The sequence below is a fragment of the Scyliorhinus canicula genome, chromosome 19 (genome assembly GCF_902713615.1).
Source record: "Scyliorhinus canicula chromosome 19, sScyCan1.1, whole genome shotgun sequence".
Taxonomy (NCBI): Eukaryota; Metazoa; Chordata; class Chondrichthyes; order Carcharhiniformes; family Scyliorhinidae; genus Scyliorhinus; species Scyliorhinus canicula.
In genome coordinates this window covers 22,377,716-22,580,932 of record NC_052164.1, presented here as the reverse complement: position 1 = coordinate 22,580,932, position 203,217 = coordinate 22,377,716, and the positions used below count along the sequence as shown (strand labels likewise).

Genomic DNA, 203,217 nt, shown 5'->3' with positions numbered 1-203,217 from the left:
GTTCGTGTACATGGAGGGAGAATTCAGAATGACCAATTCACCTAACAGCACGTCTTTCGGGACTTGTGGGAGGAGACCCAAGCATCCGGAGGAAACCCATGCAGGGAGAAAGTGCAGAGTCCGCACAGACAGTGACCCAAGCTGGGAATCGAACCTGGGATGCTGGTGCTGTGAAGCAACAATGCTAACCACTGTGTAGATTTATTGTCCCCAGCATATGCCCCTAATAGCATGCCTCTAATCTCTTCACAGGAGCATTATAAAGTAATATTTGATCCTGCACCAGATAACTAGGGGAGATACTATAAGCTTGGTCAAAAAGGTGGGCCCTATGCAGCACCTTGAACTGTATGAGGCTAAGACTCGCACAGGAAGAGGAGGAATTCACTCTCTCCAGTGCATCCGCCCACGTCCCCTCCTCAATCTCCTCACCCAGCTCCCCTTTCCATTTACCCTTCAGCTCCTCCACCGAGGCCTCGTCTACCTCCTGCATTACCCGGTATATGTCCGAAATCCTCCCTCCTCCAACCCACACCCCCGAGAGCACCCTGTCCCGTACCCCACGTGGGGGCAACAAGGGGAACCCCTCCACCTGCCGCCTGGCAAACGCCCCAACCTGCATGTACCTAAACATGTTCCCCGGGGGAGGCCAAACCTCTCCTCTAACTCCCCCAAGCTCGCGAACCTCCCTTCCACAAACAGGTCCCTCAACCTCCTAACCCCTACCCTGTGCCAGCCCAGATATCTGCCATCAATGCTCCCTGGAGCAAACCGACGGTTCCCCCGTATCGGGGACTCCATCGAGCCCCCCACCTCTCCCCTATGCCGTCTCCATTGCCCCCAAACTATGAGGGTAGCCGCCACCACCGGGCTCGTGGTATACCTCGTTGGAAGGAGTGGCAACAGCGCCGTACCAGCGCCTCCAGGCTCATGCCCACACAGGACACCATCTCCATCCTCTTCCATGCTGCCCCTTCCCCGTCCATTACCCACTTACACACCATCGCTGTGTTGGCAGCCCAATAGTACCCACAGAGGTTGGGCAGCGCCAGCCCCCCCCTATCCCTGCCCCGTTCCAAGAACACCCTTCTCACCCTCGGAGTCCCATGCGCCCACACAAATCCCGTAATACTCCTGTTAACTCTCCTAAAAATGGCCTTCGGGATAAGGATTGGTATGCACTGGAACAGGAACAGAAACCTCAAGAGCACCATCATCTTGATGGACTGCACCCTTCCCGCCAGTGACAGCGGTAACATATCCCACCTTTTGAACTCCTCCTCCATCTGCTCCACCAACCTTGTGAGGTTGAGCTTGTGCAGGGCCCCCCAGCTCCCAGCAACCTGGACTCCTAGGTACCTGAAGCTCTTCCCTGCCTGCTTCAGTGGGAGCCTACCAATCCCCTCCTCCTGATCCCCCGGGTGCACCACGAACAACTCGCTCTTGCCCAGGTTGAGCTTGTACCCTGAAAAGCCCCGCAAATTCCCTAAGAATCTTCATCACCTCCGGCATTCCCCCCACCGGGTCTGCCACATACAGCAACAGGTCATCCGCATAAAGCGACACTCGATGCTCCTCCCCACCCCGCACCAGGCCCCTCCAGTTCCCTGACTCCCTCAACGCCATGGCCAGGGGCTCAATCGCCAACGCGAAGAGCAAGGGGGACAGGGGACACCCCTGTCTCGTCCCTCGGTACAGCCGAAAGTACTCCGACCTCCTCCTATTCATGGCTACACTCGCCATCGGGGCCTCATAAAGCAACCTCACCCAACGGACAAACCCCTCCCCAAACCCAAACCTTTCCAACACCTCCCACAGATACCCCCACTCAACCCTATCAAAGGCCTTCTCCGCATCTAATGCCACCACTATCTCCGCCTCCCCTTCCACAGCCAGCATCATAATAACGTTGAGGAGCCTTTGTATGTTGATATTCAACTGCCTTCCCTTCACAAACCCTGTCTGGTCCTCGTGAATGACCCCCGGCACACAATCCTCTATTCTTGTGGCTAAGATCTTTGCCAGCAGCTTGGTGTCTACATTTAGCAGCGAGATCGGCCTATATGACCCACACTGCTGAGGGTCCTTGTCCCGCTTAAGGATCAAGGAAATCAGCGCCCGTGACATAGTTGGGGGCAAAGCCCCCCCCCCCCCCCCCCCCCCCCTCCCTTGCCTCGTTAAAGGTCCGGACCAACAGGGGGACCAACAGGTCCGCATACCTTTTATAAAATTCGGCCGGAAACCCATCCGGCCCCGGCGCCTTCCCCGACTGCATGCTCCCTATCCCTTTAACCAGCTCCTCCAGCTCAATCGGCGCCCCCAGTCCCTCGACCTGCCCCTCCTCCACCCTCGGAAATCACAGCTTGTCCAAGAAGCGCCCCCCCCCCCCCCCCCCCCCACCGGGGGTTCAGACCGGTACAGTTCCCCATAAAAGTCCCTAAAGACCCCATTAACGTCTACCCCCCTCCGCACCACCTTCCCAACTCTATCCGTCACTCCCCCAATCTTCCTGGCCGCGTCTCACTTTCGGAGTTGGTGTGCCAGCATCCTGCTCGCCTTCTCCCCATATTCATACACCGCCCCCTGTGCTTTCCTCCACTGAGCCTCCGCCTTTCTGGTAGTCAATAGATCGAACCTGGCCTGAAGGCTACGCCGCTCCCCCAGCAATCCCTCCTCCGGAGACTCCGCATATCTCCTATCCACCCTCACCATCTCCCCTATCAATCTCTCCCTCTGCCTCTGCTCCCCCCTCTCCCTATGGGTTCGGATGGAAATCAACGCCCCTCTAATCACCGCCTTCAATGCCTCCAGACCATCCCCACTCGGATCTCCCCGTTATCGTTGGCCTCAAGGTACTCTTAATACACCCCCGAACCTTCCCGGCCACCTCCTCGTCTGCCAGTAGCCCCACCTCCAAGCGTCAGAGCAGACGCTGGTCCCTCTCCTCCCCCAGCCCGAGGTCCACCCAGTGCGGGGCATGATCCGAAATGGCAATGACAGAGTATTCAATATCCTCCACCCTCGAAACCAGCCCCCTGCTCAGGACCAAAAAATCAATCCTAGAATAGGCCTTATGCACGTGGGAGAAAAACGAGTACTCCCTGGCCCTTGGCCTCGCAAACCTCCAGGGATCCACCCCTCCCATCTGCTCCATAAACCCCTTCAACACCTTAGCCGCCGCTGGCCTCCTACTGGTCCGGGACTTGGATCAATCCAATGGGGGATCCAGCACCGTGTTGAAGTCCCCCCCCATGATCAGGCCCCTCACCTCCAGGTCCGGAATGCGGCCCAACATGCACCGCATAAACCCACATCGTCCCAGTTTGGGGCATAAACATTCACCAACACCACCCGCTCCCCCTGCAGCTTACCACTCACCATCACATACCTCCCGCCACTGTCAGCCACCACCCTCAATGCCTCAAACGACACCCTCTTTCCCACCAGGATCGCCACCCCCCCGATTCTTCTCATCCAGCCCTGAATGAAATACTTGGCCCACCCATCCCTTCCTCAGCCGAACCTGGTCCACCACCTTCAGGTGAGTCTCTTGGAGCATGGCGACATCCGCCTTCAGCCCCTTCAAGTGCGCAAACACCCGGGCCCGTTTGACCGGCCCGTTTAGCTCCCTCACATTCCAGGTTATCAGCCGGATCAGAGGGCTCCCTGCCCCCCTCCCCTGCCGACTAGCCATAACCCATCCCCTGCCCGCCACTGGCCAGCGTCCCCTGCTCGGCCTGCTCCCCACGGCGGCAACTCCCCCCCAGCACCCCATGCATACTCCAGCTCCTTCCTGGGCATTTCAGCACCAACCCGGTACCCCCGCCCCCAGGCTAGGACCCCTCCTAGCCGCGCCCTCCCCTCGTAGCACTCCCGTGAAGCAGCCAACTTCTGCTGACCCCGGAGACTCCCGCCATACCTCTGACCCCACCCCACGTGGGACTACTCCTCCTCCTTCGTGCCCATCAGCAGGCCCTTGTCCCCCACCCCGCTCTTGCGCGGGAAAATAACAGCCAGCAAAGGCCCGCGCTTCTCAGCCCCAACCCCGCCCCCCCATCATCCCGCAGCACGGGAAACCAGAGAAAAGCCTGCGCTTTTGCTCTGCCCAACCCCGCCTCCTCTAGGGGAACTCCCATTGCCAGTCCCCACCACCAGCTCCCCGTACTCCCAGTTTACCTCCCTGCCCGAACCCGTCTACCAGACCCATACAAAAAGACAAAAAGACATCGCCCCACCCCCCCTAAAGGCAAACCACATCTTGCATTAAACAGAGAACCCCCCCCCCTCCAGAGCAAAAATTAAACACAGTTACATTTTCATACAAAACCCCCCATCTTTGACCCTCAGTTTGAGTCCAGTTTCTCGGCCTGCACAAAGGCCCACGCCTCCTCCGGGGACTCAAAATAATGGTGCCGGTCCTTGTAGGTGACCCACAGACGCGCCGGCTGCAACATGCCAAACTTCACACTGCGTCTGTGGAGCACCGCCTTCGTCCGGTTGAACCCGGCCCTCCGCTTAGCCACCTTCGCACTCCAGTCCTGGAAGATCCGCACCTCCGTGTTCTCCCACTTGCTGCTCCGCTCCTTCTTGGCCTACCGGAGCATACACTCTCGATCAACGAACCGGTGAAACCGCACCAACACCGCCCGCGGCGGCTCATTCGGCTTGGGCCTCCTAGCCAGAATTCTGTGGGCCCCCTCCAACTCCAGGGGCCCCTGGAAGGACCCAGCTCCCATCAACGAGTTCAGCATAACGACCACATAGGCCGCCAGGTCCGACCCCTCCAGCTCCTCCGTGAGGCCCAGGATCAGTAAGTTCTTCCGCCTCGACCGGTTGTCCAGCTGCTCGAACCGCTCCTGCTACTTTTTATGGGGCGCCTCGTGCATCTCCACCTTCCCCGCGACGGCCACGGCCTCATCCTCCCTTTCGGAGGCCTGCTGCTGCAGTTCCTGGATCGCGGCCCCCTGGGCTGTCTGAGTCTCCATCAGCTCTCTGCTGGTAGCCTTCAGCGACTCCAGCAGCTCCACCTTAAGCTCCTGGAAGCAGCGCAGAAGAGTCTCCTGCTGCTCCCGCGCCCACTGCCTCAGCTCCACGAGGGCTCCGCCGGCCGCCATTTTGTTTCCCTTCTCCCACTTTTCCAGGGGCGCTTCCACTGCTTTACTGCTCACCCCACTCCTGGTCCGGACCATAGGACCCTGGGGATCTACTGCAGACCCATTCCCACGTCGGGAATCGTCGAAGAAGCTCCGTTGGGGGCCCTGAAAAGAGCCCCAAAGTCCGTTTTTAGCGGGAGCTGCCGAACGTGCGGCTTAGCTCCGCATAGCCGCAACTGGAAGTCTGGACCGTCTTAAATAATAATTGCTCATTGTCACAAGTAGGCTTCAATGAACTTACTGTGAAAAGCCCTTAGTCGCCACATTCCGGCACCTGTTCGGGGAGGCCGGTACGGGAATTGAACCCGCGCTGCTGGTCTTGTTCTGCATTACAAGCCAGCTGTTTAACCCACTGTGCTAAAAGACGAAAGAGAGGCAGTAGTGCCCGGAGACCCTTTTTAAAAATAAATTTAGAGTACCCAATTATTTTTTTCTCCAATTAAGGGGTAAATTAGTGTGGCCAATCCACCTAACCTGCACATCTTTGGGTTGTGGGGGTGAAACCCACGCAGATATGGGGAGAATGTGCAAACATCACATGAACAGTGACCCAGGACCGGGATTCAAACCTAGGTCCTCAGCACCGCAGTCCCAGTGCTAACCACTGCCCCACATGCCGCCCCCTGCCCAGAGACCTTTTACGGTTTTCAAATCATAAAATCCTTCCAGTGCAGAAGGAGGCCATCTGGTCCATTGGGGCCAAAACATTGTGGGCGAAATTCTCCCAAAACGGGAGAAATCGTCAAACTGCCGTAAAACCCGGGCGGGTTTTACGGCATCGCGCCCCTTCCCGACGGGGGACCGATTCTGGTCCCCCGTCGGGGCTAGCAGCCCGACGTCGGAGGCTCCGACAAGTCGGGCTTAACGAAAATCGTTAAGCCCGCTTGTCGGACTTAGCGCCGGCTGACGCGTCATATGACGTCAGCCGCGCATGCGCAGGTGGGAAGACTCCACCCGCGCATGCGCGGGTGACGTCATCGCGTTTTTGCGCGAAACCCGCGCATGCGCGGTCCGGGTTGCCCCTCAGCCGCCCCGCGTATTGATACTGCGGGGCGGCGGAAGGATAAATAGTGCGCGGGCATCGGGCCCGCTGCCCGCGATCGGTGCCCACCGATCGCGGGCCCATGGCACCCTTGGCACGGCCGTGGTACTGCCGTGCCAATCGGTGCCATGGTTATTTTTTTCCAGGTGGTCACGACGTTTTTACGAACGGCAGGACCAGGTGTGTTTGCCGTTCGTAAAAAGGTCGTAAAGGGCTGGGACTTCGGCCCTTCTAACAGCTGAGAATCGCTGCCCGCCGTAAAAAAACGGCGGCAGCGATTCGTGTCGGGATTTCGGCGGGGGGGGGGAGAATAGCGGGAGGGCGTCAAAAAAGTCGGGAAGGCCCTCCCGCTATTCTCCCACCCGTCGTGTGGGGGGGAGAATTTCGCCCTGTATGTTTTCAAGAAGCAGTTCGATAGAGAACTTGGGGTGAAGGGGATCAAAGGCGATAGGTGGCGGGAAGGAAGGTAGGATCAGGCTGTTGAGTTGGATGATCAGCCAAGATCATAATGATTTGGTGGAGCAGGCTCAAATGGTGTCCTGCTCCTATTTTTTATGTTTCTATGAGTCTGGACCCCCTCTGAAAGAGCAGTCCTTCCCCAATAATGCCCTGAAACCTAACCCCCACATCTTTGGACACTAAGGGGCAATTTAGCATGACCGATTCACCTAACCTGCACATCTTTGAACTGTGGGAGAAAACCGGAGCACCCGGAGGAAACCCACACAGACAGTTGGGTTACAAATGTAGATTTCTAGTCATTTGATACCTGATCCATGCAGCACTTTCTCCAGGGGGATCTGTGGAGCCTGTGAACATGCCAAATAGCATGGAGCCTAATAATAATAATATTTATTAATGTCACAAGTAGACTTACATTACACTGCAATGAAGTTACTGTGAAAGGCCCCTAGTCGCCACACTCCGGCGCCTGTTAGGGTACACTGAGGGAGAATTCAGAATATCCAATTCACCTAACAAGCACATCATTCGGGACTTGTGGGAGGAAACCGGAGCACCTGGAGGAAACCCACGCAGACACAGGGAGAACTTGCAGATTCCACACAGACTGTGACCCAAACCGGGGTCCCTGGCGCTGTGGAGCAACAGTGCTAACCACTGTGCCACCGTGCGCCTAACCAATCAGACTGAAGAATCCTCATTGAGAGATAACCACACATAGGAAAACGGGAAAGATTTTTTTCAATTTAAATTATTGTACAAGAAATGAATAGTAACATAGGATCAAGGGGAGGCATGTAACACATAAGCTTAAAAAAAAGATTTACATTTTTCAAAAGCCACTACATTTTGTTCTGAGAGAATGAGAATCCACACTTATAAAATTAGTTTTAAGGGGCCAAAGAGGTTGTTCAGCTATAATTATCACTTCTCATCCCATTAAAAACTCACCTCTGAATGCACTTTTTCCAAGACCAATGAATAATTACACTAAGCTGATGGCATCAACTTCTGTGCCGATTCCATTGGTGAAGTCTGCAACAGCACAGCCTCTGCAGGAGCACTGCAGGATTTCCATGTTTAACTGCCCATGTGCATATGCTAAAAGTTGCTATCAGTTTCCACCTGTAATTACACTGAGTGCTGATAGCCAATACCGTTATTTATACAGCAAAATCGAAGCCTAAATTGCATAAAATGGAAATTGATAAATATTGGAGCGCAAACAGAATGGGATAGCAGGATGGCAAAGATGACAAAGGAATGGGAGAAAATTCCTATCTCATTTTGGAGAGTTGACACAATGGACTAAATGGCTTGCTTCTGCTAATAATAATCTTTATTATTGTCACAAGTCGGCTGACATTAACACTGCAATGAAGCCATTATGAAAATCCCACAGACGTCACGTTCTGTGCTGTAGAATTCTGTAATTTTATTCTGTAGACCAAATCATTTCCCCCTGTTGAAACTGAATGGAAACATTTTTGTGGAGATCGGTCCGGTACTTTCAGCTGGGGAATTCCATTTCCTCTAGAATTCAATTTTCTTGTTTCCTTTTGAGTACAGCGACTGCATTTCTGCATGAACTGTTGTCTTTATAATTCAAATTAAAAAGCTTTCATTAAAATACATGAGCTATGCCTATTACCCTAATTCAGGTTATTATTCATTAATTAATTCACAGAAAATCATGTGATGTGTAACACTGGCAGCCTCTTGCTCTTTCAAGTATTTAAAGGACTAATGGAGCATAGTCAAGGCAGTATACTGGTTAGTATTGCCCTCAAGTTAGGCAGCGAGTTAGAAGTTTAAGTGTCACAAAGTGATGTCATAAAATGCAGACTATCTGTCAGCTTATGATGGTGCTGACCCCACTGCATATAACCTGCAGCCATGGGGCCACATGCAATCCATCTGGGTTCTGGCCCGTGCGCCATTGCCTGGATCGCAGCACGACCCCGAATCAGTGGTCAATTGGGGACTGGGTTCTCCAATTTTGAGGTTATGTCCCCATGCTGCGTGGGAATGGTGGCAACTTATGACAGAAGAAATGGCGTAAAAAGGCCACCAACCCTCCCTTTGTCTGGGGGCGAGCAGCAAGGTAGTGCAGAGCACCCGGCTCTAGCTGCCAATCTGGCCCAGAGAATTGCCGGTTCCGTAGTCACGCATGCGCACGGCGGTGGCCTGCAGCGACCGCGCCATGCGACATGGCGCCAGCCACTCACGGACCCGGCCTGCAAAATAGTGGCCCCCCCTTTGGCCGGCTTGTGCTTCCCGGACCACCCCCCCCCCCCCCCCCCCCACAGTGCCCCAGCCCCTGACAAAGCCCCCCCTGCCCACGGATCGGCCCTCCCCGACTGTGGCGGCGCTGGACTGAGTCCGCAGCCGCCATGCCGAGTTCCTGACGGACGAGACCATGAGAGACCCACGCCGCCAGGAACTCGGCCGGTTGGGGGGCGGAGCAGCAGGGGGGGGGCGGGCCTCAGGCAACGTCTTGAGGCAGTCGAAACATCGTGGACCGTACTCTCCGAGTATGCTGCTTTGGAGGGGGCGGGGCATCGCAAAAGCGGTGCCGTCCCCGATTTGTTTATAAACTTTGATTCTCCCGCCGATCACCGAACACGATTTTGACGTCAGCGACCAGAGAATCCTGCCCCGGATGTCCGGCCGAAATCGAGGTTTGCACCTGGCACCGAACAGACCACTGGGTTCCACCCTCCTGCTGGCAGCGGGATCGGGGTTTGCGCCCACGTGCCAGTGTGAGGATGCTAATGGATGCAAATGGGCCTTAATTTGCATCCACTTAGCAGGCCCGAAACTAGAGCCTCTGGGCCCGTGATATTCTCTGGTCCCCTGGGCCGTGAATCAGATGGGCGGGGATCACCACTGGTATTCATCAGCGTGGCTCTGAGGTAGTGGACCTCGCTATGGGCCAATGTGGTAACCCCTTCAGGGAGTTGCCCCCACAGTCCATCTGAGGGCCACCCTAACCCCCACAATGCACTGTCTACCCACCCCTCCCCTACCAGAGCCCCACCACTCCTTCCCCCAGGGATCCCCTAAATTGGGGGACATCCCCAGAGACCTCCACAGATAGGGCGAACCCCACTTAGAACCTTGAGCTAAAGAGACCAGCCCCCACCCGAGACCCTCCAACTAAAGGAACTTTACCCACCCCTCCCTCCCCCACCCCCCCCCCCCCCCCTCCCCACCCCCCTCACCCCCGCTACACACAAACCTCCCAGAAAAAAAAACCCTTTCTGGAAGCTAGCGATCAGTCCAGAGAAGGGCTGTGAAAAAACTACTGTTGTAAAACTCACCTGAGCAAGACACCCACTGGCTCAGACTGAGGAAGCACCACGTGTCCATTGTTGGAAAGAGAAAAACAGTGACCAGTGTTTAAACCCCTCACACCCTTTGGCTGCAAGCCATTCGTTCATTTCCCTTTGTGGGCTGTGTTTGGCAGCTTCCACAAAAACACCTGTTAGCCCAGCTTCAAACTCCCTTCATGGATGAGTAACTCTGAAGTACTGGACCCACAATGTTTACCGCTTTTTGTGGTGCAGTGGGGGGCAGTGACCAGCTTAGGGACCTTGTTTTCGGGCTTCCCGCTCAAAATGACGCCCCGATAGCAGGATGCCCTCCGGAATCCCTCATATTCTCGCCATGCATAAATCTGTAATTATCATAGAATTATCACAGAATTTACAGTGCAGAAGGAGGCCATTCGGCCCATCGAGTCTGCACCGGCTCTTGGAAAGAGCACCCTACCCAAGGTCAACACCTCCACCCTATCCCCATAACCCAGTAACCCCACCCAACACTAAGGGCAATTTTGGACACTAAGGGCAATTTATCATGGCCAATCCACCTAACCTGCACACCTTTGGACTGTGGGAGGAAACCGGAGCACCCGGAGGAAACCCACGCACACACGGGGAGGATGTGCAGACTCCGCACAGACAGTGACCCAAGCCGGAATCGAACCTGGGACCCTGGAGCTGTGAAGCGATTGTGCTATCCACAATGCTACCGTGCTGCCCTTTGTATGTGAGTGATATTGAATTGCTTCCTAATTTGGAAGCGCAAATCAGTTCCAATCCACCTGTAGTGGGAGAACACAGGGCTGGATTCTCCTATTCTGTAGCTGCCGACGGCAGCGTGGGAACTGTGGCGCTTTACGATGCCAAAATCGGCGTCGAACCCTCGCGGTTTCTGGGACCGGTGAGGGGCTAGCAGCAGAGATGGGTAAACTCCGGCTCCAGTGCCAAATATAGCCGGCTACCAGCCATTGCGGAAGCACTCCCCCTCCTCCCTCCCCCCCCCCCCCCCCCCACACACCCCTCCCGGCCAGCAGCACTGCCCCCAGCCGACTGTGGTGGCGTTGGACACAGTCCGCGGCCGTCACGCTAGGTTCCTGACCACTCAGACCACATGTCAACCATATGGTCGGGAATACGGCCCATCGGGGGAGTGCCTTCCGCTGACCCAGCGGCATGCGATGCGATGATGCCATTTCGGAGGGAGCGGAGACTAGAAAACAGGCGTCAAACCACTGCCACCCCCGATTTGGGCGTCGGAAGGAATTCTCTGCCCAATCAGCAGAGAATCCCACCCATAAGGCGCGATTCTCCACTCCCCACGCCGGGTGGGAGAATCGCGGGAGGGCCGGGCGCCTCACGACACGCCCCCCCCGGCGCCTCCCGCGATTCTCCCACCCCCCGCTCAGAAGAATTGCTGCTCGCCGTTTTTCACGGCGACCGGCGATTCTCCGGCCCGGATGGGCCGAGCGGCCTGCCATTCCCGACCGGTTCACGACGGCGGCAACCACACCTGGTCGCTGCCGTCGTGAACATGGGCGCCAAATACTCGTTTGAAGCTTGTGGGGGGCGGAGAGGGGAGTGAGCACCATGGCCGTGCTCGGGAGGGGACTGGCCCGCGATCGGTGCCCACCGATCGTCGGGCTGGCATCTCAAAGCAATGCACTCTTTCCCCTCCGCCGCCCCGCAAGATCAAGCTGCCACATCTTGCGGGGCAGTGGAGGGGAAGATGGCGACCGCGCATGCGCGGGTTGGAGCCGTCAGCCGTCGTGACATCAGCCACGCATGCGCGGGTTGGAGCCGGCCAACCTGCGCATGTGCGGCTGACGTCACTTAGGTACCGCCGTTGCGTCATTCTCGGCGCGCCGCCTTGACGCAAACGTCAAGGCCCGGCGGCCGAGAGTTACGGGGCGCTGCTCCTAGCCCCCTGGGTGGGGGTGAATAAGGTGCGAGGAGCGGCCTCCGAGGCCGTCGTGAAACTCGGCCGAGTTCACAACGGCCTTCCCGATTTATCGCGGGAGCGGAGAATTCCGCCCATAATCTCCCAAATGGAGAATCCCAACCCTTATTTTGACTGTTGCCCACATACACGGTTGCCACATTCTGCTGATTTCCACCCGCATAGTGTTTTTGACTGAAGCAATTCGCACGTAAAGCAAGGGCAAGTGAAGTGAGGTGTGTGCTGATTGCTCACAACATAGACTGTGACAACTGTGCACTCCCTCTGCGTTCAAAGTGCAAATACTTGTTTTGTTTTTATGATTTGAAGTTGATAGTTCTATTAATATATTAAGCATTTTCTATGACTCATTATGAAATATTCAGCATGTATTAAATATATTTAACATTCATTTGGTCATGGTTATTGAACAAGCCCGCTGAGATGAAGGAGGGCCACTCATGCGGCCCACTCACTAGCCTAGGTTGCCCATCACTGGCATATACAGCATCCCAGTTCATCTAACCACTTTCACCCACCACCAACTCTTGCCACCTCGATAACTATTCATGACACGGGGCAGCACGGGGGCACAGTGGTTAGCATTGCTGCCTACGGCGCTGAGGACCCGGGTTCGAATCCCGGCCCTGGGTCACTGTCCGTGTGGAGTTTGCACATTCTCCCCGTGTCTGCGTGGGTTTCACCCCCACAACCCAAAGATGTGCAGAATAGGTAGATTGGCCACTCTAAATTGCCCCTGAATTGGAAAAACTAATTGGGTACTCTAAATTTTTTTAAAAACTATTCATGACGCATTGCTGTGTGTTAGTGGAAGAACAGTTTTGTAGGAACAACAGATCTACACTCTCAAGTGAGATGTGCTCAGAAAAATAACAGCCAACATAACTTTCTTTTGAAATGATGCATGATTACTTGGTAGTTACTTCACAATGCAATGAACATTTTTTTTGTTGTATATTCATTCTCATTCAAGTGTAACACTGATGAAAAAAACAAGGAAATGTTTTGGCCATCGGCAAACTAGTCAATTAGTTAACCAGTGCTTGCTAATATTTAAATTCCACTGACAAGAAACGATTTCATTGAGGAGTATAATCCTCTCATAACATTCATATGTTGGCAGTCAAATAGTTTTCAAAAAATTATTTATTTATTTTTAAAATTTCCAATTAAGGTGCAATTTAGCGTGGCGAATACACCCATATACTCACAGCCGGGTGTTCCTGGAAAGGGAGCATGTGGTGTCTACGGGCACCATAGAGGCCTTCCGTGCCCGATGGGCACCTCAGGGGTTGAGGTGCTTAATTGACCCCTTTAATTGCAATCTTATTTGATGATTTTAAGTTTCCGTTGATCTTTGTTATGTTTGGGCAGTGCCCATAACAGGAGTGGCCCTTTTTTGCTTTGTCCCTAAGTTTGTTTCCTCTCTTCTATTTTGTTGGTGGACCTCAAAAGAGTGGCCAATCCACCTGCCCTGCACATCTTTGGGTTGTGTGGGTGAAACCCAAATAGGTTGGGCAGCAGGGTAGCATGGTGGTTAGCATAAATGCTTCACAGCTCCAGGGTCCCAGGTTCGATTCCCGGCTGGGTCACTGTCTGTGTGGAGTCTGCACGTCCTCCCCCTGTGTGCGTGGGTTTCCTCCGGGTGCTCTGGTTTCCTCCCACAGTCCAAAGATGTGCAGGTTAGGTGGATTGGCCATGATAAATTGCCCGTAGTGTCCTAATAAAAGTAAGGTTAAGGGGGGGGGGGGGGGGGGGGGGGGGGGTTGTTGGGTTACGGGTATAGGGTGGGTTTGAGTAGGGTGATCATGGCTCGGCACAACATTGAGGGCCCAAGGGCCTGTTCTGTGCTGTACTGTTCTATGTTCTATGTACATGGGGAGAATGTGCAAACTCCACACGGACAGTGACCCGGGGCCAATATCGAATCCGGGTCCTTGGGGCAGTGAGTCAGCAGTGCTAACCACTATGCTACCGTGCCGCCCCTTGGCAGTCAAATAGTTAAATGAGTAAATGTGTGGCCTGGTATTGTGTTGAGCTATGCAGACCAGGAAGGTGTGTTAATGGTATCAGGCCAAGGAGGAGTTCCACTAAAAAGTTAATAATTATCCAGAGACTGCTGTTAAAAATCAAAGGTTGATAAAAGTAGAAATGAGGATCAGGCTCTGCTGATGCTCGCATGGCAAGAGATCAGGTGAAAAAAGAAGCAGGTGGACATGGTTACTTCACATCTTTGTAGAAATCTATCATAAAACCTAAAATGTTTGTTCCTGGTGCAACTAACCAGGAAATACATTACCCTGAATGTCATAATATGAAAGTTATGTTCCCTGTAATACAGGATCGCCCCAATGTAAATTCTATAAGTGCATTGGTATATATCCTGTTCTCAGGGTACAGAGAAACAAAGGACATTTTTCATGATGACTGATTTAGAAAAGTCAGCAGATGCAAATTTGAAAACATTGCTTTCCTGGCGGAAGCAGAGAAGACATGCAGTTTGCGATGTTGTCTGAAGAGGGCAGGTAATGAAAACTGAACAGTTTCAATTTACATCAATTGGATTTAGTCTTCACGGTTAACACGTTTTTTTTTAAATTTAGAGTCGCCAATTCTTTTTTCCCCCATTGAAGGACAATTTAGCGGGGCTAATTCACCTAACCTGCACATCTTTTTGGGTTGCGGGGGTGTTATGGGAGCGGTGTTTTCAGAACCCCAAAATGTATCATGGAGTTCAACCAACCTCTCCCTTTAATGGATTGTTGCTTTTGAAGCACACGGCTTGGTCTCCAGGTGTGGTATTACAATTATGGACACGTGGGTTTTTAAACACAAAACAATGTTTATTCCATGAATTCGACTTAACCTTTCAAATAAACATTGGATCACTTAACACCCCTTACTTCAAAGATAACCCCGAAAATGATACAACACTAAATAATCCCTCAAAATGTTCCTTCAAACCTCCAAAAGACTTCACCTTTAACAACAGACATGAGGTTACATTCAATATACTTACATCAACAGACCAGTTCTGTGTTTTCTTCTTGCAGCTTTTTGCAAAACACACAAACACTCCCAGCTTTCTCCTCAAACCTGAAACCAAAAGCAGAAGTGAGCTCAGCTCAGCTCCCCTCACCCTCTGACATCACTTCAGTAATATGAATGGCTCTATTTCTTAAAGGTACATTGCTTAAACGTCCATTTCTTGAAGGCACTCTCACATGACAGGGGTGAGACCCGTGCAGATTTGGGGAGAATGTGCAAACTTCACATGGATAGTGACCCGGGGCTGGGATCGAACCTGGGTCCTCAGCACCATGAGGCAGCGGTGCTAACCTCTGTGTCACTGTGCTGCCCCTTTTCACGGTTGATTTTAAAGCACGTTTCACATTGGATAACGTGGACAAGAATGATTGACCTGTGTTTTAACAGTATGGCAATTGTACCATGCCATTTGAACAAGGGCAATAAAACAATCATTTCAGTCCGTGTTATACTTTCCCTCCTTCAGTTCACACTTTGAATATTTGTGGTAATGTCAGGTTTGCAAACATTACGACTTGAATTTTCCGGCCATTCCCGCTGATGGCGAAACCCGGCAGCAGGTTTCCCGGTGACAAGGGCGGGACCAGAAGATTCCAATGGCGGGCCGTCTCCGCCACTGCAAAACACGCGGTGAGGAGGGGGTGGGGGAGGGGGTGGGGGGTGGAAAACCCCACCCAATGGTTTTGTAACACACAAAATAATGTCATCTTCCTCCTGGTGAGCAAAAGAGATACAGGGCGGAATTCCCCCAGGACCCCACTGGCTTGTTCGATGGCAGGCGTGGGGAAAGAATCTGGTGGGAGGCCCAGAAATTGGTTTCATGCTGGTGGGAATTTCCCACCGGATCTTCTGCTGATGCCTCGCCATACAGGGTCGGAAGACTCACCGAAGGTTCATGTGAAATAAATTGGCATCCCACTAATGGGAAGCAAACGAAGACCTGATCTTCCACCCACACCTGATTCTCTGTGATACCGGAAGGAACGCACGCTGCCTTGAAACATGTTTGGAACAACGAGGCATGCAGACGCCAGAACTCACCTGCACAATGCCTAGGGCTGACTCCGGGGGCCGGGATAGAAGCCGCCCGCAACCCTGAAACCTGGAGCACCAGAGCAGTGGATCGTGGAGCATCTGCAGTGGACCTTCCAGATTCGGTGTCCTAAAGAGGGAAGATCGTCCAGCCTCAGAATGTTCCTGGAGATCCATCATCTTTCTCAGGAGGTCCATCTTCCAGCCTCAAAGTGTGCCCTGAGATCCATCATCTTCAACTTCAGGTGGTCCACCTTCTTTCATCACGTGGGTCAGTGATGTTCGGCACCGTTTCAATATGGCATCCAGATACAATGGCGCACCATCAGACCTGCCCTGCCACAGAATACGGTGCAAAACACCTAGGGCCCCCGCCGTGTCCCGAATTCTCCACCCCCCAAAATTTGACGGGGGTGGGAACCGGTCAGCGGGCCCCCCGCAGCGATTCCCGGCACTGACAGGCATCTCCCACCAGCGTGGATTAAACCACCTACCTGACCGGTGGGATTGGCGGCATGGGGAGGCTCCGGGGTCCTGGGGGGGGGGGGGGGGGGTGGCGCGCGGGGCGATCTGACCCCGAGGGGTGCCCCCACGGTGGCCTGGCCCGCGATCGGGGCCCGCCAATCGGCGGGCGGGCCTGTGCCATGGGGGCACTCTTTTTCTTCCGCCTCCGCCATGGTGAAGGCCATGGCGGAGGCAGAAGAGACCCCCTCCCGTGCGCATGCGCCGGTATGACGTCAGCAGGCGCTGATGCTTCGGCGCATGCGCGGACTTATGACGGCCGGCAAAGTCCTTTCGGCCTCGGCTGGCTTGGCGCCAGAGTCTGTTCACGCCAGCCGGCGGAGTGTGAACCACTCCGGCGTGGGCCTACCCCCTCAATGTGAGGGCTTGGCCCCTAAAGGGGCGGAGAATTCCGCACCTTTGGGGCGGCCCGACGCCGGAGTGGTTCACACTACTCCAACACGTCGGGACCCCCCGCCCCTCCGGGTAGGAGAGAATCCTGGCCCTAATTGCATAATTAATGGTCTCAAGGCCGGGCGATTTGCTGTGTTCTCCCTCCAGCCTCCGCAGCGGGAAACACTCAACGTTCCCGCCCCGCTACGGGACTTGCCGCAGGATGAGAGAATTCTGCCCATACCGAATGCACTCATTTTTAATTAAAACTTTTGAAAACTTTATTTAGAAATATGGAGCATTGGTACTGAGGCATAGGATAGAGCTGAGAATTATGTTCATTCACACTGTGAGTTCAAATGTTGGCCAGACTGAAGCAGTGATGTGGGAGATGAAGCCTCAGCACAGACTTTGAGATACTCTGGTCGTGTGTATATATATTTTTAATAAATTTAGAGTACCGAATTCTTTTCTTTTCTAATTAAGGGGCAATTTAGCATGGCCAATCCACCTACTCTGCACATCTTTGGGTTGTGGGGGTGAGACCCACGCAGACACGGGGAGAATGTGCAAAAACCACATGGTCAGTGACTCTGGGCCGGGGCCAGGATCGAATCCAAGTCCTTGGCGTCGTGAGGCTACTGCTAACCACTGCGCCACCGTGCCGCCCCTCGGTCATGTGTACATATGTAAGATTGGGATTTGGTTTAATCTCATATGTTTAACTTCTCACTTTCTTCTCAACTAGATATAGTTTGTGGATTTGTACTGTTGTTAGAAATAATATAATGATAAAGCTGCTCCTTCTCAGGATGCTTTACGGTTTAACATGTCGGGGCTTAGATGAAGGTGCTAATTCATTTCTATGGACGTACAAGATATGGGGAACAGCATGCAGGATTCATACCTACTGACATTCATTTGTTGCCACAACGTGAAACAAGATAATCAAAATAATCTTGAAGTAAGGAAGTGGCGCAGTAATATCAATTACATGCCTACGTGATAAACAGTGTGATCATGAAATGAAATGAAATGAAAATCGCTTATTGTCACGAGTAGGCTTCAATGAAGTTACTGTGAAAAGCCCCGAGTCGCCACATTCCGGCGCCTGTCCGGGGAGGAAGTTTGTAGGAACACTCACAATAATATTTTTGATCTCATAATGAGTCAGCAAGGACAGTGTGCGACTAAAAGTCTATAAAGTTCTTGGTTTTTCATTAACAGTTTGTGGAGTGTGTCTGGATTTAAAGGATCAACTACTTAGTTGTATCACTGTCTAGGGGAATAATGGAGTAATATCATTTATTCCTCTCTACATCTTCTGATTTATGGCTTTGAATATGTCATAGACCTGTTGAACACAGTTAAGGATTGAACTGCAAACCTTAAATTTGATTGTCAAATTGCCTGACAAGCCAGAATAGCAACCCACCCCATATGTCTGATCATTTATTTAAGAGCAGTAAAGGTAGAAGCTTAAGAAAATACTGCTTACCTTAGCGTAGGCTTGATGGACCATTTAGTCTTTATCTGCCTGTCATTCTCCTATATTTTTATGTAGTTCCAAAACAGTGAACAGATTGGAACATGATGACTTGGTGTAAAAAAGTAAAAAGTGCATTTTCTGTTAAAAATGCTAAAACCTTGTCTCCAGGTTTAGCCGGGGAAGTGTGGTGGATTTGATGAAAAGGTTCAAAGTAGATATTACTTTTTTTTTTAAACTCGGAGAACCATACATAATTGAAGCCCATTTCTTATTCTTTGCCATTCTGTGCTTTAGCAAATGTCCAGAAATGTTATTTTTCGTACCCAAGTCTCCTGCTGTGCGATGGAAGCAGCAATTTAACAACTAATTAGCATGTGAATTGTGATCAAGCCAAATGAGAACTCATCTGAAGGAGTTGGCCTGCTGATTGTTGCTGGGGGAGGTGGAGGGTTGGTAAGAAGGAGGAGTCCTCCCCATTCAGTAAAAGTTATTATTCATTCCTATAATTAATCTGCCAAGCATGCTGAGATTTTTTAAAAATTATAAATGTCTGCTTCCTGTTGCTTTTCCGCTTTGCACTTTAATTCAACTTCTAGATCACAATAATAGGTGTTACGAAGCAAATTGATAAAAATGACTGCAATTTATTCTCAATTAGTTTTCTGGTACAAAAGGATTTTTTTTCCCCGACTGGAGAGACGTATTCAGTGAGGTTGCCCAGGGGGGGGTTAGTATTAAGACCATTGCTTTTCTTGCTTTATATAGAAATTACCTGAAATTGGGTAAAGGGGATATAATCTTGAATGTTGCGAATGATACAAATTTGGCAATGCAATAAATAGTGAGGTTGATAGTAGCAGATTTCAGCAGGACCTATACAAGCTGGTAAAGTTGGGAGATGCAATTTAATGGGGATATGTGTGAAGTGACATGTCTTATGAGGAAAGGTTGGACAGGTTAGGCTTGTTTTGGGCAGAATGGCAGCACAGTGGTTAGCACAGTTGCTTCACAGTACCAGGGTCCCAGGTTCGATTCCCGCTTGGGTCACTGTCTGTGCGGAGTCTGCACGTTCTCCCTGTGTCTACGTGGGCTTCCTTCGGGCGCTCCGGTTCCACCCACAAGTTCCGAAAGATGTGTTTGTTAGGTGAATTGGACATTCTCAATTGTACCTCAGTGTACACGAACAGGCGCCGGAGTGTGGTGAGTAGGGGCTTTTCACAGTAACTTCATTGTGGTGTTATTGTACGCCTACTTGTGACACTGATAAAGATTATTATTATAGCCACTGGCGTTTAGAAGAGTAGAGGTAATTTGATTGTAAATTTTAAGACCCTCAGGGGTCTTGACATGGTGGATGTGGAAAGGATGTTTCTTCTTATGGGAGAACCTGGAACTAGGGGCCACTGTTTCAGAATAAGGAGTTGGTCATTCAAAACAGAGATTAGGATAATTGTTTTCTCTCAAAGGTTTGTGAGTCTTTGGAACTTTGGAAAGGTCCTGGAGTCTGTTAAGGCAGAGCTAGATAGTTTCTTGACGAACAAAGGGGTGAACGGTTATCGGGGTTAGGAAGAAATGTGGAGTGCAGGTTACAATCAAAACAGCCATATCTTATTCCGGAAGGGGTCTGAGGGCCTGAATGGCCTACTCCTGATTTGTATGTTTGTATATTCTGGCGACGGTGATGGGTTTGGGCCAGTCCCCTCCCATTGCATAGGGCCATCAACGTCCGATCGCCTTTGCCTCCTGGACGCTGGCCATGGCTGAGAATAAATGCGTTCAGATGAATAAAGAGGGACTGGCGGTCATCTTTGGTGTAAAGTGGTTTCATCAGTAGGTCTCTGGCCACCAATTCTTTATTGTCACGGATCACAAGCAGTTGCTGGGCCTCTTCTGTGAAGACAAGGTGGTTCAGCCAATAGCTTCTGCAAGATTTCAGCGCTGGGCCTTGTTACTGGCTGCTTACGGATATCCTCGTGATCACCGCCCAGGGACCCAGATTGCACGTGCTGATGAGTTGTATCCTGCGACTCTAAATGGAGACGCAGACATCTGAGGACTAGGACACTGATTCAACAGTTCAGCCGCCTCCTCTCGATCGCCCACCACGGCATTCCTACTTCTCCTTCTTCTCCTCATTGGTTGTCGAGAGGGGTCTTCGGACTTTGAGGGGGAAGGAATGTAATATTCCGCATGGGGCCTACGGGACGGGAACGATTATTTTCCCCGTGGTCCTCACGGAGTGCAAGCTCCCCACTAGGGGCGGGGAACTCTAATTAACCAATGTATAAAAGGTCAGCCAGTAAGGCACCAGAGAGGAACCCGGTCAGGAGCTACCGGGCAATGTACATGCCATCTTGTAAATAAATCTGGTTCCTTACTCGGTGTGGACACCCCTTGCCCTTATTAAAGTAGATCCCTTCCTGACTGACAAGGGAGTCAAGGTTATCGAGGGCGGGCAGAATGTGGAGTTGAGGTCACAATCAGATCAGTCATGATCTTATTGAAAGGCTTGATGGACCAGATGACCTACTCTTGCTCCTAATTCATAAACAAAAACAGGTGAACGTACTCAAATCTTTGGGTTGTGGGGGTGAGACCCCCACCGACATGGAGAGAATGTGGATTTCAATATCATTAGTAGCTTGAACACTTCCTTCCACAATGCTCTGCTCCTGGATGTGCTGCGGGCAAAAATTAGTGCAAATATTTACAAGCGGGGCCTGGCGCCATGGCTGTGGAAGGGGACCGGGAGGCTGAAACAAACATTGAAAACCCTCAAACATTGTTGGGCCTTCTGGAGGGGTATTTGCCAGGCTCAGGGGCAGTAGCGGAGAGAAACTTGGTGCCAAGTCCGTGGACTCGGGGTGTCCCCCTCAGGATCGAGTGCCCTGCTCCAGACCATCACTGCTGCAGTATGTTTTAAATCTACCCCTTTAGTGCTACTTACAGGCCCCTGGCTGCTCACACTACTGAGTCCTGCCACCCAGGATGCCCCTCTTGACACCTTCATACCCCAGCTGTTTCATCAGAGGGAAAGGCATGGCCAAGCTCAATCAGGGGCCCACCAGGTGTTGACACCCCTCAGAAGTGCTGCCCCAATGCAGAGGAAGCAGCGGATCAGCAGAGCTCACCCCAACCAGAGGACACCTGCACTGTGGCCTTTGCACTCTCCCTGGTTCACTGCCCCTCTCCAGGCAGAGCCCTCACCAGTGACCCCCACCCCTTACAATCACCAGACGTCTCCTCCTGCTGAGGCTGACAGCACTGACTGCCTCTGCTACCACCTCCAATGCTCTGTTCAGGGAGGGCGGGCTTGAGTCCGCAGTCCACCCTGAGGAAGGTGTCCCTCCTCTCCTCACTGGCCTGGAGCTGTGAGTCCACCTTGGATCCCAGACTTTGTGAGATAAGTCTTCTGTAATCCATCGTTGTCGCAGCAGTGAGTGTATGGTAAGTGGAGCTGTTGGGCTCTTTGACGCTAATTCTGGCCTCAGCGGTTACAACACCTGGTAGGCCAGGAGGGGCCAGGAATTGCTCTGAATTCACCCTGGCAGAGTGCTGGCACCATTTGCATGTCCTGACGCGCTTACCGAATTGCACCCCTCAGAAGCGCTGCCCCAATGCAGAGGAAGCAGCGGATCAGCAGAGCTCACCCCAACCAGAGGACACCTGCACCGTGGCTTTTGCACTCTCCCTGGTTCGCTGCCCCTCTCCAGGCAGAGCCCTCACCAGTGACCCCCCACCCCTTACAATCACCAGACGTCTCCTCCTGCTGAGCCTTCTGCGAGTCGCACACTATTCAGCCCCAGTGGCAACGTGCTCCCAAACAGAGAATTGCAGCCGTAATCGCATCCGCCTAGACTGACTATTCTAGAAATGTTCGACAATTTATTTCTCATTAACATGGCTTCTTGGTGACTTGAGCAAAGTAAAAGCCTTTAGGACAGTGTTTTTCAAACTTTTGTTACCGGGACCCACTTTTACCAATGGCCGACCTTCGGGACCCACGCTGACTGACCTTCGTGGCCCACAATTTTCACTTACCCTTAATGCGACAGGTGAGCCTGCTTGGTCCTCACAATCTCACTTCCTTTGTCATTCAATGGTACATTTCTGCTCAGGACTTCAGCTGATGACTTAAGTTCTCGCTGCATCCTTTGGAAATGTCCTCAAACGTGCCATGCTTATTCTTCAAATGCCTTTGAAGTTTTGAGGGTTTTAAACTTTCATTTGCCAGTACTTCCCTGCAAATAAACGCACATGGGCTTTGCATCCTGATTTGCATTGGCACAATTAACAAAGCCATACCGTAAGAAATCATCTTTATACTGCTTCGTTCCCGATTTCAGCTTCTTCTTAATGGGTTATTCATGAGAGGCCCGGGAGCTCTGGATATAGCTCACACCTGCACTGCTTTGTTCTGCCGTGGACTCTCCTGTGAAGCTCTCACCAGCAGTTTCAGTTGTGACACCCTGGCCGGTTTGTGTGTCTGGCCCTCTCTTTCTCATTACAAATTGATCAATCTTCAGTTCTTCACACACTCCTGTTACTTGCTTGGTGGCTGCGACAAAATGGAGGAATCTCTCTGTGATTTTGTGCCCAAAGCATGGATTGCGTTACATCACTGTAGCTACTGGGCATGTGACCTGCTCTCTGCTGCTGATTGTGGTGGGAAGACTCTGCAGTTTATTTTTTTAAATCATAAATTTAGAGTGCCAATTGTTTTTCCAATTAAGGGGCAATTTTTTGCTGACGTCTGGCAGAGGCAGTCTGCTCCACTGTGCTCCGGGCCTGTGCATGGCCGGACCTGCCTGAGGGGACATGGATGTGCAGGGTGACCAGCTTTCTCAAGCTAAAAGCCGGCCGCAGCTGTTGGACCTTTCTCCTGCAATCAGGAACGGCACAACCGATCAAACCACAACCCTCCCAACACCAGCCCGTGACCCACCTGCAAATTACTGTTTTCATTTGCACTCGTAACAATCTGATTGAAGCTGGCTAAATAATTCATGAGCAATCAGAGAGATGCAGAGAACCTTCCACCTGGAATCATATTAATATTGAGTAGATTCAGTTTAATCAGCAACCAAACCTCATTAAGACAGTGTAACATTTCAGCTTGTTAGGCCTTGGATGTTTAACCAAATTCAGTTATGTACAGATCTTCACGATAATATGCATTAAATTAAATTGTGTTATCATTGCTGTTCAAATCATAAGCTGCAATCGCACATCTGTCCAATTGCGTCAGGTGATGTTAGCCAGGATATGTGCCAGAAAAAGTCCCCAAAACCTGGTAATTGCTTTACTCTGCATTGGTAAGGGGGTCAGTTTAACCCAGTTGGCTGGACAGCTTGTTCAGGATGTCGAGCAACAGCAACAGCCCAGGTTCAATTCCTGCACAGGCCCTGCTTTCTCAACCCTTCCTCTCCTCTGAGGTGTGGTTACACCACCAATCATCTCTCAAAGTGGAGAACAGCCATTGGTTCTCCGGGACCATGGAGACATTTACATTTACCCTGGGGAACACAGCAAGTGTACATTTCCAGTGAGAGATAACGCACATTGCCTGAGTTTCACTAAAGACTCGTGACCTCCCTGCAACCCATTCAATCTGTTACTTCCCAATAATGTTGCTGCGTTACTTTTGATATAAGAGGTGTTTTTGAGACATTTAACAGAATGCCCACACGTGTGCATCAGGAAAGACCAGACTTCAGTCCTGAGGTGGTTGTGGAATTAATTTTTCCAGGAGTTATTTGATACCAGTTCGGAAAAGACTCTCACTGATCTTTCCTGTTAAGGAGTCATTGTCCAATTTCAAAGAAGTTTGAACAAAGGTTAGTAATCCCCAACAAGGATTATTCAAACTTGTTGGGATTCATGGGCGGTTATCTCCCATTCCACACGCAGCGGGTTTTGGTGGCAGACGGAAGTGGGAGGCAAAAAAGTTGCAAACCCACCAGCATAAAATCACATTGCAATTCTCCCAATGGAGGGTTATTGGCAGGTCAATAGCAGGTGTAGCCACCTGAGTTGGCCACTTCCCCAAACAAAATGGAGAATCGCAAAGACAGCAGGGAAAAATGGACAGTCTAACCAAACAAACAGTTTTGCAGAGTTCCTGTGTATTCTGCCTGCAAAGAAAGCAGACAGCACTGAAACCAGCAGTTATACATATTGATGAGCGATCCCTGGGAACAATTAGCTACAACAATTAGCTACATTTGAGACACTCAATAGCAAGTCAGACTCCTTGGCGCCAACGGGAGTCCGAAACAAAGGAGACAAACAAGCCAGAAAGAACCGCCCAGCGATCGAGAAACAGCCCCAGTATTGGGGAATTCAAACCAATCGATTGGTATGGGATCCAATCGATTGGAAGTAAGCTCGGGGTCCGCCCAAAAGGGCGTGAAGCCCCTGGGACCTATAAAAGACAGGTCCCAAGTTCAGTTCGCTCTCTTAGCCGGCCCTCCCAGCAGAACATCTTAGCAGCTCTCGAAGAACTTGACCGTAAGAAGGAGAGGCCTGGCCAACTGCTACACCATCAAGTAAGTGTCCAGTCAACGCATGCTACGAGATAGATTCTCCTGACCCCTTAGTCCGTACCAGCTGGAAGCCTGCAGACTCAGGATTGAGCAAGAGGCCATTGTTCCCTGACCCAGTGGGTTCCCTTATCCAGATAAGTATTGGCCTGTTAGTGGTAGGAATAGCCTAGTCTTTTATTATTATATGCATGAGTTTATTATATAATAAACGTGTCTTGATTTAAACCTTATTAATTGGTGTATTGAGTCATTGATCTGAACTTGAACTTGAACCTCGTGGTGGTATCATAAGGATACCTGGCGACTCTAGAGCTAAGTAATAAAACAGCCAATTGAGTGTAAAGCACACTCACCAGAACGGGCAACACAGATTAATGGCAGGTCAATGGAGGGCTAATGGCAGGTCAATGGTGGATTAATGGCGGACCAATGGTGGGTTAATGGAAGGTCAATGGAGGGCTAATGACAGGTCAATGGAGGGTTAATGGCAGGTCAATGGTGGGTTAATGGCAGGTCAATGGTGGCTTAATGGCAGGTCAATGGTGGGTTAATGGCAGGTCAATGGTGGCTTAATGGCAGGTCAATGGTGGGTTAATGGCAGGTCAATGGTGGCTTAATGGCAGGTCAATGGTGGCTTAATGGCAGGTCAATGGCGAGTTAATGGGAGGTCAATGGCAGGTTATTGGCAGGTCAATAACGGGCTAATTACAGGTCAATGGTGAGTTAATTCGATAAATGGTGGGTTAATGGCTGGTCAATGACGGTTTAATGGCTGATCAGTGGTGGGTTAATGGAGGGTTAATGGCAGGTCAATGGCAGGTTAATGGCAAGTCAATGACAGGTTAATAGCAGGTCAATGGTGGGTTGAGATTGAGATTATGCTTCAAAATGGCATAATTGAAGTGGGTTGCAGCCAATGGAGCTCACCCATAGTGATGGTACCAAATCCAGATGGTACCCAATGGTTATGTGTGGACTATAGAAAGGTTAATGCAGTTACAAGAACAGACTCTTATCCTATCCCACATTTGGAGGATTGCAGTGAAAAAGTGGGACAATCAGCTTTTATTTCCAAACTGGATTTACTTAAAGGTTACTGGCAGGTACCTTTATCCGAAAGGGCGAAGGAGATTTCAGCTTTTGTGACTCCAGATGGTATATACCAATTCAAAGTTATGCCATTTGGCATGAAAAACGCAGCAGCCAGATTTCAACGGTTAACTAACAAAGTTGTTTCAGGATTACCCAATTGTGTGGTATACATCGACGATCTGGTAATTTTCAGCCAGACATGGACAAAACATTTGAAACATCTGATGGAGTTATTCGATCGACTTCAGGAGGTGGGTTTGGTGATAAACCTAGCCAAAAGTGAATTTGGAAAAGCCCAAGTCACTTTCCTTGAGGAGTTTCCGATACCCTCAAGATGATGGGAAATAATGCGATTTCTTTGCATGAGTGGATTTGATCAAACATTTGTGCAAAGGTTTTGTAGCAGGGTGGCTCCACTGATGGACTTGCTGAAGAAACGTCAAAGATTTCAGTGTACAGCGGACTTTCAAAAGGCATTTGACGGCCTGAAAGCTGTGATAACCAATGCTCTTGTATTGGAGAATTACAAGGGGACTGCGATCAGATTGAACGAAAGTATCTGACTTTAAAGAGAAATGCCGAGGCGTTGATAAATGGACGTATCGTGCAGAGATCTTCTTGTTCAAAGAGACTGTCAATGGAGAAGGATTTCAGTTGGAGGAAGAAGAAAAAAAATGGACTATATTATTATGCCTGTTTGCGTGTGTTTTTTTAAAAAAACATAAAGTATATTTACTGTGTGCATTTCTTAAAGGATAGTGAAAAGGTGAGAAATTAAACCATCTTGAAGTTGATGGTTTATTTTTTTCTTGGGGGGGACGTGTCATGTGAGAGTACCTTTAAGAAATGGGTGTTTATTATTGCAGTGATGTCAGAGAGCGGGTGGAGCTGGACTGTGTCAGCTTTTTACTTTCATTTTAGGCTGTTTGAGGGCAGCACGGTGGCCTAGTGGTTAGCACAACCGTCTCACGGCGCTGAGGTCCCAGGTTCGATCCCAGCTCTGGGCCACTGTCCGTGTGGAGTTTGCACATTCTCCCCGTGTCTACGTGGGTTTCGCCCCCACAACCCAAAAATGTGCAGAGTAGATGGATTGGCCACACTAAATTGCCCCTTAATTGGAAAAAATAATTGGGTAATCTAAATTTATTAAAAAAATAAAAAATAAAAAATTTTAGGCTGTTTGCTGCTGGGTGTGTTTTAGTTTTATTTCAGTGTTGGAGCTAAAGCCAGACTGAGCAGGTGCACTGTTGATCTCTCTGCCATGAAAAGACTATCTCTTGATCATTTGGTGAATTCAGAATTATAAATGTTCTCAGTCGTGAATGTAAACCTAATGTGTTTCTGGTAAAGGGTGTTTTACGTCTTATGGATGTTAAAAGAAAAGCTTAAAGGATTACTTAGTGTTGTATTCTTTGGGGGGCTGTATTTGAATTAATGGTTGCTAAGATGTTCACTGTATATTTTAAAAAGGTTAACTTGAGTTCATAGAATAAACATTGTTTTGCTTTTAAAAAAATACTTTTCCATTTCTGCTGTACCACACCTTTAGAGTGGGCCGTGTGCTACCCATACAAAAATCTATTAAAAGTTGTGGGTCAGGTGAACTCCATGATACACTTTGGGGTTCTCTAAGCCCTAACCCATAACAATACACGTGACATTTCTACGCTCCTTCAATTCTGAAGAGGCCATATTCGACTCAGGGTGTTGCCCCTGATTCCCCTCTCTGCAGATGATGCCATGGCCCTCCTGGATGTTCCAGTCTCTTGCTTTTGTTTGCAGTATTTTGCTTTTATCAGGGCTTGATGCTGTTGTGACTAGGCGAGTCCTTCCTGTTGACTGTCTACACCTCATACTAAAGGAGTGTTCCAAGTTTGTGTCTGTATGTGAGGTTATGATGGTGGAAGTGGAGATTTTAAGGATTGTGCTCACTGTGGATGAGGCATTGGCACAGTGGCTAGCACTGCTGCCTCACAGTGCCAGGGACTTGCATTCAATTCTGGCCTTGGGTGACCATCTGGAGTTTGCACTTACCCCCTGTGTCTGCATGGGCTTCCTCCGGGTGCTCCGGTTTCCTCTCACAGTCCAACGATGTGTAGGTTACGTGGATTGACTATGCTAAACTGCCCCTTAAGTGTCCAAAGATGTGCAGGTTAGGTAGGGTTACGGGGAGTGTGGGTCTAGGTAGGGTGCTCGTTCAGAGGGTCAGTGCACTCGAATGACAGAATTGCCTCCTTCTGCACCGTAGTAATTCTATGTGCCACTCACATGGACCTGATATCTGGTGTCCAATTGGTGGATATGACTGACTACTGTCTATCTCCTATTTGAGGTGGGAGATGACTGGGAGTTTAGAGGGTGGGAAAGCAAGAGGAACAAGAAAGTAAAGGTGAGCATGGTCTCTCTCCATTCCAGATAACAAATCTGGCAATGGTTGGAACAGTTAGCCGTCCACAGTAAACCTCAACTTTAATGTTGAACTAGACAGGAGTAGAGTAATCCTGGTGACTATTAACAATGTATCCAAGTTGGAGGGCTGGACTCATTTGTCCCACTCAATTATAGATATTGCTGCATAACAATAATAATGTTCCCTGTTGGAAAGTAATAGTTACAGCAGGAGTGCTGATGTCCAAATAGAGTCAGAGCCATTATGGCACAGGAGTCAATGATGTGGGAGCCTGTAAAGCAGGGGTGGGCAAACTTTTCCGTGCAAGGGCCACATTCAGAAATTCACAATTCACAAAGGGCCGCATAGTATATTAAGTAAAATAATTACTTCACCCGGTTATGATTCTGGGCGCCACATATGGAACATAGAACAGTACAACACAGAACAGGCCCTTCGTCCCTCGACGTTGTGCCGAGCAATGATCACCCTATTCAAGTCAACATATCCACCCTATACCAGTAAGTAACCCAACAGCCCCCCCCCCCCCCCCATTAACCTTTAAAAAAATTTTTTATTTTTTTTAATTTTTTTTTTTTAAATTTTTTTTTTTTTAATGACTTGGTGGGCCGCAGAAATACCTTTGGCGGGCCGCATGCGGCCCGCGGGCCGTAGTTTGCCCACCCCTGCTGTAGAGCAATTCAGTCAGTCCCATTTCCGCACATTATGCAAATAAACCTGCAAGTTTATTTTCTTCAAGCACCCATTTAATTTCCTTTTGAATCATTAATCATCTTTGCTTCCTCCACCCTCGTGAGCAGCAGGTTCCTGCTCATTACCATTCATTGCATTAAAATAAAGTTCTTACTCTGTGGGCATGATCCAACGGCTACGCTGCGCCGCAAAAGCAGCTCACCGCAGCGTGGCCGATAAAAGCCAGGAAACACCGCTCCTGGTATCTACCCGCCTCACTCGTTGCGATGTGGGCGGGATCACTTTTTAGCAAATCTGCATATTAGAGCGAGACAGCTAGTCTCACTCTAATGTCCAATTTCCTGAGGTACCTGAGAAGTTGGGATCTAGCATCTTTGCTTTGGAGACCTTGAGTGAGTACTGTTCAACACTGGTCCCCACTGATGGAGACTGGACAGAATGGCACTTGTGGAGGTTTGCCAGGGGATTGGAGGCCCTAGGTGCATGTCCCTTGGGCAGGGCGATACCCTGGCACTGCCAAGCTGGCATTTTATGCTGGCGATTGGGCTAGGGGCCCTCTCTTGGTGTTTTGGAGATCTGGAAGCCATTTACAAATGGCATCCCGATCTCCTGCTACACTGAGTTCCGGCGAGCGTAGCTCCTCGGTGTAGAAAATGAGACTACGTGTGGCCTCAGCTGCACATTCCCTGCCGAGGCCCCTTATTTTTTGTTATTTTAAAAATAAATTGAGAGTATCCAATTATTTCTTTTCCAATTAAGGGGCAATTTCGTGTGGCCTCAAAAGAGTGGCCAATCCACCTAGCCTGCACATTTTGGCACGCAGACACGGGCAGAATGTGAAAATCCACACAGTGACCCAGGGCCGGGATCGAACCTGGGTCCTCAGCGCCATAGGCAGCAGCGCTAACCACCGCTCATCTGTGCCTCGATCCCAGAGGCCCCCTACTTAATGCAAGTGCCGTTCTATAGTCATGTGTTTCTCGGCACTACGAGCGCCGGGAAACACGTGACTAAATGTGCTCCCTATGGGTGTTTGTTCGCATTTAGTTGAATCGTGCCCTGCATCTCATGCCCCAAACCTTAAATATATGTCACCTAGTCCTTGTACCATCAGCTTTTCTTTACCTTGCTGAAACCTATGACAATCCTGTGCATCTCTGTTAAATCACCCCTTTACCTCCTTTGTTCCACCCGAGATTCTCCAAAGTAATCCCAATTACAATCTTTGGAACCATTTTGGTAAATATTCTCCGCACGTTCTCAAGGACCCTCACATCCATCCTTAAGTGAGGTGACCAGAACTGGACACAATACTCCATAAACTTAGAACACAACCTAAAAGCTTCTGTGTAACCTCTCCTTTGGTACTTGATTCTTCTATTTCTGAAGGTAGGTGCCGATAGGTAATTTGGATATTCTGAATTTTTCCTCAGTGTGCCCGAACAGGTGCTAGAATGTGACGACTAGGAGCTTGTCACAGTAACTTCGTTGCAGTGTTAATGTAAGCCTACTTGTGACAATAAAGATTTTTATTATTAAATCTCTCACACACTTTACAATGTTGTAACCATCCCAACGCTCGCATCCAATTGAATCTCTGGGAGGTAAATTGGTGTAGTACCACCAGCTCCCTCCTGATGGCACTGATGAGCTGTTAGAAGTCACGATCTTCCGTTTCATTGGCGTCTTTTCGATTTTTTTCTCTTTCAGATATTAAGCCCACTGTGAATTTCCAGTTTACCTGATTGCTGAGGAAGTGCTCGTATACAGGTTACGTCAGATAACAAGAATAAAAGTCCTTTGGATTTTGTCCATCTGCTGATAAGTACTTGAATTAATTAATTGGAGTATAAATTATACTGTGAGGAGCAATACTCGCTCTGCGGTGGATTATGGCTTGCTAATTACAATTGGAATATCTATGCCCAACTACCACCGCCCACACCCAAAGAGCAGGATTATATACCAGGAGCCAAATCCCTGCAATTTAATTCAGTAGAGATAATTAGAGAGCTTTCCAAAAATAGCCATATCCTTAGAAGTATCATTAAAGACAGCCAGCGACTGGGTGGTACAAAATAATTCTGGTAATTTCATCATCACCTTTGCAGAGACGGATGGTGGCACAGTGGTTAGCACTGCTGCCTATGGCACTGAAGATCCAGGTTCGATCCCAGCTCTGGGTCACTCTCTGTGTGGAGTTTGCACATTCTTCCCGTGTTTGCGTGGGTTTCGCCCTCACAACCCAAAGATGTGCAGGGTAGTGTAGCCATGCTGGCCACGCAAAACGCAAAACTGAGCCAAACTAAAATGGAAGACAGCAGGGGAAGCCTGTTTAGTGAGAACAGACAGCCTGCTCTCAACTAATTAGCATTTTGCAAGCAGCAAACCAGTTTTCTGGCCAGGTGCAGATCTCCAAGCCAAAGGTGTTAATGGCAAAGCGCTTAACATTCTGATGAGGCAGCCCAGATCCAGGCACACACAATGGCAACATTTCCATCTCAATGTAGCACTTAATTGGTTGTGCAAACAGGATGGCACCAGAGTAACGAATATCGAAACCACCCCCCAACATCGAGGGAAGCCCCCGCATTGGAGGATTTCGAAGGTAGCCGTTTGGAAACGTTCCAATCGGTACCGAAAGGTAGAGCCCGCCTAGAAGGGGGCAAGGACATTAGAGAGGGGTATAAAAGCAAATTCCCCACAGAGCCCGGTCTGTTAAACTCGTGCTCCGGCTCTGACTGACATCTTGCATCCTGACTCCAGCCGTTGAGCACCAGCCGCCGAAACCGTAAGTTCAACGCTCGCTACGCGATCCAAGCCCACTAGACTCCCAAGTACCAGAACGCTTGCTGAAGGCTGCAGTACAAGACCAGGACGAAGGCCTCGTTCTCTGACCTTGCCTGTTCCTGTTAGATAAGTATTCTGTTCACTTAAAGTTTAGTTATAGCTTAGTCTCTTAGTGTGTGCATGAGTATTTATTATAACTGTATAATAAATATTGATCGTTTGAACTTTACTAATCGGTGTATCGTCTTTATTACTTTGAACTTGACCTTGGAATACTTGTGACGTTGCCTATAAGGCAACTGGCGACTCCAGAGCTAAATAATTACATAGAACAGAGCCTAGTAGTGTTAAGCACACGTCGAATTCGGAGGCGTGTTAATACACTCCAATAAACGCGTTTTACGCCCATAGTAAAACGTGCAACAGTAGGTGGATTGAACACGCTAAATTGTCCCTTAATTGGAATAAATGAATTGGGTACTCTAAAATTTTTTTAAAAATGTACTCCAAAAAAAAATCACTCCTTTGCCACAATCAAGGAACCAGGTTCATTTATAGGTGCACAGATAGCCAGTTTTGACTCCTGCAAGCGCAAGCACATCTGACGTTGAGCCACTTAATACTCTTTATGCCAGAGGCTTAGAACGACATGAAAACAAATTGGTCCTTTAGCAGAAAACCGTTTGTAGGAAAAAGCATCTCTCGGGAAATTTGATTGCCAAACGGATCTTATACTGGTCCTCCAACCGGATAACTGAAAATTAGTTATGGACTGTTGGCACAGTTTGATTGGAAGGTTCCCAAATGTACCCCAATGCAATACTCCACACGCAGAGTGTTGAATAGAGTGAACATTGCTCCATTGTGGTCCACCAATAGCAGTCCATCACTCAATGTTCTACACTCATGCTGTACATGGCTGCTTTCATTTCCCCCCATCTTGAAATGATCTGCCGCCAACAGCTCAAAGTTGAATGTAACTTTACGAGAGAGAAATTGGAAAGAATTTCTTTATTTCAATTTAAACATTTTTTTAAAATTATACAATGGTGATCAATAGAAAAACATATCCAAATTATTACAATACCAGTGATTTTAACAAAGTTATGGAAATTCTCATGATGTTACTCCTATTTGGCATTAAATTGTTGTACAAGTGTCACAAACTACAATGTACAAAAGGGTACAAGCAAAACAGTCAATCCAGATGGAGAATGCAATTTTGGCCAATTTTATTACATGCAAGAGCAGCAAATAAATCTTTTGACCAATGGTAGCTCCTGGAAGGTACTTTGCACATTTGCTGAAACATTACAGGACATAACAGAAACAAATGACATCTACAAAGCAGGTTTGTTGGGAAAATGGAAATGTCTCCTGCATGTATGTTTTTTGGAATGAATGCGGAAGCTATGCCATGAGTGAAGGGTTCTTCGTTTGAGTTTTGGTTCCCATATAGCGCAGAAGTGGTATCTAACTTGGAAACCATGATCCAGTCTCCTATTTACAAATATTCTGTTAATCACAACTTCTGTACACACTTCTCCCTCCCACCCTCAAGAAAAATCCCCCCAAAAATTGCAACCTAACTCAGTTATAAGCCTTTCAGCAGGATGCTAAAGGTCAAAAAAGATCTATTCAGCATTCAGAACCCATGTACTATGAACCATAAAATATCAATATCCAGTACAACCTGTAACGTATGCCTAAATGTACATTTCATGCGCCAAAAGTAACTTTTTTAAAAAATGTTTTCATGGGACAGCATTTATTGCCCATCTATGAATGCCCTTGAGGGGGCAGTTAAGAGTCAACCACATTGCTATGGGTCTGGAGTCACATGTAGGCCAGACCATGTACAGCAGATTTCGTTCCCTAAAGGACATTAGTGAACTGCTTTATGCGCCTGTCTATTAGCTACTTTCAACTTCCTCAACTTGTATCTCTTCCCGAAAACAAACACTTCCATTCCATGAAGCATTAACTCTTATCCTGTTGGCAAACAATGAAAGCTCAAGTGTATTTATTGGCAGATCACAAGGCAACAGAATGAAATGAAGCAGAAACCGACAAGGAGGGAAAGAAAAGATGGTGCTTAACTTCCATGCAAAAGAAAAAACATAACCTTATTAAGCAGAATTACAAACGCACTCAAGAGACACAATCTAATTGGGTATTGAAAGCGGGAATATATTTCTGCTCATTGAATTTGACTTGCATTTCTGATATTCATTCTTTGTATTGCAAAAATATATCATTTGTATAAGGGGAAAAATAGTCACATCTTCACTATTTATAGACTGTTCCTTTTTGATCGAGAAACAGAAGTTTTTTTTACATGCACACACTGTAAATGTTTCCACAGACATGCTTTGAAGTTTAAGCTATACAATTAAATAAGACTCGAACATTGTGTGGGGAGAACAACCATTTTGAGAAAGGCTCTGAAGGAGCTTGGTCTTCATTTATTCAGCGAAAGAGAGGGGAGTTGCCAACATTAGGATTTGGAATACAAGGTCCCCAACATTTGTGTGCTTTACTTGTACTCTAATCTTTGGAGTTATTTCCTATAAGCTGCAAACGGGAGAGGTTATTGAGCTTCACTATTCAATAATGATTTGTCACAACATCCCCTACCATTGAACAGCCAAGTGCTACTAGTGCTCATCACTTTGTGGCTATCCTTTAAGAGAAAGTTCAGAGAAAGAAGCAGTGCACAAAACCCGAAATCCCACCAAACAATTTTCCAGAGATACATTTTATATCGGCCTTGAGTCACCAGTGGCTGTAGCTCAAGTACAGAGATAAATCTTATATCGGTCTTGAGTCACCAGCGGCAGTGACTCAAGCCTTGTGCAGTTGGCTGCTACATTAAACTAAACCTACAAATTTAAAGGTTGGCTTATTTTTTTTTAAAATCTGCTGGGCTGCCGCTAGTCGCTCCGGGTCAGTTAAAGATGCTGTCCCAGCAGAAACTGTGCATGGGGTGTCAACGCCATCATGCGCGCGCATCGCTATTCTTGGTCACTTAACCCACGCTGGCCAAAATGTCATGGCCAGTCTGCAAAAGCTTCCAAAGTGCAGTCAGTTAACAGGAAGAAGAGCCACCCATTACAAATGTCAATTAGGCAAGAGCAACAGAGCCTGATCAGCCTCAAAACCCAGCGTTCAATATTAAAGCAGCTCCAAGAATGGGACAAACTTTACTGGAGAAGAGCTAATGGTTGGCATTTCTTATAATGCAAACCATCGAATTTCCATTACATTTTCAGTATGTGGGAATCCAACCAAACCGTTAACAGAGAAGTGTTTTTTTTAAATCAGAAAGCTGGTTTTGTTCATTTGCAAAAGTTCACACTGCCACCTGTTGCTTGGAAAAATTATTTCAGTTTAAATCGCCAAACGTGGAAAGACTTCACCGAAGAAACAAAAAAGTTAAGATTCGAAAAATTAATAATCTAAAAATCAAGAAACAACAGATTGCAGATTCAAACCAAAAAAAACCTAAATATACATCTTGGAGTCTAGGTATCTCCCAGTGTATTTACAATTTACATCCATATACTCGATCATTCAAATGTGCAAATTTTTAAAAGATCAATTTTTCTTTTGGTGGAAACATGTCCTATTGAGGCGGCTGGTGATGGGACAGCTGTAAAATTGGCATTGCCACAGAGGGTGAACTGTTTCCTTCTGTCACTTTGAGTCTCAAATTAGTCTTTTCCTATTATCTGCCGACCAGTTTTTTTTCAAACCATAAAGGATAAGGTATTCTTAAATTGTCTTTCACTTTTGCGAGGTTAAAAATGATTTTTGTTTATAAAAGGGAAAGCCCAGTCACATTCCAGCCCATACAAAGACAGCAGCACAATATAAAAGAGTGACTGAACATACATTTAAAACACAACGAAAGAAAATGTACACCTATGCCACGCTGAAGAGGAAACACACAGTAATGTGGCTGGGGAAACTTAATCGCCACCAGTTTAAATACATTCAAACAAAAGTTAAAACGCTAGCATTTTTCAGTCACTGCAAGGAGATGTCGACATTTTAAAAGATACCTTGAAACTTTAAAAATAAATCACTAATTTAGTATATCATTTAGAAGGGACCATTATATGGGGTGGTCAGGTGCAGCGTCCTGATGTAAAGAACACCCTCCCCCAACTGCAATAAATTGCAGTATTGGGTTCGACATTGAGTGCATCAGTTCCGCGATGGAGGGGCAACTTTTGTGTTTTGGTATTATTGTCTAGGAATAAATGTACTGAATCGATAGGTGAAGACAAAAAAAACAAACAAGTTTAAAATTAATAATCAACATCCTCAAACAAGAAGCTCTCGGTACCAAGTGTAGTAAATCTCCACCATCATGTCACTGCACCATCCCACTCCTACCACCATTCCCCACCCTCCCCGCCATGGTATCAAAATAATCGCGCCGAGCCACAGAATGTTACTCAGATCTTGTCACCTTCCCCTGCCTCACGTATTTACAGTTGGAATGATAATCTGCTTTGTTATGGTGGTGGGAGAAGAGGCAGAGATGACAACCCAAGGGGCCAATGTTGGAAGTCAGCCTCCCGCTTGATATTTTAGTGGTCAGGAGATAAGGGCTACATTCTCAGCTTCGGAGATGCACAGAACTGAGCGTTTGTGTTTCATTAGTCATCTGACTGTCGAAACATTTCCCCAAGAATTTGGTTTAAAAATTTACAAAATTCAACCCCCCCCCCCCATATGCTTGCTATGCAACGTGCGCACAAGCACAATAAATGCCGGGCTGTTTTCGATAGTTCCAGGCGTAACTGCTCCACTCTCCAAAATCAATTCTACTCATATTACAAAAATTCAGGCTTCTTTTCATCACTGACATAATATGGATTCTCTTGCCCCTGACAGAGATAGGTGTAGCGCGACTGCTGCTTCCCTTTAAAGGTCTTCAGGTCATCATTCTTCTCAGGCTAGAATTTAAAAAATACACATCAAGCATTAACACATAAATAAGTAGGGAAACAGGTTTCCCAGCAAATGGCTATATAGTTTGTACAAATCTTTCCTCTTTTTCACCATCCCTGCGACGAACAGCTCCTCAAACAAAGTCACGAACATCCCCCACCTCGCCTCAAAACCCTCCACTGAGCCCCTTAACTCGTAGTTGATCTTTTTCAGCCAAAGGACATCATACAGGTCACCCAGCCAGGCTGCTATGCCCAGTGGAGCTGCTGACCGCCACTCCAATAAGATTAGTCACCGGGCAATCAGAGAGGAAAAGGCCACAACATCTGCCTTCCTCCCCTCCATCAGCTCCGGCTTCTGTGAAACCCCAAATAGGACCCAGCTCCACCTCATCCCCCAGTATCATTGCTAGCGCAGCGAACATGCCCGCGCAGAATCTCTCCAACTCACAGCCCCCGAACATATGTGCGTGATTCGCTGGTCCCCACTCACACCCCTCTTGCCCTACGCAGCTGTCCTACCGCCCTCCCCCATCTTTCCTCCTCGCCAATCCCTCAGTGGTGGGCACCCTCGAGTACTCTCTATCTACCTCCACTATCTCGTTCATGAGCTGGTCATATTCTTCCCTCCTTTTCCTATCCGCATGGGCGCGTGGTCAAATCCGGGATTGCTGCCAGCAATCCCCTCAGAAAACCCACGTCAACCCAATTCGGAGCATACGCATTCACCAATACCATCGACGTCCCTTCTAATACCCCACTGACCATCACATATCTCCCACCCGGGTCCCTCACTTCCTTCTTGCTCACAAACCTCGTTATCTTACTCATTAAAACTGACACCCCGACTGAATCAAGGCCCAGTGGAAAACCTCCCTAGCCCAACCCATCCCTTCCTTAGTCTAACCTGGTCCTTCACGTGGAGATGTGTCTCTTGCAGAAAGACCACCTCCACTTTCAAGCTCCTGAGGTGCGCAAAAACCCAAGATCTTTTAACTGGTCCAATGAGCCCTTGCACGTTCCACGTTATCAGCCTTATCGGAGGCTTACGTCTCAAGTCCTCTCTACTGTCCGTCATCCTGCGCTTTTACCTCTAGCCCCGTTAGTAACCATTGTTGGTAACCGGCGGACATACCACTCCGGGGGGGGGGGAGACACACACTACTCTTCTGACCTTCAACTACACCGTTCTGTCAAAATTGCACCCAATATCAGGTTAAAAGAGTTATTTTCTATGCCTTCAATCAGGAGCTGCCCTGTGTGCGACCACTCATACCATGGCCGCTGCCGGAAGTCTCAAATCCCGTTATGGCCCGCTCTCAAGATTTAGTGGCCATAATGGGATTTGTGCCCACGGCTAACGGGCCTTCTAAATATCGCCCCGGGGGAAAAAATACATTTTGTACAGTGTTGAACACAGCTGCTGAGCACAGGCCAACCACAAATGGTCATTGAACACATGAAAGAGTAGAACTGACATCACCTGATGTTGAACAAATTTCCTATTATACAACAGGTTCTGACATGTGGTACCACATTCATAAAAAAGGTTACAGGTTTGAAAATGTTCTGACATATTAAAGTTAGAATTCTTTTTCTTTTAAACTTGGCTAAACAAGTCTTCATAACCCAAGACTAGGTCGGTCACTATGGGGGCGATTTTGAGCCTGTATTCTCTGCCCGTGAGAAACTCGGCGCGGATCCAAACTCCGCAGAGAATCAAAAAAAGCAATTCTCTTTGGGGTGATTGGGTTTTGGAATTCCCCCCCACTCTCTGGTGGAATAGTGCGAATCATGCTGCAGGAGTCAGGAAACCTCATTTTAATACACTTGCACGGAATATTCACTGGCTGTTGTGAGCTCATGCCGGTGTCGTTTACAACAGGTTTTGCCAGACTTGAGGCAGTAGAGGGGATCCATCTGGGGGCGCAGAGGTAAGTATAGCCCCCCCGGGGTGGGGGGTGTAGAGAGACATACCTGGCCAGTATCGGGGGCGGATCCTAGTGGGGGTCCCATGGTGGGGGGAGTGGGGGTTGGGGAAGTGCAGATATGTGTGCTGGGCAGGGGGAAGAGCGGACATTGAAGGGAGGAGGGGGCGTAATGGGTTGGGCCGCGACGTGCTTGATGTGGGCTAGAGACCGTTCGACTGCAACGCTGGTTGGGTCATTCTTTAAACATGGCACCCCACTCTTTTTGGAGCCCTGCCTGAGCCCACTCTTTGCCACCATTTTAATAATAATAATAATCTTTATTATTGTCACAAGTAGGCTTACAATAACACTGCAATTAAGTTACTGTGAAAATTACCTAACAGCACGTCTTTCGGGACTTGTGGGAGGAAGCCGGAGCACCCGGAAGAAACCCACGCAGACACAGGGAGAACATGCAGACTCAGCACAGACAGTGACCCAAGCCTGGAATCGAACCCAGGTCCCTGGCACTGTGAAGCAACAGTGCTAACCACTGTGCTACCGAGCCACCTATTTTGCCAAGCTTCGCCTTACGTCACAGACATTTCACTACATAGGTCCAGTAAATCCCCATTTTAAGTGTCCCCTGTTAATGGAATTTTGTTTTAAAGGGCTTTATTTTTTTTCTCTGTGTTCCATTTAAAGTGCAATATACCTTGTTTTAAAGTGTGTGAGCAGTGTGATGACACCATCACGTTGTGAGCCTGGCTTGTAATCATTGCCATTTTGTACTTTCTCTGCACCCGAGGAACATTTTCTGCATTTTCAGGTACACCACTTGTGCTAAACGAAAAATACTTTTTTTTTTTTTTTTTTAAATAATTTTTATTGAATTTTTCAAAATACAAACATTTTAACCCCCCCTACATTTACATTTAAATTATAACAAAACAAAGTCAAACCCCCCTACTTAACAAGAAAAAGAAAAAGAATCCCCCCCCCCCCTACCCGCGCATCCCCCCCCCCCCCCCCCCCCCCCCGCCGGCGAACCGACAGTCAGACCAACTTATCATTTCTAGCAGCGTCCTCGGGCAGGCCTTGCCCATGCCACCGCCGCTACCGTACTTCCTTCGTCGTTTTCCCCCCTCCCCCCCCCCCCCTCCCCCCCCTCCCGCCCTCCCCTCCCCTCCCGGGTTGCTGCTGTCATGGCCTCAGTTTCTATCTCTGATCCAAGAGGTCTAGGAAGGGTTGCCATCGCCTGGAAAACCCCTGCACCGACCCTCTCAGGGCGAATTTGATCCTTTCCAATTGGATAAAGTTTGCCATGTCGTTTAACCAGGTGTTAACACTCGGAGGCCTTTCGTCCCTCCACTGAATCAGGATCCTCCTCCGAGCCACCAAGGACGCAAAGGCTAATATTCCAGCCTCCCTCGCCTCCTGTACCCCCGGTTCCACCCCAACCCCGAAGATCGCAAGTCCCCATCCTGGCTTGACCCTGGACCCCACCACTCTCGACACCGTCCCTGCCACCCCCTTCCAGAACTCCTCCAGTGCCGGACATGCCCAAAACATATGTGCATGATTCGCAGGGCTTCCCGAACATCTAATACACCTGTCTTCACCCCCGAAAAACCGACTCATCCTTGTCCCCGTCATGTGGGCTCTATGCAGTACCTTAAATTGAATGAGACTTAGTCGCGCACATGACGACGACGAGTTAACCCTCTCCAGGGCGTCTGCCCATGTCCCGTCCTCTATCTGTTCCCCCAGCTCTAACTCCCACTTATCTTTCAGCTCCTCTACTGGTACCTCCTCCACCTCCTGCATAATCTTATAGATGTCCGAGATCTTCCCCTCCCCGACCCAGACCCCTGATAGCACCCTATCACTCACCCCCCTGTCGGGGAGCGCGGGGAACCCCGCTACCTGTCGTCTGGCAAATGCCTTCACTTGGAGGTACCTGAACGTGTTCCCCGGGGGGAGCCCAAATTTCTCCTCCAGCTCTCCCAGGCTCGCAAACCTCCCCTCTATAAACAAGTCCCTCAGTTGTCTAATACCCGCCCTCTGCCAGCTCTGGAATCCCCCTCCTGTGTTTCCCGGCGCAAATCTGTGGTTCCCTCTTAGTGGTGCCCCTATCAGACCTCCCACTTCCCCCCTGTGTCGCCTCCACTGCCCCCAGATCTTGAGGGTGGCCGCCACCACCGGGCTCGTGGTATACCTCGTGGGAGGGAGCGGCCATGGTGCCGTTACCAGTGCCCCTAAGCTTATGTTGCCGCAGGACGCCCTCTCCATGCGCTTCCAGGCTGCCCCCTCCCCTTCCATCATCCACTTTCGTACCATCGATGTATTTGCCGCCCAGTAATATCCGGAAAGGTTGGGTAACGCCAGCCCTCCACTATCCCTACTCCGCTCCAAAAAGACCCTTCTAACTCTCGGGGTGCCATGTGCCCACACATACCCCATGATACTACTCGTTACCTTCTTGAAAAAGGCCCTGGGGAGGAAGATGGGCAGACACTGGAACAAAAACAAGAACCTCGGGAGGACCGTCATTTTAACTGACTGCACCCTCCCTGCTAGCGACAGCGGCACCATGTCCCACCTCTTAAACTCCTCCTCCATCTGCTCCACCAGTCTGGAAAAGTTCAACTTGTGTAGGGTCCCCCAGTTCTTTGCCACCTGCACCCCCAAATACCTAAAACTTTTAACTGCTCTTTTGAAGGGGAGCCTCCCAATTCCCTCCCCTTGGTCTCCCGGGTGTATTACAAAGACCTCACTTTTCCCCAGATTTAATTTATATCCCGAAAAGTCCCCGAACTCCGCTAGTATCCCCATTACCTCCGGCATTCCCCCCTCCGGGTCTGCCACATACAACAACAAATCATCCGCATAGAGCGAGACCCGATGTTCCTCCCCTCCCCTTGTCAGTCCTCTCCACCCCCCTGAACCCCTCAGTGCCATCGCCAACGGCTCAATCGCTAATGCAAAGAGTAAGGGAGATAGGGGACATCCCTGCCTAGTACCTCGATGGAGCCCAAAATATTCTGACCTCCTCCCGTTTGTTACCACACTTGCCATCGGAGCTGAATAGAGCAGTTTTACCCACTTGATAAATCCCTCCCCAAACCCAAACCTTTCCAACGTCTCCCACAAGTATTCCCACTCCACCCTGTCAAATGCCTTCTCCGCGTCCAGCGCTACCACTATCTCCGCCTCCCCTTCCACTGCTGGCATCATAATCACATTTAACAATCTCCGAACATTTGTGTTAAGTTGGCGTCCCTTCACGAACCCCGTCTGGTCTTCATGGACTACCCCTGGCACACAGTCCTCTATCCTGGTTGCCAGGACCTTTGCTAACAGCTTGGCATCTACATTTAAGAGGGAGATAGGCCTGTAGGACCCGCACTGGACCGGGTCCTTGTCCCGCTTCAAAATCAAGGAGATCAGGGCCTGCGACATTGTTGGAGGCAGAACCCCCCCCTCGCGCGCCTCATTGAAGGCTCGCACCAGCACTGGACCCACCAAGTCCACAAATTTCCTGTAAAACTCCACCGGGAACCCATCCGGCCCCGGCGCCTTCCCCGCCTGCATCTGGCCTATCCCTTTAATTAGCTCCTGCAGCTCTATCGGCGCCCCCAACCCTTCCACCAGCTCCTCCTGTACCTTTGGGAACCCCAATTTGTCGAGAAAGTTCTTCATTCCCCCTCTCCTCTTCGGCGGTTCCGACCTATACAATTCCCTATAGAAGTCCCTAAAGACCCTATTCACCTCTTGCCCCTTCTGCACTACATCCCCACCCCTCTCTCTCACTCCCCCAATCTCTCTGGCTGCATCTCGCTTACGAAGCTGGTGTGCCAGCATCCTGCTCGCCTTTTCCCCGTACTCATACGCCGCACCCTGCGCCCTTCTCCACTGCATTTCCGCCTTCCTAGTGGTCAGTAGGTCGAACCTGGCCTGCAAGCTACGCCGCTCCCTTAATAGCCCCTCCTCTGGCGCCGCCGCATATTTCCTATCTACTTCTAGGAGCTCCCCCACCAGCCTCTCCCTTTCCTGCCTCTCCTTCCTCTCTCTGTGTGCCCTTATGGAGATCAGCTCTCCTCTAATCACTGCTTTCAAGGCCTCCCAGACCGTCCCCACCTGCACCTCACCTGTGTCATTCGTACCCAGATAGTTCTCAATGCCCGTTCTCACCCTTCTGCACACCTCTTCGTCCGCCAACAGCCCTACATCCAGGCGCCACAACGGGCGTTGGTCCCGCGCCTCCCCCATGTCCACGTCCACCCAATGTGGTGCATGGTCCGATATCGCAATGGCCGAGTACTCCGTGTCCTGCACTCTCGGTATCAGCCCCCTGTTCAATACGAAAAAATCGATCCTAGAGTACACTCTGTGGACGTGGGAGAAAAAAGAATACTCCCTCGCCCTAGGCCTACCAAATCTCCATGGGTCTACCCCTCCCATCTGCTCCATGAACCCCCTTAACACCTCTGCCGCTGCCGGCCTCCTATTCGTCCTGGAACTCGATCTATCCAGCCCAGGGTCTAACACCGTATTAAAGTCCCCTCCCATGATCAGGCCCCCTGCCTCCAGTCCCGGGATGAGGCCCAGCAGGCGCCTCATAAAACCCGCGTCGTCCCAGTTCGGGGCATACACATTTACCAGTACCACACTCTCTCCCTGCAGCCTACCCCTCACCATCACGTACCTGCCCTCCTTGTCTGCCACCACCTCTGCCGCCACAAACGACACTCTCTTTCCCACCAAAATCGCCACCCCCCCGGTTCTTGATATCCAAGCCTGAGTGGAACACCTGTCCCACCCACCCCCTTCTCAGGCGGACCTGATCTGCTACCCTCAAATGAGTCTCCTGCAGCATTGCTACATCAGCCTTCAGTCCCTTCAGGTGTGAGAAGACCCTTGATCTTTTGACCGGCCCATTCAGCCCCCTTACGTTCCACGTGATCAATCGGGTCGCAGAGCGACCCGTCCCTACTCCCTGTCGATTAGCCATGTCTTGTCCCTTGCTCGCCCCGGGTCATCCCTTCTTTTCTGACCCGCTTCCCATAGCGATGGCCCCCCCCCCCCCCCCACCCCCCCCCGGCTCTCCCCTTCTCGTCCCTGGCCTTTCTAGCAGCAACCCGGTGTCCCCCCCCAGTCCCCCCCCCTTCCCCCCCCCCCCCCCCCCCTGGCTAGGACCCCTCCTAGCCGCGATGTACCCCACATCGTACTCCCGAGAGTCAGCTGGTCTCCGCTGACCCGGCTGCTCCTGCCACATTCCGACTCCTCCCGGTTCACCCCATCTGCGCCCGTGAAAGATCCCCTTAAAACCCCCGAGAAAGACCCGCATAATCAACCCGCTCCCCCCCGTCCCGTCTCCCCAACTTAACGATATAAATACAAATACCCAATGGCAACTAAATACATAAATACTTAACTACATACTTAAATAACAAAATAATTAACTAACTATCAACTAACCGCGTGCCCAACCATCACCCTCCATCAAACAGTATAAATAACCGCAGATAACCATAACCCGAAAAGAAAAAAAAGAACCAAAAAACCCCCCCAAGCACCCAAAGAAAAAGGGTAAGAGGGGTAAATAACTAAGGGAAATTGGAAACGGGAAAAAACACCCCATAAGAAGCCAACGACCCACAATAGAGATTTCAACAGTACAAATATACAGAAACACCCAACAACTCGAAACCTTCAAAATATTCAGAAAAGTCAACCGTTCGAGAAAAAACACCCCAAACACTCCACGAAACTGTTACCCAGTTCCGACCTGGCCTGAAAAAGAAAAGGGCCACTTGCACAATCAAGAGTCCCCCGGCGGCTACGACCGCCGGTGCTCCCAGGTTTTAGTTCGTGTCCAACTTTTCCTCTTGTACAAAGGTCCAGGCCTCCTCTGGGGACTCGAAATAATGATGTTGGTCCTTGTAGGTGACCCACAAGCGCGCCGGTTGCAACATTCCAAATTTGATCTTTTTCGCGTGTAGCACCGCCTTTGTCCGGTTGTACCGGGCCCGCCGCTTTGCCACCTCCGCACTCCAGTCCTGGTACACCCTTACCGTCGAGTTCTGCCACTTGCTGCTTTTCTCCCTTTTAGCCCACCTCAGGACTTTCTCTCGATCACTTAGCCGCTGGAACCGCACCAGCACCGCCCTCGGGGGCTCGTTTGCCCTAGGCCTCCTGGCCATGACCCGGTATGCCTCTTCCAATTCCAGGGGCGCCGGACCGGCCCCTTCCCCCATCAGGGAGCTCAACATCCCCGCCACATATCCCGGGAGATCCGACCCCTCCAGGCCTTCTTCCAGGCCCAGGATCCTCAAATTTTTCCTCCTCATCCGAGTGTCCAGCTCCTCGAAGCGGCTCTGCCACTTCGTGTGGAGTGCCTCGTGCACCTCCACCTTTGCCCCGATGACTGTGGCCTCCTCCTCCCTCGCGGCCATCTCCTGCTGCAGATCTTTAATCGACGCCTCTTGGATCGCCTGGGCTCCCACCAACCTGGTGGCCGTCGCGTTCATGGACTCTAAGAGTTCCACTTTCATCTCCGTGAAAAAACGGAGGAGAGCGGCCTGCTGCTCCTCCGCCCATTTCTTCCACTCCTCCGGTGCACCGCCGGCCGCCATTTTGATTTTCTTCCCCCGCTTTTTTTGGGGAGCTGCTGCCGTTTTTCTTGCCGCTCCACTCCGGGTACCGACCATAAAATCGGTCTAGTTCTCCTCAGGGGACCTTCCCCCACCGGGATTCGTTTTTTCAGCGCCGTTGGGGCCCTCCAATTGGCCCAAAAACACCTTTGTTGCAGGAGCTTCCAAATGTGCGGCTTAGCTAGTCATAGCCGCAACCGGAAGTGATACTTTTTTTTTTTTTTTTTTTTTTTAAAGAAACTTTCCCCTGTACTCGTTGAGTCACTGTTGTTTGAAAGAATTCTCCACTGTACTGCACTCTTTGTTCTTCAAATTTCTTTGCTCCTGGCACAGTGCGTACCTGAGGAACTGTTGTGGACTTTAGTTTTTGAAAGAATTCTTTTCTATATAATGGTACGGCTGTGCTCTGTACTGTACAGTACCTGTGTTTGAGGAACTGGTTGTGAACATTGTGTTTTAAAGAGGTCGCTGCTACGATGAGGCCTGAAGGCAAGGCAGCAATATTGAAGTTACTTACTGTACTGTAATACACAGTATCCCAGACTGTGTGGTACAGCATTTCAAATGTTACATTAAATTTTCCAGGCAAGGGGCAAAGGGGCAGCACAGTGGCAAGCATGCCGCCTCACCGGGCAAGTAACAACACCAATACCAGATCCATTCGCCTATTGCCCTCTCTGTATTGAACATAACCAATGTAACTGTTTCTCCGGCACCCAAATGTATATGTACCTCCCCAGTTCTCCCCCCCCCCAACCACAATAAGGTGCCTACCTATGGTGCTAAAAATAACATTGCCAATTGTACAGAGTTGCTGTTGTTGAGTTAGTGCATAATACCCTACCAGTTCTTTTTTGTGTTTTCTTCTCTTCTATATATATATATTTTTTATTCTGTGTACATAACTGTAAATATATTTTGTTCAAAAACCCAATAAAAACATTTATTAAAAAAGCATTGCTGCCTCACAGCGCCGAGGTCCCAGGTTCGATTCCGGCTCTGGGTCACTGTCCATGTGGAGTTTGCACATTCTCCCCGTGTTTGCGTGGGTTTCGCTCCCACAACCCAAAGATGTACAGGGAAGATGGATTGGTCACGCTAAATTGCCCCTTAATTGAAAACATTAATTGGGTACTCTAAATTTCTTTAAAAACATTTCCAGGCAAAAAGTGTCCTCAGGATCCCAACCCTGGCTTCAACATTTTTTTCCGACAGGAAATTTTGCTTCATTTAAAGGGGTTTCTCGCACAGTGGCAATTTTCAGGAACGCAACCACCACTAATGTGTAATACTTCCTGTACTTGAACACAAGCAGGTTTTAAACTTTGATTGTGTAAGCGTGAAGAATATCAAGAGCTTAAGAGATGATTAATTACATTTTGACATTGGGCAGGATTTTCTGACTCTTCCTGAGGCACGATGGCACAGTGGTTAGCACTGTTGTTTCACAGTGCCAGGGTCCCATGTTCAATTCCCGGCTTAAGTAACTATCTGTGGAGTCTGCACGTTCTCCCTGTGTCTGCGTTGGTTTCCTCCGGGTGCCCCGGTTTCCTCCCACAAGTCCCGAAAGACGTGCTGTTAGGCAATTTGGACATTCTGAATTCTCCCTCCGGAATGTGGTGACTAGGGGATTTTCACAGTAACTTCATTGCAGTGTTACTGTAAGCCTACTTGTGACATTGATAAAGATTATTATTTAAAAAACTGCATCTTCAGGTCCTGCCGAAGGTGACCCCCGTGTTTCCCAGCAGCAGGACAAGCGAGCTACACAAAATACCAGTGACATTGGCGGGACTCGTTCTCCGCAATGGCGAGACGTCTCCGCTACCAGGGTCCAGAAAATACCATCACTTTAAATAAATACTTGAAAATTAAGCAGCCAACACTGATATGATTTGAACAGATGGAAGACATGGATTTCATTGTGGGCGTATTAAAGGAAAGGCAGCCATTACATTGTTGTTGAGCACCTTTCTGACCACCAGAGTTGAAGGACCTTGCAAAGACCTGCTGGTGGCACTTCAGTGGTATTGTGCAATGCCTGCTGTTTATGGCCTTTTTCAAAATTGCTAATCCTACCAAGGAACTCCCTTGTTTACCGACTGCCTCTAGATTTTCATCTGGGAGCTACATAAACAATTTAAATCTTTTAATGAGACAAGGGTAGACCTCCTGGCTCCATTACAGGCTGAGAGACTGTTCAAGTTCTCTCACTACAAATTCTGACACAGCTTGATAAACACGTTACATTTAACTGTGATTAGCCCAGGCTCGTTTGATTTGCATTTGGGTTGTCTTATCAATTTCTTTATCAGATATCTGCAAAGTACATAGGAGTGTGGGGGCCACTGCTGCATAGTACACTATAACCCTAGTCATGAGATCCCGGGGCCTCAAATATTCTTTCTCAGTTGATCGAAGGCTGCACTTGCACAATGCCTCGAGCTATTACATACTTACGTAAGGTAAGGTAAAGTCACCATAGTCCCAGACAACCACAGGCTGCTTTCCCCTTTGAGGGAGAGAGCACACTGGTGGTGATTTTTAAAAAAATAAACATTTTACTGAGGTTTTTTTGAAATTGTAACAACAACAAAATAAAGAACGTACATGAAACTATAAACATAGTGCAAAAGCCGTCTCCCTTCCTTACAGGTCCCACCTTTATTAACCCCCTACTCTAAGCTAAACTAACCACCCCCCACCCTTCTGCTGACGATTAATTTTCCGCGAAGAAGTCGACGAATGGTTGCCACCTCTGGACGAACCTTAACATTGACCCTCTCAAGGCGAACTTGATATTCTCCAAACAGAGAAAGCTAGCCATGTCGGATAGCCAGGTCTCCGACTTCGGGGGCTTTGAGTCCCTCCAAGCTAATAGTATCCGTCTCCGGGCTACCAGGGAAGCAAAGGCCAGAACGTCTGCCTCTTTCCCCTCCTGGATTCCCGGGTCTTCCGACACCCAGAAAATCGCCACCTCTGGTCTCAGTGCCACCCTTATTTTTAACACCGTGGACATGACATCTGCAAACCCCTGTCAAAATCCCCTAAGCTTCGGACATGTCCAGAACATGTGGACATGGTCCGCTGGTCCTCCCGCATACCTGTCTTCCACCCCAAAGAATCTGCTCATCCGGGCCACTGTACGTGCGCCTGATGAACGACCTTGAATTGTATCAGGCTGAGCCTGGCACATGTTGCGGACGCGTTGACTCTACTCAACGCATCCGCCCATAGACCATCCTCTATCTCTCCTCCCAGCTCCTCCTCCCACTTGCGCTTCAGCTCCTCGGTCTGCATCTCTTCTGACCCCATAAGTTCCTTTTAAATATCAGAGATGATCCCTTCTCCGACACACCCTCTGGAAACTACCCTGTCCTGAATCCCCCTTAGCGGTAGGAGCGAGAAGGTTGACACCTGTTTACGTAGGATGTCCCGCGCCTGCAGGTACCTGAATTAGTTTCCCCTCGCCAACCCAAACTTCTCCTCCAGCGCCCTCATACTTGGAAGCTCCCCTCTATAAACATGTCCCCCATCCTCTCAATCCCTGCTCTCCACCATATCTGGAACTCCCCATCCATACTTCCCGGGACAAACCGGTGATTATTACAGATTGGGAACCAGACCAATGCTCCCTCTGCTCCCACATGCCTCCTCCATTGCCCCCAGACTCTCAGAGCCACCACCACCACGGGGCTGGTGGAGTACCGTGCCGGCGTGTACAGCAGAGGCGCAGTTACCATCGCCCCCAGACTGGTGCCCTTGCATGAAGCCGCCTCCATACGCTCCCATGCCGACCCCTCCCCCACCACCCACTTCCTGATCACTGGTGGTGATTTAATCTGAGGATCACCACACCTCAGGTAAAGGGCAAAATTGAGAAGGCGGGGCCTTCATGAATGGCCTCAGCTGGTATGGGAATTTAACCCACGCTTCTGGCCTTGCTCTGCATCACAAACCAGCTGTCTAGCCAACTGAGCTAAACCGTGCTGCCGACAGCGCGGAGAACGTGGGTTTGATCCCGACCCCGGGTCACTGTCAGTGTGGAATTTGCACATTCTCCCCGTGTTTGTATGTGTTTCGCCCCCACAACCCAAAGATGTGCAGGGTAAACAGATTGGCCATGCTAAATTGCCCCTTAATTGGAAAAAATGAATTGGATACTCTAAATTTTTAAAAAAATTAAATTAGAAAAAAACTGAGCTCAACCTTTACTACCCTGTGGATGACCATATTAGAGCATGAACTTTGGGTTTATCCTGAAAGACTGAATAATTTTGGGATTATCCTGATGGACTGAATAGCTTTTTACCCAGGAGCTGTAACTTCAGGCGGTCACAAAGCAATTAGGTAGCAAATGGAAAAATCTGAAAGTATTTCTAAAATTCGTAGTTTAAAAAAAAAGAGAAAGCCCCAGCCATAGACTGAGTGTCAACTCAGGCGGGCAAAGCAGGGCATAACGGATTCTCCCACCAGTTTCTTTGAAACTCATTTACAAATAAATCCTGGTGGTGGGAACCACAATGTCATGCTGGTGGAGCAGGCTAAGGGTTCCCCGATTGTCAAAGAATTTTTAAAAGGAGGTCTCCTCCCTCCTCCCGTGCGCAGTACTTACCTGTGCGCCCCAGTTGGTTCTCTTTCCCAGGTCCCCATTGGTCCACGCAAGTTTTAAACTCCGCTGCCAAGATAGGGAAACCCTAATGAAGGGTCGACACAGCGCGGAAGGCTTAATGATCTGCTAATAGATGGTAATGAGGTTCCCATTCTTTTAGGCAGGAACCCTATCACTGGTGAGGGGTGGGGACAATGGCAGCATTGTCTGCCCCCCTGCACAGGGATGGAGAATCTCAGCCTTTGTTGCAAATCTCAGGTTCCATAATTCATGGGTGTTAAAGGCAAATTTTAGTTTCAGGAATTAAACTGTTAAATGTAAGATGAATGGAGACATCTGATAGGAACCGCTCTCTTGTGCATCTTGCTGGTTTTCAGCTGGGAGTCAGGACAGTCGATCATTGTAACTATAGAAACTGTAATAAACACTGCCAACCAATTCCTCATCAGCATCTTGAAAGAAAACGACTTACATTCTTATGCTACGGTGTCAGCTACTGGAGTAATTTTGAAGTAGCCACTGATAAATGTTACAAATTCAGCAGCCAATTTGTGCAGAAGCAAACAATATGATAAAGAGAAAATAATCTGTTTTTGTGATGTTGATTGGGGAATAAATATTGGCCGGAACATCTGGGAAAACTCCCTTAGTTCGGCTTCGAAATAGTGCCATGGGATCTTTCATGTTCACCCTGGAGGGGCGACGGAGCCTCGTTTAAATTCTCATTCAAAACAGGCTGCCTCTGACAGTGCAGCATTCCCTTGGTACCACAGCGGAAGGTTGACCTCGATATTTTGTGCTCAGACCTTTGGAGTGAGACATGAACCACAACCTTCTAATACTGAGGCGAGAGTGCTACATGGCTGAAAAAAATTATATTGGACAGTTTGAAGCCAACAGTCACAGGCCCAGTCATGCTCCTACTATGATCTGTTATTATATAATAGACCACAAACATATGGGGCAAGCTTGATGGGGTGGGGAATAAGAGCCATGACACTTGCCACTTTAGTGACCTTTTTGAATATACCTTGAGAAGTGGGGCCAGTGAATAGTGAAATCAAGGAGTTGTTTTCAGTCAGATAAGATACCTACTTCAGAACCTTGTAAAGGGTAAATACCGTTTAGAAACAAGGTGTTATTCAAACTGCAGCTTTGCGGGTTCGGTCTAAATTTATGTTTGATGCTTGCCAAGGATTTGGGCATGTACCAAACCACATAACATTTCACCTTTTGCAATGGCCATCTTCCAGCCAAATAGATGCAGCATAAAATGCATTCCGCAAGGTCATTTGAAAGTTCTGTCAGACAGAGGAACACCAAGTTCTGGTTATATATCAGCTGTACAATGTTATGAATCAGCTTTGTTCTACCAAAGGCACATACGTTCAAACAAGTAACATGTAAATTTATGATGTCAGGTAAATTCTACTGCATAAAGTGTGATTTACACATGGAACAGGCATAGTGTTGAGACAAAAAGTCCAAAAGCTTCAAAAAGCAATCGGATGCTGCAATCGGGTGGAGGAAATATTAGAATCTTTCTGTATGGATGAAGTTACATGGCTATTGTCAGAATATACACCAGTATATCATGGTGCAGACACACACTGATGGACACACACGGGGACCAATCAACATGTACAAACACCGCAGCCAATCACCAGTTAGAATACGCACACTATAAAGGCAGAGGGCACCACAGTTCCCGCTCATTCTGGGTGCTGCCTCTGAGTGTAACAGGAACTTATTCAGCCCAGCACGGACTCACACCACGTGCTGAGAGAATCAACTGGTTCGGACAAGGCTTAGGTCTCTAGTTTAAGTTAGCATCATTTAGACCCACAGTCATCGTGTGTTAGTTAGCTAGAAGTAGTTAATAAAATTGAGTTGAACCTTCATCAGTGTTGGAAGTGTCTGTTCATCTCTCAAGTCTACACTTCAGCTATGATTAACTCTACCTTTTCTGAGCATTTGAATGCACTGCAGGCAGGGCAGGAGAGCAGACCTTAAAACAGAAACCTCAAAAAAATTCAGAGAGCTTTGAGGCGCAATGCATAGCCATCGGAAACTAGTTTGAAACCGGGAGACGTGGCAAACTATAAAAGAAATCATTTATCGAGGGGATAGGTTATAGGTACAGATTTAGAATTTACAGAAACAGTGCAGAAGGAGGCCATTAGGGCCCATCGAGTCTGCACCTGCCCTTGGAAAGAACACCCTACTTAAGCACACGCCTCCACCCTATCCCTGTAACCCAGCAAACCCACCAAACGTTTTTTGGACACAGGGGCAATTTAGCTTGGCCAATCCATCGAACCTGCATACCTTTGGATTGTGGGAGGAAACCGGAGCACCCGGAGGAAACCCACACAGACTTGGGGAGAATGTGCAGACTCCGCACAGACAGTGACCCAAGCCGGGACTCAAACCCGAGACCCTGGAGCTCTGAAGCAACAGTGCTAACCACTGCGCAACCGTGCCGCCCCTAAACTTCAAGGTTGGTGCTGCAGAGAATTTGCCAACATTTTCTGCTTTCGCTACGAAATTGCGAACATCTGTTCTCGAGGTAGCACCTTTGACCTTAAGGTATGACGGCATTGCTGACATTCAAACTCAGAATCTTCTGTTTACAAGACGGGCGCTTGAACCATCTAAGCCACAACGCCAATGTTACAGAATTATGAGGACCGGATCAGGGAAATTGACAGGGTGTCTGAAAAGGGGCACAGTTATTCTGAGGAACGAGATGAGGCTATTTGTCCTAAAGGACCTCTGCCAAAGGCTGGCACTAAAGTGACATATTTGCCAGAAGGGGCCAGTCAATGGAAGGTTGCACCTATCGTGGAGAGCAGGGAAGGCCACCGGAAAATATCAAAACTGGTTGAACGTATAGGATGAAGAAGAGAAGGTTAATCCGATGGATTAGGAACCGAAAGTACAAAAATGGAGAGCACAGAAACGTAGTATCAGTTCAGGCATGCACATCGGAAAAGATCAAGAACATCTCATAATAAGAGGGGTAGGTCAACCAGTAGCAGTCTAGAACAAGATATAAAGCAGGATAGAGGGTGTCGCTTGACAAGGTCAAGAAATATGGTACAGACAAGGAATGCTACAAGGAGCAGAAGTCCTTATGATTGCGAGGTCTTGGTGGCCTCCAACAAATTTGATGGTAAATTAATAAAAGGTGCAAAACAGCAGGAACTGCAAAGTTAGAAAGAATTTGGCATATACACAGAGATCCCAGATAGAACTCGATGTCCTCTATCTCCCAGGTGGATACACATGGAAAAGGTACTTCCTGATGGAACTTATATGGTCAAAGCCAGGCTGGTAGCACAATAATTTAAAAAATAATTTAGAGTACCCAATTCATTTTTTCCAATTAAAGGGGCAATTTAGTGTGGCCAATCCACCTAGCTTGCACATCTTTGGGTTGTGGGGGCAAAACCCACGCAAACACGGGGAGAATGTGCAAACTCCACATGGCCAGTGACCCAGAGCCAGGATCGAACCTGGGACCTCGGCGCCGTGAGGCTACAGTGCTAACCCACCAAGCCACCGTGCTGCCCTGGTGGCACAATGATTTGAGGAAAACTTGGGTAGCCAAGATGCAAGGTTAGATTCATCTACGGCAGGAAAGATTATTTTGAAGATCGTCTTGGCTCCGTTAGCCACAAATGGTTGGGAATGCAAGTTGATAGATATTTAAAATCCTTCTTTTTAAATTTAGAGTACCCAATTCCTTTTTTTCCAATTAAGGGGCAATGTAGCATGTTCAATCCACCTACCTTGCATATCTTTGGGTTGTGGGGGTGAAACCCACGCAGACACGGGGAGAATGTGCAAACTCCACACAGACAGTGACCCAGGGCCGGGATTCGAACCCGGCTATTCGGGCCTTAGGCAGCAGTGCTAACCACTGTGCCACCCAGCTAGACATACATGACCGGACGCCAGTTTTGATATTTTAGCAGCACGTACCAAACTGAACAATCCCAAAGTTGAAGAAATTGTTCATGTAAACAAAACAGTAGTGAAATTAAAATTGGATGGGTTCCGGATATGGCGGAGAGCAGGGATTGAGAGGATGGGGGATATATTTTTAAGAGGGGAGATTTCTGAATATGAGAGCACTGGAGGAGAAGTTGGGTTGGCGAGGGGAAACAAATTCAGGTACCTGCAGGTGTGGGACTTCCTACGTAAACAGATGTCAACATTCTCGCTCCTACCGGTAAGGGGGATTCAGGACAGGGTAGTTTCCAGACGGTGGGTAGGAGAAAGGAGCTTCGCGGACATTTAAAAGGAACTTATGGAGTCAGAGGAGACGCAGACCGAGGAGCTGAAGCGCAAGTGGGAGGAGGAGCTGGGAGGAGAGATAGAGGATGGTCTATGGGCGGATGCGCTGAGTAGAGTCAACGCGTCCGCAACATGTGCCAGGCTCAGCCGGATACAATTTAAGGTCGTTCACCAGGCTCACATGACAGTGGATGAGCAGATTCATTGGGGTGGAAGACAAGTGTGCAAAATGTGCGGGAGGACCAGCGAACCATGTCCACATGTTCTAGACATGTCCGAAGCTTAGGGGATTTTGGCAGGGGTTTGCAGATGTCATGTCCACGGTGTTAAAAACAAGGGTGGCACCGAGTCCAGCGGTGGCGATTTTCAGGGTGTCGGAAGACCCAGGAATTCAGGAGGGGAAAGAGGCAGAAGTTCTGGCCTTTGCTTCCCTGGTAGCCTGGAGACGGATACTATTAGCTTGGAGGGACTCAAAGCCCCCGAAGTCGGAGACCTGGCTATCGGACATGGCTAACTTCCTCTGTTTGGAGAAAATCAAGTTCGCCTTGAGAGGGTCACTGTTAGTGTTCGCCCGGTGGTGGCAACCGTTCGTCGACTTCATTGTGGAAAATTAATCGTCAGCAGAAGAAGGTGGGGGTAGTTTAGCTTAGAGGAGGGGGTTAATAAAGGTGGGACCTGTAAGGAAGGGAGGCGGCTTTTCCACTATGTTTATAGTTTCATGTACTTGTGTTGTTATAATACCTAAAAATAACTCAATAAAATGTTTATTAAAATAAAAATTAAATTTGGAGAACTGTGTTTTAAAATTCCCATCTTTAGGTGATATTAGACAACTGAAACAAATTGTTTATAGTGACGCATCTTCTGCTTATCTCTATGATGGCTTTGCAAGTGCGGGAGGGAGGGTTTACAATTTTCTCCTGGGAGAGAAAAGAAAATGTTGCCCTCTGGCATGGGAAACTAAAAAGATATGAAGAGTTGCTAAAAAGTACAATAGCAGCGGAGACAGTGGCCTTAGTAGAGGCAATAGATACGGCATTTTTATAGCCAGGATCCCTGACTGAAAGTTTAAATTCAGGAACAGTACTTATTGAGTGTCACAAAGTCAATAAATCCCTTTGGGAGAAGGTCCACTCTATGAAAAGAGTCAATGAGAAAAAACTATGGATTGACAAAACGAGCCTATAAAACAACTGCCAGAGAAGAGGAAGTTTGTCAAGATCAAGTGGGTTGACAACAGTTACCAATTATCTGACTGTCTAACAAAAAAAAGGGGCCAGTTCGAAGAAATTATTAGAAATTGTAAGGGCAGCAATGTGGCACAGTGGTTAGCATTGCTAACTACGGCGCTGAGGACCCTGGTTCGATCCCGGCTCTGGGTCACTGTCCGTGAGGAGTTTGCACATTCTCCCCATGTTTGCGTGGGTTTCGCCCCCACAACTCAAAGATATGCAGGGCAGGTGGATAGGCCACGCTAAATTGCCCCTTAATTGGAAAAAATGAATTGAGTACTCTAAATGTTTAAAAGAAAATTAGAATTGTTTAATAGACTACATTTATTGTTTGAGACTGCGCGAATATATAAAGGGGATGGTGGCACTGTGGTGTTGAATGGGAAATAATTGTAGAGCTCAATAAAATTGGAATGAATGACATCAAGGCTTTCCAGTTTTTATTACTCAGACACTATCAGAACTTAACACAGTCGGCATCCGTTTTTACACCCCCCCCCCCCCCCCCATTGACACCCCAGGCGCAATAATAATAATAATAATAATCTTTATTATTGTCGCAAGTAGGCTTACATTAAACCTGCAATGACTTAATGTGAAAATCCCTTAAATGAACTCACCGTTCTACCATCCCGATGGATATCGTTTAAACTGCTAGTGCTCCCATTCTCCTGCATTTCAAGCTGATTGCCATCCCAGTGCATGGTGGCACGAGGAATTTTTGGCATCTCGGATTTGGGCCACATTACATAATCGTGAGAGCCGGACGACGAACTACACGAACCACTCTTGGACCTATAAATGAAAAACAATTTTGCTTTAGTTGCAACATCAATCTCTACAGACAGTAGAATTTGCAATGTGATTACATGTTGCAATTAAATGTGTGCAGATCCCATGGTATTCAAATCCCAATTTAAACCAGTTAGGACATTGCATTTATCCATTCATGTGGACGGTGTGTGCCTTTATGCTATTATCCTTCCTGCCTTCCTTCAAAGATGCATCGATTCTACTTGTGCACCGACAATATAAATGGCTGCATGATGTTTATTTTCCCCTTCACAGAAGAGCTAGTTCATACCAGATTGAATACATTGCTTCAAAATATCAGCTAATGGCTGCTCAAAGGTCAAGTGTTTGTACTAAGGTATGACTGATCAAAATATCACACTTACATTAGTGCAGTGAGGGTAGCAGCAGTATCACAACAATATCATTTCTTAAAGCCACCCTTTGATGGCAGGCAAACAGGATAAGCATCAACATGATGTCAGCACTGCATGGCTAAGAACACAGTCAATAAAAGTCACCAGCTGTGAAGGCTTATTCCTTCAGATTGCTCTGTCATTCAATAAAATCATAGCTTATCCTTGAACTCAACTCCACTTGCCGACCCAATCTCCATATCACACGATTCCCTTAAATGACCAACAATGGTGCACAACGCAGAGTCTTTGGTTGGGGGGGGGGGGGGGGGGGGGGGGGGGGGGGGGGGGGGGGGGGGGGGGGGGGGGGGGGGGCGCAAATGTCTCAATACATTGAGGGTTAGTACAAGGAAATTTACTTTACAATGCAGATTTGTATTTGTACAGAATATAGCTGCAGTAAGTTTCAAGAGAATAAGGTGAGGTTGGATGGCCTCTACTTTAATGCCAGGGGTATTACAGGGTAAAACGGCTGAGTTACGGGTGAAGATTTACACATGGAATTGTGACATAGTAGCCATCGCGGAGATGTGGTTGAGGGAGTGGCATGATTGGCAAATCAACACCCCGGAATATCGAATCTTCAGGCAAGACAGAGGAGGGGGTAAAAGAGGGGGGACCAATGCATTATTAGTTAAGGAGTCAGTTACTCCGTAAGGAGTCAGAGATGATATCTTAGAGGGGGCAGCAAATGGAGCTTTGTGCGTAGAGCTTATGAGTAAAAAAGGGACAGCCGCATTGCTAAGTGTTGGTTATAGACCCCGAGACTGTCAGCGGGAAACTGAGGAGCAAATATGTGTGCAATTTGCAGAGGTTTGTAAAAATAATATTCGGTGATTTCAACTTTTCCAACACTGTGTTTAGGGCATAGATGGAATGGAGTTCACAAAATATATACAGGAGAACTTTTTAGCTCAATATTTAGAGGGGCCAATAAGTAGGACCTACAAAAATAGAGGTTTTTAGCAAGTACAAGGGGAGTAAATCAACGGAGGCATTGATGGAGTACAGAAAGTGCAGGGTGGGGCTTAAGAAAGCAATTACGAGAGCAAAGAGGGGATCTGAGAAAGTTTTGGCTGGTAAAAGTAAGGAAATTCCCAAGATATTCTGTAAGTATATTAATGGGAAGAGGATAACCAGGGAAAGAGTAGGGCCCATTAGAGACCAAGGGGGAATCTGTGGGTGGTGCCAGAGGACATTGGTAGGGTGTTGAATGAATACTTCACATTTGTCTTCACCCAAGAGAATGAGGTAGGTATGGAACTCAGGGAGAGAGTGTGTGAGGTTCTTGAGCAAATTGTCATAGGGAGTGACACAGTATTGGAGGTATTGGCAGGCTTAAAAGTGGACAAATCTCCAGGTCTTGATGAATTTTATCCCAGGATGCTGTGGGAGGCGAGGGAGGAGATTGCAGGGGCTCAGGCCCAATGTTTTGATTCCTCTCTGGCCGCAGGGGAGGAGCCATTGGACTGGAGAACAGCTAATGTAGTCCACTATTTAAGAAAAATTCTAGAGGTAAGCCAGGGAACTACAGACCAGCGAGTTTTATGTCAGTGGTGGGGAAACTATTGCCGATAATTCTGAAGGAGAGAATCTATCTTCACTTGGAGAGGCAAGATTTGATCAGGAATAGTCAGCATGGCTTTGTCGGGGGGGGGGGGGGGGGGGGGGGGGGGGGGGAAGGGGGGGGGGGGGGGGGGTGTCATGCCTAACAAATTTGATTGAATTTTTTGAGGTGACCAGGGCTGGGTCCCGGCGGGACAGAGTGGCGTGAACCACTCCAACATCGGGCCTCCCCAAAGGTGCGGAATTCTCCGCACCTTTAGGAGGTAGGCCTGCGCCGGAATGGTTCCTGCTCTGTCGGCTGGCGCGAACAGCCTTTGGCGCCCCGCCAGCCGGGGCCGAAAGGCCTTCGCTGGCCGGCGGTAGTCCGAGCATGCGCCGGAGCTTCAGCGGCTGCTGACGTCATACCGGCGCATGCGCAGGGAAGGGGGTCATTTCCGCCCCCGCCATGGTGAAGGCCATGGCAGGGGCGGAAGAAAAAGAGTGCCCCCACGGCACAGGCCCGCCTACCGATCGGTGGGCCCCAATTGTGGGCCAGGCCACCGTCGGGGCACCCCCCGGGGTCAGATCGGCCCGCACCCCCCCACCCCCCCAGGACCCCGCCCGTGCCGCCAATCCCGCCGGTACCAGAGGAGGTTTAAACCACGCCGGCGGGAAAGGCCCGTCAGCGGCGGGACTTCGGCCCATCGCGGGCCGGAGAATCGCCGCGGGGGGCCCGCCGACCGGCGCGGCGTAATTCCCGCCCCCGCCGAATCTCGGGGGGGGGGGGGGGGCGGAGAATTCGGGACACGGCGAGGGCGGGATTGACACCGGCCGCGGGCGATTCTCCGACCCCCCGGGGAGTCGGAGAATTCCGCCCTAGGTGTGTAGGTGAGGATAGTGCAGTTGATGTAGTTTACATGGATTTCAGCAAAGTCTTTGACAAGGTCCCACATTGAAGACTTAAAGAAGGCAAATGCATGATGGGATACAGGGTAACTTGATAAGGTGGACTCAAAATTGTCTTAGCTGTAGGAGAAAGAGGGTGATGCCAAAAGACTGTTTTAGTGACAGGAAGCCAGTGGCAAGTGGTGTACCACAGGGATCTGTGCTGTGTCCCCTATTGTTAGTGACTATATAAATTACATAGATGATAATGTAGGGGATAGCATCAGTAGGTTAACAGTGAGGTGGAGTGTCCTGGAGTTACATAAAGATATAGATGGGATGGTCAAATGGGCAGAAAAATGGCAAATGGAAATTAACCCTGAAAAATATGAGGTGATCTACTTTGTAAGGAGTATTTGGACAAGAAAGTATTCAATTAATGGCCTGACACTGGGAAGTTCCAAAGAACCCAAAGTAGCATTGTGGATAGCACAATCGCTTCACAGCTCCAGGGTCCCAGGTTTGATTCCGGCTTGGGTCACTGTCTGTGCGGAGTCTGCACATCCTCCCCGTGTCTGCGTGGGTTTCCTCCGGGTGCTCCGGTTTCCTCCCACAGTCCAAAGATGTGCAGGTTAGGTGGATTGGCCATGATAAATTGCCCTTAGTGTCCAAAATTGCCCTTAGTGTTGGGTGGGGTTACTGGGTTATGGGGATACTGGGTTATGGGGATAGGGTGGAGTTGTTGACCGTGGGTAGGGTGCTCTTTCCAAGAGCCGGTGCAGACTCGATGGGCTGAATGGCCTCCTTCTGCACTGTAAATTCTATCTATGAAACAAAGGGACTTTGGGTGTGTTTATCCATAGATCTCTGAAGGCAGGTTAATAGAGTGGTAAAAAAAGGCATATGTGATACTTGCCTTTATCAATTGAGGCATAGATTACAAAAGGCAGGTCAGGTGCCTTTCATGCATCGGTGCAGACTCAATGGGCGGAAGGGTGTCTTCTGCACTGTATTGTTGTCTGTGATTCTGTATTTAAGGGCATCCTTTATAAATGGCAAATCAACATTTTAATTTGTTAAGCTGGCAGTCAGGGGAAAAATTATTGGCCAACATTTGTCACCATACTGTTGCCATAGAAGGTGCGTAGATGCCCGGAGGGCTTTGTGATACATTGGGTGGAAATTGGCAGGTGAGAGAGCATGTTTAATGAATCATCTGCTTGATCTCTTTGTACTCAATTGTTATATATTCCAAAAAGTAACAAAAAATGTGGTGAAAGCTTATTCTTCTAGAATGTTGACAAACCACTAAAGCACCAAGTAGAATGTCATGGGAGTGTTCCTTTAAGAAAGGTTTTTGTCTTATCACATGGCTTCAGTGATGTCATTGTGTGGGTGGAGCTGGGCTGCGGCTCTGAGAGTTTTACTTTCGCTTTGAGTTGGGACTGGATTGAACTGCACTGGTTGAAAGAGATGTTTTTCTCTATCTTCATTTTAAAAGCTGTTCCAGATTACTTGGTAACTTAAAAGAGATAATTGCTTTCTGGAAGGAATTCAAATCTGCTGTTTGAAAAGGGGAACAAGAGTATCAATAACCACAGTCGTATACCAGTGAGAAAGCCATGTGCTGGGCCACACCTTTGAAAAGGGGTTTCTGGTTTTACTTGGATTTTGTTGTTGAGTTGGAACAGTTAAGGGTGAATTCATTAAGGGTTATACATAGATTACCGTAGCTGTGTGGCGTCTTTGTGCTTTGTAGTTGATAAAAATTCTTGCTGTATGTGTTTATACAAATGTTTATTCAATTCTTAGACTAAAGATTGTTTTTTTGATTAAAAATGCCGAAGAATCTGTTGAATAACACCTGAAAGGCAGGCTCTTCTGCTCATCCTAGCCAAATTCAACAAACAGTTATAGGTCAGGTGAACGCCACTTTATACTTTGGTGTTTTCTAAACACTGGCCCATAACAAGAGAAACATTTTTAAAAAAGTACATGCATCTATTTCCACCAGCATTTCATGTCATGAAGCTTCCAATTTGGACGAGTAGCCAATTTTGCTTTTGACGTGGAAAATAATCTTTTCCTCTGAATCCTACCATTTATTAGCAGCGCAGGATAGAAATGTGTGTCACATTCTTACCTGAGACACGTTGTGATCAAGGCCAACAAGAGGAGGAGAATGATGCCACCCAGTACACAGGAGACCACCACAACCACCAGTAAATATGCTGGGGAAAAAGTAGTCACATTAATATTACAAATGGAACCATCACATGCTCATTCTTTATGAACAGTAAGCCTCATCAGATTTAAAAAGTGAACGGGAAAGCATTAAACCGTGTAATTAGAATATAAATTAGATGTGAGTTTTTATTTTTTGATCCAATAAATATCAGAATTAAAATTAATTTAAAGAAGGTCATTTGAAATGAAGAATTTGTTACAAAATGTTTGTTGCCTTCTCTCGTCCTGAACACAATCCTTCATTCTCCGATCTCTCAGCCTTTCCAATACTGTGATTAATTGATGTTCAGCCACCTATGAGGGGCATGTACTTTTCCCCATTTTCCCTACTTTTACTTCACTTTAAAGCAAATTACTATGGATGCTCTCTCCTCCACCTTCTCCCCATTTTTATTTCCATCAATTTGTTTTCTTCCTTCCATTGATCCGTTTCCCCCCCATCATTGTCCCACTCTCCCACCCCATTCGGGCCATCTGTTCCTAATTGCCCTTTGACATGCTGATTTTTGTTTTGCCATTCACACATTCTAATCTCTTTATGTGCCACTATCAGTACGTTCTCAGCCTTAATCACCCCCATAAAAAATTTTTTTTAAGAGTATCCAATTCATTTTTTCCAATTAAGGGGCAATTTAGCATGGCCAATCCACATACCCTGCGCATCTTTGGGTTGTGGGGGCGAAACCCACGCAAACACGGGGAGAATGTGCAAACTCCACACGGACAGTGACCCGGATCGAACCTGAGACCTCGGTGCCATGAGGCAGAAGTGCTAACCACTGCGCCACCGTGCAGTGCACCTTAATCACCCCCATTTTATATTGCTTTTGTCTTTCTGTCCACAGCAACTTCGTCAATCTCCATCACTGGCCACCTATCCAGCCCCACCGCTCCACGCCCGCTCCCCACAACGCTATAAATCTGACCCTATTTCCCGCTCTCTCCAGATTTGACAAAGAGTCATCCAGACTCAAAACATTAGCTCCCTTCTCTCGCCATAGATACTGTCAGACTTGTTTTAAAAAAACAATTTAGAGTGCCCAATTCATTTTTTTCAATTAAGGGGCAATTTAGCATGGCCAATCCACCTAGCCTGCACACCTTTGGGTTGTGGGGGCGAAACCCACGCGAGCACGGGGAGAACGTGCAAACTCCACACAGACGGTGACCCAGAGCCAGGATCGAACCTGGGACCTCAGCGCCGTGAGGCAGCAGGGCTAACCCACTGTGCCACCGTGCTGCCCACCTGTCAGACTTGTTGAGATGTGCAACATGTTTCAGAGTTTATCAATTCTCTCTTTCTAATTCTTCAGAGGTGAAAACAGTCAAGGCTGTGAGCCACTACCCCCATTGTCAATGCAGCCAAGGTGATACTTCGAAAAACCAAGGTGAGTACAGTATAACCCTTAGGTAGTGCGAGATATGGCAGGGCAGTGCCCTAGCACAACTAGGGGCGGGCCTTCTGTGCAGACTCATTGGGGGGGGGGGGGGGTGTTTCCCCTAAATGTGCAGGGGTCGGGCAGCACGGTGGCGCAGTGGTAGCACTGCTGCCTCAGGGCACCAAGGTCCTAGGTTCAATGCAAGCTCTGGGTCACTGTCCGTGTGGAATTTGTACATTCTCCCCATGTTTGGGTGGGTTTCGCCCCCACAACCCAAAGATGGGCAGGCTCGGTGGATTGGCGAGGATAAATTGCCCCTTAATTGGAAAAAATGGATTGAGTACTCTAAATTTACTTTAAAAAAGGAAAAGAAAAGTGTGCAGGGGTTGGGGGCAATGAATGATGGGGGGGATAGCGTGAAGACTGTGAGAGAGGTGTCACAATGCCGGCGGATGGTTGGGGGGGTGGGATTGCCCCTCAGTGGACAAGCATTGGGGGTTTCCCCCATGTTCGCCAGGCATCCCGATGTTCGTGGGGGGGGGGGGGCCAAATCCCACCCCAGGTGGATTTTGTAACCCCACCACCCCGCCCGGCTGCAGCATGTTTTTTTGGCAGCAGAGGTAGCTTGCCATTGGCTGGCAGCAGGTCTTTCTGGTCCCGCTGATATAATGGGTGTTTGCCACTGGAAAACTGGATACGGGGTGAGGAGGGGTGGTTGTCATCGGCGCGTCCGGAAGATCTTGCCAGTGGGAAGGGCCAGAAAATGCAGCTCACAGTCCGGAACCCTCATGGTACGGATCTGACTTTGTCTGATCTTTGATCATTTTGCCAAACACATATCACTTCCTTTACTTGTCTGCAAGTCTGCATCTGGGGCCGGTTTAGCACAGGGCTAAAGAGCTGGCTTTGAAAGCAGACCAAGCAGGCCAGCAGCACGGTTCGATTCCCGTAACAGCCTCCCCGAACAGGCGCCGGAATGTGGCGACTAGGGGCTTTTCACAGTAACTTCATTTGAAGCCTACTTGTGACAATAAGCGATTTTCATTTCATTTCATACAGAGAGTTTGAATCTGTCATTTGTAAATGTCACATTTTGCAAAGAATATAAATGACAGGTACTTACATTTATCACAGTTAAATCCTCCATAACCAAATGGACACCTAGAAATAACAAGGAGCTAAATATTTTAGTTGTCTCAGACACATATTATAGAACAAGATTGAAAATCAACCGCACCCCTGCCACAAAGTACATTACTGGCTTAACAGGCTCATTATTTAAAAAAAAATTAGAATATTAATTTTTCCAAATTAAGCAGCAATTTAGCGTGGCCAATCCATCTACGGTGCACATCTTTTTGGGTTGTGGGGGTGAGACCCACGTAGACACGTAGAATGTGCAAACTCCACACGGATAGTGACCCGGGGCTGGGATAAAACCTGGGTCCTTGGCGCCGTGAGGTTCATTATACCCAGACAATGATCTTTGGTGTTTGTGTCCTGAGTATTTCTGCGCGTTAGCCACTATGAAAGTTAGGAATGATGCCGAATTAGGAATAATTCAGCCTTAAATGTAAAATCACTTATGAGGGATATTTTGCATTAGATCGCATGTGCAATTCTAAACCAACTACACAGAACAGTTGTTAAGTTGCAATATGGTAATGATGTCAAATGATTGACAGCAGTGTGTGATTTTAATAGAGCCATCCTTCGTCATTCTAGATTCAATTCCGGTCAATACTGATGGACTGAAAGTCTCCCACTTCAGATTTGTAACCTCCATTAGAAATCAGTCTTTAGCAATATGTCTCCATATTATTAAAATTCCATGGCTGACGTAGCTACTCTTTTGAAAAATATCTAAGGGAAAGACAGAGGGCGTGAGTTTGAGCCCGCACTCGCCCTCTGCAAGATCGGCAGCATGGGTGGAAAATCTCGCGAGAATTGGGAAATGCGATTCCCGCCAGAGAGATGGCAATTGGCCATTTAGCGTGGCCAATCCACCTAACCTGCACATCTTCGGGTTCTGGGGGTGAAACCCACGCAGACAAGGGGAGAATGTCCAAATTCCACATGGACAGCGACCCAGGGTCGGGATTCAAACCTGGGTCGGCAGCACCATAGTCGCAGTGCTAACCACTGTGCCATGTGCCGCCCTATCATCAATCCTTTACTGGAGTCGATAGCTTCTTGCTAGAACACCAGTGAAAAGGTGACTAGATTTAGTGAGGTGAACGTGGGAAGCTGACCCCTCACATTTGCTCTTTGTATCTACACATTGAGTCCAGCATACAAAGAGACTGGTTCCCGGCTCAAAAGCTGGAAAGCAGCATAATGCACAGAGGCTTCTTACCAAAACCAATGATAAAAATATAAATTAGAAATATGTGTGATGGAAAGACATTTCAAGTTCACAAAACTGCCCAGAAATAGCATCAATTGGATCACTTCATCCTCATGGTGGGTATGGGGTCTTGCGAGCATCAATTTTGTGGCAGAGGGATATCATGACCGAAGCAAGGGCATTTTACAGTGTACAATAATTTTTCAGGAACTAATGACAGGAACTAAATGCCATGGAAATAAAGATGCAACACTTTGTAATTGACCAACTTACTTCACGCAAGTTCCATTTTCAAACTTAAATCCACTTAGACAAGCTGTTTTGAAAAGAAAGAGTAAATTAGATGATTGACCCACGCTAATACTTGTACATTTCAAATGGTGCCCTGTTCATCCCAATACAACAGGGGTATTAAGTCTATAAAGGCATCAGTGTAAATCATGTGTACTTTTTCAAACAACCATTATAAAAATAACAATCTAGAAGGACCGGCTCAAAGGGTGCATTCATGCCAATATTGCAAAAAAAGTCTGCGCTTGGATCACAACTTGGGTAGATTCCCTGCTCCACACGGCACATGAGAGAAATATTAACCAGGACAAAATAAACTTGAGGAAACGCTGGCTAGGTGGCATTGTACCAATGGTGCTCCAGGACAGCTGGAGATCAGGCATCACAGTTCTCAGTTTATTTAAAGCATTTAAGTCTTTTTAATACAGCCATGGGGGTGTAAATACGAGTAAACTGGTAGAAACCCAAATCACCTCAACTATTTCAAAATTCCACACAGCTGGTCAGTGGTCACCACTGCAAACTCGAAACTTTCAGAAAGCTGAGGCATTTTCTTTTGTTGGTATGGCTGATGCAGGAGAAAAGTGTTTAAAATTGGGAAAGAAAAGGATGGGTCAGCTCAATAGAGAAAGACAATTTCCAATAATGGAAGGGTCGAGAATAAGGGGCCACAGACGCTAGATTAAATGCAAGTGCTTTGGAACAGAGATAAGTAGGGGCAGCACGGTGGCGCAGTGGGTTAGCCCTGCTGCCTCACGGCGCCAGGACCCGAGTTCAACCCCGGCTCTGGGTCACTGTCCGTGAGGAGTTTGCACACTCTCCCTTGTGTCTGCATGGGTCTCACCCCCACAACCCCAAAGAGGTGCAGGGTAGGTGGATTGGTCACGCTAAATTGCCCCTTAATTGGACAAAAAAAGAAACAGAGATAAATACACTTCTTTACAAAAGAAAATTAAAACTGTGGAAATCATTTTCAGACTCGGTAGCTGTAGCAGAAACCAATTCAACATTTAGGATTAGGATAAGTAAATGAAGGAAAGTGGTTAACTGCAGGCTAATTTTGAATAGGATTATTTGCTTGTGTGGAGGATAAATCTATTCGTTGGGCCGCATTGCCCATTTCCTGTTCAAACACGTATCTCTAAATTTGTCTGAAATTAAGATTTTAACTCTAAATAGTCTCCGTGGAAGAGTCTGTAGATGCATCAATTGCAACATGCAGATTAGGGCTGGTTTCAGAATGGTACTGACAGACACAGGTTATCACTGTAGTACAACATGAACTAACAGACCACCCGGGTTGTGCATTAATTACAAAAACGAAGGGCACTACAGCGATTGGTTTGAAGCAATGAATCTTGCAGCAGAAGGTAATCCCACACCATGAAGTTCATGGGAATACGACAATCAAGTCATTAGGCTCACATAATGGGGGAATGAAAGAATTTTTCACTTGGACATGGAGTGAGTTACCTCGCCTTTCAGCTCTTAATCCATTTCAAGACCCCAACTGGGGTGGATTATTCAGAGACCAAGGGAACAAACATTTAAAGCCTAGCTAACATGGCTCCTCCCCATGGGCTGGGGGAATTTGGAATTTAAGATTGTACTTTCACCACTAACTTTAAAACATGTGACACCACTTTCCACAGAGGACAGCAAGGTAGAACAAGAACTCTTACTTGGCAGGTTAGGACTCAACTGTTGACGGACCACATTGCACAAAGTATGATAAAGCATTAGGAAGGAGACCATGATCGTTTAAATTTAGGCCGTACTCATCATTTGTAATGGCACAGCCTCTGGCCTTCAGCTCCAGAACCCTTGGAAATTTTTACACACCTCCAATACTGACCCTTGCGCATCAGAGATTTTAATTGTCCATTGCTAATTCTGCTCTCCTCAGGTGCCTGTAGAGCCCCAATGCACTGGATATTCTCCCTAAACGTTACAGCCCCTCACTCCTCCATTAAACCTTACAGCCCCTCGCTCCTCCATTAAGATAGTTCTTAAAATCTCTTTGACTAAGGCTTTCGTCATATATTCTAGGATCTTTGTGTGGCCCAGTGTCAAATTATGCTTACCAATGCATCTTGGATGTTTTATACCATAGGCACTCTATGAATGCAAGTTGCTGTAAACATACCCAAAAGCACAATCACTGCAAAGCTGTCACCTACCTTTGCAGCTTCGATCAGAAGGAAGATATTTGAAGTAACCAGGCATGCAGTTGCAGATAGCAATGCCATTGTTTGCTTTACACTGAGAGGTGCTGTTATCACAAGGGTTCAGACTGCATACGCTTCCAACTGCTTTGGGGGGGGGGGGGGGGGGGGGGGGGCGGTGGAAGAGTAAAGAAAATAGAAAAAAGATAAATCAGTCACAGCACATGACTCAATTTTGTTTTTATATTTGGTAATTGTCGAGTTCCCCTCACATGTTTGATCAGGTAAAACCAAATGGACAACATGGCCACTCAAAGGAGGCAGTGATACAAGATCAACACAACACACTGGAGTATATCTACACAATGGTCTGGGTTCTCCGTTTCAGCGGCTAAGTGCCGGCTCAAACAGAGAATTTGCGGGTGTTTTACGACTCCAAAATCGTCACCGAACCCTCACCGATTCCGGTGAGGGGCAAGCAGCTTCCAGCTCCCGCGACAAAAACGGCCAGAGAATGGCATGGAATAGCGGTCACGCCATACAACATGGCGCCGGCCATGCATGGACCCGGCCCATCTTCCGTGATGCCACAGGCCACTCCCTTGTCCACGCCCCACCAGTTCCCCCCCCCCCCCCCCCCAGCCCTCGCGGAAGCCCCCCCCCAGCCAGCGGCACGGAGCCCGGCCGAGTGCAGCGGTGCTGGACACAGTCCGCAACCGCAACGCCGGGTTCCTGACCGCTGAGACCAGACATCAACCACGCAGTCAGGACCTTGGCCCATCAGGGGCGGAGCGGGAGGGCCTGCTGATGGCGCGGCAACAGCTTGTGGCATGTGACGTGATTACGCCACTTCCAAGGGGCGGAGCACGGCTGGCCGGCGTCGGCCCCGTATTTGGGCGTTGGAGTGGATTCTCCGCCCGATCGCCAATTAAGATATCAACGTCGGGCAACGGAGAATTCCACCCAATGTTTTTTTTTCAATTTATTTCAGACCTATTCGCAAATTGTGGTTAACAGGACATTGCTTTGCATCACCAAAGGCAAAATTTCCCTCATTTAAAAACAGAAATTAATTTTTTTAAAAGGTACATCCACCTCAAAAGCAGCATGATGGCTAATCAAACTGCCAACATGCATTCTTCATATCTTGGCCTGTTCAGCCACAGAATTGAAGTGGAAAACATTCCGCATGAAAGTTTCACAATTGCTTTTGTGCCAATATCACTTAATTGGTTTTGTACAAAGGCAACACTGCAGCATGCACTACATGTCTGTTGGTTTGGATGACCTTTGAGAATTATTTGATTGAAGCTGAGATCATTCAATGGCCCCCAACCACATCCCCAACCTCATTATAACTGTATACAACCCAAGAAACAAATTCAAAACATGTGTTACAAACACTATCTTCAGAACAGATAGATCTTAAAGCTGTTCTGTTTACTTTCTCTGCTGCCCCCACAAGTTTAAATCCTGGTTTATCCTTTCACTTCTGTTGCTGCCTAAACTGCCCCTACCAGGAGGTCTGTTTCACGGTACGTCATGCCTGTCTGTCTTGCACCATCCTCACTCATCCACTGTAACGTCCATCATCCAACTACCCCTAGGTCGACCCCTCTTTGTGTTCCACTTTACCCTCGAGAAGAGATTGATCTTTTCAGCTCTGCCCAGATATAATAAAATCGCAGAACCCCTACAGTGCAGAAGGAGGTCATTTGGTCCATCGAGTCTGTACCCAATCCCACACCCTATCCCCGTAACCCCACCTTGAAGCAATTTAGGGCCAATCCACCTAACCTGCACATCTTTTGATTGTGAGAGGAAACCGGAGCACCCAGAGGAAACCTACACAGACACTGGAAGTACAAACTGCACACAGTCATCAGAGGTCGGAATCGAGCCCGGGCCTTTGGTGCTGTGAGGCAGCAGTGCTTTTTTTAAAAATTAGAGTACCCAATTCTCTTTTTCCCCCCCAATTAACAGGCAATTTAGCGTAGCCAATCCACCTACTCTGCACATCTTTAGGTCATGGGGGTGAGACCTATGCAGACACAGGGAGAATGTGCAAACTCCACACAGTAACCCAGGGCCGGGAATGAACCAGAGTTCTTGGTGCCGTAAGGCAGCAGTGCTAACCACTGCACCACCGTGCTTTCTGAATGGCTGAAGTACTGACATTTTCGTTTTTAGATGTCAAGAGTTCTTTCTGTTCCTGCAATTTTTAAATCCCTCATCATTTGTCTCATGGCCTGTATATGGAATTGTTACCATCCATCTTAGCATCGCCATTTCAATAGCCTCGATATTTTTCCACAGATCTTTATTTATTATCCGGTTTCTAATGCAGGGAGGAAAGTTGACAGAATGCAACAACTGATGAGTTATTTTCCTTGTCACAACAAGCTTGAGTGTTCTTGTTAACACATCCTTCTTCATTAAATATCCTACTTCTAATTTCAGCATCGCATCTGCCATCTTCTGTTATCATTTGTCCTAAATAGACAAAATGATCGACTTGTTCCAGTGTGACACCATCCACTTCAATCATCACTCTCGATTGCCTCATACATCTAACTACCATTGTTTTTGTCCTTTTGAGTTGACACTCAGCCCATATTCAAAACTTCTAGTTTTTTCTTGATCGGTGATATTCTGTAGGGCCTCTTCGGATTCTGCAAGTGCTGTGACGTTAGTTTACGTTCTTGCCTCCATTTCTCTGAATACTTGTGTGTACAGACTGAATAACTTTGACGGCAGTGTTTAGCCATGCCACAAGCCTCTCTTCATTTTTCATGTTGAATTGTCCATCTTCTAGCCTGATGCTCACCAAATAGTTCCCAATATAGGCTCTGGATAAATCCCACATCTTTACTGTCAATGTCACATTTCCATTGCATGTGGTGATAAATATGATCAAACACTTTTTACATAGTCTATGTGGCGTATCCAGCTTGTTTACTTCCAGATATTTATTGAAGTTTGTTCTTAATTTAAATATTCCCTCTCTTGTCCCAATTGCAGATCCAAATCCAGACTGTGGTTCACCAATTTATGCTTCAAATTATTAAGCTTAGGGCTTGAAATTGATTTTCTCCATCGCTTTAGGTTTCTTAGGTAACTTAATGAATGTTGAATATTTCAAGTTACTTGGAAATATATTCTTTTCTATATATATGAACCCAAATTTCTATTATACAAACATACAAATTAGGAGCATCAGCCCTTCGAGCCTGCTCCACCACTCCATAAGATCATTGCTGACCCAATTGTGCTCTCAACTCCACTTTCCTTCCTACCACAATAACCTTCTAATTCCGCATTAAAAATATTCAATGCCTCTCCCTCCACTGCTCTCTGGGGAAAGAGTGTTCCACAGACTCATGGTCCTCAGAAAATATTTCTCCTCATCTCAGTCTTAAATGGGAGACCCCTTCTTTCCAAACTGTGTCCCCTAGATTTCTAGTTTCCCTCACAAGGAGAAACATCTTCCAGGATCCATCCCGGTCCCCTTAAGATCTTGTTATGCTTCAGTAAGGTCACTTCTCATTCGTCTATACTTGAATGGCTGCGGGCTTGTCCAATCTTTCCTCATAGAATAATCCCTTCATCCCAGAAATCAGTCAAGTGAACGTTCTCTGAACTGCTTCTAAGTCAGTTATGTCCTTTCTTAAATAAAGAGAACAGAACTGTACACAGTACTCTCGCCCTGGTCTCACTAATACCTTAAACAATTGTAGCGAAACATCTCCTACTTTTGTATTCCATTCTCCTTGCAATAAACGACAACAATCCATTTGTCTTCCTCGTCACTTGCTGTGTGTTGTTCCTCGTGTCTTAATAAAGCTCGTAGTCTCAAAGGTGGAGAAGATGCTTTATTGTGAATTTGTTCTCTCTTCAGAGCTTAACTTACGGCTACCTCAGATGCTGCCTGCTTGTGTGTCTGTGTCCTGCTTTCAGTTCTGCCTTCCGTGAAGTGTGTCCTCACTTCCTGTCCCTGTGTAGTTATAGCTCTCCCGTGCTCCCTCTAGTGCTTGCTCAGTTGTATTGCATCTACTCAGATCTACAATCACCACATCCCCCTTTTTTCTTTACATATTTTCTGTACATCATTAAAGAAAATTGTACAAAACAGTTACTTATGATATGTGTATTTATACAAGTGATGGTGCTATTGCATATTTTACAAAGCCAATTTATATTTATGAGTCCACTCTTAATAAAAACATTATGAGTCCAAACTTGATGAATTTGTTCACTGAGTTTTTTCTTTTGTTGTTGTTGACGTGGTGAATGTTGTCGGTGTTCTTGTTATTTTAAGTAACCAATGCGTCACCCCGAGGTGTTTGCATGGTCGAACCACTGATGTTGACTGACATGGACTTTTTTCTCTGTTTGTGGTATCGATTTATTATGTCATCTGCCTTGAAAGCTGGTGTGCTTGCTTGTTCTGGAGCAGATGTGAGTTTGTGCGATTTGTAGTCATCCCATGGCATGTTTGTAGTCTTGTCATTGTTTTGCAGTGTGCTGTGGCAATGTCCTTCATGTGCAGAGTTGTACCATTTTGTACCAGTCGTTGTTTCACTGCTGTTGTTTCTGTCGTTCCTGTCTTTGTCGTTTTCGTTGCCGTTCTTGTTGCTGTTTTTGTCGTTTCTGTCTTTGTTGTTGTCGCTATCTTTGTTATGCTTCTTGTTGGTTCTGTTGTTCTTCTTGTAGATTTTGTCGTGCTTGTAGTTGTTGTTGGTGCTGTTGTTCTTGTTTCTGCAGTGCTTCTTGCGATTTTTGTTGTTCTTATCGCGCTTCATGTTTCTTTTGTTGTTGCTGTTGTTGTTCTCGTTTCTGCTGTGCTTCTTTTGGCTTTTGTTTTTCTTGTTATGCTCAATGAGTGTCCCGTGTGGATAATTTGAGTCATTGAATGTTTCGTCTCGAGAATGGTGAGAATGATCTGATGTTGCATTGATGCTGGTGACATCAGTCATTTGTTGTGGATTAGATTCGTCGTCTTTGCTTTCTTGGTGCTCCTCTTCTGGAGTCAAAATCTTCATGATTTCAATTGACGTGGTCTCTCTGGACTCTTGGTGCTCCTCTTCTGCAGTCAAAATCTTCATGGTTTCTGTTGATGTGGTCTCACTGGACTCTTGGTGCTCCTCTTCTGGAGTCAAAATCTTCATGGTTTCTATTGGCGTGGTCTCACTGTACTCTTGATGCTCCTCTTCGGGAGTCAAAATCTGGATGGTTTCTATTGGCGTGGTCTCGCTGGACTCTTGGGTGGCCCTACTCTGTGCTTCTGTACAGACAAGCTGAGAACTGTCAGTCTCACTGTGATCCTGTCCCTCATGTATGTCGAGTGTGATCACCTTGTCACTGTTTTCGCATGCAGTGGGTAGATGTTTATCGTCTTCTTTTTGATTATGTGAGCTTGGTAGACTTTCATAGTCTGCTTGCGGTTGCTCAGATACGGCGGATTGACCTTCATGGTCTTGTTCATGCATGGTGTTCACCAGGGAGTGTTTGCTTACTTCCCTTTTGGAGTCTTTCATCACTCTCACTGTGGAGCCGGTCATCGCTCTCTCTGTGGAGTCTTTCTGTGCTCTCTGTGTGGCGTTGTCTTCGTCTTGGGTTTTGCTGTCATCCAATGTATCAACGATCTGCCATGGCACCATGGTGTTGGATTCATCTACCATGAGTAGGTTCGTGTTGAGCTTTGCGACCGTGTCACTGATGCTGTGATCAGCATATCCGAATAACTCAGCCATGTCTGAGTAGTATTCTTCGAAAAACAAATCATCTTTTTTTGTTTAGGATTTCTTTTTGTTCTCTTCACTTTGGGTGGTGCAGACTGCTTTTTCCAGGGTGTTGTGAGAGTTGTTTTCAACTGCTGGTTTAAGTTCAGGCATTTTTTTGTCTTCTGAGGCAAGAAAGTTTGGTTTTACCGCTTTAAGTATCTTGTTTTCAATTATCGGGCATTTTCCTTTTAAGTAGGCGTGGTCTGGATGCTCAGACGTCATGACGCTCGTGAGGTCATGCGTAGGAATCAATTGCGCATGCGCAAATCGGCCTTCCTTTACTGTACGGTTTTGTGTCCATTACGCATGCGCGGCTTGCGCATGCGCATAACGATCCGCGACCAAAACGTTTTGAGACTGCACATGCGCGGCTTGCGCATAACGATCAGCAACACAAACTTTTTTAAACTGCGCATGCGCAGAACGATAAACGGGTGATTGTAACTGCGCATGCGCGGCTTCTGTTTCCTGCGCATGCGCAGACGCAGACGCAGATTTTAGTTCTTTGTCTGCACGAGACTGTAAAATGTGGTCGGACGCCATTTTATCATGGATTTCAGCGTTTTTTTCTTTCTGAAAGTTGTAAGTTACCTTTTCCTTTCGATCTGGACTGGATTTCAGTGTTTTGGCTTTGTGAAAGATTCAAGTTATTTCTTCTTTTTGATCTGTACTTTTCACTTGCGATTTCTTGTTCTTTTATTGATTGTTTAAGTTTTGCATCACTCAGTCTCTGTGCAGTTTGGCCTCTGAGCATACCGTGCTGTTCAAATTCCTTACAGTACTCTTCAAATTTGTTTAGTATTGTTTGTAAGTTGTTGCTGTCTTCATCTTTTGAGTATTTAAATCCATTATATACTTTCCTAGCTTCATGTCCTGCGATGAGCATTGCTATTTTAATTTAGTCTGAGGCTGCTGCTACATCATTAGCTATGATATATAAATCGAACATTTGTTTAAACATTTTCCAGACATTTCTTACATTGCCGGTCGTGTCCAGCTGAGGTGGGGTTCCATGCCACATCCTCGAATAAGCGATGTCTTCCCAAGTCCAATGTCCAGTAGGAGATTTCCATGCCATTTCGTTCTTTCTGTATCTGCAGCTGAGTTGTCCTGTAGTAAGTGTCTGAAGCTAATACTGGTACCATGTGTTGGTCCTCGTGTCTTAATAAAGCTCGTGGTCTCAAAGGTAGAGAAGATGCTTTATTGTGAATTTGTTCTCTCTTCAGAGCTTAACTTACGGCTACCTCAAATGCTGCCTGCTTGTGTGTCTGTTTTTTTTTGTTTTTGTTTGGTGGAGAAGATGCTTTATTGTGAATTTGTTCTCTCTTCAGAGCTTAACTTATGGCTACCTCAAATGCTGCCTGCTTGTGTGTCTGTGTCCTGCTTTCAGTTCTGCCTTCCGTGAAGTGTGTCCTCACTTCCTGTCCCTGTGTATTTATAGCTCTCCCGTGCTCCCTCTAGTGCTTGCTCAGTTGTATTGCATCTAGTCAGATCTACAATCACCACTTGCTGTACCGGTGTACTAACTCAATTATAATTTTGTTTCTCGAAGGGCTTTTAGATGTTCTGTTGTTACTTCACACCTGCCTGGAGCTTTTCCTTTGCTCAATTTCAAAGTATGCTTCGCCTCCGTTATCATAGTATTTGGTCTCTCATTTGGCTCGATATCTTGAGGATTCCCTCAATTTGGATTTTCTCACAATCTATCCATCGGTTTGCTTTTGCATCCCTTTCAAACAATATTTTACCACCTTTTATACTTTGTGCACCGACTATCGTTATGTGTGAAAGAGTTTCACCTTCTGGTGAATAACTGCCATTTTGTGATTTCTTTCCAGCTCTAATACTTAATCACACATCTCAATAAACTGCTTCTCTTTGGCCTGCCTGCATGCATTCTTAAAATTTTCTTTCCAATTTCACCGTACTTAAGCGTTTCTTTTCTTTCCGCTTTGGATCGTCAGTGCTTGCAGCTCATCTCTTTTTCTGGTAATATTTCCTTTGCAGCATGTTGTGTACTCTCTCCCTCTCGTGTTTTTCCATTCGCTTTCCACTTCTGAATCTCAGACCTATCTGCTAGATCAGCTTCCTCTGCAGCCTGGAAACGTCCGTCCTCCGTTTTCTTCAGCGAATGCCTCTCCGACGTTGGCATAGTTCATAATAGGGCCTCACGGTAGCATGGTGGTTAGCATCAATGCTTCACAGCTCCAGGGTCCCAGGTTCGATTCCCGGCTGGGTCACTGTCTGTGTGGAGTCTGCACGTCCTCCCCGTGTGTGCGTGGGTTTCCTCCGGGTGCTCCGGTTTCCTCCCACAGTCCAAAGGTGTGCGGGTTAGGTGGATTGGCCATGCTAAATTGCCCGTAGTGTAAGGTTAATGGGGGGGATTGTTGGGATACGGGTTACGTGGGTTTAAGTAGGGTGATCATTGCTCGGCACAACATCGAGGGCCGAAGGGCCTGTTCTGTGCTGTACTGTTCTATGTTCTAATAGTGTCACAGAATGACAGAATTGTTGCAGCGCAGGAGGCCGCCATTTGGCCCATCTTGTCTGCACCAGCTGAAGCTGGTAAAGTTCACTTCTATTCCATCACTGAGTGGAAAAGCTGGCACAAAAAAAGGTTGTGACCTATCCCTATTCATTCAACGTTGTTGCCCCTGGCAGCACGGTGGCTCAGTGGTTAGCACTGTTGCCTCATGCCGGGTTCAATCCCGGTCCAAGGTCACTGTCCGTGTGGAGTTTGTACATTCTCCCCGTGTCTGCGTGGGTTTCACCCCCCACAACCCAAAGATGTGCAGGTTAGGCGGATTGGTCACGCTAAATTGCACCGTAATTGGACAAAAATAATTGGGCACTCTAAATTTTAAAAAAGAACATACTTGCCCATGGCAAGACCTCTGTACTGTTCAGGCGACAAATGGTAAGTGAAGTGATGTGGAGTGCACTGATTATTAACCACACTTGATTGAGCTTGACCTTTAAAGGCTGTGCACAGCAAATATCGGAGCCTAAAAATACAGATTTACTAAAATGGGGCTTACAGGCTTGTGAATCTCTGGAATATCCTTTGACTTTCATGATCTTTTTCAGATTCAAAGGAATGAGACGCTTTTAAGTGGTTTAATCTTGTGGTAGTAGGAACATTATGAATAATGTGAGGCAATCACCACCAAAATAATGGTTGGGATTGATTTCAGAACTGCAATCAGGCACAGTCACCCTTGTGAAATGCAATATTCATTCACACAATAGTCACAGGAATTCCAGGGCAGTATCTCTGCTCGCTTGCTGCAATGTGACACCTCCAAACGGTAGTCACGAGTGCTCTGATTCCTCTTTCTGCACCTGTCGATCTTGATTTCCAGCACTCTTTGGTTCAGGAGCCTGTTTCTGTGTGTCTTGGCTCATTTGTCACTCTCTAGGTCTCACTGCATTGTGCTAATTAGTTTGCCTTCCAGCTCCCATTGAAGTAACAACATTTAATGAATCTCAACGCATTCCAAAGCTCTTACTGCCGATTGTAATCTTTCATGGATACTTTAGCTTTTCTGTCTTCTATGACAGAAATGCTGGCCACTCCCAAAATGCTCAAAAGGAATGCTATTTCAACGCATGTCTCAAACTATGGTGAGCAAATTGCAAATCATTCTGTGTTGCCTTTATTCCATTCAAAACCTCAACCCTTCACTGGTGTAACGTAAATTCCTGGCAGTTAAGTAGTAATAGCCAACACCAAATAAATTGTGAGCACAAAACAGTGATGCACCATACAGATTTAAATGCTCTCTGGCCACCCCCATTCGCCACTAATCCTGTAATGATATACAATTCAAGTATTTCAGGTCTGGAAGTATTTTGTTTCATTGAAAGGTGTGAATAAGTGCAAGCTGTTTTGTACATCTACATATTTTGTGGGGGCCACGAAAATCCAGTACGAGTTTGTAAAGTCAAAGGAAAATTGCTTTATTTACCATTTTATATATACAGCAGCAGTAGTACTTCACCACTGCTTTTCTCTTCCAGCTGGTACCACACTTGCTAGCTCAATTCATGCAGGTTAAACAGCTACTGATTTTCCCCGCCCCCGTCATTGGGGGAGCTCATGCTCCCTAAAGAGTTATGAGATACCCAATTGTCCCCAGCCAATAGTATTCAGGCAGATTATAGCAACATCATAGACAGCTGTCTGGTTTTCCCCTAGCTGTGTCAGGGTACCCAGATGGCACGAGCAGTGCCAGGGAACACCTGACCAAAGGGCATGAAGCTAGGGGCTTACAGGCTGCCCCTTCATCCAGGACCCCCATCACCTCCTAGAGGCCACTACTGGCCTGCCATGTAGACCCCATCCTTCAACCACCCCCCCCCCCCCCCCACCCTCCTTTCATGGGCATGGTCCACCTTGACTATTGGCAATGCCACCCATGGACCCTTGCACTACCACCCTGACATCCTTGCAGTGCTCCTGCCAGCTTGACAATACCACCCGGGCACCTTGCCAATGCCAGTGCCTGCATTCCAGAGGGAGGGCCAGGGAGCCACCCTGCACGCTCCCCGATCAGTCAGGGGGCTAGAATGGCCTGGGAGACCCCCAGGTGCCCTTCCACCCGGTCCACATTTGTGTGGACCAGTGCTGAATGGTGCTCGGCTGTGGCCTCGCCGGGGAGGCTGGTAGATCCCGGGTAAGTTTGCTAAGTCAGTTTAAAACAGACTTCGGCGAGCGCCGTTTGGTCACGCCGCTTTTGGCCGTGATTCTGACTCCGATGCCTCATGGCGTGAAGACTGAGGGAAAGTCGTGGGAGGCCTCTCCCGACATTTAGTGCCCACACCGCGCTCGAGCGAGAGCACATACGGCCGGTGGATTGTGCCTCAGGGAACAAGAATGCATTTTTTTAAAAATTTTAAAATAAATTTAGAGTACCCAATTCATTTTTTCCAATTAAGGGGCAATTTAGCGTGTTCGATCCACCTAGCCTACACAACTTTGGGTTGTGGGGGCGAAACCCACACAAACACGGGGAGAATGTGCAAACTCCACACGGACAGTGACCCAGAGCCAGGATCGAACCTGGGACCTCGGTGCCGTGAGGTTAACCCACTGCGCCACCGTGCTGCCCAAGAATGCCTTTTATCCGAGGCAGAACAGCTACTATAGGCATGAACATGATCCTGGGAACCAATTTTGCAAACATTACTGAGAGGCTTGGCTGACAACTTCAATGTAATTCTGTGGTGCAGACATTGCCATATTTAGTGCCATCAGCAAAGACAATTTAAAATCTTGATAACCGAGGAGAAAATAAAGCAAAACAGTGCAATCAGCTTTTCTTTCTAGCCTATATAACGTATACATGAAGAGGGGCAGGGACGAGTGGAGGAAAAAGGGAACAGTCTGATTTGTGTTTCAGAATCCAAAGTCTGGTTGCAAAAAAGTATCCAAATTCATTGCTCAAAAAGCAGATACTCCTCTTTAGTCTTGAAGGAAAATCATATAGATCAGCTCTCCTTCAAATGTCTGGATATGGAGATGCCGCCGTTGCATTGGGGTGCGCACAGTAATAAGTCTTACAACACTAGGTTAAAGTCCAACAGGTTTATTTGGAATCACATGCTTTTGGAGCGTAGCTCCTTCAGCAGACGACCTACGCTCTGAAACTTTTAAAAAATAAATTTAGAGTACCCAATTAAATTTTTCTAATTATGGGACAATTTAGTGTGGCCAATCCACCTATCCTGCACATCTTTTGGGTTGTGGGGGCAAGACCCACGCAAACACGGGGAGAACGTGCAAACTCCGCACGGACAGTGACCCAGAGCCGGGATCGAACCTGGGACCTCGGCGCCATGAGGCAGCAATGCTAACCATTGCGCCACCATGCTGCCCCACTCTGAAACTTTGATTCCAAATAAACCTCTTGGACTTTAACCTGTTGTTGTGAGACTTCTCACTGTGCTCAAATGTCTGGGCAATTGAAAAAGGGAAAGAATGCATATTGTTGGTTTAATACACTGCAACTCCAGCACACTACAGAACACTCAACTTACCATTAAACGTGTCTGCACGTGATATGAGATCACAGGATGTACACTTTTCAATGCCATTTCTGATAACTGTGCTGACAGATTCCTTCGTTGCAGTGGAAGAAACTTCAAAAACATTGTCTACAAAGACATTAATACTTCCTTTTCTGAAAAGACAAAGTACAGCAAATGAGAATAAGTGTAATTTCATACAATAGCCAGTAAACTTCATTGCTTGCCAATCATCTACTGGGCCACAGGTTACGGTGACATTAATTATCCAGGTTCCTCGTTTATATTAATATTTTATTAAATTAACTGTTAATTTTGTGGCATTAAATACTTAAATAAAAGGTCACTGCAACTGGAGGTCAGAAAGTACCAGACTACCAATGTATTTACACAAAAGCTCCTTCCATGTACTTACAAGATCAGAGTTTGGAAGGGGAGGCCATAGAAATGGCAGATGACCGTCACTTAGTTAGTGGCCCGCAGATAACAAATCTGAGGAGAGTTGCCCCTACTTCATTAAAAACTTAAATTATTCACGGGGATCTCAGAATCAAAAGGTTTGGTTTTGAAGCTAAGAGTCAATTGGTGTAAATTACTGTTTGGAACACCCCATGCATGCCATGCTGTCATGGAGATAGGTTGCAGCACACTGCCCTCTGGGGCGGAATTCTCCAACCCCCCGGGGGGTCGGAGAATCGCCCGCGCCGGCGTCAATCCCGCCCCCGCCGTGTCCCGAATTCTCCGCCCCCCCGAGATTCGCGCCGCACCGGTCGGCGGGCCCCCCGCGCCGGTCGGCAGGCCCCCCGCGGCGATTATCCAGCCCGCGATGTGCCGACGTCCCGCCGCTGACAGGCCAATCCCGCTGGCGGGAATCAAAACACATCTGGTGCCGGTGGGATTGGCTGTTTGCGCCGGTCGGCGGAGTGGCAACCACTCCGGGGTGGGCCTAGCCCCTCAGTGTGAGGGCTTGGCCCCTAAAGGTGCAGAGAATTCCGCACCTTTGGGGAGGCCCGACGCCGGAGTGGTTGACGCCACTCTTTCCCGCCGGGAACCCCCATCCCACCGGGTAGGGGAGAATCCCGGCCCTGGGGTAGAACTTTTTTGAGCATTTTGTTCACAGACAAGCAGCTAAGCTTGGAGAAGCCAGAAGGTTTTGGACTTGGAGCTGAAAGCAAAACACGTTTGTGTGTAACTCTCGAGTTCAGAAGGCAAAGGAAAATTTGCCAAGACCCATGGAACAGGAGGACAGTGCTATTAGAAACCAGGGCTGTTTCTAATTTTGTTAAATTCACTTTGTAGGAATTGTAAAGGAAGTTCAGGCTTGAGCTGGAATGTCACCAGACCTTGCAAGGCAGCTTTGGAAAAGTATGGGGTTGGTCAGAAGGAAGTGGATTATCTACAATAACCTCATAAATAGCCAAAGACATTCTGGGGGCTTCATAGTAGAAAAGGTTTAGTTGAGGATTTTAGTCCAGAGTCTGTGGTTGTATTTTGTTGTGCTTCCCAATGTGTTCCCAAAGATTAAGGAACCACTTTAGCCAGTGTTTATGTCGTCGTGCTTGCTTTATTTAAATTCATTTGTTTTAAATTGTGAAGTCTTGTGGCTTATTAATGTTGCACATTCTCTGGTGCACTTAAATTCAGCTTTAAAGACACTGTATGCTGAAATAGATGGTGCTGCCGTGGGTTCCCCTCTTCGTGCCAGCTCACACTAACAATTGCTGGTTCCACGAGAAATGCATTTCCTAGGGAATGCCCCCTAACTTCTTGCATATTTCCAATATGTAGTTGACACATTTTCTATATTTGAATCTGCAGTTACATGCAAGAACCTCTTTACTTGAATGTGCTCCATCCTACAATCCAATTCACCTTTGAAATGGAACAATCTAACCAACTCCCTTTACTCAATTTGAAACCCACTCATTGGTTCTATACTACTATCTATGACAAGCCTATCTTCCCTGGTCAATATACACTTTGGGACACCTAAAGCTCCACATGCTAGAAGATTGATCTTATCCGCAACCTCCTAAACAGCGCTCAAGCCATTTGCTTACCATGCGAGCTTGGTACATGAAATAGGGTGCATGAAAACTATTCTGCAGAATAATGGCTAACCCGATTAGATCATTGTTCGCTGTGTACTGCCTGTATTCATGAATGGGCCCAAGGCTGCCTGAAAAGTTCCCAGGTGAAGATAACAGTTTCATGCCACAAGTGTGGAGTTTTCCAATAACAGGATGCGACCATCAAGCCAATAAGATGCTCTGCCCACCATGGGAATGAAGGATAAGGTATAAGAATTGCAGTGCCTGCATAATTGAAAGATTTGGTTAAGCTGGAAGCAGAATTGGCTTCATTACCAAAATGTGTGATGTCAGTGACTGGCAGATCATATCAAACAACATGTCCCTTCAGCTATTTGCAAAAGGCAGAGTACATTTACTGACTGTACAAATCATGCTTGCAAAACCCACAGCATTGTGGCTCATAACTTCCTTGGGGCATTGCCACTCCTTAGCAACTTACCTCCACTTGAAATGGAACGCGCCTGTGTCCCCTATCCTTCCTGGCTCAGGCCAGGTGAGACTGAAGAAAGGAAACACACCTTCGGCTCCAGCATCAAAGTGTAAAAGCAGCGGAGTGAAGGAGGACACACCATCTTTTAACACCTCTAGCTGCAGTAAAGCAGGTGAGTTTAAAGGTCAAACTGAAAGGGAGAAGGTAAGTTTCTAAGGTAAATTTTTTAAAATAAATTTAGTGTACCCAATTCATTTTTTCCAATTAAGGGACAATTTAGCGTGGCCAATCTACCTACCCTGCACATCTTTGGGATGTGGGGGCGAAACCCACGCAAGCACGGGGAGAATGTGCAAACTCCACACCGACAGTGACCCAGAGCCGGATCAAACCTGGCACCTCGGCGCCGTGAGACAGCAGTGCTAACCACTGCGCCACCATGCTGCCCTTTTCTAAGGTAAATTAATGGGATGTTGAAGTGGGAGCTCGGAACACTGGCTGGGGAACGGGGGCAGGGGAGGGTTGTGTTGGGGGCTCTGGGGTGTTCTGTGTTAAGTAATGGGTTAAGAGACATTTCAATTAGTTGTCTCATTTATGTTAAGTATCCAATAATTGACACTGATATGTAATGGGGCTTCAGGTGGCCTTTGTGTCAGGTGATGTGATGTTAGAGTTTTGTGCAGAGTCGGTTAAAGTGAAATAAACGTGTTGGTGAAAAGGAGCAGAACTTTTGACTATACAACAGCTGGCTAAACTTCTAACATCCTGGAGGCTCATTCTGGGCATTTAGAAGAGTTACGCTGAAGTTACAAATGCTTTTTTTCCAGAGTAAGTATGAGGGTCGAGCTTGCACAACCATCCAAGGTTAGCAATTTAAATCACTTTGTAAGATGGTTCCCAGCACAGTGCAATCTTCCAGAGGAGCTTCGAGCTTCTGCACAATCGGCAGGTAAACCATTATGTGGGGATTTCCCAGCGCACCTTTGGGATACTCCCCACCACCAAATGTGACACTGGGGAACCAGAAAACTATGGCCCAATGTCTAACATTTGACATGATTCTGCGATTGGGCAGCACTTGCTGAGCAATCCCGAGTGTGCCAAGAATGACACGAATAATCAATTTAAGATAGTCAGTTGGGGTATCAAGAGAGACAGTACTCTGCAGGGCAAAATAATATCTGCAGACATTGCACCTTTTTAGAATAAACACATAAGGGGAGCAATAGCTTTATGGTGCATTTGCCATGGCACCATAAAGAACTAATCTGACAACCAATCAGCATCCCTTTTCTCATGCAGTATAAATTGTTGTTTCCTTTGAAATTTGGTATTCTAGTGTCTGTCTTTTTAAAAATAAATTTAGAGCACCCAATTCATTTTTCCAATTAAGAGCAATTTAGCATGTCCAATCCACTTACCCTGCACATCTTTTGGGTTGTGGGGGTGAAATCCACACAAACAAAGGGAGAATGTGCAAACTCCACACGGACAGTGACCCAGAGCAGGGATCGAACCTGTGACATCGGCGCCGTGAGGCTGCAGTGCTACCCACTGCGCCACCGTGCTGCCCCTTCTAGTGTCTGTCTTAATGACTGCAGGATGAAAAGCCTCAACAGGATGTCTCTTTCTTCCAGCAAGAGTCAAGTGACTATTAATTCTTTCAGTAAGCAATGGGGATTTCAAACTCCACTTTAAATGTTAACCGTCTCTATGGAGATCATAACAAAGCCTTCAGTTTGTAAACAAAGTCAATTCCACTTTCAATTTAACCAAATGTACATGTTTATAATGTCAGAATCTACCTACTTGAAGCTCTTCTGGAATATATAGACCTTCATAATCTGAATGCAAAAGCAGGACTTTCTCAGAAGTCACTACAAGAGTCAGCACTGGGGATGTTTGGGAAACACTTCAGAGGTAAAGCAGGAAAGATAGGGAAAAAAGAGCCAGGTTTACCCTGAGAATGCAACGCCACCCCCTCCCCACAACCACCACCACCGCCATTGTGTTGGAAGGGAAATGAGAAGAGAGAGTAAGTGAGAACATGGAGGAAAGACAGAGTGAACACTTCAATAACCATTCACACTTAATTTTCTTGTACATGCCCTTTTATCATTTGGTGCTTCGATGCAATGCATTGGAGCTCAATAAGTTGAAGCTGTACCCAGTTTTACATATTGGAAGAAATCTCTTAATTGCATGTTAAAGATTTGAAGATGTTTTCGCTCAGTTTAAAAAAAAAAATTCCAAGGGGCAATTTAGCATGGCCAATCCCCACCTACCTGCACATCTTTGGGTTGTGGGATGAGAACCTTGTAGACACGGGGAGAATATGCAGACTCCATATCGACAGTGACCTAGGATCGAACCCAGGTCCTCAGTGTTGTGAGGCAGCTGTGTTAACCACTGTGCTTATGCCATCCCATTTTCGCTCAGTTTATAAATTGCTGGCATCTCTTGACTACATCACTTGATGCTGCAGGGCATACCTGGGCAATTTTCCACATTGCCAGGTAGATGTCAGTGCGCTGTACTGCAACAGCTTGGCTGAGGGACGTGGCACGTTCTGGCCAAGCTGTTCCAGTACAGCTACAATACTGGCATCTATGTAGCAATGTGGAACCAGGTGTGTCTCGTACACAAAAAGCAGGACAAATCCAACCCAACCAATTACTGCCCCAACAGTCCACTCTTGATCATCAGTAAAGTGATGGAATGGGTCATGAACAGTGCAATCAAGCAGCTCTTGCTGACCAATAAAACGCTCACTGATGCTCAGTTCATGTTTTGCCTGGGCAAAAGAGCTGAATTCCAGAGGTAAGATGAGAGACTGCTCTTGACATCAAGGCAGCATTTGAAAGAATATGGCATTAAGGAGCCCCATCAAAACTGGAGACAATGGGAATCATTCAGAAAACTCTCCACTTGTTAGAGTCATAGCTGGCACAAAGGAAGATGGTTGTGATTGTTGGAGGTCAAACATCTCAGCTCCAGGACATTACTCAGAGTAGTGTCTTAGGCCCAACCATCTGAGCCTGCTTCATCAATGACCTTCCTTCCATCATAAGGTGAGAAGTGGGAATATTCACTAATGATTGCATAATGATCAGCCTCCTCAGATACTGAAGCAGCCCATATCCAAATGCAGCAAGACCTGGACAATGTCAGGCTTGGGCTGACAGTCGGAAAGCAACATTCATGCCACACAAGTGCCAAGCAATGACCAGCTCCAAACAGAGAATCTAACCATTCCCCTAGACAATCAAAGGCATTACCATTGCTGTATCCCCCACTATCATGGTGGAGGTTACCATTGACCAGAACTGGACCAGCCATCTACATACTGTGACTACATGAGCAGGTCAGAGGCTCAGAATCCTACGGAGAGCAGCTGACTCCCAAAAGCTTGTCCACAATTGCCAAAGCACAAGTCAGGAATGTGATGGAATAATTTCCCCTTGCCTGCATGAGTGCAACACTCAAGAAGCTTGACACCATCTAGGACAAAGCAGCCCGGTTGCTTGGCATCCCTTCCACAAACATTCACTCCCTCCATCACAGATGCACAGTAGATGTGTATATCATCATCAAGAGGAACTCAGCAAGAATCCTTAGACAGCACCTTCCAGACCCACAACCACTACCATCTAAGAGGACACGGGCATCAGATATATGGGAGCACCACCATCTGGAGTTTCCCCTCCAAGCCACACACCATCCGGACTTGGAAATATATCGACATTCCTTCACTGTAGCTGAGTCAAAATCCTGGAACTCCAACCCTAACAACATTTACCTACACTAAATGGGCTGCAGATGTTCAAGACGATTACTCGTATACACCTTCTAAAGGGCACTTATGGATGGGCAATGAAGGTGGCCTAGCCAGTGAGGCCTACATCCTAAAATGAAATTAAATGAAATGAAAATCGCTTATTGTCACAAGTAGGCTTCAAATGAAGTTACTGTGAAAAGCCCCTAGTCGCCACATTCCGGCGCCTGTTCGGGGAGGCTGGTACGGGAATTGAACCGTGCTGCTGGCCTGCCTTGGTCTGCTTTCAAAGCCAGCTCTTTAGCCTTTGAATGAATAAAATAAATAGTGTTGTTTCCTTATTTTAACTAAATTTAGAAAACCCAATTCATTTTTTCCTAATTAAGGGGCAATTTAGCATGACCAATCCATCTACCCTGCACACTCTTTGGGTTGTGAGGGTGGGACCCACGCAGACAAGAGGAGAATGTGCCAACTTCAGAGGGACAGTAACCCGGGGCCGGGATCGAACTCAGGTCCTCAGCGCTGTGAGGCAGCAGTACTAACCACTGCGCCACCATGCTGCCCATTGCATTGTTTATTCCATATTAGTTTTATTCCATAATATTTATTTGAAAGCAAGGTTTTATATTTCTGATGCGATATCTCAGGTCTGTCCTAGCTCTGGTGCTGACGATTGAAAGTTGGATAAATTCACTTGCCTTTTTTAAGACCAAGTTCCAGCTCCAGACTCTTTAGCCAAACTACAATGGCCACATGTACTGGATATTCTTTTTTTTAAATAAATATAAATTTAGAGTACCCAATTCATTTTTTCCAATTAAGGGGCAATTTAGCGTGGCCAATCCACCTGCTCTGCACATTTTTGGGTTGTGGGGGTGAAACCCACACAGACACGGGAAGAATGTGCAAACTCCACACGGACAGTGGCCCAGATCCGGGATTGAACCTGGGACCTCGGCGCCACGCAGCAGCAGGGCTAACCCACTGCGCCACAGTGCTGCCCCTGTACTGGATAATCTTCCACGAATGAACACATCCCTGGTTTGAGCCAGTTTTACCATCATTCTCCCTCAAGCAGTGCACATCTTTAACAATCTTAAAAGTCATTCAATCTGCACTACCACAAGTTTCACTCAACGTCTGGGAACAGCTCCAACCTTCTCTGGAGATGACAATGCACGTCATTCTGAGGCACTGCAGTTGTGGTCCAAAATAGATGTTAAATCGCAACTCCTCCGTACCAAAAGAAAAGAAAATCTACTGAAAACCAGAAGCTGCTAATGAGTTTACATTTAAACTCAAAACATTATTCAAAACAAATAGAGCAGTCAGTTGAAAACAAACGGACGGTGACATTTCGATGTGCAAGCAGATGGAGAGGGAAGGCACCATGGATTGAAAGCCCGAGTTTCTGATCCTTCCTCATGCACAAAAGAACTGTTATTTTGACATTTTGCGCAGTTTTCATTACCACCTACATATAACATCAAGTATACAATTCTTCCATTTACAAGACGAGATGAGCTGCCTAAACTTGTATACTTTCCAGAATTCTCCACATACTCAACTTAAAATCACCGGCAATCAGCTGTGCCCAATCTGCGACTTGACAGTCTGCAGGCCATTATGGAGTTGGTGCAGCAGTGTGGAGCTTTACTGCTGAGACAATACAAAAACACCCCACATAGATATGCAAATTCACACAGTGCCTAAAACAACTGGGCCAAACGGAGTTCACAGAGTTAGCATAGAATCCCTACAGTGCAGAAGGCAGCCATTCGGCCCATCTAGTCTGCACCGACCCTTTGAAAGAGCACCCGACCGTGATCCAACCCCCTTTCCTATCCCCGTAACCCCACCAAACCTGCACCGTTGGATACTAAGGAGCAATTTAGCATGTCCAATCTACCTATACTGGACATCTTTGGACTGGGGGAGGAATACCCGGAGGAAACCCTACGCAGACACGAGGAGAAAGTGAAATCTCCACACAAGTCACCCACGGCTAGAATTCATCCCGTGTTTCTGGCATTGAGAGGCAGTAGGGCCAGCCACTGCACCACCATGCCGCTCGTTGATTTGTATCAACATGCCCAGCCAGAAATCCAAGCCAACAAGAATTGAAACACCCTTCGTCCCTGGAATGTTTGCAGTGGTCAAATACCAACCTCATTCAAACGTAGTTAATTTCCCCCGTCTCCCCCCACCCCACTGTTTTATAACAATATCCCTCACTAATATATTCTACTTACATGCCTCACTTTGCAACATACATCCCACTAAAGCATTTACCACCCCCACCCCCATTGATTAAGATAAATGGTTGAGATGTTGGAAAACATGGGCACCTCTTCTCAATGAAGGTAAACTTAGACGACAAAATGTCTCATCAACTCCAATGTGCCTCAGGTTGACTGAAGGTGAGCGTATTTGAGGACCAGGATCTCCAACCAAGTGGTCATGGTTGGGCAAGATTCTCGGGCCTTTCCGCTGAGTTTCTCGGCGGTGAGAGACAGCCCGCCACCATTGCCCATCCGGTTCTGCTGCTATCAATGGGATTTCCCATTGAATCCACCTGCTGGGAAATACACGGTTTGGGTGCGCTGTCAGCGGGACCGGAGGATCCCGCCAGTGTGAACAGCCCTAGTCTCAAGAAACTAACAGCAGGCATCTCGAACCATTGGAGAAGTATCACCAATGGGGCCTTCACAAATTCCTCCCAATTTGACAGCAATAAAGGTGGTTGCACGGAGGCATCCTCCGCAAGAGGAGAGCGGAAATGCTGTGGGGATGTCCTCAAAGCATCTCCAAAGGGGTCAAACATCCCCACGAACCCACCCTGACATTGTGACTGACCAAAATGAAGATTCATTGGGGAAGGCACCAAACACAGAGACACATCAGGAGCAGGCAGAGGCAAAGCCCATGTGTCAGAGGGAGTGTAGAAACCTCTGAACAACCCATCTACCTAGCTGTTCAAGCACCACTTGCCCACATGTGGCAAAGTCTGTAGATCATGCATTGGGTCTATCAGCCATTTCAGAACCCACTGGACTGGAGTTGAATCAGATCATTCTTGATCCCGAGGGATTGCCTAAGAGGAGAAGAATACCTTCATTGTTCAACTAACCCTTCCCTGTTCCACATGTTTAAATAAATGAAGCACTACCTACAAACATTATTCTGGGACAATAGCTGTTTGTCTGGAAAAATGCAACAGAGGAAAAAACCTTTAAGTGCTAAAACTGAACGGGGTGGTGGGGGGAAATCAAAAAATCTCTAAATACATAAGGAATCAGTATTAACTTGCGTAATGCACAAACATTCAAGCTTTTGTTGGAACATGATTTGCTTATGTTGGAGTTTATTTTCATTTGATTGGTCTTTTTTTTTTATACTAATTCTGCCCTACAAAAGCCACTTTTGCAAAGTCTTATTTGGCCACCCTGGGCAACCCCCTTGATGGTCCTTCTAAATAGGCTGACGTGCATTTTCAACCTGAATGCAGGATATAGCACATGCTTGGAATTACCCAGCGATTTCAGGTTCTAGATTAAAAAGTGTATACTTACGTAAATTTCCGAACAACAGACTTGTAGTAGAAAGTGATGTTTTTGAAGAAACCTTTCATCTAATTACAAGGGGGAGAAAACAAAAAGAAATTTGAGGAATCGTGTCAGCATTTCCATCTTTGACTGTAGGAGTAGAACTTTCACAGCCCAACTAATTAGTTTTCAGAGTAATTGCTCAAAGGCAAGGAGGTTTCAGTGTTCCTATGCTGCATATTGTTAAATTATTACTGCATTTTGTATCATTGGTGGAAGGCGGGAGGGAAAAGATAGTGAGAAATAAGAAGCTTATGATTGTGGTCAACTAAGTAGTCCAAGGGGACAGCACGGTGACGCAGTGGGTTAGCCCTGTTGCCTCAAGGCACCGAGGTCCCAGGTTCGATCCCAGCTCTGGGTCACTGTCGGTGTGGAGTTTGCACATTCTCTGCGTGCTTGCGTGGGTTTCGCCCCCACAACCCAAAGATGTGCAGGTTAGGTGGATTGGCCACACTAAATTGCCCCTTAATTGGACAAAATTAATTGGGTACTCTAAATTTATTTTTTTTAAACTGAGTAGTTCAAAATAAAATTCCAAGGGGTGGTGCGATGGCTGGCGCTGCTGAAAAATGAAATGAAAATCGCTTATTGTCATATAAGCTTCAGATGAAGTTACTGTGAAAAGCCCCTAGTCGCCACATTCCAGCGCCTGTCCGGGGAGGCTGGTACGGGAATTGAACCGTCTGCTTTAAAAGCCAGCTTTTTAGCCCTGTGCTAAACCAGCCCCTATGCTGCCTCACGGTGCTGGGGTCCGGGGTTCAATCCCGGCTCTGGGTCACTGTCCGTGTGGTGTTTGCACATTCTCCCTGTGTGTGCATGGATTTTGCCCCCCCCGGCCCGGGGATGGGTGGATGGAATGGCCACACTGAATTGCCCCTTAATTGGAAAAAATGAATTGGGTACTCTAAATTTATAAAAAAATACAAAATTCCATGTGAAAAGCAAGTAAACCAATCTGAACGCTTCAGGTCACCATATTACTAAAAAAATAAATCATGGCAATGTACATTTCTCAGCTTTACGTAAACACAAAAATGGCACTTCAAAAAAAAAGCAGCTCCTGTTTCTCTTCCCTATTCAATTCAGCCATGACAACAAAAGGTTCCACCTGTCAATTAAACACGTTTGGTCAGTGGATCAATAAACTAATCCCGGCAGGATGTCCCCTTATTGGAGCTCAACTAATTGAGGAGAGGTTAGCTAGCAGGAGCATTTCAACACTTGATGCCAGGTGCGATTTATTTGTGTTCACGATTCCCTATCTGGGCAGTGCTTTTGGGCAAACCTCAAGTTTTCAGTCATTTTTAATCAAACAAAATGTACTTTATTACAAACATGTATCAAAACAGGTTACAACACATAAACACCCCAGGTAACATACTTCCCAGCAATCAACTATACAGTCTGTACAAATGTTTCCCCTTTTCCACCCCCCCCCTCTTCCCTTGTGACGAACAGCTCCTCAAACATGGTCACAAATACCCCCCACCTTTTCTCAAACGCCTCTGCAGAGCCCCTAAACTCATTATATCCTCTCCAACTGCACCAAGTCGTATTGGTCGCCCAACCAAGCCGCTAGCCCCGGTGGCAATGCCTGCCACTACTCCAGTAAAATTTGCTGCCATGCAATCAAAGAGGCGAAGGCATCAGCCTTCCTCCTCTCCATGAGCTCCGGCTTCTCTGAAACCCCAAACATAGTCTACCTCCTCCTCCACTATCCTGGCTAAGACCGCGCGTGAGCACTCCCTCTCAGAATCTTGCCAATTTGTTGCAACAGCAAGACTCGTGTGCGTGATTCGCTGGCCTCCGCCCTCACCTCTCACACTCATCTGCTACCCCCTGGAAGAACCCATTCATTCTCACCCGAGTCATATGCATCCTGTGCAACGCCTTAAACTGTAACAGGCTCATCCTTACACAAGAGGTCCCGTTTATGCTACGCAGTGCCTCACTCGATACTCCCCAATTGATCTCCCCTCCCAACTCCCCTTCCCATTTCTCCTCGATCTTTGCCACTCACTCAACTCCCTGTCCCCTCAGCCACTTGTATATATCCCCAATTCCTCCCTCCCGTTCCATGTCCGGAAGCAGCAGTTGCTCCAGCAGGGTGTATGCCGGCAACCTAGGGAACCCCTTCCAGACCTTTCGCGCAAAGTCCCTAACCTGCAGATGCCTGAACTCACTCCCCACTCTGCAGCTCTACCCTGTCCCTTAGCTCCTCCAGACTGGCGAATCCAAGTTTTCTGTCATGACAAGTAGCCCTGTAACTCACGCTGGAGGACAGGACAGTGAACAGGCTGCAAATCTGGGGTTCTTCTACAACCATAGAAGGAGATTTGCAACTGGTGACTATACTTTGAAGTTCCATCTCAAAAGGGGATCAATTCTCCATACTCAGAGAATGCCTTGGACAAATAAACCCAAATTGCAGTGTTGTGCAGGTAGCTGACACAGACAACCAATATGAATTGAGGAAAAAATAGTTAAACTTGCTGGATGGTTAACCAACCTCTTTTTCTGTTTTTGTTGCCATTTCATAGAATGCCCTTGAGTTTATTTCTTTCAGGTCATCCGTAAAAGTAGCATTTTGTAAGTGCAAAATTCCAGGGAAGATTCTCACTAGAAAGAAAGAGACGTGGAAATAAAACATTGGCATAATAACCACCTCACCTGGACAGTTAGTATAAGTATTCAATCACGCCAATTAAAAAGCCATAGCCAAACAGATTGCCTTCCTGAGCTCTGGTCTGAATCCATGGGGAAGTGAGAGATTATGGGCTGTGAATTCCTGTTATTGTCATTTTCAGTTTGCCAGCTAACTTAACCCACAAACAGAAAGGAGGAGGAAAATGTTCCATAAATAGATTTAAAATGTACAGAGTTGTTAAAGGCAACAGGAAATAATTATCTTGCTTAACATCGGTGAAAATGACTGCACAAGGGAGAGAAGGACATCTGCTGCATACAGGCCCTTCATGGAATGGATAAAATGGAGTATGATGGAGATTATGAGATTGAACAATATAACATCTAATAATAATAATCTTTCTTAGCGTTGCAAGTAGGCTTACATTAACACTGCAACGACGTTACTGTGAAAATTCCTTAGTCGCCACACTCTGGTGCCTGTTCAGGTACATTGAGGGAGAATTCAGAATGTCCAATTCACCTAACAAGCACGTCTTTCAGAACTTGTGGGAGGAAACCAGGGCACCTCGAGGAAACCCACACAGGGAGAACGTGCAGACTCTGCACCGACTGTAATCCAAGCTGGGACTCGAACCCGGGTCCCTGGTGCTGTGAAGCAACAGTGCTAATCATCGATACAGCATTGATACAGCAACTTCCATTTCCTCGTTACCCTGAAGGACTTGACAGGCAATTATGTCCTTTAGAAATGTAGGCAAACGGCAGCCAATCCATTTTGGTGGCATTAGTTGAAGGTTTATTTTCCATTTAAGGATCAATTTAGAGTGGCCAATCCACCTACCCTGCACTTCTTTGGGTTGTGGGGGTGAGACCCACGCAGACACGGGTAGAATGTGTAAACACTACACGGACAGTGAGCCAGGATCGAACCCGGGTCCTCAGCACCATGAGACAGCAGTGCTAACCACTGTGCCACAACCCAAGCATTAGTTGAAGATAAGGATTAGGCAGCTTACCTGGATTCTGCTGCTTTTTCAAAAAAAAAGTTTTGCTAGGAGAACAGTGAGATAGACTCCATTCAAGTGAGGTAAAAATCTAAGTTGAAGGACAACGGGCAGGATTCTCCCAGCCCGGGGCCAGGCGGGAGAATCCCCACAACCGGGCCACGCCGCCCTGACATCGGCACGCAATTCTCTGCAGAGTGGAGAATCGGCACCATTGGCGCCGCCGATATTGGCGCGGCACCGGTCGTGGGCAGCTGTACGCGGCCAGGCCGCCGATTCTCAGCCCGGGATGGGCCGAGCGGCCGCTCTAAAAAGGCAGAGTCCCGTCGGCGCCGTCCACACCTGGTTGCAGCCGGCAGGGTCGGGTTGGGGAGGGGGGGGCAGCCTGTATGTGTGGGGGGGGGGGGGGGGGCCTCCGATGGGGCCTGCCCTGCGATCGGGGCCCACCAATCGGCGGGCTGGCCACTCACTCACCGGGCCTATTTTCTTCCGCACCGGCCCCTGAACTCCCGCGCCATGTTGCGTCGGGGCCGGCACGTTGAGGGAAGCCACCGATCCCGCGCCGTACAGTTCACACCGTAAAGGCTGCCGCGAAACTGGCCGTGTTTCACGGCAGCTTCCGCGCAGCCTTTACAACTCTCCGCATTTGCGGAGAATCGCGCCCAGAGAATCTCAATGGCCGGAGAATTCCAGCCCGTACCTTCGCAGACAGATTTACTTTATTTAACCCACTTTCACCCGAAACAAGTTACTCTTGTCCTGGTCAAAGGGGGAGGCTTCAATTCCAATGATTCTGTTCCACCACTTATCTTAAATTAGTTTCCATTAGTGCAGGAAGGACAAACACACATAAACCCTTGGGCATACCAATAAGATCACAAAGTGGCTTAAAGGAAATACTGGTGAAATACTTTTGTTCTTGCTGATGTATAAATTGACGGCAATCAGTGGGTAGAAAATGAGTATTGATAATTGCTTCTTATTAATTAGAATCAGCAATTTAATATGCATAATGCAGAGCATTGCAGAAGAAATCAAAGTAGTAGCCGTCCTACAGCATGGAGCAAGCTTATGTATCTAGTTGTTTTTTGAAAAGTACATCCAAAGGGCAGCACGGTGGCGCAGTGGTTAGCATTGCTGCCCGTGTGGAGTTTTCACATTCTCCCCGTGTTTGCGTGGGTTTTGCCCCCACAACCCAAATATGTGCAGGGTGGGTGGATTGGCCATGCTAAATTGTCCCTTAATTGGAAAAAATGAATTGGGTACTCTAAATTTATAAAACAAAAGTACATCCAGGACAGCTAAGAGTATGGTAGACACTGCACAACAACACAAGCAAACAACTCCTCAATATAAATATATCATGCTTTACTCCCAATGCGCGAAATCTTAAGCTGCTTATACATCAGACTCTATTGGGGTATTAGCAAATCTTGTCAGGTTTCTTCTCAGCTGCAAGATGCAAGACATCAGGGCCGGGATTCTCCCCTAACCGGCGGGGGGTCCCGGCGTAGCGGAGTGGCGCCAACCACTCCGGCATCGGGCCTCCCCAACCTTCTCCGCACCTTTGGGGGCTAGGCCTGCGCCGGAGTGGTTGGCGCCACGCCGACTGGTGCCAAAACCGGCGCCAATGGCCTTTGACGCCGGCCGGCCGGCTCCGGGGCTGGCCGAAAGGCCTTCGCCGGTTCGCGCCGGTGCGTCAGCTGCCGCTGACGTCACCACCGGCGCATGCGCGGTAGGGGGGGTTCTCTTCCGCCTCCGCCATGGTGGAGGCCGTGGCGGCGGCGGAAGAAAAAGAGTGCCCCATGGTACTGGCCCGCCCGCTGATCGGTGGGCCCCGATCACGGGCCTGGCCACCGTGGGGGCACCCCCCGGGTCCGATTGCCCCCCCCCCCCCAGGACCCCGGGGGCCCGCTCGCGCCGCCAATCCCGCCACCACCAGAGGTGGTTGAAACCACGGCGGCGAGAGAGGCCTCTCAACGGCGGGACTCCGGCCCATCGCGGGCCGGGGAATCGCCGCAGGGGGAATTTCCGGGTGGCGGAGAATTCCGGCCACGGCGGGGGCGGGATTTTCGCCGATCCCGGGCGATTCTCCGACCCTGCGGGGGGTTGAGAATTTCGCCCTAGATACTAGCTTGGGTCTCATGTAATATAAAAATAGTTTATGTGCATCGAGAGTTTGGTGTGGATGTTATCACAAAACTATAGCATTGATAATTCCTTTTTACCTGCTGTACAGCCAGCCACGACGTTAAAGAACCCAGGCGGACATTGACACTTATACGACATGAAAATATTCACACATTTAGTGCCTGGAGGACAGATTGCATTTGTACAATGATCTGGAAGTCAAAATAAATAAGCAATATCAACATGTATTATTCGCAGAATAAATCCATAATCAAGCAAAGTCACATCTTTATGTTTTCGAACTCAAATAATCAAAAGCTTTGGATTAGAAGAAAAACAGCTTACAAGCATTTATTGCACGATTTATCAAATGTAATTATAGGGTAGTTCTATGGATTTTAACAATGGGAAGTAAATTTATCCAGGACCATGGGCAGCACGGTGGCACAGTGGTTAGCATTACTGCCTCACGGCGCCGAGGTCCCAGGTTCGATCCTTGCTCTGGGTCACTGTGTTTGCGTGGGTTTTGCCCCCTCAACCCAAAATGATGTGCAGGGTAGGTGAATTGGCCAGGCTAAAATTGCCCCTTAATTGGAAAAAATGAATTCGATACTCTAAATTTATAAAAATTAAATTTTTTTTTACCCAGGCCCATTAACCCATTGTCAACTTTAGTTACAAGAGCTGATCGCAAAATGGATAACAAGTGCAGCAAGGAGATTCTCTTTCATGCTTCAGCAATCGCTTAAATAACAGCTCTGTCAGGGCGGCATGTGGCACAGTGGATAGCACTGGGACTGCGACGCTGAGGACCCAGGTTTGAATCCCGGCCCTGGGTCACTGTCCGTGTGGAGTTTGCACATTCTCCCCATGTCTGCGTGGGTTTCACCCCCACAACCCAAAGATGTGCAGGTTAGGTGGATTGGCCATGCTAAATTGTCCCTTAATTGTAAAAAAAATTAATTGGGTACTCTAAATTTATTTTTAAAAAATAACAGCTCTGTCATGGTTTTAGAACAGACATTTTTTTTAAAAACACACTTTTAGACCAAGGTGAAAGCAAATTACTGCAGATGCTGGAATCGGAAATAAAAACATAAAATGCTAGAGAATATCGGCATGTCTGACAGCATCTGTACGGAGAGAACAGAGCTAATATTTTGAGTCTTCATCAAAAGCTGACCATTACACCAACTCCAGTTCAGGCATAATGCTGCTGATCATATGAGGAGGATATTCTGGTTCCTATTTTCTTTTTTTTTAAATTCCTTTATCAGAGTTACAAAGCCAAAGTGCAGAGTGGACAGGGACACTGTCCACTCTCTATCCAGCTCGTTGCTGCTCCAAATACCAATTCACATTGATTCCAATTCATGGTCCCCACAAGAGAGACATAGATCCAGGCATTACACCCAACCTCAAGCTCAATCTTAGCCAAAAGGCCGAGAAGGGATTCAGGTTCATATTTTCAACCACCCATTTTACCTTCTGTATCCTGAACTAGAACTGAAGCTTGAAACCAAGTCTTTATCCAAAACTTGGGCCAACTCTCTGGTCACATCCTGGCATAACCCAAAGTCAGGGCTCCTTTGTATAGTACTTGCAACATTTTACCCGGTCAATTTATTAATAGTGCAAGGTACAACTGGGAATCTCTGAACCACACACAAAATGCAACTCAACTAATTAATTGTGGAGTGTAACTGCGCAAGCAACATTTTTCCAAGATCACAAGATATCCATCTAAAACACACTTTTAAAAATGTTTTCCAATTAAGGGGCAATTTAGCGAGGCCAATCCACCTACCCTGCACTTCTTTGTTGTGGGGGTGAGACCCATGCAGACACGGGGAGAATGTGCCAACTCCACACGCACAGTGACCCTGGGGTCGGGATCGAAACCGGGTCCTCGCCGCCATGAGACAGCAGTGCTAACCACTGTGCCACCATGCCACCTATCTTAAATGTATTTATCTAGAGATTACAATGTTTCCCTCACTGTCATACTCCAACTGTTTCTTCCACTGTTCCAGAGATTTTGCCTCCACTAGTCCAGCAGTTCATTTCCACATGCTGTTTGAATAATTTACTGATAGCTCTCGAGATAAATACGTTTAAGATGGAAAATCTCTGCTTTTGCAGTTATTCTCCAACACAATTAATTAGTTGACCTGCATTTTGTGTGTCGTCAGAGATTCCCAGTTGTACCTTGCGCTATTAGGAAGATGACCAGGTAAAATCTTACCAAGTGCGACACAAAGAACCACGCCCTTGAGTTATGTCAGCATGTGGCCAGAGAGTTGGCCCAAGTGGGGAAAGAAATAACCTTGGAGCATAAAATTAAATAGCTTTACTGAACAAGATGGAAAGCAGAGGTTTTCAGATCTGTAAATAAATCAGATGCTTATTTATACAACATAAACTATTTCACAGCAGTAGCCATCACAAGCACTTGATGGAAAATTCCACTTTCCATTAGGAGGTCCTAAACAAGATTAGTTTATGAAAACAAAATGCCAATGTCTCCTTCATTCTTTATTGACCTCTGATTTTCTTAATATTCACAAGGGCAATCCATGATTCAGAATTTAAGATCGATTTTCAGGGCGGCGCGGTGGTCAGCACTGCTGCCTCATGGCCCCCAGTCCCAGGTTCGATCCCGGCCCTGGGTCACTGTCCATGTGGAGTTTGCACATTCTCCCAGTGTTTGCGTGGGTTTCGCCCCCACAACCCAAGGATGTGTAGGGTTGGGGGATTGGCCACACCAAATTGCCCCTTAATTGGAAAAAATGAATTTGGGTTAGGGTACTCTAAATTTATTTTTTAAAAACACTGACTATCAAATCACTTTTCTCGAGATATTGTCCCTTATTCACCCCTTCCCATCATCAAGTTTGCTTTTCCTAGATTTAACTTTAAACCAGGAAACTGGGACAGTTCTTATTCCAAATAGACTCTATATTGAGGTTTTATCTGACAAAGTCGATGATTGCTCACACACCTTACCAGTAACGTTTTCACCACAACTCGGATATTTACTATACACCGAGTAGACATTAAGGTCATTATGGCTGACAAGTTTCAAGGTCAAGTCAAAATAAATGCTAACTTTGAGAGCACCAACACCTGACCGGAGGAAGTTATAATCAACAACCAGCTATGCCAATAAAGACATTTTAAGTCCATCTTATGTACAGTTATTTGACAGGTCCTTGGGCCATCAACGCTGCCCAATGTGTAATGCATGTCATCCAAAGAGCCAATCATTGCAAACACTAATGAAGTGCACTAAAATGCTAACCCCAAATTAATCAGTCTGCTTTCTATCAAAATTAAGCAAAGCCGTTTATTACACTGAGAAAAATATTTGCACTTTACCTGCAGCCGGTGTTGCCGAGGTCTTTGGAGACTGTGCTGTGGACCAAGTAGAATTGGAAACTTCTGTACTGTGAGTCATCGCCTCATTTGTAGCACTCATTGGCATTGTAGCAGTCACTGACACCGTTGCGTTTATACTGGTTTCAATCGTTGAAGATGTGTTGGCTGATGTAACGTTTGGCGTAACCACCGCCGATGTTTCATTTGTGGAACCTCCGGTTGACACAGTAACGTTCACATCTCCACTAGTAGCTGGTATGCTGGTCGATGCATTCTGAAGTGTTGGAGCAAAGGTGGTGTGATCCAGTGTTGCAGTTTGGGTGAAATTCGATGTAGTGTTGGTTAGCATCTCGGTTGTGGCCACCGTTTGTGGAGTCTCTGGTAGTGTAGCTGTAACAGGAGAACCTGCGGTGATAAGTGTTGCGTTTGAAAGCGTGGTTTGCATTTCAGTGGTACTCGCATTTTTCTCAGTTGACGACGATGTAACACTGGGTATTGAAATATCTGGGGTGCTTGTTGAAAGGCTTGTATTGGATGTCATAACAATGGATGACATGGAATTTCCCTCAGGGCCAGAAGTCGTTGAGGTGGTGCTTTCATTTAGCACATTTTGTTCTGATGTCTGAAGTGTTTGTAATCCCCCTACTGCAGTGGAATTTGAAGATAGCATGGTCGTCACAGGAGTCAGTTCTGTGGTATTTGCTCTTTCTGAAAGAAATAGTTATTCACATCATTGGAAAATATTTTACAATTTCGAAACCATACAAACCCTGCAGAAAGCCAGTCATTTCGGAAGTAAACGGACAAAAGACTTCATCAGTGGACCTTTCAGCTCAGGTCCTAAAGCCAATTTAGTACTCGCTGAAGGCACAGGAAAAAGTTTTATTCAGTGAGATTTATATACGCCTTTTAGGTCATCGCTACTTGATAGATTTTTGATGTGGTTGCTACTGTAATGGTCTGGAAAGAATCTGCAAGTGCAGATTGATGCAGGGCAACACGGTGGCACAGTGGTTAGCATTGCTGCCTCACGGCGCCGAGGTCCCAGGTTCGATCCTGGCTCTAGGTCACTGTCCATGTGAAGTTTTCACATTCTCGCCGTGTTTGCATGGTTAGATTTTGTTAAGAGATTTTGCAGTTGTAGAGATGGAGTAACTCTCAGCATTCAACATTATTATCTGCGAAACCAACTTCTAGCATCTGCATGTGCACATTTAAACACGGAAACTCAGATGTTGTCTCCAGTGAGTTCTTACTGTTCTACAGGATACTGTTACACTGTTAAACTGATGAGGACATCCCTTTTTAAGGTTACAATCCCTGAAAATATTATGCCTGGCTAATAAGGGGCGGGATTCTCCACTCCGGGGTCGGGCCTCCCCAAAGGTGGGGAATTCTCTGCACCTTTGGGGGCTAGCCCCGCGCCGGAGTGGTTGGCACCAGAAGACTGGCGCAAAAAACCGGCGCCAGCGGCCTTTCAGGCCCGCCACCCGCAGCGGGGCTGGCCAAAAGGCTTTTGCCGGTCGGCGCATGCGCCGGCGGTGACGTCAGCGGTCAGCTGCCGCTGACGTCACCACCGGCGCATGCGCGATGTGGGTTTCTCTTCCGCTTCCGCCATGGCGGAGGCAGTGGCGGTGGCGGAAGAGAAAGAGTGCACCCAGGGCACCCAATTTTCCAATTGAGCGGGGGGCCCCGATCGCGGGCCTGACCACCGTAGGGGCACCTCCCGGGTCCGATCGCCCCGTGGCCCCCCCCCCCAGGACCCTGGGGACCCGGTCGCGGCGCCGATCCTGCCGCCACCAGAGGTGGTTCAAACTTCGGCGGCGGGAGAGGCCTCCCAGCGGCGGGACTTCGGCACATCCGAGCCGGAGAATCGCCGCAGGGTCCTCGCCGATCAGAGTGGCGTGATTCCCGCCCCCGCCAATTCCCGGGTAGCGGAGAATCTCTGCCACGGCGGGGGCGGGATTTTCGGCGGCCCCAAGCGATTCTCCGACCCTGCTGGGGGTCGGAGAATTTCGCCCAAGGTGTTAACTGTTTTCTTTTAAACACGGTATGTCGTAACAGCAACGAACCAACTTTCTGGCCCCAAAAAATATATATCCATTTTTAAATGTCAAATTTTCCCCCATGTTTAAATTCAATAACATTTGAAACAACGGGCGGCACGGTGGCTCAGTGGTTAGAACTGATGCCTCACGGCACCGAGGACCCAGGTTTGATCCTGGTCTCGGGTCACTGTCTGAGTGGAGTTTGCACATTCTCCCAGTCTGCGCCTTCATTTGAAATTGCCCCTTCATTTGAAAAATAATTATTGGGTACTTCTTGCATTCATCATAATAGCAAAAACCAAATACCATTGGTTTGATTCATTATTTGTTGGTTCATATTTAACGCCTCCAACTGTATAAAATTATTGACAAAATCGAAGTCCTTTAATGTCTGACATTTTCCCGCTGCAAAACTCAATTATTTTAAACTTTCTGTCCGAAGTACTGAGTTGCATGGACCAAAGCAAATGTTACAAGTGAGTGTTAGCCGTCATGGAAAATATGTCAACAATGACTATAAATAACTATTCCTTTAATGCCTTACTGCCTCCCAAACCTGAGCCCATCATCAGTTGAACTGGATTTCCATGCTTGCTTTAGCTGTCAAATCGTTCTGTTCAAAGTCAGAAATTATATCCTATGCAACTGTGGCCGTAGTACATATCTTTTGTCTTGCACTTTTTTTTGAAGCTCAAGATAGTTAACCAGCTCCACTCTCTATTTGTCCAACTCAGTGGGGACTGCCTTTGCTTGGTTCCAAACTTGCCACCAAATCCTAGCTGGAGCATTTCCACCAATGGATCGTCCTTCAACCTCAATTACCTTCGGAAAATTATACTTGGTTTCCTGCTCTTTACCCAAGCACCCTCTGCAGACATGTTGATAGTTGCTACACGTACACGAATGGCTCCCAATGCCATACCTCCACTACCTCTCTCAACCCCTCTCACTGCCTCTTTTGGCAAATTGATGGCAATGAACCAGCATTTCTTCCAGTTAAACATTGACAAGATTGCAGCCATTGTCATCAACCTTTGACACAAACACAAACTACCGACCTTCTTTGGATTGAACCAGTGTGTTTGCTGCTTCAGTGTTTATTCAAATCCACACTGAGTTTCCAAAGCCATATCCTCTCTATACTTTACGACCTGATTAGGTGATAGGGGTTGTCATGGTGGATGATAGATGATGCAGTTTCATGGGAACAAACAATTCCAAGGATATCTTGAAATCTGCAGCACTGAACACCCAGGTAAAAACATATCCAACTTGAGCCTTGAACAGTAAACAGGTCTCGGAGGATATCATCCTGCAGGTATTGTTAACTCTTAAAACACCAATTATTTTCCCAATGAACTTTTATTCTATCCAAGGATTGGTAATTTTTCTACATTTATCTTGTAGAAGTTAAATTGTGCATGTATTCACGTAACACTATTGGCTAGTGAAATGTCACGTGATAAGCAGTGATGTCAGCGGGCTTTTGGGGAGTTCACCGTCTTACGCTGTAGAAGCACCATCTCTTAATAAGCCTTGCTCTACGTCTTCACGAATTTACGGTGTGGCGCCTCTACTTCTTTTTCTGTTCGTGACAACAACAAATATGTAACAGAAGAGAAAACTGACGACTGCTGCTTCACAGCGCCAGGAACCCGGGTTCGATTCCCGGCTTGGGTTACTGTCTGTGCGGAGTCTGTACATTCTCCCTGTGCCAGTGACCCAAGCCGGGAATCGAACCTGGGACCCTGGAGCTGTGTAACAACAGCGCTAACCACTGTGCTACCCTGACACTTTGGAACTGGACCAAAAATGTGAATGTGCTTATCAAAATGTCAAAGTAGTTTTAAAGAAGTCCAAGTTATTGGTCCATTACAATCCAAAACCAAGGTTTAGCACAGTGGGCTAAACAGCTGGCTTGTAATGCAGAACAATGCCAGCAACGCGGGTTCAATTCCCGTATCGGCCTCCCTGAACAGGCGCCGGAATGTGGCTAGGGGTTTTTCACAGTAACTTCATTGAAGCCAACTTGTGACAATAAGCGATTATTATCATTATTATTATGTTAGCAACATATCACCCTACGGGGTTGGCGCAGTTGTCTCACACTTAATGCCCTCAGGAGATGAATGGCCAATAAAATTTGCCTCTAGAACATTAAACTAGCGTTGAGTCGAACCAGGCTCAACTTGAAAAGGAAGCTTTGAGTTGTCATTTTCGACATGAGGAGGTTCCACCATTACCTTAATGGATGTCATTTTAATAATAATTATCTTTATTAATGGCACAAGTAGGCTTACACTAACACTGCAATGTTCAGGTACACTGAGGGAGAGTTTAGAATGTCCAATTCACCTAACAGCGCGTCTTTCATGACTCGTGGGAAGAAACCGGAGCACTCGGAGGAAACCCACGCTGACACGGGGAGAACGTGCAGACTCCGCACAGACACTGACCTAAGCCAGGAATCTGGACCCCGGAGCTGTGAAGTAACAGTGCTAACCACTGTGCTACCATGTGGGCCAAAAGGGAGGTAAGACACTCTTGACTGACCTGGGACTTCGGCCCTGTGGGGTAGCGGTGCTAAACACTGTGCCACCTTGATGCCCTCGCAGTTTGACCACTTGACACCACTTACAACATCAAACACAAAATGGTTAGAAGACAGCAAAACCCGAAGAGTAGAATCTTTAAAGTGCAAAACAGACCCCAGCCACCATTCTAACCAAGACAGGTCTGATATCAATCACAGTTCAAAGACGATGAACACTTTTGGCGTCAGCACCCTGACCAGTTATTAACTTCACGAAGTGAACATACATTCTTCACCATAAATATTCATATAGGAGTGTATGGACATTGATACGCCAGAACAGAGGTCTACTGCTGCAGAGACAGATACTGAGCTCATTTCACAAGAAGTATCACCAACAAGTGAACAGGAAGATACTTCTATGATCACAAACAGCCAAATTCCTGAACATCAGATATTACCTCAACTGGACAGACATCCGACAAAGAGACTGTCTTGTTAATGTAAATATGTTATAAATAACATGACGTAATTAAAAAAAATAGAATTTAGAGTACCCAATTAATTTTTTCCTACTAAGGTGCAATTTAGCGTGGCCAATCCACCTACCCTGCACCTCTTTGGGTTGTGGGGGTAAAACCCACGCAGGCATGGGGAGAATGTGCAAACTCCACACGGACAGTGACCCAGAGCCGGGATCGAACCTGGGATCTCGGCGCCGTGATGCAGCAGTGCTAACCACTGTGCAACCATGCTGCCCCATATAACCTGATGTAATATAATGAATATGATGTTGGATGTGTTGTTTATGTGTTTGAAAGAAAAGTCGTTGGCCTTAAAGGAGGAGAGGTGTTATGTGGTCAAGTAGCACTATTAGCTGGTGAAATGTCACATGACATGCAGTGGTGTCAGCGGAGTGTTTGCTGGTGTTTAGGGAGATCGCCATCTTACCCTGTAGAAACAACATCTCTTAATAAACCGTGCACAAAACAAACTTAAAGTGTGGCACCTCCACTTTTTCCTCTTTGCAGCTAACATCAGATATATAACTGAGTGGAGGGCACGATAGCACAATGGTTAACATTGTTGCTTCACAGCTCCAGGGTCCCAGGTTCGACTCCCAGCTTGGGTCACGGTCTGTGCGGAGTCTGCACGTTCTCCCCGTGACTGCGAGGGTTTCCTCCGGGTGCTCCGATTTCCTCCCACAGTCCAAGGGTGTGCAGGTTAGGTGGATTGACCACACTAAAATTGCCCTTAGTGTCCAAAAAGGGTAGGTGAGGTTACTGGGTTACGGAGATAGGGTGAAGGCATGGGCTTGAGTAGGGCACTCTTTCCAAGGGCCGGCGCAGATCCGATGGGCCGAATGGCCTCCTTCTGCACTGCAGATTCTATAGTGGAGTAATACAGCACCCAGGATGAAGAAATTATTTTAAATATCTAATTGGTCAATTCTATGGTCATTTGCACTTGATCGCTTTGGGTTCTACTGGTTACGCTTGCTCCTCGGAGTGCAATATCTTAAAGTGAGACAAAACTTCTGTGATTTTGACCAGAGGCCACAGCAACTGTTTAAAATGTCAAGAGATAAACATACGAATTGGGAGCTGGGGCAGGTCAGTCAGCTCCTTGAACCTTCAATAATTTTAGCCTCCACCCCAGGTCCGCCTACTCCCTATAGCCTTTGGTTCCCTTGTTATTTACATTTACTTGCAGGTTGTACTAAAAAAGCTGAAAATTGTAAGCTACAGTAAATCAAGTTCGCTTCAGACAGCAAAGTCACACTTGCGTTCCGAGGAGAGATGAATCATAATAGCCCTTGAAAGCAAGCACAGGCTTTATACTGTATACTGTAGTTCACCATTCAAGCTATCAAATTACGGGATTCCAACAAAAGCCTGCTGATTATAACTGGAAGAAACTCGGACAGATACCAATGACAAGGGTGAGAACTACACAATTTGCAGAAGTATTATTTTCACAGATACGTCAAGAGTGTGAGGTTTATGATCAGAGTTGATTTGCAAACATTTTAAAATATTGAGTAGTGTTTTGCCTGAAGGGAGAATATATATATATTTTTTAAATAGCCAAAAGACAAGAATCGACAAGCCCATATTTTACACTGTTCAACTCTAAGATACATAGGCCGAGATTCTCCGGCTGCTGGGATTTTCTGTTCCCACCGGCAGTTTCCTGGCTTCAATGGGAAATCCCATTGACAAGTGGCAGGAGTAGGGAGTCCTGCCGCCAGTGAATGGCACGCCGCCGAGGAACCCGTGGCTCGGGAAATGGAGAATCCCGCCCATAATCCCGTTATGCCGAACAAATATACAGGTTATGTAACTCTACACGATTTACATTTTGGGAATTTGCTTGCGTTCTATGGCTGTTCAACTTAAACAGCCTGAAAATCCAATTTACAACCACCAGGATTTGCCAAATAGAATCACTACGTTTGAGTTGTCGGGGTTCTGGGTCTTGCTGTACGGAAAAGCTCGAAAGGACAAATCCCAAAGCGCCATCGTTTCAGGATTGTGCCCTTGCTTTCAAGATCTGGGTGCATTTTTGGCAGTGCGCCTGGATTAACAGTTTGGTAATTGTTTGTAGGTATGGATATTATCCAATGCCGCCATAAATCCTGAGTAAGATTCTCTGGCCTCCCGTTTCTTGACGATGGGAGGCGGCCTGCCATTGACTGGCGGCAGGACATTTTGTTCCCACCCGCTGTCAATGGGATTTCCCATTGAATCCACCCCACTCCGCTGGGAAACCCACGGCCAGGGTGTGCACAGTCAACAGTACTGGCAGATCGCGCTCTCTTTCTTCTTTAAGTGGCTGTCATGTATTGTAAACCTAACTTGAAATAAATGGAACTCATTACACAAACAATCAAATAGTTAAAGATTCATAGTTATCAGGGACTGATTTAGAACACTGGGCTAAATCGCTGGCTTTTAAAGCAGACCAAGGCAGGCCAGCAGCACGGTTCAATTCCCGTACCAGCCTCCCCGAACAGGTGCTGGAATGTGGCTGGAATGTGGCGACTCGGGGCTTTTCACAGTAACTTCATTTGAAGCCTACTTGTGACAATAAGCGATTTTCATTCATTTCATAGTTGAACGTCTTCTATCCAACTCAAATGGACAAAGACAGTTAACCTGAAGGTGAAGTTAAATCTTTGTAAATAGTTTATAAATACACACTTCTCCTTTCCTTCCGTCAACCTGGCCTTCTGAAGATTTGGAGCCATCATATTTTTATTCAATTTAAAAGGAGATTTTCTCACTGTCTAATTGCTCAGTTCATCCATGCTCAATTTCTCCCTTAGATATGGAACGGCATTACTGTGCCAACTTAGATTTTCAATATCCAATGTCTAAAATTCAGAAACCAGGTGGATACAAATCATCTGGCATAGTTAAACTGGAATTATCCCCCTCTTAGGTTTGCAACTGATAAACTTTGCAGTGTTGTACTGGATAGGCTTGGGCACAACCTTTCTGTTTCTAGACTACTTATTTAAATTCCAAATGCATTATGATCAGGCTTACAATCTACAGCAAGCACCATAACGACACTGGACAAGAGACTTTTTCTCACAGTGGCTTCTTCTTATTAAATTTGTATTACCAAGGATTAAGCTCCTTGAAATATCTATCCATTCATCATTAAAGTCTTTTTAAATCGAGCAGGGTGCATAGGAGAGAAAGAGCTTTAACTACAATAATTTTACACAGCAACTGTCTCATTCACAAAGTGTATACAGAAAATTACCATATTTTGTAAAAAGAACATGACAAAAACAAGGAGACCACGCAACAGTAGATACATTTGTTGTAATAGTTTCAACTGATGCAAACGAGCAGTTTTGTGGATGCTGAGTAAGTGGAATTTAAAGCTCCAAACAATTGAAACAATGGCAATACATCAATAAAACCATTCTGCTTTTGTAGAGGACTTTGCTGATAGGTATTGGCTGGATTCACTGTTTCAGCAGCTAAGTGCCAGCGCAGTGGAGCATGTGTGATCTTTTGCAACCAAAAAATTGGCATGACCCCCTCAACTATTCTGGGACCGGTGAGGGGCTCGCACCTGCATCTGCTTCCCATGCTGAAAACGGGCGGAGAATGGCCAGGTCCCAGGCCGCGCATGTGCACGGGTGATGACCTGCAGCTGTCGCGCCGTACAACATGGATCCAGCCGTGCACAGATCCAACCTGCCATCCGCGACCCCACAGCCCACCCACTGGCCGCCCCCCACAGCCCTCGCAGAAGCCCCCCCGGCCAGCGGCATGGATCGCGGGCACGTGTGGCGGAGCTGGACATAGTCCACAGCCGCCACGCTGAGTTCCAGCTGAGACCACATGTATCCCGCGCCATCGGGAACTCGGCCCATTGGGGGCGGAGCATCGCGGGTGGACCGGCCGATACCAAGCCAACACCGTTGCAAAGGCTCGCGGTGTGCATCACGATGATGACGTTTCCAAGTGGGCGGATGGAGCATGGTAGACTAGTGTCAAACCGGCGCCGGCTCGGATTTCGGCGACCCCGCCCATTCTCCGCCCAATCACTGAACACTATTTCGGCGTCAGGTTACGGAGAAGCCCGCCCATAGTCTTTCCACTTTGGCAGCGTAACATTGCGTCCAGTCGGGACACAAACGTTGATCAGTACTTCTCAAACACATTTGTGAACGGCAATACTCCCATAACTCAATGTAGGAGTGGTCTGTAGTGCAATACTGCACTCAGAATGCTACACAGTCAGAGGTGCCTACTTTCTAGGGACTGGTTTAGCACAGTGGGCTGAATAGCTGGCTTGTAATGCAGAACAAGGCCTGCAGCGCGGGTTCAATTCCCGGACCAGCCTCCCCAAACAGGTGCCGGAATGTGGCGACTAGGGGCTTTTACAGTAACTTCATTGAAGCCCACTCGCGACAATAAGCGATTATTTTTATTATTATTATTTCTAGGTGAGACGTTAAACCGAGGTCCTCTCAGGTGGACATGATCCCATGGCACCATTTTGAAGAGCGAGGAGTTACCCCTGGCGTCCGGGCCAATATTAATCCTTCAATCTACACTACAAACACAGATCATTGCTGTCTGTGGGAGCTTACTGTCCACAAATTTGCTGGCATGTTTCCTACATTACAACAGTGACTACGCTTCAGTATTTAATTGACTGTAAAGTGTTTTGGGGCGACCTGAGGCCATGAAAGGAGATGCACAAATAAAAGTATTTTTGCAACATCAATGATATTCACAACTTTCAAGTGATCACTTACCAGAAGCTCGGGATGAACAGCAAATTACCGTTTCCTCTAAGTTTAACTGAAGTGCATTAAGTCAAAGGAAACTTTTAATGCTTTAAGAGGTTTTGGTCCCATATGCAAAAGTGTTGGAAAATTATTTTAAAAACTCTATTAATATTGTACCGTTCGATAATGTAATTGAAGGTTTCTGGTGGCGGCTATGGTGTGAGTGGTTGCACACAGGGAAGGTCCTGCTTAAAGGCATAGAAAAGAGCTCTTTTTACCTGAAAACGGGAGTAATTTTGACAGAAAAAAGTGTAGCTGAAGGGTGGAGCAGAATATCCCCCCAGGTGTGGTATATCTGCCGGTTACCAAACCCAGCAGAAGAAGGTGTAAGGCCTGGCCAAGGAGTTGGAAGAGACCTGTAGCGCAACAGCTATTTTAAAGATGGCGGAGGGGAAAGTGCCAGTGCAAGTTGGAAGGCCCCAGATGGAACAATTGATGGCCTTCATCAAAGAAGAGTTCCATCAGCAAAGGAAGGAGGTGGAGGATACTGAGAGCAACGGTGGAAGTGCAGGAGGACAGGTTGAGAAGGTAGAACCTGCGTATTGTTGGCTGGCCTGAAGGAGTGGAAGGCACGAGTGCCACGAGGTATGTCTCACGGATGCTGGCGGGCCTGGTGCTGGAGGGATGCTGGACAAGGCCCCTGAGGTAGACAGAGTGCACAGGTCTCTGAGGCAGAAGCCAAGAGCCAGGAACAACGGGGATGGGATGACCCCCCCAATCTCCACCCCACTCGCTGCCTGTGGCATTGTTTTTCTATTTTGTCTGTCCTTGGGTCAGGCGACCTGTGGTCTGAGATATGTCTTTGTTTGGGTGAGGGAGGTCCGCAGGGAGCATTCGACACAGAACAAAGAGGCGAGGGTGGGTGAGGGATTGGAGGGTCAGTAGGAGAAGCCTATGGGGAAGTGTTGCCATGCTGGCTGATGAACGGAAGTGAGTTGGGGGAGATGGCCATGAGGGATGGCCAAGGGGGTGGGGGAAAGGAGGGAGATGCGACATGACAGGGTTGGAGAAGAAGCGCGGTCAGGAGCAGAGAGGGGGGCCATCTTAGATGGATAGAGGGGGCAGAGCCGAAAGGAAAGAATGGCGAACGGTAGATGGGGAAAAGGAGACACAAGCCCCCGGTAAGACATGGAACGTGCGAGGACTCACGGACCGGATAAAAGATTTTGGATTTTCGCAGAGGTGTTCTTTCTGCAGGAGACGCAGGTTAGGTTGAGAAAGGGATGGGTGGGCCAGGTATTTCATTTGGGGTTTGACTCGGAGTCGCGAGGTGTGGCCATCTTGTTGAGCAAGAAGACAAGGTTTTTGAGTGCGAAGGAAGTGAGGAATCTTGGTTGGAGATATGTGATGGTGAGCTGGGTACTGGAGAGGATGCGAGTTGTTGGTCAATGTATATGCACTGAATTGGGACGACATAATGAGGGGGTTGCTGGCAGGGATCCCACGCATCAGTTGATCATGAGAGGAGATTTTAATTGTGTTCTAGAACAGAGGATGGATAGGTCGAGCCCAGGTCAATGGGAAGGATACGAATGGCAAAGGAGCTGAGAGGGTTCATGGAAAAGATGGGTATGGTGGACCCATGGTGGTTTAAGAACCCGGGGGAAAAGGGAGTACTCCTTTTTCTCACATGTTTAGAGGGTGTACTCCAGAATCGCCTTTTTTGTGGTGAGCCGAGAGGTGTTGGTAGGGGGCAGAGTAGGCGGGGATAGTAATTTCGGACCATGTGCCCCACTGGCTTGAAATTCGGCTTAGATCGGGACGGGAGCAGAGGCCAGGATGAAGGCTTGATTCGGGGTTGTTGGCAGATAAATGGTTATGTGATAAGGTGTGGTCGGTGATTAAAAACTATGTAGAATGGGATGGTGTCAGCCATATTTTGGGAGGCACTGAAGGCGGTGGTCTGAGGGAAGATTATCTCGTTCAAGGTACATGGGCGCTTAATGAACAGATAGTCCAAGTAGATAGGGAGTATTCGAGGGCGCCCACCCACCATGCAGGGATGACGAGAAGGAAAACGTTGCAGGGGCAATTTGATAGGTTGACGAGGGGAGGGCGGTGGGGCAGTTGCCTGGGCTACAGGGGTGCAGTAAGAGTGCGGGGAGAAGGCAAGCCGAATGCTACCACATCAACTACGGAGGCAGGCCACATCCAGGGAAATATTGACAGTACGGAGAGAGACGGGGAGGTGGTGACGGAGCCGGTGAGGATAAATGAGACGTTTAGGGAATACTACAAGGAACTGTACAGGGTGGAACCGGAGGTTGAAAAAGGGGACATGGGGCGGTTTTCAGATAGGCTGGAGTTTCTGTATTTGGAGGAAGAGAAGAGGCAGGCACTAGAGGAGCTACTGGGACAGAGGGAGGTATTGGGCAGTATGAAGGGTATGAAGTCAGGAACACCTCGGGGTTTGATGGTTACCCGGTGGAATTTGAAATGAAAATGAAATGAAAATCGCTTATTGTCACAAGTAGGCTTCAATGAAGTTACTGTGAAAAGCCCCTACTCGCCACATTCCGGCGCCTGTTCAGGGAGGCTGGAACTGAATCGTGCTGCTGGCCTGCCTTGGTCTGCTTTAAAAGCCAGCTATTTAGCCCAGTGTGCTAAATCAGCCCCTATTTTATAATGAGTTTGCGGCGTATCTACTGGGGCATTTAGTGAGGCGTTGGAGACGGGAGGAGCTGCCGGAGACGATGATGCGGGCAACAATCACATTGATACCAAAGAAGGGGAAGGACCCGTTGGAACGTGGATCGTATATGGCTATATCTTTGTTAAACGCAGATGTAAACGTGCTGGCTAAACTGGTTTGATTGATTGATTGATTGATATTTATTGTCACATGTACCGAAGTACAATGAAAAGTATTTGTTTGGGGCCAAGGGATTATACACAGTACGTACATAGTAGACAAAAAGAATAATCGACAGAGTACATTGACAATGGTACATCAACAAATAGTGATTGGTTACAGGGTGAAACCTGGGCCAAACAAGCAGCACAGGGCATCGTGAATAGTGTTCTTACAGGGAACAGATCGGTCTGAGGGGGAGTCGTTGAGGAGTCTGGTAGCTGTGGGTAAGAAGCTGTTCCTATATGTTTGAATGATGCGGGTCTTCAGATCTTCTGTATCTTCTGCCTGATGGAAGGGTGTGGAAGAGGCAAAGCCTGGGTGTGAGGGATTCTCTGACAATGCTGTCTGCCTTTCTGAGGCAGCGGGGAGGTGTAGGCAGAATCAAGGGAGGATGTGTGATACGTTGGGCTGAGTTAATCACACTCCTGCGGTTTCTTGCAGTCTTGGACCAAGCAGTTGCCATACCAAGCTTTGATGCAGCCAGACACTATGCTCTCTATGGCACATCTGTAGAAGTTTGAGAGGAGTCCGATGCAGACATGCCCAATTTCTTTACCTTCCGTAGGAAGTAGAGACGTTGTTGGACTTTCTTGACTGGAGGCGGGGAGGATGGAAGGTTGTGCCCTGGAGGTGGTCATGGAGGGCCAGACAGGTTTTGGAGGCTGTTCAATGTGATCATGACTTCGTTAAGAGGTCGAGTATCGGAGGTACTGGTATGTATGGCTGCGGAGAAGGCGGGTGGAGTGACAGTATTTGTTTGAGGCCCTGGGAAGGTTCGTGTTTGGGCCAAGTTTGTGGCATGGGTCCGTCTGTTATATGTGGCACCAGTGACAAGTGTACGGACCAACTATATGGGCTCACAAAACTTTGGGTTATACACAGGGGAACAAGACAGGGGTGCCTGCTGTCACCGCTGCTGTTTGCGCTGGCTATAGAGCCTCTGGCAATGGCCCTGAGGGGGTCGGCAGAGTAGCAAGGGGTTTAGAGGGGGAGTAGGGAGCATCGGGTGTCATTATACGGGGTGACTTGTTACCATATGTGTTGGACCCGCTGGAGAGCAGGGAGAGGATTGTGGGCCTGTCAGGGAAATTCATGGCATTCTCAGGATACAAGCTGAAAGTCGGGAAAAGTGAAGTGTTCCCGGTGAACGAGCTGGGTCGGAGAGCCAACCTCAGGGGGATTACCATTTAAAGTAGACAGCTACAGGTTTAGATATCTGGGGATTCAGGTAACGGGAAAGTGGGCGACACTACATAAATGGAATTATACAAAGCTGGTGGAGAGGTTATGGAGGATATGAAGAGGTGGGACACATTGCTCCTGACCCTGGCAGGGAGGGTCCAAGTGGTGAAGATGAACGTCCTGCCAAGGTTCCTATTTATATTCCGGACCGCTTCAGATTTTTATACAACAGGCCTCTTTCCAGAAGCTGGATAAGATTATCTCATTGTTTGTGTAGGTAGGGAAGGTACTAAGGGTAAAGAAGATCCTGTTACAGAGGCAGAGGCAGAAGGGGCAGGTTGCTATTGACAAACCTGCTGCATTATTACTGGGAGGCGAAGGTGAGGCGAGGGTGGGACGGACCGAGGGCTGAATGAATTAGAATGGAGCAAGAATCCTGTCGTGGATCCAGCCTGCGGGCTATGGTGATGGCAGTGTTGCCATCGGCGCCAAGGAAATACACAGAGTGCCCAGTGGTGCAATCCACGGTGAAGGTCTGGAATCAGTTGAAGAGGCACTTTGGGATAGAGGGGATTGTCGGTGTTAATGCCGCTGTGTGAGAACCATAGATTTGAGCCGGGGGACGGGGAGGAGGAACAGGTGGAAGGATTGGAAAGACTTCCCCAGGCTATCGAAGTATGGCCTGCTGGAGCGACTGCTGCTTCCAGACGTGGAAGGGGAGGTAAGGATCGGAGACATACATGGGTGGCTGGGAGAGCAGTGAGGCGAGCAGGTGATGAAGTTTAAGGAGAAGTGGGAAGGGGAGCTGGGAGGGGAGATAAACTGGGGTGTGTGGAGTGAGACTCTGCCTAGGGTAAACGCGACTTCCTTGTGCCGAAGGATGAGCCTGATACAGTTCAAGGTGGTACATAGATTGCACATGACTCGGGAAAGAATGAGTGGGTTCTTCCAGGGAGTGGCAGATGAGTGCAGGAAGTGTGGGTGGGGACCAGCAAACCACATACAGATGTTCTGGGGCTGCGGAAAGCTAGAGAGATACTGGGCGGGAGTGTTTGCGACACTAATGACAATAGTGGGGGAGGAGGTTGGGCCGGACTCTTTGGTGGCAATATTTGGGATATCAGAGAAGGGAGCTGATGGAGGGGAGGAAGGTTGATGTCGTGGCTGTTGTCTCTCTGGTCGCCCAGCAAAAGATTTTACTGGAATGGCGGTCGACAACTCCACCAGGGGTGATGGCCTGGCTGGGAGACTTGTACAACTATTGCCATTTAGAAAAGATTAAATACATATTGAGGGGTTCAGTGGAGGGCTTTGAGGCAAGATGGGGATGTTCGTGGCCATGTTTGAGAAGTTGTTTGTCGCCGGGGGTGGCGGTGGTTTGGGGGGGGGGGGGAGAGAGAAGAGAGAGTGGGTGAAAAAGGTTTGAACAAACTGTATAATTGTGTGTTGTGGAGTATGATCCCCAGACTGTTCATGTTTTGTAATCAATTGCATAAAAGTTTGGAGCAAATTACATTTTTAAAAATAAGAATGTAATTGAACTTCCAGCATCGACAAGATAGGTAAGCATACATTACTTAGCCTTGTAAGGATGACACTGAACTGGATTTAAGATTGTTTTTGTATAATCAAGTCCAGGCATGTAGAATCAGTTATGGTCTGTCCACACAAACCAGTTTACTAAATGGCAAAATAAATTGCTCGATTATATCTTCGCTCCATCCCAAACAGAATGAGCTGACATGCTACCTTTCTTATCCTCTCTTTTCTCATCTTTCCTTCTCCCTTACGCTCTCTGTGACAATAACGTGGTGTTAACCTGGACAAGAAAGGAGACAAGCAGTCAGGAGGTCATGGAGAAAGCAGAGGGTAAAAGACATGTTGGAAGAGAGAGCCCGCAGGAAGGGGAAGAAAAACCTGTGGCCAACACTATTCATACGAGCCAGCTGCAGAAGGGAGCCATTCATGGACCAGCCTCTACAACCACAACAAATGATTTTCAACCCAGATGGGACGTACAGTTCAATGTCTCCAGAGATGTCCGAACACCTAACTAACCCTTCAAGGCGGGGGCATTGGTTATTTCCGCTGAAGGAGAAGGGAGCATGTATTTTTGTTGCATTAAGCAGATTACTACTTGTTTTACTTAATACCACAATTTTCCATGTTCACTTATGCACAACATGCAGTTCAGTGCAAATCCTCCCACGTGGAAGATAATTACAAAAAGGAGATAGGATGGTTCCTCCTCTGCTCCTCACAATAAACTCTGGACAACCTCTAACAAGTTAGACACACGCTTTTATCCTGTCAAGTCTCTCAACTAAGGAACTTCCTGCACCACAACATGCACAATTCTCGCCCCTAGCAACAGTCATCAGTAAAAAAAAAGTCAAATTTCACCTTGCCTGCCCACAAGTTCAGCTGCACACAAGTGGTGGGCAAATCCTCGGTTGTAGTAAGGGTTATTTTGTTATGACAGAATATAAATGTACTGTACTGTGAATTTTCATGCGACTTGTATCCTTATACAGTATTTAGGGAAAATAAAGACAGTGTTATATTCAGAGAAAATAAGGGTGGCACGGTGTCACAGTGGTTAGCACGACTGCCTCACTGCACTGAGGACCCGGGTTCGATCCCGGTCCCAGATCACTATCTGTGTGGACTTTGCACATTCTCCTCGTATCTGTGTGTGTCTCACCCCCTCAAACCCAAAGATGTGCAGAGTAGGTGGATTGGCCATGCTAATTGCCACAAAAAAATAATTAGGTACTCTAAATTAAAAAAATAAAGGCAGTTTTAAATTCTTTGAAGATAATGCCCCTTGGAAAGAAAGTCAGGCAGGTCACTTGCTTTGATTTGGTCAATTAACTTGCAATAGGATCACGGAATCTAAATTCTCACTCAACAATGAAGATAACAAGGCATTTCCATTGCAAGTTTATTCACTTATTCCCCCCTCCCACATGTCTAAAATGAGCACAAACCATTTGTTCATTGTTCTGAAATGTTTACTTGATTTCGCTCTCCACAGATACCGCCAGACCTGCTGAGCTGATCCGACATTTTCTGTTTTTATCCCTTGTTCATTCCTGCTTGTGAGGCACATCACACTGACAGCAGAGCATGCCAAGAGGAGATAAAATAGGAGCACCTAAAATAATTCAAGGTTTTGATAGGATGAATACAGAAACCTATTTTCTGTGGTTGAGGAGTCAGTCATGAGGATTCATAAATTTAAGGTTGTTTGCACAGAGTATTATTGAAGCACAGAATGCTTCAATACAGGATGTGATAGAGATTGAGACTCCTTGTACCCTTTAAGGAAAAATTGGATAAAATTTGGAGCAAAGAAAGATATTTGGCTATGAGACGGAGATAGTAGGGTCGTTTGTTTTTGCATGTTCTAGCAAATAGCCAACATGACTCCCCTTGCTTACAAAGATTCCGGTTCCACAATTAAAACAAAAGTAATTATTTGGCAATGTAATATCCATACTGTACGGAAATGTCAGATTAATTTTTTTAAATTTAGAGTACCCAATTAATTTTTTCCAATTTAGGGGCAATTTAGCGTGGCCAATCCACCTACCCTGCACATCTTTCAGTTGTGGGGGCGAAACCCACGCAAACACGGGGAGAATGTGCAAACTCCACACGGACAGTGACCCAGAGCCGGGATCAAACCTGGCACCTCGGCGCAGTGAGGCTGCAGGGCTAACCCGCTGTGCCACCGTACTGCCCCCTGTCAGATATTTTTGATTCTGCAATCAATATCCCGTTTGGGCTTGGAACTTTACCATGGCCGGCACAGAGAAGACAAGCCCCGGCATATGCGCCAGAATACGCTGGCCGGTCTGCACATGCGTGGAACCACGGCGGCTCTTCGGCGCATGGGCTAACTCGCCGTAGTCCCTCTGGAGTTCGATGAAGTATGATGGAAGTGTGTTTAATAATAATAGCTTATTGTCACAAGTAGGCTTCCATGAAGTTACTGTGAAATGCACCTAGTCGCCACATGCCGGCGCCTGTTCAGGGAGACCGGTACAGGAATTGAACATGAGCTGCAGGCTTTGTGCAGCATTACAAGCCAGTTGTTTGGCCCACTGTGCTAAACCAGCACCTGTTTGCGTGAAGCATAAAAACAGATATGGACCTGTGGGCTAGAATTGACTGTTTCTATGCTGTATGTTCCATGCAATTCTATGATTAGTAGAAGGATGAAAAAGAAACTCGTAGTTCTACATTAAAAACCAGTTAGAAAATCTAATTTACTAAAAAAAAATTTAAATGGCTATATTTGGGGGTGGCACAGTGGTTAGCACTGCTGCCTCACGGCGCCGAGGACCCAGGCTCGATCCTGGCCCCGGGTCACTGTCCATGTGGTGTTTGCACATTCTCCCCATGTGTCTCCGTGGATCTCACCCACACAACCCAAAGATGTTGAAGTTAGGTGGATTGGCCACGCTAAAAATCGCCCCTTAATTGGGAAAAAAAGAATTGGGAACTTTAAATTTTTTTTTTAAATGGCTATATTTGCTGTCAATCAACCAGTGAAAGATACGTCAGTGAACATGAAGATCTTGGTTTGTCAACAATCCATTATTAATTTTTGCAGCAAGTGGCAGGCAGGAGTGTGTCAACTTTGACCCTTCCCAATGCGTTTTTTGAATTTTGCAAGTCAGTTAATCAGCTCCGAATGGGTCATGTTCTTTCACATTTTAAAAGCAGCCAGCCAGCAGTTTCAGAGCCAAGTTCCAAATTCACTGACAGAGCACCCAACGTTTAGATAATGTGGCACACTCATAGCCACAAGATCAGCGAGTGATGGTAAAATATCTGTCATAAAGTCCACTCCTTTCACTTGAATAAATTTCCTGAAAGAATAGGTTTGTTTTGCCATATAAAGCACATCTGGTTCTTAACCACACAGATGGATGGTTTCAAATAAGTGCTTCAGCACAGATTCCTTTTGCATTCCGCAATGACACACCTGCAAGTTCTGTGCTGTACTGTGCTGTACTGTTCTATAGTATCTATAAAGTGTACAGGCTTGTGGCTGAGGCAGTGGTAAATGGTGCAAAGTCAACATATATCCCTCCTGAATTACCTCAACCCCCCTCCCCCTCCCCCCCAGTAATTCAAGGATTCAACATTACTCAGCTACTTGGTCTTATTTTCTTCTTCATGTCAAAAATGTCCCGAAGATTACTGAAGACACTTCATGCATTCATTTATATTACATGTTATCGGACACGACACAGACCTATCTCAGCCTATCAGACTGCACTTCATCGTGAATTCCAAGTCCTGTATAAAGTGGAAAATCATAATGGAATTAGAAATGCTTGAACATAATGGGGATCGTCTTGGACCTTCTGTACATTAGTGAAACAGAATTTGGTTGAACAAAAGAGAAAGCTTAAAGCAAAAAATTCCAATGTGTGATTGAATAAACTGGGATTGTTCTCCTTAAAGAGATGGAGGCTGAGGGGTGACCTGATAGAAGTTGATAAAATTATTAGGGGTATAGATCGGGTGAACAGTTGGGAGGCTTTTTCCCAGGGTGGAAATGACAATTACAATGGGACACAGGTTCAAGTTGAGGGGGAAAAGGTTCAGTGATGTGCGGACAAAGTTTTTATTTACAGAGGGTGGTGGTGGCGTGGAATGCACTGCCAAGTGTGGTGGTTGAGGCAGATACGTTAGCGACCTTTAAGACTTATCTGGATAGGTACATGAATGGACAGGTTATAGAAGGATACAGGCGGTTGGTCTAGATAGGCGTGTGATCGATTCAGGCTTGGAGGGCCGAAGGGCCTGTTCCCGTGCTGTATTGTTCTTATTCAAGTTTTCGACACCGATATGTGATATTGCAGGAGATACGAAACACAATAGAACAATTTGCCCACCCCTATTACGGTTATACGAAAGGTTAAAACCGACAGGTCTAGCATTTTTCAACAATGAGCTGATCAGCAGACGTTCCTGAAAACAGTTAGCTCGATGCTGCAATTATTTTTCTTCACAATATGCCAAAGGGAAATTAAATTCCCATACCAAAAGGGCATTTTTACGTCCAGCCTTTTTTTTGTAGTGGAAACTGTAATTACGCCTCTAGCACAAAAGGACTATATTTAGTATGGCATCTTTCCTCCCTGAAACCAAGAGGCTAAGATAAATTAAATGAGCACAAATGATCACAACGTGTGCCTGTAATCAGCTGGAGAACACACACACAACCCAACCTCTCAGAAACAGCCAAGGATAATCCAGCATTCTTGAAATACTTCACAGCTGGTATCCTGCAGCATACCAGTCGGATGAATTCAACCACCTCCCCCTCCAAAACGGAAACGTTTCCTGATACCAGGAGCCTTGCTTGCTCCTTTTCTTTATTAGTGCAATGACAGACACCAGTGCAGAAAGAACTATGTTGCAACAGAGAACGCAAGATCATGGCCCAATCAGCCAATGTCCAGAGCAGCGAAATCTGGATTTAAGTCTGTGTTGAGCGGGGCAGCACGGTGGGTTAGCTTTGCTGCCTCGCGGCGCCGAGGTCCCAGGTTTGGTCCTGGCTCAGGTTCACTGTCCGTGTTGAGTTTGCACATTCTCCCCTTGTTTGCGTGGGTTTCTCCCCCACCAACCCAAGATATGCAGGCTAGGTGGATTGGCCACACTAAATTGCCCCTTAGTTGGAAAAAATGAATTGGGTACTCTAAATTTATTTTTTTTAAAGTCTGTGTTGTGCGTCAAGTCCCTGCAGAAGACCTGGTGCTTACACATCCGCCATAATTTTCCAAGAAGTCTAAACATCTGATGGGCTGATTGGTTGCTGCTCTGGACCCTCTACCAATATCTCCGACACTGAGCTCAGGCTCAGTGAGTTGGGCCAGATATGCGGGACTTACTTGGACACTCGCCAGGAAATGTCATGTTGGTAAAGGCCTGGTTTAAGATAGGTGCCAACACAAATGAATGGAGCATCAGAAACGCACACCCCTAATCACCGCCTACCCTCCCCCAACGACCTATTCAAATTCTCTCTCCCATCACTACCTCCTGACCGGACTGCCGAGTAATCCACTACCCATCCATTTAAAGTCTCAGACCTTTGAAAAACAGCTGAATATGGGCAGCTAAGTGCATGACAAAGGGGGTATGTCCTCTCCCTTCCTTCAACTCTCCCGCATTCGCTGGACTTGCCCTAGGGAGGTTGCACTGGTCCATTTCTGCTTCAGCACGACCACTTGCCGGAGCCAATTTCACAGCTGCAATTTCACTGGTTTAAGTATTCAACACAACTGATCCACACAAGTTCAATATCTACAAAATCACTGGAAGAATCAACTCAAGCCCATCTACCTGTCCATTCACACTGTTCAAGTGACCACCCAAAATGAAATGGGACACTCCTGTTCTGCTGTGTGCATTCACACAAACAAAAGCTTGTGTTACAACAAGATCCTTCCCTATTCTACAGCAAGGTTTCAGGAGCTGAAATGCTCATGATTATCCAGGACACAAGTAAAAGGTTTTTTTTAAACAATAGAATTGATAGGAGTTTGGGATTTCAAAATTGCTAAGCCTTGCACTTCAAAAAATGATTCAAAGCAATGATTCAGCCATTGGAGCTCCATATTCAATTTTATTCACCTGTTGTCAAGATCCAGCAGGGTTTGGGTTTACCACTTTAGTTCACATAGCTTTGCAGAATGTTCATGGAGAACACTGCAGATGTGGTCTACAAAGTCTCCCGCTTCAGAGAGGAAGGAGCGAGTGGCTGGAAAATGACTAGATTTGAAAGTAGGCAACCACAAGGGAGCATTGCATCCAAGATCTTAATTGCCTTTCTCCAATCAAAATAACAGGGACAAATTAGAGCTACAACACAATAGGAATAACAATAGGAATAACAGCAAAAGGGATTATTATTTAAATGGCAAAATATTAGCAGAGAGACCTGGGTGTGCTAGTGCATGAGTCGCAAAATGTTGGTTTACAGGTGCAACAGGTGATTAAGAAGGCAAATGGAATTTTGTCCTTCATTGCTAGAGGGATGGAGTTTAAGACTAGGGGGGGTTATGCTGCAATTGTATAAGGTGTTAGTGAGGCCACACCTGGAGTATTGTGTTCAGTTTTGGTCACCTTACCTGAGAAAGGACGTACTGGCGCTGGAGGGTGTGCAGAGGAGATTCACTAGGTTAATCCCAGACCTGAAGGGGTTGGATTACGAAGAGCGGTTGAGTAGACTAGGACTGTACTCGTTGGAATTTAGAAGGATGAGGGGGGATCTTATAGAAACATATAAAATTATGAAGGGAATATATAGGATAGATGCGGGCAGGTTATTTCCACTGGTGGGTGAAAGCAGAACTAGGGGACACAGCCTCAAAATAAGGGGAAGTAGATTTAGGACTGAGTTTAGGAGGAACTTCTTCACCCAAAGGGTTGTGAATCTATGGAATTCCTTGCCCAGTAAAGAAGTTCAGGCTCCTTCATTAAATGTTTTTAAGAGGAAGATAGATAGTTTTTTGAAGAATAAAGGGATTAAGGGTTATGGTGTTAGGGCCGGAAAGTGGAGCTGAGTCCACAAAGGATCAGCCATGATCTCATTGAATGGCGGAGCATGCTCGAGGGGCCAGATGGCCTACTCCTGCTCCTAATTCTTATGTTCTTATGTTCTAACACGGTGATGATTAAATTCTTAATGACTATGGGCGCGATTTTCCCAAAAGGAAACAAAGTCCCCCACAGCAAGCGGGTTAAGCTGCATGTTTCCCGGCACATAACTATTCAACAAGTCTAATAACAATAATAATAATCAGGGCAGCACGGTGGCCTAGTGGTTAGCACAGCTGCCTCACGGCGCTGAGGACCCAGGTTCGATCCCGGCTCTGGGTCACTGTCCGTGTGGAGTTTGCACATTCTCCCCGTGTCTGCGTGGGCTTCGCCCCCACAACCCAAAAATGTGCAGGTTAGGTGGATTGGCCACGCTAAATTGCCCCCTTAATTGGAAAAAATAATTGGGTAATCTAAATTTAGAAAAAAAACAAAAACAAAAAAAATAAATTAAATTTTTTTAAAAAAAACAATAATAATAATCTTTATTGTCACAAGTCGGCCTACATTAATACTGCAATTAAATTACCGTGAAAAGCCCCTAGTCACCACATTCTGGCGCCTGTTCGGGTACACAAAGGGAGAATTTAGAATGTCCAATTCACCTAACAGGCCTTCTTTCGGGACTTGAGAGAGGAAACCGGAGCACCCGGAGGAAACCCACGCAAACACGGGGAGAACGTGCTGACTCCGCGCAGACAGTGACCCAAGCCGGAATGGAACCTCGGACACTGTAGCTGTGAAGCAACAGTACTACCACTGTACTACCCTGCTGCCCGATAAGGGGCCTGAACGGGGAACACACGGCTGAAGCTGCACATGACCCTGTTTTATACAGTGGGGAGCTCCACTCGCTGGAACTCCCCATTGCAGCGAGAGATCGGGATGCCATTCATAAATGGCTTACTGTCTCGCCCTAATATGCAGATTTGCTAAAATGTGATCCCACCCATTGCGTTGAATCTCCCGGCTTTCAAGGGCCACGCTGTGCCGCAGCGAGCTAACTTTCGGGCACAGCGTGGCCGTTGGATTGCGCCCTATGTGATAATTGTAAATAGTGAGGTAATAATGGACTGGTTAGGTCCTTGTCCCACTGTACTGGGCTGATTAAAGCCCATCTTGGCCTCAGCCACATGTGTGAAGTGTCAAGAGGGTAACGGATTTCTTCCTAACCATGTGCCACCTTGGATCACCCACCTCAAAATTTGGAGAAAATCAGGTAGAAATAACAGAATTTTTTTTTAAAAAAGCATTTAGGGGTGATGGTCCATTACAAATCAAAACTTGTAAATGCGATTCAGAAAAAAAACCCACTTGCGTTTGTGTAGTGCTCATCATGACCACATAATCTCAAAAGTGATCTACTGCCAATGAAGTCGTTGTAATGCAATAATTGTGCCAGGCAATTTGCACATAGCAAACGCCCACAAATAGATAATGACCAGATAATCTGTTTTTGTGATAATGATTGGGGATAAATATTGGCCAGGACACTGGGGAGAACGTTCCTGCTCATCTTCGAAATAATGCCAAGGAGAGATGTGTTTAATCATCTCGTCTGAAGGATGTGTACCTCAGTCACCCCAGTACTCCTTATAATTGTAAAATATAAAAACAAAACACCCACAACGGAGGAATTCCCGTCAGGCCCAAGATGCTAAGCCATAACGCCGAACAACTTTTCATAGTGACAGAACTGCAAGTTCCAGTTCATTCTGGAAACTGTATTGCTTGATTACAGCAATTAAAAGTTAAATACAGACATCCTGCTGTGCGTGGAAACTGTTGATATCTCACAGACACAATTATGCAGAAAGGAAACAAAACAGCCAACAGGGTTAATTTGGTTGGGTTAGGAATGAGGTGTGTGGGCGTACAGTTGGATTTGCACATTACAGGACAGCACAAACTGAGCGGACATGAAGCATCCTAAATCCGGCAAAGGTGAGGTCTCCCACTGTTGAAATCATGCTTTATTACTGTTCATTTGCATCAGGATAGGCTAGAAGAAATGGAGACATTGGCTGGAAATTCCGGCTCTCCACCCCTCCCCCCACCCCCATGCGGGGTTTTCCTGCGGCAGAAGCTATGATCTTCCGATCCCGCCGATGTCAACGACAAGTTACACGGCTCGCCAGCCCCGTCACCAGGGAACCGGCTGCAAGAGGTCGACTGCGGCGGACCGGAAAGATTCTGCTTGGTGGGAAGGGCTGGAAAATTCCGGCCAGTGGGGCAAAAGAATTGCCTAAACTGTCGAATGTATTGACTGCAAATATCAGGCACTGTCAACACTGGAATTCTTCCCTGAAGGCAACAGAAAGCTTTGGGGGGTTTTAAGCAGCCTACTTCTTACAAGAAACTCAAAATAGAAGTCATAAGAGTGAATCTAGATGTCTGCACACACAGTTTAAAAAAGATTCTTACAACAAAACCCAATAAAACATTTTTTGAAAAAAGCTTCTGTGCACGTGGCAGCTACAATGAAAGAGCCCTCACTTTTGAGAAACATCAGAGGCGACAGGAATAGTTCCATTCTCGTGCCTACCCTTAGTGTCTCAGCCTCTGAGATGTGACCAGACTCAACTTAGACACAAGCCTGTACGGGGTTGTCCTCGCCTTTCCATAAATCAAAGATAAATCTCCTGAATACTGCTGCAAGCAAATCAGGAGAAAACCTGTATCTGAAAATAATTGTACTTTGTTTTTAGTTGTTTTTTTCGGATAAAAATATTGGGGATGAATAAATTGTTCAATTGGGAAGTGATGAGGTGTTGAAGCCTAGAGGAGCTAGAGTTAGCAACTGGACAGTAGTGTAATAGTAATCCGAGTGAGATTGTTGTAATATTAATGATGTAACTGAAATTTGAAGTCAGATGACCAAGGAGCTAGGAGCAGGACAGTCTGTGCCCTGTTTACTATGTGCTTACCCTGAGGTCTTTGTAAATAGTTCTTAATGAAAGGTTTGAAGTTAAACTATATCGACTATCTGAAGTCTGTCAAAGGGAAGAAAAGCCTTGTCAAGGTTCGGTAGGTCAAGAAAGCATGGCATGAGTAAAACCTCACTAATGCTTGGCAACAGCACCAAAAGGCATCAAAACATAGATCAGACTATAGTTAGCAACCCTGGCTGTGGGAGATGCCAGAAAGGTTGATCTGACCTGAGGTGACTACACAGGTGCCTGTTCATTTGCTCCTTGACCCTTCTGAGGGGTAAATCATTGGCCATTGAACATTAATCATGTCCAATGGCCCTAACTCACAAAATCTGAAACTCCACAGAGCAAAAGATTAATTAAAGAATCATTTCCAATGCTTCACGAACTGACAACCTACATGTTTCTGCTCAACACACAGACATTAAAATAAGGTATTCATCTTGAAAAAGGTGCCACTTTGTGCACCCCCCTCCCCATTAGGGCAAAATAAAACCTCCCGGAGAAATATTTGGAGCTGCTCTTGAAAGACATGAACTGGAACTCTATTGAAAATAAAATCAATTTACTGTGAAAATAATCATGCAGAAATAATCACCTCAGCTGAAATCTAACTCCTGCAATATCTAATTCAATGAAGAGGAAGCCCTCATTGCAGTTACGTCTCTCGTTTCAAGGAAACAATCACATACAAGGCCAGGTTTTAAAGTATTCGCACCCGCAAAATCAAAGCCTAATGCACTTCATTCTGTTCCAGATTGTAAACTGCAGTTCTAATAAATGCCAGGGTTTTACTCACCTCTACAATAGGAGACAAACTTAGAAAGTGTAAGAGCAACTGGTACAGCCCAGGTTCACGTGAAACCACAGCACAGGTCACCAATTTAAAAGGAAAGGGAATTATTTAAAGCTGGAGATGAAAACTGACAAGTCCGTTTCGAAGGCTATTTATTCAATTACTGCAATGCATTTTTAATCACATAACACTGGATATTATGAATGCACATATTTATCCAGTTGGATTGAAGCACTGTATATCAGCAGAAAAATGCCACTGTTACTGTGTTCATCTTTGTGGAACATGAAAGTACACAGAGTACTGCAGCTATCTTGGAGCTAATACAAGGTTTTCAGTGGCTAAACCTTTTCAGCAAACTAGTACTATTACAGCATGTAACAGTTCATGATGATGAGAGATTATGGCCGTAACACTGATTCAAAACATTTCTATTTATATTGTCATTCATTTGGCTTCAGGTTCTTTCTTGTAACTGTCTCTGAAGTTGAGAGCTGGAACAGGAAAAATCAGAGAATGGTTGAAGCACCAAAGGCAGCCATTCGGCCCGTCATGTTTGTCGTGTTAGGTACACTGATATAACACTGGCTGCAACTGGATGCAGCTTAGATCAGAAAGATACTCCATAACTTGAAGTTAGTTCAATCAGGTTTATTGAACTAATAGCACAATTAGCACAGCTCACTGTGAGTTCGACTCTCTGCTAACTTAAGTGTCGTTACTCTGTCTGACTGAACCAGACTAGCTCTTAGCCACGTGGTGGAGGTGTGAGATTGTAACAACACCCTCAACTGACTCTCTCGATGTTCATCAGTGGAAAGAGGCAGAGTGTGAGTGCCTCGTGTCTTTTAGAGTCAGATCCCACCCCTGAGTGTCCTGCCTGCTTATTGGTCATGTCATGTTCTCTGTGTCCATTAGCTGCTTGTCTGTGCCTGCCTGTATATCATTATGTGTGCGTCTGCATATCATGACAATGTCCTGGCCAGTTCTTTGCAATAGCAACTCAGCTAGTCCCACTCCATTGGCTTTTCCCTGCAGCCCTCCAAATTTCACCTCTTTAGATAATTATCCGATTCTCTTTTGAAAGCCATAATTGAATCTGCCTCGGTCACAATCTCAAGATAGTACATTCCAGATCTTAACCACACACTGTATAATAAAAGTTTTTCTTCTGTCACCTTCAATGACACAAAGCTAGGTGGGAGGGTGAGATGTGAGGAGGATGCAGAGATGTTTCAGTGTGATTGAGACAAGCAGAATGAGTGGGCGAATGCAGTATAATGTGGATAATGTGGGGCTGGTTTAGATCACAGGGGCTGGTTTAGATCACAGGGGCTGGTTTAGATCACAGGGGCTGGTTTAGATGACTCAGCTAAATCGCTGGCTTTGAAAGCAGACCAAGCAGGCCAGCAGCACGGTTCGATTCCCGTACCAGCCTTCCCGGACAGGCGCGGGAATGTGGCGACTAGGGGCTTTTCACAGTAACTTCATTGAAGCCTACTCGTGACAATAAGCGATTTTCATTTTCATAAACGTGAGGTTATCCACTTTGGTACCGAAAACAGGAAGACAGATTATTATCTATATGGTTATAAATGGAGAGGAGAATGTGCAATGAGAACTGGGTGTCTTCCTACACTAATCTCTGACGGCAAACATGCAGCAGGCGGTATAGAAGACAGGTGGTATGTTGGTCTTCATTAAGAGAGGATTCGAGTACAGAAACAGGGCTGACTTGCTGCAATTATATAGGGCCTTGGGGAGGCCGCACTCAGAATATTGTGTGCAGTTTTGGTCTCCTTATCAGAGGACAGATGTTCTTGCTTAGAGGGTAGTGCAGAGAAGGTTTACCAGATTGACACCCGAGATTGCAAGATGGACATATGAGGAGAGATTGAGTCGGTTAGGATTATATTCGCTGGAGTTCAGAAAAAATTGGGGGGGGGGGAATCTCATAGAAACCTATAAAATTCTATACAGGGTAGATGGCGGGGGTGTCCAGAACCAGGGGTCACAGTTTAAGGATGCGGGGTAAACCTTTTAGGACCGAGATGAGAAAAAAGAAGTTCTTCACCCAGAGAGTGGTGAGCATGTGGAATTCATTACTACAGCAAGCAGTTGAGGCCAAAATATTGTATGTTTCAAGGAGGAGTTAGGGGCAGCACGGTAGCATTGTGGATAGCACAATTGCTTCACAGCTCCAGGGTCCCAGGTTCGATTCAGGCTTGGGTCACTGTCTGTGCGGAGTCTGCACATCCTCCCCGTGTGTGCGTGCGTTTCCTCCGGGTGCTCCGGTTTCCTCCCACAGTCCAAAGATGTGCAGGTTAGGTGGATTGGCCATGATTAATTGCCCTTAGTGTCCAAAAATTGCCTTTTGTGTTGGGTGGGGTTGCTGGGTTATGGGGATAGGGTGGAGGTGCTGACCTTGGGTAGGGTGCTCTTTCCAAGAGCTGGTGCAGACTCGATGGGCCAAATGGCCTCCTTCTGCACTGTAGATTCTAAGATATAGATCTTGGGGCTAAAGGGATCAAAGGATATGGGGAGAAAGCGAGAACAGGATATGAAGTTGGGTTGTCAGCCATAACCATACAGAGTGGGCGAGTAGGCTCGAAGGGCCGAACGGCCTCCTCCTGCTCCAATTTTCTTTGTTTCTATGCTTTTTTGCCATTCATCTTACATTGGTGCCCTCTGATTCTCGATCCTTCTCCCAATGGGCACAGTGTCTCCTTACTCTGTCCAAATGTCTCACGAGTTTGAATACCTCCAACAAATCTGCTCTCAACCTTCGCTCCGCCAAGGAGAACAACCCCAAGCTTCTCCAATCTATCAATGCCTTTCCTCATCCCTGGAACCATTCTCTAAATCTTCGGCATGCTCTCAATGCCTTCACATCTTTCCCAAAGTGCGATGCCCACAACTGTTCAGAATATTCCAGATGAGGCCAAATCAGTGTTATACAAAAAATTTATCACAACTTACTTGCGTTATCTCTTAATTTAATGAAGTCCACCACACGGCTAACCAATTTCTGAACCTGCCCCGACTCTCCAATATTTGGTGCACTTAGATCCCCAACTCCCTCTGCACCTGCTCCCTTTTAGAATTGTCTCCTGTAATTAATATTGTCACTCCTTGGGCGAGATTATACGACGGCGTCAACGTGCCCCCAGGATCAGCGATCCAGCGTCTCACAGGGGTCCAGCACATCACTGGAGCGACTCACGCAGCTCCAGCTGCCGATACCGGTGTCAAATGGGCGCCGCGGGTCTGCGCATTCGCGCTACGGTTGGCGCGAATTCACGAATGCGCATTACAACCAGCGCGAACTCGCGCATGTGTGCTAGTTGCAGTCACCGCGCCGGCCCCAACGCAACATGGTGGAGAGCTACAGGGGCCCGGTGCGGAGGAACATAGGCCCCCACCAGGACAAGCCGGCCCGACGATCGGTAGGCCCCGATCGTGGGCCAGGCCTCGGTGGAGGCCCCCCCCCCCCCAAAGGGTCGGATCCACCCTCCCCACCACCAGACCGGCCCCGCAGGTTGAACGGCGAGTTTCTGCCGGGTAGGACCACACATGAATGGCGCCGGAAGGACTCGGCGGCCACTGGGCTCATCGCGCACGGAGAATTGCCGGTGGGGGCCGCATAGAACGGCCCCGACTGGCGCCTTGCCGACTGTGCTGGCGCCAATAGCCCCGATTCTCCGGTGAACGGAGAATCGTCAGAGCGGCATCGCGTGAATCGCACCACCCCCCTTCCCACCCGCCGATTCTCCGACCCGGCCAGGGGTTGGAGAATCCCACCCCTTGTTTTTCCTACCAATATGTATATTCTGTACTTCTCTGCACATTACTATATGTCAATAAAAGCAGTAGTCCTGGTCCCAACATCAGAGGAAACCCTCTGTGTACCTGCCTCCAGCCCGAGAAATTATTGTTCACCCCACTCTCCATTTCCTGCCATTCAGCCAACTTCATATTAATGTTGCAACAAACCTGTGGGGTGGCACTTTTATCAAAATCTATTGAAAGTCCATGTAAACTGATTGAACAACATTACTTTCATCAAAAAACTAAGTTAGCTAAACACAATTTGCTTTTAGTAAATCTCTGCAAACTTTTCTCAGTTAGACCTCCATTTGTTCAAGTGACTAACTGATTTTGTCCTGGAATATGGTTTCCAAATGTTTTCCTACCACTGAAGGTTAAACTGACTGATCTGTAGTTGTTAGGCTTACCCTTGCATCTTTTTTTGAACAAAGGAGTTTAACATTTGCAGAAAGCGCTGAAACGCTGAGATCACCGACCAGAAACAATTTCTATCTCCACAGATTATGCCTGACCTCCTGAGCATGTGCAGCATTTTTGGATTTCCAGCCTCCACAGTATTTTGCTGTTGTGTCAACAGGTGCAATTTGCCCGTCCCCTGGTACCGCCCCTGTATCCAAGGAAGATTGGAAAATTATGGCCAGTGCCTCTGCAAATTTCCAACCTTACTTCCCATGGTATGCTCAGACACATCTCATCCAGTTCTGGTGACTGATCAACTTTTAAATGTAGTCTCTCTCTCTCTCTCTTTCTTTGGGTAACATGTCCGAAGAGGGTGTTGGTGACTATGGACCTCCATTTTAATCTAGCTCTTGGGCAGTGTGGATCATCTTTGTTGATGGTATATTCATCCAGTTTGCAAGGTTCTTTAAAAACATCATTCTTGTCCACCTCAATCTCTTGTACCATTGATCTTTTTCACCAGCATCAGACTTTCCAAATCATAATTTCTTATTATGTGCCCAATAAATTCCAACTGTCACTTCCTTGATCTTTCTAATACTACCTCTAAATTTTTACCTGGTCCAGTGTCTCAACTGCCTTCGCTTTCATTATGATTTTTGCAGCATCGACTTTCTTGGTAAATGCAGATACAAACCCAAAGTGCTCATTTATGACCTCAGTCGTACCCTCTACCTCCATGCTTAAATCCTCCCCTTTTTTGTACCTAAATCATCCTCACTAGAAGAGATTCCCTCTTCTGTTGGTTGCCAATCTCCTCTCATACTCTCTCTTTACTTCTTGTTTCACTTTGAATTTTGTTGTTACTTACATTTTCAAGCTGTCCATCTCTTACGTGATCCAGGGAGTTCTGGCTTAATTTATTTTTAATTTTTCCATGGGATATGGGCGTCGTTTGTTGCCCATCCCTAATTGCCCTTGAACTGTGTCTTGCTCAGCCATTGCAAAGGGCATTTAAGAGCCAACCACTTTGCTGCGGATTTGGAGTCAAACAAAGGCCAATTAGTGAACCAGGTAGGTTTTTAAAAATAAATTTAGAGTACCCAATTTATTTATTCCAATTAAGGGGCAATTTAGCGTGTCCAATCCACCTACCCTGCACATGGGTTGTGGGGTGAAATCCACACAAACACAGGGAGAATGTGCAAACTCCACACGGACAGTGACCCAGAGCCGGGATCGAACCTGGGACCTCGGCACCGTGAGGCAGCAATGCTAACAACTGCGCCACGTACTGCCCCAGGTAGGTTTTTACGACAATCGATAAGAGTCATCATTAGACTTTCAATTCTAGATTTTTAACTGATTTCAAATTCCCACATTTGCTGTGATGGAATTTGAACCCAAGTCCTACCCGTTGACCTGGGGCTCGATTCAGGTCCAGTGACAATATCACGAGGCCACTGCCTTCCCGTTCTCTCTTGTGAGAATGTACCTAGTCTGTACTTGCTGCCACCCCATCTCCGTTATTTCCTTCCTGAACTTCTTTGTATTTATTACCAAGCCCTGCCCCTTTCTGAGCCAGGTCTCCGCTATCGCTACAACATATTCCGCAATCTGTGCCTGCAGCTTTTCAACCTTTTTTAAGCAGACTTGCTGCAGGCATATATACTCTAAACCTAAGTTAGACCTTATTGCATTTCCTTTTATTATTTTAATTATTCATGGGAATCCCAGCAAATGCTAGGCCAGCATTTATTGCCCTTGAGAAGGTGGTGGTGATGAGCTACCTTCTTGAACCTCGGCAGCCCCTATGGTATAGATTTTCTACAATTGAATGTCTTGCGAGGCCCTTAAGAGTCTACCACATAGCTGTGGGCCTGGACTCACATGTAGGCCTGTCAGACCAGGTATGGGTAGCACATTAGTGAACCATATGGGTTTTTACAGCATATTGGCAATGGTTTCATTTTTAGTATTCCAGCATCTTCCATGATGGGATTCAAACCCAGGCCCCCAGATCATTACCCTGGGACTCTGGATTACTTGTCCATGATAATACCACCACCCCATTGTCTCCCTTCGTCAGTGCTATCTGTTTCTCCCTACCTTTTGTGCAGAAAGACAGTACAAAACATGAAAATCAAACAAATGGGTTTCTATTTTTGTTGGTTCTGTCCATTTGATGTTGCATAGAAACAGAGCAGAATTAAATACAGGAAAATTACATTACCCGGTATCCAAGCAGGAGGTAAAAATAAATCTTGTAAGATGTTCCCTGAAAGCATCAGAATCCCTCTAAAATATTTACAAATCCTTACAGGCCATGCTTAGCTCAGGATGTTGCACTAAAGAGACAGAAAGTCTCACCATGCTGTACTCTGCACCAATTTTACATGGCAATTCGTACCCAGTTCCTCAAAGCACTGAACTGAAAAACAAGGTTCAACTGCCTTCTGGTTTAATAGCTTTTTAAAATAAAAATCACAGAAAAATCTTTTCATGATGTAAAAACTGAATATATAGTGACAAGTTCAGGATATCCCTGAAACTTTGAAGTCAATTCTTTTTTTAAATTTTTATCTTTAAAAATTTAACGCACTCAATTATTTTTTTCCAATTAAGGGGCAATTTTAGTGTGGCCAATCCACCTATCCTGCACATCTTTTGGGTTGTAGGGGTGAAACCCACACAGACATGGGGAGAATGTGCAAACTCCACACAGTGACCCAGGGCCGGGATTCGAACCCGGGTCCTCAGCGCCGTAGGCAACAATGCTAACCACTGTGCCACCATGCTGCCCTTGAAGTCAATTCTTGTAATGTGAGGTCGACTTTCGGTGGCGGCCATGGTGCGAGTGGTCGCACACAGGGCAGCTCCCGCTTGAAGGCGTGGAAAATAACTCTTTACCCAAAATCGGGTGTAACTTCAATGGAAAAGTGTAACTGAAGGTCAGAGGAGAGGTTCCCCTTGGGAGTGGCATGTCTGCTGGTTACCAAACCCGGCAGAAGGTGGAGGACTTGGAAGGATTTATAACAGCAAACGGGATTATTATTTAAATGATAAAATATTAAAACGTGCTGCTGTGCAGAGAGACCAGGGTGTGCTCATGCATGAGTCACAAAAAGTTGGTTTACAGGTGCAACAGGTGATTAAGAAAGCGAATGGAATTTTGTCCTTCATTGCTAGAGGGATGGAGTTTAAGACTAGGGAGGTTATGCTGCAATTGTATAAGGTGTTAGTGAGGCCACACCTGGAGTATTGTGTTCAGTTTTGGTCTCCTTACCTGAGAAAGGACGTACTGGTGCAGGAGGGTGTGCAGAGGAGATTCACTAGGTTAATCCCAGACCTGAAGGGGTTGGATTACGAGGAGAGGTTGAGTAGACTGGGATTGTACTCGTTGGAATTTAGAAGGATGAGGGGGGTTCTTATAGAAACATATAAAATTATGAAGGGAATAGATGCAGGCAGGTTGTTTCCACTGGCGGGTGAAAGCAGAACTTGGGGGGCATAGCCTCAAAATAAGGGGAAGTAGATTTAGGTCTGAGTTTAGCAGGAACTTCTTCACCCAAAGGGTTGTGAATCTATGGAATTCCTTGCCCAGTGAAGCAGTTCAGGCTCCTTCATTAAAATGGTTTTCAGATAAGGATAGGTAGTTTTTTGAAGAATAAAGGGAGTAAGGGTTAAGGTGTTCAGGCCGGAAAGTGGAGCTGAGTCCACAAAAGATCAGCCATGATCTTGTTGAATGGTGGAGCAGGCTCGAGGGGCCATATGGCCTATTCCTGCTCCTAGTTCTTATGTTCTTATGAGACCTGTGGCGCAGCAGCCAGTGGGAGGATGGCGAGGGGGAAGGGGCAGTGAAGTAGGAAAGTCACAGTTGGAACCCAGTTGATGGCTTTCATCAAGGAAGAGTTCCACCAGCAGAGGAAGGAGATGCAAGAGGATCAATCAAAGGCCATTGAAGTGGCTGTGGCACACCTGAAGGGCTCGATGGAGAGGGTGGAAAAATGTTTGGAGGCACAGAGGTCGCAGATCCAAGAAATTGAGAGAATGATGTCAGAACACAGCGATAGAGTGGTATCACTGGAGGCAGAGCTCCGCTGAGAGCAATGGTGGAGGAGCAGGAAAACAGGTCAAGAATCTGCGAATAGTTGGCCTGCCTGAAGGAGTGGAAGGTGCGAATGCCACGAGGTACGTTTCGAGGGCGCTGGTGGGGCTAATGGCGGAGGGGATATTGGACAAGGCCCTTGAGATGGACAGAGTGCACAGGTCTCTGAGGCAGAAGTCAACAGCTGGGGAGCCGCTGAGGGCAGTGATCATGAAATTCCGCAGTGGACCTTTTTTCTGTTGGGTCAACAAAGGGTAGCAGGAGTGGAACGTTTCTAAGGGGATGGCTGTCCCCAGTCCCCTCCTGCTGCCAGAGGTTGCGTCTTTTCTTTTTGTTTGTCTTTGGGGGAGGTGACCTGCGGTTCGAGATGAGTCTTTGTTTGGGTGGGGGAGGGGGAGGTACATGGGGAGCCTTCTTCACAGAACAGAGACGCGAGGGTGGGGAGTTGGTTTGAGGGGCATTTGGGCAAGAGTTTCCATGCTGGCAGGTAATGCTGGTGAACAGGAGGTCGGGGAGAAGGCTGAGAGAGGTGGCCATTGTGTTGGGGGCTGCAAGGCAGTGAGGGGGGAGATGAATCGTAGTGAGGTTAGAGAAGAAACATGGTCGGGGCGGAGAAAGGGGCCACCTTGGATGGGCCAGGCACAGGGTGAAATTAACGGGGGTAGAGCCGAAAGGGGAGGATGGCGAATGGTAGAGGGGAATGGAGGCGCAAGCCCTCAGTATGGCTGATCACATGGAACGTGCAAGGGCTCAATGTACCGGTGAAAAGATCTTGGGTCTTTGAGCATCTCAGGAGTTTAAACGTGGAGGTGGTCTTTCAGCAGGAGCCGCAACTCCGCGTAAAGGATCAGATTAGGCTAAGAAAGGATATGGGTGGGTCAGGTTTTCCGCTCGGGGTTTTATCAGTCGCGGGGAGGAGCCATTTTGATGAGCATGAAAACGGTGTTTGTGAGCACGAAGGAAGTGAGGGAATCGGGTGGGTAATATGTGATTGTGAGTGGGGTAGTTAAGGGGACGGCAGTGCCATTGATGAATGTGTATGCACAGAATTGGGACAATGTAGGTTTTCTGGGGGGGTTGCTGGCAGCGATTCCAGACTTGGCCACGCACCAGTTGATTATGGGAGGAGATTTCAATTGTGTCCTAGAGTCGAGGGTAGATAGATCGAGCCCCAGGTCAATGGGTAGGATACGAATGGCAAAGGAGCTGAGTGGGTTTATGGAAAAAATGGGTATTGTCAGAATATACACACAGGTGTATGATGGTGCACAGACAGGCAGTGATTGACACACAGGATGATCAATGAACACACAGAATACAGCAGCCAATCACCAGACAGGACACGACCACTATAAAGCCAGAGGGCACTAGTTTTCCCGCTCTCTTTGGATCCAGCCTCTGAGACAGTCAGAGCCCGTGAGCAACAACTAGAACATACACCATGTGGTAGTAAGATAGTCTGGTCAGGTTAGCCTCAGGTCTCCAGTCAACTCAGCATAGTGACAACCCACAGTTAAAGTATGTATGATAGTTAAGAGTTCAATAAAATCGAGTTTCATTTCTTCAAGTGTTGGAAGCCTGTCTCTCACTGCTACAGCAAACGCAGTCCTCGCAGACACAGCTTACCCAACACATCAGGTATGGTGACCCGTGGCACTTCAAGAGCCCAGGGGGAAGGGGATATTCCTTTTTCTCACATATTTATAGTGTGTATTCAAGAATCAACTTTTTTGTGATGAGCCAGGAGGTTTTGGTTGGGGTGGAGGGTCAGAGTACACGAGGATAGTAATCTCAGACCATGCGGCCCACTGGCTGGAGATTTGGTTTAGATTGGGATGGGAGCAGAGCTCGATTCAGGGTTGTTGGCAGACAGAGGGTTTGGGGATTAAAGTGCAGGCTGTGATTAGTGATTATGTAAAATTGAACCGAATCGGGGAGGTGGCGTTGCTATGTTTTGAGAAGCACTAAAAGCGGTGGTCCGGGGGAAGATTCCCTCATTCATGTGGATAGGGAAAGGAGGGAGAAATATGAAAGGTTAATGAACAAGATAGTTGAGGTAGATAGGGAATACTCAAGGGTGCCCACCACGGAGGGATCGGTGAGGAGGAAAAAGTTGCAGGGGCAGTTCGATAGGTTGACGACAGCGAGGGCGGTAGGACAGCTGCTTGGCGGTGGTTACGACAGATCAAACAGGTTTCATAAAGGGCAAGCAGCTTTTTAGTAATACAAGGAGGCTGGTAAATGTGATCATGACCCCATCGAGAGCCCAGGTACCAGAGGTAGTAGTGTCCATGGATGCGGGGAAGGCATTTGACCGGGTGGAGTGCCGGTACCTGTTTAAGGTCCTGGGAAGGTTGGGGGTTTGGGCTGAAGTTTGTGGCATGTGTGCGCCTGAGTGTACGGACCAACGATATGGGCTCACGAAACTTTGAACTTCACAGGGGAGCAAGGCAGGGGTGCAGGGTTACAGACCACAGTAAAGGTCTAGAACCAGTTGAGGAGACATTTCAGGATAGAAGGGATGTCGGTGCTGGGGTTTGGAGGGGGGTATACGGTATGTATAGGAAATGGAGACAAGTGGGGCTGGTTAAGGCGAGGGATCTATACCTGGAAGAGGGGTGTGCCAGAATAGAGGAACTGAAGGAGGGGGTAGAGCTCTCGGGAGGAAGTGAGTTTAGGGACTCAACAATGCCACTGGCTGGGTGACTTATGACTTTCTCCAGCTTGGAACGATCAAATACAAATTAAAGGGTTCAGGGGAAGGCTTTGAGGCAAAGTGGGGAATGTTCATGGCCGGGTTTGAGGAGTTATTCGTTGCGGGGGAGGGGGGGGGGGGGGGGGGGGGGGGAATGAAAGAGGGGGAAAAATTGTACAAACTGTCCAGTTGTGTGTTGGGGAGTTTGCTCCCCGATTTGTTTATGTTTTGAATCTTTTATACAAGTTTTGAATAAAATGCATTTTCTAAAACATTCTTGTAATGTGGGAAAGGCGGAAGCCAATCAACACACAGTATGGTCCCACAAAACAGCAGTGTGATAATGAGCGAGTTAAAACAGTGATGTTGATTGAGAGATATTACTGAGCAGGTTATCAGGAAGAACTTCCCTGCTCCTGTGCGTTGCCTTTGGATCTCTTTTTACACATGCAAGGGCTACAGGGACCTCTGCTTAATATCTCAACCGAAAGAGGGCACTCCCGTGGTGCAGCCCTCATTCAGAACTGAATTACGCCAGCCTGGACTATGTACAGGTACTTCAGTTTCTACAGCAGGACCTGAAACCACATCCTGCTGAATCCAAGGTAGAAGTGTGAGCCAAGGCTAATGCTCAACGACGACTATACAACTGCTGATCTTGGCCTTCAAAATGGGGATCCTATCTGGGGTGTATTTTCAGCTGTGTAATAGAAGAGCGAAATGTCAGCCACGGTGATAACAATATATGAGGTGATGATTTATTACACAAGGGCATTTATTAAATGTATTTGGTCAAGTGCCAACTTTTTCAATGTCAATGGAACAAGCAAGGTTAGAGATAGGATTGGCCGGCTATTGAAATTATGTCACTCCTTCGGGTGCGAACGCACAAGTGGTTCAGAAGTTAGTTCCTGTGGTTTATCGTGAGCTGTGAGAACTCTGTTAGGTGTTATTTTCCCACCACAAGAAGAACGATTTGTGCAAGGTCCCACTTTGTGCGGTGTAATGCTAGAATGTATGTTTGTCGTCAAGTTACAAAGCAATGGCTGTGCAGTTGCGACATCTGCAATTTATTTTATCCTTTTAACCCACAGCGATGAAGGACCAGGGTTCAAGGGGAAAGAATGTCAAGAACGATCAAGAGAGTAGCTCAACGCATTTCTATTAACCATCGGAATTATCTCAATAAAACAAAAACAAGTCTTTGTTCATCACAAATAAGGTATAGACAGAATACTGGCATAGATTAGAATCAGCAAGGAAAAAACTATTGCCTCACATATTGCAGAACATATTGGCAGCACGGTAGCATTGTGGATAGCACAATCGCTTCACAGCTCCAGGGTCCCAGGTTCGATTCCGGCTTGGGTCACTGTCTGTGCGGAGTCTGCACATCCTCCCCGTGTGTGCGTGGGTTTCCTCCGGGTGCTCCGGTTTCCTCCCACAGTCCAAAGATGTGCAAGTTAGGTGGATTGGACACGATAAATTGCCCTTAGTGTCCAAAATTGCCCTTAGTGTTGGGTGGGGTAACTGGGTTATGGGAATAGGGTGGAGGTGTTAACCTTGGGTAGGGTGCTCTTTCCAGGAGCCGGTGCAGACTCGATGGGCTGAATGGCCTCCTTCTGCACTGTAAATTCTATGAAAACTCTATGAAACTTGAAAACCTGGAGTAATGCCCGTAGGACAAATCTCAGGTCACTTCCCAGGTGCACAGCAAAAGCACATGCACAAGTAACTTTCCGTGCAGTTTCCAAACTGACCTATTCTTTCTTTTGACGTGCCCAGTCATTGTAAAACACTTGTTTCCAGGGTGACTTGCACACAAATCTATTACACTACTTTAACGTCCAAAACGTCTAACGCCAGTCTCGCTTCCCACTGGTTTCAAGTAAATCAGGTATCAGAAAAACCTAGTTGCCTGCCAAAAACATTTGCAAGCAAGTGTCAAAACAGTCACATATTCCAATTTAATACAAGTACATAGTTTAAACTATATACATTGGTTCCACGATTGTGCAGGTTAGGCCACGATTATGGTGGCCATATATTATGAGCTTGCTCACTCGATCCAAAGCATGCCCCTGCTGCAACTGCTTAAGCCAAGGTCTTCTGCCATTATACTGCACAGAATGATAATTTAAAAAGCGCTAAGCCTCAAAAGATCTCAAGCGTCTTGTTCACCTCTGACTTTATCACAATTATACGTTCACTCCAACGCGGCCTTTATGTTGGGAGATTTACTGGATTACACAGGCTTATAACATTTTCCTGCTGCTTTTAGCCTAGTTAGTCACAGAAGTTAAATAAATATTCGTGCTGGCACCATGCAGCTCTCAGCCATGTTTGGGCATTGTACCACTACTTCACACAGCCCCATCCTAAAGTTCATGGGTCAATCCTCATATGTGCTCGGCGTCACAGAAATAAATGTGGTTGGGAAAGTTGCATTTAATTAACTCTGTGAATCTGTGCGACAGCACAAAGTGTAATTTTAGTCATGATATTACCTTGATCAAATTAATTTGACCAAAACGGGATGATTTCTATGGAAGGCTATTTTGGGGCAACTTTTTTTTTTAAGCTCAAGATTGAAAGGACATCAGCGATTTCAAACAAGCTCTTTATTTTTGACATCCAGCCAACATCAAGTGCTTCCAACTTGTATTACTCAGCTTTACACCAGACTGAAACATCTACCCCTTGGAGGTGCTGTACAGCCACCATCCAGGTAAAATGCATTTGTGGAAGAGACAGATTCCTGTAACCGTAGAACCAGTTTGAATTGGACTTCCAGAGATCATCGCATGACATTGAGTCCCCAAAATATCACTTGAGACCTTAGTGATTTTGCAAATTGTTTACAGTAGCAAACGGCAGAAAACATGATTCATCTCAATTTGCTGTGATAAACATCAAGGAAAGCAAATCTGAAGAAAGAAAAACAAGCAACTTAGAATTGCTGGCCTAAGGCTTAAACAACTGCAGTGAAACTAATTACAGTAAAGCTGACAATGGATTTGTCTCTTCTTCCCAACTGAAATAAAAAAAGACGACATGACCTGACATGTAGCAGGCAAGAGCATTTACAGGGCTAATTTCGATGAAACAGAGGTGCTTTCCATAATGCAGTACCTCTATTATATCTCAGTGCTTGAATCTCATTTAGTTGCCAACACTTTTTAAGTTATCCCCCAACCAACCCCTTTCTGTTCCATCAGGTTATCATCTGAGTCAGTCTGTCCAGGTCCCTCCTAATGGGCCTTGAGGTTATCCACTTTGCTCGCAAAAACAGGAAAGCAGATTTTTATCTGAATGACTGTAGATTGAGAGAGGGAAACGAGACTAGTGTGTCCTTGTACACCAGTTGCTGAAAGTATGTTTGTAGGTTCAGCAGGCAGTAAAGAAGGCAAATGGTACGTTGGCCTTCAGAGTGACAGGATTAGAGTAAAGGAGCTGAGGTGACTACAATTATACAGGGCCTTGGCGAGATCACACTGTGGTAACCTGACAGTGCCTAGTTGAGACCGATTAAGTTGTATATTTTAAATTAAAGAATTGGGCACTTTAAATCAAACTGCATTCAAATCTCAGGCAGGCTGTTGGGAATTCAGACTTGACCAAAAGTCACGTACACAACAGACAGACAAACTGCCAGAACATGTCTTGACCTGCCCTGTCAATTACCCATCAGGAGATCATCGCACCTATTGTTATGCGCCGGTTTATTGTTAATAGCCCAAATCGAGCGGTGTTGTTCCTCGTCACTCCTGGTACCATGTGTTGTTCCTTGTGTCTTAATAAAGCTCGTAGTCTCAAAGGTGGAGAAGATGCTTTATTGTGAATTTGTCCTCTCTTCAGAGCTTAACTTACGGCTACCTCAAATGCTGCCTGCCTGTATCTGTGTCCTGCTTTCAGTTCTGCCTTCCGTGAAGTGTGTCGTCACTTCCTGTCCCTGTGTATATATAGCTCTCCCGTGCTCCCTCTAGTGCTTGCTCAGTTGTATTGCATCTACTCAGATCTACGATCACCACACGAGCCAGACTTTTGGGCACTCAAGAGTTCCTGCCATTACCTTATATGGCACCAGGTTATGTGCAAGCAACACCAACGGATATAGACACCTGAGGGCGGACCCCGCAGTCCTTTCAAGCGGTGGTCAAGAAATCCACTGGCTGCTGGGGCCCCCTCCTGGGACCAGAGTAGTTATTGGAAAGGCGGGGGGGGGGGGGGGGATTAAAAATAGATGCCCAAGGCACACCCACAGCGAAGACTCCATGCAGAGACAATCGATTCACCTGACCAGAGGTGTAAGGAAGCAGCCTGCAAGACCCACATTCGCAACGAGGGACCAGAGAGACTCAGAGAATCAGACTCACGGCTCAACCGAAGTCAATTATACGGGTAGTATAATGAATCTTGGGAATCTTTAGTAAATGTTATTGGGTTAATTTAAGGGTAAATATTATTGTTGTTGGATAAAGTTGGTTTGATTTTATATTTATGTTGTCCTTTGTTCTCCCCACTAAACAGAAAACTTTGATTAAAATGCTGGTCAAAGTATCTGGGTCGGGATTCTCTGACACCCCGCTGGGTCAGAGAACCCTGGGGGGGGGGGAGAGAGCCCGTCCTGCCGCCCCGATGCCGGCTGCCGCATTCTCCGGCGCTGGTTTTCGGGCGGGGGCAGGATTCACGCCATGCCGGTCGGGGGCCATTGGCAGCGCCCCCCCCGGCAATTCTCCGGCCCCCGATGGGCCGAGCGGCCGCCCGTTTTGGCCAGTCCTTTCAGCGTGGATTGGACATGGTCCCACATGGCGGGACCTGGCAGGTAAGTTGGCTGGTGGGGTCCTCGGGGAGGGCGCGGGGGGATCCGACCCTTGGGGGGGGGGGGCACAGTGGCCTGGCCCACCTGATCTGGGGCGGGCCTGTGCCGTGGGGGCACTTCTTCCCTCCGCGCTGGCCCCTGCAGGGCTCCGCCATGGTCGGCGCGGAGAGGACAACCCCTGCGCATGCGCCAGAATAGGCTGGCCGGTCTGCGTATGTGTGGAACCACGCCGTCGGTTCTGCGTATGCGCTAACCCGCGCAGTCCCTTCACCGCCAGCTGGCGGAGCGCAAACCCCTCTGGCACCGGCCTAGCCCCTCAGAAATGCGGAGAATTCCGCTACTTCCGGTTGGCCCGATGCTGGAGTGGTTCGCGCCGTTTTTGATGCCGCCGTCAGGCCATCGCGCCGATCGCGGAGAACCCCGCCCCCGAGATTTCACAGTTACATATTCTGTGCAGTTTTGGTCTTCTTATCTGAGGAAGGATGCTTCAGCTATAGAAAGTGCAGAAAAAGTTTAACAGATTGATTCCTGGGATGGTGAGACTTCACATAGGAAGAGAGATTGAGTCGGTTAAGGATTAGATTTGCAGGCAATCTCATAGAAACCTATAAAATTCTAACAGGACCAGACAGGTTAGATGCAAGAAAGATGTACCAATGTTGGGGGTGTCCAGAACCAGGGGACATAGCCCAAGGATACGGGGTAAACCATTAAGGCCTGAGATGAGAAGATATTTCTTCACCCAGAGAGAGATTGGCCGGCGGAGGTCTCTACCACAGAAAGCAGTTGAGCGAGGTTCCAGGTTCGATCCCGGCTCTGGGTCACTGCCAGTGTGGAGTTTGCACATTCTCCCCATGTTTGCATGGGTTTCGCCCCCAGAACCCAAAAGATGTGCAGGCTAGGTGAATTGGCCATGCTAAATTGCTCCTTAATTGGAAAAAATTAATTGGTACTCTAAATTTTTTTTTTAAACAGTTGTGCTCAAAACATTGCATGATTTCATGAAGGAGTTATATATAGTTCTTTGGTCTAAATATGGGGCGGGGGGGGGGGGAGAGAGAGAGGGAACAGGTTACTGAATTGGATGATCAGCCATGATCATAATGAATGGCGGAGCAGGCTCGAAGGACCATGACTGACTCTTGCTCTATATTTTATGTTTCGATGTCAATGGTAAGATCTACTGCCCCATCTGTAGTTCATCCGAGAGATTTTGAAGCAACATTTTGAGATTCAAGTAAGCGACTGGCAATGTGGGATTTTTAAAATAGCACCCAGATGTTTTAAATGATTTGCCAACATTTAACTGATGATTTTGGTCAGTTGTCATTCACTAGTGCAAATTGTGTCCTGTTTCCTGGATACTCAGATAATCAACGTTCCTTTCACATGCAGTGATAGCATTGTTGAACTATCTACGACTTGCTTCAAAAGTGCACATAACTCTTCCACTATTCAAATGCAGCTCTTTTGACATTTGGAGATGGTGGTAACGTAGTTATTGAACCAGGTGGCCACATATGTACTGCTGATTTTCTGTAGAGATAAAATTTTCTGTAGAGATAACATTTTCTAGATATTGGGATTGGCACTAAGTGGAGTGAGGCCAGAAGTTTAGAAGCAGTATTCGAGATTTGAGGGATGTTTATTTTAAAAACAGGGTGGGTTTTGTGCCGGCAGAGAGAGGCAGCAAACCACCTGGAGTGGAGATTCCTTGTGAAGGACCAGATATTTTAACTACTAATCTCGTCAGACCTCCTACCTGAATCTTGTCCAAACCTGGTAGGAAGTGGTAACTGGTTGATATCAGGTGAGAGGAAATCACAATTGGACTCTGAACATACGGCCTCCAATGCTTCTGTTAAGTGGTTGAGTGATTGTTCAAGTGGGCCCATAATCTTCTAGCCTTAGGCTCCATCTGCTGCCAGGTTGGCCTGTCAATGGGCCACAACTGGCTATTTCACATAGCCGTCTAAATAAATTGGCAATTGGACCCCTGATTTAGTTACCGGAACCCGATGGTATAACTAAAGGACTCTGCTTGAGGGGCTGACTGGCCTACCCCTATGTTCAAACAGGTGTCCCTCCTCCCTGCTCAGCGGAACAGATCAACTAACATAAGAGCCTGTGGGAGAGCAGCGAGATCAATATATGTGCCATGGGCTGTTTCAACTGCTTGTTGGTAAGACAGGGTTATTATCAGCCCTCAGAACCTCAAATGTCGGACTTCCCTTCTCTTAAGAACGGGAAATAACAGGTGACAGTAAACACACACAGTAGCGAGCCTTGGTGACCTCACTACGGAGCAACATCATATGATATTAGCTTCAAAACGCATGACCTTGAGTCTGCTGAATAACTTTAGGGCTTGGCTTTACAATCCAAAGACTGGAACTTTTAAGATGTCAAGTGATGTTTATTTAGCAGGTCATGCAGCGGCATTTGTGGAGTGAAATGGAGTTCATTGTTTCAGGTCGTGATGACCTTTCATATGAAACATTAATTCAGTTTCTCTTCACAGATGCTGCCTGACCGGCTAATTATTCCCAGCATTTTTTATTTTCAGTTCACATTTCCAGCGACCGCTGTTTCTTTTTTGCTTTTGTAGATTAGTTTTAGAGAGTAAAATGATACTTTGGAGGGCAGCATGGTGGCGCAGTGGTTAGCATTGCTGCCACACGGCGCCGAGGTGCCAGGTTCGATCCTGGCTCTGGGTCACTGTCCGTGTGGAGTTTGCACATTCTCCCCGTATTTAAGTGGGTTTCTTCCCAACAACACAAAGATGTGCAGGGTAGGTGGATTGGCCACGCTAAATTGCCCCTTAATCAGAAAAAATGAATTGGGTACTCTAAATCTTAATTTTTAAAAAAATAAAATGACACTTTGGCCAGAATTGATTTTTATTAGCCCTCCTTCAGAACATGAACTGCTATCTGTTTTGATGGCTAACTGCTTTGACAAAGAGTCATCGGCCTCGAAACGTTAGCTCCTTTCTCTCCCCCCCCCCCCCCCCCCCCCCCAGGTGCTGCCAGACTTGCTGAGATTTTCCAGCATTTTCTCTTTCGTTTCAGATTCCAGCATCCGCAGTAATTTGCTTTTATGAACTGCTATCCTCCTGTTCCAGTTTGAGTTATACGTTCCGCCTCATTAGAATGCACAAGGGAGCAAGATAAACGTGCAGGGAGCTCTTGGGTTACTGAGTACACGATTTACACGATGGGCGACCGAAGCATTCAAAGAAAAAATCTGACCAACTGCTTCTCGAGTGTCGGCTTTCACAAATAAATGACCTTGATCTCTGCAGAGCTTTTGACATCGCTTTCTCAACACATGAGCTGCAACGTGCTCAACGCACATGCCAGACAGTTTACGTTTTTGAATTCAAGCCCTGAAGGTTTGTCATTCCTGCTTTGTACTTATCCACTTACAATGGGTCAGCAGCCACAGAGAACTGGAAATGAGGTCCCTTCTCTCCACAGATGTGGTCAGACCTCCTGAGATTGTCAGTATTTTCTTTTTGTCATTGGAACAGAGAACAAACAGTGCAGAAGGAGGCCATTCAGTCCATTGAGTCTGCACCGACCCACTTAAGCCCTCACTTCCACCCTATCTTTGTAATCCAATAACCCCTCCTAACCTTTTGGTCACTAAGGGCAATTTATCATGGCCAATTCACCTAACCTGCATGTCTTTGGACTGTGGGAGGAAATCGGAGCACCCGGAGGAAATCCACGCAGACACGGGGAGAAAGTGCAGACTCTGCGCAGACAGTGACCCAGCGGGGAATTGAACCTGGGACCCTGGCGATGTGAAGCAACTGTGCTAACCACTTGTGCTGCCATGCTGCCCCCAAAGCGGTGCTTGCTGGGGTTTCAGCTCTTCAGATTAAAATGGAGTTTTGGACTAGATTAAGTTCCCATTTTCCTTTCCAAATTTTCTCCTCTCCATGTTCCACTGACTCCTTGCAACTTTCTGGACAAGGGGCTGGGGTGGGACAATTTTATCTAGTTAGTTGGCCACATTAAAGCCCTAGATTGAATTTAGGATCTTTCATGATCCATACAGCTCAGGATTACAACATAACAGTGCACACAGGTTGTGGGGGCAAAGAAAATAAGAGATGAAAGTGAGCCAACAGGAAGATAACCACAAAATCCCTCTCAAGGAACAGAAATTCTACAGTGTGGGAACAAACAACAGTGTAAACAGGCCAGATTGCCAAGTACTGTTTATGTAAATAGTTAAAAATTAATAGCTCAAATTGGTTACGTACCAAGGTCACCACCCAAATGGGAAGCCACAAAGGAAAGATTAAGAACTGAAGAAGTTAAATATTCAAGGGCTTAAGATTTGAGATGTTTATACTAACTAAATTCCAGTGGTGGTACTTTCCTTAACATCTAGATCGTGCATCTTTGGAGTTTCCAATATAGTAATTGAACAGTTACCTCTCCCGCTGGAAAATGCATAGTGCAAGTCTATTTTGCATAAGAAACATGAACTGAACTGTACAATGCTGATTATCTTTCATTTTCACACCGGAATATTTACAATTTTATTATTTTTTTTCTTTTTATTTTTAAAGGGCAATTGAGCATGGCCAATCCATCCAAACTGCACAGCTTTGGACTGTGGGAGAAAGAACCCCATGCAGACACGGGGAGAATGTGCAATCTGCACACAGTCACCCAAGGCTGAATCGAACCCGGGCCCCTGGCACTGTGAGGCAGTGGTGCCAACCTCTATGCCGCCGGGCCACCTCCTTATTTGCCATTTTATATGCTCTTCTTTTAAGTTGGCCTTGGAGACAAGGCAGTCAGAACTACACTGACATAAGAAATGAACAAAGATGTCTTCACGTAGCATTCTTCAAGACTTTGGGATACCCCAAAGAGCTTTAAAGCTAATGAAATACTTTTCATGTATAGTCACTGATGTAATGATATGGCAGCCAATTACAAGAACCCACAAATAGCAGCAATGAGATAAATGAGTACAGCATCTGGCTTTTTTTAAAAGGTGACGTTGTTGGGAGGTAAATGTTGGTCAAGGTATCAGGGAGAACTACCCTGTTCTTCCTGGTGAGAGCTTTTACATCCACTGATGGGACAGACAGGGCTTTCCAGCAAATGGAACAACAAGATAAATACGCTCTTGAAAGACCAGTTGAAACAGAAAGAATTCCGTGAATAATATTTATTTATTTATTTATAAATTTAGAGTACCCAATTTTTTTTCCCAATTAAGGGGCAATTTAGCATGGCCAATCCACATACCCTGCACATCATTGGGTTGTGGCGCTGGGACCCATGTAGACATGGGGAGAACATCCAGACACCACACGGAAAGTGACCCGGGGCTGGGATCGAACCCAGGTCCTTGGCGCCATGAGGCAGCAGTGCTAATCACTGCGCACCGTGCCACCCCCAAATAATTATTTTTTTTAATGGTACGCCAGCTAATTTGTAGTTTTTCAACAAAAGAATCTGGCACAACAGTGAATAAGCCGGCGTGCGCATGGTCAATTATTGAGCCATTAAGCACCTACCTTAGCTGGGACCGGAGTAAGATCTGTGATTAACATAGTTTCTCAGTCAGAATTGGATCTCGCCCAATTCACAAAATGAAACCGTAATTATAGCACATTTTGCGCGATTACCGCTGCTGTGAAAAACCGTGGGACATTTTACTATGTTAAACACGTTATAAAATGCAGGTTGCTGTGGCTAATTGATTTTTTTTAAATGGGGGATTTTTAAAAAACATGCTCATGTTCATCAGCAGAATCACAGTGGGCATTTCTCCACAAGAATATTACAAGTGCTTACAGCCGTTGTAGTCAGCATTGCATTTGTCATGTCAAAACCAGTGATCTTCATCAAATTTGTTTTTCAACTTTCATGTTCCCTCATACAGTATAAAGTTTTATATCAGTTTTTTGCACGGATTATATGTTCTACAAATTAAAGGGTACCAGGATGGTTTGAAATATTTGAATGGTCGGTGAACTCTTGACAAAAGGCAACTATCTGAATTGAATTACATGAAAATGTTAAAACACCAGCTGTGCATTATTGGGCTTTTTTGGAAAAAAACAAAGGGCGCGATTCTCCGCTCCCCACGCCGGGTGGGAGAATCGCGGGAGGGCCGGGCGAATCATGACACGCCGCCCTGGCACCACCGTGATACTCCCAACCCCCCCCCCCCCACCCCCAAAATGGCGTGTCGCGGAATCGCCGCTTTCACGGCGACCGAAGGTTCTCTGGCCCGAATGGGCCGAGCGGCCTGACGTTCCCGACCTGTTCACGCCGGCGGCAACCACACCTGGTCGCTGCCGGCGTGAACATAGTGCGAAAGGTAAGTTTGGGGCCTGTGGGGGGCGGAGAGGGGATTGAGCACCACAGCCATGCTCGGGAGGGGACTGGCCCGCGATCGGTGCCCACCGATCGTCGGGCCGGCGTCTCCAAGGGACGCACTCTTTCCCCTCCGCCGCCCCGCAAGATCAAGCCGCCACCTAGGAGCCGCCGCCGCGTCATTCTTGGCGCGCCGCTTTAACGCAAGCATCAAAGCCCGGCGGCCGAGTTTCTCACAACGCCGCTCCTAGCCCCCTGGGAGGGGGGGGGGGGGGGGGTGAATAGGGTGCAAGGAGCGGCCTCCGACGCCGTCGTGAAACTCGGCCGAGTTTACGACGGCCTCCCCGATGCCGCGCGGGAGCGGAGAATCGCGGCCAAAGTCTGAAATCTTCGGTGGCACGGTGGGGCAGTAGTTAGCACTGCTGCCTCGTGGTGCTGAGGACCCGGGTTCGATCCCGACCCCGGGTCCGATTGCGGCTCACTGTTCGTGTGAAGTTTGCACATTCTCCCCATGTTTGTGTGGGTCTCACCCCCCACCCAAAAAGAAAAGTGCAGGGTAGGTGGATTGGCCATGCTAAAACTGCTCCTTAATTGGAAAAAAAGAATTGGGCACTCTAAATTTTAAAAAGGGGGAAAAAAACAAAAAGGATTACCTCAGTTTTTTTTGAAAACTTGAGATTCTTCAAAAGCCTAAATCAATTCCAATGAAAAAAGGGAGTTTCAATACCTGTATTCACACTTGTGTCAATCAAACTCAAGAGGGAAAGAAATAAGATACATAATAGTCGATTCACATCCTCGGGCCATTCAAAAGCACCGCACAGCCAATGGATGACATTTTGAAGCACACAGTCACATTGAAGAAGACAGCAGTCAATTTACGTACAGGAGAGAGAAAAATAGACTTGCATTTTGCAACCTCAGGTGATTTCAAAACACATTACAGCTAATGAAATACTTTGTAAAGTTTGTAAAGTGTAACCAGTGTTGTAATGTAGGAAACACAGCTGCCAAATACATATAATGACACAACTGACCATTTAATCTGTTTTGGCCGTGTTGTTGAAGGGGGACAAAAGTCAGCTAAGCTGATGGGGATCTTCTGTGGGGTCATTTCTGTCCATCTCAACAGGTCGGGCTTCGGTTCAACATCTCATCCACATGGTGGCACATCTGATAATGTGGTACTCTGTCACCTCACACCCTCCAGTGGAGGTTGAACTCAAATTCAGAAGAGAAAGTGGTACCGTTGAGCCAAGTTGGCAATTCTACGTTGTCAAAAAAAAACAGCAGTCTGGGAATCAATTTATCCTTGGGCATTGTAGCAACAACTAGAATTGACAAGCAGTGAAGAGATGAATTTAGTCTTTTATGTCTGATGTTTGCAAATTGCCACGGACAAGTGGACAAATTGCAGCTGTAGATTTTGGGAGTGCCATGGCTAGAACAATAAAACCAGCAAAATTGTTAAGATACGGCTACATTTGTGTGGCCACAGAATGAAGTACAACTTAAAAGTTTTCAAACAGCAAATGAAAGAATACTGACTCAAGGCTCATAAACATGGAGTAGTCTTTGCTTCAAATCCTTTGATACCTTTGGATAACCCAAACATTTACAAACCTCAGATTTAAAATTAACAATCGACCAACATGGCCGGTTACTCACATTGTTAGAGCGTGGTGCGAATAACGCCACAGTTGCGGGTTTGATCCACATACTGGCCAACAATGCAAACCTGTCATGAAATTACCACCTCCCAGCAAACAATCGACCAAGCATCGAATGCCATATGCAAAAGAGTTCCAAACTTTTATCACCTTTTTTGTGGGTAGAAACAGTTCCCCCCTTCCCCCCCCCACACTTTCCGTAACTTAGTTCCACAGCTCAAAAATTGATCCTCTGGGTGGAACAGAAGCAATAGAATTCCACCATCTCTATCTGTTCCAGTTGATATCTAAAGCTTTGATCACATAATTCCTTCACTTATTTCCAGGGAATATGCACTAGCTTGTAGTCTCTTCTCATAATTTAACTCTCAGTATCTGGATATCATTTTTCATCACCTATACATACTACATTCCCTCTCAGGCCAAAAAATCCTTCCTTACACTAACTGCTCACACTATACCAAGTGCATTCTAACCAGTACGTTGAATAACTGGAGTATAAAGACTGATAAAATAGGCAAACTTCAATCTTAACATGGTTGCTACCAACGTGGAGCCACATATTGCTAAATGATAGGCAGAAGGCACTTACTCTCCTAATATACATGACTGATGAGCAAGGCTGTATCCTGGTTGCACACGCACTTGTTTAATGAGCTCTTAAAAGTTTACTTAGGGACATTAGCGACTGTTTCGCATTAACACGAGAAGACAATTCAAGCGACAATCAGAACACATCTAGTGAGATTCCTTTTTTTGTACAGAAACAGAAGTGGTCATAGGAACTTGCCAATTATACCACCTGTAAAATTATGATTTTTGCATTGACGCAATATTTCAATAACTGATCTCAAAATGCATTGAATTGGACCAATGGAAATTCAAGGGTGTAGGTTCTGCTTTTTAAACTTCTTTGGTTGCCAATTCAAAATATTGTTTCAACCAACCAGGATGATCATATTTCTTTCATAACTACAAACAAAGTCTGTGTGACACAATTTTTTGCCAATTTTTTTCTCCATCACCTGATGAATGCATTGAGTCCTGGGGAAGTTCAATAGGCGCAGACAAACTCAACACACACCTTCCTTTCCAGTAGGGTTTCTTTAGACAACAACCAAAACTCGACCTCCTCAGTTTTGGATTACAGAGCTCAATTGCAACAATCAACACCTGCTTTGGTTAACAGAAACCCACTAGAAAATCTGATTTTTTTTCTTTAGGATCCATGTGGATGAGTACTAAAATGTATTTACTTAGGCCAAAAGTGTTCAAGGCTTTGTGTCTTCAGAGGCTGCACAGATATGAAATACTTGGAATTGGGGAAAGAAAGGAGCGAACGGGGGCACATATCGATTTTTTCATTCATTTACATGCATCTCATGTTACCAAAACACCTAGTAACTTGGGTATATTCAGGAATTTAACATTAGTATACTAAACAAATCATTGAGACAAAGGCTCTAATCAGAATATTGTTTTCCTCTTCTCCCTCCGAATTACTAATTGGCTCATTAACAACATTCACATCGGGGCTTCAATTAACATAAAGACTGCCCTGATTCCAACGATAAACGCTGTTTTGACCGAAACCAGATCTGGTAATCTATAATCACCATTCTGCTTGTGTGCTCAGGAGACAAAAAGTCTCCTCAGTGCTCCACCACATTCAGCCAGTTTATCCAGGGAGGTGGTGAGTTACAAGACCCCAGCCTCAATAACCAGCATGTGCTGAATTAGCTGCCCTTGGTTGTTTAGCAGGACAATTGCTAAACACTTGCCTCAGCTTCTCTAGACTTGCTTTTCTCCCAGTTGTCAGCGTTGAGTTTGATACGGGGCTACCAAATGGGTGGATCACACACAATGGCACCTCCAACGAAACAACAGTATTAAACACAACTCCTGCCAAACTCAAAATGCAAGCTTGATGTACAAATGCAAAGATTGTTGGCCTGGCCTCTTATGGGCTCAACTTGGACAATCGTGTTTTTTGCCTTTGAGGATACCACCTCAAACTTCAGTATTTGTTCCCCATTGCAAATCAGTTCTTAAAAGGGCCACTTTTAGGGACAAAATGCTCAAAGGATAATCCACATTCAGCACCCACATCACGATTCACTGTATAAACACTGCTCAGAGACGGACAACGCCTCATGGACATTGATGAAATATCCTTGTATGGTTTCTGAGCTTTGCCGAGTTTGCAGATGTCAGCCAAGGATCGTGTATGACGAACACTCATTTTGGAGATGTCACACAGTGCAAATTCCCAGCACTTCCAGGAGAAAATAAGGGGCAATTTAACGTAGCCAATCCGCCAACCTTGCACATCTTTGAGTTGTGGGGGTTGAGACCCACGCACACACGGGGAGAATGTGCAAAATCCACACGGACAGGGACCCGGGGCTGGGGTCGAACCCGGATCCAGTGCCAACCACTGCTCCATCATGCTGCCCTAACTACTGGACATTTTTAGCCTATTATTCGCCCTCCGCCAATATTGGCATCATGACGTGTTTTGTTCCTTAACTTCTTGGCCTAATTGCAAATGTTTAGCCTGGTAATGCCTAAAGTTACTTTAAAATGACATCATCTTTGCACTATAGGAACTGCTTGAGCAACAAAGCAATTTTTCAAAGTCAAGGACCAGGACAGCCTGTTACAGCTTTAGGTGAGTAAAAGGTGTGTGGGGGAAACGGGAAGGGCAAAAAAAAATAAACAGCACTACAAAAGAAATCAGAGCACAAGAAATATATTTGTGCTTTTTAATTTGTTATTTGTAAAATTATTTCAGTTTTCTCCCCCACCAGCCCACCCTCCATCTTCAACTCCCATTGGTTTAGTTTTGCGGTTCTTAGTCAAGCTTCAGCAAGTTCAAGAGAAAATGAGACTTTTTTCTCTAAAGAAAGGCATGGGGAGTATCAGGAGATGGTGGAGTTACACAAACCGAAGCAAGTTCTATTGCATTTGCAGCTGGCAAGTGTACCACATCCATAATGTTTCTAAAGTGCAGAGAAGGCCTGAAAAATTGACCACATCCAAAATGTTAATGGCGTGTTAACAGGCTATTCCCTTTCAGAAAATTCTGGAAATATTCAGCATCTCTGACAGCATCTGTGGAGAGTGAAGTAGGGCGGGATTCTTTGATATTGTCTGTGGCGGGAGCCATTGTGAGCATCGCTCCAGAGTTGCTGCCAGACCAGAGTCCTTTCGGCATTTTCCACTTTTAAACAGAAAGAATTGCATTCCTAAAGCACCTTTCACAACTACTGGACATCCCAAAGCTCTTTTAAGTGTAATTACTGTTGTACCGTACGAAACGGATTTGTGCACAGTAAGATCCCAGCAAATAGCGCCGTGATAAAAGGCCAGGTGGTCTGTTTTCATGGTGCAGATTGAGCAACAATCTGCTCGGACACCAGGGATAACTTACCTGCTCTTAATCAAGATAAAGCCATGCTGTCTTTTTTTTTAAATTTAGGGTACCCAATTATATTTTCCAATTAAGGGGCAATTTTTTTGCGTGTCCAATCCACCTACTCTGCACATTTTTTGGGATGTGGGGGCGAAACCCACGCAGACACGGTGAGAATGTTCAAACTCCACACGGACAGTGACCCAGAGCCGGGATCGAACCTGGGACCTCAGCGCCGTGAGGCAGCTGTGCTAACCACTAGGCCACCGTGCTGCCCAGCGCCGGCCCTAGGGTTGCTGGCGCCCCGGGCAAGCTGAACTTCAGCGCCCTTCGGGGGGGGGGGGGGGGGGGGGGGGGGGGGGCCGAGGCGGGGGGGCAAGGCGGGGCGGGGGGGCGGGGCCGAGGAGGGGGGGCGGGGCCGGGGGGCGGACGGAGGGGGGACGGACGGAGGGGGGGGAGGCCGGAGGGGGGAGGCCGGAGGGGGGGGGGGGGGCGGAGGGGGCCGCCCTGGGGGAGGGCGGCCACCGCGCATGCGCTGGTTGGCACCGGCCCAACTGCGCATGCGCGGGACCCGAGTCTGGCGCCCCCTAGCACATGGCGCCCCGGGCGACTGCCCGAGTTGCCGGTACCTTGGGCCGGCCCTGGTGCTGCCCTGCCATGCTGTCTTTTATACCTACCCGAAGACGCGCTGTTAGGTAATTTGGACATTCTGAATTCTCCCTCTGTGTATCCGAACAGACGCTGGAATGTGGCGACTAGGGGATTTTCACAGCAATTTAATTGCAGTATTAATGCAAGTCTACTTGTGATAATAAAGATTGTATTAAAAAAATAGGGGGCAGACAGGTTCTGGTTTAATGCCTCATCCAAAAACAGCACGTTTGATAGTGCAACATTCTCCTGTTACTACACAGCAGTTTCAGACTAGGTTTTTGCACTCAGTGGAACTGGAATCCAAAATTGTGCAACTGAGCAAAAGTGCTGTCACTTGATCCCCGGCTGAACAGTATTTTGATTGAGTATGAGGGTTCTCTTTCAGACACTGATCCACCTCCATACTCCCAGCATTTTCTACTTTTATTTCAGGTTTCATAGTGCTGCCTCATTTATCCCTACGCACACATGACTTAGAGTGAGAAACATATCACAGGAAACAAGGCGTTCACTAAAGTTCAAAGTTTATAAATAGACAATATTCATGCATTCCAGATTAGGCATGTAACAGGGATCTTGACATTGTGGCAGATTGTTTCCCTCTACTCAAAATAAAGTTACTTTCTGAAGCTGCAGTTACCATTTCTAGAATGACCTTGGCAATACATACAATGCTAGGAAACTATTAGGCAGAAGCTGACGGAGCTACCTGACACAGCGCAACACCAATCTGATGACTGTTAATGAATGTCTTATTCAGTGAAATTACGATTATTCACTTGTCTCCTTTACCTTTCCTCCCCGTCCCATGACAAATGTCACTGTTGATGTTTGCACAGCTGCCATTAGCCAAAACCTAGTAGTATCTTTGGCTCGCGTTTAGTGAATACGCTGTGAGCATTATGCAGCCAGAAAACAAACAGGTAATCTAGTTGAGTGATGACATATTTCACACTGGTAGGTTTTAAAAGGCATCCCTTTGAGGGGAACCTCCAGATTCCAAATAGTTAATTCGCCTCAAATTCACTTGTTCAGTAAAGACAAAGTAGATGCTTCCCTACTCAAGACCAGCCACTGAGCACTGTACTCATCTGAAGCATTTTGGGGACTCCAGTGCCCGTTAGTGACTCAAACCACATGAAATGACTCCCACGATGGTTCGTCAAATTTATCTAAATTAGCAGTTGAATCATATACATGAGAAAAGTCCCACGGTTTCATTCCCAATCCCAGCTGAATTTGCTGACCTCGTCATGGGGTGAGATCAGTATCTATAACCTCTTCTCACGTATGTCTTACCCAGCCGCACAAAGTGGAAAGATCCAAATACAATCTCAAAATCTGCTAACCAAACATTTAAGTGGAAACCGATCATATTGAAACTTGTTTTTCCTGTTTCGATTATGAGAACATACTAATGTTAAAAAATAAATCAGTGCCAGAAACTGCCACATCGCTTGCCGCATAAACAACTTTTGCATCTGGTCTTAACCTGACTTGTGCATGGCCTCGATTCCAACACCAGTCTGGCCAAAGCCAGCTCTGTCAACCACATCATCTTTCTATAGCGTGGCTGGACAGATGAAGCAAAGAAACTCCTTGGGGCTCTACTTGCAGCTCAGTGAATTCATCCAGGAATAAACCAGGGACAACTTCACAAGCGGTTCCCGAAGTGTACGTCTCACATAGCAAGTGACAACCCGATCACAAGGCTGCGGTACTTACAAATACCAAAGTCCAGTTTAATATCAACAGGTCTTCCGGACAATGGCTTCAGCAAATCTGACAAATTTACAATTGTATGTGGTCTACAGTCTGCCGATACATGGCAAATCAGTTCACTGATAATATGGAAGCAGCTTCTGCTAGGAAAATTGGCCAACATTCCCATTCCTCAATGCTACCCTTTGATCACATCTTTGTGGCAGCACGGTAGCACAAAGGGCAGCATGGTAGCACAGTGGGTAGCACAGTTGATTCACAGCTCCACGGTCCCAGGTTCAATTCCGGCTTGGGTCACAGTCTGTGCGGAGTCTGCACGTTCTCCCAGTGTCTGTATGGGTTTCCTCCGGGTGCTCCAGTTTCCTCCCACAGTCCAAAGATGCGCAGATTAGGTGGATTGGCCATGATAAATTGCCCTTAGTGTCCAAAACAAAAGGTGAGGTGGGGTTACGGGGATCGGGTGGAGGCTTGGGATTAACTGGGGTGCTCTTTTCAAGGGTCAGTGCAGACATAATGGGCCAAATGGCCTCCTTCTGCACTGTAAATTCTATGATATAGAGCAGGATTAGACATATTTTTGTTTCCCCCACTACTCATTTTTAAAATTTAATTAAGGGGCAATTTTAGCATGGCTAATCCACCTATCCTGCACATCTTTTTGGGTTGTGGGGGTGAGACTCATGCAGACACGGGGAGAATGTGCATACTCCAACGGACAGTGACCGGGGCTAGGATCAACCCCAGGTCCTCTGCGCTGTGAGGCAGAAGTGCTAACCACCGTGCCGCCATGCCGCCCGATCCCCCACTGTAATGGGATAGCTGACTAATATGCAACTTCAAAGCTCACACATCAATCAAGTTCTCCCAGGTGCTCTAGACAACATTTATCCCTCATCCAACATCACTAAAAATAATCAGTTCATGATCACATTTTTGTTTTTGGAGACCTTGCCATGTACAACATTAACTGCCACATTCCCTACATTACAATAGTGATTACACTTCAAAAGTACTTTACTGCATCCCAAGGTTATGAAAAGTGCTAGATGCAAGCATTTATTTTGCTTTATCGGATGTTGCAAGACCTGTTATCAGGTTATACTAGGAGCTACACCTGTCCAAACTTAGCTCAAATCTAACCTTCATTCGCCAAGACCTTGAGGCGCAAGCAAGCAGCAGTCACATCGTGTAAACACAAACAAAAAGGGCACCGAGGGTAATTAATTCAATTGCATCATTAAAACTTTAAGGTGAGCCCAGGAGCTTAATTACTCACAGTTCTGAAGTAGTAGAGCTGCTAAGCATGCATTCTCTGGCTAAAATTACCTCCTGGGAGAACATAGCTTCTTCAATAATTGCTCCCAGTAAGTCCCTAACCTTCTGGTTAGCTAGTTGTTCCCAGCTGAGGTGCCCTGAAACCAAACCTTCTGTCAAAAGTTTTATGATTTGAAAGCTGACCTTTCTTCTATGAGATTTATATTTACATGGAGCTATCTTTCCTGGAACAAATAGCTCAGTCTTTTTTTTGACAAATTTAGAGTACCCAATTCATTTTTTTTGCAATTAAGGGGCAGTTTAACGTGGTCAATCCACCTACCCTGCACATCTTTGGGTTGTGGGGGCGAAACCTACGCAAAGACGGGGAGAATGTGCAAACTCCACATGGACAGTGACCCAGAGCTGGGATCGAACCTGGAACCTCGGCTCCGTGAAGCAGCAGTGCTATCCACTGCACCACCGTGCTGCCCTTGTCTTTATAAACATAAACTCAAGACCAACAGAATTTTATATGGATTTGAAAGTCCATTTCAAAAGCCTTCTAACTGCCGTTACATTAGTAAGTGAATGATCCTGTTAACAGTGCCAGTAAGTAGAGTTTGCCCTTATTCTCGCACACCTCCCGTTCCGGAGTGCAGTTGGCCCTTAAAACAAAAAAATGCACACATTCAAATCGGATCATCACCACAATTCCCTATTGGGATGGTGCCAATATTCTTGATGTGGGTTAAAGGAAAAAGGGAAAGAGTCAAAGTGCATAAGGAGTGAGTTTAGACTCGAGGCTGGTGAGCAGCCAGAAGCAGTTTTCTCTGCAACGTCCTCCTATTCCTCAGTGCAGCTTTCTGAGGGTAATATTTGATGCCTTGCCATTTTGCCCCTGTGGACCCTTTTTATACGCGGTCACAGCTATTTCAAACTATCTCCATGTATGCCAGTTTCACATTCAAATATCTTGAATCAAAGAATTAGAATGATCTAAAAATTAAAAAGTAGATGAGCTTACGAGTACGGACGATTAACAAAGCTCAGCAAATGCTTTGATTTCTGAGCGCTTTAAAAAAATACTTACCTGGAAATAATTATAGTAGGCAGAACAGAGCTTCACTCAGTGTAAATGTATCACTTGGCTGCTCAGCTTGCCTTTAAACATTGAAACCTAAATGGTGAGGCAGTCAAGCAAAGAGGATAACTGTTTTGACAGGGAAACCGCTGACCATGCATGATGAGTCTACCTTCCCTTACTGACAAGAATGAGCTCCTGCAGTCAATTCTGGTGGGAAGTTCTTTTAAATTTGGCTACTTAGAATTCCAAACAAAATTTGTATTCAGGGGAAATCTTTCAAATTAATCACCAATTCAACAGAACAGATGAGAGGAACTTCACCGCACGTAACTATTTGATTCAGGTCAAAGGTAGAAAATGTACTTGATATTATGTGGAATGAATGCTGGCCTTGTGAACGATGACCACCTTCCACGAATAAATACAATTTAGTGAGCCCCATTCTATTTTGGAACCACTATTTAAGAGTAATCTTTCCCATTTTGTCAAGGCATGGCACGAACCTTGACATCCTGTTGAAGAGAACTCATAAATAATACATGACTGATGAAGCCAATTGCTATAATTCACCCATAACTACAAATAGAAGAAGGACACCACAGGTAATGAAAGCAAGTAAATTATTATTATCAAATAGTTAGGCGAGGCATTATTTTTGGTTTGCCTGATGGTAAGTTTACTTGGATGCACTGGGACCTGTATCTTATTCTGGCAGTGTCAGGTGAGTCTGTGGATAGATGTCAGGGGCATTTCATTGACAGCACCACTATATTGTAACACAAATCCAGAGTTAGGGCCCAACCCTATCAAACCCTGGAAAGCAATGGCGAAAGACTCCCCGTGTTCTCCAAGAGGAGAATATACAACTTCAGTGTGGTGCTAAATTAGGTTTAAAAGGAGTGTACAGCAAGACATTTGCATAGACGTCAAGATTTTTTTTAAAAAATGCATCCAGCTTCTCAGCTACTGAGTAGCCTACATTTAAGATTATAATTTACAAAATACCAAAATGCTTACTACAATTTTACTTCGAAAACAGGTGAGTATTCCTCACTTGAGCACAGTGTGTGTCAGCAGCTTATCACATACAATTCTCACGGAAATGCCTGTTTCCCAACAGGAGTCATTAAATAATAACCAGCAAAGAGTCGGGACGTCAGCCGACAGCTCCAAGGCTGCTCTGTTCCAGAATGGGAATTGTAACCTGGACAGTATGACCATGCTCTCTATATTCCAGTGGCAATAGCAAGGAAATGGGCTTAAAATAAAAGATACAACAATTTGTGTATAATTTATAAACATTGATTCGCGGGGGGGGGGGGGGGGTTAGATGACGCGGACAAAACAAAATACCAATCCACCACCTTGCTTCCTGACTCACTCCAAAACGGACGGACGAATTATTGCAAACCTCAGACCCAGATCAGAATACCAGCTGACTTTGTCAGCTTGCTCCAGGTGCAGAAGGTTAACACCAACAATGCAAGCCGAGACGGATAAGCAACCCTCTTTCTCCCTCTACGGTCAATTAATTTCCCATACAGTTTTTTTAAAAAAAGTCTAGCTCAGCGAGAAGTAGAGAAACTGTAGATCTTTAAAACGATCAACATGTTGTAGAAGGCGCTGCTGCAGTGCACTCGAGTTGTTCAGTTCTTCTCTCATCCCAAGTGAGTCAAACGCCAGTCAGCCGAGGCATCTGGAGGTTATGCTGCAATCGGCATCGTTCCCAATCCATCTGCGGGGTGTCCTGGAAGTAGCAGTGTCGACCCATCCGGCAGCGGTTACCCAACCCAAAGTGAATCACTGCAACGCTGCAAATCATCCATTTCGATCGTCAAAGGGGAGATCATAATTGGGGCCAAGTTTAACACTAATTCCCCTATTCCCATACCCCCCCCCCCCACCCCCAAGAAACCTCTGTAGGGATGATGCATTTTTGGGGCACTGTGAGTGAATCCGTTGAGTCCAATAATGGCCAAAATCAGCCATGGGTCGTATTGAATGGGTTGAGCTTGTCACATTCCTGCTAATTCCTATGTTCTTGCGAATCAAATCAACTACATGAGCTGTACATTTAAGACACTGACACTAAACGCGAGAGAGAACACCAAAATGCTAAAACACTAAAGCAGGGACTGGTTTAGCACAGTGGGCTAAACAGCTGGCTTATAATACACAAGGTCAGCAGCATGGGTTCAATTCCCGTACCAGCCTCCCCAAACAGGCGCTGGAATGTGCCTGCTTTTTACAGTAACTTCATTTGAAGCCTACCTGTGACAATAAGCGATTATTATTATTAAAATGGTCTTAATTCTTCCCTTCATTAAAGAGGCCATTAAAGAGGATCCTCAGCACAACACAAGGCAGGCGGACCTCCCTGGCCCCTGAGCTGGCGATTGGTACCATGCCAGCGGTGCCAACTGCCAGGCGCAGCTTGTTGGCATTTTTAACAGTTCAAGTTATTTTTTTTTACACAGTTGTCCCATTTGAGTTTAGGAGATTCTGACATCGAGGAGAAAATAATATTCAACAGTGCCCCCATTACTCAGGATGATCAACAAACTGGTTTGAGGACCAAACAGCAGAGAGACCAGACTCCCAACATCAGAAGCAATTTAAATCCCAGGCTGGGTGGCTAATGAACTGATTTTAAACACAATAATTATTGGGGAGGGTGGTTGAGATGGGATTGATAAGGGAAATGGATTCCCACACCATGGCAATAACAAGGGAGAGAGAAAAAAAAACGCTTGAAAGCCCAAGGCAGTGATTTATTAAGCGTCACTCCCACTTCATTGCGCATTTTTTTCCGTTTGTGTTACAGCCGAGACAATGCATTTTTTTTTTATTTAAAAAAGGCAAATGGGGAAAAATTGCACGGCAAACGAATCGTTAGCAGGGAGTCAAACATGTTGGAACCGGAGTTTGGGCACACAAGAGGAGGACACATCTTTGGAGCGCCCTAGGTTATTTGAGTCACTGCACAGTTGCTATGCGAACCGCAGCGAATCATTGTAAGAAGATTAAGTGAAACTTTACGCCTGACGGATTCTGGTTTCCAAAAAAAAACAGGTTTCTTCGGAAGGAACATATAAAAAGAAAATTGAAGACTATCCTCCCCCCCCCCCCCCCAATAAAACTTTCTTAAATAAAGTTGGTCTTAACTCTTGATTTGCTGCATAGCTTCCCTTCTATCTCCCCCCCCCCCCCCCCCCCCCCCAACACCACACACACACACACAATAAACCCCAATCAGCATTTGTGACAATTTGACATGACCTACCCGTGGTTGCATTGCTGCTGTTTTGAGCTTGAACTGTAATGTAGCAGATGAGAGAGAGAAGGCAAGTCAGCGAGACGCCGTGTATGATCATCGCCATCCTGGCTGCAATTCGGGCTAGGAGGGAAAGCAGCAGCAACAACAACAACAAAAGCACAGGAATAACGTAGCGGACTCCTTATCCTGCTGCTGCTGCTCTTGTCTTCAGCGAGACCCTGGCCACGATGCTGGATCGAAGCGCTCTCCCAGTGTAACCGCACAGGTGTTGAACAAACTCCAGCTCTGGTCACTTTCCACAGACGTAGCGGTTTCAGCGCAACAGACTCCACCCTCTCGCCGGCCTTAAAGGCGTACCGCCTGCAAAAAAAACCCACTCAGCTCCTCCGGACGCAGGACTCTGGCGTTTGACAAGAAATGACAGTGTCTGCACGCCAGCGCTTTCCCCTGGATCGGCACCCCCATCGCTCATTCGCCACCTTCCAGTCTTCCCACACAAGAGGGGATGACAACTTTTCAAAACCTGCATTAATGATCTGGAAGAAGGAACTGAGGGCTCCGTGGCTAAGTTTGCAGATGATACAAAGATATGCAGAGGGACAGGTAGTGTTGAGGAAGCGGGGGGGGGGGGGGGCTGCAGAAGTACTTGCATAGGCTAGGAGAGTGTGCAAAGAAGTGGCACAGGGAACATAATGTGGAAAAGTGTGAGTTTAAGCACTTTGGAAGGAATAATGGAGGCAAAGACTCTTATTTTCTAAATGGGGAAATGCTTAGGAAATCAGAAGCACGTAGGGGCTTAGGCGTCCTAGGGCATGATTCTCCGGTATCCGGCGGGCGGGCCATACCGGCGCCATAGAGTGGCATGAACCACTCTGGCATCGGGCCGCCCGTAAGGCGCGGAATCCTCCGCACCTTTGGGGACTAGGCCGGCGCTGGCGTGATTCCTGCGCATGCGCGGGGGGGGGTTTCTTCTGCACGCTGGCCATGGCGGTGCTTTCAGAGGCCAGCATGGAAGGAAAGAGTGTCCCCATGGTACAGGCCCGCCCGCAGATAGGTGGGCCCTGATCGGGCAATCCGGCCACCGTGCCCCCCCCCCCCCCCCCCCCCCCCCCCCCCCCAGGACTCTGCAGGCCACCCTCAGAACCAGGTCCCGCCGATATGGACCTAGTCTAATCCAGGCCGGCGGGACTGGCCGAAAACGGGCGGATGTCGGCCCATCCGTCGGGGACCGGAGAATCACCGGGGGGGGGCACTGCCAACGACCCCCGACCAGCGCGGCACAATCTTTGCCCCCGCCAAAAAACCGGCGCCGGAGAATTCGGCAGCCAGCGTCGGTGCGGTGGGGCGGGATTCACACCGCCCCACCGCGATTCTCCGACCTGCCGGTGGGTCGGAGAATCCCGCCCCTAGTTCAAGATTCTCTTAAAGTTAACGTACAGGTTTAATCAGCAGTTAGGAAGGCAAATGCGGGTGGCATGTGGTGCAGTGGTTAGCACTGGGACTGCAGCGCTGAGGTCCCGGGTTCGAATCCCAGCCCTAGGTCATTGTGTGGAGTTTGCACATTCTCCCCATGCCTGCATGGGTTTCGCCTCCACAACCCAAATTTGTGTCCATTCTAAATTACCCGTTAAATTGGAGATGAAAAATAATTGGCTACTCTAAATTTATTTTTAAAAAAGGAAGGCAAATGCATGTTGAGAGGGCTAGAATACAAGAGTTGGGATGTACTTCTGAGGCTGTATAAGGCTCTGGTCAGACCCCGTTTGGAGTATTGTGAGCAGTTTTGGTCCCTGTATCTAAAGAAGAATGTGCTGGCCTTGGAAAGGGTCCAGAGGAGGTTCACAAGAATGATCCCTGGAATAGAGAGCTTGTCATATGAGAAGCGGTTGAGGACTCTGGGTCTGTAATCGTTGGAGGTTAGAAGAATGAGGGAGGATATTATTGAAAATTACAGGATACTGCGAGGCCTGGATAGAGTGGACGTCGAGAGGATGTTTCCACTAGTAGGAAAAACTAGAACTAGAGGCCACAACCTCAGACTAAAGGGACGATCCTTTAAATCGGAGATGAGGAGGAATTTCTTCAGCCAGAAGGTGGCGAATCTGTGGAATGCTTTGCTGCTGAAGGCTGTGCAGACCAAATAACTGAGTGTCTTTAAAACAGAGATAGATAGGTTCTTGATTAACAAGGGGATCAGGGTTTATGGGGAGAAGGCAGGAGAATGGGAACGAGAAAAATGTCAGCCATAATTGAATGAAGTGGCCTAATTCTGCTCCTATATCTTATGGTCTGATGGTCAAACACTTCAGACCCATGTATAATGTCAGATGTAACAGATCTATTAGCAAAATGCAACTGCAATTCAGCACAGGATTCACAACGCTAACTGATGGTGTGATCAGAACCTATGCCCTAAAATGCTACCATAATCTATTCTTATTAACGCATGGATTCCATATTTGTATAAAACCGCACTATATTAAAATAATTTCCAGTTGCTTCAAACTGTTGGTATTGCAATGAGAATTTAAATTGTGTATAAAATTCAGACAGCTCAGTTCAACAACAGCTTCAGTTGCAATTGCCAAGGCTGGTGAGCGATCACAGCTTGGGGGAGGTGGCAAATTCTTGCTCCCTGATCACTGTCCAGTTTCTGGCTGGAAAGTACGTTCAGGTGAGGGTAAGGCGCAAGTGAGCACTTTCATACACGTCCAAAAATACTTCACAGGCTATGAAGTTCTTTCAGAAACACAGCAACCAATTAACATACAGCAAAATCATACAGAGAGCATTGTGATGGTGACTACACAATCTGCTTGTCTGAAGGATAAATCTTGTTTCGGATTTATTTATTGTCACGTGTACCGAGGTACAGTGAAAAGTATTTTTTTGCATGCAGTTCAAACAGATAATTTCGTACATGAAAAGAAGGACAATGACGATGACTCCCTTGCTCATCTTCAAATAGTGCCCATTCATATAAGAGGGCAATGGTTTTGGGGGTTGGGGTGTGAGGGAGGGCAGAGATGCTGAGCTTAATGACTCATCCAAAAGCCAGCAGCTCTGAGAGTGCAGCACTCCCTCAGTGTTAGTCTATATTCTCTGCTCAAGTCTCTGGAATGGGGTTTGAAGCTACAACCTTTTAAAGCAAAGGCAGGAAGGCTGGCTATTGGGCTACGGATGTTACTGAATGAGTAAGGGCTGACCCATGTGCGCAAAAAGAGAATGCCTGTTAATAGTCAGTGACTGGCCTTGGTAAGGTGGTAGATGGCTATTGATAGTAGTGGAACCATGTCACAACTTCTTCAGGACAGAGGGCTGAATCTGAATGTGGGAGGGGTATTGTAATAATCCAGCAGAAACAAAGAGGAAAGTTTAAACAGGTACCCAATTCTTTTTTTTCCAATTAAGGGGCAATTTAGTGTAGCCAATCCACCTATCCTGCACATCTTTTGTGTTGTAGGGGTGAGACCTACGCAGACAGAGGGAGAATGTGCAAACTCCACACGGATAGTGACCCAGAGCTGAGATCGAACCCGGGTCCTCGGCGCCGTGAAGCAGCAGTACTAACGACTGTGCCACCGTGCCACCCTTAAACAGATTTATTCTAAACTCAAAAGTAAAGCTGCACTCAGGGAGCAGAGCACAAGTGTCTTAGCCCGGAACTAACAGAGCACCTGGTCCGGGTCTGGGGTAGTATTTAAGACTCGGTGACGCGTCTGCGCTGGGCGGAACTCCACCCGTTACCATGGGAACTTGTGCGTCACGAGCCCCACTGGGAGACTGATGAGTAATTCCCCGCGGTCCTCGTGAGGGTTATCACAGGTATACTGCTTCATACTCAGTTAAATTCATTTACAACTGATCTAAGTTGAAAGTGTGTTTGAAAAACAAACAATATTGGGCTTGATTTGACAGAAATGAAACAGACTCACGTGTCGAGCACGTTTAGCTGGGTGTTTCCAATCCCGCTATCAAACAGCACTCTGCTTCATTTTGGGGCCTCGGCAAGGAACGCCCTGCTGAGGTAGCACTCAGTCCCATTTGCTGCACTAACAAGCTCCACTCATCCCAATCTCTAGACTCCTACCGCAGTCTCAAGACCTCCCCCCCCACCAAACACCACCTATAAGGGGGTCATAGAGCCCCCCAAACCCCACATGATATGGGCAGGTCACCCCTGGGCCCAATCCTCAGCATGGACAAAGTGCCATTGAGGCATGTGTGCCAGTGGCACCAGAGGTGCCAGGATACCAGCCTGCCCACAGCCAACCACCCAGAGGCCGCTAATCACCTGGGAGACTCCCCCACATGCTTGAACGCCTGGTCTACATTTGTGGAGATCACCCAGTGTTGCTCAGGGTCTCTGAGGCACAGGAGGTTAGATCCGGTGCCTTGGGTAACTCAGGCGAGTGCATATTCAAGTGAGCCTTACTGCCCACTTGAATATGCAAATTTAGGTTCTGCCCATTGCGGGCAGGATCCAGACCCCAAAGGTCTTGCGAGATCTCATTAGGTGTTACGAGATGTAGAGAGCAGCGTAAATCTCGCAAGACACCTCTCAGGAGATTTACTGACTTCATTGCGTCCCAAGTCAGGCACGATGCAGCCATTAGATCACGTCCCATAGAATGTAAATTTCCTAATCACAAGACAAAGAATGTCTTCAGAATTACCTGAATTCCCTGCTGCCTCACGGCTCCGAGGTCCCAGGTTCGATCCCGACTCTGGGTCACTGTCCATGTGGAGTTTGCACATTCTCCCCGTGTTTGCGTGGGTTTCGCCCCCACAACCCAAAGATGTGCAGGGTAGGTGGATTGGACACGCTAAATTGCCCCTTAATTGAAAAAATAAATTGGGTACTCTAAATTTATAAAAACAAAGAATTACCTGAATTCCTCTCAAGCATCTCTTAATCTCTGATTTTCAAAAGATTCTTTCACATGGTGTGGACTTTACTGGCAAGGCCAGCATTTATTACCCATTACTAATTGCTGGTGTCACATGTAGGCCAAACCAAGTAAGGATGGCAGATTGCCCTTCCCGAAATGAAGTGAACCAGGTGATAGTTTCATGGCCACTGCTACTGAGGCTAGCTTTATATTTAATATTAGAATATTTAAAAACGAGTCAATTTAATTTTTTTCGATTAATTAAATTCAAATTCCACCAGCTACCATGATGGAATTCAAATCGTGACCCCAGGGCATTACTCTAAGTTTGGGATTACTCATCCAGCAAATTATCCACTGTGCCACCATCTCCCCATCATTTTTTTTTTTTAAATTTAGAGTACCCAATTATTTTTTCCAATTAAGGGGCAATTTAGAATGGCCAATCTACCTATCCTGCACATCTTTGGGTTGTGGGGGCGAAACCCACGCAGACACGGGGAGAATGTGCAAACTCCACACGGGCAGTGACCCAGGGCCGGGATTCGAACCCGGGTCCTCAGCGCCGTAGGCAGCAATGCTAACCACTGTGCCACCGTGCTCCATCTCCCCATCATATGTGAAATATGTAAAATGAAATATGTAAGATCGGGCAGCACGGTAGCATGGTAGTTAGCATAAATGCTTCACAGCTCCAGGGTCCCAGGTTCGATTCCCGGCTGGGTCACTGTCTGTGCGGAGTCTGCACGTCCTCCCCGTGTGCGCGTGGGTTTCCTCCGGGTGCTCCAGTTTCCTCCCACAGTCCAAAGATGTGCGGGTTAGGTGGATTGGCCATGCTAAATTGCCCGTAGTGTCCTAAAAAAAAGTAAGGTTGGGGGGGGGGGGCTGTTGGGTTACGGGTATAGGGTGGATACGTGGGTTTGAGTAGGGTGATCATGGCTCGGCACAACATCGAGGGCTGAAGGGCCTGTTCTGTGCTGTGCTGTTCTATGTTCTATGAATGATATCAAAATTACTAATGATCCGTGTCACACCATCCAAAGTGGTCAAGGCTATTCCAGTGATACAAAATTGAATTGTTCCAATTTCCCCTGTTATTCAGCGAGTTTTATAAGAGGTAGAATTTGCACATTCTTGCAGCAAATTGATAACTCACAGCATCAACAGAGTATAAACAGACCATTTTCCACTTGTTACCAGCCTGAACACGTTTAACAATAAGAGGTGCAAGTTTGTACACAATCCTCCTCAAGGATTAACCGACCACTAACATGTAGTCTGTCACTTATTACTTGGTATTTTCCACAAAATATGATTAAAAGTTTTAATTGGACTACAATATATTTAATGGAAATCCTATACTTGTTAAAACCATGTATGCCTCCAAGTAAAACCGTTGGTTTCTGCTGACCGGGTCCATCGCTACCTTAATCCAACAGCACCCTGCCATAAATGCCCCATTCGTCTGAGCAAAGCTTGATGGCTTGTGCCATGCATGGGTGCCCATGAACATGTGAACGGGGATAAGACTGAGGGAGTGAATGGCAGAGCACAGTCTCCACATCCAGTTGTAATGGGTGGATGGAGGTTAAGTCGCAGCATTTCAGGACCAAAGTTTTAAAAGATAAGAGAATTGTCCCCTTCTGTTTTGAATGCTATGCTCAGTGCTAGCACTCTCACCTCTGAATCACAAGGTTTTTAGTTCAGGACTTGAGATAGACCGAGACTCCAATGTAGTGCTGAGGAAATGCTGAACTATTGCAAACAGTTTCAGATGGAGGAGGGGAGCCTGTTTCAAATCACTGCCTAAAAAGTTTTTAGCGTCCAAATGTTTTCATTTCGACCTTGGCTTTTACCTCAGGCAGGATGTACCTGTGCCAATCCTATACCAGGTCTTGACTGAAAGGCTTAGAGTAGAAACTCCAGGCTTAAAGTCGCAGGCCTTTACCTCACCCACACTCTTACTGCACACAAAACTATGCAGGAAATTCTGCCTGACTGTCAATGTTTACTATAACTAGATCCCTGCTCTTTTCATAACCTTTGCAGCAGACACCCACTGAACCTCCTATATGAATGCAGCATGGCTTTCTGAAGACCTTCGAAGAAAGATTGCAGTCTCGCAGTGAATTCTTGCTGCTCTAACAGTCGTGTGTGCTCACTTGAATAGAACCAATGCTGAGATCAAATTAAGCTGCAATATTTGTCATTCAGGCTTGGCACAGCAGGTCCAGAAGTCCTGCCCATGAGCTGTGCCCTACAGAAAAATACACTTCTGCCCTACGGCACAGGAGCTTTACTTCGTTATTACTTTTTGTTTCCAGCCAGTAAAATGGCAGGAAGAGGCGAATTACAGTAACAGGGTTTCACTCCACCAGAAGGACACCTCCCTTAAGGAAATCTTCACTGAGAGCATTATGTACAGAATTCTCTGGAAAATAAGTTAGTCACTCTATCGAGTGGTTACCATACAACTTGTTAAATGTTCTGGTTAAACTATGATGTGGAGATGCCGGCGTTGGACTGGGGTGAGCACAGTAAGAAGTCTTACAACACCAGGTTAAAGTCCAACAGGTTTGTTTCAAACACGAGCTTTCGGAGCACGGCTCCTTCTTCAGGTGATTCACCTGAAGAAGGAGCCGTGCTCCGAAAGCTCGTGTTTGAAACAAACCTGTTGGACTTTAACCTGGTGTTGTAAGACTTCTCACTGGTTAAACTAGTCATTGATAGGACTATGATCTCAATTCCTAAATAATGGTGTAATATTATATTACTCAAGCATATTGTTGAAGAATTGTGAACTTATAATAGGACTATGCACATTTTAATGACCTCTTGTGAATTGCAAACTCTTTTGTTCCTAATGCAGGTTTAAAAAAAATGTTTTGATGATTACTTCTTTCACCCTTTCTCTGCTGACGTCACTGACCCTTGTGGAGATGAGATTCCGTGGAGTCATTTTAACTATTGCGATATTGGATAGACCGTTGTAATAAATCATGGCTGATATTCCTTGACATTGTCTTCAATAGAGAAGAAAATTGGCCAAGGTATTTAATGTTCTGACATCGCCCACTTCATACCATCGGCAAAATTTAAAATGGCAGCTTTGCAATGGGCATAGCTGCGATGTTGTATCTTGCCCAAGTGTCTACTGTTCACATATAAGTCAAAGTCCTGAATGTTGAGAAGATAATCAATGACTGAAAGTAATGCAGCCTTACCAGCCCATCATTTTTATAATTCATTCACAGAAAATGGGCGACAGCATTTATTATCCATCTCGAACTGTTGCAACCCATGTGGTGTAGGTACATCCATAGTGCTGTAGATTCTGCTTCTTCACAGGTTAAAATGCATGCTGATTTCAGTGAGTGACGATAAAGCACAGCGCTTCAAATTAAATTTTCCCCCTCCTTTGGAGGCCAATTATAAAACTCATTCCTGACTTCAGTCTCAAAGTAGGGTTTCTAACTTTAAAAAAAATTTAGAATACCCAATTCATTTTTTCCAAATTAAGGGGCAATTTAGCGTGGCCAATCCACCTACCCTGCACATCTTTGGGTTGTGGGTGTGAGACCCATGCCGACACGGGGAGAATGTTGAAACTCCACACGTGCAGTGACCCAGAGCCGGGATCAAACCTGGGACCTTGGCGCAATGAGGCAGCAGCACTACCCACTGCGCCACCGTGCCACCCTCGGTTTCTAGCTTAATAAAACGTGCCATGCAAACACAGAACACAGAGTGTTGCAATAGGATCCTTAAATTTCATTGCGAAGCTGGATAATGAACTCAAATGTTGTCACTCAAGTGAAAGTCCCCATTTAAGCGATTGTCGAATCTTTCATTTTGCATAGTTAAGACAACATGTCAGCACCTGCTGTTTGTGAACCTCATCCATTGCAGTGAAGTGAGACATCAGAAGGTAAGTGAATGTGTAAAGATTTCTCAAATAGCATGAGGGTAATTTCATTTTTCTGAATCAAAAATCCAGTGCTTTTTGAGTAATCATCATGTGTTCTATTGATAGAAAATGGAACTAATATTTATCAGCCAAGAGTTGTGCTAAAGAGAAGGGGGGGGGGGGGGGAGAAGAGATAAGAGGGAAAGGGTAAGAGAGAGGGGAGGAGGAGACTTGAAAAGGGTGGAAAAGTAGAAGATTTAAAAAAAAATTACAATACACAATTATTTGTTTCCCCCAATTAAAGGGCAATCTAACGTGGCCAATTCACCTACCCTGCACATCTTTTTGGGTTGTGAGGGTGAGACCCACACAGACACAGGGAGAATGTGCAAACTCCACACGGACAGTAACTTGGGGCTGGATTCGAACCCAGGTCCTCGGCGCTGTGAGCCAGCAGTGCTAACCACTGCACCGCCATGCCGGCTAGGAAAGTAGAAGAGAGGAGGAAGCGGAATCCTCACAAACCGAGTGTCCTCCAAGACAACACATCTGTTTGCATACTGCAAGCAACGTCAGAGAAGATCCACTTTCTTACAAAACACCATGTCCCTCCAACTTTGCACAGACAATACCCACAGGATGCCAATACAAAACATTTTTAATGTGCATATTTTTTGTATGCCTGCTTCCCTGTTGCAACCTCCTGATAAAGCAAATTTTGTGTGTCGCGTTTACAAAGTATATTCTGCCTATATGAAATGAAAATGAAAATCGCTTATTGTCACGAGTAGGCATCAATGAAGTTACTGTGAAAAGCCCCCTAGTCACTACATTCCGGCACCTGTTCAGGCAGGCTGGTACGGGAATTGAACCACGCTGCTGGTCTGCCTTGGTCTGCTTTAAAAGCCAGAGATTTAGCCCAGTGTGCTAAACCAGCCCCATGTCATATGTCAGTTTCCTATACATGATTGGTTGACATGCACATTAAAAAAAATACATAGAAGATACATATATATTTCCATTTCTTGGAAAGGGTTGCTGAACTAGCTCAGACCATTCTAAGATATTATCCATTTGCCATTTACCTCCTTTGCCTGCCAATTATCCACAATTTAAACTGTGCCATTGGAGTAAGTGGAAAATACTTTAACTATAAAATTGCCCAACCTCAAGTTGGAAATGTGTCTTTTTACCCCTGAGGTCTAACTCTTTTCCTGATGCCTGGAGCTTTAGTTTATTGCCCACCTCAAACTACGTTGCAGTGTCTGTAGCCTGCCATGTCCAGGCCTCTGTTGACCTTCGGCACTTGAGCCTAATGTACTGTTTGTCTGTTGGGCCTATCCCAGTGTCGTGGCCCTGGAACCACTACCCCATCCAACATTTCCCCAGCAGCTGATTAGCCTATAAGGTCAGTTTAAATCTGTATTTCCTTGCTAAATGCACTTGTGCCCTCTTTGTTGACTTCCCTGAGACCTGGCAAATTGACTCTCAAAGTCCTGTCAAGTGCAACGGGGCTGTTAGATTCTGCTCAGAGAGTGCCGGAAAACTCATCAAGTCTGGCAGCAATTGTCGAGAGAAACAGAGTTAACCCTTCGAAGAAGAGTCATTTTCAACTCAAAATGTTAACACAGAAACAAAAGAAATAGGTGCAGGAGTAGGCCATTCTGCCCTGTGAGTCTACACCATCATTTAATATGATCATGGCTGATCATGCAAATTCAGTATACCCACTCCCACTCTCTCCATACCCATTGTTCCCTTTAGTCGCAAGGGCCACGTCCAGCTCCCTCTTGAACATATCCAACGAACTGGCCCCAACAGCTTTCTGTGATAGAGGATTCCACAAGTTCACAACTCTCTGAGAGAAGAAGTTCTTCCACATCTCAGTCTTGAATGGCTTACTCCTTATTTTTAGGCTGTGACCCCTCATTCAGGACGTCCCCAACATCGGAAAAATTCTTCCCGCATCTAGCCTGTCTAGTCCCACCAAGTGTTTCTCTCTCCACAGATTCTGCCAAACTTGCTAAGTTTTGCCACCATTTTCTGTTTTTATTTCCCACTATTGCAATATATTTCTACTGCTACATTTAAAACAAATTGCTTGATTTTTGGTGACGGGGATATGATGAGTAGTCACACATCAGGCAGCTCTCCTTCATACGACAGGAAAATAGGCACTTTTGGCTGGATATAGCCCACAGAATTGGACTTAAACATCTCCTCGCCCTGAACATTAGCCCGGATGACAAAAATGCCAGGAAGCAGCAGCCTGAGAGGCCTCTGGGACACCATGAATTGTGGCAAGGGACAGGAGTAGCAAGCAAGCGGGTCAGCCGACCCATAAGGCGAGGGGTCCCCTGCATCCAACCGGGAGAAGGGGACCGACGACCTGGAGGCCAAGATCAAGAGGTTGCTGGTGACCCAGGGGAGCCTGAAAGGGAAGATCAAGGTCCAGGAGAATCCATCGAGAAGGCAGAACATTCGAATGGTGGACCGAGGGGACCGAGGGCAGAGACCCAAACAACCACGTGGCCCAAATGCGGAATTCAATTGCGTACAGGACCCACTGATGGACAAATCAAATTCCAGAACAGGGAAAACAGTGGGCATGGCCAGAGAACTCGGGACGTTTATGGAGCAGATAGGGGCAGTGGACCCATGCCGGTTTTTGTACCCGGGTGGGAAGGTATTCTCGTTCTTCTCATCAGTACACAAGATATATAACCGCACCAACTTCTTTGTAGTGGGGAAATTGGTGCTTCCAGAAACAAGAAATGCGGAATACTCCGCGATTGTAATTGCCGACCATGTTCCACATTACATGGATGTGAGGTTGGAGATGGGCCGTGCCAATGCCCAATATGGAGATTGGACACTTACCCTCTTGGCTGACAAATGGACTTTAACCTACTATTCACTAAGAAAGCAATGTACCAACTGTGCCAGGCACAGGCGACCTTTAATGAGCATGGAGACAAGGCTAACTGCCTGCTAGCTCACCAGCTGATAAAGCAGGCAGCCACCAGGGAATTCGCCCAGGTAAAGGATAGCAGGGGCAGACTGGTAAGAACCAAGAAAGGTCAACAAAATATTCAATGCTTTCTACCAGGGATTGTACACCTCCGAACCCCCGATGGGGACACAGAAAAGGCCTTTAACAGAGCCGAGTGGAAATACCTCTTTTGAGGTACTAGAGTGGTTTGGACGAGGGACGGGCTTCACTTCATGGGAGAAACTCCTATACAATGCCCCCCCAGGAGGGCATACAGACCAACAACACCAGCTCTGAAAACGTCCAGCTACCCAAAGGCACAAGGCAGGGATGCCCTCTGTCCCCATTCTTGGCAATCACCCTGAGAATGGCAAGAGGTTGGAAGGGAATCCGAAGGGGGGGGGGGGAGAGAGAGCACAGAGTCTAACTCCATGCGGATAACCTGCTCCTCTAAATCTTGGACCCGCAAAGCGGCATGACAAAAATCTTATTCGGTGCCTTCTCAGGCTACAAACACAACCTGGGCAAAGTTTTCCCAGTGAACCAGAGGGGGGAAGGGGCAGAGCTGGAGGGTCCACCATTTAAAATAACCCAAAACAAATGTCGCTACTTGGAGATTCAGGTGCCAACGACTGGACACGGATTCACAAGTGGAACCTGACCAGTCTGGCGGAGGAAGTCAAACAGGATCTACAGAGATGGGATGCACTCCCACTCTCCCTGGTGGCGAGGGTGCAGATGATCAAGATGAACGTACTATCCAGGTTCCTCTTCCTGTTTAGATCCATACCGATCTACATCCCCAAGACTTTTTCCATTCAATAGACAAGATAATTATGGCGTTTGTGTGGGTGCGTGGGGGGAAGAATCCAAGAATCCCCAAAACAGTACTACAAAGGGAGAAGAAACATGGGAGGCCAGCAAAAAGGAAATTGACATGTACATCGTAATCAGCACTGTTATCCTTACTGTTTGTATAGTGCATACTATGTAAAACAGGGGTGGGCAAACTTTTCCGCGCAAGGGCCACATTCAGAAATTCACAATTCACAAAGGGCCGCATAGTATATTAAGTAAAATAATTACTTCACCCGGTTATGATTCTGGGCGCCTCATATAGAACATAGAACAGTACAGCACAGGACAGGCCCTTTGGCCCTCGATGTTGTGCCGAGCAATGATCACCCTACTCAAGTCAACGTATCCACCCTATACCAGTAAGTAACCCAACAGCCCCCCTCCATTAACCTTAAAAAAAAAAAAAAAATTTTTTTTTTTTTTTTTTAATGACTTGGTGGGCCGCAGAAATACCTTTGGCGGGCCCGGGCCGTAGTTTGCCCACCCCTGATGTAAAACCTTCAATAAAAATATTTTTAAAACCAAATTGCTTTTACATTGAACACAGTAAAATGTGCCAAAGTGCTTCACAGGGTGCATGACCTAAATGTTGGTCTAAAAGCTAGGTTACAAGAATTATGAAGGGATTTCCAGAACTTGGACACTTGGATATGAAAATCAAAACATTTCACCTTAGTGATCACAGATTTTAAAAATCAACTTTGATTATGCAGCTAAAGGCATGACTATGAGTGGTGGAGTGATTGAAATTAGTGTGACTAAATCTATCAGAATTTCACCATCCCCAACCCTACTTTACTCAACAACCCTCCTTCGCCCAACCACCCCCCGTCCCTTTCCATCCAGCCAAACTCTACCACTTGTAAAATTGGACGCTGGCACATATCCTCTCCAGGACTGCCAGGTCCTGGGACCCTCACCAGAGCTTCGAGATTTCATCATCCAATTCACCTTGTCACCACATCCCAGAACATTCTGGCCCCAGCGATGGGAATCCGGGTCCATCTTTCCCATGTTCCACTCTCCACTTCTGCCAGATCAGTGAGCAAAACCCTACATTCTATCCAAGTGCTACCAAATCCTTTACAATATTCCATATAACCCAGTAGCCTAGAGACACTCCCTGCACTGCTTTCACTGAGGGAGTGTTTGAGCTCTCGAATAAAATTTGATGCACAGCTAATTTCATTCTGGCAACAGCATAGGAATTTTGAAAGACTATCACTGCCCTAGATACTTTCACTTCTCTGGAGAACACAATCATTTTAAAATGGCCCTTAAGTTTTGAATTGCCTCCTTCTGAAAAACACAATCCCGCTTTCAATTCTAAATCCATTTACTAAACATCACAGTTGATTCATAAACATTCCTCTCATCAATTGAGAGGGACATCTCGCCACAGGTTTGCAAAGCTAGATTTTTGTCTGCACTCCAGAACAAATGCATTTGCTTTCCTTTTAAAAAAAATTTAGTGTACCCAATTATTTTTTCCAATTAGGGGGCAATTTAGCGTGGCCAATCCACCTATCCTGCACATCTTTTGGGTTGTGGGGGTGAAACCCACGCAGACAATGTGCAAACTCCTCACGGACAGTGACCCAGAGCCGGGATTCGAACCCGGGTCCTCAGCGCCATAGGCAGCAATGCTAACCACTGTGCCACCGTGCTGCCCCGCATTTGCTTTCCTGACACCCGATTCAGGGAGAAGTCAATTCAGCCTCGACTGGGCGGCACAGTGAGATAGGACAAAGTATGTTACATCTCACAAACTGAAGCTTGAATCAGCTCCAGAGAGCCAGCCGCAGTAAAAATCTTCTGGTGAAAGAGTTCCCTGGATCAGCTCCCAGGCACACTGGGTGTAGCGAATATTAAAAAGAAAAGTCCAGTGGGTTAGGGCGCATGCATAATCTAATTGAGAGGAAAATCAGGCCGGTTCTGAACCACTTACTTTCTGATGTTTCACAATGCCCAAGTGAGCCAGCACATCAGGATTCTGACGCAGGAGAATTTCCACTGCCCCACCTCTCACCCCCCCTCTCCCCCCCTGCCCTTGTCCTTAAAACAATTCCTGCAAACGTCTAGAGCTTCAAGTAAATGGTTTTGACCATTTGCCAGTCATGTTTCTGATGGGTTTAGGGGTACATCATAAAATTGCCTGTAGTTTAGCAAATATAAAGGACATTAGGATGACTATGCAGGAACTGGAGGGAAAAACTCACTAGTTTAGATGTGACTGCTGTAAGGTTGGACACACTGTACAAACAGAACAGGGGATCAAAGCTAATGTATGCAAAGTGTTGTTTATAACAACTGAAAATGGTATCCATATAGTGTCATTCGGATGACGATGATACCCCATAAGATAATAGTTTCCACATTCAAGTTGGAGCAAATAATTTTGGTTTCTTACCAGTTACTAGTAAAGCTTGTTGGCATGGTGACTTAAGCCAACATATGTTTCTGACAGTAATATAATGAAATCATAGAAGCTTATTCTTAGAATTTGTTCTTAAGTAGGAACCTCAAGCAAGTAATAAGATGGGGGAAAATATGATTTTACTGTTCCCAAACCTGTTGATTCTCTGGAAAATGAAATGCTCCCTCTTTATATATTCACTGTCATGCAAGTCAGGTCTTTAGCTATAATTGTTCCTGCTGCAAACAGTCTCCGTTGGAGATTGCATAAATTAATTCTTTTGTATGTTGTGATACAGCAATGTCACTGTAACACAGGAAAAAATGTGGTTCCGAAGACAGTGGCCATTTGCCTGACAGTTCAAATCTACCTGGCTGAAAGGGTCAGTGAGCAGGCCGGTTGTCATGGATACAAGTAGCATTTCCTGATGACTGCTACAAAGTGTTAGAGCTGCCGTGTCCAATTCTCTTCGGTCTGGTGCTTTGCAACCGCTCTTAAATTTACAACATGGCTCCTAAAATGGTTACAATATATAACCTGTTTGCTCTTGTTCTGCTTTATGTTGTAATTAGTTTATAATGTAGCCTTCATTACCCAATAATTGTGCTTCCCGGCTCAAAGTAATTCCTTTACACCCTCCGTTAAATGAGTAACATCTTACAGCCACGATGATGACTTCTTGCAGACTTTAAGCCAATATGATTTCAGATCTATTTCTATCCTGACTTTACTTTAATGCAAAATGTTCCTTTTGGTTTCTACAATTCCCACTGCCTCGGAAAGGCAGCCAGCATAATTAAGGATCCCACGCACACCGGACATACTCTCTTCCACCTTCTTCCATCTGGAAAAAGATACAAAAGTTTGAGGTCACGTACCAAACGATTCAAGAACAGCTTCTTCCCTGCTGCCATCAGACTTTTACAAAGAACAAAGAAAAGTACAGCACAGGAACAGGCCCTTTGGCCCTCCAAGCCTGTGCCGACCAACTGCCTCGTATTATGTTGATCTTTTCTCTACAACCTAGCTATAACTGTAACATTATATTCTGCAGTCTTTCTGCCTTCCCTATGTACGGTATGCATTGTCTGTGTATAGCATGCAAGAAACAATACTTTTCACTGTATAATAAAATCAAATCAAATCCCTTTTCTCCTAAAGGTAGTGAATTGTACTGAGGTAGAATGCACCACCTGTTGTGATTTAGGCTTGAATAAAGCTGCAGACAAATGATTCCTTTCCCTCACCCTGGGCTGGATTTTCTGCCGGCGGGATGCTCCGTTTTGCCGGCAGTCAGGGGGTTTCCCGACGGCGTGGGACTGTCCATAGAGGGAAACCCCACTGACCGGCCGGCATAACGGACCATCCTGCCGGCGGGGTGAAACAGAAATGTGGCGCAGCGGGGCGGATAATCCAGCCCCCTATCTCTATCCCTGCTAAGGTTATTTTGGTAGCACCTCCTGACTTAATCCTTTACATCTCAACCAATTTCACCATTACCTCCAAGTCTTGACTCCCTCTGCTGGAGACTCGAATAATTGTACAATATCTGAATAACTGAAGATGTCATTAGTGATCCTCAGTATCTCCCCTGCAGGATACATCCTTTACTTATAATAATAGTAATCTTTGTTGTCACAAGTAGGCTTACATTAACACTGAAATGAAGTCACTGTGAAAAGCCCCTAGTCGCCACACTCTGTCACCTGCTCGTGTAAACAGAGGGAGAATTCTGAATATCTACTTCATCTAACAGCACGGGCTGGATTCTCCGCCGGCGGATGCTCCGCTTTGCCGGCAGCCTGGGGGATTCCCGACGGTGTGCGGCTACCCCACAATGGGAAACCCCATTGACCAGCCAGTGTAACGGAAAATCCCAACAGCGTGAGGAACCTGAAATGTGACGCGGCGGGGCAGAGAATCCAGCCCCACGTCTTTTGGGACTTGTGGGAGGAAACCGGAACACCTGGAGGAAACCCACGCAGACACGAGAAGAACGTGCAGACTCCGCACAGAAAGTGACCCAAGCCGGGAATTGAACCTGGGACCCTGGCGCTATGAACAAACAGTGCTAACCATTGTGCTACCGTGCCACCTGGACGATGGGTGTCAGTGGGCCATTGAACCCTATAGTGCATCGTAACAGAATCTAATCCTGTCCACGTTAACATGAAGCCGCAATACATATTGATTAGGAGCAAGATTCCAAGCTAATTGTATCCAGCTCTAACCTGGTAATACCAAAACCGGTTTGAATGCTCCATCCACTGGTGCCCCGGGAAGTCTGGAGGCTCAGTTGGGATGGCCCCCCCCGCCTCAGAGTCTAAACCTCTGTGCCAAAGTCCCAGTCGAAGACATGTTGGCTACAGAAGGAGCGTTTGGGATATGTTTCATAAATGCTTATCATTCTTTTTTTTAAACTATTTTTATTCAACAAATTTTCATAATTGTTACCTTACAAAAGAAAAACGAAGAACAATCTCAACAATGTTTAAAATATCCTACCCAAACCCAACAAACCCCCACAACCTTTCCCCTGATCCCCCCCCCCTCACAAGTCAGCGATAACCAACTCCCGAAAGTGCATGATGAACAAAGTCCAATAATTGTAGAACCCCTCCTTCGCCACCCCCACTCCCCTCCTCCCACCCTCAGCTCAAACTTGTTTTTTGGAAAATGTTTTTATTCAGGTTTTTCATCATATACAGTGCAAGATAAACAAGTCTATGTATACCAGATACTATTTACAAAAGTCGAACATTGGAGGTAAGCCAAAGACCCTACCCCCTTACCCCCCGCCCCGCCCCCTGACACCCCATCCTTTTTATGTTACTTTAAACTATTTTTCTGGAGTTTTTACATCTGTACACTGCACAATAGGTGATCGAGATGGTTCCTATGTACAATTTTGTGCCTGAGCTCAATCTTCACCTTCTCCAGAGTCAAAAATTCCAGCAGGTTCTCCCCGTCATGCCGAGACTCTAGGTGCAGAGACTGATCTCCACCTCGACAGGGCCCGACTCCATAATACCAGCGAGGCGAAGGCCAGTGTCTGCCCACGCACTAGCCTGCAGCTCAGGCTGGTCCAACACCCAGAGTATGGCTTCTCGAGGGCCGGGCTCCACATCCACATGCAATACCCCCGAGGCTGTACTGAACACAAACCTTCAAAACCTTTCCAGCTTCGGGCAGGACTAAAACATGTGACTATGGTTTGCGGGGCCCCTCCCATTTCGCTCACAGGCATCCTACAGCCCCTTGAACAGCCGGCTCATCCTTGATTTTGTAAGGTGCACCTTATGTATGACATTCAGCTGTAAGCCCAAGCCTTGCAGACGAGGTCGAGGCATTCACCCTTCACAGCATCCCACACAACAATCCCTCTTCCAATACCACCCCCAGCTCCTCCTCCCACTTTGTCTTCATCCCATCTATAGACACCCTGCCCTCCTCCAGGATCCTTCTGTAGATCGCCAAAACAACACCCCTCTCCGGCCCTCCTGTTGACAGCTCCGCCTCCAGAACTGAAGAGGCTGCTGCTATCGGGAAGGTCGGGAAAAACTTTCTGGCAAAGTCCCGAACCTGTAGGTATCTAAACCCTTCCCCCTGCACCAATTCATACTTCTCTCCCAACCCCACCAGGCTCGTGAATAGTCCCCCATGGAACAAATCCTTCATGTCTTTGAGTCCCCTCTCATCCCATCTTCGAAACCTCGCATCCATCCTCCCTGGCTCGAACCCATGATCCCCCACTAATCAGCATCCTCCTGACCCGGCCCCCAGCTTAAAATGTTGCCTGAACTGCCTCCAAATCTTCAATGTGGCCACCAACCCCGGACTCACCGGGTACTTTCCTGGTGCTGACGGAAGTGGCGCCATTGCCAGCGCCCGCAACCTCCGTCCCCCTGCACGAGCCCGCCTCCATCTTAACCCACCAGGCCTCCCCGTCCTTGCTCCAGCCTTGCACCTTCTCCGCATTCGGCGCCCAACAATAGTACAGCAAGTTTCGGAGGCCTAACACCCCCGCCTGTCGTTCTCTCTGCAAAACCACCTCTCTGAAGAAAGACTTCAATAAAAAGACTGGCAGGCACTGGAATAAAAACAAGAATCATGGCAACACATTCATTTTAACTGCCTGCACCCAGTCTGCCAATGACAGAGGGAGGTTGTAGACTGCTAATCATTCTAACACTTCCCCACTGTCCCTCAAAGAAGTGTGCGTGGAAAGATATAAAACAGACTTTGCTGCCCCTTCATCATACAAACCAAATTGAGCACAGACCACATATCAAATGTTATACTTATATGGTTTGAATGGGTCAATATCAGCTTCTCACCTCGATTTATCTAGTCAATCAAAATTAGAATCTCCGACTTGCATTTCTGTACATTACTATTGCAGAACAAAACGGACCCCGCCTTGCTTAGTTCAGCAACACACTCCCCACTGTTGTGTATTCCAAAGATGGTGGGTCAATGGCCCAGAACTTTCTAGTGTGGGACATCCAGCCCATAAATTAGACATTTTCGTTCACCTTTAGGCTAAAAATACTTTTTATGCTGCAAATTGTTGTAAGTGCAAGGCCAACATAACAATTAGGTGACTGAGAGGACCAATGATCCATCTCCCCAACCCATGAGATTGAAGCATTTTGAGAAAAAGGAACAGCGGAATGATGGTGAAGGATGTTCATAGAGTAGCTCATAGAATCCCTACAGTGCAGAAGGAGGCCATTCGGTCCATCAAGTCTGCACCAACCCTTTAAAAGAGCACTCTACCCATGTCCACTCACCCATCCACCAGCCCTATCCCCGTAACCCCATAACCTAACCCGCACATCCCTGGACACTAAGGGGCAATTTATCATGGCCAATCCCGTACATCTTTGGACTGTGGGAGGAAACCGGAGCACTCAGAGGAAACCCATGCAGACATGGGGAGGAAGTAGAAACTCCACACAGAGATTGACACAAGGCCAGTATTGAACCCAGGTCCCTGCACAGTGAGGCAGCAGTGTTAACCACTGTGCCATTTGAGTCAAATCAGGCAAAGATAGAGAAATAGAGGGAAAGAAAGGCAGGGTGAAAGAAGTACATAAAGGACAAGTAAGAAAAAAAATATTGTTTTTAATTTTAAAGATCTCTAACAACAGACAGGAGTGAGATTCCATTGTTTCAACTGATCTTCAATGTAACTAAAATGCTGCAGATGCTGGAAATCTGAGGCGGCATTGTAGCACAGTGGTTAACATTGTTGCTTCACGGGCAGCACGGTGGCACAGTGGTTAGCATTGCTGCCTACGGCGCTGAGGACCCGGGTTCGAATCCCGGCCCTGGGTCACTGTCCGTGTGGAGTTTGCACATTCTCCCCGTGTCTGCGTGGGTTTCACCCCCACAACCCAAAAGATGTGCAGGATAGGTACATTGGCCACTCTAAAAATTTCCCCTTAATTGGAAAAAATAATTGGGTACTCGAAATAAAAAAAAAAACATTGTTGCTTCACAGTGCCAGGGTCCCAGGTTCAATTCACTGCTTGGGGCACTGTCTGTGCGGAGTCTGCTCATTTTCCATGTGTCTGCGTGGGTTTCCTCCGGGTGCTCCAGTTTCCTCCCACAAGTCCCGAACAACATGCTGCTCGGTAATTTGGACATTCTGAATTCTCTCCCCGTGTACCCGAACAGGTGTTATTATTATCAATAGAAACAAAACATGTTAGGAATATGTCATAATATACACAAGTATATGATGGTGCTCAGACAGACATTGATTGACACACAGGATGACCAATGAACACACAGAACACAGCAGCCAATCACCAGACAGCACACGGCTACTATAAAGCCAGAGGGCACTAGTTTTCCCGCTCTCTTGGGATGCAGCCTCTGAGACAGCCAGAGCCCGTGTAGCAACAACACGAACATCCACCATGTGGTAGCAGGATAGTCTGGTCAGGTTAGCCTCAGGTCTCCAGTCAACTCAGCATAATGTCAACCCACAATTAAAGTATGTATGATAGTTAAGAGTTCAATAAAATCGAGTTGCATTTCTTCAAGTGTTGGAAGCCAGTCTCTCTCACTGCTGCAGTAAATGCAGTCCTCGCAGACCCAGCTTACCCAACACATCATGGTACCAGTGAGTCATGCTCGAGTTTGACGGACCTACCTTGAGATAGTCTGCCTTTGACCAGCGATCAGCCATCCGGTAACATGGACAGCGTCCGCCCTCCCCCGCAGCTCCGCATCGCCAGCAACCTCGGTGTAAACTGGAAGATTTTCAAGCAAAAGTTCCAGCTGTATCAGGCAGCATCTGTGGAGAGAGAAGTTAACTTTTCAGGGTGTGATGGTTTTTGGTTGACAAGGGGTAATCTTGACCTTGAAACGCCAACTCAGTTTCCCTCTCCCCACATGCTGACTAACCTTCTGAGTATTTTCTGCATTTTTCAATTGATCTGTCTGGGCGGGAGAAGTTGAATGGCATTGTGTGAGCATAACTTACATCATTAAAAGGGTCCTTCCGCTGTTAAATACCAGTCCTTTAAAAAAAAAAAAAATTTAGACTACCCAATTAATGTTTTCTAATTAAGGGGCAATTTAGCGTGGCCAACCCACCTACCCTGCACATCTTTGTATTGTGGGAGTGAAACCCACGCAAACACGGGGAGAATGTGCAAACTCCACACAGACAGTGACCCAGAGCCGGGATTGAACCTGGGACCTTGGCGCCGTGAGGCAGCTGTGCTATCCACTGCATCACCGTGCTGCCCCGTTAAATACCAGTCCTGCCTTTCTGCCGTGTGTTTAATTGGTAATTAACGCAGCAATTTTTGGAAAATCACAGGGCGGGCTGACATTTTTGCAAGGCCCACAGGGAAGCAAACCAAAACATCACAGGACTTGTGGTGATTTGCAACTCACAAGTTATCTCTTCTTCCCCTCAAGGTCATTTACCCACCAACAATGACATTAAAGATCTGGTCCACTAAATATTAAGTGAGGCACTCTCTGACCGCATCTTGTCATTGATGGACCTCAATTTTCCCAAATACCGTCACAGGCGAGCCTCCCAGCCTCAAATGTGCACATGGAAAGTTTCCCCACTCTCTCAGCCTCTGCTGAAATTGATATCCACTTGTTAGTCTCACTCCTGTTGTTTTTGCAAGAAGCTCAAAGTTTCCTCAGGTACATCAAGTATGACGATATCCCATCAGCTATGATATAACCTGCTTGTAAAATAACATTCATTTGGCTAACTTACTGGGAGTTGCAACACTTAATATTGTGGCCTAGGTCAACATTGACCACTATAACTAAATCTGCTCACTTGCAACGATAATTGCTAATAATTAACTAAATTACTAATCGTGGAATGTTTACGGTACTGTATGGCTCCAGGAGGTAACAGAGTTAATCACCTCCGAGGGTAGTCTACCCATTCTGTCTGGATTTAGTTCAAGATTTATAGCTCAGAAAATTGAAAACAATTCCCATATCAGAATGGGCTCTTATCAAATGAACGGGATAGTTTTAAATTCCGTCTGCAATCTGGAAGCAGATTGTTTAGCTCGGCCGGCACCAGTTAACTATTTCACATAAAACTGATAATTCTGAAGCAAGGTTTAAGATTGGGATTTTTAAAAAATGCTGTGTTAACTAATAACTTTAAAACAGATCCCGGATGAATTTTTGATTTGAATGATATTGTGGAAGAGAAGTTGGTGAGGCAGGAATGAAAGGGAAAGAACTGGTATACCAGAAACAGAGTCAGAGAGGTTAAAATAACCTTACACAGGGAGTGGTTAGAACGTGAAATTCTCTGCCAAAAAATGCTAACTTGTATTGAATTGTTTCCCAGGGGTATTGAGAAGTATGAGAAGCAATTGGGTTTGCATTCACAAAGCAACCCCCCTCCCCCGATGTCTCACGGTCCCTTGCAGACAATTAAATCCCTTTGAAGCTGTGTTGCAATGAAAGAAACACAAACGCAGCCTGTTTGCGCACAGCAAGATCCCACAAATAGCAAAGTGATGATCATACACTTTTTACAGTGATGCCGATGGTGGGGTAAATATTGGCCGGCACGTTGCTCTTCTTCAAAGGAGAGCCGTGGAATCTTTCACATCCATGGAAGGGGGACAGGCAGGGCCTAGGTTTAATGCCTCATCTGAAAGTCGGCACCTGTGACAATGTAGCATTCCCTCAGTATTGCACCAGAATGCCAGGCTAGATTTTGCATTGAATCATATTACCCGGAGGGGAGAATGTTACAAGTTGGTGCACCATTATTTAATCGGTAAAATGACAATTGAATTTTAACATTGCTAAGGTTATAGATTTTAGTGGAAAAAGTGTGATATTACAATGAATTAGATGATGTACATTTAGAGGTCATAAAAGCACTCACATTAATCCAAATTATATAATAGATTTTATAATAGCAGCCTCCTTGACTATGACACATTCCTAGTGTATGCTAATTAACTACCAAGGTTATAGGTCAAAGTATTAACAAGTGAGGTCTATTGCAGGGTCCAATTGAGTCAAATCTTTACAGTGTTATTTACAATCTGTTTACGAGTAACCACCTGTTGTTAGGCTCAAGGATAAACTCACAATTCACCTGAGGGATGTTGTCAGAGGTCATCTGCCATTTGAGGTTAATCCTAAAACAACTTGCATATTACTCGCATCTTTCCCGTGCTCAGGACATTACAAAGCTCATTACACTCAATGACAAACTTCTGAACTGATGTTACTGCTGTAATGTAGGGAATCACAGCATCAAGTTTGTTCACAGCAGAGAACAATATGATAAAGATCAGATGACCTGCTTTAATTTCATTGGTGAGGGTTAAATATTGGCCAGGATACTGGGGATAACTTGCCTGCTCTACTTTTATATTGTGCCGTAAAATCTTTTACATTCCCCTGGAAGAATTGAATGTCTCATCTGAAATATGGGCTGGGATTCTCCGAGACCGCGCCGGGTCGGAGAATCGCCGGTGACTCGGGAAATTCCCGCCATGACACTCCAACGCCAGAACACGATTCTCGGGTGACCAGAGAATCGGCACCAATTGCGCCCGCGCGGTCGACGTGGCAGCAGTTGGGGGCCGCTGAAAGAGGCCCCCGCGGCGATTCTCCGCGGTCGACCGGCCATATTCCCGCCGAGTTCTGCCGAGTCCTGCCGGCGTGGTTCCAACCTGGTACCACCCAACGGGAGCTCGGACCTGGGGCCGCGGTGACCGTCCTGGTTGGGGGGGGGGGGGCGGTGAGGGGGGGGGCAGGGGAATCAGACTCTGCGGGGGTCTCCACGGTGTCCAGGCCCACCATCAGGGGCTACCAATCGACGGGCGCCCATGATCTGGAGGTGGCCTATCTCCTTCAGTGCAGGCCTGCTGTAGGGCTCTGCCATTTGCGCGGTGCGTAAACGGCCACCACGCACATGCGCCGGTGCAGAGATGGCCGTTGCGCGCATGCGCAGACCCGCGCCAGCAGTGCAGGGGCGTGTTTCAGCACCGGAGTAACACGCAGCACTAGGCTGCCGTGGTGGCCCCCTGAGGGCCACTGAATCGCTGGGCCAGGAGGCCCGTTGACGCCGGTGTGCACCACTCTGGTGTTCACGTCGGCGTCCCGGCCATGGTACCTCCAACAGTACAGCACTCCCTCAGTCCTGCACTGGAATGTCAGCTGTGTTTTTTGTGTTTTGGAGTGGGGCTTGAACCCACAATATCCTATCATGAGAGTGCTGGGGCGGCATGTGGCACAGTGGGTAGCACTGTTGCTTCACAGTGCCAGGGATGCGGGTTCGATTCCCGGTTTGGATCACTGTCTGTGTGGAGTCTACACGTTCTCCCTGTATCTGCGTGGGTTTTCTCCCACAAGTCCCGTTCAGTGAATTGGACAATCTGAATTCTCCCTCAGTGTACCCAAACAGGCGCCAGAGTGTGGCGACTAGGGAATTTCCGCAGTAACTTCATTGCAGTGTTAATGTAAGCCTATTTGTGACACTAATAAAGATTATATTCGGTTCTGTTATTTAATTCTTGAATAGGTTTTTTAAGCCAAATTAAGTTGACCCTTACAAAGCGATCTCATTTCTCGACATGAGGCCTTTGGCATTAAACAGCAGTGTTAATCAACATCTCCAGAATCAGTTATGTATTTCCTGCAGCCATTGAATAATTTGATTACTAGGTAGATGCAGTCAAATGCTTTGATATGTTGGGCATCTTGACACAGCTTTGCATATACCGAGAATTAAGGATCAAAGAAAGCAATATAATTCAATTTGATTTATTTTCCAGTTATTTATTTGAAATCAGTTTTGATGTTTTCTGTTGGCAGTAATGATGTATGGTGAGGTGATTTGCATGCTTTGGTTTGGAAATAATGAACCATAGATACTGATAGCATGTTCTGTAGCATTTATTCCAATATTTGAAATTAAACGTAACAAAAAGAATAAAACAACATAATCCTGAACAGAAACACACTTGTAGTTGGGAATGAAACCAGCCCATCGATGCCATGACCAATGTTATTTTTTCCACACTACTAAATTTTCTTTAATGATTTAAAAATGTTAATAAAAAAATGTCTTAATGATTTAAAATTTTAAAAATGTAATTTAAAAAATTTCTGTTGTTGAAGGGTAAGAAATAGAATGAAAACACATTCATCACAACCAATTAAGTATCTTTTAACTAAAAGGAGAAACAGAAAATGCGTCTGGCAACATCTGTGTAGAGAGGAACAGTGGGCCCGTGCAGGATTAGTGGGGTTCCACGACAGCAAAACGGGCACCGCACGTGGACCAATTCACCGACCGTTAACGGGCGAGCATCAGCACCAGGTGGAACACGACCGATTCCAATGTAAAACGGTGTCTGATTCGCTAGATTCGGGATTGGCACTCAGGGGGCTGACAAGCTGCAGCCACATATACACACTTCACCAGCCCCCCCCCCCCCCCCCCCCCCAACGCACTCTCCTCCCAGCCAACAAGATGGCAGCAAGAAGAGCGGCACCAAGATTTGCGGACGGCAATCTCGAGGCCTTGAGGAGAGGCGGAAGACCCTTACCCTGGGGTGGGAAGGAGGCGACTAGCCACTGCAGTTTGCTGGGCCTGGACACAGGTGGCAGAGGTCATCAGCGCCGTGGGCAACACCGTGAGGACCGGCCAGAAGTGCAAAGAAAAAACTGCGCGATGTTCTCAGGGCAGCCAGGGTGAGTAGGTAGCACCAAACCCATCCAAAACACCCATAACACCACCTGCCCCCCTCCCCCCAAACGGAGGGCGGCTGAAACCGTGCAGCTGGCACGGAAGGGCTTGGCGCCATGACAACTGACGCCGAAGGGCCTCCACCGGCCGGCGCACGTTGGCGCATGCGCGTGAGCGCCACGTGTGCTGGTGCCATCCCAGTGCATGCGCAGGGGGGTTCTTCTCCACACTGGCCATGGGGGAGGTTGACAGCGGCCGGTACGGAGGGAAAGAGTGCCCCCATGGCACAGGCCCGCCCGCAGATCGGTGGGCCCCGATCGTGGGCCAGGCCACCGTGGGTGCACCCCCCAGGGCCAGATAACCCCTGCCCCCCCGAGGACTCTGCAGGCCGCCCGTGGAGCCAGGTCCCGCCAGTAAGGACCTGTTGCGATTTACGCCTGCGGGGCCCGCCGCAAACGAGTGGCCACTCGGCCCATCACGGGCCGGAGAATCACTGGGGGGCCACTGCAAGCAGCCGCCGACCGGTGCGCCGTGATTCCCGCACCCGCCAAAACCCCGGCGCCGGAGAATTCGGCAGCTGGCGGAGGCGGGATTCACGCCGCCCCTCCCGGCGATTCTCCGACCCAGCGGGGGTCGGAGAATCCCACCCAAAATTTTCCTGCACTTGAATAAGGAATGCTGGAGGCATGTCGTACACCATCACGCTGGTGGAGGCTGCCCCGCGGGCAAAGCGTCTTTACAGAGATCTTTAAAGGGTGCCTGATCTTCAGCACTAACTAAGTTTAGAATGCCCCCACAGACAATAAGCGATTTTCATTTTCACATGGAAACCTCCCACCTTCGCACATGGGGGAGACCCCTCCATGCACATGCTTACCCCCCCCCCCCCACAATGGACTCAGGGAACTCCCAGAGGAAGCCTCCACTGGCACTGCCCTTTGACACTGTCCCTTGGCACTGCCCCCGGCACAGGCCAGGGCAAGGTATGTTCCTCTCTTCCCTGGGTGCTGTACTTACCTGTGCACCCCTTTATCTGCTTCACAATGCTCCAGAACTGCTGTAAAAGTCACCGTCGTAGCGTCGTGGCAGTGAGGGAGGGAAATCCCAATGTGGGGGGGACAATAAGGTGAGTTTTAAGTGAGGTTCCTGACCTTCCTGGGTGTGAATGATCGCATCAAGGGTTGTCGGCAATGAGAATCTAATTTCTTGGTCTCGTGTGTGATTTTGCACCCATGTCACCATTTGCACCCGAGGCAAATGTGGGCACAGAATTGGGGCCATTCACTCTGTTTCTCTCTCTACAGATGCCAGACCTGCTGAGGTTATCCCGCATGTTCTGTTTTAATTTCAGATTTCGAGCGTCTGCAGTATTTTGTTTTTAACTGCAGGCATTATTGTAACCTGGACAAAGCATTGAAACATTTCCAAACTGGGTATGTACTGTCTGGGATTCAAAGGGCCAGAACACTGGATAACTTTCAATAATTGGCCCGAGTGAGTTCACCAGGAAGGCTTCCAATATTTACTGCTATTTTTCCAATATCCTTACAACCTCAAAGCAATGCAAGACTAAAACCTGGGCTGGCTCTTTCTTGTCATGTGACAATAGGAAAGTTTAGGGAGTACAGGGCATTAATATGTTTGCGAGGCAAACATCAGACTTACCCAGGAGAAAATTGTAAAAAAAACTTCTCATTGCAAACTGGCCACTCACAGAGCATGTTTTCAGGGAAAGGGCCAGCATTTTAACATGATCAAAATAATTTTTTTGAATAACATCCACATATGTATTTAAAAAAAAAATAATTTTTTATTGGAATTTTTTACAGAAAATATAAAACATAACGACAAACAATGAAATGCAACAAAATAACCCATAATAACTGTAACACCCCCCAGACCGTATCGACGCATGTATCACATCCCCCCACCCCCCCAACCCCAAAGAACAACAAAAGAACTTAAAAATAAATTTAAATTAAATAAACAAACACAGTCATCGTCCCCCCCCTCCCCTTTTCCCTCCCCCGTTGCTGCTGCTACTGTCCCTGTACCCTATCGTTGAGCCAGAAAGTCGAGGAAAGGTTGCCACCGCCTAAAGAACCCTTGTACCGACCCTCTCAGGGCGAATTTGACCTTCTCTAGCTTAATGAAACCCGCCATGTCATTGATCCAGGTCTCCACGCTTGGGGGCCTCGCATCCTTCCATTGTAGCAAGATCCTTCGCCGGGCTACTAGGGACGCAAAGGCCAGCACACCGGCCTCTTTCGCCTCCTGCACTCCCGGCTCCACCCCAACCCCAAAAATCGCGAGTCCCCATCCTGGCTTGACCCTGGATCCCACCACCCTCGACACCGTCCTCGCCATCCCCTTCCAGAACTCCTCCAGTGCCGGGCATGCCCAGAACATATGGGCATGGTTAGCTGGACTCCCTGAGCACCTGAAACACCTGTCTTCACCCCCAAAGAACCTACTCATCCTCGTCCCAGTCATGTGGCCCGGTGCAGCACCTTGAATTGGATGAGGCTAAGCCGTGCACACGAGGAGGAAGAATTAACCCTCTCCAGGGCATCAGCCCATGTCCCGTCTTCGATCTGTTCCCCCAGTTCCCCCTCCCACTTAGTTTTCAACTCCTCTACTGACGCCTCCTCCGCCTCCTGCATAACCTTGTAGATATCAGATATCTTCCCCTCTCCGACCCAGACCCCCGAAAGCACTCTGTCACTCACCCCCCTCGCGGGAAGCGAAGGGAATCCCTCCACCTGCCGTCTAGCAAATGCCTTTACCTGCAGATACCTGAACATGTTTCCCGGGGGAAGCCCAAATTTCTCCTCCAACTCCCCCAGGCTCGCAAACCTCCCATCAATAAACAGGTCCCTCAGCTGTCTGATGCCCTTCCACATATGTATTTGTTTTCCTTCTATAAATTTAGAATACCCAATTATTTTTTTTCCAATTTAGGGGTAATTTAGCGTGGCCAATTCACCTAACCTCCACATCTTGGGTTGTGGGAGTGAAACACACACGGGGAGAATGTGCAAACTCCACATGGACAGTGACCCAGGGCCGGGATCGAACCCGGGTCTTCCGCACCATTACAATAAGCTTTATTTTTGTCACAAGTAGGCTTACATTAACACTGCAATGAAGTTACTGTCAAAAGCCCCGAGTCGTCACATTCCGACTCCTGTTCGGGTACACAGAGGGAAATTTCAGAATGTCCAATTCACCCAACAAGCATGTCGTTCGGGACTTGTGGGAGGAAACTGGAGCACACGGAGGAAACTCACACAGACATGGGGAGAACGTGCAGACTCCGCACAGTGACCCAAGCAGTAATCAAACCTGGGACCCTGGCACTGTGAAGCAACGGTGCTAACCACTGTGCTACCGTAACACCCCTAATAGCAGTGGTAACCACTGCGCTGCCTTGCCGCCCAACATCCAGATATAAGTGAGCATTTTTAAAACTCCACATGCCAAGTGACATGAACATGCAACTAAACTCGTCTTGTAAAAAAACATTTTTTCCCCCCAATTTAGGGGCAATTTAACTTGCCCAATCAACCGACCCTGCCCATCTTTGGGTTGTGGGAGGTGAGACCCTCGCAGATACAGGGAGAATATGCATACTCCACATGGACAGTGACCCGGGGCCAGGATCGAACATGGGTTCTTGGCCAACTAAACTTGTCTTAAGATAATTTATTTTTAAAATAAATTTAAAGTACCAAATTAAGTTCTTTTTCTAATTAAGGGCCAATCCACCTAACCTGCACATTCTTGGGTTGTGGGGGTGAATCCCATGCAGGCACAGGGAGAATGTGCAAACTCCATGCATAAAATGGAGCATAAAACGCACAACCAAAATGTATTTTTGTTTTCAATGTATTTCTTCGTGTGCAAATTTTAAACAGAACAAGCTACAGCCACTTAAGAAGCAATGCAAAGAATGTTGGCTTATCTTTGAAGAATGAGACATACTTCTCGCTATGGAACCAGCCTTATGCGGCTGTCCTCTGCTCAGGCCTTAGAATTAATTTGCAATCTTCGTAAAAATGCAGACAGAGTAGTTAAAGGGGTGTCTCGAGGAGCTATTAAGACTCCTTAATATATCGTATTTGGGCAGTCTGAGTGTAGTTCCTAATGAACAATTCTCCACACCACAGAATTGTCCTTGAATCCACTTCAATTAATACTCGTTCTGCAATCTTACTCAGAGACCACATTGATGGACAACACTGGAAATTAATAGGTCACATTTGTGCAGTTGGAGGTTGCGGGTGATATACACTGATAGGAGAATGTAAAGAGTCCTTTATTTTGCTGACGCTATGCTTCACCTGAAAGTACCTCATGTTCTGTTTCCTGAAGAGTAATCCATTATCCCGAGGATCAGGAAAAGGTCATCCTTTTCTCAAACAACCGACTCTGATGTTGAAGATTCCATCGCCACAGACCGTGAAAGTTAAGTGTTTTTGCATTCAGCAAAAAAAAAAATTCTTTTTCAGGTCACTTATCTGTGGAAAAGCATTCAATATGATTTTATGTGGATTGTCACATGAGGGTACACATTGCAGTGGAAACAATAGGCATGTTGTTTGATATTATGGACTTTTAATTTGCGAATTTGTCTCTTATTTCTCCCTACTTAGTTGCTGTGAAGTTTATTGGAATATCTGGATTTTGTGAAAGGTGCTATAATGGGGGGGAATGATGGCACAATGGTATTATCACTGACTAGCAATCCTGGCTTAATTCTCAGGGTACATGGGTTCAAAGACCATCTCCAGCAGCAGGTGGAATTTGAGTTCAGTTAATAACTCTGGAATATAAAACTGGTCTCAGTTGTGGTTACTATAACAACCATCATCAATTCTTGTTTTTAAAAAAATCCTTCTTGGGCAGCATGGTGGCACAGTGGTTAGCACTGCTGTCTCACGGCGCCGAGGTCCCAGGTTCGATCCTGGCTCTGGGTCACTGTCCGTGTGGAGTTTGCACATTCTTCCCGTGTTTGCGTGGGTTTCGCTCCCACAATCCAAAGATATGCAGGGCAGGTAGATTGGCCATGCTAAGTTGCCCCTTAAGTGGAAAAAATGAATTGGCCACTCTAAAAATAGAACAAAAATCCTTCTCGTTCACTCATGTCCCCTTAGGGAAGGAAATCTGCCATCCTTACTCAGCCCAGCCTGGCCTATATGTGACTCCAGATCAACAGCAATGTGGTTGACTCTTAACCATCGTCAGTTCAAGGGCAATCGGGGGATGCAACAAACGTGGACGATGCCAGCAATGCCCACAGCCCATGAAATCATTTTTTAATAATGTGAGCTCTTCTTTTCCGACATTTGGACAAGCCAAATTCAGAACAAACCTGCAACTTACAGCGATTCGCCAGGTATGACTTCCTCGACCACATGTCGCTGGCTCATTTAAACATGGGTAAGCACCATTTGATTTGCAGTTATTTTGGCAGCAAAATCTGTGTCATTCACTATCCAATGCTTTAACAGGCACAAGTTGAATTCTGTCTTACTGACTTTTCACGAACATTCCTTTACAATATTTGGAAGAGTAGGAAACGCAGAGCATTGTTAAATCAGGCTATTCAGTTGACATTTAAGTTAAACACGCCATGACAACTGTTTACGCAGCAACCGTTTACTAAATTTAATAAACATCAGAAATAATAAGCTTCTTTATAATTTGTCCCAATATCTTCACAGAGATCTCAATAATTCTTATTGTTCTTTATCTTTATTTATGCATTCTGTGTACTGAATGTCCTTTGCTGCTTTCATAGTATGTGCATTCTTTCTCACATATTTACTTAACCCCAGGGACCAAATGTCTCTCCCAGAGTCTCTCCCAACACCGTAGATCATCCGTTCCAATGCATCCACATTGAAGGGCTGGAGTACTGGTTTATCTTGGTGAACTAAAAGGCCCATATTCCCTATCTGGTTTAGCACAGGGCTAAATCACTGGCTTTGAAAGGAGACCAAGCCAGGCCAGCAGCACGGTTCAATTCCCGTACCAGCCTCCCCGAACAGGTGCCGGAATGTGGCGATTGGGGGCTTTTCACAGTAACTTCATTTGAAGCCTACTTGTGACAATAAGCGATTTTCATTTCATTTCATCCCGATGTATGATGGGGCAGAAATATCTTCACTCATGGAATCACACGATGGAATAATTCAGTCTCCCTGTAGAAAGTGACTGAAATATCTTTGACCTCTTGTTCTCAAATTTATGATATTAAAGCTCACAGCCAACACTTGTCTCAGGAATGGAGAATCCAGCCGCTGAAATTCTGACATTCATCACAATGATCAGCATGGTGGGACAAGTGGATAGCACTGTGGCTTCTCAGTGCCAGGGTCCCAGGTTCGATTCCCCGCTGGGTCACTGTCTGTGCAGAGTCTGCACGTTCCCCCCGTGTCTGCGTGGGTTTCCTCCGGGTGCTCCGGTTTCTTCCCACAGTCCAAAGACGTGCAGGTTAGGATTGGCCATGATAAATTGCCCTTAGTGACTAAAAAGGTTAAGAGGGGTTATTGAGTTACTGGGATAGGGTGGATAGGGCAGCTTAAGTGGGCCAGTGCAGACTTGATGGGCTGAATGGCCTCCTTCTACACTGTATGTTCTATACATCATCCAGAAATTATTTCTGATCTTCAATCAGGTTGTCAGTGATTGGTGCCGCTGTTTATTATTGGAGAAAGGGATCTGTTAAATGACCATACGGTAACACAGCTAATGGTTATTAAAACCAACTGATGATTACTGTAGTTTTCCAATTCCCACACAAGTCAGCCTATTCATTGCTTCCTCTGCCTGTTTCTCTCAACCTGCCCATCTCTTGCTAATTCCTTTTGCCTACTTTATATAGATATTTCCGGGGCAGCACTGTGGCGCAGTGGTTCGCTCTGAGATTGCAGGTTTGAATCATGGCTCTGGGTCACACTGTTGGTGTGGAGTTTGTACATTCTCCCCAAGTCTGCGTGGGTTTCAACCCCACAACCCAAAAGATGTGCAGGTTAGGTGGATTGGCCCTGCTAAATGCTAAATGATTAGCATAAATGCTTCACAGCTCCAGGGTCCCAGGTTCGATTCCCGGCTGGGTCACTGTCTGTGTGGAGTCTGCACATCCTCCCCGTGTGTGCGTGGGTTTCCTCCGGGTGCTCCGGTTTCCTCCCACAGTCCAAAGATGTGCGGGTTAGGTGGATTGGCCATGCTAAATTGCCCGTAGTGTCCTAAAATGTAAGGTTAAGGGGGGGGGGTTGTTGGGTTACGGGTATAGGGTGGACACGTGGGTTTGAGTAGGGTGATCATGGCTCGGCACAACATTGAGGGCCGAAGGGCCTGTTCTGTGCTGTACTGTTCTATGTTCTATGTTCTAAATTGCCCCTTAATTGGAAAAAAAAAATTGGGTACTCTAAATTTATTTTAAAAATATAGATATTTCCCATTGTCAGTAATTTTCTAAATTAACTGATAAGTTTGGTCATGGGCTATCAATGAGCTATTCATGCCGTCAATAAGTCTTATTCCATCGCTTCTCGGCCTTTTGGCTAAGATTGAGTGTAGATTGAGCCTTTTGGCTCAGATCTGGTATGCCTCCTTTATGGGGACCATAAATTGGATTCAATTTGAATAGTTTTTTGAAGCAGGCAAGGAGCTGGATTAGGGGTTCGCCTCTGTCCACACTCTGAGCCCTGGCTGTGTAACTAAGATAAAGTAATTATTTAAAAAAAAGTCTTATTCCCCCTTGCATTTGTTTTATTTTAACATTCATTTCAGGGTGGCACTGTGGCACAGTGGTTAGCACTGCTGCCAACGGTGCTGAGGACCCAGATTCGAACCCGGCCCCGAGTCACTGTCTGTGTGGAATTTGTACATTGCCTATTAGGGTTTCACCCCCACAACCCAAAGATGTGCAGGTTAGGTGGATTGACCAGGCTAAATTGCCCCCAAATTGGAAAAAAACAATTAGGTGCTCTAAATTTTAAAAAACATTCATTTCTTGTAAAGACACTGGGCAGGATTCTCCGACCCCCCCCCGTCGGGTCGGAGAATAGCCGGGGGGTGGCGTGAATCCCACCTCAGCGCCCGCCGAATTCTCCGGCACCGGAGATTCGGCGGGGATGGGAATCGCGCCGCGCCGGTCAGCGGCCGCTCGCTGTGGTCCCCCCCAGCGATTCTCCAGCCCGCAATGGGCTGAAGTGCCGCTGGTTGTTTGCCAGTCCCGCCAGCGTAAATTAGACTAGGTCCCTTACTGGTAGGACCTGGCGGCGCGGGCGGGCTCCGGGGTCCTGGGGGCGGTGCGGGGTGATCTGGCCCCGGGGGGTGCCCCCACGGTGGCCTGGCCCGCGATCAGGGCCCGCCGATCCGCGAGCGGGCCTGTGACGTGGGGGCACTCTTTTCCTACGCGCCGGCCGTGTCAGCCTCCGCGATGACCGACGCGTAGGTCAACCCTCCCCCTGCGCATGCGCGGGGATGACGCAGCAGCCGCTGACGCTCCCGCGCATGCGCGGACCCGCGTCGCCCGGCGGAGTCCCTTCGGCCCCGGCTGACATGGTGCCAAAGGCCTTCCACGCCGGGCCGGCGGGGCGCAAACCACTCCGAACCGTCCTAGCCCCTGAAAGTGTGGTGGACCCCCTGCCCCGCTGGGTACGGGAGAATCCCGCCCACTGATTCAATGAGGGTACATTTCTGTGGTTCCTGATCATCTTCCAGTATCACATTCCATTAGGCTATTCTTCACGCCTGGGGAGCAATATGAAGGGTGTGGAAATGGTACATAAGTCTTTCGTGTGAGATGCTGGAACACCAAGAAGTACTGAACTCTTGCTGTGATTTTATAGTGCCTTGTGTGACCACACCTGGAGTCCATTGAATAGTTTTGGTCTTTTTAAATAAGGACGAATAGACTTGCATCAGAGGGGTGCATCAAAGATTCACTGGATTGATTCATGGAATGAGAAGGTGGTCCGATGAGGAGAGATTGAGTAGAATGGGCTAATATTCTCCTTTTCTCATTCGTTTAATGACAATTTTGATTTGACAACCCATTGACTCCCCAACAGAGGAAATAATATTTTCTCTTTTGCTCTCTCAGAACATTTCAGAGTTTTGTGGAAGTTATTTCGAGTCTCTCCTCTTCTCCTTCCCTGGCATCATTTTGGTGATTCTATGTTGCCCCCTCTCTAAAAAGAGAGGAAAAAGACTTGCATTTGTATAGCAATTTACACACCACCAGGCATCTTGACACACTCTACAGCAATTAAGTACATCTGTACAAATAAGTCACTGTTGAAATGTAGGAAATACAGCAGCCAATTTGCACGTAGCAAGTTCCCACAATCAGCAAGTGTGAGAATGACTAGGTACCCTTTTTGTGATGTTGATTGAAGGAAAATAAATTAGGCCAGTACACCAGCGATAACGTCCTTGCTCTTCTTCAAAATAGTAACATGGGATCTTTTACATCTATCTGAGCACACTAATTGAGTCTTAGTTATCTGAAAGATAGCACCTCCAACAGTGCAGCACTCCCTCAGTAGTGTGATGTGTCAGCTTTGATTTGTGATCAAGACCTGGAGTGGGACTTGAACCCAGAGTCTGGAGGCTCAGGAAGCAAAAATGGTACCAACTGAGCATCAGGTGACACTTTAACTCTATTGCACTCCATGGCTTCAATGGTCCGCACTGAATTCTAACTGTGGCCCAATTATTGCAAATTTTAAATTCCTTTAATTCCTCTTCTATCTTGTGTCCTTATTCATGATATCCAAGATGCCACTGACCTTTCTAAAAATAATTTTATGTAACTGAACGTATGCAACTGAACGTACGTATTGGGAATTATGTGCTGAATTCTTCGATTGCTGACGGCGAAATCGCATTTGGGGATTGGCTGGTGAATCCATTTTGCCGCCGAAATCGGGTGCAGCGCTGTTTTTCAGATGCTCCGCCCCCTCCAACAGGGCGTCATCGGTGAGTACGCCGCATGCCGTTGGGGTGGCCTCAGGATGTCACCTAAAGGCCCTCCCCCGATGCTCTGTCCCCGATGGCCGACTTCCCGACAGTGTGGGGTGCATGGGCTCTCAGTTTTCGGGGACCTCGCATGGCGGCTGTGAACTCTGACCAGCATTGCCACAGTGGGGAGGGGGGGGGGGGGGGGGGGGGGCTGGGCCGTTCTGCTGGCTGGGGGGGAAGGCCTTCGGCAGGTGCCAGAGGACTGGGTGGTGGTCCCGGCGTGGCGAGGGGGTTGCAGGGCGGCACAATCTGGAAGGCCATGTCCGCGCGTGGCTGGCGCCATGTTGTGTGGCGCGACTGCCGCAGGTTGCCGCCTTGCGCATTTGCGGCCACGGACCTGCCAATTCTCCGTCCATATCTGCAGGTAAAGTGGGGCTTTACATGGCGCGGCTGCTAGCCCGTCACTGGGCGGAGCATCGGTGTTGGGGCGTCGCCGACATTTTGGTCATGAGAGTAGACACATGTTCCGGACATAGCCTCAAAATCAGAGAACCCTGCCCTATGTGTTTGAAACCCAGAACTCTTTATTGACATCTTTAATGTCTTCACTGAGAATACAATTCCCATATCTTCATTTGCCTCCCAGAAATCCATTACTTCATATTTAACTTCATTGAATTGGATCTACTGTTTATCTATTCCACTAACCCATCCAGTTCTTCTTGCTGTTTGCTAATACCCCTACCTTTGTGTCACCAAGGGTGTATGTGCTCCCAAATGATCCATTCTACCATGATAAGCATGTTGTCTAGGTTACACCATTTCCATCTCTTCTGCACTCCAACAAACACTAGTCCTTTGCTTTTTATTTGTCATCCAATTTTCCAGCAATGCTACATTTTCTTTGCACGCAAGCTTGATTTTTCTTCAGCATCACTCGTGTGGCAATTATTGAACATCTTCTGAAAATCCATATCCATTACATCTACCACACTCCTTTTATTGTCAGTTACTTCTTAAAAGAACTTTTATTGAATTTGACCTTTAATAAATCCACGCAGGCTAATCATAGAATCCCTAGAAGGAGGGCATTCGGCCCATCGTGTCTGCATTGACCCTCTGAAAGAGCACCCTACCTAGGCCCTTTCCCCCACTCTATCCCCGCAACCCCAACCAGGGGCAATTTAACATGGCCAATCCAGCTAACTTGCACATCTTTGAACTGTGGGAGGAAACCAGAGCACTCGGAGGAAACCCACGCAGACACGGAGAGAATGTGCAAACTCCACACATACAGTCGCCCGAGGTCAGAATCAAACCAGGGTCCCTGACGTTGTGATGTAGCAGTGCTAACCACTGTGCCACCGTGCCCCTTGACTGTCTCGTGCTTTTCTAAATGCTGACTATTTTTTTCCTCAATTTATGATGCAAACAGTTTTCCCACGATTGACGTCAGTTTTAATAGTTACTCACTTGATCCTTCTCTTTCTGTTTGAACAAAGCTCTTAAGTTGGCTACGCTCCAGTTGAACGGCACAACTTGCAAATTTGTGGATTAAGAAATTGTGGATTGAAAAATTATGGCCATAGCCTCTGCTAACTCTTTGCAGCCTGGAAAGCTTAACTATCAGGGAGTACAGAACATCTACAACACAGCTTCTGATCATTTTTTTGAAACCAATTCCTTTTCTACAATTATCTTTAATATAGCTTCTGGCAGTACACCGACTCAGCATTTGTTAAAAAAAAAAGCAAAATATTTATTTGGTACTTTTATTTCTACATTTGGCAGGAAGTGGGGGAAGGGGGTGGTGGTGTTTCTGCCCCTGTTTTTGTTGGACTGGATCGAGGACAAGGATGGAAAATCCGGTGGGAGTCTCAATTCATTTTTCACGCCCACAATCGTATGACACGATTGTACCCCCCCCACCCCCACCCGCTAGCAAGTGACGTAACCGGAATCCCACCATCCAATGTCAGGCATCCCATTACAATAAATTGACATTTAATTACCAGGCCTCTACACATCCCCCCCCCCCCCCCCCCCCCCCCCCCCGCTCGTTATATAGTCAATTTATGTCACATGAGTGGGAGCGCCAACATGAATTACAACAGGTCTCCCAAAGAGTGCACCCAGCAAACAGAACCCACCAGAGGAGTTCAGGTGAGTGTACCGCTCAGGTTCATGAGGGCCATGTCCTAGCACTGTTCCCTGGCATGCCTGGGCATTGCCCACTGGCACTGCCACTGTCGTATTGGGTAGGCGGTTGCGGCACGGCGGGAGTTGCATGGGGTGTGTTCTCTGGAAGGGGGGGGGTCTGTGTTCGGGGCGCAGGAAGGTGGTGTTTTATTTTTAGATTTTTTTGCATGGCAGGATGGGCTCATTCAGATACCACCCTGGCAGTGTTACATTGTGAGACTAGCCCGTCCCACAGTCCAAAGATGTGCAGGTTAGGTGGATTGACCATGCTAAATTGCCCTTTGTATCCAAAAAGATTGGGTTGGGTGGGGTTACTGGGTTATGGGGATAGGGTGGATGTGTGGGCTTGAGTGGGGTGCTCTTTCCAAGGGCCGGTGCAGACTCGATGGGCCAAATGGCTTCCTTCTGCACTGTAAATTCTGAGATTCTATGACTCTATGATTCTATAGCTATCAGCAGAACAATATGAAAAATGAAATGAAAATTGCTTATTGTCACGAGTAGGCTTCAATGAAGTTACTGTGAAAAGCCCCTAGTCGCCACATTCCGGCGCCTGTCCGGGGAGGCTGGTACAGGAATCGAACCGTGCTGCTGGCCTGCTTGGTCTGCTTTAAAAGCCAGCGATTTAGCCGAGTGAGCTAAACCAGCCCCTATGGGGCCCTATTTTGTCTATATGGGGAGAAAGTTGCTGTTAAGCTGGCAGCTTCCACACCACGTTTCCTGTTCGCTTTGCCACTCTGCTGAAATATTGGAAAATTCCACCCTTAAGCTCTCTCCTTCATCTCCAGGTCCCAGGTTCGATTCCTGGCTTGGGTCCCTGTCTGTGCGGAGTCTGAAATTTCTCCCCATGTCTGCGTGGGTTTCCTCCGGGTGCTCCGGTTTCCTCCCACAAGTCCAGAAAGACGTGCTTGTTAGGTGAATTGGACATTTTAAATTCTCCTTCTGTATACCCGAACAGGCGCCATAGTATAGCGACTAGGGGATTTTCACAGTAACTTCATTGCAGTGTTAATGTGAGCCTACTTGTGACAATAATAAAGATATTATTATTAATGTTCAACTTACTCTTTTACTCTTTCCAAACTCCCTTTTCACCTCTCTGCTACTCTTCATTATTTTTCACATTTGGACCCCCTTTTAGATTTCAGTTTTGTCTTATCCGTTCGGTTCACCTAGAACTTGGTTTAACATCTCGCATCAAACAGACAAACACTTTTTCTGATAAAGGAGAACTCCCTCGGTCCTTCATTGGAGTGGGAACTTCACTTCGACAATCAAATCTTGAAAGTTGAAATTCACAACTTTTCTGACTCAGGAACAAGAAAGTAAGGATGTAACCAAACTTGCAAATTCAGGAAAGAAACATACGAACCATTTAAGTCTGGCGGCCCAAAAAAAATGCATTTTTGTGCCTGAGCAGCGTTTACAATTTAGAAACTGGCTGACAACCTAATCAGATTTTGTTTGCATTTTGGTTTTACAACTTTACAATTCAACTGATGTCAGAAATCCCCAGCACCATTCCTCAGTTAATGTTGAAAGAGCTCATGCCATTCAGGCACCAGGTTAGGCAACACAAGACCAACTCAGTGTAAAACGATAATGATTAATAACTTAACTGAGTTGACAATTAGATTCAAACCAGTCAACCAAGGGATTAACAAGAAATAGCCTCAATGAGACACCAGTAAAGGGGCAAGAATGTCAAGTGGCCGGGGTGCGATGGGGAGGCTGGTGTCTTGCCTGGAAGTCATCAAATGTTGTTACAAAAGCTTAAAGATGGCAAGTGAGTTTTAGTTTAATGGACTGTCGTGATAAATTTTGGAATGAACAGGGAGTAACAAAATTTTGTTGCAAAGGCCAAACCTCTTATGTTCACGTGTTTCCAGCCATTTGGCCTAGTGAATTAGGCATTAAACCAATCCAGATTCTGTTCTTACACTACTTCGTTTTACACCCAAAATAATACAACTCACATTTCATCAACACCAAGAAGCAGTTTTCATTTCCAGACAAGGAGTGGATTTCTTTTATGTGTTCCTTAATTTTATGAAGTGTTTCTAACTTGTAAATCCACAGTACTTTCCCACAGAAAGTTCCTAAATGTGTTCTACGTTCCACTTCATAATCCATGTTCAAGCTGCCTGCAGCCAGCACCATAGTTATCAGTACAGTGTGTACCAATTAATGGTCACCCTGCTAAGGAGGGCAGCTGTTTATATGGGAACATTCATCAGGCACCAATTTGTTCCTAAGATAATCAAATGGCGAGGGGGGGGGGGTTTAGAAAAGGTGCAGATCAAGTGTTGCCACTTCTCAGGCACAATTTCTAGCCAGCTCTGCAATGGGACATTTGCAAGGTCCTCATTGGTGTGAAGATTGACATTTTCCACTGGATTCCCATTTGGAAGTTGGGTAGTGGACACAAGCCGGGCATTGCTGAGCTCCCCACAATGAATCGGATTTCCATCTCTGAGGAATTAAGCAAATCAACTCTTTTGGAGGGGATAGGCAAAACCACAACAATTTTCAGGAGAATTAGTCTAGCCACATTTGTTGTGCACGGCTGAGCTTAAAGTCAGGAGCGGCAAAGCATATGGGGCGAGAGAGGAGGAAGGAGAAAATTAATGAAAATCGGAAAGAAAGAACAAGACAGAAAAGCCGTTAAGGAAAGAAAAGCAAGCAGAAAATGAAATCAGAGGAGAAAAATCGCAAGAAGCGGAGCAAGGAGTAGAACCACACGCCAATGGAGAGTAAATCTGGAATTATTCCGTAACGTAGCAACCGCAAAGAAAAGGCACAACGTCAGTTTCATAATTTTGGAATCTTATCTTGGAAAAAAACAGAAGAAGCAGGAAAAGTAGGGAGGAAAGGGTGTGATGATCAGGAAGCACTCCCTCATGATATGAAAGGCCAGGTTTCTCTAGAAACACAAGTACAAATACAGAAGCCATTTGTAGGGCTTAAATAGCTTTCCATCAGAAGCTGTGATATTTCTGCATCTGACAGGACTGCAGTACAATCAGGGGTACTTTTTATAGCACATTTAAGTTTGCAAAATGCAATTTCCTGTCTTGGTTCCCCCACCCATCCCCGCACCACTAAATCAGAAAAGGCCAGTTACACCAATGCTTCTTAATTCAGCCCCAACAGGGGAAAAAAAAACAAACCTGGCACATGTAGAACGCATTACCACAATCTCAGAACAGCCCAAAGTACTTCACAGTCAAAGGAGTTCCATAGTTTTGAAGTGTAGCCACTACAACAATGTAGCAAAACACACAAACAAACTGCAAGGAATGGCAGAAAGGATAGCTCTGCTTCCTGGGATAGCAGGGTTTACGTACAAGAAAGGATTGAATCAGCTGGGATTGTACTCGCTAGAGTTCAGAAGAATGAGGGGGGATCTCAAAGAAACCTATCAAATTCTGGACAGGGCAGACACAAAATGGATGTTCCTGATGGTGGGTGTGTCTAGAACCAGGGGTCACAGTCCGAGGATTTGTGATTGACAGTGTAGGACTGAGAAAGGAGATCTCTTCATCCAGAGTGTGGTCGACCTGTGGAATTCGCTACCACAGAAAGCAGTTGAGAGCAAAACATTGTGGGCTGGATTCTTCCGCCCCGCTCACTGCAAAACCCTCACGGGCAGGACGCAGATCATAAACAAGTCCTTTGACCTCGGGTGGAAATGTCTGGCCGCCGGGAGTTAGATATAGCACTTGGGGCAAAGGGGATCAAAGGATATGGGGGGGGGGGGGGAAGCACGACAAGGCTACTGAGTTGGATGATCAGCCATGAACATAATGAATGGCGTAGCTGGCTCGAAGGTCCGAATGGTCTCCTCCTGCTCCAATTTTCTATGTTTCTACCCCAGTGAGGAAGCTCCTTGCGGATATTCAATGTCTTCCCTGAAAATCGGCTGCAAGTATGTGAACAATGATGGGTGTGAGCTTCTGAGTCATTCAAATCTTTGCATTTTGCATTAGCTATTTTAATAATTATTAGATTGGCATTTACAAACTAATAGTTTAATCCTGATGCTGATAGGACATCATTTTCAGTGACATGACATGACATCTTAAAAATTTAGTACAGATCAGGATTTGTCAAAGTGCGGATCGTGACCTGCGTGTGGATCACTGGCAGATGTCAGGAGCATTGCAGAGCGATCATTCGCGCCATTCCTGCGGATGTCCCGATTATGGGAGAAACACCCAACGGTCACTACTGGTTTCAAATTGCCACCTTTTAAATGAAAGTAAATGAGACTGTGTGCAATTTTCTGGCCAGAGGCGGCAGCAGTGAGCTGGTCACATTCACTTGACGCCAAGTGCCCTCCAAGTATATGCTTTTGACGCAAACTCACGAGGAGAGTTGCTTCCATTTTCTAGCTGCTGGCAAGCAAGGCAAGAGGACTGTGAAGATGGATCATTTTCTTACAAGTAAGAGATGGCCAGAGACACTACCTACTTGACAGGACCTCACAACAGAATCTGCTGGAGAGAGCTGTCCAGGAGAGTCCAGGGCAGGACAGAGCAGTGCTAGTGTTAACTCTGTACAGAGCTCCATGGCCTCTGGTTAACAGCCTAAAAAGAAGAAACTCAACTCAGGTACAAAACAGTATAA

At 46.9% G+C, this 203,217-nt stretch overlaps 1 protein-coding gene across 3 annotated transcripts; it reads right to left on the bottom strand.

Moving 5' to 3' along the window:
* Window positions 1-32,925: 32,925 nt before the first annotated feature.
* Window positions 32,926-160,464, bottom strand: LOC119953886 (protein HEG-like). Of its 3 annotated transcripts, none has more exons than XM_038778510.1 (12): window positions 160,132-160,463; window positions 98,551-99,258; window positions 95,271-95,384; window positions 91,899-92,008; window positions 89,357-89,415; window positions 79,496-79,638; window positions 67,689-67,820; window positions 65,491-65,533; window positions 63,994-64,031; window positions 61,388-61,475; window positions 56,227-56,401; window positions 32,926-36,900 (listed from the first exon to the last, which is right to left on the bottom strand). In XM_038778510.1, exons 1-12 carry the CDS (start codon window positions 160,226-160,228, stop codon window positions 36,778-36,780), a joined length of 1,830 nt encoding a protein of 609 aa, XP_038634438.1. In that variant the 5' UTR covers window positions 160,229-160,463; the 3' UTR covers window positions 32,926-36,777. The 3 variants fall into 3 exon arrangements, with proteins under 3 accessions (XP_038634438.1, XP_038634439.1, XP_038634441.1); XM_038778511.1 differs by having other exon boundaries at window positions 36,757-36,900; window positions 67,689-67,817; window positions 160,132-160,464; XM_038778513.1 differs by lacking the exon at window positions 160,132-160,463 and adding an exon at window positions 124,845-124,917 and having other exon boundaries at window positions 36,757-36,900.
* Window positions 160,465-203,217: the final 42,753 nt, after the last annotated feature.

Excerpts from the sequence above, each read along its gene's own strand:
- LOC119953886 (XM_038778510.1), bottom strand. The coding sequence starts at position 160,228 with ATGGCGATGATCATACACGGCGTCTCGCTGACTTGCCTTCTCTCTCTC. Across the intron at positions 65,534-67,688 it reads TTCTGATCGAAGCTGCAAAG|CTTGTCTAAGTGGATTTAAG; the intron begins GTAGGTGACAGC and ends TTTTCAAAACAG. Across the intron at positions 64,032-65,490 it reads GAAAATGGAACTTGCGTGAA|GTGTCCATTTGGTTATGGAG; the intron begins GTAAGTTGGTCA and ends TGTTATTTCTAG.